This window comes from Micromys minutus (assembly GCF_963924665.1).
Source record: "Micromys minutus genome assembly, chromosome: 1".
Taxonomy (NCBI): Eukaryota; Metazoa; Chordata; class Mammalia; order Rodentia; family Muridae; genus Micromys; species Micromys minutus.
Genome location: NC_137969.1, coordinates 245,630,049 through 245,918,406, shown reverse-complemented (window position 1 = coordinate 245,918,406; position 288,358 = coordinate 245,630,049). Strand labels below are relative to the sequence as shown.

The 288,358-nt window shown below is 44.7% G+C and overlaps 2 protein-coding genes across 5 annotated transcripts; one reads left to right on the top strand and one right to left on the bottom strand.

Moving 5' to 3' along the window:
* The first annotated feature begins 15,440 nt into the window (after nt 1-15,440).
* Nucleotides 15,441-65,430, top strand: PRIMA1 (proline rich membrane anchor 1). Its single transcript, XM_080933508.1, has 5 exons — nt 15,441-15,841; nt 16,617-16,739; nt 21,984-22,119; nt 57,677-57,806; nt 62,471-65,430. The coding sequence occupies exons 2-5, from the start codon at nt 16,647-16,649 to the stop codon at nt 62,571-62,573; spliced, it is 462 nt and encodes a 153-aa protein (XP_080789634.1). The 5' UTR covers nt 15,441-15,841; nt 16,617-16,646; the 3' UTR covers nt 62,574-65,430.
* Nucleotides 65,431-75,838: 10,408 nt separating this feature from the next.
* Nucleotides 75,839-248,960, bottom strand: UNC79 (unc-79 homolog, NALCN channel complex subunit; the record flags this gene model as incomplete). 4 transcript variants are annotated; one of them, XM_080922443.1, is made up of 49 exons in its annotated part: nt 75,839-76,320; nt 77,601-77,642; nt 85,449-85,526; nt 86,165-86,362; nt 88,272-88,458; nt 89,572-89,747; nt 92,742-92,831; nt 96,529-96,606; nt 101,554-101,658; nt 108,113-108,223; nt 110,815-110,883; nt 114,117-114,290; nt 114,827-114,912; nt 114,996-115,108; nt 120,620-120,658; nt 124,247-124,387; nt 126,931-127,033; nt 130,193-130,276; nt 132,799-132,915; nt 136,104-136,211; nt 144,020-145,237; nt 145,911-146,060; nt 148,513-148,675; nt 149,207-149,389; nt 151,773-152,059; nt 159,917-159,982; nt 161,390-161,569; nt 162,087-162,288; nt 163,338-163,519; nt 163,980-164,137; nt 168,007-168,155; nt 168,247-168,326; nt 173,195-173,336; nt 177,655-177,882; nt 180,192-180,413; nt 182,326-182,466; nt 182,988-183,111; nt 183,584-183,774; nt 190,491-190,721; nt 192,247-192,418; nt 194,100-194,329; nt 203,209-203,237; nt 205,568-205,608; nt 206,169-206,257; nt 210,461-210,525; nt 228,855-228,984; nt 229,652-229,707; nt 238,434-238,526; nt 248,858-248,960. In XM_080922443.1, the coding sequence occupies 49 exons, from the start codon at nt 248,943-248,945 to the stop codon at nt 76,120-76,122; spliced, it is 7,590 nt and encodes a 2,529-aa protein (XP_080778569.1). In that variant the 3' UTR covers nt 75,839-76,119. The 4 variants fall into 4 exon arrangements, with proteins under 4 accessions (XP_080778569.1, XP_080778570.1, XP_080778571.1 ...); XM_080922444.1 differs by lacking the exon at nt 159,917-159,982; XM_080922445.1 differs by lacking the exons at nt 145,911-146,060; nt 159,917-159,982 and having other exon boundaries at nt 248,858-248,945.
* Between the last annotated feature and the right edge of the window lie 39,398 nt (nt 248,961-288,358).

Sequence of the window (288,358 nt, the reverse complement as noted above, 5' to 3'; positions counted from 1 at the left end):
CCGGGGATTTTCCAGGTCAGACTGGCCTGTGAGTGTGTCTGTGGAGGGATGATTTTGATAGATAATTGATGTAGGAGGGCTCAGCCCACAGTGGGTAGCACTATCCCTACGTAGGTGAGCATGAGCTGTATGAAGAAGCTAGCTGACCAGGAGCCTGTGGTCTAGTAAACAGCATTCAGCCATCCTTTCTCCTTCTCTCTGTGACGGACTGGGTCCTATATGTTGAAACAAACCCTTTTCCATGCTAAGTTGCTTTGTTCTTGGAGTTTGTCACAGGACTGTCAGTGACTGACCCCATTTTTCAGATGAGGATGTGGAGGAGTGGTTACTCAACTGAGAAATGGCAGATTCCAGGTTGGAAGGTCTGAGCTACAGGAACTCGTTTCCCTATAGGAGGGACAGAAGTGGAGGGTGGATAAGAGGAGATCTAGATAAGGTAACAACTACATCAGATTTGAAAATTTTCAAACGTCATTCTGATCATCACTACATTCCTACAGCAGGAGAGGAAAAGACCCGGTTGGCTAGATGGCCAGTGGGGTAAAGAGTGAGCAGCACCCTCCTGAGGCTGGCGTGGGAGTGGCAGTAGGGAGAAACTGCCCTCTGGCGCTAACCTTCCAGTGTCTGAGATTTCATTAAAGCAAGTGACATTTTCTCTTAAGTTTCTATCTCTTGGAAAGCCTAATAAACACCATCTAATGAGCAAGGAGGGCCTCCAGGGCATGGTAATATACACAATGACTAGGTTTGACTCATCCTTCTCTCTTCCAGAACAATCCAAATTAAGTAGAAGGTGGCAGTAACTCTAAAAGAATTTACCAACTGTCTCTCAAAGTAACTCTGATTAATAGCAGCGGCACAAAAATGTCTCTATAACCAGGTCACATGATATAATACAAATGACTGTCTGTTGCTATTTTTAAGTAATGTTTATTAAAATCCCTTGGCGTGTAATAAATTTAATTTACAGCTGCTTGCAGTCTGACTTACACACACAGCCTCCTGTGGCTCAACTCATTAACACACTCGGGGAAGAAATGAGTTTTCTCCTGAATTCTCCAATTCCATTTCTCCTTCCTTATAAGGCCAGATTGGGAGACTCTTCGAGAGCAAACACCAGCTCTCGTCTTCAGTACAAATCATTTTAAGTGCCCAGGGTTTGTTAATTATCACAAAGGCACCCAGCACACATTTGTGTTAGATAGCTGGAGACAGAGAGTTGAAGGAATACTTTGGTGACTCACCTGGTGCTTCTACAAGCAATCGCCCTCCTCGGGAAGGATAAGATAGGGGAGGCCTGGAGTCAATTTGAGCTAGAGCCGTCCAGTTAGAGATCTAGAAGCCTCTAGATGAATTTATCTCCAGACACTTAGAGAGTAAACCTGTTCTAGGCCTAGAGACCAAAGACTGTGATCCCAGTATCCTTTCAAAAGCATGAACCCAGAGGACTTCCCAGTAGTTTCTACCTTTTATAAAGTACCTATACTTTATGAAAAACTTGTGGCAGAACATCATAGTAAAAATCTGACAGAAATTTTAGCCACCTGCTAGTCCCTCAATACCCATTTCTCTATTGTTCATTACTACTGGACTCCTTGAATTTATTATGGCTGTCCTGATTAACAGCTTCTCTTGCAGCTAGGTGTGGCCATGTGATATCCAGGGCTATTGAGTCCAAGCAGAAGTGTCATGCGAGACTTCCAAAAGTGGCTTTTCCCCTTTTTTTCCTGATGGTAGGGCTGGGGATGTGATAGCTAGACTTTGAGTAGTCATCTTGAACTATAAGGTAAGAAGACTCCTACATGCTAAAGATGGCAGCTCTTTGAGTTAGAGAGAACATGGATATTATTCCATCGGGCACTGTATTTCCCACCACGCACACACACACAAACTTTCCTTTTTTTTTTTTTTTTTGTTGAGAAAGAATATAAAATTCTTTCATACCTAGGCTTCTCTGGACATTGCTGATCACATCTTGTATTTACATAGTATTTTTAAATTTACAAAACCTATTCTCATTTTTTCCCTATAATATTTTCAGGCAAAACAAATGATGTTATTCATGTTCTCATTTTATAGATGAAGAAACGAGGCTTGAGGAGTTTAAACAGTTAGCCAAGATCAGTGTGTTAGTCAAAACCTGAACTATGAGACTCGGGTCAAGCTGTCCGTCAGCACAGGGTGCACTCAGCCCACCAGTCTCATTTACGACCTTTATTCTCCCCCTCGACATGGCTGAGGATAGGAGAGAAAGGAGCATGAGGAAGAGAAAGGAGCCTCTCATTCAGGCATCTGACTAGAAGCAAAAACTGCAGGACAAGGAAGAACTGTTTAAGAACATCTTCCTTCCCAACAGCAAACCTGCAGTTTTCTAAGAATCTCACCAGAAATTCCCTCTATAGGGAAAGGACATTTGACAAGCCCTGTGTAAACCTAGTGACTCCTGTATCATCTGTCAGATTAGAACTCCATCCAAGGCATCTCCAGAAACGCTCTATAATTCCACTTGTCAAAAAAATTGAGAAAATATTTCCAAAGGTTTTCTAGAAACTAGAGAGCCACCCAAATGATGTATATGGTTATGTTAAGACAATCCATTGTGACTTCCCCTTGAGGAGCTCATACCTGCCCCTGTATATGGCACATGATTCATTCCACCCCTTCATTTACATAATGAGTTCCAGGCTATGGTGGTTTGACTATGAATGGTCTCATAAACTCATTTATTTGACTGCTTGGGTCCTACCTAGTGGGTGGAACTGTTTGGGAAGGATTAGGAGGTATGACTTTTTTGGAGGAGTTGTGTCTAACAATTTTAGGTGGACACTGGAATTTCAAAAGGCCACACCATTCTCAGCTGTCTCTTTCTGCCTCATGAATGAATGCTTATGACTCAGATACAAGCTCTTAGCTACTGCCTGGTTGTTGCCATACTTCCCTTCAAGATGGTTACAGACTCTAACTCTCTGGAACCATGAGCTCTAAATTAATCTTTCTTCTGCAAGTTTGTCTTGATCGTGGTGTTCTGCCACAGCATTTTTTTAAAATCACTAAGATACAGGCCAAGCAGGGCTACATAATGAGACCCTGTCTCAATATAGAATAAAATAAAATAGAATTTTAAAACCATCATTAATGAAATCCCAGCTCTGCCTCCTTATACTGCCAAGTTCTGAAATTCTTTGAAATTCAACTCTGTAGTTCCTGGGTTGACCTGAGTCAAAGTCCCTAAAATATCAGAGGAACCTCCTGCAGCTACTGAGTGTGTGACAGTGTAAAGCAGCTGCTGAGGGTGACAGTATGAAGTAGCTGCTGAGGGTGACAGTGTGAAGTGGCTGCTGAGGGTGACAGTGTGAAGCTTCTGAGAGTGACAGTGTGAAGCTTCTGAGGGTGACAGTGTAAAGCAGCTGCTGAGGGTGGCAGTGTGAAGTGGCTGCTGAGCGTGACAGTGTGAAGTGGCTGCTGAGGGTGATGGTGTGAAGTGGCTGCTGAGGGTGACAGTGTGAAGCTTCTGAGGGTGATAGTGTGAAACTTCTGAGGGTGATAGTGTGAAACTTCTGAGGGTGACAGTGTGAAGCTTCTGAGGGTGACAGTGTGAAGCTTCTGAGGGTGACAGTGTGAAGCTTCTGAGGGTGACAGTGTGAAGCTTCTGAGGGTGACAGTGTGAAGCTGCATCTTTGTATCTTACTGCTGGCACTGCCAGCATGGTCTTCCCAAATCACCGGTATCTGAGGCCATTGACGCTTTCCTTTTACAAAGCCGTTAGCTTTACACAACATTGCCAAAGTCTAGCCAGACTCACCAGGTCACTGTCTCCTCCCCCTAGACATCTTTCCCTCCACCGGTTTCATCTCTCGTTCTCTCTACTCATGCTCGAGAGAGCGTAGCCAGATATGTTAGCTACGATTCTCATCACCGTGGCGAAATTCTTAACAGAATCAGCTCAGGGACAGGAAAGTTTGCTTTGGCACCTGGTTGCACAGCTGACCCTGGAAAACTCCCACCCATGGCAGTGGGTTCATGAAGCTGTTTTCTCACGCCACGGAGGTAGACAAGAACCAAATAATTTACACTGCAGCAGGGGTCACAACCCTCTATCCTCACCCCTGTGGTTCCAGTCTATTACCTAGGTCCTATGTCCAATGGTTCCACAATTTACCAAGCAGCAGCAGCAGAAGCAGCCAGGGACCAAGTGTTCAAACACACAAACTTCTGGGGGACATGCCACATTCAAGCCACAACCCCAGGGAACAGCAAGCCTAAGACTCCCAGCTATTTGATATCAAAGTCAATAAGTCTTTCTCCCATGACATTGGCCTTATTCTTTATCCTTCACTGACTTTATGGAGGAGAAAAGGCAGCTCCAAGTTCCTAGACCCAGCCAAAGCACAATACTCTTAGGGAAAACAATATGGGGCTGGGGAGAGGTACAACTTGGGGAGAACTCAGGGTTGGAGCCAAAGGATGTTGAGGGCCCTGCTAGGAAGTAGAGGGTAAAACCTTCAGGGTAGGAGTACGTTGTGTGTGTGAGGCAGAGGTTGGAACTAAGTGTGTAGAGGAAGCTACTGTGGATTGCACCAGGCGAAAAGCATATCTACTCCCAGATGCGGAGAGAGCTCCAGGCTCTTCTGGGGACCTTGTTCAGCCAGCATTTGGATTCCCAGGGCTCATGGCCAGGTACAGAGCCTTCAATGCAGACACACTTTTTGAAAGCCAAGGAGGAAGGTGACAACAGGATTTAAAGAGCTGTGAACCCCAACTGATCTTCCTACATCAGACCTTGAGAAAACTGGGCACATCTGAAAGTCATCAGAAACAAGCTGTGTGCCCGGCTGGCTGGTGCCGGTGTGAGCGGCAGGTCTCCAAGCACCTGGGTGCTTCTGACATTTCTAACTAAAGTAAATGGCAAAGCCCTCCCTCCCTGAAAGATCTACAAAGCTCAGAGCCAGACAGGTTTCCAGGCAGAAGCCATTCCCAGAAAATCCTACTGTAAACAAGAAGCTGCAGAATTCAGTGAGAAAAGTCACTCAAACCTTTCATCATAAAGCAGGGCACGGGATATAGAACTTTGTAAACTGTTTCTTTCCATTCATTCTCTCAGCAAACACAGGCTGGGCTACAGTGAGTCCGGTTCCATTCTGCCTTGGGAATGTAGCAGCTGAGCTTCCCGAGGCAGAGCAGAGAACATGTCAGGGTGCTTCTGGTTTGGGTCAGAAATTAGCCCAGAAGCAAGATGGGGCAGGAGGACTGGGCAGGAGCCAAGGTACTGCTGGAGAGATAAGGTGTTCTTCCACTAGGGTCTTTAAAAGACTGCAGGGGATCTTAGAGCCAGTCAGCTGTGCAAGGTAGAGAGCCAGGGCATGCTCACAGCAGCCTGATCTGTCGTATAAGTATCTCTATGGTCTAGGTGCCACCAACACATGTGGGTTTGGATTCCTACACAGGCTTACTGGACTTTCAGACAAAAGAACACGATGTTGCAACAGGAATTTAGGGGTCGAGAGACAGGGGAATATTCCCACAATTCCTTTAGACCCATCAATGGGCTGAGGGGACATAGTATGTAGCCTCTTCTCCAGACAACAAAGAAGGAAGCTGAACTCTGGCCCACATGGATCTCACTTTCTAGTGAGGGGGACAAGCTATAAACAAAAGAAATATATAGTATAACATGTGTGTGCTAAAAAGCACAGGGCGCTAAGGGGGTTGAGAGTGAGGTGACAGGCTTGCCACCAAGCCTGGGGACATGAATCTGATCCTTAGGACCCACATGGTGGAAGGAAAGAAATTATTCCTACAAATCGTCCTCTGACCGTCACGTGTGAAGTGCAAGAGCCGGTGGGTTGGATGTAAGTCAAGGCCGTCTGGGTAAGTGTCTTGGTGTGTTTGCTGTGGGTATCACAGAAGAGCTGAGACAGCTCAATTTACAGAGAGTGGGAGCTCCTTCATCACAGCATGGGGGTTTGAAAGTTTCAGACTGAAGTGTTGGGAGATTTGGTGTCTGGCAAGAGCCCTCTCTGTTTCCAAGATGACATCTTGTACACTGAGGAATGGGTGTGAGCTCACAGCATCAGGTCCTTTCCATAGGAGAACTCATCCAATCAGAGGCAGACCCTCATGACCTAAACACCCTCCATCATGTTGGATCAAGGTCCCAACATGAATTTGGATGGGCTGAAGTTCTCAAACCATAGCAGTGTGTGTTGTTGACAAAGTGGCCCCTGAGTGAGGGACCGGGTCCCGGTGGCTGGGCAAGAGCTTTCAAGACACCGGAAATGACCTGGCTGAGGCATGCTCAGGTCAGAGGGTCTGAGGAATAACTAGATGGCTGACCTGGTGTCTCAGAGGTTGGGCGTCTCTGACCTTAGCAGGCTGCAAAGAGATGAGCCATGGGAGACAAGAAGACAGTTCAGCTCAGCAGGACTCAATCATTGGTGCTGGTGCAAACTTCAGGAGTCTGACCCTGAGTAGTTTATTTTAGGCATATGTAAAGGCATCATACTTTGGTGAAAACTTTTCTGGAAATAATGAACTCAACCCTACCATGCACAATAAAACACATAAATCTCCTTGAGGAACAAAATAAGACAACTACAAAGCAGACGTGGCTACATTGAAGCATCCTGGAAAACATACTGGGTAGCTCACGCTAACCCTAACCCTAACCCTAACCCTAACCCTAACCCTGACCCTAACCCTAACCCTAACCCTAACCCTAACCCTATCCCTGACCCTGACCCTGACCCTGACCCTAACCCTGACCCTAACCCTAACCCTAACCCTAACCATAACCCTATCCCTGACCCTGACCCTGACCCTGACCCTGACCCTAACCCTAACCCTAACCCTAACCCTAACCCTAACCCTAACCCTAACCCTATCCCTGACCCTGACCCTGACCCTAACCCTAACCCTAACCCTAACCCTAACCCTAACCCTAACCCTAACCCTAACCCTAACCCTAACCCTAACCCTATCCCTGACCCTGACCCTGACCCTGACCCTAACCCTAACCCTAACCCTAACCCTAACCCTAACCCTGACACTGACCCTAACCCTAACCCTAACCCTAACCCTAACCCTGACCCTAACCCTAACCCTGACCCTAACCCTAACCCTAACCCTAACCCTAACCCTAACCCTAACCCTAACCCTAACCCTAACCCTATCCCTGACCCTGACCCTGACCCTGACCCTAACCCTAACCCTAACCCTAACCCTAACACTGACCCTGACCCTGACCCTGACCCTGACCCTGACCCTGACCCTGACCCTGACCCTGACCCTAACCCTATCCCTAACCCTAACCCTAACACTAACCCTAACCCTAACCCTAACCCTATCCCTAACCCTAACCCTGAGATGTCAGATCTATCTGGAGAGTTACAGGTGGTTGTGAACCTCCACGTGGGTTCTAGGAACACTACTTAGGTTCCCTGCTAGAGCAGCACTTGCTGCTAACAGCTGAACCATTTCTCTTGCAAGAGGTTATAACATTCAAAACTAGGACCAGACATCATCACATTGGACATCCCTATGAAAGCAGCCATGTAACACAGCAGTCCAGTGAGGACAGTTCTCAGTTTGCGTGACAACTCATTCTCACAAGAATTAATGCAGGGTCTCAGGAGCTCCGTGCTCAGACACAGAGCAGGCCACACGAATCCCTTTTAAGGGCAGTGCTCATGATAACCTAACTACTTCCCACCAGGTCCCGCCCCCTTAAAGGTCCCATTATCTCTTAGCATCATCACAGTGAGGACTAAGCCTTAACACATGATCCACACTAAACCCATCTCACGATCATATCATTAGACTCCATCATGAGGTGTGCCGTGCTAGGCCTGAGATGGAGAGAAGGGAATAGGAGAGCACCATGGGAGTTAGCGGAGTTCCCAGGAAGAAAAGGGATTGTGAGTAGAGACATGAGTAAGACAAGGAGGTATAAGCCAGCAGGCGTAAAGAGGTACAGTATACATAACACACAGTATAGATACATAAAAATGGACGGTATAAAGGTGTGGTGAGCCAGAAGGGGAGGAGCCTGGAGTGGAGGGTCCTCAGAGGCTAGTTAGGGTGTCTTCTGGACCATTTTCAGCAGGGAGAAGACATGGTCTAATTTGCAGTTTAGTGCTGTGAGTAAGGACACTCTTCCTTTCTGATGTCTTCTAGCTGCCGCAGCACACGTTGGTGCTCAGCTCGATCCAGGAGCTGGACCTGGCTCTGCCTGTCGGGCTGGCACTTGGACTCAGTTGCCCTGGCCAAAAGATCGGTCAGCCAAATGGGCCCAACCAAATGTTCTCTGGATCTCTCGTTTGGACTTCCTTTTGATGTAGAAAAATGGCACTGGGCCAGAGTGACAATCAGCTATGCTCAGACCTGAAAACTTCTCCAACTCTTGGCTCTTTCTTAGTGTTAAAGAAAGGGCAACAGGAAGGCTTGGGATGTTGGGGGTAGAGCGTTTGCCTAGCATTCTTGATGACCTGGGCTTGATTTCTAGCACTGCCAAAAGAAACGTGTGTCTGTCTGTCTGTCTGCCTCTGTGTGTATGTATGCCTGTGTATTTATCTGTCTGTCGGTCTCTCTTTCTTTATGTACATATTTGTCTGTGTGTGTGTGCAGGTCTGTCTCTGTTTGTGTGTCTGTCTGTGTGTGTATGTATGTCTCTCTGTATATATTTATATATATATTTGTGTGTGTGCATGTCTGTCTTTCTCTCTATATGTCTTTGCATCTGTCTCTATCTCTGTCCTTTGTCTCTCTGTCTGTCTCTGTCTCCCTCCACTCCCTCCTGTGTATACAGGGAAGATAGGGATAATTTTAAATTAAAGTGAACGTCTGGGCTTCTTCCTGGCTTCACTTCCCAATGTAAACTTCTAGTCTCCAAGATTTAAACCAATTGGGGTGTTAGGAAAAGAACAAAATTGCATTTTCAGGTAGAGCAAATCTGTCTTCCACACACCACTGAGGACAGATTGTTGCTTCACGTTTAGGTCATTCTGTCTTATGCTGTGCGGTTGGAGTCACATAGTTAACTGAGCTGGAGGTAGTGAATGACTGGGGTAAGGTCAGTGTGTTGCAGATCACCATGTTTATTTGCAGCATTTTAAAATGAAACATTGTCTCATTTCCAAGCTCAATGCTGAGCCTCTCCTTTCCAGTCACGTGGGCTTCCGTTGTTTTCTCTGTGTTTTGCTCAAGAACATCCTGGATGCCGATTCACATCCTTGTAACTTTACTCTTCAAAATCATGACAGGTAGTGGGTCCCCTTCCACCAGCTGCTATTTGATACCCTTTAAGAATCATCTGTGTTAACCCTTCCAAAAACACCGTGACCTAATTCTATTTAAATACCATTCTAATCCATAATGGGGAGAGGAGTTGGGTGTCAAGCTTTTAAAAATTCTTCTAAGATTGATATAGTGAAAATTAAGGTGTCTAACTCAAGAGTCTGCATCTATTTGTTTGTTTTTCTGTTTGTTTTGGAGACCGGGTCTTGCTAGGTAGTCCAGGCTAGCCTCAAACTTGTGTTCCTTCCTCTATGCTGCCATGCTTGGTGCAAGCCTAAACAACATCTTCATACTTAAGGAGCCATCTCATTTGCTTCCACAAAGCCACACAAATGGTCCTGATATACAATATCCTGGTTGCTGTGTTGTTCCACTTCATGTGATGTATGTGGTCTTTAGTGTTATGTGCTTCAGAGGTTGTGGTCATATACATCAAATGAAGTGCCCCAAAGAGGCTAGAGGACAAACTTCTTGTAATAGCCCATCATGGGTGTGCAGGCCAGGGCAGGAAGAAGGAGAAATGCAAGGGAGGCGGGATAGGAAAGAGGGCAACTTACGGGTGATGCTGAGCCAGCCACAGTCTTGCCAGGGAAAACAGCCAGCTGTTCGGTTGTGCAAGACATATTGGACTAAGCCATATGGAGCCGCAGATGAAGAAGGGGAGATAAATCATCCGCAGATCTTCCTGGACCCTGTCATTGATCAAAGTCCATCCCCTAGAGAGTTAGCTCTCCTACACCTTTGGGTCTATTCCTCAGCCCATATTGACAGCCAGAGAGGAAACTGGCTGCTTCAGCTCATCATGTGAGGGTGGTAAGACAAAGATCCTGTGATTCTAGCCCACTCCTGTTGGATCCTACATCCATCCTCTTGTTCAAGGTCAGCTGCCCATGTGACCATTGGAGGCATCTGGAGACCGGACTAGGGTAGCAACTTCTGCTTTCTCCACTTAGCAGCAGGGTGCCCAAGCAGTCTGCTATGGTCTGGCTCACATTCTATTGTCCCCATTAAGATTCACTCTGAAGCTTCTCATCTCAGTGTGGAAGTGTCAAGGGAAAGTAAGGCCTTTGAGGGCTACTCAGGAAGTTTCCATCTTTAGGAGTGCTCAAAAGTTCCAGTGATTGGCTTCCTGTGAAAGCAAGTTTGCCTTCCTTAGCTGCCTTCCCTGTCCCATGGCTTTGCACAGAAGCTGAGAAGGTACAGGTGCCATATTCTTGGGCTGCTAGAACGGAGAATCAAGATCAGCTTCTTCCATTATGAATTCCCTGGGCTTAAGGGTTCTACGACAGGAAATGGACTGAGGCAGATGCAGCTCCTGTTCTATGATATTTACATCTAATTTAAGGACAAAATTGCCATCAATCTGAAATTTAAGAAAGTCTAATCTTTGATGTGGTCAAATCCAACTTCCTAAAAAAAAAAAAAGTGATGGAAAGGATTAGTAAGCTAGGCTGAACTTTCATCCCTGCAGCTGCCCAGAGGCCATGATTGACACCAATTATGGTTTCCTTCCCCCTCTTCCATTGCAAGCTTCCATCTGAAGTTCTTAACCCGAAGGTGTCTGGATGCTGGAGTTGCCTGTAATGAAGATCTCCGACTGCCAGGTGTCAGAACAAAATCACCACAGGCTGGGCAGCTCCGTCAACGGGGACTGATTTTCTTACAGTTCTGAAGGCTGAAAGCTTCAGACCAAACCTCAGCAGGGTCAGTCCCTGATGGGGTCAGCAGCTGGTACCACTTTGTTCTAACCATGACCTTTCATCTTTGTTCTAGGGTGATGAACAGAACTATCAATCTCTGGGGTTTCTTACCTTTTAAAAGTAAGGTGTGACTGCCCTCCCTCTCCCTGCCATCCATAGCCTTAGTTAAGCTTAATTACTCCTGAGAACCCTGTCTCCAAATACAGCCACACTGAGAGTTAGAGCTTTGTGGTTTGCATCTGGGGAGACCAGAATCAGTTCATAGCACCAGGCATTTGCTTCTGAGTGATAACAGCCCTAGCTGCCTTCCCCCAGGAGCCCTTCTTACTCCTGTTCCGTTGGCATGAGGATTCTAAGGTGCCAGGCCTTAGTCTAGTTCACTGGGACCCCTCCACTTTGGATTCCAGGGCTATTTGTTCTTTGAGATCCAAGATGCCTGGGACAAGAGGCATTGCTTTGCAGGTTTCTCGACAGCAGCTGGACTCATGGGCCAAGGTGTTCCTCCTGCTTGATTTTGTGACGTGTACCTTTCAGTTACTGCCAACGCATCTTCTGGTTCTTCCTCTCTCCTCGAGAAAAGCTCTTTAGTTCAGGAAATCTCGTCTCTCAGCTGGATGACATGGTTCGTTCTTCCATCGCCTGTGGAAGCTCAGGGTAACCAGTGAGAGAGTTCCTGCCACTCTGCCTAACTGATTTCCGACAGCCTCATCGGCAATGGTTCCCTTGACTTCACACTATCTCCATAAATCTGTCTATTCACTGCCTACGGGCTCCCTACACCACTGGGAGCTGTGTTATTTGAGACAAGGTTTCTCTCTGTCCTGGAACTCCATTTGTATACTAGGGTGGCTTTGAACTCGCAGAGATCCACCTGCCTGCCTCTGCCTTTTGAGTGTTGGGATTAAAGGCGTGCACCACTACCGCCTGGCCTCATTTGCATACTTAAGTTACTGTCCCCCATCATCTACCTCCCTCATAGAAAGCAGGTCAAGTCCACACCCTCAGGCCGCCTCTCCTGTACTTCATTCCTGCCCTTGAACAAAGATGGTGTCTTAGACATGGTGCTAGAGAGGTAGCTGAGGGTCCTACATCTGTGTCTGCAGGTAGCAGGAAGAGACAGTGAGCCATTGGGCCTGGCTTGAGCTTCTGAAACCTCACCCCCCCCCCATGATGCACTTCCTCCAGCAAGGCCACACCTCTTAATTGTGACTTCCTCTATGAGCCTATGGGGGCCATTTTCATTAGACCAACACAGATGGCATGCACCAATAGTCTGGCTAGCACCAGTATGTTGTATCAGTCTGTATGTAGTTTGAAGGTCTGGTTCTCTTCCCCACGACTAGACTTTGAGATGAAGCTCCTGCTTCAAGCTGAAGAAGAGATATTTCTGACATGAGAATCGGGGCCAACTGTCTAGTCTGTCCCATACCTAGTTAGATTTATTCTGTAGCACAAGATATCCTCATTGTCATGAGAGACTTGGTGGCCCTGTGATAACTAGGCCCGTGTTGTGTCTTCTGACTTGGTATATCCCCCCGGCCTTTGCCATCACACTGACATGAATTGATACAAGAGAGTTAACCTCCATCATCGTCCGATCCAGCTCCTGGCTGGTGAAAAAACCGAAGTGGGCACAAGCTACTCCTATTAAGAGGTGATTGTTTGAGGGGGTTGTTACCATCACCTGCAGATATCAGACCCCCCTGGATTCTCTACTTTTTGACTGCAGATTTGTATCAGTGATATTCTAACTTCATCTGGGGCTGGGTTATTGTTCTCTCTTGTTCTGAGGTTTCCAGTTTTGTGCACTTGGTAATTTATTTCCTGATTCCGAAGCCTGCAGCCAGATGTTGTGAGACTATGCGGCCTCTGACTGTGTACACGCGTCTAATAAATCACCTCTTATTAATCCATTCTGTTTGTTTCATTCCTCCGGAGAAACCTGTCAGATACACTTTGGTGAGGAGCAAAATCCTAGAGCAACAATGAAGTGGTGTTCAGGTGCTGTGGAAAGGGAAGGACAGGTAAAGACAAGCTTAGGTGTTGTCAAGCCTGGCCAGAGCTTGAGGGTGCTGTCCAGTGCTCTGCCACACATACTGGACAACCCCCAATAGGCCAAATGGAACCCACTATTCTCCATAGCTAGGACTTCCTTCCTTCTTCCTCTACTGTCTTTAGCTGGCCCATGTTTTCCCAAAGGCGGGGGAGGGGGAGCTATCTGCTAGTAAAGTCACTTGGGAATTCTTGTCACTAGACATCACAAGCCATGGGACTCAGGAAAGGCTGAAGGACCAGTCTAGGTCCTTCAATATCATATGGACCTATTATAGAGGATAGTGTTCATTCTAAGGGAGTTTGGGATGCCCCCGGTTTCATGGGCCAGGAAGTAGGGGACCAGATAACTTTCTAGAAGTACACTGGTTAAGTTCAGAATCAGAAAACTGAATACCAACCTACAAAACCATTAGGCTTGTCTCCAACTTTCTATGTCGCTGAGAATGACCTTGAACTTCTCACTTTCCTGTCTCCACCTATTATACCTCCCAAGTACTATGATTTGAGATATGCATTACCATGCCCAGTTTATGCTAGATTTGGGATCTGCCCCAGGGCTTTGTGCAAGGTCAGCAAGCACTCTACAGCCTGGGGTGTCTTAGCCCTTAATTGGAAGTCAGTATTTGTGAGTCTTAGGGAAATAGCTGTGTGATTCTGGCTAGAAAACATCTCTCCCCTTTCCAAATGGAACAATTGGAGGATTTTGCCAGGGCTATGAGAATGAATTCAAAATGCAACACAAGTTGCTTTTTCAAGTCGCAAAGATCTCCGGGTACCAGGTGCTATTGTCTTAGCTAAAGACTGGAGTCCTGTACTGGGCAAAATACTCCAGCTGGCTTAGGTTACAAAGACAGGGAAAGACCCAGCATCATTTACTCTCAACTGATTGACAGGCCTCAGTTCTATACCTCATTGCCCTCTTTCCAGACTGTCCTGGTCACTGTTCTAGGAAACTGCTGTTTTCAAGCATTTCTCTGTCCCGTCTTCCTAACTCTAAAGGTATATGACGTGTCACTGTACTCCTGTGCCTGGCACCCAGTACACTGCTGGTGCCCACTAGATGCTTGTGAATACTGAACCAAACGAATGATTGAATTAACAAATGAACAAATATCTCACAGTTTTGTCCAGGGGCTACCAGACCTGCTGGCATGTTCCCAAAGTCTCAGGCCACTTTGTCCAAATACTCTTTTATCCAGTCTCAATTTGTCTGTTCTCTTAATCAGTGTAGGCCCGGCCTCTGTGTCCATGACAGTGGGATACCAGTGTTGGCAACTTGTTAACATGGTTTCCTGGCCCCTGCCTCCCTCCCCAGTTCTTAGTAAGGGAAGGCCTCGTTCACATCTGTTCCAATCTCTTTAGTAGAATTGGGCATGTGTTGGGCTCAAAAGTTCATCGGCTAGGCATGCGCAGAGAAAGAGAGGCCTTGCTGCTGTGGTCCGATGAAGGAAGCTGCTGGAGAATTGGTCTGAAACCTGCTTTGCACAACACCGTGTAATTAAGTGTGACTCTACCTGGAGTGACTCAAGTGTGCTGGTTGGGGACAACCAAGAGGAACTAAGTAACTTTCTTAACCAGTGGACTGTGATGTCTACACTACACTATAAACCTCTCATTCTCTCACCCAACCCCAGACAGGATTGCCCAGCTCTTTGGGACTTTGGAATTGTCACACTCCCACCTCCCGGGAACATCAATCAGAGCCCTTAATAAAGCGCTATCACCAGATGAACAGGGCGCCTGCGTGGCGCCTGGGAAGGTTCATGTGAGCAGCAAGCTGCTTGTTTGAAGGAGATGCAACCAGCTCCTTCCTGAAGAACCGACTTGTTGATAATCTTGCATCAAACTGGAGTTTGCGGGTGGTGGAGGAGAAGCCCCGGGGAAACGGTTTTCCCTGAAATGTTGCAACTCCTCCTAAGACACAGTCAATAGAAATGTCCCGAAATCATGACTTCCAGATGGAGGGAGGTCAGACACATTGCTTTGGAGGGCTACCCAGAACTATCCCAGCTCGGTACACGCAGAACCTGAGAGGAAAGGGGACGTCCGCGAGGATGGCAGGCAGGCAGGGTCCCCACTAGTCAGACCTTACTACCACCTTTCCGCAGGGGGTGAACTTGAGGGAAGGGCAAGCAGAAGCAGGTTGCCACTGTCACTGGGAGTCCTCGGCCTCTAGGGTGAATAAATAAATTATTAAGCGCCCAATACACAATAGCCTCGCTAGATGGAGACGAGGAATCACTGCAGCGGCGCTGGCGGCCACGGCAGCGGGGAGCGCGGGCGGGAGCGCAGCCCGGGAGGGAGGCGGGCGAGGCTCTGGCTCCGCTCACGTCTGTTTTCCTTTTCCGTGCATTATTTATTTCGCCTCCGCCCGCGGCCCTGCTGCCGGAGCGAGTGCTCCGGGCCGGCGCCTCTCGCCCGCTGCCTCCCGCGGGCCCCGGGCACCCTGCGCCCCGAGCAGCCGCTCGGCGCCACCGGGAAGGGCGGGGACCGGGGCGGCGCAGGGACCCGTGGCTGGGCTGAAGGAGGACTCCTGCGGCCGGCTCGCTAAGGATCCGAGGACACTTTCCCCGCCCTCTGCCTGGGCAGTCCGACCGGGACCACGGGTTCGGAGGTGGCTGCCTTTCCTGGCCCGCGCTCGGCCAAGAAGAGCCTGGAGCCCCGTGCTAGCGCGCCGCGCCCCGGTCCCCCAGATCAGCTGCCCTGGAGGCCCACGCAGCGCGCAAACTTTTGCTCCAGCGCCCGGCGCTCGTCCTCTGCAAGTGAAGCCCCCGAGCGCGCGCGCTGCCGCCAGGGTGAGCTTGGAGGCCCCGCCTAGAGGGCGGGGGACTGGGGAGGCGGCTGGCTTTAAATGGGGGCCGTCCGGTCGCTGAGAACAGAGCTGCTGTGGGGGGCACCCTGACCTCCCTTCTCCGTGTCGACGATCGGTGGGGGTCGCCACCAGGCAAGGTGGCGTGAGGCATCTGAGGGGTGCGGGCGGTGATGGGGGCGTGCAGGAAAAACCTACGCCTGCCCGGGAACGGGAACTGGGGTTTGGGCGGCAAATGGGGACACGCACGGAGGTGCCTATGTGACAGTGTGCGCAGTGAAGTCCCTGGGGCAGAGAGACTACACGCAGCGAGTGATTTGGTGGTACTCAGCAAGCAAAGTCAAGGGGTGTGCGGGCGGGAGTCGGCGGCGGTGCATGGGGGGTCACAGTGCGTGCGCGGGCAGAGTGAGCGATTCTCGCAGGGTTTGAAGCGTACTCCTAGTTAGAGTTGTGTATGGCCGTTTCTGGGATTGTATGGGGTTCAGTAAGTGTGTTTGGATGTTTCTGGAGGCGTGCATGGAATCAAGCTGTGCATGCAGTATTCTGAAGGGGAGGGGGTGTGCGCCATGATAGGTAGGGTGTGAGTTCTGAGAAGCACCGAGGGTCAGCAAGTGTGTCCGCACTGGAAGGAAAGATGAAGACTTGCTTTGCGCAGGTGCCCCAAAGTGCGGGGCAAGTGAGTCCTCATCCCGTTGGTTCTTGAATTGTTGCTGCCCTGCCTATGCAGTGTCCACCTGACTCAAGCCTTACTCCCTTGACAGTTAGCTCACCAGTGGGCGCCGCGAGCCGAGATGCTACTCCGGGACCTGGTGCTGCGCCGTGGCTGCTGCTGGCCCTCACTTCTGCTGCACTGTGCGCTGCACCCACTCTGGGGTTTAGTTCAGGTGAGAAGCCTCCTGGGAAAGGGGTAGGGTCACTACAGCCACCCACTGAGAGGTCCTGGGGAGATTTGGGGAGAAAGAAAAACGGGTCAAGTATAACATGCTCTGACCCGGAAAAAAATAAGAAACTTTGCAAAGAGCCTCAGTTGTGGCCTAAGGCCTGCAGGGCAAGACTGGATTGATATAGAAAGTTGCTAAGACCTCATAGTGAACTCTACTGAAGTGTTTGGGGGAAATAAACGAACTTACAAACAAACAACAATAGCGGAAAAACCAAGAAAAAGGAAAACAAAAACAACAACAACAAAAAGATCCCACAATGGTGCCTTGTTTCCTACCAGATCACATCCCTAAACTTCAAATTAGCCTTCCAACCTGGGGTAAGGACTGTGTTTCTTGTTAGTGGCTGGGAAGGTGGATGGTGACCCACTATTCATGAAGAACATTCTCTGTCTAGACTGCCAGAGGACAAACCCTCACCTTTGGCCTCCTGGGCATCAGGGCAGAAACCAAGCAAGCCCCCACCAACTCCAGTTACTCCAGGCAGAGAGACAGCTGGATTGGATGCTCTCTAGTCCTGCCCAGAATCCCCATGCCCACCCCAGTCCTTCACCGGTGGAGTGACCGAACAATCAGCACACGTAGGCTCTGATCCTGGGTTTCTCCTTCCTGCTTGCTATGGAGTCAGTAATTGCTTGCCTGGTACATCAGCTGAACCACAGGGAACATGGTTAGTAGCTGTCCTTGCTGTTGCTGGGATGTGAGATGTTCCATCCAGTGGACAGACACCCTGCCTCCACTTCCATCACCTTCCAGAGTCACCCCATCTCCCAGCTCAGGCCAAGGTTTCTGCTTTCTCTGCCCTGGCCTGCCTCTGACTTAGGATTGCTTTGTTTAAATGTGCCTTGTGTCCCCAGGATTCAGGGTGGTCACTTCTCAACACTCGGACCACTGAGACCAGGTCTCTTTGTTCAGCTTGTAGCTGAGCCCCATTGCAGAGTTCACCTGTGTACTCAGGTGCCTAGTTCTCTGCTTTCTCAAATTCTTTCAGCTAGGACTGAGAGAGGAGGGATGACAGGGACAACAGAGCTGCCACGTACATTAGAGGGCTCTAAAGAGAAGAGCCATCACCACCTGCCCTACCCCAGTCAGAGGACTAACAAAACAAAACAAAGCCCCGGCTTTGTGGTGTCTTCCAGGCAGTGTTTACAAAAGCGTTTGTGCATTCGTGTTTCAGATTCTCAGACTCAATACAATAATCAATTCTCATGAAAATCAATTAAAGAAGAATCCTTCAGTTAAGTAGAACGGGCTAGATCTTGGCTTGAAGCTGTGGAAAATTCATTTACAGATGATAGAGGTAGGGAAGCCAGAGAAAAGGAAGGAGGCTTGGCAGTGAATGGGTCTGGTTTTCTTAAGCAGGAGGGCTGGATTCAGGGAGGGACATGGGAGGAAAGAAGAAGGAAGCCTGCTAGCTCATAAGGTCGTGTGCTTCTTTTAAGTGGAGAAAATAAATCCATCAGATCCTAGGAGTTTCCCGAACATAGAGATCTAGGAGCCACCATTGCTTCCAAGAGCAATTGCTCTGCCTAAGAATCCTCCAGAGAGTAAAGGATGGGTCTGATGTAACCGTCCTGTGATTAATGGGCCGCTTGATGAGGCCAGAAATCTGGGTCCCTCTTGTGGCAAGTTCATTCCTTTGAAACTGGTGAAAGCCTCTGGTTACAGCAAGATGGTTAGGAGTTGCTCAAGTCCAGTGTCATTTAAATTGCCAAAGGTGGGTGGGGTCGTCCCTTAACCCTCCTGCCTTTTAATGTGTCTGGAATGCAGCTTTTGTGATTTAGGGTTCTTCTAAATTCACTTCGGTTGGTTTTATTTTCCCTTGGAAGGGACGAGGATGACAAGCTGGCGGATTTATTAGGAGTGACAGGAGTGCGCCTCATCAAGTTACTGTGGTCCTGGCCTATCTCCTTAAAAGATTCCAGAAGCCGTCATGCCTGTGGGCCCTTATCTAAAGCAAGCGCTAGGGAGACAGTCTTGGATCTGGTCTTATGCGTCTCTTCCATGTGCTGGCACGAAGCTATCCCAGACCTAGTAGAAGCCGAGTCTTCAGCTCAGCTCCCTGAGCTGGCATTTTCCAGCAGCAGCCTTTCCTGGGCACCTCCAGCTGACAGGCTGTATGTCATGAGCAAGTGGCTTAGTGGTCCCAGTTGTAGTGGCACTCACAGGCTGTGCTGGCGACGCTCTCAGGAGGAGCAAATGGGCTGAGACCTGGAGCTTGGAGAAAGAGTCCAAGAGACCGCCCACAGAGGTGCCACTGCTGAGATGTGACAGAGCTCTGGATACACCAGACAGTGAAACATTTGACAGAGGGAACAGCCTGAAGCCCAGGGCAAGGGTGAGGCATGGAAAGACATGGGGAGGGAAAGGAGAGGCAAGCCCCTAACTGTCTCACAATGGAGAGTTAAAAGTCAGACATGACACTGTCTCAGACTGTCACTGTAGACATCTCAGCCTAGGTCTCCAGGAAGGGTGGATTCTGATTCCAGAGTATAAGACAAGATGGCAGAGAAGCACTCGGAGAAGGGCAGGGCTGCCATATTGAGCAAATGCCAAGCCTGGTTTCACTTTTAGCATAAGTCTATTCTGTACCGTCCTGGGGGATATTTGTAAGATATAGTGATGCTTACTGCTTGCCTGTTATTCAAGTTTAACAAGACACCTTTCCTAGCAATACTAGGTAAGAGGCAGGTGCTACCCAGTAGGCATGGATGTCTGGCGCAGGGCAGTAACAGAGGGAATGGTGAGACAGAGGAGAATCCTGAACACGTTTAGGAGGTGCCATCCACACTGGATGTGAGAGCCACACAAACTGACCTTGAATCCAGCTCCACTCACATCCTCGGGACACAGGCAAAATGCAGCCAAACTGTGGGCCAGAACTTCCCCCCGAATGTCCTCCAGCCTCATCTTAATAAAGTCCTTGCTTCCCCGTGTGCACATTTATGTCCCTCTGCTTCCTGACTGTGGACGCAATGTGACCAGGCACATCTGCCTTCTGCTGCTAGGGATTTCCCACCATGAAGGACTATCTCTGGAGCTGTGAATCAAACTGAAGTCCTCCCTCCTGAAGTTCCGAAGTCAGACATTTTGACACCACAAGTGAGAAAAGCAACCAAGACAAGCATCGGGTGGTCACTGGGTCTGGACAGTGTTTGATTGATGCTGGGCATATCATTTAAGCTTGTTGACCCCTTGTCTTGCCTGTTGTATGGCTAATAAGCATCTTATATCTTCTTGGCCCTTCTGTGAGGACAGGTTCGAGCCTTCACATGACAGAGACCAGGATCCACTGATTTCTAAGATGCAATGAACTCCTTTATTTCTTCCTCCTTCAGCCCTGAAATTTGGTTCCAATCTTCTTGTCTATCATTTGATCTTGTCTGTCATTTAATCATATTGAAAACACTCTTGTAGGTCTTCACTCTTGAGAATGATCTCGGAAAAAAAAATAGGTCATTGTGTCTGGCCAGGTCAAACCAACGTGCCGCTCCTGAACTCTGTTGCATTCAGTGTGCCTGAGAGACTGGGAAGAGAATTGCTTTGGCTGGGCGTGCTTGAGCTCAGAGTCTTAGACAGTGATGATCCAGAGCAGGGCAGGAGTCAGGCCTGACTGGGGACTGGGCTCAGACATATGGAAGAGTGTCTACCCTGACTCTGACAGTTGAGTCATGTCGCTACAAGAATAGCAACGTAGCCTTGGGAGACAGGACTGTTTCCAGGGTCAGAAACATAGTCAGTGGCCCTTTAAAAATGCTAAGAGGTGGTCCAAAAGAGCCAGTTGACCTCCTAGATATTAAGTTGGGGATGTAAATTGGTCCAACCTCTCATTGCCACCCTGATATCCGCTATGCAGCTATAAGCCTCTCTCACTCAACAGAGGGACTCTAGGGTCCCCAGCTGTAATGGCAGGCTGGAGGAAGTTGCAGGAACATTGGAATTCTGTGTTTCTAAATGCTTACATGCAGCCATAATAATTCCTCAGTGAAATCATGTCTTTCACTGAGGCAACCGTGTTACCCCCAACTCTTTTCTTCTTGTCTTGAAGCCAGCTTTGGACTCCTGGCTTTACAATCCCCTGTCTATGGAGGGACATTGGCGACTCTCTGACCCATGGTTCTCAGGCTGTGTTTGACTGGGAGACTAAAGCAAAACACCCCAGGCCCGGGTCCCTTGCAAAAATCTCAGTTCACTGGTCGCAGACAAGGCAGAGGCAGGAATGTCTCAGAGCTGCGGAGTGAGGAAACACCATTGAACACTACCTGACAACTGTCGTCTCTAGCTGACTAAGGAACCAGAAACCCATCCCGGGAAGATGCCAGGCCCAGACTGACAAGGCTCGGGTTCTGGTCTAGTCTATGATGTTCCTTCATTCACTGGCCAGCTCTCTGTGAATGCTGGGCCCTTCCTTTGGGTGTCAGGTTTTAATAATGAGAGGGGAACCAAGGCATAGGAAGGCCTGTTCTGGCATAGCTCATGGTAAAGACAGGCTGAAACTAAGTAGCAGAAGTGAGCCAGGGTACCAGGAAACCTTTGAGAAGGAGATCGGCCTGGCTGGGGAAATGAGAGCAGAGCTGAATGGTGGCAAAGGGTGAGGTGGAGAACAGGACAGCCACCAGGATAGCAAACGCGATGGCCCAGGATGACAGGAAAGTTGGGGAGGGACAGAAGGATGCACAGAGCTTGCCAAGGGCTACTTAGGCTATAACTTCAGGCCATGGGGTCCTCTGAGTAGTGAGGAAGAACTTGGGGGGTCACTGGAGGGACTGGGGTGATTGGGTAAGTATATTTCCCACAAAGCACTCAGCTGATATACAGAGAGCATCGGGAGGTTACTCTGTCCATTGGTCACATGGGATGCAGACAAAGGTTCAGCCAGGGAGGTTTCCTCTCCAGGATGGGAGAATCCAGCCCCAGACAGACACAGGCAGGCTAAAGCAGCTGAAACTAGAAAGGCAAGGGCTCAGCTTGTACATTCTCAGGAAGATAGACGTGGTCTGGGGATTTAGATGATGGAGCAGCTGCTGCTCTTTGGGAATAGCTCCTTTGACTCCTGTCTATTCCGCTGCTCTGGTCTTAGTGACAAATCCCCAGGTTGTGGCCTGGAAGGGACCTGGGGGCAGGCTCGGTTCAGCTTCTAGCTGCCTTGTGGCCTCCTACATCTCCTGGCTGTATCCATATCTGCAGGTGACGCATGCTGAGCCCCAGAAGTCTTGCTTTAAGGTGACTGACAGCTGCCAACACATCTGCCAGTGCCGGCCCCCACCCCCTCTTCCCCCTCCACCCCCACCTCCGCCACCTCCCAGACTACTCTCCGCCCCAGGTAAGTGAAGACTCATTCATTGTTTGTTTGTTTGTTTGTTTGTTTGTTTTGGGGGGCATGTTACTCTATATATTTTCCTGGGCCCAGGAACAGACAGAGGACAGCTCTGCCTTCTTTGTAATTTTCCACTGGCCGAGCGGGAGAGAAGCCAAGACCCAACTTTTCCCTGCAGTCTGCAGAATGCTATTCCCCCAGAATGCCCCTGCAAGACGGAGAAGGATGCTTCTCCCTCGGTTAATCGGATAAAAGTCAATCTCCATTTGATAAGTGACCCAGCCTGGAACATTCCGAGGGCCAGATCTTTAAAGGGGGCAGCTGCTCAGTACGATCTTAAATACCCCACCCACACAGTTTAATTTTCAATTCCAGTGCCTGCTTAAGTAGGCAGTTAGGGTAGAGCCAAAGGCAAAGGTCTGGGAGCAGAGATCCATTCTTGCATTTTGGCCATTTGAATCCAACCTGCTGAAGCTCTTGGGCTTGCCTCCTCCCTCGGTGACTGCATTTCTGAACAATTTAATCGCCTAATAACGAAAACAAAGGAGCATTTCTTTACCCAGAAATGGCCTCAATCCTGCCTTCTGCATAGTTAAGTTCTCTGCATGTAAGTGGTGGGTCCTGGGGTCTCTCGTGATGTTTATCTATAGATGGGTCTCTCCAGGTTTGCCCTCTAGCATACCAATGATCATGTTGTCACCGAATTAAGTGAGTGTGTTTTAAAATAACCTTGATGAAACTTAATTTCTGCTAGGCTGTGTCTAGCCTCTTGGTACCTAGTGGGAAATACAGAAGGCAGGGCCATCTTTGCAGTTTGTGTGGGTTCTTTCCTTTGTATTAGCTCCTTGTGACCCTGTGCTTCTGGGAGTATAGCTCCAAATAACCTTATTTACAGCCTCTTTTGCTTACTTTAAATCTATATGAGCTACAGCCTTTGGGGCAGGGCTTAGAATCGTCTGAGATTCCCCCGGATGCAGGTTTAAGTGAGAACCAAATTTCATCAAGCCTTCTGGCAACCTTCAGCATCTTTCTACCCCTGGGTGTTCTCTGGCTTGCTTATCCCGAGAGACCCCATCTTCCTGAGCTAAGAACTAGCATCTGTCCCTGGAGATGTCACCTTCCTTCCCTGAGTCATCCTCTCAGCCCAGTGTCTGCCCCTCAGGTCCCTGTGCTGAGATATGGTAGCTCCCCCAATTCAGCTGTGGTCCCTTCGACTCCTCCTGTGTTGCCACTCACCTGGACAGGGGAGGATAATCTGTTCTGTGACCACTGGATCCACAGAAGGTGTTGTATCAGTGACACCCATAGGGCAGTCTGTGAGGACCTGGAAATCGCTGGCAGGGACACTGGAAATTCCCGATTGGTTAGGCCAGATTCTACTTCTAAATGTCAAGTTAGCCTTCCTACTGTCTTCCATTTGGGGCAGAAGCTGTTTCTTGTAAGCAGTGGCTGGGGTGATGGATCAATTATTGCTACATGACCCACTATTCATGGAGACCCCGGTCTGTAAGATAAATGGAACTGTCCTGGGTTGATGTGGAGGTTGTGTGAGAAAGACATCCAAGTAGAAAGTATAGCATGAACAAAGGACGGCAGAGGCTGGGAGATATGGCTGTATGAGACACATCTTGGATCCCACAATCTTCAGTGGGGTTGTCTTAATCCATTTTCTGTTGCTGTGAGACAATACCAGAGACTGAGTAGTTTGTAAAGGAAAAGGCGTTAAGTTGGCTGGAATACCTGAGACTAAGGGGAAGCATCTGGTAAGGGCCTCTCACTCTTTAATAACACCGGGGCCAAAGGGTGGGCTGGTGTGTGCAGATGTGACAGAAACAGAGCTATCCAGAACTGATTGCTCTGTAGCATTTCCATTTCCAAGAGAACCCACCCAGTGCCACAAGAAAGACATTAATCTCCCTTCAAGGATACCACCTCCGCATGCCACTGTGTTGGCAGCCAACCAAGTTTTAACAGAAGTTTTGCTGGGGCAAATGGCATCCGAATCACAGCAGGGCCAAAAGGGGCAGCTATGGGACAGATCTTCCAGCCCCGTGGGTCCCTAAGGCCTCAGTGAGCAAGCCACATCCCACCTTGTGGACCATGATGCCTCACTAATTTCCATATAGCCAAGCACCACCTCTCATTTTCCTTTGCTTTTCTAGGTATCTTCGTCCTGGTTTCCATAGGCTTCTTTATAGAAGTTGAGTAAACAAGAAACCAGGACTACTTGCTTAGATAGAAGGGGTCCCTAAAATCAAACAGATGAAAACAAGCCAGTGCTTTAAGATAATAATCAGAAGGCTTATAAGAGAATGGAAAGGGGCATGCTATATTGTTGGGAGAGTTGCCGTTACAAATTTTGTGTTAGCTTCCTGTTACTGTAACAAAACACCTGAGATAATCACCTTAGTAACAGGAAAGGTTCCTGTAGACTCCGGTTCAGAGGATTCAGTTACGGTTGTTTGACCCTGTGATCCAGACAGGTGTGTCAGTACAAAGTCTGTCATGGTGAAAATGGATGACAGAGGAAGCCTGGTCACAGTCTGTCAGCCAGGAAGCAAAAGGAATAAGAGAAGCCCTGGAACCACAGTGTATCCTTCAAGGTCATAGCCCTAATGACTTAACTTCTTCTTACTAGGCCTCACCTCCTAAAGGTCCCATCTCAGTTGCTTCATGCAGTAGGCACCAAACTGTCAACACATGGCTCTTGGAGAGCATTTAGGATCCAAACTGAAAAAGCTTCCACATGTTTGAGCACTGTGTGCTGTCTAACATCTACAGTATGGCAGGGACATGGGCCATCTTTAAGGACACTGTGTGTATAGTGATGAGCCTACAAAGGGGTTAGGCAGGCAGATGGCATACCATGGCACCCCCTGCTTCAGAGACAATAACTTCTTTTAACAACTTGGAGTGCATGGTAGGGTTGATTTGCCAGACAAGATTGTGTATGTGTGTGTGGGGGGGTGTCTTGAGATTATTTGATGCCCAGAGCTCTCTGACACGTGAAACCAGGCTGAATCCTATGGGGGGGGGGTGAGGGTGCTGTGTGGTAAAGGGGCAGAGCTGAGCTTTGGGCAGGAAGGTGATTCTGGAAGAGAAGAGAACAGTGTGGTGGAAACAGCAGCTTAGCAGCCTCAGAAATGACCCTTCTGTCTGCGATAGACTGTGATCCTAATCAGCCTGCATCACCCTCTCCCGTTCCACCCAGTCCTCACTGACCCACTACCCAGACACTCACTCTCCTCCTTCCACATCCTTTATTCTTTGTGTTGGTGCCCCAGTGAGCTTTGTTATAGTTACTTCTAGAAGCACAGATGAGAGGTTATTTCCAGGGCTGTGGGTAACTTCCCAGTGGTTACACCACTGGGGAAAATGTCTCTTTCTCCCTCAACAAATCTTAACTAGCTACAGATCCTCAGAGAAGACTGGGACTTTGTGAGCCCATCTCCTGTCCTTGACAGAATATTGCTGAACCCAGTCTTTGCCTGGAAGACAGCATCCCACAACACTCCATCCCTTCCTCAGGCCCTTACATTTTTCTAGACCACATGATCCTCAGAGAAAGTGATCAACATGGCACACCGAGGGCCAGACTTTGAACACTTGTTCTCAATGCAATAATAGCTGCCCACGCACAGCAAAAACAAACAAGCAAAATTCTCCCATCTCCATATACATAAACATTTCAAAGATTGTGCAGGAAGATAATATCCATTTAGAAGGATGACAATGGTCACTTCCTCATGGTCTACAATATGGGCTTTTGACCACTTTTGTAGTACCAAACCCAGTTTCCTTCTGAATGGTTAACTCCAGAATGGTCATGCCGTTGCCACATTAGTGGGAACAACTAACCTGGCAGGTCACTGGTACAATATGGATGGTCCACCCAGAGTAAGAGTTTGATGGCCATCTTTCTACAGCAAAGTCATAGATTTTATTACAGCGATTTCCTATCTCTCTCTCTCTCTCTCTCTCTCTCTCTCTCTGTGTGTGTGTGTGTGTGTGTGTGTGTGTGATTGCACATTGTCCTTACCATCTCCTGCCCCACTGCCTTCCCTCTTCCCTTTCTTTTTAGACATACTTCTGGAAGGGACTTATGTATTACAAAAGTTAGAGAGAGAGTTCATGAATCATAACGCTACATTCTCAGATCTGTGATTAATGGATTCAGATGATGATGATCTGGGATTCCTTCTTGGTGTCTGTCTTCCAGTCTCGGTCTCTCTCTAGCCCTTTGCTGCCCCTGTGGCACCCAACTCCAGGATCCCCCTCAACATTACAGGTCCTTCATCTAGAAAATAGGCAATGGGTCACCCATGTCACTGCTGACACACTCTCCCTCTCTCCCTCCCTCCCCCCCTCTCCTTCTCTCTCTCTCTCTCTCTCTCTCTCTCTCTCTCTCTCTCTCTCTCTCTCCTTCTCTCTCTCTCTCTCTCTCTCTCTCTCTCTCTCTCCTTCTCTCTCTCTCTCTCTCTCTCTCCCTCCCTCCCCCCTCTCCTTCTCTCTCTCTCTCTCTCTCTCTCTCTCTCTCTCTCTCTCCTTCTCTCTCTCTCTCTCTCTCCTTCTCTCTCTCTCTCTCCTTCTCTCTCTCTCTCTCTCTCTCTCTCTCTCTCTCTCTCTCTCTCTCTCTCTCTCTCACACACACACACACACACACACACCCTGAGGCATCTCACAGGAGAGGAATATTCCCAAATCCTGGCCAGGGCACTGCATTTGCTGCACATCCAATGGAAATCATTTTTGAAAGAAGCACCCTGAGGACACCATCTAGACTCCAAGGCTGAAGGGATGCTACTGAGGAAGGGTTATCCAAAGGGGATTCCCTGTCACCCAAGTCAAGAAGACTTTCTTTAGCCAGAAAGGTCTTCATCCCTGGCCACAGCACAGGAGAGCTCCTGCCTTAACGGTTGCTGGTTGACAAGCTCTCTGAAAGAGATTCTGCGCCAGCAATGCATGACTCTGGTTTCAGATGTGAAATGCCTGTGATCGCGTCTCCATCTTTCACCAGATGGTCAGTGAAGGAGGCAGAATATGAGGAGGAAGTCTTGTGAGAGGCTGACAGGACAGGGAACAAATGTCCCATGGCCCAAGGGCTGGGGACATGTGCCTGGAGTAGACTGCTTAGGGAGACTGGCATCTGTTGGCACAGACCTGATGGAAGTAATCATCAGAAGCCATTTCTGGATCCTTGAGGTCTCATGACAGAGCAGCCCTCCCTCACCATGCAAACAGCATTCAGCCACTTCCTTGCTGCTCAGGGTGATCCGTGTATCTCAGTTTCCCCAGGACTCTCCTGGTTTAAACGCCCAAAGTCTCTGGGTGGGGAAACTTCTCAGACTTGGGTCTCTGGCAAAGCCAAGGTGATTTTAAAAATGGCTTTCTGTTGTGCTCACTTGGGTCATGTTTATTTGTATGTGTGGGCCACAGGTGCCTTGCATTCTGTAGGGCCCAGCTCTGTGCCACTGTCCCAACATCCCTCACCCTTCCCTTCACTAGGAAGGAGCACAGCCATAGTTGTTGCTATGCAGAAGTTCGTGTGTGTGACAGTGAGCGCGTGAGAAAATGGATGAGTAGGTGGATGAGTTAGTCTGTTGAAATAGTATGTAGTATAGGCTAGCCTCAAACTTGAGATTCTTCACCTCAACCTTCTTTGTGCTGGGATTACAGACATGTAACACCATTGCTGGCATGCCAGGGAAGGTTCTTGAACAATGTATTTACTTGCTGCCAACTTGCTCTGCATGCTCTGCCCAGAGAGAAGGGCACCTGCCTGGGGGAATCACTCTTTGGGTATGTGTGTGGGAGCTGTACCACAGCGGGGTCTTAAAAAAGCAGGACCCTCAGAAGCCTCTGGGAAGCTGTCTTAAGAAGATGCTGGGCTTCATCTCCAGGATTCCTCACTCAGTAGTAGATCATCATGGGGTTGGACAATCTGAACTCATCCCTCATCTCAAGTGAGGCTGACTCTTGGCATAGAGGCACTCTGAGAAGCCGAGTGCAAAGAAATGGCAGTTATATCAAAGAGCACTGGAGACCCAGGAGGCCCTTTCCCTTGGCTCCATGAAACCCCGCCATCCGTAGCTCTCTCCAGGCCTCAGTTTTCTCACCTGGGAAGGAACTTCGAAGTAGACTGGAGATTCATTATGCCACCCTAGCTGAATTCTGTGGTGCCGCAGAGCTGTGACTCAGAGCCTGGCTTTCCTGCCTGGTAACCTTTGCTCATTAGACACATGAGTGACAAGAAGCTGTTTCTGCTACATATGGGTGGTCACATGGTCTCTGTGTCACATGGCATCGTGAGGAGCCTGGAACCCAGATATCACTCAGTGGCAGCTAATAGAAATGTGAAGGCTAGGCTGGTGAGATGGTAAAGGTGCTTGCTGCCAAACCTGATATCCTGAGTTCGATCCCCAGGGTCCACGAGGCAGAAAGAGAAAGCAACTCCTGTAATTTGTCCTCTGACCTCCATACATCATCATCATCATTATCATCATCATCATCATTATCACCACAGAGAGGGGGGGAGGGGAGCATGAGATAATAAAACTTTTATTTGGGTTAAACTGGGAATAATGATTTTCACCTGCAATTTCAGCTCCCAGGAGGCAGCAGCAGGAGGATTAGAAGTTCAAGGCTATCCTTGACTATGTAGTGAGTTCAGGGACAGCCTGGACTACATGAGACCCCTGTCTCAAAAACAAATTATTAAGACTGACAGTTGTAATAATCTTAGGCCACTGACCATTAGACCAGCAGCCCCTAGTAGATTCTGGAACCTGGCTGAGAGTAAACTTGGGATGGAGTGAGCTCTTACCAGCTAGGTAGATGCCACACAAAAAAAAAGAGCTCTGAGAATTCCATTCACATCCCTTCTAGGGCAGTCCTTCCAGCCTGTGATCCTCAGAGTAAAGTGGGATCCCCCTTGCACCCCTACGATGGTATTTCTAGAAGGTGTGGGGGGCAAAGCCCATGACAGCCACCAGAACGGAGGACCTGAGTTTGCTTTCTCAGGCCACGGGAAGAAGAGCCATGCACCATCTCTCAAGAAAAAGCATACGCACCTCCTATGTGAGACCGGCTTCAAGGCAGAAAGCCAGAAATAGCTACGGCAGAGCAGAGGCATGAGCCGGTGTGTCCACAGAGCCGGAGGACTTCAAAGCCCTGGGATGTATTTTATTTCTGCCTTTATTTAATTAAATCAGAAGAGAGGTTAAGTGACTCCCCTAAAGGCCACACATCAGTGGTAGAGCTGGGAATAGGGCCACTTGGGCCCCCGATGTGCCAGGAATTGTGCATTAGCAAAAAGATCCCAATTAAACCACCGTGAACATTACAGAATATTTTATTTTTGAGGCAGAGTCTCACATTGTAGAAAAGCTTGGCCTAGGACTGTAGACCCTCCCAATCTTCCCAGTAATGAGTTTGCAGACATGTAGCACCATGCTCAGCTAGAATGTTCCCCTCACTTCGAACAGTAGAAAGAAATCAGTATTTACTCCTGGGTCCTGCAGGCAGGAGCTCGGCGAACCCTCCGACGCTCCTTTGTAATAAGTGGCATTATCTTCACTTTCTGTGCAAAGACTGGAGCTTCAGAAAGGGCGAGTTAGCTGTTCCAGGCTGCCCCGCTGCAAAAGCCAGCCCGCCTCTGAGGAGCGCACATTAATTCAAACAGATCTCACCTCAACCCGCCCTATCTGGTTTCCTGTGGAGGCAGAACAGCTGCCTCCATTGATGACCCACAGAAGGGTTGTTTCTTCCCAGACCCAGATTACAGGGTGAACTGCATCCTGCCAGGATGCTCTTCCCATGTGTCTTTTACGAAGCCGTTAGTGAGCCGGCTGGGGGTGGGTCATTCCAACGACTTCCCTCCAGTGTATGCCAGTTCATATTGGCTTTGGTCACTTGTTGGCAGAGTCCTCTGCTGGGCCATGCTCTGGAGCACCTGTGTGCGACGTCACTGTGCGGTCTGGGCTTCCTCACAACATGGAGGCTAGGTTTCGAGGTTGCAAGGCAGACGGAAGCTGTGTTCCTTTTGACAGTGTGGCCAAGAAAAGGCACAGAACAGTGTGCCTCTTGTGTTTTGTTCCATGTTCCGTGGAATCAGGTGGCCAGCACTTACCCATCAAGGAGTGGGGATTAGACCTTGACTCTCCATGAGGAGGGTCAGAAAAGGTCAGACGATTCACCTCCCCCCTTTTCTTTGTGTGTGTGTGTATACCTGAGCACGCGCATGTACTCTCATTAGTGCCTTTACCTGTTCATATGTGTGTGTGTACACGCACATGTGTGTGTTTACCTGTTCATATGTGCGTATGCTCTTGACTTTTGCTTTTGCAGTGCTCGAACTTGCCAGGCAAATGCCCTCAGCTGGCTACATCCTAAGTCCTCCCCCACCTTTTTTAGATAGACTCAGGCTGGCCCCAAACTCTCTTTATAGCCCAGTCTAGGCTGGGACCATGCTTTTCCTGCCTCAGCCTCCCTAGTGCTGACATTACAGGCATGAGACACTGAGGTGTGTTTGGCGGCCACGCTGTCCTATAGACATGTGTTCTTTGGTTTTTTCCTTTACAGCAATCATCTCAGTGTGTATTTGAGTGGCTAGTGCTCTGATTCTTGCCTAGACTCACACAGTCGCTGGGTCCTTAGTGGCAGCTCCAGCTCGTTAGCCCATGTTGGACACAGCACAGTTCCCTGATACTTTTGGGGACCTTTTATGCATCAGGCATAGGCTGGGTTCTGGGAATGCAGTAACCAGGGCAGAAGGGTAAAGCCGTGGAGCTTACAGTTTACTATGTATGCCTGGGATGGTGGGAGGAGCTATAATAAAAGTAAGAGACATGGCTTAGGAAAATGGAAGACAATGTGTGTGCAGCACTCTGAGGGGATGCAGGATGGCCGCCGGCACTCGTGAACCTGAGAGCACACGAAAGGAGAGGAAGCTGAGGAAGGCTGTGCCCGAGCTGGGAGAGAGGGATGTAGGGATGCTGCTGTGCTCTGATCAGTCACTGGGTGGAGGATGTCACCTGCTGCACCCTCTCCTTGTTTGTAATTTCACAGTAGGCTGGTGGTAAAGATCAGGTGGGGCCAAGAAGAATCATGAACCCATTTATTTTTTCCTCCTGTGTTTTAGCTACTTTCATCTTAAGCTCTGAAACCCTCAGCATTAATATGGGGTTGGATCCACTGAACCTCCGAATAGCAAAGATTCTCATCACAGGCCAACTAGAGTTCTCCTGGGTCATAGTGTGAGGGAGGCGTGGTCTGCTTGCCCTTGGGGTCACAAAGCTGATAGGCACAGCAGATAAACTCACCCCCATCACCTTGCCTTCTGTGAGGAATGCCAGTCTCCCCATGGAGGGCCGTAGATGCCTCCGACCTTGCCCTTGGCTAGACATGGAGTGAGCCATATGGAGTGTGGGTATCAGACACCCAGGAGCCGTGTGACTTGGAAAGCATCTTGCTTTCTACTCTGTGTTAATGCAGAGTTGGACTTCCCAGGTTCAGACTCTGTTCTTCCATCTGTAAAATGGGCCAACTCTTACATTTTAGTCTACATTCAGTCCAGGGCATCCCAGCATGGTGCTACACCCAGATAAGGCTTTGAGATCTTTAATAGCCTGGGTCAAGGCTCATTACGCACTGTCCATCTGTGGCCTCAAAGACTTACCTCCATCATTTCTTCCTTTGTGTCTCCTTGAGCTTGCCTACTGAGGTAGTGACAAGCACTGGCCAGCATGATCCTTCTTCACCTTAATCAAGTTGTTCCTTATGTCTCCTTTGTTTATTTGTGGGTCTCGGAGCTTGATGAACCCTCTTCACTGAGGCCAGCGGACTGGCTTCTTTTGTTCAGCTCTCAATGGGGAAAACAGACTTGAGATTTCTGCCAGGGTTCCCCCTGGGTGAAGATGGATTTTTTTTTTCCCCTTGAGACCTGAGGCCATCCTACAAATTGTTCATCAAGCATCTGTTGATTTCCATGCACCGTGCTCCCACACCACACTCTGCGGCTTCTGTGAGGCCTCAAACCTGTGCCAAGGCTGCAGTCACAGTGTGTTGGCTGGAGGGGGAGGGAGATGTGGCCTTGACTCTGAAGTGGCAGTTCTTGGGTATCACCTGTCCCTGACCCTGGTGTGGAAAGACCAACCACCATCTCACCAAAACAAGTTGGTCCCTCTCTTCTAGCAAGCCTGACCCCAAGAAGACTCATACTTAGAAGATCCATCAATGAGGTACCTGGGACCAAGCCCCAGGTCTCTCAAGTCTGGAACTTTCCCAAGGACAGTAGACAGCAGGAGCTGGTACTGAGGGTGTACCTTGTTTTATTAACCCTCCAGACCCATTGCCTTCCCAGCTGAGCACGGAGAGCAGGCATTGCAAGCGGTTCCCTCAGAAGCTGTAGCAACTGTGGCTATGAAAAAGGCCCGGTTCCCTCTTTACACACTACTGGGGAGTCGGAAGGAAAACACATGCTTCCAGATGCAAATGGCTTGCATCTTGTTTTATCTGCTTCAGTCTGTGTTCCGTTTTTATGTCCTTATCCTCATTTTCAGTTACAAACGAAGACAAATTGGAAACCAATCAATTAGAAGAGAAATCAATCAATTAGAAGAGAAACCAATCAATTAGAAGAGAAGCCAATCAATTAGGACACATGGCTTGGGGAGAGTGCTTGCTGGGAAGGAGCTGTGAGCTGGTATTCACAGATAGCCAAGATACAGCGTGGGGTGCTGGAAACTTGGGTGTTGACTTGGTTTCCCCAAAGCAATTGATAATTGGGAGAGGAGATGTGTGAAGCCTCATGCTTAAAGCAAGAACACATCTGCTTACAAACTTCAAGCTCTTCCCGGGGTCTGCATTCCCTGCCCAGCAGTAGTGATTTGGAACCAACTGACAGATCACAGAGGCAAGAACCTCATTTGTACTCATGGGCAGTTGGGAGAGTCAAGGCAATGCTTAGGATAGCACCCTTCGTGGGGGGTAAGGGAGAGGTCCTGTCAGTGAGTCAGCTCATTAATGTTATTACAAATTTCACCTGGGATGCCCCACTTGTGTCCAGGACAGAGCCGCTGGTTTAGCCCTACTAAGTGTCTGCTCCTATTCCCAAACTCAGGGACTGTTTGTATGTCTTTGTCCCCAATGATGGTTCTGGGCTTGACACATGGCGAGTGCTTGCCCGGTGTGTGCAGAAACACATCTCCGAGTGATGTAGACAGGGGAAGCTGCCCAGGAGAGAGGAGCCAGCACGGGACTTGGGTTTTATCAGTTCCTGCTTGCCGCATTTGAGCGGTTCTTGGGACTCTGTCTGATTTAGGTTTCTCCAGAGACAGATGCTGAGCAAGGAGTCAGATGCAAGTGGTCCCTAGGAGGTGATCCCGGGAGACACCTGCAGGGAGGGGAGGGGAGAAGGCAAAGGGCAAGTATGATGCTGTCACGCCTGGCCCTGGAGCTTAGGGCAGTAGGAGAGACTGGTACCCGAGAGCCACTGGCTTGGTGGTACGGCAGGGGAGAGTTAGTTGTCATATTAACATAGTCACAGCGGATGAACAGGAGTGTCACTTCCCAGGAAAGAGAGGGAGCATGTCCCAGAAGGATCTTCCATAAGTGATTACCCTCTTCTAATAGGACCACCATGGCTGACCTTTTCCCCAGTCAGACTCACCGGGTCTCTGCCTTCTGGGCTCCCACTGTGAACTCACATCTCTCTCTCTCCTACCTAAAGAAGTGAAAAGTAGTCTAGGGAGATGACTATCAGCTTTATCTCTAGAACTCACATTGGGAAAAAAAAGCAATGCGTGCTTATAAATGTTGTGCAATATACCTACAAGACCATACAATTATACCTTCACACGTCACACACACACACACACACACACACACACACACACACACACACACACTCCACAATATTTATGTAGCAAACATTTCTATAGCTCTGAGCATGCCCAGTACTTCACCGTGGCTGAGGATGGCCAAGTGGGGTGTTGCTGAGGACACCCACAGGGAAGGTTCATGGCATCGTGTTTTGTCTCAGGTGGAGTTTAAGATGTCGGGACAGTGGAGGAAGGCTGCATAGAGAGGAGGCTACTCACTCAGAGTGCCCATCTCTAGGGTTAGCCAGAAGGAAGGCACCTGACTGGGGCAGGTCTCCTGGAGGAACTGTCAGACAGGCAGAGATAGGACAACAAGTCTCAAATAAAGGCTAGAAAAGGCCAGAGGTGCCTTAACAGGGATGGGACAGGAAGTACAGTAAACACAAGCTGGATGGCAGAGGCTGAAGGCAAAGCTTAGAGAGTAGCGGGCCAGGGCTTAGAACTGCAGCCCAGCCAGGCAGGGCTGGACAAGGGGCTTGAAAAGCTGCCTCAACAGCCATGGCAGGGAGAAAGAACTCCCCGTGTGATCAGCTGCCTCTTGGGTAGGAGCAGGGAGACAACAGAAGTCTAACTCCAGATTTGTCACAGAGCCTTGAAGAGCCATGAGTCTAACACTGAGGAGAACGCCTCAGCTGTCACTCAGGAGGAGACCGTGGGAGCCATTCACAAAGGGATGAGACTCACGGAGGTGACTGGAGAGAGGACCGAAGTGGGGAGAGGTAAAGACAGGGCTTGAGGTTCACAAGGACTCGGAGCTGGGGGTGAGTCTGAGGAAAGCACCAAGTGTGTGGGGCGGAGCCAGAAGGCAGGCAGGAGTTGAGGGTGGAAGTTCTTGCTAGAGCAGCCACAAGGTGAGCATGTACCGCCCCATGTGACTCACCCCCAGACATCTGAAGTCAGAGATCCTGAACACTGTGAGTGGAGCAGAACAAGGGAGGAGGAGACACTTGGGGCCCGAACAAGTGGGTCTTTCCCCTCAGGGGCCAGCCATGGAAGCCAATCAGTGATAGAAACTTGCAGAACCCAGGGAATTCAAGAAGAAGGCAGAGAGATCCTGAGGGCATGTGAAATGGGGAAGGATGCATTTGGCCATAAGGGGATGCTTGGGCTCTAGGAAGATGTACTGGCCTAGAGTGGAGACAGCATAAACCAAGGGAAGAGAGCCAGCAGGGGTGTGGTCAAGACCACTGAAGGCCCCCACAGATGTTTTGGTCCACATTGTTACAGGCACATGCTAATGGAGGTCCTAAGGCTAGGCCCAAGGAGCCTGAGGGAGAGCATTTGGGGGCAAGCCAACTTTCACTCATTCAAACATTTTATTAAACATGTCTTCGGAACTTGGAATATGCTCTAGGACAAAATGGATTCAGAACTGACATTCTGGCAGGGGATAAACACCAGAAGTAATCAATGTGCTAATCCTTCGAGCCAGACTGCAGCAGGTCTGCTACAGAGAGCAGGGCTGTGGTGTGAGGGGGAGCTGTGTGGGGCAGCCTGGGTCACTTGGAAGAGAAGACAGTGTCTGAGAGAAGCTTGGATAGGGACTGGGGAGAGCACTGTAGATGGAGAGAGCAGCCAGGGCTGAGGCCTGGGCTTTTAGAGTCATCAGAGCAGCTGAACAGCAGCCTGAGACCCAGGGTGTCTAAAGCAGTGTGAGAATCGAGGGCTAGAGAGAGGCAGAGAAAGTAGGGGTCTGTGGGCCTACTCTGAGGGTTTGGAGATGGTGCCCTAGGGGACCTCTGTCTTCCCTACTTCCTCCCTCGCTGTTCTACTGTGGAGAGGATGGGGAGACAAGTCAGGAGCTGTTGCAGTGGTTCAGGGGAGAGGAGATGGCCCTGGAACCAAATGCCACTAGCAGGGTTCAGATTCTAGACGGGAACCTGTTGTATGTACTTTTGAGCAAATCGGGTGCTGATGGGTCGTACACTGAGGAAGGACATAGACAGGGCAGGGAGCAGAGAGAATAGCTGTAATCAGTGAGAGAGGATGTCATGGTGTCCAAGATAGTGGAGCTAAGTCAGACTCACCTGCTAAAACAGAATAATTCTATACCAGCTTGAACTAAGCAGCCTGTTTGTGATCTGGTGGTAGCATAGTTGAAAGAGGGGGTGTGGCTTCCACACCTGCTAGGTGGGGACATCAGGGACCCCCAGTGAGGCTGAGAATTTGTCACCACTGTTAAATGCTGAGATCAGGCAGCATAGTCTGGATTGGCTTCAACTGCATCCCTAAGGACCAGAGATCAGCATCTACAGAGCTGTCTGGTCCAGGGCAGGGTCCCATGTCACCTCATGGGTAATGGCTTCTGAAGACACAGAAGAGACTTCAAGAATTCCTGTACACCAGTTACTTTTCTCTCCAAACACCCTACGAGAAAAGAGAAAGGGGCTCTTGTGATCTTGGAGTTTGAGGGGATACATACGGTGATGCAGGGTCAGGATTGTAAAGCCGCTCTCAAGAAGCAGAGAGACATAGGTGTCAGTGACTGGCTGAAGTGGAGGCCAAAATGGAGACTATGAGGAGATTAGCTTCAAGTGAGAGGCAGGGAACATCTCCAAGCAGGCCAGTTGTTGAGGTAACGATCTTTCAGAAGTCTGGGGAGAACCTACGAGGCAGAGGGGGACATATGCAAAACCTCGGAACGGAACAACCACAGATTGTAGGAATCTCACAGATCACACCGCTGGGCACTGTAAGCTGCAGGAGACAGTGGTTCACAGGAGAAGAAATGTCCTAGGGTGAGACAAGAATGCTGGCACCAACCCATTCAGGATCATACTGCACAAGCTGGGTCCTCTTCAAATGGAGAGCCAGTAAAGAGACTCGGGGCTCTGAGGAAAGCCTAAAGGAATGGGCTTCGATGGCATTGATGGTGAGTGGGAAGGGAGTTGGAACGTGGAGAACATAGGGCTGGATGACGCCGTCACTCTGTCCAGGTGGTAGACCGCTGTTAGACTTGGATGACTCAGAGCCATGTGACAGTTCCCAGAAGAAGTTTGAAGAGAATCATGGGCTAAGCACTGCATAGCAACTATCCATCTCTCCAGAATGGAGGGAGGCCAAGTCCCTGCCGGTTGGTTTGTGTGTCTGTGTTGGAGGCCTCACTGTGGCAACCATCTTTCTAAGACTGTGCCGGGATGTTGGCCTGGTTTGCAGCCGTGTTTCTAGGGACATGATTTATACTTCCCTCCGTTCGTCTCTCTAAATATGGCCAAGCTGCATGCTGAGATGTCATCTGCTAGACCACAGGGCCTTTCTGGAGCTTAGCAGAACCAGTTGTAATGACCTGGCAGTGGTATCTATGTCCTCCCCTGTCCCTTTCATGAGGATCCCAGTGAAGGTTCACATGCCTTGGGCTAGACTGGAAAGCTCTTGGCATGTGGTAACCAAACTGGAGTCCACAGGTGCAGAGAAAGGGCAGAGTCTTTTCTGGATGCTTCTCCGACAGAACACCTCCCACCCCCCCCCACCCCGTGTAGGGAAGTGTGCAGTGGAAATGATAGGCTGACCAGTTAGAAATGCCTTACTGGACTTCTGGGCAGGGCTGTGAAATTCTCACTATTCCTTCTGCCCCCCTTCCATGCTCTCTCTCCTCTGTGTTCCTTTAATTAGTCATTTCCTCATAGTCTCCTTAGTTGGGGAACAGGGGTTCACCTGAATCCCCAGTCTCAGGAGCAGAGCCTGTCTCCTTCAACCTTCTCCCTCTCACTTGAGCTGAGTTTGCTACAGTAGTTCCCTACCATGATGACAAATGCTCTCTGGGCATATGTGGAACTGTTGGGATGGCTATTTTCCTGCATTTGGCTGGAGAGGGGATGCCCCTGGCACAGAGTGGGCAGCAGTCAGAGGTTTGGTAAGTGCCATTCATCACAAAATGTGAGTCTCCTACCCTGCAAGCCTCCCTTCCAAGTAGCCATGTTTCACAACCTTGCCTGGTACTCCATGAAGAGCCAAATCTTTGCTTTTAGGGGGAGACTCTCAGTTACCCACTTTGTTGTCTGTTGGGGGGAGGTCTTGACTATGTCTTTTGATGATTCAGTTTCATGCTGTTGTATGATTCTGTATGATAATCTGGGTTGATTCATAAACCATTTATATGCATACACCAAATATGGAAGACCTGGTCCAGAGAGCCAGAGTTTAGCATTTCTGGGGGGCCTGAAGGAAGGTATGTAGTGAGTCTGTCTATCTATGAACACAGTCCACAGGGCTTATCACAAGTTGCTTTGCACTGGTTAGCCATGGTTATTGACTTTAGCTGGGCTACAAGACAGGAAGTTATTTATCAGGCTTCCAGTTCTGCTCTGTGATCATGGTACTGTCTCACACTAGACCCACACAGTCCTGTGTGGGCCACAGGGTTTTTATAGTTTCATTAGTCATCCTGACTGGTTCATTCTAGAGGCAGAGCTGAGCTGAGCTGGTTCAGGTATATATAAGGACAAAGGGAATGTCCCCCTGAGGAAGCAGAAGGAAATAAGAGAAATGGGCCAGAACAGGGTTCTGTGGAATCAGGGTTTGGTTTCTGCAGGACACTCCAAGGGATCCCACAGGAAGTCTATCCAGTGGTGATGGGAAACACACAGGAAGTATGTCATAAGCTGCCTTAGAGCGGTGAACTGGGGCCCCATAGCATGTACCCCATATTCTTCTGAGAGCAAAGACATCTATAAAGCACAACGTTGGGGCTTTTTGTTTGTTTGTTTGTTCAGTTCATGGTTCTGTCATGGTATTATTCAATGACACAAAGACCTGCCAAATTCTTTTACTATTTTTGAGATATAAAACAAATCTACCCATATTCTCCCCTTCCATTCCTTTTCCTCCATGCTTCCGTTCTGACCTGGATGGAGCCCATTGTTCCTAAGTGCCCACCCCTCATCATCAAGGAGAGCAGGAGGCAGGCTAGCTCCCCATGGGGCCTTAAACACAAGCAAATCACCAAGTGAAGTCTAATCCTTCCTTCCTCCCTGAAGCCAGGACCCGGATTCCTTCACAGTCAGAAATACACAAAGGATTTTCATCTCATCTCTGAGAACATTCTGGGCCGTATAGCAACAAAGCAGTTTATCTTCCTGTTCAACTCTAAGATGCTTTCTGCAGCCTATAAGCCCTGTGGGATTAACCAGCTCTGACATTTCCACCCAACTGCTCATCGTTCTGTGGAAGTGGAGTGAGGGTGAGGGTGTGAGACACACCAGGGCTTATGGGAATTAATGGTACTGCTTCTGAGGTGCAGCAGTGAGGTAACAGCTGACTCCCCTCCCTTACCTCCTAACACACATCCCGTAACCCATCCATCTTCCCCTCGGAAGTTCTTGCACTTCATACTAGCTATGAGGAGCTCTGTTACTGTTCAGGAGGTTTCTAGATTCTTCCCGACAAGGGAAGTGACTTAAATGGAAGCAATATTTAACAAAGCCATGATTAGGAGATTAGGGTTCAAGCCGTCTTTGGCAAGACGCCTCTGGAGGCTGCAGAGCAGAGGTGAAAGCCATCTGCTTCAGGCTGCTGTGTGAGGAAGAGACTGGGAGGGGAGACTTGGGAAACAGCAGGCCAGGTAGGAGGCTGCTGAGCCACCCTTAGGAAGAAGTGTATGGCTAAGTGTTGAATTGTGTGGATCATCAGGAAGGACTACCCTTCCTGGGTTGAGCAGATGGCGAGTTAGTTCATTGTCTCGTATGAACTCTGAGCCTCCCTTGAACCATTTGAGTAGAGATGCCAAGTCAGAGTCGAACACAGGCCAGGAGCTGGGCATAGGTTGGGTCTGGAGCACAGAATAAGTGTGGGGTTAGCTTCCAACCAGACTTGAAACAGTGGGGCTGATTGGTCTTTAAAGGGGAATGGATAGAGGCAGGCTCAGCATGAAAGCTAAGGCCAGTGAACAGCAGCCCCAAGATTTGAGGATACAGCTCTTTCCTCTCCATCTTCCAGGACAACACTGTCTCTCCTTTATTCTCCAAGGGTTGGATTAAAATTTATCCAAGTCTAGGACTGGGCCCTTGCCCCTAAGAAGTACAACTTGACTACCATATTAGAAACAACACAAACCGCCTAACCAGCCATATACAATACTCCAAAACAGAAAAGAGACCCTTGACCAGTAAGAGAAACGTTACATTTAAGAATCCAGATCCTCTGTTCTCTGGAGAATGACGGCAGCTCAAGACACTGCCCCATAGCAAGGCTGAGAGCCAAGGCCCAGAGCAGAGCTGATTAAGGAAGTTTGAGGCAGTGCAGGGTCAGGATGCGGTGGGGGTTGGGAGGGAAGGGAGGCATAGAAAAGTAGGAGGCATCTTCTGTTCTCTGGTCACTTCAGCAGGATTTGGATTTTAGAAGAAGCAATAGCATCTGTACGCTATCAGTGAAATGCCAGTGCCGAGCAGCGCCGTGCTATTCCTGTTAAGAGATTGTGGGTTTCCACGGGAGGGGAGTCAAGAATGCAGATAACACAGCTCCCTCTCGACTGTGGGTACCAAACGGACTTTGGGGTTTGGAAATTACTAACTGGCCGAGGTGCCCTACATCTGTGAAGAGTCTCAGAAGAAGGATGTAGATGCACTGTGGTGCATCCTGTGGCACGCCATTTGGTTCTTACGAAAAGACAACAAAAAAAGTAGCTTCATTAATACTGACTCAGAAGCATTTCTGCAGAATGGTGCCTGTTCTCACTTGAAGGGGCTATAAAAACATGGATCTGTAAGGGGTCGTAGGAAAGGGGTGACAGTTCTGAACCAAAAGTTTTAGAAACATCCAGAAGCTGGCCAGTAAAGGGAAGCTGGAGGTGGGGTTAGGAGTCATGGGACAGTGCCTAGCTTATGCCTGGTGACTGATTTTTTGTTTTATTTTTTTAAGTGTATTCTTTGGGAATTCATATATGCCTATAATGATTCCAATCCTGCTCACCCCCTGTGTCTTATCCTCCCCTTACCCCCTCCGAGGCCCCACTTATTCCTAGCACGTTGTCTCCTGCCTTCATGCCTTTCTGTTTGGATGGCCCGATGGGTTCCTTGCAGGAGCCCAGGTGTGGGGTACAGTTATTTACAGGGGCGTGGGTAGTGCAGAAACAGGATTTCTGGAGTTGGTGGGCAGGGCTGCTCTCTGTAGCATCACCCTGTCTGTGGAAGACAGCCGTCACCTCTAAGCCCCCATCAATGTCCCTGTCCAAGGAAGCTGATGGAGCAGTGATTATGCTGACCTGGGAGGCCAGCTGTCAGGAAAAATAAAGAGCGGGTGGCAGGACCTGGGTGCTCAGGGGCTGAATGCCATGTGGATCTTAGACTGAGGGGCTTGGAGAAGGTTGGGATGACACTGGGTTAAAGTGGAAGAATTCCTTGTGGCGATGCTATGGGAAAAGACCCTCTCATAGTGCTGGCAGTGTTGCTCAGTGGGAGACTTCCGAGTATGCGCAGGGCCATGAGTTCAATCCCCACTACCAGAAAGGAAAGGTTAAGTTTTGAGCAGAGATGGCAAACACCTGAAACCCCAGCACTTGGGAAGCAGGGGCAGGAGGTTCGGCAATTCAAGGCCATCATCCTTGGCTACATAATGATTTGGGGCTATCCTGGGCAACATGAGGGTCTGTAAAACCTCATTTCTCCCTTTCTCTCTTTGACAAGCGCTTTACTTGTGTCTGTTATCACACCTGGGGTCCAAAGTATGAACGGAGCGAACTGTGTCCTCCCAGAGTGCTGCTGCTCTCGGGGCTCACAGAGGCGAGGGGAGAGCTTCAGATGTCCTGGAGTTAGAATTACAGGCAACTGGAGGTCATCCAACTTAGCGCTAGGAACTGAACTAATGTCCTCTGCAAGATCAGCTAGTGCTAACCACTGAGCAGCCTCTCCGACCTGTCTGTGTTCTTCAAGCTGGGGTGATGTGCCTTCACTAAAGTCTGGTACCCGTGGTCTTGTCTGGTTTTTCAGTAGCGTGTGGTAGGGAGCCCTATTGACTTTCCCCGTTAGCTTGCTCTCACCTCTGGGACCCGGAGACTTAAATCACGTGATGTTTCTGCAGTTGTCGGGGACACACAGCTGGCAAAGGAGCAACAACTGCTATAGTGTGTGTGTGTGTGTGTGTGTGTGTGTGTGTGTGTGTGTGTATGTGTATATGTGTGTGTGTGAGAGAGAGAGAGTACATGTGTGCACATGTGTATATATGTGTGTATGTGTGTGAGAGAGAGAGAGACAGAGTACATGTATGCACATGTGTATATGTGTGTGCATGCATGTGTGCATGTGTGCATGTGTGTGTGACAAAAAGTCAACTTCAGGTGTTGTTCTTCAGGCACCGTTCACCTTAATTTTTAGGAGAGAATCTCTCACTGATGTGGAGCTTGTAAGCAGACTAGACTGGCTGACGAACAGTTTCCAGGAATCCTCCTGTCTCTGCACCACCAGGCCTGGCTGTTTCACGTGGATGGCAGGACGGAACTCAGGTCCTTGTGTTCACAGCAGAGGCATTTTCCAGATGAGCCATCTCCCCACATCCCTGCCATCCTCCCTACTCAGCCAGTTGAACTCTGCAGAGTTCTTCTATAACATTTTCTGAATCCTTTGGAATTGGCTTGCTTTGCAGCACATGGCAGAAAGCCAACAAATACCTGTGACCACACAGAGACAACCTGGTACACCCCTACGGTGGCACTCCATGGCCTTTCGAATGAGCATGAGCATCATTACGTCTTGTGACTACCATCATTACGTCTTTATATGATGGGAAAGAATCTGGCTCACATTATAGACCTGAATCATCCCGAAGGTTGGTTGATGTGATCCAATTCAGAATTGCTCTGTCTGGAAAGGTTTGAGTACCTCTGTTCCTTTATGGTTCGTAGTTATCAAAGGGGCCATAGTTGGAAGGAGGTGGTATTACCTCTCTGGTTAGGTGAGGTTAGGTCTCAACAGCCTTTACAGAGACTCTGTTCTTGGATCTTCTGCCTGGGGAAGATGGAGAGGTCTTGGGTGGGTCAAAGAAAAGCACATCTTAGTTAATGTCCCCACTCTACCTTCTGTCAAGGCAATGTGACTAGAGTCTGTTCTCTGCTCCCAAGTTTCTATGTGACCCTTGTCATTTGATCAGAAAAGGCCAGAGGTCACTATTTCCTACCCCCCTACCCCTAGGCACCCTGGCTCAGAGTGAATGAGTTTCTTGTTCTCACATTTAGAATGAATTGGACCATGGGTAGCAGAGGCACACCACCCCTACCCTTTGCAGAGAGAATTATGGGTGGAAAGAATGCCTGGGTCTCTAAGTGCCTAACCCTGTTATAGACAGTTTCTCTGTGCAGTCTCTCAGTAGCTGGGGGTCATTTTGAAGGCAATGGACTTAGAGACTCAGACTGTTCCATGAGAAAGCTATTAAGTCGGCCTCCTTGGATTGGTCAGATCGGTGCAATGCATACCAGGAGCCCGATTCTGGCTTTCTTGTCTGCTGCTGTCTGTTGGATGCACCGGCTTCTGCACTTAACTCAAGAGTCAGAAGAGGGTTCCCAGAAGTGGACAGCTGTTCATTATTGAGTAAGCAGAGGCCAGAGAAATTCCTAAACACTGAGATGCTATAGGACAGCCCGAGACGCCAGTTATGACGAAGTTGGGGGCTCTGACTTAACCTTACATCACCTCTCCAATTTGTCAGGTAGACCTTGGAGAGGCGGGGAGATGAAGTGACCTACAAATCTTCAGAGACTTTTGATGGTAGTACCAGAGCCCAGATGGCCAGGTGGTGTGACCTTAATCTTTAGAAGAATCTGCATGTCTAGATAGAAGAAAGACCTAGGTGGAGCTTGTTGCTAGGGTGACCTTCTTCACAATCTCAGCATCATCATGCTTTGGACAAGCTAAAAGTAAAGGAGTTATCCATGGGTGTTTTGGTAACAGGATCTTCATGGGCTTGGTCCTGGCTGGGTAACCCTGCAGTGACCTGTCTGCCAATCATAGAAGGCTTCACTATTGTCTCAACAAAATAATGGCTGCATTTTAGGTCCGGGCATTCCACTCAGCCTGCTGTGAGTGTGCTCCATGTGGGGTTGGAAGGTCCATAGGTCTTACCCCACTGGTCAGAGCTGAAGTGTTGGGAGAATGGCTCACACCACTATGGTCTGCTCCAATGGTAGGTAATAGCCGAAGCCTTCCCACTTAGAGGCTCTGGTCGTCACTTCCCCCGTGGCTCTGTGACTTTGTCTCTCTGATCACTGCCATGTTACTCTTCTGACGGGAGGAATCTGAGAATGAAGGAAAAAATGTAAGAAACACACTCTAACCACAGTAGTGAAGCGAGAGAACCATCTTGCTTCCTTTTGCTTTGGGTAGGGTAAAGAAAGTAGTTATGGTGTCATTTTTGAAGGGGACTCCTGTCCTCATAAGTCTGACACAGTGCCATCCAGCCACCCAACAATCTTCCATGATTATGGCCATGATTGTGTCTTCATAGTACAGGAGTCTTCTTCCTCTGTGGCTACTGAGCACTTGACAAAGGGCAAATACCTCTGAAGGACTGAATGCCTGCTCTCTGTCTCTCTGTCTCTCTGTCTCTCTGTCTCTCTGTCTCTGTCTGTGTGTGTGTGTGTGTGTGTCTGTGTGCCTCTGTGTATCTGTCTCTCTCTCTCTCTCTCTCTCTCTCTCTCTCTCTCTCTCTTTGTGTGTGTGTGTGTGTGTGTGTGTGTGTGTGTTTAAGTGCATAAGAAGGCCAGAGGTTGGCTTAGGTGACATTTCTCAGGCACCATCCACCTTTTTATTTTGAGGTGGTGGTGGTTATTTGTTTGAGATAGGGACTCTTAACCGTAATCTAGACAGTCTGGCTCCGAGCCCCAAAGACCCACCTGTCTCTGCCTACTTAGCGATGAGATTACAAGCTTGTTCCTCCAGCTTTTTTTAGGCAAATTCTGGGCATTAGACCTGGGGCTTCGTGTTTGTACAGCAGGCTTTTAATTGACTGAGCCATCTCTCCAGCCCTTCCTATATTGATTACAGCAAGTTTAAGTAGTCACATGTGGTTGATAGCTACTCTGTTGGACAGAGTGCCCCTGGGTAACAAGCTCGAATACTTGTACTTTTTTTTAAGTACAGTTTTGTCTCCAAGCCACATACATGTTCGTTTTTTTTTTTTTTTGTTTGTTTGTTTGTTTGTTTAACAAGTCCTGATGAGCAGAGGGACTTTCTCAGCACATTGTGCTTTGGTGGCCTGAGCTAGGACAGGGCTGACCCTACTGCTCCTTACCAGAGATTTTTAGACTAGACAGGCCCTGGCCAGGAAACCAGGAAAGGGCAGCAGGTTCTGGGAGGGAGTTGCTCAGAACATAGAGTTCGAATGCACCTCCTCGGGATAGAATTTCATCCTCAAAGGCTGCCAAGGTCTGTCAGCCCTTAGTGAGCTCATGTCTTTGAGTCTTGACATGGAACTTGTCCTCAGGACCTGCCGTGAGGATTTTTAAAACAGGTGTTTCCAAGGCAACCTGTGGGGTCCACAGAGGAGGTGAGAAACACAGAAAGAATCTGAGAGCACCAAGCCCTGCTACATGCCCCCAGCTGGTGACACTTGCCAGACACTGACTGCGGATGCCATTTGAGACTGAGGAGATCCCCCAGCCTTGTGCTCAGTCTCTGTAGCAGGAAGCTCAGCAGAGTAGCCCAAAGAAAGGCTGCAGAGCTTGCCCAGTGACAACCAAAGCAGAGCCCCCACATCCTTGCTCACACCAGAGGACAGTTTCCTCAAGCCTCCCAGGGGAGGCTGTCCGTGCTTCTGTGGATGAGAATTTGAAGGCAGTGAAATGTTAAGTGCTTTGGCTGTGGGGGAGGGGACTGACTCAGCTGGGATGGTTTATCAAGTCCTGATGCAAACTTAGGGCCATTGTCTACTGTGCTGGCCTGGTCAGCGAACTGCCGCCCTGAACCCTAGAAAAGGCAGAGAGCCCAGTGTCACAAACCTAGAGATCACGCTAAGGACCTGGTGTTATATCTGGTTAAATGAATGAATAAACAAAACCGAGAGACTGGAACTTCACCTTCATAATACACATGAGAAGAAATTCTAAGGCAGACTAAAACTCTGCTATGATTGCTGAAGAATTTTAGGTAAAAATGGTAGACAGACGTTTGTCAAAGGGCACACGGTAGCTATTCCAATCCTTGCAGGCACAGTCTCTGGTACAGCTCTTCAGCTCTGTAAATGTGTGTGTCTGTGTTCCAGTAAAATCTTATTTATAAAACAATCAGTGGCCAGAGTCAGCCTTCAGACCAGAGTTTATCACCCACTGGTCCAAGGTGATCCTGGTTAATTATTTCTTTGAAATTAACTGGTTAGACAGGGCTGCTCTATCAACCTGGGTGTTCACAAGGCCTCCATCATGGGTTATGGGCCTTCATGAAGGGGAGAGATCTGTTTAACATCTACCAGTGCTGCAGAGTGCTGAGGCTCTGCTGGGCATTTACTGTAGATGGCAAGAACATCTTCCCATCCTCAGACCACAAGCTTGTCTCGAGCAGAAATGAGTTCACCATCTTCAGTCACCCCCCCCCCCCATCGCTACCTCATGTCTGTCAAGCCATTGTTCTTTGTCTGCTTTATGGTTTTATGGTGTTCATCTCGTCGACACCTGCACCGATGTGTGTCTGGATGAGGTTGGAATCCCAGCCTGCATTTTCTCGATGATTATTTAATTAACGCCCATGCTCCGGCAGGTCGCTGGTGTCCCGAGGAAAGGGTCCATAGGGTTCCAGGCATCTAGCCAGTTCAGGAGTGGGTGAGTGGACTCACACTGGAGCAACAGGGCCAGGACAAGGAGTTCAGCTCAGTGGTCACCAAGATCTGTCTAGACATGGCACCTCCTTGTCACTTCTGGACAGGGCCGGGCTGTCCCAGACCTGGCAAATGTGTTTTGTTGCCTTTGCAGCCCTGTTGTGGCCAGCAGGCATGGCAGATTTGAGAAGGTGACCAAGGCAGACAGGAAAAGGTTGGGCCAAGCTTCCAGATTAACAAATCTCTACTGTGGTGAACCTAACAAAGAAGGTTATTTGGGTGAGAAATAGGGGGACTGTGTTTCTCGGTCCCCACAGAAGCAAAATTAATTATACCGGCTTGTGACCTGCTGTTCCGGGCTCTTGCCCAGATCTTTTCCTCCCTGTGATCTTTTTCTCACCTGGGAAAAGCTGTCGCTGCCCCCCACCAGAGAGACATGAACCTGATTCATAATTTGCCTCTCCTAATTAGGCACAGGAATGAAGGAGACGATTATTAATAATGTATCCGGGTTTTTAAGTGCCCCACAGGAGCCGAGCCTTGAGAAATGGTGCTCTTGATAATAAATAGCCACACCGCCACCACACTGGGCTCTGTGCCCAGACACAGCAGAAAAAAAGGTAGCAGAGGAGAAAGGGTCCACGGTGCATGGGCTGCTGACTAGAGTTGCAGATGGAAGAGTCTAGAACCCAGTTGTTCTCACAGCATGTGTGTCTTTGCCCCCCAGGATCATCCAGATAGGACCTTCCTTTAGGGTTACCTCCTCGACCCTTTTATGAGAGAGGGGACCCTGATTCTCACAGTGACAACAGTTTTCCCTTCCACACTGCGTTGGCTCCTTTGTCTCACTGTCTCAGTAGTATCTGTACCTGTAGTTCTTCTTGGTTGTGTTCTGTCTATTTATCAGGTCATGGGTTCAAACCTGTGTAGGTTCAAATGCAGAGATGACGTCACCGGGTTCTGTGCCACAGTCTCCCCTGCTGTCTATCCTTGTCCTTGCTCCCTGCAAGCACCCTCAGCTCTCACTTCTTCATACCTGCCGGACAGAGCCAGCCATGGTTTCTCTGCATCCCCACCTGCCCTGTGCAGTAGAAGGTGGTCTGAGCAAGACACATGCATGACCTTGAACTTTGGGTTCATGACCTCAAGGCTCTTGACGTCTTTCCCACTCCCCCCCTTTCCAGACATCAGTCACTCTTCTAGACAATCTTTACAACCTGCCCCTTGCCCCTGGTACACTCAGTACTTGTCCTGGCTCCACACCTGTTCCTAGAAATGATTGACATCGGGAAAGAGGCAGCCCAGTCACTACAGACACCCACATTATGCAGTGCAAACTTCCAGCTTACCTTTCCTACACAGCAGGGCTCCATCTGAGGCTTAGGCATGGGCTTCTGAGCTAGGAGCAAGGGGTCTTTCTCTGTCCCTTACACATGTGCCTTCACAGATCATTTCCTGAATCTCTTCTCAGTAGCTGTACCACTGACCTCCAGTCTGAACCGCAATAACATCTCTGCTCAGTCACAGGTTGCCTTACAGCTTCCCACCCTGCACACACACACACACACACACACACACACACACATACACAGACACACATAGGTATATGCATGCACATGTGCACACACTCGATAGTACATACACACGCACACACACACATACACAGAGATGCATAGGTATATTCATGCACACACGAGTGCGCACACACAGTGCCAGAACTCACCTCTCTTTCTCAGGACCCTCTAATGCCACCTTATTTCCTCTTCCTCCTCACAGCCTCCAGACCTCCCACAGTCTCATTGTCCTTGATCGTCATACTCCCCGGCACGAGCTCACTATAGATCCTCTGCTTGACATCCATCCCTAGACACCTTCAGGACAAACTCCATTGCCAAACTCTAGTCTTTGCTCAAGTGCCACCCTCAAGACTGCTCTCGGGCATGCTGACACTGAGACCCATTTGTCAGCATCCTTTCCCTAAGCTGCTCTCACCTAAAACAAAGGACACACTGGCACCTCAGAGGTGAAAGTGACCTCTTCCTCTTTATCTTCCCTCAAGAGCAAGACCATTCCCAGAAGCGTCCAGCTGACTTTTCCTCTCCTGTCCTTTGGCTAGACCTGCAGGACCCGGAAGCCACATAAACTAGAGGTGAAGGACTGGCGTGACCGGGCCTGAGACCTCCAAATCCCACCTCTGCTAGGCTCAGGGAAGGACGGGCTATAGGAGGAGAACTAGGGTTCTACTACGGAGGTGGGAAGAAGGCAGGTATCGGCTCTAGCTCTGTCTGTGGATCTTATCTAGTCCTGGCACTCCTTGGAGGACGGTCTGTGGCTTCTTTCAGGTTATGGTGGCTCAAGCAGATAAAATTAAGCATTCTGAGTGGCTTGCCCAGCTCACCGCCTGGACTTAACTCCAGCTCCTGATTCAAAGCCAGTGGATAATCAGTGTACAAAACTGAACATTGGACACCCAGGGAGGCGGAGCCTCTGGGTTCGAGGAAGATGGGAATCACTAGAGCAGGCCGGAAGTTGGGAGCAGCGCAAAGCGGAGGAAGGGAAAGACAAAACGGGGTCGGCTGATGGCTGTGAGGCTCAGAGATAGAAGCCCAGAAAGAGGGCTGTCCAGTGTGGGACTAAATCTGGGTGAAGACACAGCTCCTGGTCAGACTGAGGAGGACTTATTACTGTTGGCTATCTCCAGCCTGGGATTGGCCAGATCAGTGCACTTCTGGAAGATGCTGCATGCACAGGAAAGATTGAAAAGATGCTGGGAGCAGACACAAGGCTTTGAGAGTTACCCTGAGTGTAGGGCCAAGGTTCTAAGCATCCCAGACAGGAATGTCATTCCATTTGTAGCTGAATATTGTTCAGGTGTCACACTGACCCTACGCTACCCTACCCCCCTTCAGAACTCGAGAGAGACTTTACTCATATCCTAGTGTAGTTGCCTTCCTGGCCCAGTTGTCAGCTTTGCAAGCAGGGGTACCTGGGTGGTTGGGGTTGTAAAGAAGGACTTCCATCATGGCTGCAGAGGGCTGATGAACACAAGATAGACTAGGCACAGCATTATCTGTCTACATGTCCCTGCCCGCTAACATGGGTGGAGGTGCCCTAGGATCCAAACACAGTGTTCACTTCACTGGGTTTACTCCTAGAAACTCTAGATATGGGACCTGGGTTCTGAGTGTTCAAGCACCAAAGCCTTGTGGCTTATCTGTGGTTTCAAGTCTAGCCCAACCCATGGTGGAGGGTAAGAAGTGCAGGACAGCTTCACCCCCACACTGACCCTGAGGCATCCGTGGGTGGTGGACGCCCTGGCACAGGCCTCCCCATGGATGCCCAGTGCCTGTGAATGGCTAGCAGCTGCCGAGAGTCAGTTCCTTGTGTCCATGGACAATGGGTCTCTCTGTGGGGCAGGCCGAGGGAATGGTGGCCCTCCCCCACAACTCCTTACTGGACATTGGGTCTGTGTCAGATTGCCCAGCAGTGCCAGGGCTTCGGGCACTGAGGCAGGGGAAGAGCTGGGGACCCGTGAAATAACTGAGCTAGCATCCTCTTGCTTATGGGACTGATCAGAAAGTTGGGCTCAGACTGAGGTTGCTGTGCAGCTTTAAGATTCCCCTCACCTCTCTGAGCTTCAGTGGCCTCCTTGGCCACCAAGGGACATGAAAAAGGTCCTGGAACAACTCAGATCTTTAACAGAGCTCCTCACTTCCTTCAAAAACCACACAGAACCAGGGCATGTCCTAGGACACTGTCTAGAGCAGGGACAGGTTGTCATTTTTGCTCTGTGTCCCGTGTCCTCAAACCTTTCTTAGAGGAGCAGGACAGCCTCCTTGACACCCTTGTGGTGACAGGAGAGAGGAGAGAGGACACACATCCCAAGTACGAAATGAGCCATAAAATTGTCCCGTGAAACAGGCTGTGTGGCTCTTGTCATCTCTACCTGGTGATGCCGCCAAATCCATGTAAACTGAAGACAATGTTTAGGGCCCAGCCTACCCTTTGCCTGAGATACCTCACAGTGTGTAGGGTCCTTACCCCTGGAGGGAGCAGGGAATTGACTTCTGAAGTACAAGGATAAGCCAGTGCTGACCTAATTCGCCACTGCTTGTGGGCCTGGGCTACTCTGGAAGTTCGAAGCAGGAGAGCCAGGTTTGGAGGCCCTCACCTGATCATAGCCTGCTTAACGAAGGCCAATTAGGCCTACAACCCTTTCAGTTCCAGGGAACCAGCCACAAACCACTAGGGCAGCCTGCGCATGAGTCACCAAAGACTTTGAAACCCAGGAGAGATGTCTAATGATGTCCCCGAGGCCTGTGGTGTCCCAGCAGTGCCTGGCATTTAGGCTGGGCCTAACCACAGGGTGTATCTAGAGAGGGCCACATATAGGGTTGAGAGACAGAGCACCAGATAAAGCCATGGCTCAAGATGGAAAATTACTGTCCCGACCGTGTGTGTGTGTGTATGTGTGTATGAGTGTGAGTGCATGTGTATGTGAATGTGTGTATACGTGTGTGTTGTGTCTGCGAGTATGTGTGTGAGTGATTGTGTGTGTGTTTGTGTGTGTGTGAGGGTGTGTGTGAGTGATCATGTGTGAGTGTGAGTGCATATGTATGTGAGTGTGTGTGTGTTTGTGTGTGGGTGGGTGTGTTTGTGTGTGTGAGGGTGTGTGTGAGTGATCATGTGTGAGTGTGAGTGCATAAGTATGTGAGTGTGTGTATGTATACATCTGTGTGTTATGTCTGTAAGTATGTGTATGAGTGATGGTGTATGCGTGTTTGTGGGGGTCTGGAGGTGTTTGTGTGTGTGTGTGTGTATGAGTGTGTGTGTATGTGTTTGTGTGTGTGTGAGTTTGTGTGTGTTTGTGTGGGGGTGAGTTTGTGGGTGAATGTGTGTGTGAGTGTGTGTATGTGGGTGTGTTTGTGTGTGTGTTTGAGTGTTTGTGTGTGTCTGTGTGTGTGTGTGTGTGTGTTTGTATGTGTGTGTGTTTGTGTGTGTCTGTGTGTGTGTGTGTGTGCTTGTGTGTGTGTGTGTTTGTATGTGTGTGTGTTTGTGTGTGTAGGTGTGTAGGTGCCTGAGATCAACTTTGGATTTCTTCTATAATAATCCTCAAACATCTGCCTGTCCTGTCACTGCCCCTCCTCCAGCTCTGGAGTCACAGGTGTGCCCCACCACTGTCTCTTAATGGCAGCAAGTCATTATCAATCCACCTCCCCAGCCCGAGAAGTGACTCTTATACAGTAGAGCAATCATTCTGTTCCCTTCTAACATGGTTCTCAGTGACATTTAAAGACAGGGTCGCTTCCAGACCCAGCAGAGCCCCTGTGACAGGATCAAGCCTGTGAGAGACGGTCCACACTGAGACTGGCCGCCGAGAGTGTCTGCGAGGAGCTGTCTTGAGTGTGTTCATTGACAGGAAATCAAAGCCATCCTACTTGTGAGCAGGACCATTCCCCTGAGCCAGGGGTCCTGTTTAAAGTGGTGAGTGTGAGCTGAAGGCGGATGTGCATCCCAGCTGCCTCTCTGTGGATGTGACTCATTCTCTTAGGCTCCAGCTGCTGTGGCTTCCCTGGCCGTGACGGACTGTACACTGAACTGTGAGCTACAGTAAGTCAGCCTTTCCCCTTTAAGTTCTTCTGTCTGGGTATTTGAACCCAGCAGCGGGGAAACAAAACTAAGACGGACTCTTTATTCATCCCTGTCTCTTCCGGCCCCTCCTGTTAGGTCCAGCCATAGCTGGCTCTCTCTCAGGCTACCTATTAGTACTCGCTGCCTTGTCGTCCCCGCCCCCCCAGTCCCTGGCTCTGTGGCCTGTTTCTCCACTGCTAACAGGGAGTAAATCAGCATGGTGCAGGGTTGTGTGTCATGAAGTCTATGAGCCCCTCAGGGGGCTTCTGGTTTCTTCTGTACCCTTAAAAATCCACCCACTGGGTGCATCTGGTGTGCCAGGTCCGTCTACCTGCTTCCTTTCCTGGTTCCCGTGGCTCCTGATCTGCTGACCTCTCTCCCCATCCTCGCACCTGCCAGTGTATGACTGATGTCCTCAGGGCGCTTCTACTCTCCTCAGAACTCCCCAGGGTGAGACCACCTCTGTCCCAAGTCAATGCCTGGAGTCCTCCCTCCTACACTGCTCTAGAAATTCCTTGAGGCGGAAAGCTGAGAGGTCACTGTCCATCATCATCACCATCACCACCATCATCATCATCACCATCATCATCATCATTGCCACCATCACAATCAGAGTCATTGTCATTTTAAATTAACCTAGAAAGAAATAGAGTTCACCGTGGCATTTTCAGCATTACTGTTACATGCTGTTTTCCTACATCCCCCTCCCCCCTCCCTTTGCTCTTTTTGTTTCCTTCCTGCCCCCTGAAGACTCTCCCCTCCTGCTTTGACATTATGTGTATTTCTCTGTCCTCTCCTTTACCCCGCTCCTCCTGTAAGAGAGATCTCCTCTCTTCTCACGATCCTCTCTCCACGTTTACAGATTGTACTCACACACATGTGCAACACCCCCCTCACACACACACACATCTTGATTGTGCATCTAAGAGAAAGCAGTGTTCATCTTTCTGAATCTGGTTTGTCTCATCTTGATAATCTCTGGTTTCATCCCCCCGCCCCATCCCCCACAGATAAAGGCTTCATCTTCCTTTACAGCTGAAAAAAAGTCCGGTTGTATGGCCCACGGTTTCTTTATCTGTTCATCTGTTGGTGGGACATTTTGGTTGGTTCCATGCCTCAGCTAATGATTATAGATCTGTAAGCATGTCCATGACAGGGGTTGGATTCTTTCAGGCATGTGCCCAGTGACACAACGGAGCTATATGTTGTTTCTAGTCTTAGGTTTCTGCGAGGCAGCGCCTTTCGGTCCTGTAACTCTGCACCTATTTTCATCCCCACCTACAGGATCCAGGCTCCTCCTTCCCCCACCCCACTAGAGTTTGGTGACTGCCCTTTGTTTCCTTGGTGGCAGTCATTCAGACAGGTGTGAGAAGGAATCTCAACGTTGCTTTAATTTGTATGTCCTTGATGTCTCCAGGTGTTAGACACCAAGGACTTACAGCCACATTTATTTGTTTGTTTGTTTTTAGGAACTCTCTATTTAACTCATTGGCCTGATTATTGATTGGGTGGTTTATCTATTTTTTTTTTCAGCTCTTTATATAGTCTGGATAATCCTGCCTGATGTGTGGTTGGCAAAGATTTTTAACAGGCCGTCTCTTCGCTCTGACGATGGTTTCCTTTGCCGTGTAAAAGATGCTTAGTGGCCTGTGATCTCCACCGGTGGTTCTTGGGGTTACTTCCTGGGCTCTGAGTCCTTTTCGGAAACTCCTGGCCCGCGCCTACATCTTGACGTACTTTCTGTGATGGCTTCAGAGTTCCAGATCTGAAGCTAAGTTATCCATGGACCACTGTCTTGTTGCCCATTGTTTCATATATTTGGAATATTCTGGATATTTCAGGAGAGTCAGCCAAAATCACTTCATTTGCCTAAAAGCAGAAGTCCAAATGCTTTCAACCATGATGTCCAGGGCGTGGTCCAGGTTGGGTGTTCTGAGGCCTATACAGTGGCATGAGCCCACTCAAAGGAAGGAGACTCTGACACAGCAGATTTGAGCGTGGCCCCTCTCCAGTGCCCTCCTGGCTACCTGACCATCATCCGCACTGGGTCAGGAGAGCTGACTGACAGGTCAACTTCTCTGGGGCTCAGGAAAGGGTGACATGACCCCTGAGGTTTCAGGACAGCTCTTGCCTTTCTGTCATGTTTAAAGGAAGTGACAGAAACAGCAGAGACACTGCCAGGACAGCTCTTTCCTGGGGCTCAGCACTCCCCTGTATGGCCACCTGCCTGTCACCCAGGATTGCCATCTCAAAGTGCAGGTTGCCCTTTCTTTATCTACCCTACCACCGTCTGTCTGTGCCTGTCGCTTCTTTTGGAGATTGCCGGTTCCTCACTGCAAAAGGATCAGGTCTTAGTCAGCTTCTTAATCATCTCTGGGCAGCTGGCGCCAGGTCTGGCAGAGGACAGCTTGTGTCTGATTCATCGCCGGACCCCCAGCTCTTAGCAGCAAACACTGAGCACGCTTAGTTCACGTCCAAGGGGATGCATGCACGCACGCATGAATGGGCTCTGTCAGGAGGCCGCCTCTGATTACCAGCCTCCAGCCTGCCCACCTGGTGAGCTTTTATCATCTTTGCAGGGGGACTGAGGGAAACTGAGGCTAGTGGGAAGCTTCAGGGCCTCACTCCAGGCCTCACAGAAGTTGCTCCAATGTTTATTCTCTGTCCCGAAGTGAGAACACCCAGGCTTCCTCCAGCTCCGATATTCTCTAGTCAACTCAAGCGTGGATAAATATCTCTAGTTTCGTGACCAAAATCTGTGATTTATGCCTCAGCTAGGTCTCAGGAAAGACTCCTCTTCACAGATGGGCTGCCTTCTTCTGCACACGCAGCCCCCATCTGCACCTGCTGGCTCCCACTGGTCTCAGACAGAAGGGCACCCCACCAGAGCTAGCTGCTTCTAGTAGCAAGGCTTTGAAAAAAAAGGACTGTCAAAAGAAAATCCCCACCTGACTGCGAAGTGTAAGGAAATGTGGCTCTGCCAAATCCCAGGCTGAGGCTTAAAAGCCAGGCATGCAGGTGGACTCTCTAGGGAGGGCCTTGCTGGCACCTTTGAGGGGCAATTCTAACTTAGGCGTGTCTAGCTCATTGTGACCATCCCTAGGTGATGGAATCCTTTGCTGTCGTGACCAAAATGAACACCCTTCCCTTCCTGTGCTCTGGGACACTAAACCAGGCTGGAGCCACTCCCTGAGACTACACACAGGAAGCCGTGCTGGGTGAAATGACCTGGGAACATACCCTCAAACAGGCCAGAGCTTGGACAGTCACAGCAGAGTTCTCTCGTCTAGGAAAAGAAGGGACAAACCTTTGGAGGTGCCGGAACAGCATAGTCAAGGCAGCTGTGGTCAGGGAGCTAAAGCCACACCAGATTACCCTGGGAAGACTCTGCCAAGTCAAGGATGTTCCCAAAGGGGCAGATTTGAAGTTTGATTTTTTTTTAATAAAAAAAAAATCATTGATTGAACTCATGGATGGGAACATAGACCCTAAGCATCTGCTGACTGTCCAGCATGATTCAGAGTCTGTGCAGGGTCTAAAAACCTAAGACCAGCTCTTTCCAGCTGACAGCAACCTGGTAGTATTCTTGCCTCAGTGTACCACCCAGAGTGGCTGGACCTGTGAGGAGCTGAGGTGCACACTGGGGACTATGCATTTGTTAATGGGCAGCCCTGATCCCCTGGGAGCTGTAGAGTGTCTTTCTGAATCCCACTGTGTTTAGTTTCTTCTCTGTCTTCTGCTTATTCTGCCTGGAAGGGTACCAGAGGGGGAACATCTGGGAAAGACATCTAAGTGTGTGCTTATGATATAACCATACATCACACACACACACACACACACACACACACACACACATCACACACACATGCACACACACATGCACACACACATGCACAGAGAGAGAGAGAGCGAGACAGAGAGAGACAAAGACGGAGAGAGAGGGGGAGAAAGACAAGGAGAGAGACAGAGAGAGGAGAGAGGGAGAGAGAGAGAGAGAAGGAGGGAGAGAGAGAGATAGAGAGAGAGAGAGAGAGAGAGAGAGAGAGAGAAAGAGAGAGAGAGAGAGAAAGAAGCATTACTCATCCACAAAAAGGGAAAACTACTGAACTTCATAGCTACTTGGGCAAATCCCAATGCTGCCAAATAAATAAAGCAAATGTAAAAACAAACAAACAAAAAAGAACGTCTTTCACATGATTTGATTTACACAAACGCCCAAAACACACAAATCTTATCTACTATTTTAGCCATCATTAGCATGGTTGTCCCAGGTTAGGAATTGCTGAGGAAGAGACTCAAGGCTATTTTGAAAGTCTTGGAAACCATGAGTGTGGCTTCTGCTGGTGTAGACATCTGTTACAGCTGTCAGAAGGTGTGTCGAGAGGTGGGAATCCCCTTGGGCACAACCCTGGAGTCTTGGGCATCATTCACTGGCTCCGCACAGGGTACCTAGTACAGAGCCAGGAATACAGCTGTGATTCTTGTCCAGATCTTCATGTATATTGATGACTTGTTTAGCACTGTCTGTGTGGTCTGTCCATTCCTCTCTTCCCTCCCCCTCCCTCTGTGCACCTCCCTTCCCCCCCCCCCATACTTTTGTAATACCCAGGCCTCTGGGATGGAGCTGGGCTCTTTTTTTTTTGCTTTACTGAGGGGATGGGGTGGAGTAAACAGTCTCTTGAGACCTATTCTCCAGGTGAGCATCAACACTGCCCAGACCAACCGGGGAACAGGCTCACCCTAAGGACTCCTCGTGGGTAGGGTAAGGACAGAAAGTCCTTGTGGAGTTAGGTGTGAGAATTTTTAATGTTCTGGCCCCTTCCATGCAGAGCGAGACCATGGCATCACATGGACCAAATGCAGGCCTGAAAAGCGAACCTCATTTCAGAAACACATGGAAGGGCCAGCCTTCCCTCCTTTCTCTCCCTACATCCCCTGTGAGCCTGCCACCCCACCCCCAACCACCGAGGCACCGAATTTAATGCCTTGGCCGAGAGAATGAGATGTTCTGTTATTTTTCATGGGAAATTAAGCCCGACCCTGCTGTCAGTTAGCTCATGCCTGGGAGGATGGAGGCCTGCTTAGCCAGGCGCTCAACCCCTGCTCTGAGCTCACCAAGGCGGGGTGGAGGCACTGAGTGGGGGAGGGGCTGGCTGGGGGCCAAGCATGATGTCACCTGCCGAGGTGGGAGTGGGGAAAGGCAGGAAAGGTCAGAGGGCCTTCCTTGGGGGGTGATGGATAGTTGTGAGTGCCACTCCTCCCCCAATGCCACACAGATCCACCCCCTCACTGAGAGACACTCAGACACTGGTCTTTTTCAGCTCCCAACTCTACCTCCTGCCCTGCAGAGGACACCTGGTGGTCTGGTCTGGTGATCATCGTCGCCGTGGTCTGTGCCTCCCTAGTGTTTCTGACTGTCCTGGTCATCATTTGCTACAAAGCCATAAAGAGGTGAGTGTCCTCTGGAACCCAGCAGGGCTGCCCGGTCCCTCAACTGCTTGGCCACTGCCCGGTGATAAAGATTGACACCCAGTTAAGGAGTGGGAAGGAAGAGCAGGGACCCTCTCTGTCTCCAACCTGTTTAATGCTTACTGTGAATTTGCTGCAATGGCTCCAGAGGTTTCTCTTTGTTCTTGTACCTTTAAGCTTTCAGAGTTGATCACAGACATACCTTCACAAGTGTTTACATGTTTGATGCCTGCAAGTTCTATGTCTGCTTCAGCAGATAGAAAAACCGTGCAAAAGACACTGCTGAGCACCAAAGGACAACAGTCATTAGTACTACTTCTGGGAAATATGATTAGGGAAGGTTTTCCTTCCCTAATCCCCGAGCTCCAAAAGTTACTTCTAATTATTATTAGAATAATTGTTAGCATCTCAGATACTTAATTCTCTCCCCCGAGTCCACTCTTCTGTGTAATAAGATCTGTTTAATAATTCAAAACCAAGAAGAATGACAAAGAAATCTTAGAATGAGGGTGTGGCCGGGCCCGCAGGCCTTAAGCTCTACACCTGGGCAGGAGAGGGAGGACTTGACTGTCCCACAGACCTGGGCATGCACATCCCTGGGGACAGATCACAGGATGACCTTTGCAGAGAATACCAATACTGAATCCTCAGGAACTGACTAGACCCCTGGAAAGTTCAGGCTACGCTGTGTGTTCATTTCTTTATCCCGTGTCCTTAGCCCATCCCCCAACCTTTCCCGAAATAGTGCTGCACTATTCAGATTAGGAAACTGAGTCTCCAAGGAACTAGGAAGCTGACATCCTATCAGAATCTGAGTATAGAATTGTGTGGTGCCAAAGTCCATCCCTCAGGCTGGGATGCTCAGCCAAAGTTGATGATGAGCCTCCACACTCCTGTCTGCCCTTCCTGGGGAGTGAGAAGGAATCTGGGGATTTGATGTCTGTGTCCTGCCAAGTCAGACAGACAGAAGACAGACATCAAATCTGAGGCTCAGAGGCCCGAGACCCAGTAACTCTGGGCACAGACCTGGCTTTGGACTCCAGAGTGGATGAAGTCTTCCACTGCTGAAGTGTTTTGTGAATACCCACTATGTGCTGGCTCCATTAACAGAGACTTGTAGTGTTTGTACGTGACAAAACTTATTTAGCCATAAACTACTCACCTGACCCCAGGCAGGAGGGCTGATGGTCCCTAGGCCTGGGGACAACTGCCTGCTGTGGATATTCCAATTCCACTTGACAGTGGCTGAGCTGCTGGGACTTTCGGAATTGGAACATGGGCCGTGAGTCATGAAGGTGACTCTTCCTGGAGCTAACAATGTGGTCAAGTTTGTCTTGTCCTTCTGTGCCGACGGGCTGTAGGCTCAGACCTTGCCTTATTCAACTCTGACTTCCTCTATTTGCTGTCTTGTCAGTCCCGTTCCTTCCCCAAACTGTAGGTCAGGTGCCATGCGGACAACCTCCCACAAGTGATCCTCACCCCTCGTGACTATGTGGCATCTCAGAGAGCCTGAGATATCCCAGAAGTTCACTGTCTAGAGCTCCATCTGTCTGTATCTCCGGGCAGTATTTCCTCCAGCATCTGTCCTGGGAAGGGCTCTGTCTGTACAGATCCATGACTACAGAACTCCGCAGAGGAGAGTCACACCCTGGAAGGGGCCTTCCCCTGCCCACCATGCTTCTCGCAGAGCCAATCCAGAGAGCTGAAGGATGGTGTGGGGGTGAACCACATCCTCGGCTCACCTTCACCTGGGTGTGGAGGGAGAGCAGCCTAAGCACCATCTGTTTCTCCCACTGACACCCTGGTGGCTGGGGAAAACATTTTCTGGCTTTGAACTCAAGATTGGGGAATTCTGTGCTCTATAGAGGAGGCTCTTGCTGGGCCTCTGTGGTGTGTGTGTGTGTGTGTGTGTGTGTGTGTGTGTGTGTGTCCCCAACTGTGGGCTGCTCAGAGCTACGATTCATCTGCCCCTTCCTCAGCAGAACAGCAGATTGGATGTGAGCCCTTTGGTGCTCCGTGGCTGGACCCCTGTGCATGATGCTTCCCGTAGAGATCAAGACCCACCTAGTGGGTCGGGACAGAAGGTCTCCAAATGGCAAGGTCACTGTCCCCCATCTCTTCTGCCCAGACGCCAGGACACATAGAGACGCTCACTCCCCTTTCTTTTGGTTTTAGGAACCAGGCCATTTAAAGGCATTCTCTGTGGCTCCTGCCTTGTGTGGGGACCAGCCCAGATTGGTCCACAGATTGGAGGATCAGAAGGAGACCTAGCAGTGTCTGCTAGGTCTGCCAGAGCCTCAGAAGGTGCATGCTAAGTAGGAAGTCTGGGCAGCCTAGAGGACGGTATGATGGCCCCTGCCGGCCAAGTCAGTCAGCGCCCATGATGCCTCTCTGACAGGAGTGCTGAGAGCTAACAGATACTTACAGAGTGCTTACTATATGATAGACACTTATCCACATGCTTGATGTGCACTAATGTGTTTAATCCTTCCAGCAAACCTATGAAAGGGGCACTGTTGTACCCATTTTACAGATAAGAAAAGTGGGGCTCAGAGAAGTTGTATAGCTTGCCTGAGTTCACACAGGTGGAGGTGTTGGAAAGCTGAGGTTCTAGAAGCTGTGGCCTCTGCCCCTTAAAGTTGCTAGTGTCATCCATGAGTGCTATGTTTGGTGAGAGAATGGAGTCACACAGGCCATCTTCTGCTTTGGGGACAATTCAGCTTTCACTGACACCAATGAACCATAGAAGGCTTTGCAAACAGCTATGACCAAAGTATGAGGAACAGAACAGAGGAGGTCTTGGCTCTGGTGCCAGGAGGTGAGCAGGCCAAATCTACGAATCATGAGAGCCTTTTATGCCACCATCAAGAGCTGAATCTGGGTGCTTCTGTGCCCTGTGATTAAAGCTAGGTGAGACAGACTTTTTGGAAGGCTCGATACGACTTTGAGGGATCTCTGAAAGGGGATGCAGGGAGGCTTTCCCAAAGGGCCAGACAGAAGGTGGTGGCCTAAGGGGACAGGCAAGGATGACAGTTCAAGTCCTACTGCAGTGCAGCTGGGACCTTTGGCAAGTCAAAGTTTTCACTTAGCCTCAGTTTGCCCCCATGAAATGACTGCTAATTCCAGCCTAGCTTCTTCGGGGGCTGAAGAGGGACAAAGACCTCTACCCAAGAGGGCTCTGTTCAAAGCACGAACACAGCAGGAAGGACATGTGGAGTAGTTCTCGCCTTTCTAAAAGCCTCAGGAGCTAGGCTCAGCCAGCTAGAGTGATTTCTTCTGTGAGAAACTTCTGACACAAAGGGAGGCAGATGTGAATAAAACGGACTTTCGTGCGTTGTGTGAGATGTCCTGATAGTCTCATGACTCTACTGACCACCTCTTTGCCTCCTCACTTTGCTGAAATTCTGCAAGCAGAATATATTCTGAGGTCTCTGAACCATCCCTGCCCATCCTATCTTTGGGAAGGCTCTGAGGATGCTTGAGAATACAGGAGCAATCGATCCCTGAGAGGTTATTTTTTAGGATGATTGTAAATGTCTAGTTTAGATAATACCTAGCCATTCATCCCCGGTACTTCTGGGGACATAGGAGGTGCCTGAGCTACGCTCAACTGGATCATCCCCACTGCAGAGGCAGCAGTATAGTGGTGTGAAGCATTGTACAGCGCAGCTCAGGAAGTTGTAGATACCGAGGGTGGAGGCCAGGGACCTCCTGAATGACACAAAGGAGGAAAACCAGGAAGTAGCACCATGATGTCACGTCCTCAGCAAGGGGGCTAGACCCTTTTTAGGGCCTCTCTCCTAGCCTTCCTGATCCCTGGTACACAGAAGAGGAACAGATCTTGGGTTCAGTGTCCTCTGAAATGAGCTATCAATGATTTGATGAAACTGATCAAGACCCACTAGTGTGTACTAGCTCAGCTTGGGAATTCGTCATTATTCCCCCTGCCATAACTGTCACCACAATCACGGCCACCACTATCAACCCAACCGTGACCACAGCTATTAAATCCCACCATCAACCCACTCCCACCACCATTACTACCACAATTACTACAACTATCATCCTGTCCACCAGCACCACCAGCATCTCCACCTTGTCCACATTATCACCACTACCATAACCTCCTTCACCATCATCATCACACTAACCATCAGCCTCGTCCTATCTACCACCACCACCTCCTGCACCATCACTAACCCCTTCTCTACCACAATTATCACCATAACCACCTCCAGGAACATCATGGGTATCATCACCACCACCTCCAGCCCAGCCAGCATCACTAACACCTCCACTACCCTCGCCATTCCCTCACTACCATCATGGTTTTGATTGCACAGAGTAAGATACAAACTCCGATTACTAATGCGCTTCCCAAAGGGATCAATCAGAGCTTGATCACACTAGGCTGACCGTACTTTTTGGGTTATCCAGAACAGATTTAGATTGTCGTCTCCTTCCCTTTCCCTTCTCAGTAGGTCCTGGTTTGCATACTGAATTATACGGTCACCCTAGTTAGGAGTCTATGTAGCTTCTGATTGACCCCACAGAAGTGCTAACCCAGACTCTGGCTCGGAGGTTACACCGTCACAGTTGCTCAGAACTGACAATGTCCTTGTTCCCCCCTCCCTGCTCCTTCCTAGGAAACCACTGAGAAAAGATGAAAATGGCACCGGTGTTGCTGAGTACCCCATGAGCTCCTCGCAGAGTAACAAAGGGGTGGATGTGAACACTGCAGTGGTGTGAACCTGCAGGCCCTGGGACCCACTTGGCCAGAAGGGCACCGTGGTGACACTGGTGGACATGAATGACAGGTGGACACGAGCTGACCCTGGGCCTGTCCAGGACTTCGTGCTTTGCAGGCCTCGAGCCTCCTGAAAGAGAAAGCATCCTCTTCCCAGGCTAGCCCTGGTCACTCCCGAGGGGTGCGGCAACCAGCGCCAGGCTTGAGCCAGGCTCCCCTGCATGTGGCCCCTGAGCAGCACCACCACCCAGGGTTCTCCATCCGCTCCTCCTTGTCTCACGTTGGGCACACCGACTGTCACCCAGTTGCTGCTGAAAGCATGTATTCCAATGAAAGCAGAGGGTCTGTCTGTCTGTCTGCCTGGGGAAGAGAGATACCCCACTCTAGCCAGAAGAAAGGTGATCCAGGGACTTGCTCCCATTCTGGAAGCTTTCTCTCCTGCAGGAAACCCACCTGCTGCTCCTCTGTGGACATTCTTCCAAAAGCCATCACACAGCCATGAGACAAATGTCCCCTTCCAAAGGTGCTTCCCACACATCTGTCCATCGCCGAATCTGCCACTGTCTTCTGTCTTCAGAGCTTGTGTCACTCCTTCTCCCACCCACAGCCTAGCCTGTGACTCCTCACTGCACACCTGCCTGGGAAAGCAGTGAGCTCAGCCTACACAGTCCCCAGGGAGTGAACTCAGTGTCTCCCAGATGCCCAGGCAGAGGGTGTCTCAAGAAAGTCAGAGGTTTCCTTTGCTCACTCTGACACCCCACCCCTGGCTCCTCAGGAAGCGTCAGTGTGAACCAGACCCTGCCTCACTGGACAGAGGTCACAACTTGTGCCAAACCCATAGGGGCACTCTGTGCCAGGCTGATGCTGGTCTAGAGTGCTCCGTGACCCACTTACCCCAACAGTCCCTGGAAGTCTAAATTTGGTAACTCGGAAAGTTCCCAGGAGAAGGTAGCCTTCCGTGTGTCCCTGGAGTGGCTTTCTCTGTGGACCAGAACTCTTAAAGCACTAGAGCTTCCTGAATGTGGGTAGAAGAGAAAGTGGAGAAGAATCATCTAGCTTTGATAACCCCCCACCCACAGGCTTGTTTTTTGGAGGCCACCCACACAGTGGGGTACACCCCTTGACCCTTGTGATTTTGTATCCCTTGTACCCCTCCCTCCAACCCCCTCACCAGCCACATGTACTTGTTTAGAAGGAAGCAGGCCTACTGGAGAGTCACACCCCCACCCCCACAGTGTAGAGATTTAGCTGGGCATGTTAGCCTCCTCCTCAGCCACCAGAGATCTCTGGTGGGTGTTTGTGCTACTTGAGAAGTTCAAAGCCAGATAAAACTGACAGACATGAGAATCATCCCCAGGTAGCTGGGTGCCCTGAAGTTGCCACTGCTCTACTTCTGAGTCAATGGGTACAGGTTAAGGGGCGGTCCAGGGCATGGCACACCTCCTGTAAGCGACATTTGTCTTCCTTTGCTTGAGGGCACAGTTTAGAATTTCCCTTTTACATCAGGCCTTGTGCTCTGGCACAGAGTCACCAAGATCCTTTTCTGAGGCTGCCCCCACCTCTCCCAGGGAATGACTGGGCAGTCCTCTTCGGATGTGATTCCAAGTGACAAGGAGGCCAGAGGAGGTAGATCAGGAATGGGCAAGGGAAGGATGAGAAGCCTGTTGGGCTCTACCCTAGTGCCTTGTCTCTCACACCATCACCACCTTGATCTAAACCAAGACAAGGGCCACAGTCTCCTGGTGTCTGTGCCCACAGCAGACACTGGGCAGATATGAGGCCTGGCCCCAGCTGTAAACACACACCCCATAGAGCCTCACAGGAGAGAGTAATACCCTCCACTCCCACCTCCAGTTATCAAGACCCAGCAGTGAGGAAGGGACTCCCCTGGTTAGAGGAGAGCTCCCTACCAGAGGGCCTGAGGACTGAGCAGAGCCTGAGACTTCCATGTACCTGTCTAGTCGTTGGCTTAAACCTAGGAAGCACACAGTGTGTGTGTGTGTGTGTGTGTGTGTGTGAGTGTGTGTGTGTGTGTGTGTGAGAGAGTGTGTGTGTGTGTGTGAGTGTGTGTGTGTGTGTGTGTGTGAGAGAGAGAGAGAGAGAGAGAGAGAGAGAGAGAGTGTGTGTGTGTGTGCTATTTGCCAGCAGGTTGCATCGTGTTTGGCTAGTGTACATGTAAATTCTCTTTAGTGGGCTTGTGCTACCCGACACACAGTTAGGGGAAACCAAGGGAAGGGCCTAGGTTTTTAAAGGGTTCCCTGGAGAACCTCTAGAGCCCAAGACTTGCCACTTAGAGGGTGCATCTCACATCACAATAGAAGGCACAAGTTTTTATGCCCACATGGCTGTAACATACAGAAAATCAGTGTCAATCAGGTGAGTGAACTCAGACCTTCATTTCAAAGAGCCCTGTGTCAGCTCCACTGTGACCTGTTCTCAGAACTTCCTGAATGCACAGGTTAGAAGAAATGTCCATGTCCCCGCATTTCTGCCAATGTTTCTCACTGTGGTTAAATCATGTCAAAACTCAACAGCATTTAGGACCTCCCAGTTACCAGGTGTTTCTATAAGCCTTCTAGAGAACATTTTGGATGAAAAAACGTAGATGTAAAAAAAAAAATAGGCATATTATATATAGTTATATATATAAAGAGATATCTATCTATACAAATATATATATATATAAATACTGTACTCTGATCTGTACAAATATGACCTAAACAGTCCAGGTAGTGTGTGACCGCAGTGCATGAATGTAAATACCGTGAACTCTGCCTTCTTAGTGCGTGTGTATGGGAGGTGACTGTGCCTTTGGCACTCCGCATTGGTGGCAGGTACACACATCAAGACTCAGCAGTTCCTTCCTTACAAAGAAGGAAGCATCGAGATTTTTTTACTGTCAATAAAAATATACTTATAAAGATGACTGTCACTGTTGTCTGTAGTGGGTGACTGACCCTGAACACAGATGAGAAGGAGCAGGCATGCTGCCGTGAACCCAGGGCAGGCTGGGCACTTTGAAGGTGCTTTATGCCTATTGATTTATCCTAAAGTCGCAGGGATGTGTTTTTGCTTGTTTTGTTTTTTCAAGATTTTTTTCATTTTTGAGTGTATGAATGTTTTGTCTGCATACACATACAAATGTATACATATATGCATATGTATACATATGTATATATGTATATATGTGTATATCATATACATCACATACATTATATATACATATATCATATACATACACACATATACATATATCATACACATATACATATATATTATATACTTAGTCACCTTTACATATATATTATATACATATAAGCAAACACATATATCGTACACATATAAACATTTACATATGTATCATATGCATATACACATTTACATATATCATATACATATACACAGATAGCATATACATATACACAAATATATCATATATATATATACACATATATCATATACACATATACATATATATTGTGTGTGCCTGGTGCCCTTGGAGGCCTGAAACAGGTATCAGATTCCCTGGAACTGGGGTTATAGATGGTTGTGAGCTGCCTGATGTGGATGCAGAGACCAGACCCATGTCCTCTCTAGGAGCAGCAAGCGCTGTTAATGAAGCACCCACGGGCTGGTACTTCTAAGCCCAGTCCTGACCCTCATCCTCTCACTAACTGTCTAAACCGAGGCTAGAACCACAGACCTTCCCATTTTGCCTGGGTGGAACTAGTTCAGGTTCAGAAGTCCCACTAAGAAGGTTCCAGGAGAACGGTCTGGCCTTGCTGTGGGTATCTAGGCATTGAGGAACTTCTGGTCATGCTGGAGGAGGAATGGGATTGGGCCTGTGGCCACTGTCCTGGAAGATTCATCCAGCCTGGACCTCAGTACTCAGTCCCCTGGCCTGAAATGTGCTCCAATCAGAGGGGCCTCAGGAAGAGCAGGTCCACTCAACAGTCCTGAGCCTGAAGGAAGTAAGGCAGGAACCACTGGGGGCTGTGCTGAATTCCAGATCCCAGCAGGAAAACTTCACCAAACTTCCATCTTTCTATGGGCCAGTAGGGTCCCTGCTCTTGTGCCAGAAGGGCCACTGGGAGAGAGAATGCCATTATCCTCAACTTTAGGGTAAAAAGATGGATCAGAGAGGAGACTCTGATGGTCAAGGTCACACAGAGACCAGCCAACAAGGATGGGACTGGAATCTAAATCTTCAGCACTGGCCTCTGCTAAGGACTGAGGGGACCCTAACATAGACTGTCTCCCCATAATCGAGGTACAGCTGCTTTTCCTTACTTCCTTCAGGTCTCCAGTCTCTCAGTAACTTCAGTGAGTGGGGGAGGAACAAGAGAACCCCCCATGTCCTGAACTAGGGGTGTGTATCTCCCAGCTGGCCCCCTGCCATGGAGGTTGCCATCTCAAGATGGGGACTTGGGCAAGAATCTGTATTCCAGACTCCTGGGGAAATGAGAGGAGTTGCTGCTGAGCCGGAAATGCTTTTCTCGGCCCTTTCCCGGTATCAGTGGGATCTGATGAGCTGTCAGCTCTGGGGATTCCCATTCAAGCAGGCACAGAGTGGAAGGGCCATCTTCCAGCTACTGTCAATATAGCTGTCAATAAAAGAGCCTGCGCCACTCAGGCTTCTGACCTGGCTCTTCTACCTTGATGCTATTGAGGATGGAGCCCCTCAAACCACACCCCGTCCACCCCAGCCAGGGTTCCACAGCAGCAAGCCTGGGACCAGACGAGGACAAGACAGAGAGCAGCCAGTCTGTGCATACGGCTCTGTCCATCTGTGCCCCAAAATAGGTCTCTAAGGGCAGACTTGGCGAGTGACGACGGGGCAGGCTATCAGCACAGAGCAGTGACACCAGACCCCTCCTAGGTGTCATGTACCCCACCAGATCTCCTTGCTGAGGTCTCTGTTGGTAGTTTCAGTTCCAAGGACCAACACTGCGCACCGCTCTGATGAGTCTGATAGCAACATGTCTGCCCCCAGCAGTGGCCACTGTGGCACCTGGCCAGGCAGCTGGAGAAGAGGCAGAAAACCATTCTTGGGCCCGTGGGATTGGTGGAAACAGGCCACTCTTCCTTCATCCTTCCATGAAATGTGGCACTCAAACATACCGTGAGGCGACTGGAAGTCAGTCACATATAGCCCCTGGTCATGGCCTTACTGTAGGCCACCCACCCAATTAGTGCCCCACCACATGCCCATCCAAATATCAGCTTGGAGGGCATCTGACAATTTCCTTGCTTGGTCACCTGCAATCCTGGGTCTGTCCCATTACAGTCAGTCAGACCCCACCCTCTCTCTCATATTAGGGTGGGACACTGGCCAAAACCTGTCCTCTGAACACCTCTGGGATCTCCAGTCACCCCCTAAAAAAGAGACTCTACCTCTAGGAGCCATGCTGAACACAGGCCCAGCTTTCCCAACCTGAGGTCCCGGCCGGACTCCTCAGAGGTTCTTGACTACTGAAGTATACCTCAGCCTTTCATGCAGCCCTGCAAACCAACATCTGCCCTCCCGGCTCCTCCTTCTAGCCACCCATTACACTTCAGGTCTCTCTAGCTGACTGTAACTTTACCTTGATCTGCTGTCTGCCCCCCTGCCTTTCATCCAGTCCATCCACTGGCTGCTGTGCCTCCTTCCCTGGCCTTGGTCTTCCATCTTGTTGCCCTGGGTCCTGCTACCCCAGCCCGTCTTCACTGATTCCCACCCATATCTGCACCACCCCCATCCTGGACCGGCCCTTGTCATCCTTGATTCTTACTTGGCTTGCCTCTCTCTGCCACCCAAGTCCCGTTCAGAGGCTGCCTCCTCCCTGTGCCACAGAGCACCCATGCACCCTGCACAGGGCCCTTTAGTCCAGTGTAACTCTCACGTTCTGTGCTACCCCGTGGGTATGACCCCTCCCATTTGAGCGAGCATATGGCGGTAAGAGACACCCAGGGCCGGCTTTCCAGCACTTCTATACCTTGACTTGAACCCTCTCCCTAAGCCTAGGAGACACCCCTCTTTAACAGAGGGTAAACTAAGTTTCAGAAAAGCTAAGGGGCCGTCAGGGCTCAGAAAAAACAGCGAGGGAGCAGAGCTACAGTTAAGATACCATTCTGCATGGCCCACAAGTTCCAATTCTTCCAACTCAGATGCGCTCACAGATTTCAAATGACCAGCAGCCCCCTCCCCTCCCCCACCATAGGCAAACACTCAAGAGTTACTTCTCCAAAGTTCAGCAAAGGGACAGGGCCTGTAGCATCCCAGCCTCTAGATCATGGATCTAACAAAAAGTTGCTAAACGGGTGACCTCTGGCCAAGCTCCTTGATCTCAGAGCCTCAACTTTCTCCCTATGGGAGCGAGTTAGGCCTGGCAGGCTCTTCCTTTTATCCTTCCTGACTGCCTCTGAGCACTCCTAGTTTCTCTCTGGTCTCTCTGCAATAGAGCAATGCTGCCCGGTGAATAATTGCTGGCTTATGCACACACTTCCCGACCTACCCCTGTTAGAAGACAGGGTGTATAGGAACAGGATCTTCTCTGGGTCCCAGTCATACTTCCTTACCAAATCTCCGGTCCTCCTAACATCCTAATGTACCTGACCTCGGAAATGTCCGTTAACTTTACCAGCTCCCAGTGGTTGACAGACTCAACACAGTTTACAGGGGCATGAAGAAGAAAACATTTTATTTCCTATAAATGCCTTCAGCACACAGTTGGGTGTTGTCAAAGCTGCATTTATACAGGGTGATGTTTTATCCTCTTCTTTCAAGCAGCTTCGTTTCCTGTGGACATCACTCCAAGGGCCACTCGCCTCCAGAAGGCACCAGCCTGGGCCAGTGGACAGGCAACAGCTGTGTAGTCACTGATAGGAAGCAGCTGGCCTTGGGCCCGATGACTTTCCTTAAGGGTCTCCAGTCTCTGCTACAGAGGGACTGGCTTGGCTGCTTCCTTGGGCTGACCAGGCCATGCCTCACTCTCACTCTCGTAGCTCCTGGGGTTATTAGCTGCCCGCCTCATGCTTGTCCTAGGAATGTCCTTCTGATGTATCTTATTTCCTTAGCCCCCGACCCTTGGGGATTCTGGCCTCGTCTCAAAATCCCAGGCAAGATACAGATACACCCCCTGACCTCCCATCCCCACCCCCCACTTTCTTCTCTCCTGCCTCTGACCAGCATTCTACTAGGGTCCAGAAGAGGTGGGTACTGTTTTCTCATCCTGTCCGACTAGAGCATTCCCCACGTTCCGGCTTCCTCCTGCCTCCACCATCCACAGAATAGACTGGGGCGTGCTGTTTCCTGGAGAAAAGGAGGAAAAAAAAGCATATGCAGTTATTATTTTCAAAATATTATCTCCATTACAAACACAGTGCTATGCTCACGCCGTGTGACTCTAAGTGTTGGCAGAACGTGGGGTGTGGGGGAGGATTTCCCCGGTTGCTCATTCAGACTTGGAAATGTGGGAGCCTTGAGTCAGCGCACAGAGCGAGCGAGGCAGCGTGGGAACGGCACACTGAAGAGCTGGAGCCAAGCGCCCGTAGCAAGCTGTGATTTCTCTTCAGCAAAACACCAGCTGTCACTGGCGTTATGGTAAATGGTGACACTCAGACCCAGGACGGGGCAGGTCTCTGTAGAGCTCATCCCTGACTTGAAATCTTTTCTCCCGTTGAGGACAGACGGCACCTCTTGTACTCTTTATAGGGATAGGGAACTGTCACCTCCATTTTGCCACTGATAAAGCAGAAATTTAAGCATTTCATGCTGGTCAGAGGGCAGGAAAACATGCAGGCCCCACACCCAATCCCAGGCTGTGAAGGATGTCTGCTCCATCCCCTTTGGTCCCCATTGGAGCCTGGCTTCTGCTCCAGGAGCTGAAGATCTCCCATACCCTGCTGTCTTCCCAGTGCCCCCACCCCATCCATCTGCAATTCCCTCTCCTCTAGGCAGTATGACTGTCCTCACCTGGAAAGTGCCAAGATCCTTCAGCTTGATTATCCATTGATTCCTGTCTTTGCTAAGTGGCCACTTGAAGAAGTAGAAATCAAGGTGTCATCCAGGCAGCCCCAGGAGGTACCCTTCCCCACTGGCCCAAGGACCTGTCTGGGCTGTGTAATTAGAAACACTGCTTTGTTCCTGAAACAACCAACTCTCAAACTCCTGTGAAGTTTGCAGGGTGTTGCTTGTGCTGGGGGCCTCACCTCAACATACCCACCTGTCCTCAGCTTCTCTGTGGAATAACTCAGCATGGTGCTGGGATGCTGTTGGTCAGCACACTGAGAGGCAGGGTCCTTGGCAGCTCAAAGCTCATAATCCAAGGAGTGATGTCAACCAGGAACATGAGGGTCAATGTGGAGAAAAGAGCATAGCCTCAGGCCCTGCTTTTCCCTTTGCCCTTTTTTCCCTGTTGTCTGAGGGACTCTTTGGAACCTGTAAACTAGAGTTCAGTCTAAACCCAGATTAGTAAGACCAGAGCCTTCTGGGTAAAGAGGTAAAGGAGGGGAAAATGTGGAGCCAGGAACCGACTCAGAGACCATAGGATTTCTGTTCAGTGGCAATGGTGTTGGTTTTTCCTGATTCTGAGACCAGATCAGTGGTGAGAACTAGCCCATGTGAGGCCTTATCAGTGGTGGGAGCTAGCCTATGCTTGAAATTACAGTTTTTGACTATAGGTACTCCAATCAAAAGAAATAAAATTGAAAGCTCATCACACAAAGGCCCTCTGGGCATCATCAGCCTGTAGGTTCCCCACTAATGCCTTTGGGTCTAAACAGTTCTTGTGGGCCAGATAATCAGCAAAGGCCCTTCCCACTGTCTCGTTGCTAGTTTCTGTAATGTACAAACCGAGGCTGCTGGAGATTCCTGCAGAGAGCCTCCTTTTCCTCATTTCTCCTATGAAGCTCATAATTAAGGGGTTAGGGGTGCCTACCTCACACCACTGTAAAGATTAAATGGCATCACATCAAAAGCTTGTGACATGTAGTAAGCCCTAGTCAGCGCTATCTGAGGCTGTAGTTAGGGGAAGGTCTTGTCAGAACTGCCTGAATCCACTCAGCAGCTTCCAAAGAAAAGAGCTAGCTCATCACCACAACCTCCAGTTTATCCAGATCTATCCTTTTTTTTTTTCTATTGTCATTGTCATTAATTCTGTGATGCTAAAGATTGAACTCAGGACTTTGCACACGCTTGGCAGGCATTTGATCCTTCTACCTACATCCCACATCTTTTAAAACTTTTATTTAGAGATCGGGTCTAAGTTGCTTAGGCTGACCTTGAACTTGGGTGTAGTGTGTGTGTGTGTGTGTGTGTGTGTGTGTGTGTTATAGGTGGGGGAGAGAACAGAAGGGGAACCTGAAGTTGAGATATATTATATGAGAGAGGAATTTTTAAAAGGTATTATAGTAATTGAGAGACTAACTGAGATTCAAGGTATGATCTATAATTTTCCCACAGAAATCAATTCCCAAGATAGAGGGAGAACACCTTTGTCAGATGAGGTGACTCTTTTGTGAGGACAAAACTGAGGACAGTCAACAAACAGAAATGCGTTCGGAAAGGCCCCAGATTCTCTACTCTCAGTTTCTGACGCAGCTCAGACGAGACAAAAACAATTTCTAGCTGAGCTCTGACATGGGCTTACAGCCCTAAGTGTAAGCCACAGGCAGGGCAATGTGTAGAAGCCATTTGGGACCTTGTAGGCACTCAATACACAGTGGCTGCCTTGGCTGTCCTCGAAGGTCCCTCCTACAGGCTCACTGCTTACTTCTTAGCTGTGGGTGGAGCTGACCAGCCTCTCTTTGGCACCTCAGTCACCCTGAGTCACCCTTCATAACACCACAGTTTTACACTGTGCAGTAAGTTCCACCCATTCCATTCTGCATAAGAACCATTATGATTGAAACAAGTTGTTTGCCCAATATACACATTCACAAAGGTATAGTACAGTGAGCGTCTGCATGGTCCAGTGAGTGCAGAGGCTCTCCAACCAGAGCTCATCAGTCTCGTGGGACAACCCATCTTCTCTGACCTGATCCAGTCTTCTTTCCTGTTGTCACATGACAATGGAGACAGCACCAGCTGGCCTTAGAGGAGCTTAGAGAAGAAATTGCCGGAAACATCTCGGTGTGCGGCAGAAGGACAGGCTTGAAAGTTGATGACAGGCAGTAGACTCTGGGAACTGTTGGCCAAGTAGTACATTTTGGGCTTGCAGATCCTGATTGGGATGTCCTGGCTCAAGAGGAAACCAAGTAGGTGTGCGGCTATGAGCCATCCTCTTCCACGTCTTTGCCAGGTAGCAGTCCTCCGGAGATCTGTGGACCCCTGTGGTCTCCCGGTGGCACCATAGTCCTCTTCCTGCTGGGACTCTCCATTACCCCAGGATTGGTGGAAAGACCCATTTTACAGAAAGAGAAAACAGAGGTCCAGACACAATAATTTGTCCAAGGTCAACCAACTAGTAAGAGGCATATGTACCGTGGCAAATCATTGACAACAGAATTTTTGTACTTAAAGAGTTGGGTCTATGACACCCTTGGGATTCTTACAGTAATTCAATGACACTGAATCCAGTAGAACTCCCTCAGGGAAGGAAAACTGGGTGACTCCTTAAACCTTCTTCAAACTACTAATGCTTGCCACACCTGAGCCAGGTGACATTTTGCTGGGCTCTCTCCACTCTTGCCTTTGCTTTCACAGTTGTCCTTTGGCACTGATGTGGGACACACATAGCTCAAGCTAACAGGATATGTTGGAAAACACAGTCCTTGGGTTGGATGGCCCAGGAACCAAGCTTTGCTCTGCTCCTTACAAGCAATGTGACTTCGGATGAGTATCTTTACCTCTCTAGGCTTTAGCAAGAATAAAAACAATAACTTCCTAAGTATTCATCATGTGCCAACCATTGCCCTAAGTTTCATAATTTAATTATTTGTAATTGTTTTTTGCATTAAGAACCCTATGAGGTAGAATGTGTCTTTGTCCCCCATGTAAAAGATGAAGAAACACTAAGAAAGAAATTTCAAGCATCCCCTTGTTCGAATCTGCTCTGAAGGGCCAGGTGGTGGCTGCATTAAGAAGCTTTCCAGGATATCCTATTCGTCACAATCAGCTTTGCTACAGCAGCCCAAGAGCAGCCATAATTTACATGTGAGTGGCAGTTATGGTTTGCCCAATTACACTTGAACAGGCTGCGGAGGGATTCTAGCATGAAGACAGTCTCTGGCCTGAGACTTCATCTGACATCTTGCCTGTAGACAGTAGCTAGCCTACAGATGACACCTGGACTGTGGCTTTAGTTCATCGGTCCTTGAGCCACATGAATAGATTTTCCTTCATGGGCAATCCTGTTAAAATGCCCTCTCTCTTCCTGTCTCCTAATACCCGAGCTCTTGCTCAGGGAGAGCTTACATAAGGTAACTAGGAATGATACTGGCATCTGTGGACGCTGTGTAGGCGGGGTAATTTACCGATCTCTATCAACCAACGGACACTCGTGATATACTGACCACAGGGACAGAGTGTGTGCCAAACTGGCAATAAAATAATCAATAAATAAAATAAAATCAATAATAAAATAAAATGGCAAGGAGAAAGGCATGCCTGGGGGGAGGGGGGAGCACACAGTAGGTGGTAAATGGGATAAAGACTAGAATCCAGACACTGGGTTAAGGGCTCAACTCCAGCCTTCACTGCAAATACAAACACAAAGGCAGGTGGAAGTAGAAGCTTATTCAAAGAACTGGGGCAAAGATAAGTTGGAGAAGGAACTGATGTTCTCTAAGGCTGTGATGTGGCCACTAAGATTTAGGTCCCCTGTGGCTATAGTTGAGTCTGGATGGGGGAATCAACAAAGGCACCCCCCCAGGAGACTGGTTAGAACTTCCTCCTCTGATGGGTAAATCCTTCTAGAAATCCTTGAACCAGAGCCAAATGGGACAATTCAGCCCTACCTAGCGGAGCCCAATGGATAGCACCATAAAGAATTAAGTGCATCCAATTCAGCAAATGTTATTAAACATGTACTATGTGCCACACTTTGGGGATTGGAATGGTACATTTCCCCAAGGCTGTCACCATTTGCAAGTGAGATTAATCTGTGTACAATTTACTGGAACACAAAACATTCACAGAAACACAGCCAAGCGTGGCTGGGGGCAGAGGAGACTCCTTCCTGACTATGTGAGAGGACCTTCCCAAAGAATATGTCAGGCAGCTGCAAATAGCATCACTTTGGTGCTCTTAGGATAAGCCAGTAGGTTCCCTGTAGGTTCTCAGAAGCACCAAGCTCTGTGGTCCTCCCGGGAGCACTCACACAGCCAAGGACTCTGAGAAGCACACACTTCCCAGAACAGAGGAGGAGGCTCTTGCTTACCAACTTACTTTTCAAATGGGAATTATCTTGTGCTTTCAAAGTCCTTGAAAGGGAGAGGACTAGACCAGAAGAGAAGCCCTTGTCTCTGAATGATTTCGGTCTTAGAGGAGGTAAGGATCCATAAAAATCCCGAAGAGATGGTTGCCAGGAAGTAAATGCTAGCTCTAGAAACTGACTTTAAAACCCCAGGCTCACAAAGATGGTAAAAATGCATTTAATAGTCAGCATCCAGATGTATTCTATGTCTTCTCTGGTTGGTGTGTTAGAGTGTGGGTGGAGGGTTGGAGGAAAAGGTTGCTTTGGGAATGCTAAGGTATACTTATAAAGTAAATAAACCTTGATTCTCTTACATGGTTAAAATTTTGTTTTATGAAATGTAACCCTAGGGGCAGCGCTCAGAACCTGTTCAGGGCCTCCTCTGGCCCACTGTGTAAGCTACAGTTTTAAATGGAGTCCTGGGCTAACAAAAGAATAAAATTATTACTCACAAAACTAAAAGAGATGACCTTAAAACTTGTAAGAAAGCCCAGCCCAGAACTACTGAGTTGAAAAACTAGTTTTAAAAATAATACGACTTAGCAGATGGCTTTGGGAAAGTATATTAAAAACAAACAAACAAACAAACAAAAAATTTATACAGTTTAGCCACCTAATTTCTAAGTGCACTTGGTAATTAATGTTCCTTACAAGCTGCCTCTTTCTTCCAGGGGTAATGACAAAAGGCTCCGGTCAAGTGTCAGTGGGTTCTGTTTGGTTTGTTTTTGTTTTATTGCATTTCCAAGAGTGGATTCTTAAGAAAAAAACACTACAAAGGTTTCAAAAACCCTATTTATTCTCTATCATCAAAAATAGCAACAGGGGGATTTATACAACTTTTCTGTGATTACCCACCAGTCTATTTTTTTTTCTTAAAAAAAATAGAAGTTAGATAAAGAAAAATGATTTTGGTTTTTTTTTTTTTTCTTAAAAAATAATGTAAGGAAACACTTAATCAGATAGCCCAAGGAGTCATCAGAAATATGTGTAGCAAGAAAGCTTCGTTTGTGGCCCTCTCCGGCCTTTGCACGTCTTTATACTAAACTAGAAAGAGTACAGTACCGAGGTTCCCCAACCTGCCTGGATAGAATTGTTTGTTTTTATATCCATTATTGCTAAGCCAGCGTGTTGACACTGGAGCCGAGGAGTCCGCTCATAGAGGATAAAATTGAGAAGCTGCTTCCGAGGATTGGATCTCCACCTGGGCCATTTTGAACTGGGTGCACTGCAGCCACTTCCGGAGGGCTGCTAGGCCAGCACTGCTCTGGCCCGAGCCGGGCAGCGTCCTTAGGCTGTGGTGGTTCACGTTGTTCTGAATGGCCTGGAGACGAAGCTGGAGGCCGGCGGATAAGTGCTGTTAAGAAAGGGCAGACAGGTCAGTTCTTTCTCTGGGCTAAGTGCGCTGGTCAGAAGGGGATGGGCGTGGCAGTCAGTCTGTGGTAGAAATCAGTACGGGGGTGGGAGGTATTAGCCTGCTCTAGGTTGCTACAGTTATCCTGGTCCAGCCCCATCCGTACAGATGAGCTCACGTTGATTCCCTGTAGCGGGAACATGGAGCTAATGCCCAGCACCTGAATTATCACATCAAACCTGAGCAACCGCTCACATTCAGCACAGGAGTCTGTGCTGATACGGTGGTTAGGTGCTCGGGCTCTGTAGCGGGGAAGCTCCGGGAACAAGGTCTATCAGTCTGTGTTAAGGTATGATCCCGGGAAGAGTGGGGATACAGCACTTATTTCAGGGGCTTCATAAAACAAGTGAGCCAAGACTTTCTAGATAGGACCCGGTTCATAGCAGGTGGTCAGTACATTTTAGTATTATGATGGTCTCTCAGTCTCCATGACACTCAACAAGGAGAGGCCGTGTCAAAGTTTATCCTTCTCCCCACCAAGCCCTCCTGTCCACACTGCTGACAGCTGCCCTGCTGGTTTTTGACATCCCAGGTGTCTTGAGGCCACACCCCTCTCCCACTAGCATGGCTTCCTAACCTAGGGAAGGAAATCCAGTAAGAGTGGTTTTCCCTCTTCCCCTCCCCAACGTTCCAGATGTCACAGACAGACACCAGGTGTGGATGGAGCAGTGTTTAGCTCTGCCATTTATTTGCCTCACTAAACGCTATGTGCCAAAATGTCACCACCAGTGAGACCCGGGATTGAGAAACACATTCACTCGGGGGGGGGGGGGGGCTCCCTTCCAGAATCTGGGGCCTTATCTAAGTCACTGTTCCTTATGGTCCCAACTTTCCTCATATGCAGAGTGAAGGGACCCAGGTCTGTCATTTATTCAGTGTTAGCCTTTTTTCCCTGCAAGTCTTTCTGTCCCAGATTGTCATGGGATATCACCGGGTTAGCCTGGGCTAGACTTCGTGGTTATCCTTCTTAAATAGGATTTGTCCTCTAATTAGGGGCTGGTGTTCCTTCCTTCATCCACAGTGATCAGAACCAGGGTCCCTGCTGATACCCTCTGTAAGCCCCTTATCTGCCAAGACTCTCCTGCATCATCAGCCCAGAAGACCAGAAACAGGCCAAAATGGTTCCTTCTTTGTAGTCAAGGGAGCAGCAATGTTCGCTTACAGATTCTCTGAAGTTCTCTGGAGAAAACAGAGCTTCCCAGCCAGCCCAGGGAATGACTTACCTTGGTATTTGACTGAATCATTGGTAACCACATAGGGATCAGCTGTATGGAGAAGAGACAGAAGGCTAGTTACTGCTGTCTTCCCTTCTCCCACATAAGCCTCCATTACTGCAAGGGAATACAGGCTGCACTGAATGTGCTCAGCATCACAAGAGATTCAGGCATGCCACAGAGCCACCGTCCTCGGTGTCTTTCCCAGGCTGACCCTCACTGAGATGGTGGCATTTGGACGTTAATACGCTCCCCTTGGCTGCTTAAACCACACACTTTAGAGTAGATAACTATGGTCCCCTGAATTTACCGAGCTTGGGAAATTAAATGTATATGTGTTTCATTAAACCCCCGCTTTTTTGAAATGGGGTATCCTCCTCAAGATCATTACAGTGAGGCTCTGAGAGGAGTGGTGACTGGGTTTGCCTGTGGGGGTTGGAGAATCAGGGCGCAGTGTGCAGAACACTACTGGGACACATGTGTGCGTGACAGAAAGAAGAGAGCCCTGGAGGTGCCTGACGAGGGTGGGAAGCGAGGGCAAGACACATGCAAGACACGTGCACAGCTCCATGGGTGTGTGTGAAGGGGGAGGCTGGGGGGGCAGGAGGCGCCAGGGGCAGAATTTTAGGAAGGCTGTGTAGAGAGCTTAGAAGGCCAGACAAAGCTGGGGATTTTTAAAGTATGGGTACCCAGAAGACGGGGTTTGTGTCTGCTCTGCCGCTGAAGCGCTCCTTGCGTGGGGTCATTCGACATGACAACCAGAAGCAGCAGCTCTCTGCGCTCTGCCTTGACCTCCTGCTCACACTTCTACCCATCACAGCGTTCATGAGTGTGCGGCGCTCGTAAATGCGGCAGTCAGGGAGAGAACACAACCTCGTGTCCCCAGAAATCTCACTGGTGACTTGTACACAGGACAAGAGATGCCAATCAGGTAAGTTTGGGAATGCTGGTTTATTCTCGGCACCTTCTTTCACTGATAGGCATCACAACTCTTAACCTCCGTGTTTCTTTTAAGCTTCACTCCAACACAACAGTAGGGCTTTTGTGGATTAGACCGTATTTCCAAAAATTCTGTATTGTAGTCCTAGCCTGCAGTGCTCGGAACGTGTGTGGCCTTATTTGGAAACAAGGCTGTTGGAGATGGAGTCAGTTAAGATGAGGTCATACTGGAACATCAGCGTCTCGATCCCATACAGCGGGCATCCTCATGAATAGGGGAGTCTGGACACAGACACACATGGGAGGAACACTGAGAAGACATGGAAGCCACGAGATGCCAAAGATCTGCCAAAGGCCAGGAGAGAGGCAGAGAGATGCTGTCTCGCCCTCTGCACGAGGAACCAGCCCTTCAGACTGTGAAAGCATAGGTTTCTGATATTTAAGCCACCCAGTCTAAGGTCCTCACCATGGTGATCCCAGAGAAAGAATACAAGGTACTTTGGGAAGGGACAAAGCCTGGATACAGCTGTAGGAGTTTACAGAGCCATAAGACATGTGAGGGACTCTCCAGTGCTGAGAAGAATCTTAGTGGGGTTTAGAAAACAAAGGCCAAGCCACCCACCGTGAGCCCACAGATGACCTTGTGTGGCCCATTGGGGAGCCTGGGCTTCATTCCAAATTCACAATGACTCCCAAAGGCAGGCTAAGGCCTGTCACCACAAGGGCATGACGGAGACAATTGAAGAAGGATGAAGAAAGGCATGGACTTTGGAGTCAGGGTCTAGAGTGGAGGCTGCTTGGTGGTCCAGGTAAAACAGGAGTGGTTTCTGGGCATGCGGGGGTCGGGGAGAGGGGGAGAATGTCTTCCTGGAGAGGTAACCTGAAGTGGTCTGCAGAGACATTTTGTATGCATAGGTAATCTGCAATAGTCTGAATATGAATTTGCTATTCCACATGGCTGAAGTTTGTAGGGCAAACTGGAGAGAAGAGACCAACATGGAGAAAGTGGGGGAAAGGAGCTGCACACAGGGACAGAGTGCCACGGAGACAGAGCACGACAGAGACAGAGTGCCTCAGAGACAGAGTGCCTCAGAAACAGAGTGCCTCAGACACAGAGTGCTTCAGAGACAGAGTGCCTCAGAGACAGAGTGCCTCAGACACAGAGTGCCTCAGACACAGAGTGCCTCAGAGACAGAGTGCCTCAGAGACAGAGTGCCTCAGAGACAGAGTGCCACGGAGACAGAGCGCGACAGAGACAGAGTGCCTCAGAGACAGAGTGCCACGGAGATAGAGTGCCACAGAGACAGAGTGCCTCAGACACAGAGTTCCTCAGAGACAGAGTGCCTCAGAGACAGAGTGCCACAGACACAGAGAGCCACAGAGACAGAGTGCCTCAGAGACAGAGTGCCACAGAGACAGAGTGCCACAGAGTGCCTCAGAGACAGAGTGCCTCAGACACAGAGTGCCTCAGACACAGAGTGCCTCAGACACAGAGTTCCTCAGAGACAGAGTGCCACAGAGACAGAGTGCCTCAGAGACAGAGTGCCACAGAGACAGAGTGCCTCAGAGACAGAGTGCCTCAGAGACAGAGTGCCTCAAGTCTACTAGGGCACTTGAGCCGAATACTGACCAGTGTGTATCAGCAGGAAAAGCACCCGATACTGAGAAACATGATGTAAGTGAATGGAGGGAAACATTCATGCTGGTCTCTTAGGGCAAGAAGAGTCTGTGCACACTGGATGGGAGAGAGGGGAGGACTGAACAAGTCTGTCAGGAAGGGGCTCCATCACTGTGGTGCCACAGGAGGCGTATGAGCACGGAAGTGCCACTTCTGTCTCTACCGGCAAAGCTGAAGAGCCAGCCTGTGGAAAGGCGCAAAGACTTGTGAGTAATTTAATTATCTTGCTAAGTGAGATCAAGAATGTTCAAATGGCTATAAAGACAGCTAGCAGATTCACAATGTCAAGAATCAAAAACAAATAAAAATTAAAAGCTCAACGAGGCATGACTAGAAACAGAAAAATGACCCACAGATGACAAGAAGAGCCAGGTAATAGAAGACAAAATCAAAAGGACAGAGGTGATAGAATTAGAGAGTTGTCACACCTATTAGTAATTAAAAAGTTGTTCGCTGATGAGTAGTGTGTGGGGGAGGAGAAGGGAGGGAGGGAGGGAAGAAGGGAGGAAGGGAGGGTGGAAGAGTGAATGTGGATCTCAGAGAACAACTTGCAGGAACCTATTCTCTTCTCCACCATGTGGGGCTCAGGCATGAAGCCCAGGTCATCAGGTTGGGCTGCAAGCCTTTGCCTGCTGAGCATCTCAACAACCGCACTATGCTTATTTCCAGGAAGACCAAGAGAAAGGAAGACAGTCGCATAGAGGATCTGAGAATAGCCAGTTAAACTGTGGTGATGCCTCCCCAAACCCAAGAACCAACAAACAACAACCTATAAACCTCAAGTCTCAGCCAACTCAAACACAAGAGTGTTAAAGAAACTCTCCCAGGATGCACCATCTTCCAAGCACTTTACAAGGGTGGTAAAGATAAAGCCTCAAAGGGGGTGTGGTAGGGGGAGGGCATGTCATATCAGACTAGGAAAGGTAGGACTCCTGGCGGGAATAATGGACCCAGACAGTGGGTCCCCTCTCAGACACGGGGTGGCACTGTGTTTCCAGAGCTTGGTACCTGGAGCGTTGGATAGTTAAATCACTGCAAGCTGGGTGTAGTGGATAAGCCTGTAATCCCAGGAACAGAGGCAGGAGGATTACTGGAATTCAAAGCTAGCCAGGTCTACATAGTGATGCCTAGACTTATTTGAATATAATAAATAAATAAAAATAAACTGTGAAATAGTTTTGAGACACAAAAAGCTAAAGTAATGCATAAGCAGGAGGCTGATGTGAGAAATGTTTTGTTTTTTAAAGTAAAGGAGGAATGATAACCAAAGGTAGATGTGTAAGCATGAAGAAATAGAAAATGGCCAGCGTGGGGGCTAGAGAGATAATGACATGGGGCTGAGGTGGTCCAGTGGTTAGATCAAGTCTACTCTTATAAAAGACCCAGGTTCGGGTCCCAGAACCCATAAGCATTTGTAACTTCAGCTCCAGGGGATCAATCAACACCCTGTTCTGGTGCCAGGAAGTACATACATGTGGGCACCCCCCACGGTCACACATCCATATGCATAAACAAAAAAAAAAACTTAAAAAAGAAAGTATAACAAATTCAAAGCCGATTTCAAATCCCTTTAAGTGATTGTTAATTACTTCAGACCAAACAGCAAGACAGTGCCTGGACATGGTGGTGGTGGCCTATAATCTCAGCTATCTGGGGGAGCCTGAGGCAAGAAGATTATAAGTTCAAAGCTTATTTGGGCAATAGGATGAGTTCAAGGCTCATCTGGGTAACTTACTGAGACACTCTATCAAAAGGTACAAAATAAAAAAAGATATGAGGGTGGTTTCAGGGTAGGACACTTCCTAGCATGCACACAATCCTAGGTTAAACGCTAGTACTTCATCGTCATCATCGCCGTCATTGTCATCCTTGTCACCCTTGCAATGTGTGATTTGGTTTTTAACGTGTGTAAAGACAGGAAGTGGGAAAAGATACAAGTAATGCTACAATGTTACTTGAAAATCATGATAAGTTAAAAAAGACGTACACTATGAACTCAAAATCAACCACTAAACATAATAAATGGAACACTGTTAAGAAGATAATTTAAAATACTTCTAAAACATCTATAGGTCAGACAAGAAGCTAAAACAAGAATTAGGAAGTGTTTTTAACTCAACCGAAGTGAGTATTTACCACCCAATTGAGGGAAAGTACTTGAAGCAGCACCCAAAAGGAAACTAAGTCTAAACACTGGTGCTTGGAAAGAGAATTCCAAATTAATGACCCAAGCTCCCATCCTAAAAAAACGAAACAAAGAAAAGCATAATCAGAATATAATCCCAAAATTCTGAGTCTAGTGGGGGACAGAATAAAGGCAAATAACAGATGAGAAATACAGAAAGCAATTGAAACGCTGGTTGACTTAAGCCCACAATGTGACAAAATACATTAGATGAAAATGGCCTAAAGACTTTAACCAAAAGAGGCTGTCAAACTGGATGCTTTTAAAAAGACAGTTGACTGCACACTATCTGCAAGAAGCACACTTTATAGATATGGATGAAAAAGATGGAAATAGATTTACCATCCTAACACTAGGCAAGAAAGAGCTACCTTGCTTTTTTATCAACATTAGACAAAATAGCTTTCAGGGGAAAGATTTGCCAATTATAAAAGGTGATGCTTCATAATTCCAAGTCATTAAGGATACACAAGAATCCTAAACATATGGGTCTGGTAGGAGAGCTTCTTAATAATTATACATAAAATCGAAACCAGTAGAACTGGAAAGAGACAACACATGTGCACAAATTACACTGCTCGCCCGATATTCCCTTCCCACAGACACAGTAGACCATGTGACATGCTGTGGACAAAACCGACAGAAATATGAAACGATCATTTTAGAAATACTTCTGAGAGAAGTTGAACATATACAAATGTAAAGCTAGAGTGTGCTTATCGGTCGGGAGACGATATTGTTAGGACTGAAGGCTCTTCTTCCAACCCTAGGATTCAAAGAAATCCCAGTAACATTCTGAGCAGTCTTGTAGAAATTGACAAGCTGATTTTAAAACCTTTCTGTGAAAGCAAAGTCCCTTTAAATGTCAAACTGCTTTGGAAAGGATGAATGGAAGACCATGGCTTCTGTGACAGATAGGGGTAAGGGAAGCTGTGGATCAGAAGGAAGAATCCAGACACACACACACACACACACACACACACACACACACACATACCAGCTGAGTTTTGATAGAAAATCAACAGTATTTTTTAACAACACAGGAATAATTACACCCAATGGGCATAAAAAGTATCTCATTGCACGCCTCACACCACACAAAAATCATCTCAGGATGCATCACAGGCATCCACAGTAATAAAAATGTTGCTATATCAAATGCCATGGAGAGACTGGAGCATTCTTCATGGTTATGGTAGGGAGCACAGGCACCTTGGAGACAGTATGTCACGATAACCACACCAACCACCCTGCAGTCACTTCTGGATATTTACCAAGCACACAAGAGCATGCATGCACCAACATTCATATGTGCGGATTTACAGCAGCTGGACCCACACTGGACACCTCCGATGTCCAACTAACAACAACGAATAAACAACGTATCACATATCCATACAATGGACTACCATCAAAAATAAAAATGACAGCCAACTAATGCATGTGACAGCATAGATTAATCTCAGTCGAATGGTCCTAGGATAAGGAAGGCAGAAACATGCAGGGCATGAACCCATTCATAGTGAATGGCAGAGATCAGATCAATGGCTGCCCAAGGGCAGGAAGTAGCAGAACAGAACCATTATAAGGAGTATAAGAATGTTTTGGAGGTGACAGCTATGTTCATTCTCTTGATTGTAGTGATGGGTCACAGACATCATTGATGTCAGGCTGGTGACACATCTTAGTGAGCCAACATTCTGACCACCAAGACCAAAGACCTGAGTTCAACCCCAGGGACCCAGGTACCAGGAGCCAATAGGCTTCTGAATTCATCCTCTGACCTCCACATGACCGCACTCCGTAACAGCACAAACCTACACATATACACATGTGCTTATGAAGATAAATACTTGTAAAAAGATGTCAAGGCTCATCAAAGCATACAACTTAGGTATGTTCAGCTTAGCGCCTGTAAGCCATGTAAATTGTACTTTAAAGAAACTACAGGGCTGGAGAGATGGCTTAGCCGGTAAGGGCACTGACTGTTCTTCCAGAGGTCCTGAGTTCAAGTCCCAGCAGCCACATGGTGGCTCACAACCATCTGTAGTGGGATATGACTCCCTCTTCTGGTGTGTCTAAGGACAGCAACAGTGTACCATATATGTAGAGTAAATACATTTTTTTTTTAAAAGAAACAGCAAAAAATTAAGATCAGGTAGGGTTCTCCAACTGACAGTTTTTCCCACACTGCTGACTTTTTCCCTTATTAAGACATGCTAAGATATATCTCCTCCACGTGAACCAAAGACCATGCTATCAGTCTAACATTTCCTGCCAAACGGCTGCTTTTGTCCAGCACAGCCCGAGACAGCAAGGTAATGAAGTCTTTAACCAAGAATGGAGCAAAGCAAGGGGTGAAACAAGGTAAGATTCCAAGCTGATGCCCTGTGCTGAGTGGCAGTGGTGGCAGGGCCAAGAAGAAAGGATACAAAGTGGAAGGCAAAAAAAAAACGTGGTCAGGGAGGAGCAATCATCCCTGGGATAAAGAGGGGAGATAGCAGGAGACTACGGGAAATAGGGGGCTAGAAGGTAAAGAGGAATTAACCTGGTGCGGATCTGTTTCTCTGGTTTTATTCTCTGTGACAAAGTTACCCATGCTCTTTCCTGACACCATACTCTGCTGTTTCTGGAAGAGGGATGGACATTTGAATTATCTTCTTATACTATGTCAGACAGAAGCAGCTGGTGTCACCTCAGACAGTACACAGTGATTTCTCTGGTTTTCTGGATAGCTTCTGCCAAGTGGGGCACCTCTGACTGAATTGCCACGTCATAGGGCTGTTTTTAAAGCAAAGTTCCCTTGCCGTATTTTAACTCCAGTGTTATGTGCAACCATGCTCTTACCATGGAAGAACGCATTACAGTGGTGTGGTGACGGCAGACACAGCGCATCAGTCACATTGATAGAAACTGCATCCTCCAGCCCCAGATCTATGTGTTTAAACCAAATCCATTCTCTCACCCCTCTCCCATTTGAATCACACGTTCAAAACAAACCCATCTTCACTTTTAGAGTATGAAATGATTTGTAAAAATCATAAGCTTTTCCTACCTTGACAAAAATGGTTGAATTGCATTCTTGCAACGCCTCCATTAAGCTAATCACATGGAGACACACCATTTCTACCATCTGAAACAACAGACATCAAAGTCAAGTCTATTCCCGGTGAACTAGAAACAGTGTACACTTGTCAGCAGCCACAGAGGTCTGGTACCCCGCTCCCAGAAGCTCTCTTTGCCTAATGATGGAAGACAACAGAGAATGGCTTCCATTCACCTCTGAAACCTCACACCAGAAACAGACCCTTCAAAGCTCCTGAGGCTTTGGAATGGTCCTGCCTTAGTCACCTGGTCAGGCTGCTGTTGGAACTCAGGGATGGCTCTCAATGACTGTCTGCTCTCAGACTAGGACAGAAAGGTACCTAATAGTGGAGGTTTACCCAAATTGCTTTTGAATTCAATCCCAACATGGCCTTTTCTCTTAATCCTTTGGCCTTACAGCATCCTAAAGGTAGAAATTTCATACAGAGTTCAATTAGCGCTAGGTAGAAGAGATAAAATATGTCTGCTTTGCATTTGGTTTGTTGGTTGTTTTGCATTTTTTTTATGTTCATGACCTGTAGTTTAATGTTCAAAACATGATGCTTTGTTATGGTGGCATGGCTAAATAAAGCCACTTAACCCTCGCGCTCCCTTCCATTCTTATTTGTGGGTTTATGACTAGGAGCCGCTTAGGTATATCTCAGAGGGGGATCCTCACGAACTCACCACTTTATTGTGGGCCATCAGCTGAAGGATGCTCGGTGTCACCCTGCTCCAAAATTCCAGTGCTGTTAGTATTGCTGTGAAGCTGAATTCGTTCTGATTTTGGACGTTTGTTGCCACGGCGCTTTGTTCGCAGTATACCGTCCAGAGCTGAGCAAAGATGAATGCATGGAAGAGGGAGCACATGTGGAGCACGCAGGTCTGGAAAGGAGGAGGAGGACGGGTGTTGCTCCATGCTCACGGCAGATGGCCTTGCCAGGGAGCACGGGAGACTCACAAAGGTATTATCCCAGCTGCAGACTATGCTTTGAGTCACCTCTTCTCAGTCAGTGGGAGTGTGCTTGGTTGGTGGGGGGGACCTCTCTTTCCAAGAGAGGACACCATAATTTGCAGACTAAATCTACCCAGTGCCTTGTCCTTTTCTAAAACTGGCATTTTCATCTGTAAGCTGGATTAGGAAAATGGATGTTCTATTTAGCCATGTTAACATGTTTCCACACGTATAAAACAGGGATGACGGCAAGCTTGTTAAAGGGGCCAGCTAAGAGAGGTAGGCACGACCCTCTTCCCTGTGCTTAGAACCACTATAGCAGCAGAGAAGTGTCAACAGAAGACCTGTCTGTGGTGATGAGCACTCACTCCACAGCGTCTGCACCATAGAGGCTTGCATGAGAGGATGACCACAGTTCACAGACCACCCTACTATGTGCTTTACAGATAAGGAACTGGAGCTGGGAAGAATTAACATTTTTTTTGAGTTTACAAAGGTTGTGGGGAGCAGAGGAAGCCCTGACTGAATAAAGTCTTAACTGAACTGTGTATTCTTAGCATGGGTGCTGCAATGTCAAGGAACATAGGCTTGGACCGGTGGGAAAATGGCGAAGTCTTCTCCTTGGGGTGAGGCCCAAAGGGATGACAAAATATTCTCCTGGTCATGTGCAGATGCTGATAGTGTGTGTGCAAAATCTTCACCCTATCTCCCTGTTCCCAGATGTGTACAGTCTAAAGACCACTCCCTCACAGAGACTGCTCCTACTAAGATTAAAGTAGCCTCCTTGTCCAGATGTTTACCATCGCCTGCCTCTGTGTCTATCTGTATGAAATAACCACACCTCTTTGTTCAGCTGGAGGCAGTAACCCTACCACTCTGTTCGATTCTATATAATTAACACACTGAGTGTCTGGGATGCCGAGGCTCCTCTGTCAGATAGTTCAGTCTACCTGATCCCAGATTTTCTATGTGTCTATCTTTTCTAATTCCCTTCACTGCCCGAGGCAGATCAAATCCCTTGAGTCTTGCAAGCATGGGGCACAAGGGTACAGGTACCATCCTTAAGGGTCAAGCACAAGTCTGGGTGGAGACAGCTCCTTTTGCAAACATCATGGTTATCTGGGTGGGTACTCTGTTTTCTCATAGTGCTTGCTCTGGCCTGTCTCAGTTTCTCTTAAATCCACCGAGATATCCCAGAGCTTGCCTAAGCTCCAGGACTAGCCCCTGGCTCCTGGAATCTGACTTGCCTGGTTTGCATGTCTGGCCTCATGACTTGTATCAGCCCGGGCTTTACTTTATTCTCTTAAGCATACCATCTGTCTCTGCAATTTGCAAACTTTCTCTGGGTAGGTGATTCCGGTGTGCTTTGCAAGCACCACGCTAGCTTTCTTACTTTCATGCTGTGTGTTCATGTGTCCTACGGGATTTGGTTTTTTTTTTTTTTTTTTTTTTTAAGTGCATAAAGAATGAGATGAGGCATACATCCCGCACTTCATCTTTCTTTCTGAAAACTGAGCACCCAATTTTTGTTGTATTTGTAGCCTGTTATTTCTCTCTATTGTTTTGAGACCAAAAGGGAAAAAAAATCCCTGGGAAAACAACTCTTCCTTGCAGCTGTAATTTATCTCCATAAAAGTAAGCCAGGAAACAATTTAGGGGGAGAAAAGACAGCCCGGGGATTTAAACAACTCTAAGTAAGGCATTAGCACAGTCACTTTCCTTACCAGCACAGGAGAGTGAGCTAAAATGCCTTTACTTCTCAGAAGAATCTCCTTGGCTGGTAAGGGTCCCATTAGCAATCCCAATGCACAGGGTCTGAATCCCTCGGAAACCGCTTACCTTTGATTGCTCTGGAAATCCAATTAGGATAACGATAAGGTGGTCTGCAATGTGGGAGCCTGCATCCAGAGGTATGGGAAGGCAGGGAGAGGAGGCGTTGGGACAGACTGCATTATGCGTGAGGGACCCCAGAAGCAGCCAGGACAGCAACCGGATGTGGGAGACACACTCGATGAATTCTTTAGGTCTGTCAGGGAAGAAAGGGCGCATTAGGGGTGACTTTAGGTTTTCTCTTTCCTTCGAAGCCCAGAGAATACTTAGTGAAGGAACGGATTAACGTGTAGCCTCACAGGCTGGTACATAAAGCAAAATGCCAATGCAGGAGCGGAAACCCAAAATCCTATCTATTTGTCTCGCTTTCCACTCTAATCCTGGATTTTCCCTTTAGGAGGGGGTGGCTTTGGTGGGACTAGATTCAGTATCCTTCAGCCAGTCTGGCTGTCTCCCTGGACTTTCCCCAAATCCTTTCTTTCCTTATCAGAAAGTTCTTTCCAGATGTCCTCCCAAAGGAAGGGGGAACAGAGGAGTGGAAGACACACCCATCAAGTGGTATGTATATACATATATATTATGTACGTATGTATGTATGTATTTGTTTATTTATCTATTTTCCTTCTGCTCCTTCTCACCCAAAATCCTTCCTCTGAGATGACCCTAGTGAGCTCAAGCAACTCAGCCACAAGTGACCATCTTCAGCCTCCAGAGAGGCAGGTCAGGGGCATGGACCTCAGCAGCGTGCATTCCATCCCTGAGGTGGCTTCTGCTCTGCAAGTCAAAGCTGCCTGCAAGCACGGGGCTGTGATTCACAGTGCTTGGCTTACTAACTAGCTGAGGTTTAGAGTTCAAGTGATGCCTGGAAGCCTGCGGCTTCCATCGCCCTGTGTCAACAAACCAGGGTTAGAGGCTGGCTTCTCTTATGGGTCTGCACGCAAGCCTAAGGGTGGTCTTTGTACCCCTTCCCTTTAGCCAACTCCATTCCACTCTTAGAAATCTTCAACACAGCCATTAGTGCCATCTAAGTCTCGGGGATTTGGGGACATTTCCGCTCATTTGCATCTCTGTCTTACATTTGCTTCATGTATATGGACACTTTGCCTCCCAGTGTGCGTCATGTGTGTGCAGGGCCTGCGAAAGCCAGAAGAGGGTCAGCAGATCCCCCAGGACTGGAGTTACGAACAGCTGTGAGCCTGGATGTGCTGGGATTCAACCCCAGGTCCTGTGGAAGAGCAGCCAGTGCTCTTAGTCACAGAGCCCCCTCTCTAGTCCCCCTCCCCCACCTTTAAGATGCTAGGTGCCTCACCCTTGCTGCATTGCAGAGGGGGGATGGTAGAGCCAAGGCAGGTAGCGGATCACGGCTTTGTTGTCTCTGTGGTTGCCCCGGGAGATTTCCATAGCTGCAATCTGAGCAAGGCCAACTTTGAGATGGCCTCCAAAGGTATCCTCGTGCAGAGGCTGGGAGCACGTCTTCATGTGGCTCTGTAAAATCAAATGATGCTTCGTAATGCTGGTAGACACCTGGAGATGTTCCAGACCTCGGTTTCCCCTGCCTCTGCTCCTTTGCCCTGTCCATGTACCCTCTTCCACAGAATGGCTCCTTCCCCTTTCCCCTCAGAAAAAGGCAGGCCTCCCAGGGATAGCCACCAAACATGGCATATCAAGTTACAATAAGACTAGGAGTATCTCTGGATGTGGCAACCCAATAGAAGGAAAAGGGTCCCAAATGCAGGCAAAAGAATCAGAGACAACCCCATTCTTACTGTTAGTAGAAATGTCAGGTTGTTCTCCATTGTACTCTAGACACACAACCTGTTTAGCCTCTTGGGTGTTTTTCTACTGTTCTTAGGCTAAGAGCTGGGGGTGGAGGCATGCTGGGATGAAGCCCATGGACCACCCTGTGGCCTGTGGAGTCAGAGTAACTACTGTCCAGGCCTCTACCTTGTTCCTTTCAACCAGTCTGTGCTCTATCTGCTGTGCTGGTTCGGTTGCCCAACTCCAGTCCATCTATTTGAAATACCGCCCCTCTTTGCTGAATTGTTCAATAATCACTTCCCTTACTTCTCTGAGCTCCCTAGCCGGCTCCAGGCTGCTGTGTACTGCTTATTACAGTAGTTGTGAAAGCCCCTAGATCTGGCCCCTGGCAGACAGTAAACTAAACGAGGGCAGCTATTGTGTTTGCCCACCAATGCAACCCTACAACAGGGCTAGGCGTAACGCACACTCTCAATACGTTATTTGCTGAGTTAATTTTGAAGGTTTCCTTTGCTTAGGGACTTTAGACCTTGGATTCTAGACCTGGTTCTGTTCCAAGTAGCCAATGACCATGTTTGAATCACGTGACTGCTAAGAAAGCGATGTCAGGTAACACTTGTAAAGATTCTCCCTTCCACAGAAGGAGTCACCTGCAGAGACCAGGTCCAGGTCCCCCAGCTAACAGACTTCCCAGAGCCAGCAGCGCTCACTTGGGAGTTTACATGGAAGTGGGTACTGGTGGTCATACACCTCTCACTCTCTCCTTCCTTGTCTCCTGCCTGGGAATCAGAGAGCCTGCCTGTCTGGGTTCTTGTGCTATGACACCTCCCCCTTCCTCAGAGAGGCACCCCACTTCTGCAATGTGGGCTATGAACCCCCTCTTTAGGGGCCCTACCATGCCAGTGTAGTTTTGGTGCTGGGCCCTGATGTCTCTTGAGAGCCACTACCATGCTTCTGTCTGTCTGTCTGTCCACAGTGTTAGTAACTTTCCTATTAAACCCTTTACTTCCTAGCAGTTCGTCTGAACACCCTTCTTGTAAACCCCCCATCCCTAACCCTGTAGCTACTTGAGGGTTTGGATTGCTTCCTAATAGAAGTTAGTGGTCAGAGGTTGGATTGTATCAACTTTTCAACCACCAGTCACAGGCATTTGTGAATACTTTTTCCGGAAGTTTCTGTAAAACAAGCTCAAATGTTTAGGAAACAGTTTGCTGCCTCTTCTTTTTGTATTGAAGTCATTTAGGTTCAAGTAACCAGTGACTGGTGACCAGTATGTGACTAACAGACAAGGAGGTTCACTCTAAAATGGCTGGGTCTGGACATGGTAGACACTACTTGTTAGGAACAAAAAGAGAGAATGTGTGTGTGGGGGGGGAATATGCTCCATGGAGGTGCATGAGGCATGGGGGGTAGGGAGGGAGTGCCTTTGGGGGACCCATGTTGGGAATCCCTTCCCCCTGAGGGACCAGCCACATGGTATAGTACAGAATAGAGTTTATTCAGGGAATGGGGAGGGGAGTTAAGGGGGTAGTAGAGGCAGAGAGAGAGAGAGACAGACAGACAGACAGACAGACAGAGACAGATAGACAGAGAAGAGCAGTAGAGAAGTAGAGAAGCAGAGGCTGGCCATGAGCAAATAGAGGGGGGGAAGGGAATGGGAAGAGGAGGAGCAAAGGGAAGAGCAAGAGAGAACAAGAGGACAAGAGAGGAGGGGCAAGCAGCCCCTTTTATAGTGTCAGGTAACTGGGGTGGAGCATACCTAGCTATTGCCAGGTAACTGTGGGGTGGGGCTTACAGAGTCCCAACACTACTATCCTCTTACTGCTCTCTGTACCAACAAACACTCTGACCTGCTGTGCAGAGTCTAAAGAGGGAGTCTAGTGAAGAGGCCATGTTCTCAACAGATGGACTCCTAAGCCCACAGGCTCCTGTTTGTCACAAAGGGAACTGTTCGGTGACACTCTCTGGATTGTGTTTGGCTCGCCCTCTGTCCAGAGCCTTCCTCAACTCTTTCAGACTATTAGCTCCGTGATAGGACCATGGCAGAGTAAGGCACCTGCCAATCATTCATCTCCCCGCTACACCCCTGAGCGAGCGATAAACTCAACACCGGCATGGGGATGCTGTTTACATGTAAAGTGAATCTTATTAATCCCCTTCATTATTTTCTTAAAGATGACAGCTTCAAAGCAGACACAAACACTCACTGGCTCGTGCTTTGCCCGTGGGCCACAGTCTTCCTGGGTTGCTTTACATCGATCCTAAACACATTAGACAAGGAAGGAGCCTGCTGACTAGCTTGGGGACCGGAGCTGGAGGTATCAAGGTGGCTCTGGGTGGTAAGAAGGGAAATCCACCAGGGCTCACAGCAGCCGGAGGTTCAACTCTGATGTCACCACTTCCACAGAGTGTGACCCGACAGAAGGGCCATATTACTCAGGCCACAGTTTCTACATTTTTAAAGGCGGCAAGTGTTGAACAAGGACATCTCAAGAACGGAGTATTTTTAAAACTACACCAAAAAAGCTGATACCATGGGGGGTTCTCCTTTCTTTTAATTTGCAGAACTACTGGACCCCAATATTTCAGACCCCCTCCCCCAAGAAATGGGATCATGTTACTGGGCTGCAGCTGCTTCTGCAGGAAGCAACAAATTCCCCTGTAGGTCCACAAGAAGCCTCTCTGTTTTGCACCCTAAGGGGCAGATGGGCCGGAGCTTACCTTGAGCTTCGTTAGGGTGTGCATGTCGGCCATGAAGTCCAGCATCTCACTGATGTACTGCCGTATGCATTCCATTGCTGCCGTCCCACACTGAAACAAGGGGACACGGCTCAGCCACCCCAGACTCACTGTAGAGCTGTCTCCTTTATGTCACCCCACCCGGCCCCTGCTGCTGCTACTGCCTTCAGTACTAAACTGGTTTAAAAAAAAAAAAAAAGCTTGTGCTAAAGAGCAAAGAAACCAGAAAGCCCCCAAAGAAAGGAAATGAATTGCTACTTCCACCAGGCAGTTGGAATACGCTCGCCTTTAAGCTGGTGTAAACACAAGACTCAGACCCAGCCGCTCCACCAGATGCTCCAGTGAATCCAGAGAAACCTTGGATGTCTGTGAGATGCGCTCTGTCAAAGTTTATGCTACCAGAATAACCTCTACCCTGCCCCCCTCCCCACACCAACACACACAGGAGTCATGTTGTGTTTGCAGAGTCAAAAGTTGTTTTCAAATCGAGTCATGGTTTGATCTCCCATGCACGGCACATGTTAGGAGGTAGGACCTCAGGCTCATTTTGAGCTCTTTCTAGAATAGGTAAGAAGCCGGAAGATGGATCCCCTCATACCCTTTGCGTGTGTTTGGTCAATTACAAAACAAAAGAAAAGGCATGCCTGTGTGGTGGGTTAGGGACCTGCTCTCTGGGAGTGGTGGGGTGAATCTGGGATTCAGAGTGAAACAGCAAAGGGAACGGACATGCTCTCTCATCAAAAGCCGTGCCTGCCTGCGAGAGAACCCACATGTCAGCTGCATAATTCGGATCAAAGGCGCACAGTCTTTGAAGCCCTGTGAATACCCTGCTAACGGCCTCTCTGGGCTTCCTTTAGGGAAATCTGGAACATTACAGACTTAACTAGCTCACCCAGAGACTTTCATTCCCCCATATTCATGTGACTCTGCACCGCACTGAACTGTATCGCCTCCCCTCTCTTCTAGAATGTTCCGCTTGTCAATTCCCCTGACAGGATAACAAATAGTAAAAATAAGGTCAGTGGTCAGTCTGTCAGTGTTTTCCAAGCATCTCACGTGTTCTAAGGTTTTCTCCTTCTCATTTAAATCCAGTGAAGGAATTATAAAAGGCTATTGTGCTCCGGCTCTTGCGATATGAGTCCTTCAGTGGAAAGGCAGGACCCCCTCCCCGATTTATTCTACTCTCTCTGACCTTTCATGTATCATGCAAATAGGAACAGAGACTCAGCTCCTGCATGTCTTGAAAGGGATTTGTTCCTTTCATAGGCAATATTTTATACCAGTTCCACTAGGCAAATGTCACTGAAAAGAATCACTGGAAACATTATTCAATATTTACCGTTGCACAGTTAGTTTGGTCCAGTGGTAATGACTACATCCAACTTAAAAACCCACCCTGGGCTCAGGAGAATCTTGGGGAGCAGGCCATTTTAAAAAAGCACACCCTTGTAATTTCCAGTCCCCCCTTTCCCTTTGTAAGATGAGGCCATATCTTTAGATGTGTCACCAGAAGACAGAACAAGGGACCATGCTCCCTGCATTTCCTGTCTGCTCTGACGGGGAAACTTGTGACAAAGGAGCTGGGCTCATGCTAACCTCAAGCATGTGAGCTGAAACCGCTCTTCAAAATCCGTCTGTTTTAAAAGCTGTATTTCTTATAACAGCGGTGTGAGTTCATTGCAGAAAGGTGGAAAACACAAAGCATTAAAACGAGCAATTTAAAATTCTATAATCTGAAACCCTGCCTTTCTCTCCTGAGAGAGCCTTGGCTGGCATGTCCTTCCAAACCTCTGCCAAGGGTGCCTAACAGGCGGGGCACTGTTGGCCCTTCAGTTAACCGCATCCTCACTTCAGTTAACCGCATCCCCAGCATTTCCTGATGGAGTAACATTCTTTGAAATCTTTGCTTAATATCCACATAGCAGTCTACTTTATGAGCAGACCTGGCTTTACCTAAACAGTGGCGGTGTTGGGCATTCCCCTTGTTCCCCGTTTTCCTTATTTTAAAGGACACATCTAAAATGGCACTTGAATGCAAGCTATCTGGTACCCTTGTATTTTCTCAAACACATTTCTAGAAGTAATGTATCAAACTGGCCTCCTCGAGGTTGGCTTCACTCTTCCCCTTGATCATCAATATGTATAGTAACCAAGAGTCTGCCAAGGAGAACGGGATGGGTGGCATTTGCCAGTGGGGACAAGGTGACAGTTATGACAGGTAAGTCCTGGTGTGCCACTAGGTAATGATAATGCCCACTGTTGGCAATGCTGGTGTATTCTTACAACTTTGCCCTGGGGATTGCTCATATGTAAAGCGTTATTATAATTTGTGAGAACTTGCAGACATGATGCCCATGCCCAGGCTGTGACAATGGCTCCACAGGTGTCTGCTCACCTCCAAATCCACCAGGTTTCATAATCAGAGATCTATAGATTTTTACATGTCAACCAAAGCTTAAAGTTCTTTTATAAGATAAGAAGAAAATTGCCGATTAGCTATATTTATATATTTATTATATATTTTTTATATTTTTTATATTTATATTTTGAGATATTTTATATTTACTGTCCTTGAATTAATTAATTTATTTATTTATAATTTATTGGTGGCAGGTGAAAGCAGAAGACGCCTTTGGGGGCTGGAGCGCTAGCTCTGTGGTTAAGAGCACGCCTTGTTGTTACGAAGGACCTGGGTTTGATTCCCAACACCTGTGTGAAGACTCACTACCTCCTCAGGCACCAAACACGCATGTGGTACACGGATGTACATGTAGGCAAAAACACTCACACACACATAAAATAGTAAAAAAAAAAAAAATAAGTCTTTTTTAAAAAGATGTCTTGTGAGTGGTCTCCTTTGGTCACTGGAGAGGGCTCTGGAGGAGGGTCGCGTAACAGGTGCTTTGTTGACGGTGGTAGTGAACTTGCCTTCTTACTGACTCTAACCGCCTTTTGTAGAGTAGGGGTGCATTTTTTCAACCATGTATGTAGCAACTGTTGCCATTTAAGGAGTTCATCAGCACAGGCAGAGAATATGCAGAGCTTCTGGCTGCCCAGGCACATAACTGGACTACATTTCCCATCCTCTCTTGCAGTTGCTGTGCCCTTGTGTAAGAGAAGCCGAAGAGGTACGGAAACCTAGAGCAGACCTATAACAGCACCCATGTTTGTGCTGCTTCTCTCCCCTCCCCTTACCAGTTGATCCCACCTCTGAAGTAGTTGTCACCTCACTTGTCAGGATGCCTATGCAGACATCATGTGAGGACTTCTGTGTACTAAGCTACCAGGAACGGGGACTGGAATTTGATCCCCTCTCATGTTTACTGACAACTGTTAAACACGTCCTTTACAGTCAGTGGAGTAATTCCCCTCCCGTGACTCTATCATAAAGAAGGAGTCTGTGAAGTATGGGCACAGTTTTAAGAATTAAGATGTCCACTGCATCTCGATTATGAGAGCAGCGGTGGAATAATGTCTGTTTATATTATTTTGTAGCTGTTTTCTTAGGAGAGTTTTGTAGGATGCTGGCCTGTCCGCTCACTATAGAAACCACGGTGTCCAGCACTGATAGGCAGCTCTTACTCTGTGCAATGCTTAATATGCGTTACCCCAGTTGATTCTCAACATGGACGACAAGAAAATGGGGAGCCACTGTGACTTTACTCCTAAGTCACCACCCGTGGATGCCAAACCTCAAAGTAGAATCCCAGTGTAAAGCACCATTCCCTGAGACTCAAAAACGCCGGCCACACGCTCAGCCAGGACTTACCCCGGGCACAGAGGCTAGCATCTGCTTGCTCAGGATGGTAGACTCAGCCAGCTTGGTTCCAGCATCTGCACAAATAAACTAAAAAGGGGGAAAAGGAATTATTCCTAATAGCACTTGGACAGTCACGACTCACTCATAGTCTTATTCACGGGGTTGAAATTCATTCATGTTCGCTTCCTTCCTGGTTCGCCTTGGAAACTACCAGATGTGCTAAGCATGGTGATGGTTCATCCCGTTCAGCTTAGAAACAGCATGCGTGTGCGTGTGCTGACTTCATGCACAAGCCCACGATTAAATGGAGGTAGAAAGTGAACTTGGGGGACCTCCCAGAGCCTGCAAGGCCCCCAGTCCGTCCTGTAGCATTTGACAGCTGTTGGCACACACTGTGGACTTTCCTGACTTCTATCATGATATCACGATTCAGAGTGAAAACAGGGGGAAAAGTGGGTGTCAGAGTGAGGGCTCTATTCCTCCCCAGGGATCATCCATGTCCCCACCTTCTTCCCTCCACTCACCCACACATGCTCCCTTGTGCTGAGAGGGCCTGAGTCCTGTCCCATGTACTCACAGGGCTTTCCACACATGGACAATTCAGGTGCCACCATCAGACTGCAGAAGCCTACCAGTTGCTTCTCAACCTGCTGGGGGGCTCTTCATAAGAGCCGGCCTGACTTGGCCCTCTCCAGAGCTAGCCTGGGGTCCCAGAGTGGCCCAGAAGAGTTTATTAATCAGTTACAACTTAAGACCATGATGGGGATGGTTTAGCCAAATTATAATTTGCTTTCATTATAGACCTCGGTAGGTGTTTCCTATTTATTCTAACATTTGGCTATTTATGGTTTTGTTCTGGAAAGGGGGAGTTAACCGAAGCCCAGAGGTTGTTGAGTAAGTAGCTCCTGTTTAATTTCTCTTCTTGGCCTCTGGGCAGATATCCTTGCAATGTTGAGATCTGCTGTTTGCAGGACTCAGACAGATGTCCTCTCCTTCCCATTTGGAAGCTGTGGGGAACCTAGGTAGGTCAGAACACCTTCCTGGAGCTAGGCAAGCTCTATCCTGTCAAGCTGGAAGAGCCAGCAGTTGGGGTGGGACAGAGGAAAGCTCAGGGAAGGGGAGGCCTGCTGAGAAATTATGGGATACGAGAACAGAAACCAACATTTGGACTGACTGATCAGGGTCCCACGCACTGTTGATGAGCAGCAGGTTTCGGCTAACAGAGCGGAGCTCAGGCCAGTGACCTTCTGAGACCCAAGCCTAAGGGCTGACCAACCCCGTTATTCACCTGGCCCAACCCCACTGCACGCCTTCCCACAAAGTGACTTTTCCACAGCAGTCAGAGTCTGCATTCTTAGACACACATCTAAGACTGAGCACCAAAGCCATCAGTGCTAACTCCATCCTTCGGAGGAGGAAAGAGAGAGTCCAGCAGGGAGGCCATGGGGAGATAGAGCCACGCCAACTGTGTGACAGAAAGGGCATTTAGAGTGGTCTCTCAGGACAGCAGAAGGTCCTGGACCCTCCAAATGCATCTGCATGGCCTGGTGGCCACTGAGCGAGGGGAGGTCACCTGCAGCCGGTGCCTGCCACCTGGTGTGCTCAGGCTCAAAACTGTCATGACTAATACACGTCAAAAATTTGCAAAGGGGACTTCTCTAGGAAGAGAAAAAAAATGCAGGATACTCTAAAAGGCCAGGTACCAATATGAGCGGATGTCAGTCTAGTGTGTTTTTACAGCGTATGAGCAACTGAACTCAGTAAAGCCGCTGTCTTTGTTCCAGCTGCCAGGCGTAAACTGGCAAAGCTGCCGTCCACTGTAACTGTGTGCAACCGTCCAGACAGGGAGACGCAACTCACGTGGGGGGGGAGGGGGAAGTAAGTGAAGTTCTTTCCTATAGCAACAATGAATGAGAAAAAAAAGACGCCTTGAGTCTGAAAAAGAGCAAGGAGCCATGTATGAGAGGCTTTGGGGGAAAGGAAGGGAGAGGTGGTGCTATTATATTATAATCTCTACGATAAAAGTTGAAACAAAACCTAGAGAACTTTACGATGTCAGAAAGAAATAGATCACTGAACTATGAGCTCCTCCATAAGAAACAGAAGGACTCAAAGACGCCATCATTAAGTTCCCCATTACCGAAGAACACCCAAAATAGCGCTTCTCCGTCGCCTTCCATAGGGCAGGTTATTTGTAACTCGTTAGTATTAGCAACTCGATCGCGGGATGAAGTAAAAACAGCAGCTATACCTTTGTTCTCAGCCCACAACTAGCCTATTTTTAAAAGAGAACCTTTTACCAACATGATCCCCTCAGCACTTGGATGTGCGGCTATCCCACGCAGAGAATCTCCTCTCCCAACCCAGGAGCAGTGGAAACCCATTTAGATTTGAAGTTTGTCTCTTCGGTGGGTTGTTGCGCTATTACGGAAGCTTGATAGTAGGCAAGCGTTCGCTGTGGGGCGGGGGTCTGTGGTACTGCCATTGTACTGAAACACAGTTACGGTGTGTTCTCTCCATGGGGAGAGCTCAACAGTTCCATTAGGATAAACACATCCACCTAGGAAGGTTCTTCATATGATTGAAGGGTGAATGTCAGATCCGATGTCAGGGCAACAGGCTCTTCTCAATGATGGCGGCACTCCCCCTGCCATCCTCTTCTGTCTCCCAAGATGTTTTTTCCAGTTACACACCCTGCTGCTCTCAGAACATGGTCACTGATCCATGTGAAGAAAGCCAATGTCTCAGGGTCCCAGGTACAAGCTCTGTCCTTACCGATTGTCTGGGTGCTGGGAGCTGACGGTACCCTCCGAGAAAGAGTGGAGCGTGAAGCTTAGACTTTCTGGCCAAGAAAGAGCCAGGAGAGCATGGGCTAGCTCCTCACCACCCTCCAGAGACAGCTAGAGGACCCAGCAGTGGAAGGTGAAAGGGGCAGACATGGAAACAGTAGGGAAATGGGGTGGGGGAACCTAGGCTCTTCTTTATTCATGGAAGGCTCTCTCCACAGCTGGGGTGGGACAAGAAAGCGCCGCTGGCTTCAAGCTATGCCTCCCTTTGACTCATCTCACTAACAATTAGAATGATTTACACTAAGAGTTTAGAGGACATGGGTTACTTCAAAACGGCATGATGTTGATTTTTACTTTTTGTTAGAGAGGGCGAAACATTAGTCACAAAGCTGTTTCTGCAGAGTAGAATTGTAGTTTCCTGAGCACAGCTTCAACCCGAATACTTTCTAAACTTAATGATTCTCTCCCCCCCCCGCCGTGTGTGTGTGTGTGTGTGTGTGTGTGTGTGTGTGTGTGTGTGTGTGTGTGTGTGTATTAATTTGAAAATATAATTCTAGTACTTGACAGGCTAGGGCAAGAGCCTACACTACAGGATAAGACTCAGTTTGAAAAAAACAAAAGAACTGGGCTGGAGAGATGGCTCAGTGGTTAAGAGCACTGACTGCTCTTCCAGAGGTCCTGAGTTCAAATCCCAACAACCACATGGTGGCTCACAACCATCTGTAATGAGATCTGATGCCCTCTTCTGGTGTGTCTGAAGACAGCTACAGTGTACTTACATATAATAAATAAATAAATCTTAAAACGAATAAACAAAAAATCCCAACAACCTAAACATTTGTGACGGCAGATACGCATCCTGGGTCTAGAATCGTCTATGTTTAGCCTTTCTCTTTACAGCAAATTTGGTTTTGTTATTTCCGCATACCCGGTGCTGCAGTAATCACTGTTTTCCCAGCTGCCTTCAGTGCCGGGTAATTGAAACTGTCAGCGTTCTTTTGCGGTTTTGTGATAAGCACTTATTACGGTTGACTCGTGTACTTCAGAGAAACCATCCCGCAACCGCTACAGTGTAAGGTGCCAGACCCTAGAAGACCAGCCACACAGATATGCTCTGCTCAAGACTGAGGGCAATTAATTGTCCAGTGCTGTGGACAGCACGCAGGGTCCTCGAGGTTGTTTGAAGCCTTGCAAGTCTCTGGCTACCTGATATACCAGGCAGGCACGTGTCCTTGATGGCCCAGATGTAGTGACAAGCCTTCCCTGACTGTAGTGACAAAGTTTTCCCTGACTGCACACTACACAGGACAGAGTCCTGCCTGGTCCCCCAGGGACCTTCCTTATCTCTCTCCCTCCGGGTACAAGTCACAGCCTATCTTGGAGGTTTAAATGAGCTTGCCTGCGATGCTGTTAAGAACACTGGGGACAGAAGCTTCAGCCCCTCTTGTGTATCCCAGTATCCAAAAGTATGACCACTGTCATTAAGTCTCTAGTGCTGGCCTTCATGCCCTCGCCTTAGTAGGCCCACAGCAGCTGATCCCCACTTCCCACCCCATGGATTCAGCACATCCTGCCAGTTGGCTGCATCTGGCTTGGTCCATCCTCATAAATACAGAAGATTCTGGGGCTCACACATGCTCACTGGACCATACAGAAAAACTTTGCCCACAGCCTCACTCTGGGCTTTGCTGGTCCCATCTCTGCACCGTGTGTGAGATGTCTGGCAACGGATGAATTACAAATTTCTTTTCTTTTTCATTTTTTTCCCCACTTTAAATCTCCGTTCTCTTGGGAGAGGTGTGTGTGTGTGGGGGGGGGGGGTGCACCTGCACATGCCCCATAAGCCAGAAAAACTGTTGGATCTCTCCTTGATCTGGATTGAGTTAGATATGGGTGCTAAGGAACCAAACTTGGTCCCCTGCAAGAGCAAACAGGTGCTCTTAACCCATGACCATCTATCTATCTATCTTCCCGGCCCTGAGCTGCTCGTTTCTTGATAAGAAACAATATTGTTTTATTTTACCTTTTTCTCATTCACAAAACCAGATCCACACTGGGGAAAAAATTACTCCTCTTTTGCCATTTTTTAACCAGTGGAGGAGTCAAGGACACTATGACCATTAGACCACCACTCCCCTGTCTCCTGACACAGGCTTTGGCCTCAGGCATGTGCCCCAAGCTTCCATTCCTTGTCCCCTACACAGGCAAGATCATGAGAAGTTTCTCTTATGCAGCACAGGCCTACCTGGACAAGAAGCAGGAGGTTTGTGTCTGGCAAAGGTGACTTGAGCTTCAGGGCCTGTAGAAGTTCCAGAACGACGCTCCGAGACAAGTAAAACTTATCCCGCTCCTAAATAGAACAAGATAGAAACGGTCCTGTCATTTCTCAAAATTCAATTTGCATGATTCGGTGCCAAACAAGCTTCAAGAAATTGACAGATCGGGAACTCAAAACAGGGTTTAAAAGTGCAACACACTGCCTTTCGGAAATAAAAGTCACACCAAAGACAGATGGCTGTGTGTGAGGAATGAGTCCGCCACCGCTGCTGCAAGGACACATCACAGACCGGATGACGGATGGCGGGGTTTCTCTTAAACATCAAACCCATGGGATCTGCTTCCGAAGACACACGGAGCAGAGCCCAAGAAGTGCATCAATCAAATAAAACTAAGCTTACTAATATATTGTAGAGCTGTGCACAACGGACCGTCGACTGAACACTAGACGGGCCTTCTTTATTATGAAACACCACACTCGTGGAAAAAAGTGCGCAGTGTGTAAATGTCCGGTTATGTGAAGTGCTCTCGGTGATGTGCCCCCGGGACAGAGAAGCACATGGCAAACCCGTCAGGAGCTCCGCGGATCCGTGCTTCCTCTCACGGCTTCCATTTGCATGGTTGCTTACTGTTAACTGGGTGAGGAAGGCTTCCTCTTCGAAGGCAGGGTGGAGATAAGGCTCTTCCTGAACTATTTCTTCCTTCAAAGCACTTCCTGCTTGCTATCCCCAGATGGGCATGGCCCGTCCTGGCTGGGTACCTTAGTACCCAGAAAGTTTTGTAGATTTAACCTCAGCGCCAACGTTGTGCTGGGACCATCAAAACCAAGTTTCCTCCGGGCTTTCTTGGTTTATGGTTCTAGACAGAACACATGCCTGGAGAATGTGAAATCCAGTCTCTAGCTGATGCTTGTCTCTACCCTCACTAGCTTCGTAAACTGCAACTCTCAGTCACATGTCCAACCTCCCAACATTCCCAAGGGAAACGGACCTTCAGGGCCAGGCTCACAACCCTACAATACTCTGCTCCTCTGGACACTAACCTCGGGGTTCTGTAAACTTGGCCATTATACTGATGCCTCCAAGAAGCTTAAAAGAAAATGCCCTGTTTGCTTAATTATTTAAAAACTCTCTCTCCCTTTCTCTCCCTCCCTCTGTCTCTGTCGTTCTGTCTCTCTTTGTCTCTCTGTCTCTGTCTCTCTCACTTTCTCTCTCTCTGTCTCTCTCTGTCTCTCTCTGTCTCTGTCTCTCTGTCTCTCTGTCTCTCTCTCTGTCTCTCTCTGTCTCTCTCTCTCTCTCTCTCTCTCTCTCTGTGTGTGTGTGTGTGTGTGTGTGTGTGTGTGTGTGTGTGTGTGTGTGTAGGGCAGAGGACAACTTTCAGGACTTGGTGATTTCCTTCTACCATGTGGGTCCTGTCAATTTCAAGCTGTCAGGCTTTGTAACAGGGCAGAGTCCCCTGTTACAAAGCCATTTCACTGGCCCTAAAACAAGTTAAGTGGAAGTCTAGCTTCAAAAGTCTCTGTCCTCAGCTTTTTAAACTGTACATCTAGTGACTCAATGTAAGGCTGGCAAAAAAAAAAAAAAAAAAAAAAAAAAAAGGTGAGGGGTCGAGGGAGGCCACTGACAACAGTAAAAGGTTTCTTGACCAAATCTTAACTCGGAGTTAAGTGTGTGACAAATCCTAAGTGTCTCCCCCATTTGTCTGTGTTATATCGTGTGACTTTGCTTCGGCCTCTGTTCTGAACATCACACACATACACTAAGAGACACACACACACTCACATATACACACACACTCATACACACTCACATATACTCACACACACACACATACTCACACACTCACACTCACATTCACACACACTCTTTCACACACACACACACACACACACACACACACATACACGCCCTGCATTGAGCATGTGGGTGTGCACTAGATGGAATACATGTGGGTGTGCACTGGAAGGAATACATGCTCAGGCTATGACATGCTATCAGTGACTGTGCTTCTACAAAGGCTCTGCTTTTCCAGAACATATGGCTTAGCTTTGGAGAGCAAAGACTTGTAAGTCAGCCCCACCACAATTCCTCAGCATGTATATGCCAAGGGAGTGTACCTCTGAGTCATGGAGTTAGAATGTTTCATTTTGAAATTGATGCTTCAGTAGCTGACTTTTTTAAATTGCTACCTAAATTTTAGCTTGGAATCAGGAAAAATTTTCCGACAATTTGAGATGGCCTTGGAGGTACTTCTGCAATGACTGTACTACATATTTAGACAAAGCATGGTTCTCAGCATCAATGAGAATAAAATAAAATACCAAACAACTCTGAAGAACATTAAAGACAATCTATGTCCTGCAGTATCAAATATTCCAGTAAGATTTGATTCTTTATATAAAAATAAACGAGCAAATCCATCTGATTAGTAAGAAATTTTAAAATAAAGATTTACCTTTTTATTTTTAATGTGTTTGTGTATCTGTGGGTGGGCATGTGTCTACTAGCGCAGGTTGCTGCAGTGGCCAGAAGAGGGCGCTGAATCCCTTGAAACTGGCGTTCTAAGAAGCCATAAACTGCTCAACATTGGTGCTTAATTCCTCTCCAGGGGCAAAGTATGTGTTCTTATTGCTGAGCCATCTTTCCATCACCAAAAAACTTACCTTTAATAGATGGTAAAAGTACATGCCCACCAAACAGTTGTTCTAAAATAAGCTTTCCCATGGTTCATTAGTAGTAAATATTTGGTTGTATATGTATTTTATATTCCTGCACGTCCCTGCTGGCTTGTGAGGCTCTGGTCCGTCTTCTCTGCCCCTGTTTTATTATTGTGCAGAAGGTGCACAGCACTGTTTCTAAACCTGAAGAATGATGTTAGCAGGGCTGTATGGTGTTCATCTGCGAGAGGCTTTAAACTGCCAACACCATCTTTCTACCATCTCCCCATCCCTTGTGTGTGTGTGTGTGTGTGTGTGTGTGTGTGTATCTTGACACACACCAGAAGAGGGAATCAGATCCCATTACAGATGGCTGTGAGCCACCATGCAGTGCTGGGATTTGAACTCAGGACCTCTGGAAGAACAGTCAGCGTTCTTAACCACTGAGCCATCTCTCCAGCAGCTTGTTCTGTGTCTCTTGTCACAATTAAATTTTTCTTTGTATTTTATCCCTGTCCTTGTTTGGAACTTACATAGTGTATTTCTGGCTTTTGAAGTTTATGCTCAAAACAGTGACATGTGTGTTAAGAGTTTAAAGTTACATATAATCCGTGTCCTTGTGAACAATAGGGAGAGTGCTTTAAATCTATCCCTGAGCTACACACACACACACACACACACACACACACACACACACACATCCTGTATACAGGTTATTGTTAGCCAGTATTTTATTGTCCTTTAGTCTTATACTTAGTAATATTAATATTAAGCATAATTAATATCGCTACTACTGTTGCTTTATATTGTCAATGATCTTCTTAGAGTTACACATTTTACTCGTTTCTTTGGTAAATTTCCTTTGTATATTTAAAAAGAGCTTCTTGGTTGACTCAATTTCCTTCTTATTATAATACATCTTGAAATATTAGGTCAATAAGAATATGTTCACATTTTCAGGGGCTCAAGAGATGGCTCAGCCGAGAACAAATAGTGTTCTTGCAGAGGATCCAGGTTCAGTTTCCGGCACCCACTTGAAGAATTCATATCTGTAACTTTAATTCCATGGGACCCAATGCTTTTCTCTGGCCTCCTTGAGTACCAGGCACACACGGAGCACATACAAAGATGCAGGCACTCTTACACACACACATGAATCAATGAATCTCCTTTGAAACTGATCAATACCTTCTTTTTTTTCTTCATGAATACCTCCTTAGCCTTCAGTCTTAAAAGGTGTTCTGAGCTATTGAGAATTCTAGGTAAACAATTCTTTTTCTCTTGTATCATTTTAAAGACATTCCCATTGGAATCTAGTTCCCTCTGGTGTCATGAGGTTTGCTGTTAAGTCTATTTTCAGAATGTTTGTTCTCTCAGCTGCTCTTAAAACATTTCTTTTTCTTGCTTGTTCCAATCACAACTGATCATATAGACTAACATGTGCAGGTGAGTGGGCACAGTTGAGTGTGTGCAGCTGAGTAGACGCATGGGCACAAGTGGGTGCAGGTAAGTGGGAGCAGGTGAATGTGTGCAGGTGAGTCAGCACAGGTGAGTGTGTGCAGGTGAATGAGTACAGGTGAGTAGGCCCAGGTGAGTGGGCCCAGGTGGGAGGATGTGTAATACTTTGGATACATTGTATCCCAAATCAGAGAACTGATTAACTATACAAATGATAAAAGCCTAGTCTGTTTCCTACAGATTTGTCTACTGCATATTAGATCTTTATATCTTTCACCTTTTTGTCTTTGTCTCAGTGTTTTCAGATGTCTTTCTGCTTTTCCATATCCCCAATTCTCCCTTTAAGCTATGTCGAATTTGCTATTTCACCTGTCAATTGTGTTTCTTTTTTAACATTAGTAATTATCTTTCATATGTGTCAAGCTTCAGTTGGTCTGATTCTTTTTTAAATGACTAAATCTCTTCCCAGGTTGTTTCTTTAATCCTTCATATGCTTATAAAATGAGTATACTCTTATAGTGCAGCATGTACTCTAATGGCCCCGTCTCACAATTTTCATATTCTTGGCAGAAATATCATTTGTATTTATTGACTCTCTTAATCTAGTCCCTGGTGGGTGTTTTCGCTTGGGCAGAATTGATTTTAGACTACTTATGCTCCTCAAGGTTTTAGCCTCAGGAATGATGCTGGGGCTGGGCTGCAGGCTCTTCTCTCCAGAGATGCCTAAGGTTTGTTTCTGGGCTTCCTTCTGCAGAGGCACCGAGGCTGAGCACCTGTTGCTGGAGTCGGATCAGAGTCACGTGGCTTGGGCTTGACTGATGTCGAAGCTTGCAAGTACCATAAATTCAAACCATTACTCTTTTCAATGACCTGCCTGTGCTTACTAATTTCTCAGAGGATACCATTTCCCCATTAGAAGCCTAAACTCCATGGCATTACTTGTCACTGCCACATCATAAATGTATTCGTCCCAAACTACCCTTTCACCCAGTGCATAGCCTTGCAAGCGTTCTGACTTCCTGAGGGCAATGACCTGGCTCCAACTCTTGGAATGGAACTAAAAACACCATCCCCTTCTCTTGTGTGGACATTGGCACTCGAACCACCATGCAGTTAAGACAGCAACTCCCTGACACAAACCCACTTCCATGCTCCACATTCGGGTTCTCAATCTGCCTTTCATTTGCCTCTGTTCTTCTTATAACATCATACATAAATTTAAAGGAAACATTATAAAAGTATTGCTCTTTCTCATCCAAGATAGAGCATATAGATATATTTTATATCTAGTCTTTTCAGTGGGGATGGCTCTGGATCTTCTAGACTGCCTGACTGGTGTCACCAGGGCTCTTTTTGTTTTCCTGTCTTCTCATTTGGTTATGTAAGGGAGGCGCTATTAGATAGAACTCTTTTGAAATAAAATGACTTCTAAAAATAAAGCATTTTGCTGAATTTGAGACTGTGTTGTGTGTATCCCCTTTCTTAAGCATAAAAGAAAAAAGGGGGGGTTGAGTTACTTCTCAAAGAGAATGTGCAAGGGAAAAGATGCTATCTTGAGAGGTAGAAAATGTAAGCCCCAGGCAGGGCGGTAAGCTGCTTAGGATGTGAAAGGCCAATGAAAATGCTATCATGGGACACTTAGCATGGCGGAATGGGTACAAGTTGGTAAGGAAGATGACCAGGGAGCTTTTTATAAATAGAAAGAAAGCTTTGTTGTAAAATGCGAGTCCTACGAGGAAAAGAAAGGGCTCATAGAAGGAGGGGACAGAAATAAAGAGTGTTCTACATGTTCAGGAGGGATCCACTGAAACAGAGGCCCATTGAGAACAAGCTCAGGACACTGGGCCTTGGAAGGAAGCATGGTAGCATCCTCAGGGTGGGAAGGATCCCACGTTTCCCTGCTGCCTGCAGTTCCTGAGGCCAGTGCCCACCAGCCATGATAAGGCAGCCATCACCACTGGACAGGAAGTACTTTTCCATTTCCTCAGGCAGGGAAGAGAGGTACTGAAGACAATCCAGCAGAGGAACCCTGACAATGAGTCTCTTCTCAGAGACAAGGACACAAGCACAGAGCATTAAGGAGCACACCAGAGGCTTTTACAAATACAGAGCTGCCATTTTTCCCCTCTGACTATAAAGGACACACAGTCATGTCTAATAGTGAGCCTGCTAATGATGCTCTAACAAACCTGTAAAGGTCTTCGTGGGGTCACTTAGGCCATTTCTCTTGTTTTCTAAACCATGTGGCCTCAGTCTACCAATCTGTACATTCAGAACCAGCTAATGTATACATGTGTAAAGTATCCAACCGGACCTCAGTTTAACATCTCACTGTACCATCAATAAGGCAGCTAAGCTGGCAGGGATTTGCCAGTTCTGTCTCTGGGGTCGTGGGGATACATAGAAGGCTTACCTTTGTGAACGCTCGATAGCACAAGCCACACAACTCCACCAGGTAGGCCAGCGTGAAGACTGCATTCTGAATGACAAAGCTCAGTAGCTTGGAAAATGGCTCCAACAAACTCTACAATGAGATCAGAGCCAGATAAGTCGTTTGCTTCTTCCTTCTATAAAGGGATTCGTCTTATTGGACCTTAACTGCAAGAGTTTTTTTTTTTGTTTTTTTTTTGTTTTTGTTTTTGTTTTTGTTTTTGTTTTAGAAATCCAATGCAAGCAGCTGTTAATTGCCATTCTGTTGGTCTAATAAATCAACCAACAATTCAAAGAGAATGACCCAGTAACTTTATTGCTAAAAGAAAAAAAAAATCAAGCCTCTCATTTTCTCACATGGCATCATTGACAAACCAACCCAACTTTGGCCCTGTCCTCATACAAGGCTAGGCAATGCCATCTCTGTGAGGCTGTGTTAGGACCACTCAATCTGTTCTCTGGACCCTCAAACAGCTGTGGCTGCTCAGGTTTGTACCCACTGGTAATACTCTTGAGAAATGCCCCATGTGTATCACCAAGGCCCATGAGTTCAGTCCTGCTGCCCAGTTTCCTGCAGGTATTTATCAGAGGGAAGTTTCCTGTTTGTTTTCTTATCTGAGCCCTATCATCAGGCAGAGCTCAGTGCTACCTCGGTGTTTGTCCTACACAAAGTCTTTCTGACAACCCAGGGAGAGTGCAGGCTCTAGCACTTGATTCTACTCTTCTTAGATGGAACCTTGTATCTAGATACAGACATACACAATCCATTTTTATTAACAATATAAGAAATTAAAGTGCTATTTAATTCTTCAGAGCCATCCATCTTAACAGCCACACTGAAAACAACACCTCAACAATATGTGTGTATGAAACTTTCACTTCAATGTTCTTCCTTAAAATACATTTCAGAAAAAGAATGACTTGATAAGAGGATTAAAACATTTAAAAATATTTACTTGGTGTGTGTTCACATGTGAGTGTGTGTGTATGCCACGGTACACATGTAGAGAGGTCCAAGGATAACCTCAGGTAGCTGCGTTTATCTTGTTTTAGGTAGAGTCTCTCTTGCCCTCTCTCAAAGCCTCTGTCTGACATCCATCTTATGTGAGTTCTTGTGGCGGGGACTCAGGAAACCAAAGGCTTTTACTCTCCAAGCATCTTATCATCCAAATATGAACTTACTTTTACAGATTTAGATTATTTTTATTTATGTGTGTGTGTGTGTGCGTATACTTGAGTGCACGCTTATTTCATGTATGTCCAGGAGCCTGAGAAAGCCAGAGAGGGTATCAGATTCACTGGAACCAGAGTTACTGCCTGACATGGAAACAAATTTGGAGTCTGCAAAAGCAGCAAATACTCTTAATTGTTAAGCCTCCTCTTCAACCCAGATATGAAATTTTCTGATGTTCTCTTTATGTTTGCAGAAAAACTTTACTTGTTTTTTGCTCCCAGAGAGTGGGTGCAGTTTTTTATTCATTGGTACTCCTCTATAGAAATCTTTGTGGTGTTTTTCATATAAAAAAACTTTAAAGAAACTTGGAAATGGTGAGATAGAAAGATATATTCTGTATTATACAGAAACAACAGCTAATTGGCAACATGGCACATCAGAAAAATCCAGACACTTGCTCTCTAAGGACCTATGCTTAAGTTTCAGATATTTACAGACTGGCTTTATGACTTTGGCTAGACATGTTGCTTCTGAGCCTATGTCTTTCTCTGTACAGTCACAGACTAAATAATCTCTCAACCAGTTAGCATGAATTGTGATTCTGTGAAAACACAGTAAAGAAATAGCTAAGAAAGCATAGCTATAAGAAGTGTGCATTGTTGGTAAATGATGAGCTAGTAAATATGCACTATCATAAAATAAGCTCTTATACTGCTGCACAGGAAGCATCCAAGATATGTGAGCAGGGTATAAAAGGAAATGAGAAACAGTCTTGAACACCCCAACAAGTCTCATGAGTTTCCTGGCATCCGCAGGAAACTGTAAGTGTAAAGCTTGATCAAGGAAGTGCTTCCTACAGATAATATGAGCATTTAGAAGCTTTAAATGGGACTTGAAAGATGAAAAGATGTTCAGCACACTGACAAGGGTTTAAAGTATGCCAGGCAAAGGAAACAGCCTAAACAAAGGTAAGAGTCTAAGACTGTGTAAAGCACTAGATGCAGTGCAGGAACATTCAACAGACAGTGTTCACTGTCATCATGATGATAGTGATGCTGACTTTGAAGTTGCATGGGAGGCAAGGTTGAAAGAAACAAGTAGCAGAGATTAGACTGGGGAGGTGACTGGTGCGAAGGGATGTAACTGTGTGCTACATCAAGGAATTTAAATGTTATCCTGAAAGAAATCAGAAGTAATCAAAGACTTTTAGCTAAGGAACCAACACAGCCCTATTTAAAAGGCTCAACTAGTTGGTCATCTGGAGGATGGGGTGGTAGGCTAGCCCAGCATGAATGGCTACAAACAATGCGGAATGCTAGCAGGGGTCAGTCCATACACAGCAGTCATGTTATCAGTATTGCTATCTGCCTGTCTTTCAGTTACAAAGTAATAAAATAACTAACAAGTCAAGCTTTTCTGAAGTACTTTTAAAACAAAACAAATAAGCAAAAAAAAAAAAACCAAAAAAAAAAAAAAAAAAAAAAAACAAACCCAAAACAAATAATACATACCCTCGTGGCATTGGTAGAAGGTATCTTCAAGAGGCAAATCATAATTCTCAAACTGGAATCTAAAGAACACTGTGAACAGATATGAAAAGGGAAAAGTCAGCTCTCAATGCTCCCTGCATTTATTTTGCAAAAGGAAGAATGTAGGTCTGGAATGGTAGCTCAGTTAGCAAAGGGCTTGCCACATATGCATAAAGCCCCAAACATGCTCTCTAGAATCCATGTAAAAGAACTGCTTGTTTTGGTAGGTATTTATAATCCCAGGGTCAGGTGATAAAAGCCAACTCAGTGGACTCAGGCTGGGAAGAGAACCCATCTCAAAGACATGGTAGACCATGCGTAAGGAGTGATTCCCAATGCTGACCTCTGGCCTCCACGTGAACACATATCCACAGCAATGCACATATACATATATACACATGCACAAACACACATACACACACCCTCATGTACTTACACATACACACATATGCACACACCAGTCTTACTGTAACTACAGCTATACTGTTTCCTATGTATATTAAAAATTACATAAAATTAAAATAATTATTGAATAAGTTAAACAAACAGGTGCCATTCTGAAGCTATTTCTCAAAGATACGGTTTCAGAATTAAATGATATAGAAAGTTGGATAAAGAACAGGATGGAAAGATAAATGTATGGATAGACAGATGGATAGATGGATGCTAGGTGGGCAGATAGGTGGATGAACAGGTGGCTAGAGAGATGGCAGGTAGACACATAGGTAAGTAGACAGATGTTAAATAGATACCAATCTAAGGAGGCTCACTAAATTATGAAAATCTATTTAGGGGCAAAAAAATACCTTATAGAAATTATTAGTCCAAATAAGATCCAGTTTTAGCACCCTGTCTCTGGGATTTGTTTCTTATTTTTAATTTTTCACAAGGCTGGGGATTACACTTGGTCCTTGTACACAGTTAAAAGGTGTGGCACTGCTGAGCTACATGTCCCCAGTCTCTAGGAGGGAAGTCACCTTCCCTTTGTCAGAAGACATGACCCAGAACCCAGAGAAAAGCAGTGCGAATTCTGAGAGAGAAAAGTCATGCTTTGTAAGACTTTCTGTCAAAACATGCTTTGAAAATCCCCAAGTTTGCAGGGATTGGGAGGAAAGGGCAGAGCACAGATGCCAAGCTGACACTGACTGTTGTTGCAAGCATCCTTACAGAACTTCTCTGCTGTGGGCGCTGACCCCTTTCCACACAGTGTAGACTAAGCCAGAAGGAGCCTCTTGTATCTCTGGACTGGCAGCTTGTCTGCCACCTGAAATTTGCATTTCTTCAAATGCAAATCCTCAGGCCACCCTCTGGCCAGCCACAGCCCTCTCTCTTTAGCAGGAACAGTGGTGCACACTGAAGTCAAAGAACTACTTCACCGAGACTCCTCAAAAGCAAACCCTAAGAGTTTCAGTGAAGAATATTTGCCCAAGAGATAAAGGACAAACCAGAATCAGTTCTCGGATCTAACTTAGTAAGGAATGCTCTTACACAAATCCTGGTGGTATTTTCTAAGCATCTTTTGAAAGAACTTCGGCCTGTCTGATATGCTGACACCCTTCAGAATTGGTGTGACATTTACTTACTTTAAAATGGGAGCTGAAAAACTAGCTGCTGATCAGGTCAAACCCCAGTGACTTTAAAAGCCAGAAGATGTCATTTGGGGGGGGGGCGATCCGTATACTGAGGTTTGTTCCCCCATAACCGCCATCAGCAGGAGAGGAGCTCAGCCCTCAGTAGGAGCCATGCATTAACACTGTCAAGGGTCTCGGTTCTCCTTATTAGGTTGCCTCTCACCTCACCACGCCACTCATTAAGGGTGGAGTCCCTGCAGGCGCGGCTGATTGCCAATTGTTTACCGCAGCAGCAGCACCCCCTGCTGGTCAGTATTGAGTTCAACATTTCCACTATCAATCCGAACAGGTGCTTCTAAATGCTTCTGAACAGCTCATCGGGAAAGAATGTTCCAGAACGACACGCTGGTCTAAGGGAGTTCTGTGTGGCCATGTTAAAATGTGTGTGTGTGTATGTGTGTGTGTGTGTGTGTGTGTGTGTGTGTGTGTGTGTGTGTGTGTACACGCACTCGCGCGCGCCGTGACACACACAGAAACCGTCTTTTGCGCTGCTTTCCTCCGTCCCTTTGAACCCTAAGCAGCAGAACCCAGCAGGCTAAAGTCTCTGAATTACGACCCCATAGCACCCTCATTAGCATCCACCGGTTTAACAACGGTGATTGCCACGGGTAGAGCTGACCTTTGCAACATTTTCCACATATGAAGCATGTATTCCCGAAGTACCAACATGTGACTTCACTGGTCAGATGAACAAGTGATTTGGTTTTGTTTCAGGGTAAGTCATCTTATCTGTGAGTTTCATGAAGAAATCACACAACTCTAGGCAAGCAAGGGTCGAAGAATGAGCTTTGCCAAGGTTGGCTACCTCCTGGCCCAGCTTCTGGAGATACGAATGCTTGCCGCTTTCCTGCTTGGCATCAGTGTGCAGCCATACAAAGAGCACTCGACTGACAGTCGGGAGGTGCATCTCCCATCTTCACCCCACCTCCATGGAGCTATTACAACTCAAAACTCCTCTCTTAATGTGCAGCTCATACACAAAATGCAAACATACAGAAAGAGCATGCCTTATTGGTTTCTCCTGCTTTAATAAAATAACCTCCTGTTTTTCTTTCTTTTCTTTTCTTTTTTATTGTCAGGTCCGTGATAATAATGATACTTGAACTACCAATTAACCACTGAATATCATCTTGCCCTTTCCTGAACACTAATCCAAAAGAACACATTTCACTAAATAACTCTCTAAAGCTAACACTTTACCTTTGTCTGGGTTCCCTTTAGATAAAACTATTAAATTCCTTGCCTATTGGATAGCCACTTGAAAAAAAATGTTTCTGCATAAAGGCGATCTAAGGGTTGGGGGTATAGTTCAGTAACAGAATGATTGCCTAGCATGGACAGGATGCTGAGTTCCAGCCCCCTCACTGAAAACAAACGAGCACAAATTTAAAAAGAAAGAAAGGAAAGACCACAAACTGTTGGCATTCAACTGAACCATGTGGCCACTGGGCACCTTCATTATCAGCAAGTAAAGTGTCCAACCCATGCTGCTTAAGGCAGAGTGGATGACCTAAATAATTCTCTGCACTCTGGCTGACAGATTTCCCCTATCCCTTTGAGATCTACCAGTTCACCTGACGGTGCTTCATGTGTTGGTCTCTTTAAGCAGATGGGCAGAAAGTAACGGAAGCTAAAAACCTGGGCTGAGCTCACCTTCAGAGGTAAAACACAAGGCAGCTTGGCAAAAAATGTCTGAAATTGGTTGCTGATTGTGGTCCAGAGGCTGCTAGGAGAATCCATGGGCAGAGCTTCCATGAAGGTGGCAATGTTTTCCAAACAGCGTATCATAGCACCCCCTGCTGGTAAATTCTTTTTGTTATTTAGACCCTAAAAACACAAAAGCATAGGCAATCAACTGCTGAAATAGTACATGAATCATAAAGCTACCCAGTGAAGGTTTGCTTAGAAATCGTAATATTCACACTATGAACATTCTGGGCAGCCTGCTACACAGGCTGATTGTTCTACTGGGAAGAAGGAATACAGAAGAAAAACCAGTGGAGGCAAAACCAGTGACCTTTCCATCCATGAGATAAAATGGGATCATGAATTAAGAAATATCTAAGGATATATAACTGGTGCCTATATATAAGGGTATATATATATATATATACTGCCTTCTGGGAAGAATCTCCCAGAATAAAGACTGTAGCTGCAGAAACTAGCAGCTGCTGTTGTCTTCTTAGCAACATCTGGGCATGGTGACACAATCCAGGACTTCTCTATGTAGTTCATAAAGACATCAAGCCCATCTTGAGATACAACACTGCATCATGAAGCAGTTCAGATGTACCTCATGGAGGGAGATAGGTGTGGTCCAATGGCTTTGCCTGGGGCCCAGGGTACCTTCCACACAAACCTACCTCCAAGAGCTGACTGAGGGCAGCAATAGAGCTCAGCTCATTGAAGTCCATGAGAGATGTGGCTAAGGTCCGTAAAAAAGTCCCATCTATAAAGCAAACGGTCAAATTTAGTAGGGTTTCCAGGAACTGGCCAGGCTTTCAGTGTCTGGGTCCTCGGGGACTGGGTTACCTTTGATGGCACTCTGGAAGAGCTGAGGGAAAATGCCGTTGGGGGCCAGCTGATGGAAGATACAGCGCAGGAACTGCTTGGCCACACCTGCTGCATTGCCTGGAACCATCATGCTGCGTGCAAACAGAGAGGAAAACACAAGCTATGGATCAAAGAGCGTGTGTGCAATGACTTGGAGGTTAGCCTCTGAAAGCCACAATTTTATCCGCTATTACCTATAGTCAAACTTAATGCTTCATAACAATTTTTCAGACCGACCTATAAAGTGCCAAGGTCACAGCAGAATTATTCCAGGCCTTCTGAAGATCATTCCAAAGCCAGTGACCTGCAAAGGCCACACATCCAGAAGTGGACAAGAGTTATCAGCAAGGACATAGCAAGGTCAAGAGAGGGTTGCCCTGAGAGAATTCGGTGAGTATCATCAGTTCTTTTAGGAGACCTGACATGTTTTCTTGGAGTATCTGAGGTGGCACCTGTGGTAAAAAGGAGCCAAGATTGTTACACGGCTCTGCCTCTTAGGCAAAAGCGCCAGAAAGAATAATTCCTGAGGTGGTTGGGGAGGTTACCAGAAGGGAGAAATCAAAGATCTCAAGTGGGTGAAGAAAAAGAAGCTCTCCTAAGCTAGGTTCATCAGCCTTGACTTCATTATGCCAAGTCTACCCTGAAATGTTGGTTCAAAGGCCAAAGATGACCTTCAGGGGAAACAGAAACTTATGACTAAGTTAAGGAAACAGAACAAGGGAAGCCTTTGGCTATTTGTTTCATGAGGCTCCCATCACCCTAAAATTAACAACCGAAGAAACTGTTATCTGAATAAATAAATAAGAACAAAGGAGCAGGAAGAGAACACACAGCACAGTATTTCTCTGGACACTTCATCCAACTACAGATGACAAGAGTATGTCATGACCAAGTAGGGCTTATTCATAGAATGCCAGAAAGCCTCACAATTTATATAGAGGCTAGGAAGAAGGCAAGGAAGAGGACCAGAGTTCAGATCATCCACGTGGGCACAGTGAACCGCCTATAACTTGAGCCTCAGAAGATGGAGATGGGGAATCCTCTGCATGAGCAAGCTTCCCATCCAGACTAACTGCATCAGCAAGCTCTGAGGCCTGATGGAAAGACCCTGCCTCAAAGTATAAGGTGGAGGAATGACCAAGGAAGATTCCTGATATCAACTTTGGACCTCGCCACACAAATGTGCATACAGCTACAGACACACGCACTCACATATGCACTCACATACATGTGAACTGTCACATATATAAACACACACTATACACACAAAAAAAGAGAAAAAGGTCAATGTAACTCAACATGTAAAATAAAGAAAAAAGGCATCTATGAGTTTTAAAATACTCAACATAGTAGAAATAGAAGGAAACACCCTCAATTTGTTGAAAAGTATCTGTGGAAAAAACAAACAGACAAAAACAAAAACCCTGGCTGACAGATAATCAGAATGAGAGGCTGAAGGCCAGAAACAACAGAAATGGTCACTTCCACATCCCTTTCTGTACTGGTGGCTCTGCCAACTATAACATACAAAAACCTAAAAGTATCAGAAAGGTGATAGTGATACATACTTTTGGTTGTTGATAGCATCCCCCCCCAAATAAAATAATACCATAAGGAGTCTATAAAGTCTAGAGTATAAGGAACCTCTAGAACTTGCGTGTGAATTCAGCTAGAATACAACATTAATCCAGAAAATATCTGTTTATCCATCAAAAAAAGTGAAAATTATTTCCTTTAAGATTCAATTTTCATTGGCTCTAAAATACATAAAATTCTTAGAGATCAATCTAACAAAATTTAACAAGAGATTTACAGATTTTAAAATTTAAGTATTTAACAAAAGATTTACAAAAAAAATCACAAAATTTAAAACTTAACCAAAGATTTATAAGACCACTACTAAACATTGCTTGGGAGCTGGCTGGGTTGATGGCTCAGCCCAACAACACTTGCCTTACAAGTTCCAGGATCTAAGTTTGAACCCAGAATCCTCATAACAGGGAGAGGTGTTGGTAGTGTACACTGAGAATCCCAGCACTGGGGAGGTGGAGACAGGGACCACAGGGGCTCACTGACCAGCCAGTCTAGCCTAACTGGAACCTCTAGACCAATCAGAGGCTTTGTCTCACAGGAGCTGGATGGCATTCCTGAGGATGACACCCTCTACATATGTGTGCACACATTTCAAAATCATAGCTGAGAGAAACTTAAACTTAATCACACACACACACACACACACACACACACACACACACACACACACATTCCAGCATTGTTCTATCAGTTATTTCCAGATTAATGCACTGTCAACTTCAGTAGCCATTTTGTCATAGCAAAGAGAAGCTTGGACACAGTGTAGCACTGACTCCTGTTATGTCAACAGTGGGAAGACAGAGGAAGAAGCATCTCCATAAGCCAGGGCTCAAAGCAAAACACTGTCTTGAAAAGCCAAGACAGAAATATAAAGGAGAAACTAATTTGGAAATTTAAAGAATCTTTATATCTAAACAAATCCTTATGAAAAGAAAGAAAAAAAGGAAGGAAGGAAGGAAGGAAGGAAGGAAGGAAGGAAGGATACTCTCGCTACCTGATGCCAAGCCTCACTAATGTGATCCAGGTCATGACCCCTCTGGGGGTTGCATATCAGATATCCTGTGCATGAGATATTTATAATTCACAGCAGTAGCAGAATTACAGTCAGGAGGTAGCAATGAAATAATTTTATGGTTGGAGATCATCACAACATGGGGAATTGAATTAAAGGGTCACAGCTTTAGGAAGGTTGAGAACCACCACACTAGATTAAGGATCAGCAAACAGACCAAAGGAATCAGGCAGATACAAGCTACCCTATGCGGAACTTGGAGCTTAACGCATATCACAGTGGAGCAACGAGGAAAGGAGTATTTAAAACAAGAAGGTGCTGACATAGCTGGAAATTTGATGTGAGTACAGAGCAAGTTCCTACCCAACAGTATATAAAAGTTAATATTGATGGATTATGTAAGTGATAAACCTAAATGCTAAAGTTATGAAACTAGAGAACACACCAGGAGAAAACAGTAGAGAACACTGGAAGCAGACAAGGTTTTTGTTTTGTTTTGTTTTTTTGTTTTTTTAGCTAAACAATAAAAATCCATAATTACACACACTCTGAAGCACGGATAAGTTAGATTTGTCTAAATGCAAACCTTGCCGGCAAATTATAGCATCAGGAAAAGGAATGAGCCCAGCCTAGATAAGGATATTCTTAAAAGGCATTTATTCGAAGAAGACCGACAAGTCCAGAGTTAAAAGAAAACAGCCCAATTTAAGAGATGGAAAAGGTTATTTAAATGAACACTTCAGGAAAGGATATATAAAACAGTCGATGAATACTTGAAAAAAGTTGTCATTAGGAAGATGCAAATTAAAACTACAAAGAGATAACCACCATATAGCCGCCCCACCTGCTACAGTGAGAACACCCGCAATACCAAAATCTGGCAAGAGGATGGGGCAGCCTAACAGTGGAAATATAAAATAGCATCTTACACAGGACACAGAGCATAATCTTTATTTAATATGTTCTTTATTTTTACAGATTTGTCTATGTGTGAGTATAAAACACACATGTTCAGATACCCCCGGAGTATCAGAAAAGATACTTTTTGAGGTCAGAAAAAAACACCGGGTCCTTTAGAACCGGAGTTACAGGCAGTTATGAGCTGTCACGGGTGCTGGAAAACAAAGTTAGGTCATCTGCAAGAACAGCAAGCACCCTTAAGTGCTGAGCTAGGCCCTAGCACAACCACGTTTACACAACCATATTTACGTAAGAAAAGTTCTGATATCTTTTTTTTTTAAATAAAGCACATATTTTGTGGCCCATGGATTTCATTTCCAAGAGAAATAAAGCATCCATTTGCAAAGAGCCTTGTCTGCGAATGTTCATAGCAGCAGTGAAATCGCACCAAACTAGAAATAGTCCCGATATCCTTTAGTAGAAACCTGAGCTGACCATGGGATGCACGCTCAGCTTTGACAAAGAAACAGACCAAGGTACCAGCAGCAGCATGGATAAATCTCAAAGCATTGTTGCCTGAAGAAGCCCAGACACAAAACAGCAACACAATTCCAGTCATACAAAGCTCTACAGCAGGCAAAATTAATACACCACTGAAGAAAAGAGCATTTGCTCTACAGCAGGCAAAATTAATCCATCACTGAAGAAAAGAGCATTTGCTTCTATGGTTGGATGACAGCCAGACCGGTGAAAGGTGGGCCCTTCTGACAATCATGGTTAAGTTCTAGCTTGACAGGGCCCAGCTGTGCAGATCGAGCTATTCATCAAACTCAGTGTATTTACACTTAGGGTTGTGTGTACATTTTACAAAAGAAAAGTCACACCTAAAGTGCCATCATGGTGTCTGCCAGCAAAAATATATTATTATACACAAGCCCAGCCAGGACAGAGGGTCTTAGGTGTTTTAAGGCAAAGCGTGTTGGCCCTTACTCACCTAATGCCCTGTGACCTCAGTAAAAGCTAACCTTGAGTGATCTCCATGGTCTGGCTGCTTCTATCCTGTTCTATCCTGTTTTACCTTCTGCCATCTTCTCTGTGTCCACTGAAGCCACACTGGTCTGTCTCCAGGTTTACTGTCCTCTTTTCTAGCTTGAAGCCCTTGCCCTGGTGGTGCCTTCTGCCTGGGGCATTCTCTCCTGCCTCCATAACCCCACTTAGATTTTGTTTAAATAGCACTTCCTTCAGGAGACTGTCCTTGGCCATTGTCTCTAAAATTGTCCCGAGCCTTCTGGAATTAGTTAATATTCATAACACACTGCATTAAATAATATGAAATTACATGGGCAAATTTTTATTGGTTAACTTGCTTATACAGTCTCTTCAACTTGACTGTAAATCCCACAAACACCAGCATTTGACATCTGACCACCCTCTCTAGACCCTCTACTAACTCTGTAGACACTCATTATGGGTCTATAACCTTAGCACAGGGAACACTCGGGCGGGTCCCCTGAGCTCACTGGTTCTTTGAGAGACCTTGTCTCCAAAACGAAGGTGGGGGATGCCGAGGGTGACACTCAGGTTTGATTTCTGACCTCCATATTCACTGTGTACACACGCAACTAAATAAATGTGTAATCGATTAACACTATGTGAGTGTGTTTCCTTCACAGTAGTCAGCACAGTTGCTACATGCTTTTATGACTATTCATTCATGTCTGCCCCCTTGGTAAGACTGAAAGCCAAACAAGGTGAGGAATCATGCCAGTTGCTGCCTTTAACTAGGACCCAAGCCGGGCTGGGGCGCAGGGTGCGGTAGAGCCTTTTCCTAGAATGCTTGAGGCTCTCAGTTGGATTCACAGCATGACAAACAATGAAAACCTCACTTAACTAGTACAAGTTGGGCTTAAAAATACTTGTTGGCTAAAATGAGCAAAAGAGTAAATGTGCAAGCCCAGGTCAGAAACTCTCGAGAGCTACTATACAATGGCAGCCCAGCCGTCATCTCGGGAAGCATGTGCTGGTGGCCTGTGTCTGACCGTCAGGACATGCACAGGGTGAAAAAGAGAAATGAGCCGAGCCCACTTGAGGTTCTTACCTTTCTGCCTGATTAGAAAAGGTAGTGCTGGATGCGAGCCTAGAAAACAAAGGGAAAAGTCACACAGGAATCTTCGCTTTCCACGGTGAAGTGCATTAGCGCTAAGCTGGGACCTCGGGTTTGGTTGTGAGAGTATAGGTCCTGAGAGTCCCTTTGTAAGGTATCAGAGCGACCACTCCACAGTCATGTGCAGGGTTAAACTTAATCCCAACCTCCCAAACCTGTCTTCTGTATCAACCGCAGATCCCCAGGTAAATGCATACAGGTAAAAAAAAGTTTACTCTCACCCACCCAACATTAAAAAATAAAGGTAGTTGTAACCAGGCTGGACAGACACCAGAACCTGTGATCCAGTGATCCCTGTATTAAATCAATGTATGTCTCCGTCAACGACCTTTACAAAGCCGACTGCGGTGGAACCGTGAGCTTTAATGCGCTCTACTACAGCACAACAGGCAGCAGAGGCATTCTCCCCTGCTGCTGAGAAATCTGTTTGGTGATGAGAAGTGGGAATTAAATAACGGACACTGAGCACGGTTCGGAAAGTATGGTGCGGCTCTTTAACTGTAGATGTAGCTCCTCTCGTGACAGAGAATGGACCAAATGGATGGATTCAGAAATGACACACGGTCATCTGTAAGATACCATATGATACTCACGTAACTTTCTATTTTTAATAGGACAGCCAATGGGACCAAGATTTCCAAAGAGGGACAGTGCCTCCAGCAACCACCATCAGCAAAGCTGCTTTGGCTATAGGCCCTGGTGCTGAAGATTATGATGGCATGATAAACATTGGCAACTCTGCCAAATAAGAACAGTATGGGAAATGTGAACTTGAAGGATTCACCTGAAAACCAGAGGGGCGGGGAAGCTTGAGTGGGAGGGATCTAAGCAAATGGCGCCACGTGAGATTGGAAACATTTGAGGGAGAAATGAAAGGGCTGATCTTAAAGACTCCTAGTACTTCTGAGGAAGGACTGTGTGGTCATCCCTTCACGGTGCAACAGGGAAATGTGAAGGTACCTCCAGCTAGGTTATTTTGGAATCTGTTTCCTTGGCAGCCAGATGGTGAAGTTTAGGCTACCAAAAGTTACACCATTTATACTGAATGTTTTCCAGTCTCTCGAAAGCCTACACAACAGAGCAAGTGATTTAAGCGTAAGAGTGTAGATATTGAAGTGTGTGTGGATGTAAGTGTGAGAATGTGTGAGCTGCTGTTTGTCTATGTGTTCACATGTTTCCATCCTAACATTTGGTGATAACTGGGACATAGATTATGTACTTTTATGTTAAACAACACAACCTGCTCTCTCTGTCCTCTGTGGCGTAAGTAAGTTGTTCCAATATATCGACAGAGCAGAGCCACAACCCAACCTGTTCTAAACCTATAGAGTACCGACAGTGGCCATGCCTTAATAAAAACCTTCAGTTCCATAAGCGGTAGAGATAGAGGGCAGGTGTATTCTGTAATCAGCAAGACTGGGTTGAAAACCAATGGCTTGAATGAAGCTATCCTTTCCTTCTCTCTTCCAGGCCTATATCCATCCCTTACTTCTAACAATGGCTTTCGAATTTTTGTTACACTTCACTTCATGCTGTCTCTGACTATGTGACCCTAAAGGTACTCCAAAAATCATCAGGGAGGCTGGCTTAGGAAGATGGTGCAGTAAGAACACTTGTACAAATAAAGGGTCTGAGTTCAAATCCCTAGCACTCATGTAAATATTGGCTATGTTTGTATGCCTGTGACCCCAACATGGGGAAGTGGAGTCACTCGGCCTGGGAGCTCACTACCAGACAGCCTAGCATCAGCAGCAAGCCTCTAGTTCAAGGACAGGCCCTGTCTCAAGGGAACAAGAAGAGAAGAAGTAAGGAAGATATCTGAAGTCCTCCAGCTTCTGCATACACAAATAGATGTGTCCACACCCTTAAACACACCACAAACATATCATGCACACACATACCACACCATACCACACTCACCTGCACCTCACACATACCACAGCATACTATTCACATGAATTGGGGTGAAGAGCAAATAGTAGGACTATATATTTTGGGGGATCAAGTTCTTAGTGTGTGTATACATGAGTATACATGATGGATATGTGTCTTGCACATACGTGCAGATGGTGTGCACACAGGCCAGAGGGTGTCAGTGTTCTGGTCTACCACTCTCCGCCATCTTCCCTGAAGACAGGGTTCCTGACTGAACCTGGAGTTCAGCTGGCAGCCAGGTAACCCTGGTGCTCCTTCAGCCTCAGCCTCCTGCACCACTAGGTTCACAGGTGCTCACTTGCAGGTATATGTGGAGTCTGTCTGTTTCCTTTTTTGTTTTGATTTTAAGACAGGGTCTTGCTATGTAGCTTAGGTTGACCTTGAACTTGCTATGAAGCCACATTTGGCTTTGACCTCATGACCCTCCAGCCTTAGTCTCTGAGTTACTGAGATTGTAGGTATCTATCACCATGTCTGGCTGCATCTTGGTTGTTGAAGGAGACAGTTTTGTGTGAGATCACTGGATGGCCATAGAAGACAGGGCATGGTCAAGTGCTTGGAGAAGCTCAGAGACGAAAGGCTTCCCTTCATTGGAGGAGGCAGATTTGCAGATCCTCAGAATGTGAGGGAAGGAAAAGCAATCTTTTTGGTTTGTGCTGTTCTTTTCTTTTGTTTGGTTTCAGTATAGGATTTCACTATGTAGCTCAGGCTGGCCTCTAACGGCTTCATTCTGTATCCTAGACTGTCTCAATCAACAATCCTCCTGTCTCCAAAGTGCTAGGACCGTGCGCATGTGGGATCCTAAGCATAGGACCTAAGTCTTCTTTTTATTTGCAATATTTAATTCAACTTTAATTTACGGATGGTTGTGCATATCTGTGCACAGTGTGTGTGGCACCCTAAGAGGCCAGAAGAAAGCATCAGATCCCCTAGGACTGGAGTTACAGACAGTTGTGAGGCACCAGGTGGGTGTTGGCAATTGGACCTGGGTCCTCTGGAAGAGCAACAAGTGTTCTTTACTGCCGAGCCATCTCTCCAGCCTCGGGAGCTACCGCTTTGTTAGATAGTTTCAAGGCACCTAGCATCGCGCTGGCAGACATGGGAAAGTTAGCAAGTTCACGCAGAGTGAAACTCAGCGTCTAGTTATCACAGAACTGGAATCTAGTCGTGAACATGAACCACATTCCCCTTCTGATGTCTACATAGAAAGGGAAGTCCCTACACACTAGCACTCAGACTGAAGCTCCCATTCCCAAAAGATGAAGCCAGAACTGTGAAGATGCTGCGTGATGCACAGTAATGCCCTGGGCTGAACAGTTCAGCGAGGCTCTCTTGGGTATCACAGAAGACGGCATCAAATCACCACAGAACAGTCAAACTCCCCTGGTGCAGCCTCTTTGGCTCCACTTTGACCTTGACTCAGGACAGCTGAGAAATGAAATCAAAGGTTTCCATCCAATTAAAAAAGAAAAAAAAAAAAAAAAAAAAAAACAGTCAGAGTTGCTTCCCCGGGTTTCAGGCATCTGCAAGTTGACCGGATGCTTCCCTTTCAGATGATGGTTTTTATTGTAAGATATAGTTCAAGTAAGGCTCCTCTCCACAGATAAAACAGAAGCTGACATTTACCTTCCCACAGACTGCATGATATCAAGCAACAGTGGCGCCGCCAAGTCTGGGCTTAGGTGAATGAACGTGGAGAGGACCACAATGGCTAGCCCAAGGGTTTCCTCATCGTATTCCTCCAGAATGGCCCCACAGTCATGGCATCTGCAAAGAAAACAGAGGGAGGGACGCGTAAGAAACCCAACCGTGGTTGCAAGGAAACATATAAGCATTTGTCTGAAGTCTTCAGAAAGGCCCAAAATGGTGGCAACTAGGCCCACTCTCACGTAAGTGAGGACCTGAGTGCCACGGTCACTGGAAGACGAAGAAAGTGTGCATGGCAGCCATCTTGGATGTTCCTTACCATTTAGTCCATGACCATCTGGCCCCAGAGAGGTTTCTGCTAATTTAGAAAGAACTTGAGGTAGGCTAACAGCTCTTAGGCCTCTGAGAATGTGAAACTGTGTCTGAGACTAGTCAGTGACTAGGTTTGGTTTTTTGGGGTTTTTTTTTTGTTTGTTTGTTTGTTTGTTTTGGGTTTTTTTTAATCAGTTTTTATGGTTTTATTTAAGCACAAATAAATGAGCACGTGAGACATCTCTTTTTTTCCCCTTGTTGTACAGTTTGGTGGTATGTTTGGCTCTGACAGCCAGTTCTGCTGCTGTTTCTGTGATGGAGGAAATGTTGCAGCCCAGTAAGAGCTGCTCACAACAGGAACTCTTCCAGGTCCTTGACGCTACGGACCGTGGATTTCCTGGAAGTCTGTGGGCAGCATGTTGCACAGCCAATCTGGACATCAGGACCTGGTCCCTGAATCTCTTCACACTCTACTGTTGATACCTCTGGGTTATACCAGATGCACTTAACTTGGAGGTATTGTTCCTACTGGTACAGAGTGGCCTTCAGGATCCTCTATTTGATGATCTTGGGCTTTATCAGGTGTCTGGGGGAAGTCACCTCACACACAGCAGCAAGGAAGGAGGAAGGGGTGGCAGTACATTACTTTTCATTTGTCAAAATCAAAAGTGCCTACAGATGGCTAGGAGCTTTGAAAAGAGATTCTATTTGTGGGTGAGAGACAAAGGAAAGAAAGCCTGCAGAGCCAGGCTGAGCCTCTCGAGTCAAGTCCTGCCAAACTAGTACATTCACACTTGCTTAAGAAGCCCATACTCACGATCTCCCCTGTGTCCTAATATAGGTTCCATTCACCCAACTCAACCAAAGGCAGCTTTATAAAGGAAAACTGAGAACTAAAAATAGCTGGTGCTCACACAAATGCATGCGCACTGGAACACACACACACACACACACACACACACACACACACACACAACCAGAAGCAACCAGGAAAATGAGAACTTGAAATGGGAAGCATATAACACAAAATGGGGCAATTATAATCAAAGCTCTGGGTACATTTCAAGGCCGTTGTGCAAACCAGAAACCTTTGCCTCTCAAGTCTGGCCACTGTGATGGCTAGTTCTTATATCAACTTGATTCAAGCTAGGATTATCTGGAAAAAAGGGATCTTGATTAAGAAAATAGCTCTATGGGTTCAGCCTGTGGGCATGTCTTTGGGGCATTTTCTTGGTGGGTGGCTGATATGGTGTATGAAAAGGCAAGCTAAGACAGTGTTGGGGGAGCAAGCCAGTAAGCAGCATTCCTCCATCAGTTTCTGCTTCCTGGCCTCCTACCCTGACTTCCCTAGATGAAGGGCTACACGTTTTAAGTTGGTTTTGGTCGTAGTGTTTAACTACAGGTGTAGAAAGCCCAAGACAGCCGTCGGATCACTTCTGACTGAGCAACCAGCATTCCTATGTGGATATTCCCAGTCCTTTCTACTCACTTTCCTTTATTAGAAGTGTGAACCACCTCAGAACCTATCTATTCCCAAGGGATCTATTCAGGTTTGAAAATCTCCAAGCCTTATTTTGTTTTGTCACACTCACTCAAAAAAAAAAAAATTGTGTGCCAGACAAGACATAGCATGCTCAGGGCACAAATACAGAAGAAATTGTTCTCATCCCAGGGAACTCAGCATCGATTTTATAACATGTACCAGTATTATTTAGGCAAAGAAATAAAATACAGTGTGACATGTGCCGGGCTAGAGATGTGCCCAGAGGCCCTGAAAAAGTGGAGCCCTGCCCCTCATAATCAGGGAAGCTTTGCCTTTGCTAGACTGTAAAGGAAGATCAAGTAAGGAGAGAGAACACATCAGGAACACTCTGGAATTCTAGATGGGGCCGGGGAAAGAGCACTGGGAACATTCACACACTAGAATACCTTAGCCAACGAGCTAAATGTGGGCTTAAGCCTAGAAGAACCCAAGGCTGCTGGGAACTGACAAGTGGAGAGATGATGAGCCAGTTTGATGTTGAGAACGGACTGTATTGTCAGGATGGACTAAGAGGGGAGCCCAGTTTTATTATTACTATTATTATCATTATTTCTAGTGCAAAAATTTGACGCCTCTAGATGAAGGTTATCTTATGGTCATGAAATTAATTTTAGGGGTAAGTGAAATTATCTGATTTAATTCAAATTAAAATAAAGGAGGAGGAGCCCTGGCCATACTGTGCACATTTCTGAATTGTAGCTGTGTAAAACACAGCTTTAGCCTGTTGAAAAACAAGAGTGTATATCCTCACCTGGTGACCAGACTCCAACTTTATAACCAAAGGGGGGAAAATAACGGGCGAGCTTACTTGTCAGCCATCACCGTTGGCTGCTCCTCTGTGAATTCTTCAGGTGCAGGCACAAACATGCTGGCTATGCTGGGTGCTGACAGCAGGCTGGATTTAGTGGCGCCTGGGTAAACGGCAGAGAGACAACCATGAACACAGAAAAGCTTCTGGGCCAGGGCACTCCCCACTCTGCATTCAGTAACTCTCTGAAGATCACACTCATGAGACTGTGACCTCACCCCATCCACGGCATGAAAAAGCAACCCTCCCCCTTGGTGGAGCGGGGCCAAGAAAGAGCTGGATGCCTACCTTTCCATGGTTCATGATTTTGAGAAATCAGAAATCCCATCTGGGGCAGCAGTCTAAGATAAAGATGGACCTCCTAACATTAAAGGAGATTGCCTGAACAATATGGTGCGTCTAATGTACAAATGCGGATCATCATTAATGTGGAGCTGCTATGGGAAGACAGTGAGACCCCAGACTTGATACACCTGATTAAGTGGGAAGCAGTGAGACCCCCAGACTTCACACAGATGAGCAGGAGGTACCAGGGCTAGAAACCCAATTTCCTAATCTGCTTTGAAAATAACCATCGAAAGCACTAGAAGACGGAAGGATTTACGAATGCAGCATCAGCTGTTTGACTTGATGACTTGTTCTACTTCCCCCAGTCAATATGACAGTTTAAAGACTTTGAGTTTAGAACCTTTCAAAGAAATCTGAGGTTGGAATCTTAGCAATAGAAACCAATAGACCAGTAAAGGAGGGAAGGGAACTGGAAAGATGGCTTACACCTGCCTGTCATTCCAGCTTCAAGTGACCTGACAGGCTCCTCTTCTGGCCTCCGTGGGCACCTGCATTCATGTGTACACACGTGCAAAATTTACACACAGATAAATGGAGTAAATCTTAAAATGTAATAAATGTAGGAATTCAGGAGCACGCTCTCTGCCAAGAAAGACATCAGCATGGGTCAAATTCCCTAGAGCTGTGCAGCTGAGGCTTCAAAGATGAGTCTCCAAGTGACAACATGAAATAGCATCACGTTCTGCTAAATAGTAATTGTGAATCCAAGTTCTCCAAGCAGATAAAAAGGCAGAACAGCAACAGTCATTAAATAACCCGTTTATAAATAACTCATCAAGAAACACATAACTTGGCCCTGAAATCAAAGATGTATGATTTCTCCTCAGAAAGAATAACGACTGAGAAAATGGTGGTTCTAATAATATAAGAATATAAACCTTAGATGCTTAGCCTGAAAGGCCATGTTGTATGGCCTGACAGGGGAAATGCTGTTGAAGTTCATGGTATTTCTGAGAAGCAAATTCGTGCAAACACAATTATCAGTGCTGAAAATGTCTGCACCTTTCAAAGATCGCAGTTGGGAATATAAACCTTGCTACCATATTATCAGATGTTTCTGGGATAGCGTTCCTGCCAGGGATATCTAAGGGTGCTGGTAACTAAGGATGTCTATAAAGATGTTGCACAGTATCACAGACATATAAGCAAACTCGTAGCAAAGGCAGACAGCGTAAATATAATTCCCAGCAACTCTTTATCATTGATGGGCACAATAGCCAAATGCTAAAACAACTATACCAGAGTAGAAAAAAAAATTGCCCATAGATCTATGGAGATGTGTCCACAATCCCATTAGGAACAACTCCAAGTCAAGATTGCAACCAAAGGATCTAGAAGGATTCAGGTATTTTGGGTGGCTTCCAAACAGGCATTACCTAATAGGGGCCACTTATAGTAACCCAAATGAAGTTGGTTTTCTCTCTGACAGGACAGAAAGCATGCTGTAGTATTTATGGAAGTTGTCTATCAAAGAGTGTAAGTTAGATGACTGCACATTGTTTCTTATAGGACAACATTAGCTGAACTGATGGCTAAGTTCCACTACTGAAGTGAAAACTGAAAGCAATGTATAAGAAGATAAGAAATTTTATATATATATATATATATATATATATATATATGTATGCAGAGTTCAGCAACCTTTTGTCATAAAAAACCCACAACTAAGCTGGCAGTGTTAAACTCAGCTTCCATTTTCGTCCCCTATTTATTAGCAACAATTCTGAGGCCCCACCACCACTGGTTCCTTTCCAACATATCTAGGACATCCAGCCTCTGTACAGAGAAACAGAAGCAGGGTGCTCAGAAACTTGGATATAAATGGCATCTTTTCCACAGCCAAACTTCAAAGTTATAGATGCTGATAAACACCCCCTTTGGAATCTCAGAGACAGGCAAGACTCCGAAGGTGTGCTGGTCTCAAAGCACACACCGACTGCACGGCCACACCAGTGGACTCTAACCATTTGCAATAAGAGAGAGACCGGAAGACTGTGCATCCGCATTCATGCTTTTGCCATTACATCATCCTGGTTTTGATGGGTAGATCACAACCAGGTACCGAAGATTTGCTCAACACCCTGACTCACAAAAGCTTTTCTTAGCCAGAGAGTCCAGTGATTTGTCTCATCTTCAGGAGGGCTAGGACGCTAACCATTACCAAAGAAGTGTCCAGGAAGCTGGGCACAAATATCACCACATTGGTCTGTTTGATTCAAGAGACTACTTGGAAGATGTGGTCAGGATTTTTTTTTTAAACCAGTGATAGATTCACCAGCCTTCCTAATTTTAAGAACAAAAGTAAGGATTAATTAAATATGTGTTTAAATGTGTGGGATGAATTCAGAAAATAAAAATTTTGATGATCCCAGCACAGATGGATGCTCATTTTATCCCCGCGTGCAGAAGAAAGTGTGTATTTTTCATACATAATTCAAGATAGCTGTGAACAAAGCTGATCAGCCACAGTTCCACCATTCTGGAGAAATTAAGCGAATAATCTAAAATAAGTTTAAGTAATCTAAACTCTGCTCAGGAAAAGAGCAAGGGCAATGCAGAAACATGATGCATCTTGGGAGGGAGGGCTAAGGAGCTCAGGGAAGTCTGCTCTGGAAACGGCTAAGGGGAAAATGAGTGGGGAGTTATTTTCAAATGTCCAAAGTACTAGACGAGAGCCATTAGAATTGTGTCATGTAGCCCCCATTGTTGGGAAGATATAATAAGGCAGAGCTTTCGTCCTTGTGGGCCATGTTCAAGGAAAAGCTGTCACCATTCCCTGGTCATGAAGGCGTTTGCAGGAGCTACTGCAACACGTGGAGCTGCCGAGGCTGAGGTTTTGGCGGCTGCTGTGTGGATTTGTGAGAGACACGCTGTCCTTCACTTCTACCGGCTGACACTTTGGGACTCAACCAACCTCTTGTTCGCAATGGCTGTCCCTCCAGGTCGGGGTTTAGGCACATTGGCACGTTACACTGCCGTTTCCCAGGCTGTATCTGTTCTGTGGATAAAGAGAGCGTTTCAGTCTTCAGTGGGGTCAGTTGGGTACAAGTCACCACGCAATTCAATGCAGCAAACTGTTACAGTTACTTTAGCAACACATAAAGATTAAATCTGGGGCTGGGGTTTATTCAAGGCTTACCTACAAACCTGTCTCTCAGTTAAATGAGCTGCACCTGAAAATATTAGAGCATTCAAAACTAGTTGTTTTTTTTTTTTTTTTTAAGTTCTATTCCCACTCTGTTTCAGAAGAGTGCAAATCCCAATATGAAATGAAGGGCCAAGACCATGGCCATGAAACGTGTTATGTGGATCAATACATATGCCAATGGTATGCTGGAACAATGGTCAGACAGTTCACACAGAAAACACTTGGACAGGTCCAGAAAATGATAGGGATTTGACTGAGGGCAGAGAGCAAGAAGAAGGAGCCGAGATGGAGAGACATTAAGAGAGATGTTCATACAGAAGATGCGGACAGCAAAGAAGAGACAGACTCTCAATGGACAAGCTGGTGTGTACTGAGGTGAACGTGCCCCAACTTAAGTTGTCCTAGTCTGGATGTTGCCAGGACCTTAGTTCTTCTTGGTGGAAGCTAGAGTCACTAAATCAATGTGTGTGGTTCAAAATAACACGTCACCTAACATCACACCACACATTCGCAGACTTTCCTGCTGGCCTCAGGTTAGCAAACGTGAGGTGACTGAAGCCAGGTGTAAGGCAGGCTCAGCTGCCGGAGGCTGTGACAAAAAGATCACTTGAGCCCGGAAGTTCAAGAACAGCCTGGGTAACAAAGAAAGAGCCTGGGTTCAAAACCAACCAACCAAACAAACAAAGGACTTGAGAATAGTGAGATAAGACTTGTTAAAGGACTTAGAGACTGGAGAAGTAAGTTGAGAATGGGAAAACTAAAAAATAAGCCCTAGCACATGTCAGTGAAGTCTGAACACCATGGAGTCCTATGTTAAACCAAGAAGACAAGTACCATTAGGTCTGACTGAAAGGTGACACCTGTAGTTAACTGGGTTATGTGGCATCACGTAGGGTTTTGTAGCTTAAAGTTCAGGCCAGAACACTGCCGTAGCTCTACTTAATTAAACCAGATTATAACTATAGGCAGAATGTAGAATGGCCAAGTTCAAGCCACAGGTTGAGCTACGACCGAATGGTAAAATGATTTCAGGGTCCCCAAGGCAAGCTGAGTGCTTAGTACCAGAGTGCTAACTGAACTGTGCTTCTCGGGCTAAGCAGCTTAATCTCTGCAGAGGGAGGCAGAGTCCTCTATGGAACATTCAGCAAAAAAAAAGACCATCAAGTCAAACACATGCTTGGGAATGACTAGCCAGTGTCTTTCCCTTCTCTTGTCTGTTGCCTCTTAGCTACTCTTTGCTCACTTCTGTGTACCATTAAATGAAGAGAAAACGCTAAGTCTTTGACCTGTCAAACACTCGTCTAAGTCCAGGGGACTGAAGCTGCCTATTAATATGGGGTTGGTGTGGTATGTGGATCTCTTGAAGAGCAACAAAGGCAAACAAAAGGACATACATACAATTTGAAAAGCTGCTCAAGATCTTGGAGCTTGTGTGTGTGTGTTTGTGTGTGTGTGTGTGTGTGTGTGTGTGTGTGTGTGTGTGACTGTGTGTGTGCAAGCACTGTGATTCTGCATCATAATGAGGAATTTTAAAAATAATCTCATAATTTAAGCCTGAAAATAATCACCGAGATAGTAAAGTGCACTCCCACAGCGTGCTGCAGTAATCAGCTCTTACATTTTCTCAGCCTATGCAAACTTCAAGGCACTTTCATTTTGTACCTCAAATGACCCATTTAATTTAAGAAGAAGAAAAAAACTAAGACAAGGCAGGCTCTTAAGAGCGACCACCGCAGTGTTATGAGCTGAGAAGGCGGCACACATAGATGTGATAAGGGGCAGGAAATGCCAAACAGTCATACTCAAAACAGATGTGCCATGGCGGTCGTTCTGACTGGGTGACAGGCTAGATGCAGTTCTGGCTTATGAACATGAGGGTGTGTGACTGCAACCTGGTGACCCCAATGGCCAAAACTGCACAATCCATTCCACAACCTACTTGCAGGTCAAGCCATCACTGACCCAAGACTTGCCATTAAATAGGCTAACTTCAGTACTTTGTATTTTCTGAAAGAGGATATTGATAATCTGGTGCTTTTAAAACTGTGTGCCATGAAATCATGGCTCTACCCACTCTTCCTATGACAGATAACTTGAGATCTGAAATCTGGGTCTTTAAAAAAAGAAAAAGAGTTGGGCTTGCCTAGAAGAGACCAGTCTAGACAGGAACCAGCCTAGGTGGGGATTAGCCTAAACAAGGCTCAGCCTGGACATAGACCACATTGCTCTAGAGCACTTGGGAAATCTGAGTAGATGTTAATTATTTCCAGTTTGCTTTTAAACTGTTTTAACCAAAGAACACAAAAAGTGGACACAGAGAAAGTGGCTTTAGCTAATCTGAGAGGCAAACAAGAAGAAAAAGTGTGACCCACCAGTGTCCCAGCTGCTGATGTTATGGGGGGCGCTAGACTGATGTTCCAGCTGCCGCTTCATTAACTGGCTCATTGTCAGAACTCCCAGGGATCCCCTTTTCATCTGCCTATACTGAGCTATACGGAGGAAATTAGGAGACAATTACCACGGGAACATGTTTCCCATCGCACGCACAGGCTCTACACAGCACACAAATCTTAACTGAGTCTTCATTAGCTACTCGCAATTTTCGGAAAAGCATATGCTCTTAACCACGTGAAAAACTAACGCCGTCCTTGTGCCTGTGGTGTAGGCAACAGTAATGCCTCTTGCATTGACCCACCAACTACGTGCATTTACCCAGCTCCCAGTGAACGCAATGTGATTATCTGTGTTATCGGTTTTACATGTACCCTCCGCCACATTCCTAAAAAGGATTCAAAACAAACAGTGCTGCCTTGAATTGAATCAAAAAAGCAACTGAAGTAAGCCGAAACATACCGATTTCCAAATCCGCATTGTTTCCCAGCCTTTGAGCCCTCTATCTATCATTTGAATAATGTGAATTAAATATCATTCCACAAGTATACTCTTTGTTTTAGAAAATGACGCTAATATTTTTGTCCTGTTATCAAGTCATGATAGGATTTTCAAACTAAAACCATCAGAAAGCATGCTGCCAGTTGCCTGCTGACTTAGAAAGCCACCCCAGCCTCAGTTCCTGTTGTTATGTGAGACACTCATTGCCTATACACCAACGTAGTGTGAGCATTCAGTCTCACCAAGATGGCTGTGGGCCTGACCCCAAGCACCCGGATGTTGCCCAGTTAGATTCTCCAACCCCGTTCGACTGAAAGGGCAAGTTCAGGAGCCAAAGCTGATAAACTATACACCCTAGAAAGGAATGCAGAGACCAGTGTCTTCTAGATAGCCCCTGGACAACGCCGGACACTATGCAGAGGTTTCACAGTTAATAACAGAAGTGATATTATTCATGGCATCATTTCCGGTGTGGTCAGCATGCTGTTTGATTTATGGGGGTCATGGCAATGTTTAGTTATGAAACCATCAACTGGAAACTTGGTCAAGACAGGAACATGGTGGGATTCGTGTGTCTTGGAGTCCATATTCACGGAATTTTTGGAAATAGCTAATCAACTGAATATTAAATGTCACTGGTTTGTTTATTGCCTGGTAAACTTTATAAGTCTGTAGCTCATGTGAAATGTAGAGCTTCAAGTAAAAATTTTTAATTTTTAAGAAAAATTCAAAAGCAGAAATTTTTTTTCTTCAGTGCTGGGTTTTGAACCCAAGGCCTTTGCACATGTTAGGCAGAGCCACATATCCCCAGCTAAAAACAGAAAACTTTTAAAGGATTTAAAAAATTAAAAACTAAATATCATCTCTTAGACTCAATCAAGTCAGGCTGTAAAACTTCTTATAGTGAGATTCTGAACCCCCCTTTTCTTAGTTTTGCTTTGTTTTTCCATCCTGGGAATAGAGCCCAGAGACTCACACATGCTAGGCAAGGGCTCTACCACTGAGGTACGCCCCTGTCTCTCAACTGCTTCTGAAGGCACAGAATTCCTGAGAGGAAGAAGGCCAATGGATATGGTTTCCGAAGCCGTTATGCCTCCAAGAGCACAGCACCACGTTCTATGGTGATGCTTTGCATGACAAGAGCAGGAAGGTGAGATTAACATGCTAAATCCATGCCAGAAAGGCTAGACTCAGACATGACTCCAGGATCCTGACCCTCCTGACACACGTGTTCAGCACCGGAATTACATTTAACCATTCTGCCCATTTCAAAACACACGACTTAGAGTTCTAAGAAGGGAATTTGGTCTCTTTTTGTTTTCTCTTTCTCATGTAAATGAGGAAGGGAAAGCATGCTATTGTGTCTTTGTCAAGTCATCAAACATTATTAAAAAAAACAACAACAAAACACTTAGCTTTAGAATGAGCCATCCCGTTTTGCAACCAAAGGCCACTTGAAAATTATCATAATTTTTACTGTCTTATAATTGATTTAGAATTATTCAAACACTGTGTAGAATTAATATCAACTTGAAAATCTTATAGGCTAAGCATCTTCATCAGTCTCTCTCTCTCTCTCTCTCTCTCTCTTTCTCTCTCTCTCTCTCTCTCTCTCACACACACACACACACACACACAATGGCTGTGACTTTAGGCAAGCACTCAGCCTTTCTCCTCCATCTGCCATGCAGTGATTAGGTAAGGATTGGATCCAGATCATGTTGTGTGAACCATTCATCAGGAGGAGAACCACAGAAGTGGCATCTATGGTCACTACTGAGACTTTACCCTCCTTGATCTTCAATGGGAAGCATACTACCTGGCCCCCACCAGATGCTCACGGCATGATGAATGAATGAATGAATGAATGGATGGATGGATGGATGAATGGATGAATGGATGAATGGATGAATGCACAAATGGGTAGATGCTGACAATGATTCCTCTCTATAAAACCAGTCCAGCATCTGCATTATTATGCAAACAGTCCAGCATTTACAATACACTTTTTGTCTTCTTGAACTATCCTTTTCTTCTTGAACTATCCTTTTCAAAGATGGTCAAATGAAAATTCACTAACCCTTCAGGCAGCATCCACATTAAATACAAATTTCTCAGGACATGAGACAGAGGCTTCCAGAAACATACACTGATTTCTTCCAAGAATTCCCTTTGCTGAAAATAATATTTTCTTGACTCCACTGAGCTGAGGTAGAAACTCTGGGGGAACAGCAATGGAACCCAAGCTTCTTATGGTCAAAACCTAGTACCCAGCAGCAGAGGGAAGTTTCAGAATACTTTGCAATGTGTTGGGCCATTTTTGCTTTTCAGCCTAAAAGAAGAAGATTTCACCTACAGGGTCATGATGCATTTATTCTAGGAAAACTCAGATAAAGCTGTGTTCATAATAGAAATGATTCAGATTAAACCAACGAGTCCCAGGTAAGCTTCGGATATGAACAAATTCTTACACATGTCACATGGCCAGTTCTGTGTCCTGTGTTCAGACTAGCAGTGGTGTTCACTCCATTGAACGATGAAATTCTGTCATTATCCTTGAATGAATTCGGGGTTCTTAGGCAGCCAGTGCCCATGTGATTAACCTGAATTCTGAGGTATGAAGTAGCGCAGGCCACACTTCTCCAACTACACAGTACTGTGTCATCGAGGAGCTAACATGTCATTTTGTTTTTCTAAATAGGAGAACTAGCAAAATTGAAAGCACTAGGTATCGGTGACGTTCCAAAGTTGACAGACACAGAAACCATCACTGAGGAACACTTACTTGATATTGATGAATGGCTGCTCGTTTCGGGTGCACCTGCTTCTAACGTGGGGGCAGAGGAAGATTCCCGTGGCATTTCCAACGTTGAAAGTCCTTTAGCAGAGGGATCTACAAACGGAAATATTGTTTAAAGTTAAGGACAGCGGGATGGAGCGGTTAAGGACCTCTCTGGGTCTTTTACTCGAGTGTCTGCCATGCCCAATCAAAGCTGTATGCACGCTCTGCCTCTAGCGATTGCCTTAGAGAGTTCCATGCCTTCGAAGCCCAGCAGATGACTGACTACACCACATGATGTTCGTGAAGCTATGTCGTCTATCGAGTGACGCTCCCACGGCTACACAGCTAATACTGGACACGTTCATGCTACTGCGACTGCTCTGAGCCAAGCTCCCCAACAGGTCCGTATTCTGCACTATGTATCTACCTTCTTCACCTTGTCTGAAGGTTTCCTAGTTTTCACATACATTTCCATCTTCAATAAAGATTTCACATCCAAGGAGGTTTCCAGGACTCTGTTTTTTTCCCAAGAAAACCGATCTGGCAACATCTTATGGAGCATTTGCCCTTAACTGTTTCCGAACATGTCACACCACGATGCCACTGTTTACACACTTGCCTAGAAACATTACTAAACTGGGAGTGATTTAAAAGCAGGACCTGTGTCCACTATGATATAAAGAGTACTAAGTGAGTGTCTTAGTTTCTTCCAAGAAGTGGTTCTCAACCTTCCTAATGCTGTGACCCTGTAATGCAGTTCCCCATGTTGTGCCCCCCCCAACCATAAAATTATTTTATTGCTACTTCATAACTGTAGTTTTGCTACTGTTAGGAATTGTAATGTAAATACCTGATATGTGACTCCCAAAGGGGTTGCAACCCACATGCTGAGAACAACTGCTTTAGAGGGACACAAACATTCCTATTGAAAATATGTCTCTCTGGCAGGAAGTATTTTTGACATATAATACATAACATTGTCTTATTCATCTATCAATATTGGAAGTCAGCCCTCTCTCACTGTAACTGCACAGTATCCTCTCAAACGTTCTGCAAGGATCATTATGTCAAACCTACAATTCTTCAGAACAGCACTGGGCAGCGAACACAGAGCCTCTTGCTGGCTCAGACTTGCCACCGTGGGTTTCCATGACTACAAGCTAAAATGGGTACCATCTCATCCTTTTCATAATGCAACCGCTTCTTCTTGCCACAGATCAATCCATAATATTTTATAATTAGTGTATGCTGCTCCCAACACTGGATGGCCATTAAATCTGATATACAAGTCAGATATAAAAGGTCCCAGAACAGGGTCTGGGACAAAAGTTCAGGAGTAATGGCTATGAACTATCTACATTTCATACCCAGGGGTCTTCTGGTAGATATGGTTGCCATATTAGTAACCTTGTGTGTGTTCTGTATGTACCTATTCATGTGGGTGTGTGTAGATGTACTAGGGCTTCATGTTGAGTGTTTTCTTTGATCAATTTGTACTGGTTTTTTTCTGAGATGGCTTTCTCGCTGAACCTGGAACTTGGATTTAGGGAGTCTGGCTGGCTAATGAGCTGAAGGGATCTGTCTGCCTCTGCCCTGACCTGCCCCAACCCTCGAGCAATGGGATCCCAGACAGTGTACTGCCTTGCTTCACATCTACGAGGGGCTAGTTATCCAAACTTGGTTCCCCCTTAATTAGCAGACAGTTTGCTGAGCCAAATCATCACTAATAACTTCTATGGGTTTTTTTTTTTACATTTTTACATTTTAGATATATGTGTATTTATGCACATGTGCTCACACATGTTTGTGTGTGTGTGTTCACACTTGTGTGCTTATAGAGATGCCCACCGAAGCCAGAAGGGGGTCCTGGATCCCCTGAAGCTGAAGTTTCAGGTAGCTGTGAGCTACAGAATGTAGGTGCTATGAACCAAATTCGAGTTCTCTACATAAGGAGTATTCACTCTAACCATTAAACCTTTGCAACTCCCTCTAATGCCTTCATGGTAACAACAACAACAACAACAACAAAAACCTATAAAAGTGTAACTGCTATAGTTTCCCAAACACTCTTCATGGTGAACAGTCATTTCCAATTATTTTAGTCATCAAGATAAAATGTTTTAGGTATTTTTTATTTAAATGCAAAATTAGAAAGTTTACAAAATTATCTCTCCTGCTTTGACTTACCCCCTCCCCTCTATATGTCTTATAGACGTGGATTATGGCCCACCAATAATATAAAATGAGGAAAGAGGAATTAATTTCAAAACTCCACTGAAAGATGGCTGTGGCTTTGGGGATTTGGGGTGTGTGTACTGAAATCTCTAGTGTACTTTTAGCCTTAAGGAAATGGTACTGGGTGGCAGTTATTGGTGAGTTTGTTTGCCCTCTTTCTTAAACCAAGCAAACTTTCCTTAGCTCTCGGTCATTTTCTGCAGCCCTTCATTTATATACAATTTAAAGCAAATATTTAAAAAGAGCCACCAACTTTTTCTCAACACGCCTCCACTCAGTCTTTCAGAGTGGCACATAGAAAATGCGGTGACTTCCCTGTTAGTCACATGTTCCATCTCTCTCCTAGTCACTTAGGGTAGAAACAGAAAACACACAGGACAAAAATCTATTGCTTCATGGGACTTTGGTGTGGTGAGGGGAGACATGTGCTGGAGTGAATACATTATTACTTGTTGAGAGATCACTAGAGAATTAGAACTGCCATGCCAGCTGGGGCGAGGGGGAACTGAGCTCAGGGTAGGTCTCATGGGTGACTAGTGTTGGATCAAAGAATTAAAAGAAGAGAGGGTGTGTATCAAATGGGTCTTGGACCGCTCAAAACTTAGAGAACAGCAGGTATAAAACCCTAGCCTGTGGTTTGCAACCCCATAGGAAAAACAATATCAACTAACCAGATCCTCCCAGAGCTCCCAGAGATTAAATCACCAACCAAAGAGTACACATGGAGAGACCCAGGGCTGCAACTACATATGTAGAAGAAGATGGCCTTATCTGGCATCAATGGGAAAGGAGGCCCTTGGTCTTGTGAAGGCTTGATTTCCCAGCATATGGAATGCTAGGGTGGTGAGGTGGGAGTGGGTGGGTGGATGGGTGGGTGGGGACCACCCTCATAGAAGCAGGGGGAGGGGAGAGATTTAGAGGGAAAACTGGGAAGGGGGAAAACATTTGAAGTGCAAATAAATAAAATAACCAATACAATTTTTTAAAGCCCTAGGCTAAGGACATTTAGGATGGCCAGCCATTGTGGCCTCATGAAGTCGTAAAGAGAACAGTACAGATTGTGTGAGCAAACATGGTGACAGGGGCTCTAGAGAACTTTCTGGGCACACAAGGAACTCGGATTTCTTACTATGAAGAACGTGCAAAGCCCCTGGGAAGAAGAATTTATTCCAGAAAAAAAAAAGGTTATGTTATTCTATTGTAAATGACTGTGCTGGATGCTGTGTTGATAAACGAAGGGAAGGACAGAAGGCAGTGGGTGATCAGCTAGGCGGCGACAGCAGGTAAGCCACGTAGGATTACTGACCCCTCGGACCAACAGTGACTATAGAAATGGGATGCACGAGAAAAGGGTGGCATACAATGTATCTAAAGGAGATTAAAGTTGCCAGCTAGAACTAATGATGTTCAGCCAGGGTTTAATTTCTGTTAAACAGCAAGAGGTCATTTTATAGTATGATTATGTTCTGTACAGTGTGAGAGATGAGACTCCGTGTTCCCATTGCTCTCTTGAGCCAAATCCTTTCCCTGAATGAATCTGACACCCCTCCACTAAGGAGGAAAGCCTATTTCTCCTTGGTTTTGGTTCAGCCATGCGATTTGCTTTCACTAACAAAGCACTTGCAGGTATTCTGTGATTGTCCCGGTAAGACCATATTGTCAAGTAGATACAACCTAGTGTCCCCTGGGATGAAAGAATGTCAGATGAAGAATTGCCTTGGTAAGACTGGCCTATAGACATGTATGTGGAGCATTTTCTTGAATGCTAATTGACATAGAAGGACCCAGCCCACTATTGCCCTATAGCCATAGGCAGTTGGGTTTAGGCTGTATAAGAATCTAGCTGAAGGAGAGCAAGACAATAAGCAGCAATCCTTCATGGTTTCTGCTCCAGTTCCTAACTGCCATCAATAATGGATTGTGACTTGGAACTATAAGCTAAGTACACCCTTTCCTTCCCCAAGTTGATTTTGGTCATAATGTCTTATCACAACAAAATGAAGCAACTCAGACCATTGAATTAAGCTTTGATTAGAGCTTGTGTGACTAAGCTTGCTCTCTAGCTGTATAACAATAAGAATATCACTAGATTTTATGAAGCACATAGTAGGATGGCAAGCATGAGAGCTCAGGCACCCACCCACGCTTGGCTTAGCTTAGTTCATCGATGAAAGCTTACTGCTGCAGGCTGGTGGTTTTTGTGACACAGCATTAGTCCAGCAACAAATAACTAACAATTGTCTCAGTAGATGAGATCACCAAGAAAAGTAAGTGGTGACCTTAGAGGTAAGGAAACGACCCAGGATGGCGCTCTCTCAGGGAAGGCACCCCATCTGGGAGACGAGGAGAACCAACAGGAGCAAGTGAGAAGTCGTGACCACTGAATAAAAGGAAACCCAGATGCATGCAGTATCCACTTGAAGCAGGGTTCATCAGTTATGACAAATATTGTAGCTATGCTAGTGTATGTGCTTCAGTAGCTGACCATTGGGTTTAGCCATGGAGTTCTTGGTGATTGTGAGAAATACAGTTTAGTTAGAGTAGGAAGGGGGTGGAAGGAAGAAAAAAAAAAACGGGTGAAAACTGGAAAGAGTAGTAATTGTTAAAAGAGCCGCCCGTGGTGATTGCAATGATAAATGTCCTATACTGCCTACTACAGTTGCTCATTTGGCCCCCAGCTGGCGGCTGTTTGGGGAGCTTGTGGAACTGTTGGGAGAATGTTTTTGTACACTGTGCAAAGATTGTCTTTCTATTATTCAAACGCTGATTTCTGTGCCAGCAGGGAGTGGAGTGCAGACCAGACTCTGGTACTGTTATTCATATGGCTGCCTTATTTCTTGTAAACATGTCTTCCTACACCTTCTGATTGGTCTCCTAAAGAGCTGAATGGCCAATAGCTGAGGCAGGAGTGGAAATGCAGGACTTCCAGGGAGAGATAGGGATCTGGAGTCAGGCATGGAAAGATTTGCCAGCCTATTATAAGTGGTGCCCCACATTGAATGCCAAATATAACATGACTTTCTCGCTCGGATCACTATCCCGAGAATAGTGACACAGAGACCTTTTATTGTTATGAAAGCTTGGTCTTAGCTTGGCATGGCCTGGTAATGCAAGCGGGATACTGGCTGGTCGTATTTTATTTATAAACAGGAAGCAGTGAAGTATCCCAGAGTGTCCAAGGGCATCAACACCTAATAACAGTAAGAATTTTGACAGGGACATATGTGTGGGTAGATCAAAGAGCAAGGGAGAAGTAATGTACAATGAGACTGTGTGTCTGATGGCCAGATGACAGCAGCTGTGGGTCTCAGAGGTGAGGAAATACTGGCATGAGGGTGGCCATGGTGAGTGAGAATAACCCCTAAACCCTGACCCAAGCCCAATGGCACATGTCAGTTACACGGGCTTTCAGGAAAGCTGTGTCCTTGAAAAGAGCCAGCTCCCATTAGGTTAGAAAGGTGAAGAAAATTAGAGAAAGACACAGACAGACAGACCTACAAAGGATTTTGCGATAAGGAACCCATGGATTTCTTCTGAGGGGGTAGAGGAAGGTAGAGTAACCTGGGAATGCTTTCAGAACTGAAGGTATGCGGTCTTATGGAAATCTGGTAAGGCCGTTAAAGAGCAGCCCAGCTCATGAGTCTTTGCACAGTGACTGCCACCAGCAGAGAGATGAGACCTATTTTCTAGGCAGTTAGCAAGTGAAGCTCTGGGTGGATACGGAAGGGTGGGTGTCTGGGCCTCTCTTGCTCCTTCTGGTAGAAGCAGGAAAACCTGAGTCAAACACTGATTCTGTGGCCCCTCCTCCTTCTGGTGCCTCCCATAGGGAAAGGGACAGATGTGTACCCCTGTGGAAAGCTGGGTCTAAAGAACCAACTGATGGGTAATGTACATTATTAAAAAATGAGACAATCGTTTGCCTTCCTCATGTACCTTTCTCTTGTTCTGAGATCAAATGTATGATTATGAACACACACACACACACACACACACACAGAGTTTTTTCCTGGTATCTTTGGAAATAATTAAATATAAGGATAAATAAAGAAGATGGAACATATGCATATACTAGGATGTCCTATGACCTACACACAGCCTGTTTATCATAAATGTTTATCACTTGTTTCTTATACTCCTATCATAGACCTATATAGTTTCCCGGCCTGTTCTGTCCTTAAATCAAATGCAGCAATTTTCCTGGCTACAAATAAGATTTAAAAATGTCCACATTTCCTTCTAAGCCTTCTTAGCTGGTTAAACTTTCCTTATATGTTAGGATGCCACCCATGCCTGGTTAGAACACGACCCTTTCCAAAGACACTAACGCTCACAGTGTCTTCTGGGAAAACTGTTGATTGAATCTCAGGACTAAAAACGAGATAGAAACCCCTACAGATGTTGGTGCCAATAAAGAGGTCTGAGCATTTTTCCAAGTAGCTGCTTTGTGGTGGACTGCGTCACTGGTGGAGGTGCACAGAGGAAACCTCAGATCCCACAGGCTGGATTCTAGGTCACCTTCAAGGTCTTTGCCGATTCTCAGTGGTCTCTGGTTTCTAAGTTACTTCGAGTGAAATGACTGTAGCTATCCAACTTCATTTTTCTCAAGACCTTTAATCACCATTATCACTCAGACAAAGAGGAAGCGACTCTCTTCGTGTTATAAACCAGCAGGAGGCTGGTTTGGGATGAAGGAAGTGACTATCACATGACCACTTTTTAAAACACATCCTCTTAGAAATGGTGTGTCACATGAAACATAGGAAATGTCACTTGAGACTGGAAGCCCATCAGGCGGTGCCTATGGATTGGGGTCTAGATTGTAACTGGTAACTTGGGGTTTCTGATGTTTGGTCAGTATATACAATCTGCCATGGCCCCTAAATGATTATACAAACAGCTGATTTACTCTGCCTTCGGACTATATAGTTCAATACCATAAACAGGAGTGTGGTGCCTAATTTTGATTGCCAACTTCATATTGCATACCTGGGGAGTGGAACTGCCAATTACAAACCAACTGAGGAATTGCCTCCATCAGACTGGCCTGTGGGCATTTTCTTAACTACTAGTTGATGTACGAGGTCTCAGACCACTCTGGGCAGTGCCAACCTGAGATAAGAAAGGTTGCTGAGCCTGAAAACAAGCCAGCAACTCAGGAAGCCCCTCCAAGGTCTCTGCCTCAACTCCTGCCTCCTGGTTCCTACCGTGAGCTTCCCTCCATGATGAAGTGTGACCTAGAAGTATAAGAGGAAACAAACCTTTCCCCCTCTCCAGTTGTTTTGTGGCAGAGTTTTAGCACAGGAACAAAAAGAAAATTATAATAAGAGAGGGGAAAAATGAAAGCAAAAATAAACACCAGATTAATGGCTTTTGTTGGCTTAAGAAGGCCAAACTTACTTTTAAAATATCGAGGTATCAATTAGACACTGCCTCTTACTGCCCAGAACAGTCAAGGTTGATGGTAAGAATTGGAAACAACAGACACAGAACATTGATGGAACTGGTACAGCCTCATCTGAATCCAGCACATTGTAGCGAGCAGGATGGATTCCGAGTGGTTATGAAGCAGTTATAATGTCAGCTCTGACATTATAAGGTTTCCAGTTTGGTGCGTATTTTGTGTCAAAACCCTACCAAGTAAGATGCACAAACCTGAAGGTCTGAAAGAAGAGATACAGGCTTACCTGGATCCTTCTGTTCTCCCAGTTTGTCTAGGATGTTGAAGGAGATGTCAAGGTACTCTCTCTGGATAGCGCTGACAGCAATCTTCCTTTGTTTCCTCTGCCTGGGGACGATCTGAATCTTAAATTCTGATTCCTCAGCTCCATCCTCCTCCACCTTCCTTTCAGGGTTCTGTTCTGTGTCAGACTCGGTGCTGTTGTTGGGCTTCTCGCTTTCTGTTAAATTCTCACCATCTTCAGGAACTTGAAGGAGCACAGTTTTGGCCCCCGATGTTGACGTCTGCCCTGGCTTTTCTTCAGCCAGGCCTGGTTCGGGGTTATAGTCCACTGACATCTCAGGGACGGCGAATGACTTCTGGAGGAGGTCTCGTTTTTGCTTAAGCGTTAGCGGACTGCCAGAGATGAACTCTCTCAGGTCCTCTGACTTTGACAGCTCTTCAGAGTCTGTGAGGTCATCCAGAGCTGTGATGGTAGAGTCCTCATTGCTCGCTGACTGGTGGTTTCCTGAGTCCTTGGAAGAAAAGTCTTTGGAACAGTCCTCTACACTCACCTGCACAAGAGGAGTTGTGCTCAGGCTGAGGACAGAGGGCTGGCTAGGAATGGAGGGGGAGGAGGCAGCATTGTTACCCAAGGGACCACAATTCCCTTGGTTCATTATCTCTTCTTCATCACTTTCGACTATTCTGAGAGGCGGGAGAGGCTCAAACACAAGAGAGTCGCTGTCAGATGTGGACAGTATAGAGTGTTTCTCTGGCCCAGATGTTGAGTCTGAGGACAGATCTATCAGATCTAAGTCCTCCCTAGGAGCAGGCTGTCCTGGGGAGTCAACTCTCACTTCAAACGTCTCCATGCAGTTCAACCTGACTTCTGGTATCACCGGCCTTCGTGGTTCTTGCAAACCTTCGGTGCCTGGATTCTTGGGGATTTCAGCATTGTCTGGCCTCGTTGCGGAATTCTGTCTCGAGCGTCCGTGGTGATCGTTTTGCCGTTGCGTGATATAAGAAGCTTGGGTAGAAGGCTTATCTATGTCACATCGATCTATGCAGGACTTCCTACGATGCTCATCTAACGTAAACAAGAGAGAGTCTGCGTTCCCTATATCAAGAGATTTTTGTTTTAAAGAGCGTAGCTTTTTTTTCTGAATGCTTTCTTCTCTCACACAGTGTAGAACGCTGTCTTGCAACGCGCCCGTTTCTCTATATTCGGCCAGTTCTATTTCACCTGATTAAAACAGAAAGAGCTAGTACTGTTTCCCTTGGAGAGTGTACTATTTCCCCTCCTACTTGGGCACGCAAATTGGCACAGTTTGGAATTATAATCCCAGCTCTACCAGAAGGGAAAACTGACTTTCTGGCCATGTTTTTGTAAGATTCATTCTGATTTCAAAAAACTGGGAAACTTGGGTACAAAAGAAGCCCAAGTCGTGCTTTAAGATCCAATTTCCAAAAATCAAGCTTTGAGTTGGCTCCTCAGCTCTGATAATTCATTGGACATAAAATAGGAGGGTTGTTTTTTTTTGGGGGGGGGGAAAGTTTGGTTTATTTTGTCTTGTTTTGTTTGGTTTGGTTTTTGTTTGTCTGGTTGGTTTTGGCTGAGGCAAATCTAGGAACGTGTATTCAAATTGTGTGGAAGAGAAGCAAACATTTTGCAACAAATCGAACCAAGCAATGGCCCTTGAAGACAATCATGACATTAATGACGTGTCTGTCAACTTGCGTATATATATAAATGTGTGTGTGTATATATATACCGCTCATGTGTACACACACACATATATATATATAAATCAACAATATCGAAATGTGTAGTAACACAATAAAATTAAGATTTCACCCCAAACAAACAGTAGAGTACAACATTTCTGCATGAAACTACTAAGAGGAAAAGATCATACTTCTCTGCACATTCATCCCAACCGGCTGGCCTTTGACCATCCTGCCGCCGCCTATCCTTTTCAATCTTGCAAAAAAAGTTTGAGACTCTTTATTGCAGGGTCCAGTAGGTGTATCATGAATATCAGATTCATCAAAAACACTATCTTCTTCTAATTGGGGAGAGAAAGTCAAAATTACACTTAGGAGGTTACTCTCTCTTAGGCTGTGTCTACACGAGCATTCAGCGAAAGCATTCCAGAAGGGCCGACGTGCGTCCTGCACCAGCGGAGCCTGATTACAAAGCTGCCCGCCATCTTCTAAAAGGTGCTGGGCGGCATTGTGAGAAACATCTCGGTGGTCCAAGAGAGCTTTCCTTGGGGAGTGTGCCCATCACACTCGAAAACAAAGTGTATGCCCGCACTTCATCCAGGAGTCTGGACACTGCTTAATCACGCCTGTTGTTTCCAGGCTAATTTAACGGAGAGGAAATTTACAGGAGTGGGTCTTGACCTTTCTAAAAGAAATATATACATACATACGCATGCCTTCTTGCTATCTGGAAACTGGTATAGACACAGCCTAACAGTGCACGCACCTTACGCTTTGTGAATGCAAAATACTGTACTCTACATTTGGTAATGACACACACGACACACAGAAAAAGCTTGGAAAAGCCACTTGTCATCTCAGAAGCTCCACAGATGGTTATGGACTGAAAGGGTAAACGAAGGAAAAAAGAAAACAGAAAGATCACACTTCTTCCTAGTAGAAGACTCTCCCCCGTGGCGTTTACTGCCTAGCTGCAACCGTTTCTGTGGATCCTAGGGAAATAATCCTTTGGCTCTGGTGAACCTGGGTTGCTTGAGGTCTACTAAGCTTGCTTAGAGATCCCTTTTTGTATCCCTACGTGGCTGCTTTTAGGTAAAAATAATCCAAGTGACAAGTGACACCCACCATGCTGTAAAGCCTAACATTTTCTTCCCAAAGTTTCCACTCTTGTCTTTTGAAAGGACAAGGCACATCCAGGCAGCGGGACAGAGAGCAGAGACGTGCATGTCCCAGCCCCGTAAATGAAATTGCTATCTGAGTTCAGCATCTCTGAAACAGCAATGTTTGAGCTTTAGGGATAGCTACATATGACAAGATGTGACCCAGGCGTGATGACAATGTGGAGTCTAGATTTCTTGAGCCTAAGGGAATGTCAGCCCTAAAGTTTAAAGACCAATTCTCTTCTAATGCACAAGAGTTTTTCGGTAAATGGAATCTGAAGCATTAAACTTTAGTTGATGGGACCATAGAAATCTTTTAAATTAAATTAAAAAAACATTAACAACCAAATGGACACAAAGCTCTATGTGAACTTACACAAAGATGAGACATTCTATAAAGTCCCCATGTTTCTAGGGGAAATGCATCAAGATGACCCACTTTATTTCTTTTTAGGAAAAAAAAAAGTCTCTTGAAAACTAGTTTTCTAAGCAAATAGCAATTGTGATTTGCATTTCATAGCTTTGGAATAATTCCCAAGATACACTCTGTCCCATGATAGAGACAGAAGGACCAGAAGCTGCCCCTCCCCACCCAGGAAGTCACCAGGGGTTGACCTGTCCGAACTGTGAGCACACTGAAAAGTGCCCATAGCTTAGATGAATCTAAGGAATTTTCTAGAGACCTCAGCTGACAAACAGCATGCTCTTCAAGGAGAATCTAAATGGTACCATAATCTAGCCAGTCCTTAGCTTTGTCTGAAGGGAACCTGGCACCTTGGTCCTCTCAGCAAAAAACAGTGGATTGCTGGCCACTAGCCAAGCTCCTGACTGTACCCCACCCCAACCACCAGTTCTGACTGCTGGCTGTTCTCAAACTACAAGGTCATCGGACTCTTGGTTCTCTCCCAGGGTTAGATTCGATTATGTCACCGCTTAGAATTCAAGTTACGCTGTGACATTTATCAACGATACAAACCCGATCTTTTCATATTTCACCTGCGACTTCACCCAGCTTAGCATCCACCCCATCCTAGCATTATCTTTGAGGAAAGGCAGCAAAGCTGACAACAATTTAAACTGATACACAAAAAAGTCCCTCATCTCCAGCACCTTCAATCACTCCTTACTGAATAATGAGACTCGGAAAGGCACTTCAGGAAATTGAGACTGAATTCAAAATCTAGGAGCACAAAGTTCAAGGGCAAACTAGAGACACAGAAATGAGGGTCCCAGTGACTGCCAACCCAGGCAAGTCACAGCCCAAAGGTAAGAGATTTCCAGCGTGGAATAGAGGACTCTAAAAATCTCCTCAATCAAATGCCAGAAAATAGCAGAGCTAACATTATAATAATAATAATAATAATTATTATTATTATTATTATTATTATTATTATTATTATTATTATTATTATCAATTGACTTCTGTGCACTCAGTTCAAAGGGGAAAGCAACATTCCTGAGGGAGTTGAAAAATCAGCCAAACAGAAAAGGGACTGTCTTAGTGTCTCACAGGATTCTTCATAAGAATATATAGGGTGCTCCTCGCCCTCCTAAGAAAACATAAAGACGGCTGTCCGGATGCACAGTACATATCCCAGCTAAGTTCTGGACAGGAATCTGTCCTGAGAAGTACCTTTTTCCTTCTCGCTGTATCTGCTTATGTTGCTGTTGTCAGTGTACAGAGGTCCTGCTGTGGCGTGGGGCTTGCAGCTATGGTACTGCGCATTGAGTGTATTGACAGTTATGTGAATCAGATGCAGCAGGGTCTTGCTGACATCACAGTCTCTGTACGGATACTGTTCAGTGGGGGGAGAAAATACAAGTGGTTATTTCAGAGGACACACTTTCCCACTCATCTACTGCATAGCTCTTCCTGTATTTCTCATGCACTAGAAAAACGCACACAAAAGTAACCACCTGGCTTCTGACCACACTTCGTTTTATAGGGTCCCCTATTTCTCTTTGTACCAGACCACTGAAGGCAACACGGGCTAGATCAAAGCAGCGAGGCCTTAGAGAACACTGGCATTGGCCTTTGACAAATGTAATTTTAAATAGCATCTTTGTTTTCTGAAAAATCATCCATACTTGGAAAAAATATAAGATTCTGAGCATAGAGGTTTGTGTTAAACATTTTGCAAACCTACGTTGGCCTTCCCTCCTGTTTTGTTCTCCATTCTAACCATGCTTTGCTTCTCAGCTCTGACTGTGTTTCTTCTGAAGGTCAAGTTTTTATCTGGAATCCTGATCTGTTAGGTGCCCGCTTGCCTCGTGCTGTACGCTCTCAGAAAACCTTCCACCCCAGAGGAGGGAGCACAGCCACTCACCTTGTAAAGGATGACAAGCAAGGCCTTCAACCACATCTGCCTGATGTGAGGCTTTAGGGACCAGAGGGAGCAGCGAGGGGGCTGTTGGAAATAATGCCGTAGTTGAGGACAAGAGCTGTATTTGAGCACCTGAACCACGAGGGGGAGAAGGTGTTTGCCCAAGTTAATGTTATAGTCCATAACCTGAAATAGAAGAATATTAGTAACTGAAAGAAAACTATAAATATCCAGAAGTAAGAGGAAGAAATTGAGCTGTCATAGCACACACAGGCACTTCACGAAATATCGACATCGGTAGACAGTCTACATGAGAGGAAACCTCACAAAAAATCTTAATACTTTCAAGTTGATAGTTTTAATCTAATTATCTATTTATTTGTTATGTATTAAAAAATCAAATGGTATCTATTAAAATACCTATTATAACAGCTACCTAGGACTAGGCTGGTCTGGATGAAAAGAAAACCCTTGTGTTAACCTTCAAGAGCAAGGAGATTGTTTGGACAAATGTGGTAAGAATAGAAAGTTGTAGAGTCTTCTAGAACAGCAACTTACCAAAAATGCATTCAAAACTAAAAAATATATATATATCCTCCATCACAGAAACAAAATGAATCTGAAGGAGTAACCAGACAGTGTTCTGAAATGTTTGTATTTCATTCAGGATGGCTTTGTTGTGTCAAACGGAAAATTAGCTCCAGGTTCAACAATTAATTAAATGTTATTTGTGGTAGGTATGATGGTTCATGCCTGCAACCCCAAAACTCAGAAGGCTTAAACAGAAGGATGTGAAGCCAGTCTGGTCTACATACTGAATACTGGGTTTGCAGTGTGAGATTCTGTATCAATGAACAAACAAGCAAAATAAATAAAATCTTGGTTGTAGAAAAGAATACTTTGTAGCCACCAAACAGGAAATAATATAATCTTATATCTAGGATATAAACTTTGCCTGGGCAAGAGCAGCTGTCTGCAGGTTACTCCTGCTCTGCCTGTTCTTATTCACCATATTACAATCTTTGGAGATCCTGCTAATGCCTGCTGCCTGCTGAGTCCCTGCCACGAGGCAGATGCTGATGAGGATGCACACAGTGTGTTAACTGTAAACCCCCCACCAAGGTAATAGATTGCCTATGAGAAAGCAAGCAAAAGATGCCTGTGGACATAAACTGATAACCATGGTAAAAACCTGAGCTCTGCACGTCTTTCTACACCTTTGCAAACCGCTGCAGCAAATCAAGAGGGTGAGATGTGCACCACTGATCTAATTAGACGCACATGGATCCCAGGATCCAGTAATTCTCCTCTGTGACTCACATCCCAAAGCAATGGCCAGGGTGTCACTAAGGTATAGCCAAGGGTGTGTATTGCTGAGCTGACTGGAGTAGTAAGGAGTCCAGAGCAAGGTGAGTGCTCATCACTGGACTAGAAAGAATGCAAGTGACATCTGCCAAGGCACATAATACAGCTCACAGGAAGAGCACACAAATGCAGAGAAGCCAAGGGGGTAGTGTAGTGGAAAACAAGTTAGCTCAGTTCTCTCCATCTGGAACCAAAGGGGAACCAATGTTAAACGGGATTCCACTCAAACAAAAAACACTCTGACCTTTATTGTTTACTGGGAAGGGAGTTTTAGTTTAAGACACAAAAGGGTTAAGAGATGGAATATGGTAATGACTGCATAATAATGAGACTCTTTCTTCTTATAAATATGTGTGAGAGAGTGCATGAGGTGTGTTATGATTGTTTGTGTTTGTGTGTGTGTTTATCCTTTTGTGAGAGACCACATTGGGTATATATATATATATATATTTGTGTGTGTATTTGTATGTGTGTGTATGTGTATCGTTTTGTGCACATATGTGTTTGTGAGCTCTTTGTGTGTTTGTGTCTGTGTATGTGTGTAAGCACATGGGGTGTGCACATATGTTTTTGAGTTTTGTGTGTGTATGTATGTTTGTATGTGTGTACACAAATGGGGATTATAAGTGTGTTTGAGTCCTTTCTCTCTTAGGGTATGTATTTGTGAACATGTTCTATATGTATGAGTGTATGAGATGTATGTGTGTATGAGTTGGTGAGAGTATAGAACTAGGTCACAAATGATATCAGATATTTTTCTCAGCCCCTCTCCAACATATTCTTTTAGACAGCATCTCTTGTTGAACGTAGGGCTCACCAATTAGCTAGGCTGGCTAGCCAATGAGCTCTAGGAACTTCTCTGTCTCCACTGCCCCAGTGCTGGAGTTATAGATACACTCTACCATGTCTGTCTTTTCAATTGGGCACTGAGGAGCTGAAATCGGGTCCCTCCCTATGCTTGTTCCACGCCCATCTTACTGAGCTATCGTATTGCCATTGTACATTTAAAGTGGTTCAGTGTGTGTTACATATATTTTACAAGTATTTCCTTTATAATACAAAGTTACCAATTTCTCTTCTATCTCTATATTCCCTTTCCAAATAATTCAAACAAACTTTTACACTCAACATTAACTAAATGGAATGGATGTCTTGCTTCTATCAAAAACCAAGACGGAGCTCCTGAAAGCATTGTTGCACTTACTTGGGCAATTCCTGCAATAAATGCATTAAAACATGTTGACAGGCGCATTTTTTGAGGTGCAATCATGAAGCATCCTTCCTGTTGGTCATAGCCAAGTAAAACGTAGAGGTGCCTCTTGACTGTGTTGAAGGCCTTTGCGCTGCTGATGTCCGACTCCGCACTGCTTTCATCCCTGGCCATGAACTTCATGAGTACTGTAATCAGCTGGTGTACTGTCTGGTGATCAATGCCAGCATCTTCTGGGAGCAAGTCCTTGATGGTGTTGTCGTTCTCGGGTGACTGTTGTCCTGTCAGTGTTAGAAACACAGTCAGTGTGTAGCTATCCCCACCTCAAGCAAGGCTACATTAAGTCATCACCTGACATGGACAAACTACCATCCTTTCTTTTCTTTTCTTTTCTTTCTTTTCTTTCACTTCTACTGCATAGTTAAATGTCTGTCCTAGTTGAGAAACTTAAAGGCACAATGTGGCTCCTCTGCAAAGTGTCATTCCTGAAATGGCAGCTGCTCTCTCCATCATTTACTAAGTAACCAAGTTGCTCACAGACAGGAGTGAAAATAAAAGTGAGGAACTATATAGCAACAGTATCCTCAATGTGTCAGACAGACACCTAGCAAACTTTGCACTCAACAGTTCATAACAGAGCAGCAACCTTGTACCCTCAGGGACCAAGGCAAAGAAGGCTCTGCCCAGTTTGTACAATGTGCTTGTAACATCAGCCCCAGATGCTAAATTTCACTGTGCATAAAAGTATCTGCTTGGGGTTATTAAATTTGTTTAAATTATTGTCTCAATTCAATTATGTTCATGAGTCAGCTGGGGCAAAAAAAATAATTTTTCCAAAGGCTGAGAGATTCAGCAGTGTGTACTGTCTGAATTATAAATAGCCAGTGATAAGCCCTGCAGGATGCAATGAGAGACACGGAGGGGAAGGAAAGACAGAGAGAGACATGAGCTCTCAAAAACATTTAAAAAACAAAACAAAACCAGCACATGAAGATGAGCTGAGAGTTCACATGGAAAAGAAAGCACCCTAGTCCTTGGCTTCCTCTTAAGCTGCTGAGTGGCCCCAGCCTTCTAGCGTGCCCCACCTCCTGCCCCACCCCGTTCACTCCATGGTCAGGTTTGGTGAATCTTCTTACTTCTGTATTTATTTGCTTTGGGGTTTAATCAAAGCACTCTACAGTCTGTCCTTTTGACAAACAACGTTAGAACTTCTAAATTAAAATTAAATTTAAGTTTTTGTGTCATAGGTTAGAGCTGAACACCAGCATACTCATCTCTTCCTTTGAGAAAAAAAAAAAATCCTGCTCCGTGAGGACAAGCTTCGGGTATGAGCTTTTCCAAACCTAGCCTTGGTCACATCCGTTATGACTATGGTAAAAAATGATGCGACAGAGATCCAGGGAGCAATTTATAGCCTCCAATGCCTCGGTTAGCCTGGCAAAAATTCCAGTCTTTAAAAACCCCATAAAGAGAAGCAAGAGAGAAGAAATGTTTCCTTTTAGTGAAGAACTGAGCTGTCTAATGGCCACTTCTCTCTGGGACAAGGGCATAAAATAGCACCCAATCAACAGTTAGCTGTCATACATCAACAAAACCCAACTAGAAGACAGAAACCTTGGTTAGCTGCTTTCTCTAGTCATCAGAAGGGTTTTGACCCACCCACCAGTGATATACAAGGAGGCAGTGGTTAACAAGTAAAGAGAAGGCAGAAGCAACTGAACCTAAGGTCCTCTAATACAAGGGGGCCTTCTGACACCTGTCATTATGGCCCTGAGATATTAACATTTTCTACCCTATGTTTCTGTCCACAAAGGCATGCATACTGCATACGTGCAATGTTCATACATGCAACACGCATACATGCAACATGCCTTAGACATTTTCCCCACTACAATGTTTAAAGCACCTAAGATTTCGTTTCTCGCATGAGCTGTCCATAAGCATCATTGTACAAAGGCGTTTATCACACATCAATTTATGTGGGGCAATTTATTTCAGTGAAAGACCAGCCATGTCCAACATCAGCACATACTAAAGCTAAACTGAATAGTTATAAGATTTGATCAAAAGCAATTCTTATAGAAATCTCTGAAAACAAACATTTTAAGACAATGTCTCTTTGTGTGTGGGGGTGGGGGGGAGACACGGAGATTTGGCTCCTCAATTAAGAGCACTTGCTGCTCTTGTAGAGGGTAGGGGTTCAGTTCCCATCACCCACACCACGCAGCTCACAGTTACCTGTGACATCAAATCCCTCTTCTGGCTCTTGCAGCACCTGCATTCGTGTGGTGCACACACAGACAAGCAGGCGTGCACACACATAAATAAAAAGCGTTTGTTGTTGTTGTTTTAAACTGCTTTTGATTTCCTCCTCCTGGGGTATTATTTTACAACTGCAATAATATTACTGCTTCAGGCAAACTGATGAAAAAAAAAAAAAACTGTGACAATTGTGTGCGGGTAGGTTCCACATGGTTCCAGTTACTATGGGAGCAATTAAAACTGCTACAGCAGGTGCTGGGTGCAAGGTTAGGAGAGCACACATCTCCCAGCCATGCCTGGCTCCTCCTTGTCCAGCAAAAGCCTGACTCCTAAATGGATGTGAAAATGATTTTTTAAAACTACTTTGATTTCCATCCTAATGGGCTGGGGACCTTAGAACAGAAAGAGCCCCAAACCCCCGCTTCATTCTGTCTCAAGTCAGAGGCGAGAAAAACAACTACTCTAACTTCCTCTGAACTCCTCCAAGGCACTCCTCCCCATTACAAGGGGCAGACTTTGTTTTTAATTATCAGAGAATCCTATTTCCCCAATGGCTGGAAATCATGTCTTGTGTGGCCTCCTTTCAGCAACCTGGGCTTCAGAGTGACCGATGCTGGCTGATCTTAGTCTGTCTTCCCTCAACAGTCGTGATGAGACACCCTTAACAAGCCGCTAAATGCGCTGCTCCTCCTGCATAAAGTAAAACACTGTTTCTTACCCCATTAATCTGCTCCTCTCAACCTGAACATTACAAGTCTGAATTTAGCTCGTCTTCTATTAGAATAGAGCAAGCTTATGACAGATACAACCTTCCTAAGGAAAGGTGGTCCCCGTCAAAGCCCTGTGAAAAATGAGCTGTCCAACTGGATGGACAGTTATGTACTATAAAAGATGTAAATTTTCCACCTTCAAACTAAATACCAGCAACACATTCTCCCAAGGCACGACGGCTAGGACACCAGTTTTCAGTTCTTGTCTATGTGCTTCCCATATCTTCCTTAGCCCTAGCGATGCATGTTTAAAGGTTTGATTTTTATCTCTGTAAGGGATACGACGTCAGTATAAACTGTAGGCAGAGCCAGCCTACCATCAGTTAGTGTGAACTGGGTCTCCATGGTGTGTTCAGAATGGAGTAACTGACAGAAACTCTGAAGCAGAGTACATCACGGCCTTGGATTATTTGGCACCAGGCAGGATCAGGATCTGCTTCTCTAGACTTATCTCCTGGCCCTCCCACATCCCGGAATGCTAGGCATTCCCCAAAGCTGGGGTACCTATGGATCTCAGAAGAGCCAATACTACCTCACCCTTATTTTCACTCACAGTGATCTCTGCTTTGCCAGAGTGGACTTCCACACAGTCCCCCATTTTGTGCCATAAAACTAGCTTTCAGGAACCTATGCCCACACTCTTTTCAGTAATCAGATGTGGTCCCTATATTCTGGTGTGTTCCAAAGACAAGAGAGGGGAGGTGGAGGCAGGGACAGAAAAGGAAAAATTTCTCTAGCTTCCCAAATAACTTTTATGAAAGGCAGAACTTTATCTACTCATTGGCTATATGTTCCCTGTAGAAACATACTGGGCTTGAAGGCATATGCTACATCCCATCCATCTTGGCATCCTCCATGGAACACGGGATGTTGCCTGACATATAGTAGATGCTCATTGTTCGTAAATGTCTAAGTGAACTGAATTCAAATAGTGCTCCTCTCTGTCAAAGTAACATGTGGGAAAACAAGGACTGCTTCCATGAGTTTGTTTTACATTTGGCCTAGAAATCAAAAGCTTAGAGTCTGTTTATTGGGCTGCATTTCAATCTTATGCCCACACTCTTATACCAGGTCTAGTGTGTGTATGTGCATATATGTGTGCATATGTGGGTGCATATATGTGTGCATGTGTGCGTGTGCATATTGTATATGTGCATATGTGCATATGCATGCATGCACATATGCATGTGTGTGCATGTGTGCTTGTATGTGTGCTTGTGCATATGCTGATGGCTGCCTTCATAGAACCTATTCCTACCATCATGTGCTTACACCATGTGCTGGTTATGGGCTTTTGTTTTGGCTTTGTTTGATTGTTTGCTAGTTTGTCAATAATACAAGCTAGAGTCATATTGGAAGAGAGACTCTCATCTGAGAAAACGCCTCCATCAGATTCCCTGTAGACAAGTCTGTAAGGGCATTTTCTTGGCTGATGATTGATGTGGGAGATCTAGACCACAGTGGGTGGCGCCATCTATGGACAGGTGGTCTAAAGTGCTATTAAAAAAGCAAATTGAAAAGGCCATGGGGAGCAGCAAGCCAATAAGCAGTGTTCCTCTATGGTCTTTGCTTCAGTTCCTGCCTCCAAATTCCTGCCTTGAGTTCCTGCCCTGACTTCCCTTCATGATGAACTATAAGCTTTAAGATGAAGTAAACCCTCTCTTCCCTGGGTGTGTTCAGTCATGATGTTTATGACTAAACAATAAAAAGAAAACTCTGGCCGTGCCTGCCAATGAGAACCTGGATGAAAAGTCCCCTGTGGCTTCAGTTGATGAAACACTCTTCTCCTGCCCCATCTGACAGGAACCACCCTAACTGCTACCACTCTCTCTCCAGAGGAGCGCACACTGACGGCCATGTTTATCTCCCTTCCTTGCCTATAAAATAAGTTGAGATTGTAAACATGTCTCATGGATCTTTGTACTGTTTCCTGGAACGTAGACGCAGAAATGTTTGTTCAGCAAAAGCTACTTCTCAAAACTATGATGGTAAACACAGCATTCCTAGAGAAACAACTGGTACCTCAGTGGGCCACAGGTACTTTGCAAGCCAGGGAGGTTAATCATCTATAGGACAAAAGAGCTCAAGAGAAGTTGTTTGAAATCCCAGATGTGGCTACAGAAGAGGAAGCAGGAAAAGCCGATGTAAGACATTTTTACCAGTTCTCACTAGCACGAGGCACCTTTTCTTCTGAGTGTAAATTCGGGTAATAAGATTTCCATATTCTCTACAGGCTGGAAGAATGTGTGTCCTGTAAGGATAGCTCTGGACCAGCCTGGGGAAAGGTCTTTTGTCTGGACACAGGAGAACTGAACACCAAGTCAACCAGAGTAGTGTCTTGATGTGCTACAAGGTGTAAAATCAGCAACTGGGAGGTTCTTACTGTAGTGGAAAGCAAGCAAGCCGTATCTCTTATGTGCATGTATTGGTCGTGTTCTAAATTGATGTGGCCTTAAGCCAGTCACTAAGCAGAATGATGTAATACTGTAGTGTTTCAGTTTTCCTGTCTGTACAGAGTGAGGGGAAAACTTACTTATATCCAAAGGTTCTATAAAGTCAAAGCTAGGCACCTATGTGCGAACGCACCATAGGTGAAGAGGCATAAAATGTACATGAAATATGATTATATCCTCTTACTGTTCAGTTATTCATCCCAGGGGACGAAAATATAGCAGGATTAGACATTTTACATTCCCGTGGCTGGCACTGTTCATTCACTGTTGAGCTGACAGATTTGAACTGTGTACCAACTGACCTGCAGTGGTCACTGTAGACACACAAACCCATGATGCTCACAGTATCACTGAAAACACACCTGTGCATGGCTGAACAACAGTTACAGAGTCTAAAACCAGGATGAACACAGCGCTGAGCTCCTGTTAGCCCTGGCCACATATGCCACATAAATGGGGAGGTTGGGAACTCTGGGAGTGAGATCTAGGTCTGTCACCCACAACGTTGTGACATCTGTCCTTTGGTGAGAAACTCAGTTTCGCTTGTACACCTCCATGGTTAGCTATCACATTCCAAGAATGCTGTTCATATGCACCAAAGACTTTGGTTTGATTCCTATAGATTCCAGAGGAATATAGCTTTTTGCAGGCCTTTGGGAGTATACCATTGACCTATAGAAAATCTTTTGTTTTATTTGCTGTGCATTCTACGTGAAGGCTACGAGTAGAAAATTACAAATTGTAAACCCAGAGCCCCAAAGTTCAGCCTAAACAGCAATTAGAAAGCTTTTCGCTGTGTAATTAAATCACATCTGGTTTACTTCAGGCCTAATCAGTAGGAAGTCTGCACAGAGGGGCTCGACACCTAGACTAAACAAGAGACCCTGAATTAAGCAGTAGATGCTTTATTTCCACTTTATCCTGTGGTCTTCTGCTGGGGTGTGCCTTTGCTTCCATACATCTAGTAAAGGATAATTTATAGATGTGCCTTAAAACTTCACCAACTGCTTCCAAATCAAAGGCAAGCTTCCCTTGTGGAGTTTCCGTGAGGATTTGCTGTCCAGAAGTTTTAGCTTCACCGTTTAAACGATCCTGTTATCTGCTCCTTCCCACCCGGCCATGTCCTGGGATGGGAGCCCAAGGCTTTCCTTAACCCCAGTGAACACAGGGACATTTTCCTACAGAGATGTCAGGGGCTCCTTTGTTTCGATTATTAGAATGAATGATAATAACTGGCCTTTCAAAGAAGCTTGGACAGAAAGGTCAGCCTCAAGACAAAATGGAGGAAATGCATAAAATGGCTTAAAAGTTTTCTCCTAAAGGCCCCACTGAAAGGGAACAGGCTGGATCTCACCTTCCTTCCTTTCTTTCTTTAGATTTATTTTTTTTTATTTCATGTCTGTGAGTCCTTTGCCTACAGGCGTAGATATAGGACCCATGCCTGGTGCCCCAAGAGGCCAGAAGAGGGTATCAGATCCCCTAAAACTGGAGTTACAGAAGAATTGTGAACCATCATGTGCGTTCTGGAAATTGAGCCTAGGTCCTCTGCAGGAGCAGTGAGTACTCTTAATCACTGAAACATCTCCAGCCCAGAACTCACCTTTCTAATGACACTGAGTGACCTTAGACCAGACGTTCTTGTGAATCTCTTTCTCTCCCTCCCCAAAGAAGAGATGTGTATAATTCAGAGAAGGGGACTCAGCTACCTGTTTGTCTTTTGATCCCTTTCAACAGAAAAAGGGGATTTTTTTGTCAGCATCTACTTCCTGTTTTCATGATCTCTGGGTCTCTTTCATCCCTTCCTCTCCTGAATTTCTGTTTCAAGTGTCTTTTTAACAATATGCTCGTTATCTTCAAAGTCTTCTTACATAGATTCCCCCCCCCCAAGGATGTCAGTCAATACCATTTTGAAAAGTTTTAACTTAAGCTTATTGTCAAATTAGAATAAAAATGTTTATAAAAGATACAGAGTGAGCCACTGAGATTGTTGTGACAGACACACGAGTGTTCAGACACTCACGGTCCCTCAGTGAATGGTGGCCCTCTTTGTGTGGACAGCGTTCAGTTAGCATTGTCTTTAACAATATCTGCTCAACGCTTAGGATGCTGATGTTGAGTTATAAGGAACAGGACATGATAAGTTACACCATGTCACCCTGAATAAGACCTTCAAATCTTCCAAAAGTAGAAATGCTCCTGAGAAACAGAAATGCTCAGACTTGCAAGGAATTAAGAGCAGCTACGAGGATGAGAAGATGGTGATTCAAACATAAAACCTTTCAAAATGTAAATGAAGTGTGTGCTTTACCTAAAGAAAACTCTCGTCTATGAACACAGTGTTTGTATGTGTAGCATACACATACAAACAGAAGTCATATAGCATTGAAGAATACAATCCTGGTCACACCTGCTGTCCAGGAAGAGGTGGGCAGTCACATGCTTCTTACTGGACCAAAAGTCAATGGAATCAGAAATCACCTGCTTAGAAAATGAGGCAAAGAATTGGGATACCAACAGCCCAGACACTTGAGACCCTTTGGGGCTCACAAATCCTAATATCACTCTGGTCCAGTGAGAAACACTTGCTTTTTATACCTTGTCCACCTATGATAGAGACACTTGAACATGGCCCTTCAATGTCAGAAGTACCCACCTGGCGTCTGTTCAGGTGTCCCACCGAGAGCCGGAGCAGACTGCTCATGCCTGGTCAACCTTACAGCTTAAAAATCAACAACAACTCTATTGAAATAAGCATTAAAGACAACTTGAGCCTAGAAGAACCCTCAGTGCTGACTGCACTGGCTAGCAGAAGCAAGCCTAGTATTCTTATTTGTAATTAACATCACATAAAAGATGTTTACTCCAGAATTTTTGCGTTTTGTTTCTGACCTCAAGAAAAACGTCTTAATGTCATTTTGATTCTAAAAGCATCAAAATGGCTGTGTGAATTTCATTAACAAGAAATAAGAATAAATAAAATGAATACCCCAAGCTAGTCAATTAGTTTATTCAAGGGTTGGAAAACTCATATATAAATTTGTAGTTAGTTTAATCTAGGATTGGTACCCTAGATCTGAAAGCAGCTTCTCTGGGGCCACTAGGAATTATTCTTCAGTGTGGTTAACTTTGCTTCCTGTGAAGCTAAGGCTTTTGATCAACTCTTCTAAGGTTGAAAATACCACAGACTCAGAGCTTGTCATAAAAAAGAAAAAAATGTAGCAAAGAAAATCAAATCATATTTATGATTAACATGATTATGTTTTATCAAGTTGTTCTGGAATAAATGCCAATGAAAATGCAAATCTTTCTGCTTCGGACAGGAGAAGTGTACTTAAGGTGTTAATTGGGAGATTGCACAGGTGGTATTCAATATCAAATTATTTAAATATACTCATTCATTCAGTAACTCATTTAAATATTCTCGTTCATCCATTCATTCAGTGATTTGGTTCTGTAGGGTTTATTATTTTCCCTTTATGTGCTGTTGCTAAACATGAGTGTTTACTAGGCATTTGGTTATTTAAGGAAACTCACTCTCTTTTAAAAATATATCATATAAAAGACCTTTATAAAACAAGTGTGTGTGGTCTTTTAAATTTGACAACAAATCATATTTCTGTTTATCTGAAGTTGAATAGGAACCCAACTTCTCTTCAGGAAAGCCTGATTTTTCTTATTCAGAAGACACTATTTTTACTGGGTTTTCTGGGGAGGTTATGTGGTTGTTTCCAGCATTCCTGGAATGACAACCATTGAGAGTTTAGACGTTATCCCTTTAGCCACATAGCTTTTCGTATCTAAGTCTCATTCTGAAAACCCTTGTGCTCCCAGGCTGCTGTGTGCACCCTTATATTCTAGATCTCAAAAATAAACGTCTCTAAGCCTCATGCCAAGCATTGGTGGGTTCACAGCCTTCTACATTTCAGAACTACTGATAGAGATCAGTCAGGATTTTGCTGCACCCACAAATGAGAGAAGTACCCATGCCCTGGGACTCTGAGGACCAAATTTGATGGACAGGTTTAGTTTGCTAACTGCGCTGCTCTCTGTGAACACTCAACAAGACATGTCAGCTTCAGAAAGACATTAGACAGAAGTTACAAGACAAAGGGGAAAGATACTCAACGGATTTTGGAGGTCAGGGTCTCGGGGAGGGAGAGCGCCCTCTTGGATTCTGAGGGCCCTTTCACACTGTCTCTCAGGGACCTCACACTCTTCTGTCGGTTTCTGGCAAAACGTGCTCTCTTGATCTTCCACAAGGCAGCATCGCTGAGGTTGGCAACATTGGTTCTCACAGCAGTGATGGCTTTTCAAAAGGAATTAAAGACATTATTATTGTTTTCCTTGGCAGGCCACATGGTATAGCTCTTTTGAAATGATTCATGTGAGTATGGTTTGGAGATAAGAAGATAGCTTCCATGTATACACGATTTCCCCCACCTCCCTCTATGACCATGACTTTCGTTCTCTACCCCTTCCTCCATGAGGTTTGACTACCCAATTTTGTTACTTTTTCTACATGAATGTGAAGCCATAAGCAACTAAATAATAAGCAGATGGGAGTTTGCACAGAACAAATGTGTCTCATAAAACTGTTCATGGTCATTATCAACTGGGTGGTAGGTAAAAAAACAGTTGCAGATGGTTGTTACTGTGTGTCCTGCTGTAAGTGAGTGTTTAAATCTACAGATTAGCAACATAAGCACTCAGGAGCTGATGAAATGGGTACATGAGATCAAGACATCCTCTTCCATGTGTGGAACAAGCTACATGCCAAGTGCCTTGGCTGGGGCAATTTAATGTAAGTCTTTTGTCTTACTTACTTGTAGGAAAGGGAAATTCTTTGTTACAATCTAAATGCAGCTGAGCTTCCAAGGAAAGTGTCTCAAATCTATTGACAAAGAACTCCCAGCTCAAAGCAGGAATATCTTGCTTAAGAAAATGCAAGAGTAAAAGCTTGCTCAGGATGGTGGGTCGGTCTTTAACCACAGTGTCGAACTGGAAGTCAAGGCAAAGACAAAGACCCTGGAAAAGAGGGATAAGACACAAACCTCTAAGAGACAATACACTGGAAGGCCAATTGAACAAGGCATTGTCCACAAGGCAAAACTATCCCATTGGAATATTTCTGACCACAAATATTGGAAGGGAAAAGATACACAAGCAGTTTTCTCCTGATTCCCAATACCTCTTGAATGTTGATCCAAAAATGTGAGCTAAATGTATGTCATTTGTTTTCTAAATATTAAATAACAGCCACTTAATTCAAACATGAATGCATCATTTTAAATGTCTGTAGTTTACACTGAGAAGCACACACTCAACATTAGATTATAATTTATTATTGTATTGTGTGCACACATACATGCTTATCCCACAGCACATGTAGAGACCAGAGACAACTTTTGAAAACCCATTCTCTCTTATAGCAGTAAGTTCGGGGAATTGAGATAAGGTCCTCAAACTCGTGCCTCAGGCACCTGTATCTACTGAACTACCTCACTAACCCCCAAACTACATTTTAGGACACACGAGGGAAGCAGGTTCTGGGTTGTTTTCCCACTGTATAGGGAGAGTTTGGGGTAAGTCAGATCTCTTCTTGTTTTCATTAAAAGTTAAAAGCACACACTTGAACTCACAGACTTCCACTGTTACAATCACTATCATTAGTTTGGACAGTACTGTAGTCTTAATATCTGTGTCCACTCCCCTAAAAAGTTCACCCCCCTGAAACTCAACAATTTAAGTGACAGTATTAGAAGGTGAGTCTTTGAGAGGACAAAGCCATGTGGACAGAATTCTCACAAATAGGATTCTTGTCCTTAAACAAAGGCTCAGGTGTGGTTAAAGGCATCAGTTATGAACCATAAATTGGGCCATTAAAAGACACTGAATCTACAAGCCCCTTGACAACAAACCTCCCAGACTCAGAATCATACTACATAAATTCTTATGGCTCTCTAAGCTACCCTGTTTGTGATATTTTGATATGGCATGGCTAAACAAGACATGTGACAATCAATTGTTGGTGGAACTGACAATCTGCAGGGCTGATAACACAAATTCCCCATCACCTGCAGTGCTGGCCTCTTTATAGTGTCAAGCAGGAGACCGGCTCTGGTGGCCACTGCAGGATTGACATCTTCCACAGCTGTCAGAAAGCAGCAGAAGGCGTGTGCCAGAGAGTACTTCAGCAGGTGGTTTTTGGTCACTGAGTGAATATCCAAAAACCTACAAATGACAGCTACTTTTTCCACTGCAATATAAAATATAGAGGACAAAAGGTGTACATGCATTTATTAACACATTATAAATATTTACACTTATTTATTGAAAATATTATTTCAGTTATTTATTTATTGTTTATCTTATTTACTTGTAGGTGGAGCATGTATGTAGCGCAGGGCATGCGAGGAGACCAGAAAACAACTATGGGAGTTGGACCTCTCTTTCCACCATTATGATTCCAGTGGACAAAACTCAGGTCTTCCGGCTGGGAGACAGTATCTTCACACACACACCCCCATTGATCCATCTTCTGGCCTTGTATTAACATCTATTTAAGTCTCATGAGAACTGAACCCCATAAAAAAAGTTAACTTGGGGCTCTTACATGGATAATTTGAATGTCAACAATGATAGTCAAAAGTGCATTTCAAAACTGGACATCTGGTTTACCTTGTGACCCAGAGGATTTTTAACTAACATAGAAGTACCTGCTTCAAACCTCATCTTCCAGTCTTTGCTGTTGAAGTTGCCATTTATGATTGTCCAGAATATGTCAGCACCATGAGGAAGGGAAAGAGCATGAAGAAGGAGAGGAACTGCCAGTGAAGACAGCTGAGAGAACTCAGACTTGACAACTCTCCAGAGGCTGGAAAATCAAGAAGAAGCAGAGGCATTATGGTCATTGCTGTCTCTTCAGAGGGAAAGAGTCTATTCTGTTAACTTATGGCAGGTGTGGACAGTAGGTGCTGGTAGAATGTGTAAAAGTGGATCTATCCAAACGACTATAATCCTCCAAGAAACATTTATGTTTTGATCTGTTTACGTCTTCTGAAGAAAATAACTCTCATGTAACAAAATAGAAAAACATATTTAAATATAAAAATTTAATTCCAGACATGAATTAAGAAATGCAAACTAATTAAATAATATACAAAATTAACAGTTATGTGAAGATAATAGTGTGATAAATGGTTTTAAAATTGTCTCTTATATGAATAACTAGAAAGCATCATTGTTTATTTTGGAGCCCAGCGGCCTTTCCCCCCTTTGAATGGCAAAAAATAACTTTTTGTCTGCTAATAACAGCCTCTCTAAAGCTGCCACTCAAGGTCTCCCACTTTTTCTATCCTAAGGATGAGCACAAAACACCAGCACATAAACCTATTAGTGAGCAGGCATATGATCCAAACTTAGGGCTTTCAGAACCCTTTTTAGAGATCATGGTATGGGCTCTGGGAGACAGGGTCTCTCCTTCAGAAACTTCATGAATGAAAGACTATATCAAGGAGTTGAGGATTTAGCTCAGTGGTAGAGCACTTGCCTAGCAAGTACAAGACCCTGGGTTTGGTCCTCAGCTCTGGGTGGGTGGGGAAAAAGACAAAAGACTATACCAATTGAGAGCTACCAGGGACCTACCTCCCAGGCTCAGCATGTGTAGGAAGAAGCCACTATTTAGTTTGACCTAACTGAGATGCAACTGAGCTAATGGTGGAAGGTTGGAAGAAAAGGGAGAAGGAAGAGGAGAGACCTGATATACAGTATGTTCCCTGATCAATGTCTTCACTTCTGAGACCCTAAGCACTGGACGAAAGAAAACCCAAACTCTGAAACGACTCTCTGAAACCAGGTTAGCTCCTCCAGCAGGGCTCCGAAGAAGCAGCCATTCTTTGTGATTTCCTGCTGACTCCCTGCTGTCTCCCTCCAGTTGGCTGTGATATGCTTTCTTCCATGTTCTTGGCATTCCTAACCCAGTCTTCCATCTTGCCCCTCTGGAGAGGTCAGCAACACACACTCTCCTTCAGGCTCAAATCTTCTATTACATCATCCTTAACATTCTTCCCTTTCTACCCAAACCAACCTTCCCTTTCAGCCCCCCTCCTCTTCTCCACTCTCCCTGTCTTCTTGTTTATACTCTGCCTGACTGAGCCTGGCCTTTAACTCTTGGCTCCACAACTCTCTTCTCTGGAGTCTTTCAGCTGAACCTCCCTACTGACCATAAATCTATCCAGATGTTCTTTACTACCACCCCCAAGACCTTGACATTCGCCCCTTGCCTGTTTCTTTCCCTTTTCAAACAGACTTTTCACAGGAAAGATGTTCTGTGCTAAATCTTCATCCTCACAGTCCCTGAGCCCCAGGAGCACGTTCACACACTCCCTTCAATGTGTGTAGTTCCCAGGGATCCTTCTCTTCTTTCAAGTAAAGCCCAGTGCTGGCTCCGTTCAGGTTTTTTACTACTTGTCTTAGATCTGCATCTGTCATTGAACAGAGGTATTATCTACAAGGCTCCCCACACTTGGGTCCCTGGCCTACTTCTCTAACCACTTTCCCTTATGCCCTAAACCCACATTAGACAATGCAACCTGGTATCACCTCACTAGTGTTCTCCATTTCTTGTCTTCTCCCCATTTTTTAGCAATTCCACATCTCTGTCCTTGATGTTCCTGCTTTCCAAAAATGTCCTATCAATATTACATCTTTATCAAAACCCATTCCCATAATGGGAATTACCTACTGCTAAACCCTAGTCATTGGTCCAGAATGGTTCTTGTCTACCTGTGACCTGTGCAGGACAGTCACTTACCACATGACACTAGATTATTAGTGACTTGTACATGCACAGTACAAAAGTATATCTTTGTTTCCCCAAGATCTTACTCTAGTTTATTATTTGGAGGTTGGTGTCAGGGTTGCTCCCTTCCTTCAGCCTCAGAAGTAGAGCAATGCATGGTGAAGACACATGTATGAGTCTGTATGTATGCATGTGTACATGCATGGGTATGTAAGTGTGTGTGTGTGCCTGTGTATGTGTGAGCATGTGTGTATGTGTGGCCATGAAAATATGTACGTATTCATGTATTTGTACACCTGTGTATGCTGTGTTTTTGAGTGTGTCTAAGTGTATGTGTGTTTGTGTGCGCATGTGCAAACACACACACATGTACCTGTGTGGGCATGTGAAGGCTAGAGGCTCTCTTAAGTGTTTTTCTCTATCACTTTTTACTGCCCTTCTTAAGTCAGGATTTCTCCATGTGCCTGGAATTCATGGTTTTATCTAGACTGAATGGCCAGCAAGCCCACAAGATTGGCTTGTTTCTGCCTCCCAGAATATTGGAGTTATAAATGCCATGCCTGGCTTTTATGTGGATAACTAGGAATCTAAGGTCCCCATGGTCATACAAGCACTTGATCCTCTGAGCTACCTCCTGGATGCAAAAGTAGACCAAATTAATAAAATATAGATCACTCTTTTATTTATTATTTATCCTTTCCTGGGGTAGCCTAAAAATTCCCCAAAGTACCTAGAACAGAATTGTGGTTTAAAAACATATTCAAGTCATTATATTTGTTGAATGAAAAGATAAATTAACAAAATAACCAAATAGAACCTTGACTTGCTTTTGCTACAACACACGAACAAGCCTTTCCTGAGAGCCTTATTATAAAATGGTCTTTTTTCTGGCTTGCCTCCAGGAAGACCATAATAGTTATTTGGAGGTGCTCAGAAAGAGAGCACCATAAACCTAGGGCACTGTTTTATTACTATTCTCAAAATGCATATCTCTAGAAAGCAAGGGAGACAGCACCCAGAGGGGTTCATTATCCCCTCTGAGTTCCTAGTTTAAATAAAATTGCTGTCTCACTGCTGATATATAGCTCTCCACAACCGAGGGCTTCTGCTGGGGATGAGAGTGGGGTGAGGAGGACTCAATCTTCTTCAAAAGGCCAGCCACTGGGAGTTTACCATGTTCCAATGAACATATGGACAAAACAAATTACACTTGATTTTTTTCTTTCCTTTCCACCTCCCCCTTCTTCTTCCTCCCCCTTACCTCCCCATCACCCTCTCCCCTCTCCTTTTTTTTTTTTTTTTGGGTCGGTCGGAGCTCAAACAGTCTGGGATGAATTCCATAATGTCATAATGTGAATTTTCCAAATAATCAATTAAAATATTATGCAAAAAATAATTTTCTTCCTTAAATCCTGAATGTGGGAACAGAACCGAGTTAATAAATATCTTAAGTTCGGGTCGGGAGAGATTGCCATGTTAGAAATATCATGTATTATTCACCCCTGACATTTTTCCAGGCTCTCCTATAGTCTTAATCCACCTAACACTCAAAAGCATAGAAAGATCCTTATTTTATGTGTCTGGAGCAACAGAATCTAGTAAGCTAACACTACTTTCTTCATGTCAGCATACTTAGAAACTAAAAGAAAAAAAAAAAAAAAAACTAAACCAGTGTGTGGTGGCATTCGCCTTTAATCCAAGCACTCAGGAGACAGAGGCAGGTGAATCTCTGTGAGTTCTGTACAAACCAGGAATATGCAGTGAGACCCTGTCCCAAGAACAAAAACAGAAAGGAAGGAGAAGAAATGAGGGAAGGGAGGAAGTTTCTTTATCAAATTACTGGTCTGGGAGAGAAAAATCAAATGAAACAAAATAAGTCTTACTCCCACTTTAAATTTTACAACTGAACCCAAACTGCATACAAAAATGTTCACAGTCCATACCTTGCAATCAACATGTGGTCCTGGATGTAGGCTAAAAATTGAGGATGGTCTTTCCTCGCTGTATACAAACACTCCCCGTGCAGACAGAGAATCTTTAGGCAATTGAGCATATTAAAAAGAATGTCTGGCTCTTCAAACTTGGCCATTTCCTACGCAAAGAACACACAGTCACTTCATTCTCCCAAACAGCAAATAGTTCCAAACCCAAACCAAATATTTAAATATTTCAGAAAGATCTACCTGAAAAATGGTATAGATTAGTCTCAACGTAACTGGAAGCTGTTGGTAGCAAAATTTTCTTTCTGTGTCGTTCTTTATTGCTGAGGAAAAATGATTACACAAAGGTTAACCCGGTCCCTTTCCCCAGCATCATCAGTTCAAGATTGTGAAACCAAAGAGGGCGCAAAGGTACAAAAGTACTCCATGTTTGTAGGGTGCTTTCATTTTCATACTGCTATGTGCCAACTGGGTATGGTGGGGACATCTTTAATCCCAGCACTTGGAAGGCAGAGGCAGATGGACCTCTGTGAGTTCAAAGCCAGCCTGGTTTACATAGTGAGTTCCAGGACAGCCAGAACTACCTAGCAAGACTCTGTATGCAAGCAAAAGAACAAAACCAAAAACAAACAAAACACAAAAACAAAAAACAAAAAACAAAAAAAAAAAAAAGAAAGAAAAAAGAAAGAAAACTTAACCCATATCCCTCTATGAGGAAATACAGAAAATTTAGATTTAAAACCTCAGCCTTGGGGTTAGGATTTTTTTAATTGGATATTTTATTTACTTAACATTTCAAATGTTATTCCCGATTTCCCCTCCAGAATCCCCCAACCCATATCCTTCTCCCCATGCCTCTATGAGAGTGATCCTCCACCCACCCACTCCCTTCTACCTCCCCGCCCTGGCATTCCCCTACACTGAAGCATTGAGCTTGCACAGAACCAAGAGCCTCTCCTCCCACTGATTCCCAATAAGACCACCTTCTGCTACATATGCTGCTGGAGCCATGGGTCCCTCCCATGTGTACTCTTTGGTTGGTGGTTTAGTCTCTGGGAGCTCTGGGTCGGAGTCTGGTTGGTTGATATTGTTGTTCTTCCTATGGGGATGCAAACCCCTTCAGCTTTTTCAGTTCTTTCTCTAGCTCCTCAATTAGGGACTCCATTCTCAGTTCTATGGTTGGCTGAGAGCATCTGCCTCTGTATTTGTCAGGCTCTGGCAGAGCCTCTCAGAAGACAGCTTTATCAGGCTCCAGTCAGCATCCACTTCTTGGCATCCAAAATGTTGTCTGGGTTTGGTGACTGTATATGAGATGGATCCCCAGGTGGGGCAGTTTCTGAATGGTCTTTCCTTCAGTCTCTGTGCCACATTTTATCTCTGTATTTTCTCCTGTGAGTATTTTGCTCCCCCTTCTAAGAAGGACTGAAGCATCCATACTTTGGTTTTCCTTCTTCTGGAGCTTCATGTGGTCTGAGGATTGTATCTTGGGTAATCTGAGTTTTGGGGCTACTATCCACTTACTAGTGAGTGCATACCATGTGCATTCTTTTATGACTGTGTTACCTCACTCAGGATGATATTTTCTAGTTCCATTTATTTGTCTAAGAATACTTAAGTGACCCCAAAAACTCCACTAGAGAACTTCTGAACCTGATAAACAAATTCAGCAGAGTGTGTGGATATAAAATTAACTCAAACAAATCATTAGTCTTCCTCTACTCAACAGACTGAGAAAGAAATTAGGGAAATGACACCCTTCACAATAGTCACAAACAATGTAAAATACCTTGGTGTGGCTCTAATCAAGCAAGTGAAAGATCTATATGGCAAGAACTTCAAGTCTCTAAAGAAAGAAATTGATGATCTCAGAAGATGAAAAGCTCTCCCATACTCATGTATTGGCAGGATTAATATAGTAAAAATGGCCATCTTGCCAAAAGCAATCTACAGATTCAATGCAATCCCCATCAAAATTCCAACTCAATTCTTCATAGAGTTGGAGAGAGCAATTTTCAAATTCATTTGGAATAACAAAAAAATAGGATAACAAAAACTATTTTCAACAATAAAAGAACATCTGGGGGAATCCCCAACCTCAAGCTGTATTACAGAGCAATCGTGAAATAATTGTATGGTATTGGTACAGAGACAGGCAAGTAGATTAATTGAATAGAAGTGAAGACCCAGAAATGAACTCACACACCTATGGCCACTTGATCTTTGACAAAGGAGCTAAAACCATCCAGTGAGAAAAAGACAGCATTTCCAGCAAATGGTGCTGGTTCAACTGGTGGTCAGCATGTAGAAGAATGCAAATCTACCCTTTCTTATCTCCTTGTTCAAAGCTCAAGTCCAAGTGGATCAAGGACCTCCACATAAAACCAGATGCCTTCAAACTAACAGAAGAGAAAGTGGGGAAGAGCCTCAAACACATGGGTACAGGGGAAACTTTCCTGAATAGAACACCAGTGGCTAATGCTCTAAGAACAAGAATCAACAAATGGGACCTCATAGAATTACAAAGCTTCTGTAAGGCAAAGGGCATTGTCAATAGGACAAAATGGCAACCAACATATTGGGGAAAAAAAATGTTTACCAATCCTACATCTGATAGAAGGCTGATATCCAATATATACAAAAGACTCAAGAAGTTAGACTCTAGAGAATCAAATAACCCTACTAAAAATGGGGGACAGAGCTAAACAAAGAATTCTCAACTGAAGAATATTGAGTGACTGAGAAGCACCTAAAGAAATATTCAACATCTTTAGTCATCAGAAAAATATAAATCAAAACAACCCTGATTCCACCTCATACCAGTCAGAATGGTCAAGATCAAAAACTCAAGTGACAGCTGGTGAGAATATGGGAAAAAAGGAAACACTCCTCCATTGTTGGTGGTATTGTAAACTGGTACAACCACCCTGGAAATCAGTCTGGTGGTTTCTCAGAAAATTGGACTTAGTACTACCTGAGGACCCAGCTATACAACTCCTGAGCATATACCCCAAAGATGCTCTATCATAAAACAAGGACACATGCTCCACTATGTTCATAGCAGTCTTATTTATAATAACCAGAAGCTGGAAAGAACCCAGATGTCCTTCAACAGAGGAATGTGATATTTACACAATATTTACACAATAGAGTACTACTCAGCTATTAAAAACAGTGACTTCATAAAATTCTTAGGAAAAAAACATTTTAAATGGTAGAATTTGTACCAAATCTATACAGAAGAATGTAAGTGGCCTCTGCAACCACAATTTTTGCATCTGCAGACTCAGTGAAGCAAGGCTCACTGGGAAGCCAGACTGCATCTGCTCTGAACACAGAGATGTTCTTTTTTTTTTAGGTCACTATTCTATGAACAATACAAGGATTTAGAGCAAGTCAGGGGTAAAATACTTGCCCAGCACGCACAAGGCCCTAGGTTCAACCCCCAGAACTGCAACATAAAATTAAATATCATATGTATCCCAAGGATAGCTTAAAATAAATGAGAGGATATGCATAAGTTATGGGCAAATTATATATCATCAATATATGTCATTTTGCATCAGGGACTTGGGAATTTATAGGGGAAAAGGAGATATATCCTAGAACCAATGTACTAAGGAGCTGAGGCAGGAGAATTTGTGCAAATTCAAGACCAAACCTGAGATATATGCTGTGTTCCAGTTCAGTCTGGACAACATAGTGAGGCTCTTGCTCAAAAACAACAAAGGAAGCGATAATTATTTGAGTTGTATGTGGTCAAATGGAAATATTTTCATAGGAAGAGTGTAAGTTATCAGATCTTCAGTGAAGTCCTTGCTTCTCTTAGTATAGAGCTTAACAGAAACAACTCTAACCTGCAAGCCAGCAGCTGCAGCCCCAAAGCAAGGTCATGAGTTCTACAAAACCAGGAGGCCTGAGTTCCAGCTCCTGTCCCTACTGACTCTACAACCTTAGACCTCCCAGTTCTCAGTCCCACCATTACCCAGAAGCAGAGATAGAAGCCAGTCTTGCTCATTTTCTTTGTATGCAGATGGAGTGCTCATTATAAATGAACCACATGAGCTATTGGACTATAGGCAAGTCATTTGGCTTGTTTGGGATTGGGTTTTTCATTGGCAAATGAAATTCAGAGAGTAGGCTGAATTAAGTCAGCGGATATCAACTTTTTTTTCTGTGAAGGATACTCGATTAGAGAAAATCGTATTTATAACTCTGACATATGAAGACGGAAGGCAGAGCTCTCTGGTGGAAGCTGGATGGGAACTTCATCATTTGCCTTCACTTTCCCATCAATTACCAGCACTATGGAGGAACTGCCAGAGGAAGTAACATGGAGCCTTTACCATGAAACCCATCACCTCCTTCCAGCTCTCGTTTCCGATAGACTTAGTATGAGCCAAATCGTCAAAGTCATTAACCATTCATAGCATCCGCCCACCCACACAGAAACAGTAGGTTATACCAAGGAAATTGTAGTGATGAGGTAGTTGCCACAAACCACAGAAAATAGTCCCCTAAGAATGTTTGCTGTTCACCGAAAGGATAAAGCTCATGCTTCCTGGTTCTAGAGTGGACCTCTCAGGAGCAAGACAGTCTGAGACAGTAGGAATAAAATTTCTTAAGGCTCCCCAAATTTGTCGCAGGTCCTGTACAAGCCCCGAGTGTATCACTGCTCAGATCTAGGGTCAACCAGAAGTGATGACCATCCCTGGAGCACAGCTAGGAAGGTGCATCTGTCTAGGGTCTTGGCCAATCTCCCAAGATACAGATGCTGTATGGATGCAAATACTGTTGCCTCATCCAGAAGCACCTGGCTTTGACCACATGCCTCAAGTGATGGCTTTTAAGGCTGTCAGCACCTTCCACCTCCACCATTCTCAATCTCTTCTGCACACAGGTAAACACTATATAAAACCCACCTTAGTTTTCAACACTACCAGGACCCAGTGATAAGATAATAACCAGTAATAATTAATAACAAGATTCTGCTGCCCGGAAGAGACTTGGTGAATAGCATTCCTCTGGTGCCATAATAAAGCTGTTCACTTCCTAATGTGTTGAGAAATGCCTCATCTGTGCAATCTATCCTAAGGAAGCGGCACTGAACATGTCCAAGTTGTGACTATGGGTGTGAAGTTGTATAAACTGGAAAGTGTACACACGGCACTTCCCATCAGCCAAGTTGACCTACCAGCATGTTCTGAGGGCACTGGACGGTTGCCTGGATTCTCTCCATGTTTGGCTGCTGGGTTCTCCTCCTCTTCTCCCTCGGGGCCTAGAGTGAACTCTGGTCTGGAAGAAAGGAGGCTGTCTTCAAGGCTGTCTGTGGGCTCCTGCAACAAATACAAGCAGCTGTGTGAGAAGCTGCAAAGATCAGTTTTGTTTACATTAACAAAGGTGGACCAGCCTCTCCTACCCAGCCTTGTGCTAGCCGAGATGGCAGAGGCCCTAGACCTCCGAAGATCATGCACCTGCCAGTACACCCAACCTATTGAGAGATGTGCACTGCTGGCTGGTGAAACATTTGCTTTCGTTTAAAATGGACACAGGAAAACAAAACATGAAACACTTTGCCTGATCTTAGACTGCTCCCCCGCCTTTCTTTAGTCCCAGAGATTAGAATCTCCCTTCCAATTCACTTAGGATGCAATGCCTTCAGACATAATGCCAATTCTGGATACCTGGACCAATCAGTGTTTTAGGGCCTTGAAGTTGCTGGAACATGAGACATATAAATTAAGGGGAGATAAGGATAAACTCGAGTCTATCAATAGACAGATGGATCAACAAAATATGTATCCACACAATGGACTGTTGCTCAGCTTTTGGAGGGAGGCATCGATTCGTGCTACACCTCAGAGGAAGCTTGACGACGTGGTGCTGGGTGAGATAAGACAATCACAATGGACGAAAACACAGCTACAGGAGTCAAGGTCATAGAAATGGAGAGTAGGGGTAGGGAGGGAGAGATGGGCAGTTGTTTAGGGGTCCTGGAGATCGGTTGCACAATACTGTGCACACGCCAGCGTCATTCCTATAGACATATATAGACATGTAAAATATATTTACACATGTAAAACAAACTGCAAAAACAGGAAGTAATGAAAAAATTCTTTTTTAAAGAGTGCATTAGGTTCTTTACTCAGGAGGCAGAGGTTGGCAAACTAGAGTTCAAGGACAGCCTGAACTACATACCGAGACTCCAGCTCAGAAAGCAGGTTGGAAGAATGCGTTAGGTATGGCTATTATTTAAGTATTTAATCTCTGGTTATTGTATCTGTTTTCTCCCCAGTCTTATCTCTAAATATCCTGCTTGAAAATTATCTTTCTGGCTAATACTTTAACCAAAAATATTTTAAGAGAATTCTTTGACAACCAGTTCAAACAAGAAGGACAAAGAAGGGTGGGATAAAGGGCATGGGAAATAAAGTAGTGCTAAAACCATGGCTGACCTGGGGGCGGGGCTAGGAGTCAGACTGGGATAAAGGGCATTGGAAATAAAGTAGTGCTAAAACCATGGCTGACCTGGGGGTGGGGCTAGGAGTCAGACAGACATGATAGGCAGAGACAGAAAGAGGGGACACAAAGGATTATGAAGATAGGAAACTTCGTCCTCACCCTTCTACTCCTGACCAGAGACAAAGACGTGTTCCCTGAACTTCTTTGCTTCCTTACCTGCAGTAGAGTTCCTGCTGCGGAGCAGCTGGATGAGTTCAAGGCCTGATTAGGATTTGTTTATGCCTAAGTTTGGGGCCATTAGTTTTCCTGACTTTGTTCAAACTGACTAAACCTATATTAGGGGAGGAAGATCCCTCCAAGACCCTTAAAAAACACTCCAGCCTTCATTAGCCCTCCTCTGCTTTATCTGGGTTATGTCCATGAACTCTCAGATCTGTCTCTGACTCTGTCTCTGTCTCTGTCTCTCTCTCTCTTTCTCTTTGTGTGTGTGTGTGTGTGTGTGTGTGTGTGTGTGTGTGTTTGTGTGTGTGTGTGTGTGTGTGTGTTTCTCTCTCAGGTCTCTGTCTTTCTCTGTCTCTCTCTGTCTCTGTCTTTCTGTCTCTCTGTTTCTCTGTGTATGTGTCTGTCTGTCTGTTTCCTCACCTCTAATAGATGTCGTTCTATAATCACCTGTTCTGTCTGCCATAGCTGAGATTTCCCCTGCTATTACTTACTGCACTGGAGAATTTTTCTGCCCTTTAATTCTTTAACTGGCAGAGAAAATGAACTCGATCGAGGTCTCTGAAAAACATCTTTGCCAGCTTCAGAGGTTTACTGAGGCTGGCTCTGGTTCTAGGCCATCTACAAACAAGACAGCCAGCCATGTTGTAAGCTGGGCTTTATGTAGACAATTGCCCGCGGGTTAAGGATTTGTCTACAAGCACCTGTAATCCACAAGTCTGGTAATGTGACCGGGCTGGCATCACCTCCTTGGAAACTAGCTGAAGCCTCCTGCCAGGCTGTCCTTCATGTTTTCCTCTCATTGTGTCTCCCCTTGACCAAGGGAGAGCATGAGAGGCCTAAGATGCTGGAGTCCAGGCAGTGGAGACCATGTTCCAGGACAAACATCTCTCTAGCTCAAGAGCATCACTTCCAGTTGAATTTCAAAATCCTAAGCTTCACTCCAAATCCGTGAGAGGCAGAAGACATGAAAGATCATTTGAGGTGGCTTGGGTTCTCTTTATTTATGCTTGACTTCCCTCTTTGTCTCTGGCCCTTTGAGGATTTACCTTTGGTCTTCCCTTCCTTTCTTTTTCCCTTTCAAGTTGGTCTTCCCCAGAATTAGAATACCCGACTTCAAAGCATGTATTTCTTTCCAACCTTTCTCTTAAGAATCAGATCTAATATTCAGGATGCATGGCAACTCTACCTGGATGTCCAGTGTGCGAGCTAGTGTATTCCCTGAAAGACCTGTTGAAGTTGCCCCCAATGTGACATGAAGATGGGACCAGACGGGCCCTTTAAGAGATGATTAGAGTTTGTTCACTAACAAATTAATGTCCACCTATCATTTGGGCAGAAATTCTTTCAGTCTGAACTCCTTTCTGCCATTTTCCTTTCACTGGCTTCACTACAGGTATAAATTCAGGGCTCATCTTCCTCAAAAGACTCCTGGTCCCTTCACGCCCTAACTCTAGTCTCAAGGTCCCCCTCCATCCCTACAAAGCCACTCTGTTCAAGTCTTGTGATATATAATACTTATTGCTCTGGCTTGTGGCTTTCCTTTTAGTTCAGTGTGCTTCCGATTAGATTCTCAGCTTTGTTGTTTTGTTTTGGATTTTGGGTTTTGGATTTCTGTTTATTTGTTTGTCTGTTTGTGTTTAGTGCTGGGGTTTTGTGCACGCTAGGCAGACACCACTGTCGAGCTGTATCTCCAAACAGACTCAAGATTTCTTGGCTTCGATTTGTATTTCCTCACCATCTGTTACTATGGCTGGTTGTATTTTGGTTTGGTCTGATTGTTTTTTTCAATTAAATTGTATCATATGCTGACAGGTTGACAAGGATGAACCTGGAAAACATTGTGCCACAGTAATAAACAAGGCTATATAAGCAGCAAATATAACCTATTCTCACTCACCAGGGATCTAAAACGCCTGAGCTCAGAGTGACAGACAGTGGGCAGGAGTGATAGAGAACAACAGGGGCAGGGGAGGGAACATGTTTATAATAAGTTTCCAATGGCTGGGTTAAAAGACATAATACTGCATTAAAACAAATCAGGTCGACAGACTACAACTGCAGACACCCTTTATTGTTTTATGTGAGACTCCAGACAGTCCTGGATTTTTCAGAGAAGTAACTTTTGACCTTAAACAATTGGTAAAGAAACAGAAGAAGGCAGGAGGTAGCTCGGACAATTCAGTTTCATCTGTGTCCAACGACTGGGGGTGTTTTAATGCTATCTATGCCCTTAAGACATGCTACACAGAAAACGGCGAAGGATGGAGTCGCTGAAGTACGGCATTCAGCACATCAGTTCCTTACATGATTCACCCTGAAAGCAAAGTGTGAACATAGCCAGGAAGGGGAGTGGGTTTTCTCCACTGCTGGTGAAGTCAGTGAGCTCCTTAAATCAGTATTCATACAGAATCTACTTAATATTTGATTGCATAATGTACTATGTTCCTTATTATTTAAACTTCACAAAAGTAATTTAGTGGGGAAAGGCCTTTAGGGATACCAGCAATGCTCTGTGTCCATGGAAACCTCATGAGTGGACTGCTCCACTCCTCTCAAGCCACTTGCAAGCATTCTAGATCCTGTGGCTCTTCTCCTAGATAACAGATAAATACCCACCACCACTCCCCCACACACATGCACACAGAAACACACTCACACAGACACACACAGGGAGACACACAAATGCACGTGCACACACACACAGAGTCAGACACACATAGACACACAGTACACACAGACACACATATACAAACATAGACACACACATACACACAGACACACAGAGACACACATATACACACAGAGAGACATATACACAAACAGAGACACACACAGACACAGACACACACATACACAGACACAGACACACACACAGACATGCACACATACAGAGTCAGACACACACACACACATACACACACTACACCAGCTTTGTTAGCCACAGGCCATCTCATTTCTCCAACTGCTTACCACCAGCCGGCTTTCTTCTTTGGGAGCTAGTCTCTCCAGGAGCTCACACGCGAGCTGGTAGCAGAGGATGCTAGACTGACACAGGCTACACTCTGTCACCTTTTTGTCCTTCTGGCAGCTGTGGGAGCCCCCCCAAGGGGCCTGGAAGACATTGTTTATGATAGAAATAATGTCCTTTGACAAACTGTGCTCTAAACCCATTGTGATGCCGTCGTCTTGTAGCTCCATCTGAAAGACACACAGAAGAACATAGAGAAGGAGAGAGGAAGGAAGAAAAAGAAGACAGAGTTCGGTCCTTTATCCAGTATCGTGTTGCCATGGTACTTGTCAGCAAATAAATTACTATGAAACAACACAGGCTTAAAAGTCATGAAGACACAGTACTTTTTAGCATCTGTCTAAAAATAATATAAATACAAGTTAAAGTACACAGGTTATCCTTAAAATCATGAGATATTAAAAGATACTTCTAAAAATGTATTACTCTGTGTGATTTTACTCATTTAAAATACGTTGTCTCACGTACTGTCTAGATCTTGGTTTCTAAGTACTATTATCCAACAAAAGGAACCAGGGTTCCTTGGAAAAGTGGCTAATCTCAGAGTTGAGACCAAGAAGTGTCTGGATAAACCTCATGCTACCAGGAATTAAGGAACTATTTTGAAGGAGTATGGAAGACTGGGGATGTAGCTCAGTGGTAGAGTGGATGCCTCCCTATGTGTAAGGCTTGGGTTTGAGTCCCGATCCCACAAGTGAGAAAGAAAGAGAAAGGGGCAGCCGTGCTGGAAGAACATAGAGTCAGGCCAGACAATGGTAGCACACGCCTTTAATCCCAGCACTCAGGAAGCAGAGGCAAACAGATCTCTGTAAATTTGAGTGCAGCCTGGTCTGCAGAGCAAATTAGGACAACCAAGGCTACATAAGAGAGGCTCTGTCTGGGGGCTGGAAAGATGGCTCCGTGGTTAAGAGCACTGACTGTTCTTCCAGAGGTCCTGAGTTCAAATCCCTCACAACCATCTATAATAGGATTTGATGCCCTCTTCTGATGTGTCTGAAGACAGCGACAGTGTACTCATATACATAAAATGGAAATTAAAAAGAAACACACACACGGGGGGGGGGGGAGACCTTCTCTCAAAATATAAACAAACAAAAAAGGAGTTCCCACTGGCCCACTAGCCAAACATGGAGTAACCTGAGCAACAGAACAAAATAATCAGAGCAGTGGATTGTATGAATCCACAGGTATAGGGATGATGAGGTGAAGCACACATAAGAGAAGGGACAACAGCTCCTCTTGTGGGACACTGCACACCAGTAAATACAGGAAAGACTGAGTACAGTAAGTACACTATAACTGAGGAACTGTCTGCACTATGACTGAGGGACTGTCTGCACTATGACTGAGGGACTGTCTACACTATGACTGAGAGACTGTCTACACTATGACTGAGGGACTGTCTATACAAACACTGAGAGATTGTTCTAGAATAATGACTCGAGAGCTGGTGACACAGTGTCTGCCCAGAATTGTGAGAAGCTCTAAGAACAATCAGTAGCTTCACAGGGATATTAAAAGTACACATCTCAAGAAGCACAGTAACATCTGTCTGTAAAGCCAACACTTCAGAGAATGATCCAGACTGACTGAGGGACTTCACAGTTACTGAGACTTGCAGAGGACTGCTACAAGTTCAGGGTCACCCTAGCCTACATAATGAGTAGTAAGCCAAACAGAGCCATGTAGTTAGACCATATTTCAGGGGGGAGAGGGTAGGACAGGCAGACAGGCTGACTGACTGACTGACTGACCAGAAACTAAAACAAATAATTGCATTAAGTAATTTTGGATTATTCTAAAATCAAAAATAGGTCATGGGGACTAGAGAGATGGCTTGGTGGTTAAGAGCACTGGCTGCTCTTCCAAAGGGTGGCTCAGAGTCATCTGTAACTCCAGCCTCAGAGAATCCAATGCCTCGATGGGAACCAGGCATACCCATGGTGTACAAACACACATGCAGTCAAAACTCCCATACACACAAGCGTACATACACAATCAAAAACTAATTAATTCGGTAGTTTAAGAATTCTCTGGACCATTCTAGTGATTTTCTATTAATTCAAAATAATTTTAAATTTCTTAATTATAAGGAAATGTTTTCCTTATCAGAACCTTTTCAACTTTTAAAATTCCCTTCAGAAATGAGTTCATGAAACACACTTAAATTACCCTCATCACAACAAAAGCACACTGTGATCATGCCAACAAGAGCAGTAGCCAGTTCTTTCACCCAATTTATTCTACCAAAATATTATTTCTAAAACCCAGGTCCATTTCCATGTGTCAACAACACTGCAGATGCCCACGTGCGTCGTTTGAGACACCTTAGGTGATTCCCAAGGAGTTTGCAAAAAGTCTTGAGTGATTGCACCCACGCCAGTGAGAGCAGAGGGACCCACCCACTGGACAGGGTCACTCAGCGGGGGGTCCTCGTATGCCCAGCCTGTGAACTAAAGGGATCTCATGCTTCCGCTACCTGCTTTAGGAGAAGGTCAAACATGAGGATGAAACAATTTAGATTCATGTCATCATCTTCACAATCAAAATCAATAGTCCTTCCTCCTGGGTGTCCAAAGTTCTTGAAGGGGCTACGGAACGGGCTACGCATGGGACTCCGGAACGGGCTCTGGAAAGGGCTATGAAACGGACTCAACGTATTGTGCTGACCTCGTCGACCAGGATCAGAGGCGACACTCACCTGGAAGAAAACACAGCAGCAAATGCAAAATGATTTCTTGGAGGCTTCAAAGGCTAAGTGTCCTAAGAGGGCCTCCATCTGGGGTTTCTGGGAGCCCCAGGGAAGGCACTTCCTGTTGTCGGACCACCTTCCCACCGGTATTTGTACTTGACCAGATAGAACCCCACAAAATATGTAAACAAGGTAGGAAACACCCGAATTTTCCTCTTAGCTGTCTGCAAATGAGTTAGAATCCCTAGCAATGGAGGTATCTGCCACCGTCCCCAATCCACCAGACACTGTCATAACAAACCTCAGCGACTAATGTTACTGAAAACAAGCTGAAAGTGATAAATCATCAAGTAAAATATTTTAAGATAATTCCTAGAATTACAAACGTAGATGTCTAGGCTGGAAGGATTTTTAGAATGGCCCATGGGGTTATAATGATCACATTTCCATGAGAAACGGTACAATGGACCTACTACACTGGCTCTCTCCCGCGTGCCCGCCCAGACTCCCCCACTGTGTGCTTTGGCATTCGGCTTACCACTCTCTCACCTGCCTCCTTTGCTGCCTGGTGTCCAGGTGGGCTCAGTTAATGGCAGGCACCAGGGCTACAGAGTGGGGATACTTCTTGCCACCTCTGCCTGCTCTGCGGTGTACCTGAAGCCATCACTCTAGGGAGACCTCAGTCAGCTACCTAGTGGAGTTCCAGCTCAGGGTGGCTACTAGAGTTCCTTATTCAGCCCTGCAGGACAGTGGCTTCCAACTGAGCTGTCATTCACTGTGGGAGCTCCATTGTCTTTGGACTTTTAACAGTTCTCATAACTCAGCCCACAGAATGTCCACTAAAACCTCCTCCTTTTACTACGGTGATAGATTCTGTGCTGGAGCCCTGTCCGGCATATCTCTGTATCATGCTCAACTCCCATTTTATCTCCTAAGGGACCGTTCTAGTAACCAAGAAGCATCACAAATCTTATTCAGCTCCAGGTAAGAAAGATCACCCTTATGAATCAGAATAAGTGTTGATAGCACCACTTTGCTGGATCTAAGGTTAAGCCACTGTAAAAATGAGGATAAGGGGCTCTTTCAACTCGGTGATATTGTTCACTACACAGAATAACAGACTAAGCTTGCCATACAGCCTTTGAGTTGCAAAAAGAAAACAAGGTGGGCCAATGGTTCCTATCAGACAGACAAGCAAAAATCTCTCTTTTCAAAACACAAACTATACAGACTATGATCACGGAAGCTCGTTAGAGTTTCTGGTCCCCAAGGTGTCAGTGCACTGGCTGTGGGAATGTTCTGGAGTCAGGCCTGCCATGCAGAGCACTGAGATCATTTATCTCTCGGGACATCCCTCCACCTACAGAAACTCCCTCAGGTCCTCCATGGGCACGGAAGCCCGCCCACCAACCTTACTCACTTTCTTACCCACAAAGATGCACTAACAAGACTTCAGCTGATTCACGGACTCTCTGCATCACCTAAAGTCGCCACCAACTGACTGCGTCTTCCCAAAAACAGGATAGCAAAGACAAAAGCAAGTCACCCCATTCTTCCTTCAACGTGAAGGATCTCACAGGAGCTAGCAAAGAGTCCCTGGTTCCCAGGAGGACACCCTGAACCCAGAGGAAGAACATAAGCTAAAGAATCCCTCTCTTCTCTCGATGGTAAGAGAGGGCAAATTAAATTAAAAAAAAAAAAAAAGAAGAAAACGAAAACAGTAACTTACTGATGAGTGGCTACATCAAGACTGTCTTTAGCAAATAGTTTCATATTGAATGTAATTAAAAGATTAATAAAAAGAACATGATACAATCTTCCCAAAGAGATTTCTAATGATGCTTCCTTCAAGGTTCGCATAGCTGGCAGAGGTTTCCCAAGCCTTAACAAGTAGGACAAGAACGGGCACGACAGTAATTACCCTTCGAGATGCGAGGTTCCCTGCCAGTTCATTGGCTCTTGATTTTCTTTGATTTGCCAATTCTTTGACAGAATTAACACCATCAGAAAACATACTTATCAAGAGTTGAAGTGGAACCGTGATATCTAACTCCGATAATACCTGAGGGAAAAGCACATAATACACACACACACACATACAAAAGTAAATTTTCAAACTCAGAAAACTACATTTAGTGTTTTTTCTCTAATGTCGTGACAGTTAGGTCATGAAAGTAAGGACCTTTCGCATACACAAATGAGTACAGCTGTTTCAATTTTCCACACTTCCATTTTCCTCTCCCCAATGCCCACTAAGCTGTGTTCTCTCCGCTGTCCATGACTAACTCTCAGTCTTCCCAAGTAAAGGTGATTTCTCTGAACCCAGGACACTAGTCAAATGCAAGGCCCAAAGGCCCAATGAATTTGGTAATGCTACCAAATACATTTATGTTTATTCACTACGCTACACCTACGTGTATCTGAAATTTAACCACTTATCTCCGTGCATGGTAGCATTAGTCTGCAGCAATCTTTCATAAACACAAAGGCTTGAAAGTCTCTGCAAAACTCCTTCCCCTTCTCCTAGGTACCTGAAGATCAGCGACTAGCAGACAGGTCAAAATGGTGGCATCATTAACTTACATGAAGCCAGAGTAGCGCTTGCTCCTGCACAGTGGAGGGGTATCCTGTAAACCGGCAACTAATAAAACCAAACATCTCTTCCATTGAAAATGGCAGAGGGCACAGCTCTATGTCAAACATTTTGCTGGAAAGCAGAGCAACAAAAGTTAAGTGACCGATGGGCATACACCAAAGACTACTGGGTGACACCAAAGTATTTCTAACTTTGCATTCGTTACCTTGTGTTCTCATTGGACATTTGAGTGTGGCTGTGATAACATTAATCTTCATCCCTGTCTGAGGCTTAATAGAAGGAACTACCCCAGCATCTAAAGACATTTCTTGTTACACTTTCCCAGCTTACCCCATCAACCACACTTGAAAATAAACCAAGGGAATGAGATGCATTTATTATGCCACAAGAACAAGTCCTTTCCATAATAGATCCCAACCACCTTAGCTCGGTTTCTGTCAGTGTCTCGTCTGAACGCTTCACCTTGCTCCACAGGATGGTTAACACCAAGATAAGATGCTTAGCAGACTTCCTGGCTGGCGGTATGTGCACATGGGTGTTAGACATCACTACAGCTAGTGACTTCATTAAACTACTTACCCACCTTAATACTTCCCTGAATTCCTTTAACTGGTTATCAGGGACTTCTGTCCGGATGGCTTCCAGCCATTCAGGCATAATGCACTCCCACACAGACTGGCTGATGACATTGTAAGGGATCAGGCAGAGGATCCTGTTGAGACCTTCCTTCAACTGAGTCACTGTGCTACAGGATTTGTCCCAGTATCCACCAACCTGACAAGGGCAGAAAAAAAGAAGTCATGCTCCTTACAGTTACATTCAAGGACTTTTTAGAAGGTAATAGGCCTAGTACAAGACTCAAATGTGTGAGAGTCAACATCACTGTTACGAGCCATCAGTGAACACAAGAGTATCTCTGTGGGAAGATACTGAGTCCTTTCCAGAAATGCCCAATAGTAATATAGCTAGGTCATTTGGTAAGTCTATTTCTAGCTTTTGAGAACCCTCCCGACAGAATTCCAAAGAGGCTGCATTAACTTCCACTCTCACCAACAGAACACAAGGGCTCCCCTCCCCCACTTCCATGGCAGCCTTTGTTGTCACAGATCTTCCTGGTGATAGCCATTGTAACTGGTGTGAGACTGGTTGGAGGGAGTGATGGGGGGGGTAAGAGGATTGTGGGTTAGAGGCAAGATTTCTTTGTACAGCTCTGGCTGTCCTGGAACTCGCTCTGTAGACCAGGCTGGCCTTGAACTCACAAAGATCCACCTGCCTCGAGTGCTGAAATGAAGGACAAGAACCATCACTGACAAATCTTAAAGAGGTTTGAATCTGCATTTCTATAATGACTGAGGATGTCAGATACTTTTTAAAGTGTTTGCTGGCCATTTGTGCTTCTCTTTTGGAGACTTTCCACTAAGCTCCATTATAAAGAGAACACAGTTACAGGAAGGTACAGGTTTTGATCAAGAACTGAATTTGAACTATTCTGCAGTGGAGTTCCAGAGCGTGTGTGAGTTGTAATTCTAAAGTTCTCATCCTATTCCGATGAGGAATGATGAAAACTACTCTGTAAAGCTGGATTAGCATGCAGCTGCTCCCATCTGCAGAGAGACATGCTTCCTCCTGCCACACTGTACTGCAGGTTTTGTTTCATGGACAGCACAGTGGTACAGAACGCCATTTTCTCTACTCCTCATATTCTGCCACAGCCATTTTAAAAAGCAAAAGATGCTCTAACATAGTTAAATCCATGAATAAAAAAGGATGCATTTGGAGGGGTCAAGGAGTACAGGTCAGCAATGGAGCCCTTTCCTAGCATGCATAATGCCCTGGATTCAATCCTCAATGCCAGAAAAAAATCATCTTGAAAAAAATCCTAATTAAGAGAGTTTATTAATTTTAAGTTTAAGTTGTTTTAAGCCTAAGTTCTATTGAAATAGAACTTTCTAGTTTCTTTGGAGACTCAGTTATGTCATGTGATGGTTTTCTGGAAGCTGTCTTATGAGAGGTTGTGTCTGCTGAAGTAGAAACAGGGGAGGATGTTTTGGTGAAAACGTGATGTTTTCCTGTAAGCTGCCTGCAAAGGGGGCATTATGATGTTTTGCTAGAGCGAACATTTGAGAGAACATGTGGACGATGCTGTGTGGTATTGGTTCGCCTTGTCACCCTTGCTGGTCTTTGGGTTTACTGATTCTGGTCTTCACTAACAACATTGTGGCATTGGTTCACCTTGTCTTCTTTGCCGATCATTTGTTGTGATTTTGGAGAAACACACCAATGTGCTTTCTGCTCCTCCCTGTTCCAGAGACTGCTGCATCTTCTCATGCAGTGCCAGCCTTGTCCATTAGACAAAATGGTGAAGGTGGGTGTGAATGGATTTGGCCATATTGGGTACCTGGTTACCAGGGCTGCCTTTTGCTCTGGATCTGGCAAAGTGGAAATTGTTGCCATCAACAACCCCTTCATTGACCTCAACTACATGGTCTACATGTTCCAGTATGACTCTACCCTTGGCAAATTCAATGGCATAGTCAAGGCTGAGTTGGGAAGCTTGTTATCAATGGGAAGCCCATCACCATCTTCCAGAAGCAAAAACCTGCTAACATCAAATGGGGTGATGCTGGTTCTGAGTATGTTGTGGAGTCTACTGGTGTCTTCATCACCATGGAGAAGGCCAGGGCCCACTTGAGGGGTGGGGTCAAAAGAGTCATCATCTTCACCCCTTCAGCCAATGGTCCCATGTTTGTGATGAGTGTGAACCATCATATGACAACTCACTCAAGATTGTCAGCAACGCATCCTGCACTAGCAATTGCTTAGCCCCCTAGCTAAGGTCATCCATGACAACTTTGGAATTGCAGAAGGGCTCATGACCACAGTGCATGCCATCACTGCCACTCAGAAGACTGTGGATGAACCCTCTGGAAAGCTGTGGTGTGATGGCTGTGGGGTAGCCCAGAATATTATCCTTGCATCCACTGGTGCTGCCAAGTCTGTGGGCAAGGTCATCCAGAGCTGAGTGAGAAGCTCACTGGCATGGCCTTCTGTGTTCCTACCCCCAATGTATCTGTTGTGGATCTGACATGCCACCTAGAGAAGCCTGCCAAGTATGATGACATCAAGAAGGTGGTGAAACAGGCAGCCGAGGGCCCACTAAAGGTCATCCTGGGCTACACTGAAGACCAGGTTGTCTCCTGTGACTTCAACAGCAACTCCCACTCTTCCACCATTGATGCTGGAGCTGGTATTGCTCTCAATGACAACTTTGTGAAACTCATTTCCTGGTATGACAATGAATATGGCTACATCAATGGGGTGATGGGCCTCATGGCCTACATGGCCTCCAAGGAGTAAGAAACTCTGGACCACCACCCTAACAAGGACACTGAGAGAAAGGGAGAGACCCTCAGTTGCTGAGGAGTACCATCCTAACTTGGCCCCCAACACTAAGCATCTTCGTCACAATTTCCATCCTAGACCCCCATAATAACAAGAGGGGCCCTAGGGATCTTTCCCTCCTCTCTTGTATACCATTAATAAAATTCTGCTGCACCCATCCCCAAAAGGAGAAAGAAAGAAAGACACCAAAAATTTCCTGCTGCTTCCTCTGGCTCAGGACTATTGACAGAACCTTGCGGTTTCTTGTGGACTCAACTCTTTGTTACTGGTTCATGAATGGTGTTCGTGAGTGGATTGAGCAACCACTGCTGATTCATGTGAACTGAACTGCTGCTGATTTCCTGACAGTGCAGATAGGATTTGCCCCCAAAGAACTATTTCTAAAAGGTCTGCAGCCTCTTCCTCCCCTCCCTGCCCCCTATTAACCTGTCCTTTCCACTACCTCTGGTGTGTGGTGGGCTAGAAGTGCAGTTAAAGTATGTAAGTACACTCATTAAGGTGGTTTTTGAAAAAAATACAAGCCTATGTTCTATATTCTACTTACTAGAATAGAATTAATAACAAGTTGACAGTTCCTGGGTCTTTACCTTGTAACATAAAATGTGAATATATTTTTAATTTTTTGTAGAGGCTCAGTAAGCCTCTGTGTTAAGAGAGGGCTCTGGGAAGGATGCATGTATTATCTCACTAAGGAATCTTTATCCTGCACTTCTCCCAAGCATGTCTGTAGGTGAGTTGGGAAGCTTGTGACCTCCACTCTTTAGTACAAGCTGTGACTTCCACTTTGACCATTTTGTCATTAATTCCTGTTTCTAACTTTTCCTTTGTGTAAAACTGTGTAAGTGCATGGTTTGTGCAGCTCTATATGGTGCACATCCCAGAGGAGGATGGCAGGCACCCTCCTCTGCCTTACTCCTTAGATGGGGGTCCCTCACTGAACCCGGTACAAGGATGTTGGCCAGAGAACCCCACACATCTCTTGTCTCCCTTGCTCAGGCCCAGTACTGGGATTACATGTGGCATACATGGCCACATGTGGCTTCTTCATGTGGGCGCCAATGATTCAGACTTAAATATCCATGTTTGCATGGCAGGATCTCTTACCTCTTAGCTATCTATGATCTGTGTCTAAATTTTCTCCCACCCTCCTGGCTTAGCATCAACAGAGAACTAAATTCAGTTGTCCAGATTCTTATTAAGATTGGGTAGTCTCGAGCTGATGAGATGACTCAGGAGATAACGGTGTCTGCTGTCACGCTTAATGACCCGACCAACTCCCAGATCAACACAGTAAAAGAAGGAAGAGAACGAGCTACAACGGATTGTCCTCTGACTTCCACACACAAGCTAGCCCATGCACATCCCTCCCCCACCACACGATAAACAAATAAATGATGGGGGTTTTGTTGTTGTTGTTGTTTTTTAGTATTGGGTCGTATTGCCCCAGAGGCTTGCAAACTGAATCTGGATGACTTAGTTCAAGTCCCTTGGGTAATTCACCAAATACCCACAACATTCATGACGCCTGTGGGAAACCAGAGTCACTGTGCCGCCAACATTTTCATTTTTCTAACATCTAGAAATCTCTGCTCCAGGCTCAGAAACAAGGTCTACAACCTTGGATCTCTGCTGTTTCCTTGGATTCATTCTATTCCCTTTGCAGGCTCCTTGTCTTGCAAGTTCTGATTGAAGCACCTCTGCATACAGACTGCCTGACATCTTCGATAAAGGTAAAATTAACAGAGATCATAGAAAAAGAGATATTGGAGACACTCAAATTCCAAATTGCTAAGGACCTGTTTTAACATAAAAATGCTTGGGTGGGGAGGGGACCACACCAAAGTATGTTTGAGCTTTTCATATCTGCCTAAAGCAGAGAAATCTGAAAATACATCTGTTTCCCCCACACACACCAAAGAGAGTGTCCAGAGACACTCTGGAGAATCCATCCAGTGTACAGAAAATAACGTCTTGTTCTTAGGTTCAAAGAGCCAAAGCCATGTTGAATTTGTTAAATCTTTAACTGTTCCGGGAGTAATTTGTCATTTTCTGTAATTCTCATCAATCAACCTTTTCTTCTAATTAATCTATTATTGGCTACCTTGTAGGATCCAGGAGAAGTTCTACTAAGAACATAACTTCTTATCTCTCAGAACCACATCAGAACAGTCTTCTACCACTTTAAGAGAAATAACGGAAGCATGCAAACACAGAGTTCCAGCCTCTGCCCCGCATGTAAAGATGCAATTTTGTGAAGGAGTCAGTAGGTGGCATCAAAGAAGAGAGGACCAGTTTCTATCTCCACAACTACCCAGGCTCTGAATCCTAGAGTCTGAGCCATTCCTGCAGACGGTCTGGATTCTGACTTACCCTCAAATGTCTCATAGCAGCCCAGTTTTAAACTAAAAATCACCTCAATGTCTCATTGAAAGAAAAAAATTACAAATAAAAATAAAACCTAGGAAATACTTTGGGGAGAAAATCGTGTATTATTGCCGAAACCTGATTGCGAACCTCCGCCTTTCTGAGTTAGGCGCAAATGATATTGCAATGAAGAAGTATGGGGTCTTCCCACTGAGCATCTAGAACTAGTGATCCACTAGGTAGCAAGAAGAGAGGAGTAGAGAAATCCAACACACGGACAGGGGGTTCCGGCAGTTCTAGGAACCATTTTAAATGGCACAGTGGTGGACTTTCGACCGTTACTGGAGTCTTCAATGGGAAGCTGATTTAGGACAGCCAGAGTGAAGAAGGATTCCCAACAAATCAGGTCTGGCCGCTCATCCCAAAGTAATGGTTGAAGAAAAGAAAGGAATTTGGTATTTAGAATGACCACGCTTCGAAGGTGACAAAGAGGGTGGAGCCTCTCTTCCACAACACTGGCAAACTTGGAAATAACACAGGAAGGGAGTGTGGGGTCTGCACAGTGGAGCAGTCTCCAACAAACTGTTGTCTGGTTGGATGTTATTTCAGTTCTGCCCACAAATATTCTACGTGTTGGGAAATTTGCTCCAAAAGTGGGGGAGGGGGTTAATCAGAAGGCAGTTTCCATTGGCTCATGGGTTGTGCTGGAAGCGGGGTGATCTGTCCCCCGTGAGATGCCTGACCTGATTGAGGAGTGGGCAGTCTGTCTTCTCACAGGGTGATCTCCTGCAAAGCCTGGTTGTTCTTGGAAGGTGTGCAGACATTACTGAAGACTTCAAGGAGCCATTACAAAGGTCTGAAAACAGGACACCTTAAAAATGGGTGGGTTACCACTTGCAAAACTACCTCTGAGTAGCTTTTACCTTAATGTGCTTACCCTTGCAGGGGCCTAAGTAATCATAACCACCATTTATCGGCACCGTTGACCCACAGAAGACCTGCAGGAAGTGAACATACAGATGCCAGGCTTTACCCCGCTTTTAGACACCCACTGGGCATGTGCAAGCCCAAGTGAAGATTCATTGCTTTTAGTAAGATGTGATCTTTGAGTCCTTGCCACTCCGCCAGAATCTAGAAATGCACATGAAGCCACAAAAATGCCCCTCACTGGTTGCAAGCCAGGAATGAACAGAGCCCCCAACGCACATAGAAACAATTTCTTTTCTTTCTTAATAAAAACAAACAACCGTAAGAATAAACACATAGGTAAGTTATTAGACACCTTGTAATCCCAGCATGCCATTCTTCCCTAGTCCAAACCAAACCAAAGCCAAAGAGCACATCACCAAAGATGAGGGTATCACACTAACCACCTTTGTTTTTTTTGGTTTTTTTGTTTGTTTGTCTTTGTTTTTGTTTTTTTTTTTTGTTTTTTTTTTTTTTGGCTTTTGGATTTTTTTGGTTTGGATTTGGATTTTTTATTTTTAAGGCAAAGTATCACATAGTAATCCTGACTGGCATGATACTCAGTGTATAGTAAAAACTAGCATACATAGCAATCCTCCTGCCTCCACCTTCTAAATTCTCGGATTACAGGTATATGCCACCACATCCAAGTAAGCTGCCTTTGGCTGTTGACACAGAATGAGGGACAGTCAAAGGTGGGTGGCACTGTCCCCAATCCCTCTCCCACAACAAGGTTCAGATAGATGACCTCCACTTACTCTGGCAAATTCCATGGGTTTGGGAAGAAGGCACATGACCATGACATCAAAGCGGACATCACATACTGTCTTCAACCACTTGGTGACAAACTGGGGCTTCAGCTTTTCCACCAAGCTTCCGACTTCATCGTCCATCATGTATGCAGTGGAGTGAAACCACTGAAACACCATGGCCACCAGCCGGGCCAGGCTCTCCGTGGGCGTGTTCTCGCTGGGCGTGCAGAGGCTCACCTAGGGTAGCAGAACAGACCTTGCTCAGGCTCCGCCCAGCTTTACAAAGTTACAGCAAGCATACTTAGAAAGGAAAAACGGGAGGGGCTCCAGATGGCATATTCAAACCCAACAATGTTGCTAACAGTTACCATCTATCCAGAACTACCTTCCTCTCTAAAGGCATGGCTGGATTGCTACAGTAACATCCCCTAAGCAACCAATAAACATTGTTTTCCTATTACGTAACCTGAGCTACAAATTTTTTCCAAAAGATTATCGATAAAGTGATATTCCATTAATATCTTCAATTTTTAAAATCCTCATACATATTTCAGTTCTCCAAAGATCCGATTCAGGCAAAAATTTTTCATCAGTAATAATTCTGATGCCCTGGTGCTCCTCCCAACTCACCATGTTGTAAGTAATTTTTTTAAAGAATTTTTACCCATTCTGAAACAATAGTTTACTGAGCACTTGGCAGGGTCCAAAAAGAAACAAAATTAATCAATCAATTAGTTAATTAATTAAAGCATTGTCCCTGCCTCTAAAGAGTTTCCAACAATAGGAGTCACTGTGTTCCTGTATAATAAGTTCTTGGAAGCAAGACATGTGGAACCAACAATTAATTCCCAATTTGGTAGTCTTCCCCTCTCCCCCCAAGAAACTGTGTGCAAGCATCGGAGAGCGAGATCACTATGGAGACATAATCCTTGTCTCTAGCAGGCAAGGGGGAAAAAAGCCTGCATCTCTGCAGAACCAGCTCATTCAGTCGGATCTTTGCAGTGTTTGGTCTCCACTGGATGGATAGTACAATGGACTCACTCCCCAGTAGTCTGACTACAGTGACTATATGTATACACAGGTATATATTATACCATAGACCCCCTTCACTACAAAAGGTTCCTCATGTACATAAATCATAAGGCATAAGTCTCCCGTGCCTTATATCAAGCCTAGTACTTGACAACCAGCACTAGCAACTTTCCCATTGCGTCTGGTGAGGGAGATGCGCTTCAGTGAGGCAAGACCTTGGCACTGTGGCTCTCGCCGCCTGCTTGTTTGTTAAAATCAAATGGGGGGGTGGAAACGAGCCCTGACAATTATAAAATCAAAAGTATTGTTTCATCCTGGAAAACCTTAAAGACGCTCTGCATCCTGAAGTATCACTTATTCTGCCAACATTTAATTGTTTTCATAAAAACAGGCATATTCATCTCATTCTGTGAGCTTCCTTCATCTTTAATAAGTGATAAAAGTATGCGTGTACCAAAAACTGGTTGTAAAATAAATTTCTTTATCATTAAAAAGGAAAGTTCCTGGGCTTCTGGAGACAAATTCGGACATTGTGACTTTCTAAAGGCATTCTCAGATAAAAGAACAAGCAGCCCAGAGTTGAGAGCTGCTACCTCAGGGTATACCACCCCTGTTCGGGAGTTAATTCTTCACCATTTGCTGTTTCAAGAGAGCAGGAGCAATTTCCCATCAGGCACAATGCCGGAGTGAGGAGGAGGGGAGGGGGGAGCGGCTGGCATCTTTTCCTTACTAAGAACCATATTCCGAATTGACTGAGCAGCCTCTGGTCATGCTTGTCATCCTCTTTGTTATCAAAGTCGGTGTTGTCCAGGGAGTGGTGGGAGGAAGAGAGGCCCAGCTGCCGCCGGCGGTTCAACTCGTGTTCCCTCTGCTCGGCGTGGAACTCCGCCTCCTTCAACAAGCTGCCCAAGAAAAGAAGATGCAAACACTGAATCCCGTCTGAACGACCAATCCCCACTAGTGTTACCCTCACCCAACGTTATTTACCCAGAAACCCTAGTTTCATTTATTTTTACCCATGCAAGGCAAGACTGAAGGGTCATTTGCACCCAGTTGGAAGGAGAGTGGGTATCAAGTGTTCAAGGCTCTGGAAGGAAGGGCGTGGCTCCGCTCCGAACTTGCTAAGCAAGTAGCAAATAAAAACTAATGTTAGCAAGGGAGCAGCAGCATACGCCAAGTGGCTTCACGTGCACTGTTAGCCTTGTAAACCGATACTCACGCTTTCTAAAGCAATTTGGTAACACATTGTTTAAAAAAAAAAAAAAAGTAAGCCCTTTAAGAAGCTAACCCACCTCTGAGACTATATAGGAGGAGCCTTATGCACAAAATGTCAAAAGGTTGTTTGTAAAATACTAAAACTGAAATCCATATAAATATATGGTGGCAGAGAAAAAAAATATTTCTCCCTTCTCTTTTCTCTCTCTCTCTCTCTCTCTCTCTCTCTCTCTCTCTCTCTGTGTGTGTGTGTGTGTGTGTGTGTGTGATGGTGTGTGTATGTGATGGTATGTGTGTATGATGGTGTGTGATATATACATGTGAATTGGGGATATGGGTGTGTACACTTGTGTGTGCACCTGCAGAGGTCAGAGAAGGACACTGGGTGTCCCATTGCTCTCTGACTGATTCTATTGAATATCCTGATGAACTAGATGCTCGCCGTGCTTAGGCTGACAGGCCCCACGCTGTCGGGATCTGCACAGTGATGTCATTACCGGCCTATGTGGTCACGTCCAGTCTTTTATGACGGGTTCTGGGATTCAGACCCAGATGCTCTTCCCCCTGAGCCATCTCCCCTGCCCACTCTGGGTTATGAATATGGACGAGAAAGTGGTAAATATAAGACTTCAGCACAACATGGAAGGAGAAGATTGAATATTAGGTCAGGAAAAAAAACCCCCAGGTTCCCTATAATTGCAGCCATCTAAATAAAACATGCATTGAAAACAGCTAGGGATGTACAGAACTCCGGGGCTGCAGTTTGGTCTTTGTTTTCTGTGTGCTATTTAGTAACCATCAGAATTCTATTAAGGTTTGTCATTGGTATAAGGGAAGAGACAAAGTCCCCTTAAACACTGTATATTTTGGTATTATTTAGATTTTAACGATCCTGTGACTTTGGATAATATCTGAAGAGAGCACATGTAGAGGTTGTGGTGTGAAATGCTGCTTTCTTCTGGCAGATGGGCCATCTCAGTCCCTCCTCTTTGAAGTTTGCTCTCTGCAGCCCTCCTCCTGGCTAACACTGCCATGCCCCAGCCTCCACTTCACCACTCTAACACCCCACCACCCTAGCACCGGCTTCCTCTGCCCGCTCTGACCATGCACGCTCACCAGAGCCTACCGCAGTTACACATTTCCTTTCTTTAGTACCTGCTTAGGTAACTGAAAGGCGCTTAGGCCTTGCACGAGACTGTCATCCAATCAAAGTATTTATCAAATCCATACATTTTATTAAAACATCGTCCATGTCTGGACTAGAGAGCATGAGGAACAAGTGGATCTGCTCTACTCAGTGTGCGTGGGAATTTAAAGCCACCCAGGTTGGGGGGTCAGGGGGCGGGGCGGGGGCGGAGCCATGGTTACCTGATCACTGCCTCCACAGCGCACACCAGCTCCTCCGCCCCACACTCCCGGGTGTTGATGGGGGGCGGAGAGGTCTGGTAGAGGTGAGTCTCTGCGGTGGCCCCCACCTCATTACTATGGTGGTTCGAGTGGCACCTTTTGCAGTACCGAACAGGCCTGTTTCCGTGGCGACCGCAGCACCCTGCGGAAAAGCAGGTGACCACTGCCCTTCTGACATGGGAGCTGCAGTTCTGGAAGCAGAAAAAGCAAAGCCAATTAAAGCTGACTCCTGAGACACGGTTGGATAAAAACCTGGAGCAAATAGAACCTGGGGGGCGGGGCACAGGTATCGTCTATTCGCTCAGAGGTGTTTTACTCTAGTGGAAAGGGTAGATATGATCTAGAATGCAATGGAACTGTATTAGGAAGCTTGATTCTGTTGGTTGAATTTAATGCTTAAGATTTTCTCAACAGAAATTAAGAATAAAAACGTAGAACTGTGGTTCAGAGAAAGCACACCACAGCACCCCAGAGTCGGGAAGGAAATATTTCAACTTCTAGCACATAAGCCTTTTAAGAATTAGTTTATCTGCCACTCACAGCGTAAGATCTCCCCTGCAGTTCACCCATCCTTGGCATTCAAGGAGGGCAGGAGAGGGTATGCTACTCTGGGCTGAGAGCTTTGTAACAGGGCCTTCTCCTCTTCCACCCCTCCAAAAGCTTAACAAGTGGATGAATCAGCACAAGGACACACCGAAGCATTACTAGACCTAGACACAGACTTGGCCACAGCACCAACCACAGCAGGGCGTTCAACAGACAGAGTCATGACAAGGAGAAAAGTTGTGCAGCAGAAAAAGATGCCTTTTCATCTCAGGGGAGGAGATGTTGTCATCGCTGCCCTGACAAGAGGCAGGGAAGGGAGGTGGCCTCTGTGGCAAGTGATCTAAGGAGCTTGGAGGGCGCAGGGAGCACCCTGATATCACCAGACAAAGCTGGAGAACCTGATAGATGCGATCAACTTAAGGACAAATAATACCCCGGGCTTTTATCAACTCAGAGTTCGTAACAGAGTGGGGAACCCTCCTGACAGGAACCCCAGGGGAATCAGGAGGGAGGCTGCAAACACAAACCCGTCCATCAACGTGTCAACAATGCGACGAGCTGTCAGTGGGAACTACCGATTCGCTTCTTCAGATACGAGGCTACTGACTTTGGATGCTGGGGTTAGAAAAACATCCCTCTTTTTTTTTTTTTTTAACACGACTTCAGGGCAACAAACCATCAGAGCAAGATGGGAATACTTAAGTCTCTATACTTTCCACAGCCACGGCTTTCCCAACAGACTGCAGCTGTGTGTTTATGGTCATAGCGTTTAAAACGTGGTTATGTTCTTTCTAATCTTTTAAATAAGCTGTTGAGACGTCTTGTGATTCTTCCACTATGCGTCCTTACGGTTTTCCTGTTTTGGCAACTGAGTCGGCACTGATTTCCCCTTGTTTATGGATTCCATCATATGCTGTGCACAGTACGTAACCGCCCTCGCTGTCTGCAGAACAGCTGTGACCTCTGAATGAGACCCTCGAGACCAGGCCCGTTGACGTTGGCATGACCTCACAGAAGGAGGGATATGGAGGGCCACTAGACCTTTACCGAAGCCTCTAGCCACTTCCTCCTGCACTTTGAGCCAGTTCTAGGCAGTTCCACCCTAGTTGCAACATAGCTTTATGGTCTCAGAAAATTAGACTAGAGAGCATTAACTGAAGAGGGGACTCCATCTATAGAGAAGTTGTCACTCATGCCGGGGTTAGACTTTCTAGTGGCACAGCTGCTTTGCAGCCACCCAAGCTCCTTCACATGACCCCTCACTCACCTCTACACGCAAGGCTTTGGATTTTGAGGGAATCATACTTTGGTCTGTTGTGGGTGCCCACTCTGGGGAGAGGAGACATCTGTGTATTCTTATTAGTATAGCGCTCCTCCTGCTCGCCCTCCAATCAACATGGTTCTACCGGGGCAGTATTGCTCAGCAGGTATGCTTAGTGGCCTGAACACTTATTCCAAACCCTACCCCTAAACCCCCATGTTGAAATCTTAACCCCCACATGGTAATATTAGGAGGCAGAGCCTATGGGAGTTAAGCAATTCATGGTGACAGCCCTGAAAAGAGGATTTGGTGCCCCTACCAAAGGGACCTAGAGAAAGCTGGCTATGAAAAGCTGGCTATGCCACAAGGAGATGCCATGTTTGATGAGCAGGCCCTCCCACATCAACTTTACCAGTGCCTTGATCTTGGACTTCCCAATAAACGTGAGTTGTTCGCAAGGACCCAATCTATGACATTTTGTAGCAGCCCAAATGGACTAAGACAATTATAATTAGCTTTATGCTCCTTTGGCCCATTATTACATAAATCAGAGGCAGTGGGTGTGATTCCATCATTCACAATACAGTCCTAGAGCTTACGGTCAGCTATTAACTACCCCCCCTCCCGTCAACTGCCCCGTGCTCCCCAAATCCTAGCATCATTTTTTTAATTTTTTCTTTCCTTTTTTTTTTTTTTTTACTTGTTTGCTGTGCTACTATGTGCAAGAAAGACTTCATTTACCATGATTATCTATACTCAATGTGGGAGTTTTCTATATCTCTTCAAACATTCAGCTGCACAAAACAGCACAGGCAGCAGTTACATCGAGCAGAATCAGGAGGCATGGAACCGTCTTGTGAACGCAACAATAGGATTTGTAAACATCCACTAAACACCTGGTGTAGCACTAAGTCCTCGGCTAAGTCCTTAGCTGTATGGGCTATTGTTTCAAACTGGCTGCTACCTTCTTTTCCCCACTTCTCCCCCATAGCAGACCCAGACAGAGTGACACTTAGGCCATGCCTGAGACCAGACGCTGCTCTCTAGCGGCCTTCTATCTTAATCTCTTAACAAGTGGAGTCTTTCTCCCAGCCTCTTAAGTCTGAGATGGGTGCAGTGGGCTTGCTTTCAAATGTAATGCTTCTGTGTGACTCCTGAGTTTCTCCTCAAGAGGCTTTGCCCATCGGAGTCTGAGGAAACACTGTTACCTCGGGAACCTCAGTATACAACATTCAGAAGGGTGTTCAGACACCTAGTATCTGGGCCATTCCAGTTAACCCAGCATGTCACAGAGAGGACAATATGGGAAGTAGGGAGCAGCCAACCCCCAGCTACCTTTCAACTAACTGTGCCTCCATGAATGAGAATACGCAAAACCAGAAGGATTGCCCAGTCAACCCGAGGCCAAATTATCAATCTACTGTTTATTGCAAACAAGTAGGTCGTCATCCTACAAAGCTCTTATGTTTGGCTGGGCCTTGGCCAAGTTGGGAATGAACTCCAGAAGTACGATGCAGGCAGAGCACACACTGAGAGGAGCGCCACTGCTGCTGGTGCTGGGCGGGAGGTGGGAGCTAGAAAGGGAGCCAAGAGCTCAATGCTGCATACTGGAGGAAGTGGAAAAGGTGATGGGCAAACAGTCTTTGAAAGCTAGAGAAGAGGTAAACCAGATGTGTTCTTCACGACAGAGTGTTAGCATGGGCATGAGCTCTGTCCCTGGCATGGCAAAGAGAGGGGACAAAGAAGCAAGGAGGGAGGGAAAGGAAAGGGGAAGGCAGGAAAGACAGGGAGGATAGAAGGGGAGGGACTTTTATTTTGTAGTAACGAAACACCCAGGATAACTGCTGTCTGCAGTAAGATAAAATACAGGGCACCCAATGCTTGTGCAGATGTGACCGAACAGTGAAGGGGCTGGATAGCCTGTGTTAACTGCAGGTTATGAAGAGCAGGAGTCACCTAATGGAGACTGAGTCATTTGGAAAGAAGGTCCCAGAGGAATTCATACATTGAGAGCAAGGGGAAAGGGGCAGATGACCATAATAATTGCTCCTTAGAAAACTTTAAAACAATCACAGAACGGACTCCAGTTCTTCATGCTGCTTGACAAGTCAATCAGGACCTCAGCCACGTGCTTATGTGCCTGGATTCTCCAAACTGAAGATTCTCGTGTGACAGAAGCAAGTTTGCTCTGCTCTGCTCTGTGACACTCTGGAGCTAAAGTGCAAAGGACTCGAACTGCTTAGCACCAGAAGCTCTGAAGCCAGGAGTCTTCTTTACCCATGGCTCAGAAACTGAAAGATCGGCCCCACTGTGCCCCCTCTCTACAGCCTCTGTGCCTGCTCGCTCCATATGCTTGGGCGTGTTCATTCACCTTATGCTGCTACAACAAAATATACATGGCCCCAGATATAAAGAAAATAGTTTACTTTTTAAGGTCCATATAAAGGATGCTCAAAGGCATGGCAGAGGGTATAGCTGGGCTCTGGTGAGGACCTCCTGATAGATGAGTCTCCAAATGGAAGAAGTGCTTGGGGCATGGGGAGGCCACATGACAAGCCAGAGGCCAAGAGGTGTCAAACTTGGTCTTCTGTACAGCCCATTCTGTGTGACTCACTAGGGTTCTGTGAAGAACTATGAACTCTGTCCTTAGTGATATCCACTATGTTCCATCTCTTAACATTGTCACCTTTGGGACCAAACTTCAAACACATGAGCCTTGGAGTACAAACTACACTCAAACCACGCTCTCATAGCACACGGGAAGATTCTGGAGGGACACCAGGTGCTCAATAGTACCAGGGGTAATGTGACCTTTGATGACCTGGCCTAAGTCACACAGACTCAGTTCTGACCTAAAAAAGACTCACACATTCCCAACCCGGGGAAAGAAACACAGCCTCCACTTCTCACTTTGGGGACAACCAAAGAATGTCCTTCTGACCAAAGTGTTCCTGTTTCTTCTTGCATGAACTGTACTTCCCATCCAAGGAACACCCCAAAGTCTCACTGTGATCATTGTCCTAGACGTCACAGGTCATCTCTCTCAGACTATTTCAGTCCTCTTATTCATCCAGAATATCCAGGTCTATCACAAGTGCCCCTCCTGCCCACAGATGTGGAGTTGCTATGAGTTTGGAAAATAATTGTGTGCTTGGCAGTGTGGGGCTACCATGGTAGACAGACCACACCAAGTGGTTATTGTGATCTACGCCTAGTGGTTGCTAGGAAAGATAGTACACACTGAGTGTACCATGAGAGACTGTCCACGCTGAGTGGCCACTGTGATAGAACTTCTACACTGAGTGGCTGGTTGTGGTAGACTGTCTACACTGAGTGGTTTGCTATAGGATCTGCAAAGCTATAAAGTCTGGAAGACAAGGTTCACAGGAGTCAGATAGACCTCATGGAGGGCTTAGAGGAAATAAAGTTTTCTGAGGTCAAGAAAAAGGGACACATCAGTAAAACATTTGGCTACAAGGAAAGGTAGCATGAGGAACTCGGGTCTACTGAAGGATTTTTATGTGGGGTTAGAGATACCACCTGAGTATTCTTATTGAGAGAAGCAGTAGGGAGATAACTCAATGGGTCAAGGGCTTGCTATTCAAGATTCTGAAGCCCAGGAGCTATATAAAAGCCCCATGCAATGCTATATATTTATAGGAACCAGATTTGGGGGTGTTGGGGAAACAAGTGAACATCAGAGTCGTTGGCCAGCAAGTGTAGCTGAAACCATAGACTCCAGATTCTCTGTGAATCTGTCTCAAAACATAAACAGGAGAGCAATGGAGGAAGACACCTCACGGTTGTCTTTGGTCTCCACATGCATACATGCAAGTAAACACAGTTGTGTACACATGCACACACACACACACACACACACACACACACACACACATCCCACTCACAAAGCGTAACTGTGAGAGAAAAAGTGAATGAGCTATCCTACTTACAACTAGAGTTTAAAGAGAAAATATTGAACCCAGGAGGCTCTTCCTAGTCCGTGATTTAAAATTCTCAAGGCAAGAAAAAGTTCCTGGGTAAACACTAAATCCAGGGACCCACTGGGAAAATGTGATCTCGGGGAAAAAAATGATGATGGGGTTAGATACAAAGCCATTTATTAAGACTTGGAATGAATGTGTTACGTCATAGACTCTTAGGCAAAGACCTGCAGGTTTTAAGGGGCAACATCACTACCCTTACTACTAAATAATAAAGAGCTAAGACTATAAGGCATTAGTCCCAGAAGCTTCAGGGAGAGTTGAAGATGCAGCAGGACATATCACAGAGACATATATGTACATCTAACTTGAGTTTAATGAAAGAGCTTTTTGAGGGGCACTTAAAAGCCAGTGTTTCCCATGGATTCTGTCAGGGTGAACAGAGGCCTAAGATGAAGATGCTTTCAGGCTTGGGTGATTCTGAGAGCAAAGAGTAAGCTGCTAAATCTTCTTGTCCTGGCTAATGTCAACTAGAGTCTTATGAAAGAAGGGTGCCACAGTTGAGAAAACTGCCTCCATAAGAACTGGCTTTAGAGCATTTTGTTAATTAGTGATCAGTGGGGGAGGCCCAACCCATTGTGGGCTGGTGGTCCTGGGTTCTATAAGAAAGCAGGCTGAGCAAGCCACAAGGAACAAGCCAGTAAGCAGCGGTTCTCCATGGCTTCTGCTCTACCTCCAGGTTCCTGCCCTGTTTGAGTTTCTATTCTGGCTTCCTTCAGTGATGTAGATGGGTAAATTAACTCTCCCTTCTGCAACTTGCTGTTGGTCATGATGTTTCATCCCAGCAACAGTAACCTTAACTAACAGAAGTTGGTACTAGGACTGTGGAGTATTTTTATGACAGACCTGACCATGCTGTTTTAGGAAGGTTTGTAGAAGGACTTTGGAAGGTTTGTGGAAGAACAGCCATTGAGTGTTCAGTGTTCAGAGCTATTCTGTAGGTACTTAAAATGTTGAAGGCAATGCAGAAGATGGAGCCCTAGCTTGTGAAGTTTCAGAGGGAAGATTAAAGACTATCAGAACCACTACTTATCTCAGAATTAAGGGTATGAGGTTTTGCTTAGCTGGAGCTGAAGAATCAGCTGTGATTAACAAGATATCAGAACTACTAAAGTGAAACCTTTGCTTTACTGGGACACTTGACACTGGTCAGCTGGAGCTGAGAAACTAGTGATAATTAAGAAATCCAGCGTTGATGAGGTGAAATCTTCTGGGAAGTGTTTCCTGAGTGTCAGCACACAGAAATTGTGTTCCTTAGGTGGCCAAAGTTGTACCTCATCTGGTAGCCAAACTTGGTAGTGTAATAGTCACCCAGGCATGAAGGGGCCATGGAGAACAGCTGAGGCTTAGTATTGTGAGAAGCCAAGAGAGGCCATTGGTGAAGGCGCAGCATCGGTGGCAGCTGAAGGCTCAGGGCTGAAGGGGTCATGCAAAGAAGTTGAGGTTTGACACCAAGAAGACAACCTAGGAGAGGCTGTTGATGAAAGTGCATCCCAGTTGCAACAAAAGACCCCAGCGTTTTGGAGATTCCAGAACCATGGAATGACCACCAAAAATAGCAGTAGCCCTGGAGTGAAGCTGGCCAGAGCCTAGAAGATTAGCTGTGTGCTACAGAAGGCAAAGCTGGAGAAGCCCTTTGAAAGAGTCCATACAATTGTGAGTAGATCCCAGACACTGGACATTGCTTCGATCTATGATGTTGATGTTAATTTGTGGTCTTGGGGATAAACAGGAAAGGAAAGGTTACAGCTTAATAATGATAATGTTTGTGTCTGAAGTTGACAAGGCTATTTTTCTGGCTAATTTATGTCAGCTTGACACACCTAGAGTCATTTGAAAGGAAGGGACCTCAATTGAGAAAATACCTCCCTAAGTTCAGGTTGTAGTAATTAATGTGGGTGGTGTCATCCCTGGGATGGTGGTCCTGGGCTCTTTAAAGAAACCAGATTGTGTGAACCATGAGGACCAAGCCAGTATGAAGCACCGTTTCAAGGTTTATGCATCAGCTCCTGCCCTGTTTGAGTTCCTGACATGGATACATTCAACGATGAAATTCGAGCCAAACAAGACCTTTTCTCCCAAACTTGATTTTGATCATGGTGCCCTAACTATTCACTGCCTTGATCTGTTACACAGATTCCCACATGCTGCGCTGACCTTCCAGTGGCTTTACCCAGTGGCATGCAGAAGTGATGTTTTGTGATTTCTGAGCTTCTGTTACAAGAGGCCTTGCAACTCTCTTTCTGGTTCTTTCAGAACACTACTGTCCGTGTACAAGCCCAGCCTAGCCTCCTAGAGGGCGAGACTTCTCATGGGAAGACAGAAGCTCAGACACCTCTGTCATCCCAACCATTCACCCAAGCCAGCTAAGGTCCCATGTATGATACGTGATGGTCAGAAAATCTGCGAGCAGCCAGGCCTCTCCTGTCTACACCAGTTACTCCCCTACCACACACCAACAACAACCCATGAGCTTAGAGAAGCCTAGAGGAGTTCATTAGCCAAGTTGCCAGTCCACAAAGTTGCAATCAGATCATTGTTGCTGGTAACCAGTACATTTCAGGGTGCTTTGTTATATGACAATAAATAACCAAGACAGCCTTCAGAGGTTTAGATTCACAGTCAACCTCACAAAAAAGTCTGAATGAATTGCACAAGGTGCAAATAAGCAGGGAGAATAGAGTGGACCAGAATCCAGGGTCCTCAACCAACAGGGCAATTATCATAAGACCATACTTTTTAACCTTAATTTTTCAACTACTAAATTAGAGGGGGTGGGGGACATAGAAGGGAACGGCCCAAAGGAACCGTGTAAAATGGCAAAAGGCAGTTTTAGTTAAACGCATATCATTCTACTGAATGAATGTTTTCTACATATGTTTTTGACATATATGAAGCTATATGCATTAAAGACTTTTAGTACATCGGAAACATCGTTTCCTAAAATTAAATCGCATAGAGTACATTGTCGTTTGCCCCTGATCATAGCCTCTTCCCCAGAACTACAAACATGCTTCTATTTCAGAGTACTGAGCAAAGAAAGACACTGAGCATATGACAGTGAACAAAAGCAGCCATGGACTGGCAGACCATGTAGATGTCACAATCTCACATGCGTGCGGCACTCCCTTGCGTCCTTCACAAATACACCGATGTGTGCACAGTGGGAAACCATGGTGCAGAAATGAGGCAGATGTCGGCGGATGAGCTTACACACAAACACAGGAAGATCATGCCCGTCACACAGATGGTTTGCACTTACCTTTTTCTGACATATAGCAGATATTTCAGCTGTAAGGGGAAGGTACACAAAATATCAACAAAGCAAGAGAGCCCTTTCTAAATAAGGGCAACCATGAAGGGTAATAAAAAAAATATATACACGGTCTTAGTAATGTAAACCAACGGACTTCATCAAAAAGCTTTGGATTTGCCTTGTAATTACCATCTACATTTACTGGCCTCTATTTCCCCCTCAAGTGCATAAAACATCTCTTTCTCGATGTGCTAATTCTTTTAAGGTTTTACTGTGTGCTGTAACTATGTCTCATACTCTCTCATCTAATCGAACCTCAAATACCTTAAGGAAGACGATCAGGTTAAAGCATCTCATTTAATCTCTTTGTTCGGTGGACAGTAACACTCAGAAGGCTTACTCGGGATCAGAGAAGCGGTTGGCAAAGAAGCCTCCAGAGCAGCTAAGGACTCTGGGTTCCTGTTTACTGTCCTTCCCGAGACAGTGATGTGGACCTGCGTGAGATGGTCTGAAATGTCAAGACTAGAGGAGACACTTATCTTAGTCTACTCTGACTTGAGCTATCCGTCTTAACTAGTGTAAAGCAGCCTGTGGTCACTTATGAAAAATGTCTTGTCAGACACGAGTAGGTCCGTTGGAGCAAGGCAGCCAAACTGCTGCCTACTAATGAGATTGACCTTAATGAATCCATAAGAATTCTCCCCAGTTTGCATTTTCTGTTTCTATGGAGACTGAGAGAGTAGTAGAAAATAATTTTTTCCAAGAATCTATCACCATTTTGCCTTAAAATAGGAAGTCCCCCCTCAAATAGACTGACACTTTATTTATAGATTAGTCCATGTTACACTAACTCAAAAGATTAGAGGAAGGTGTTTTCCAGGCCCTGCCTGTACATTTGGAATGGATACCAAAGTCAGTAAAATGTATAAGTCGGTGTGTAAAACTCACTTTCTATAATCCTTTGATTACATACTGTACGCATTAAATGATCTATGTTAATGTCACACCTCCAAGTAAAAAACCAAAAGCTGATATCAGCTCTTCCGCAGTTGAACTAAAATGGTGGCCAGAATTCAGAAACATGTCTAATATTTCACAAGTACGCGTATCTGCAGAACTGAGCTTTGATTTGTGCTCCTGTAGAACCAGATACTCAGGAGACAAGAGGCTGCTCAAACTGGGAGGTTAAGTCCTATCTGGGCGATATAGCAAGATCCTGACTGTTAAGAAAACAAACTAATTAAAATAAGGGGGAAAAAAAGCTGGGCAGGGTGGGCATGCCTGTGTTCAGTGCTCAGGAGGAAGAGATAGTAAGACCCAGGCTTCAGCACCTCAAAAACAAAACAAAAACAAACAAAAAACAACAAAAACAAAAAACAACCAAAACACACACAAAAAAAACCCAAAACAAAAGCAAACAACAACAACAAAACCCCAGAAAAACCCAAAAGAACAAAAATAAGCAGGTATTTCTGAATGTGACGGTCCAACGTCAGAGCAGCAGAGGATCCCTAGAAGAGGGACCTGGTTTAAAGTGTAGAAATGTGCCTCTGTCCATACAAGCCCAGATCTTCCTACGTCTAAAGTAGGGGGCCGACAGCATCGCTCCGTGTTAGGGATGTGCTCATCACACTGGTTTCTCTCTTAAAGCTGAGATTACCTAATGTTAAGAGGGAGGATTTCAAAGAAGTATATAATGTAAGTTAGAAGGAGAGCTCAGGGCTCTTGTTTGCATGCGGCCTCTCCTGATAGTCCCTTACTACCTGTGTCTGTAGTCACAGTCCTTGCTGTGTCCCCAGCTTTCCTGAGCTCCTTTGCTTTTACGTGAAGCCCTGATAGGCTGGCTGCAATACCCTCTTCTCGGTGTGTAGCCTAGCAACTTCTAACACACAGCTTCCAGACGCTAAGAGGCTTCGGTGGGGGGGGGGAGGGCGCACAAATCTAATCTTTTCATTAAAAGACAATAAATGCTCTTTCCCCATCTTACTGACTGGGAGTCAGGGTCTCGGAGCAATTAAAGGAGGTCCCCTCACCCCAAAATACAGAGCCAGCAACAATAATAGCAGGGAAAAGGATCATTGTTCCCTTTCCGACTTGCCACAACAACTTCAGCAGGACCGTGGTCACACATAATCCTAATTGTGGTATCTAACCTTAATTTTTAGTGGAGTAAAAGCTCCTTCCCTCATCATTAAGTGTTTAGGCATATTATAAACAAGACATTGATGGAAAGCCTCAGGTCAGTGACTATTTCTAAAACCTGAGGCTTGGTTGCTGTCTTCATAAAACAGTACAAAAGGAGATAAATCAACCCTGTCATTAGTCACGATTACTCATTTTCCATCCTTTCCGGAGAAAACCTTACCTTGTGGCAGGAGAACATCAATCAACCACTCGCTGTGGTCCCTAGGAAGAGAAAACGAAATTGGTTTCTGAGTTTCGCTGGAATGTTCCCCTTGCGCACACACGCCTGTGAGTTATACGCTCCTGATCAACGCTTCCCATAGGTGGCGTAATTAAGAGCGCAGCCATAAACTTTTAAGGCATCCGATGCGTCCCAAACAGTCCCAAACAATTTATAAATTACAGGCCTTTCCTCACATTCTGTTGTATTTAGAGGATGCTTTCAGACGTTACTTATACCAACCAAAAACTCAGGTCAATATAAACAAAGCAAGTGAGATCCCAGAACTAACACGGACAAAGGGCCCGCCGGAGTGATGACACTCGGGTGTTTGGAAACTACAGTTTCCTACAGTGGCAAACTTTCTCTGCAGCCTTCTGACTGGGGCTACTTCAAAATCAGAGCTGAGCTGCTGCATGGACTTGCTCTCTTGTGTCCTCTGAGACAGATGCGGCAACTTATCAAATCAACCAGATAACAGCTCCCTGAAAACCCCCACAAAGACGGGCAGAAAAGCTTGAGTGACCAACCCGTGTGCAGACGGCTGCAGACTCATACCTACCCTGAAATCCTCTCGCTGCATTCTTCACAGAGATACAGGGGAGGTGGCTTATCACCCAGAGCTACTGACAAGGACGGGTCTATACACATCTGCAACAAAGGACAAGACAGGGTCACCTCTCCTGCTGACCACATCCGCAGCCTGAGACACAGAGGTCAACAACAGAAGCAAGGTAGAATAAACTGTTTAGAAAAACCCACGCCTGTGTAAACCATCTGCTCTGCCCAGGAGCCCACACTGGCTGTCAGGGTTCCTCTATTTGCAATTTGCAATTCAAGTAACAAACACTGTCAAGAAATCCTCCCTCCTGCCACAAGGCTGAAAGAGCCAGGTTACCAGGCAGCTTAGAAGCAGGGGTGTTAAACTGAGCACTCTCTCTTTAAGAAAAGGAAACTTCAGTGTTAGGATTTCAAAATCATTAACTGACATCAAAACGTTGGCAGTGGAGGCTGTCACTTGAAATCTAGCAGGGAAGGACGGGCGCCTTTCCTCACTCCCGAAAGCTTAGCCCAGACTCAAGCAGTCAGGGTTCCAGGTTGCTTTTCTCCCCACCCCAGCCAGCAGGTTGTCTACCCCCCATGCTTTCTACTTATTGCAGAGTATTGCTGGAGCTGGAGCTGAGAGACAGACGTTCACACGCTCACAAGTGTCGGGATGTTTAGCTGTTTTAAATCAGTCGACAATCAGGTTACCCTTTCTGTCCATTAAAATCTCTAGTCTTTCCAAAACCCATTCTGTGCTTGAGTTCAAGAATAATTTGCCTATAGTTTAGCTGAATGCACAGGTAACGTGCCTGGTTCTCAAACTCTTCCGTCTTCAGCTGTCTCCACTGATGTGAAGGAGGAAAGTGGCCGACATTTATAAACCCACCTATAACTCAAAGCTAAACTCTTGAGACGTCTTAGAGACCAAAATGGATAGATTTAAATAAAGCCAACAAAGTTCATACATTGCATGGTAGCCAGTGCTAACCATCTGCTGTGACATATTTTCTACGCAAACTCAATAGGACACAGTGATTAACTACTGTTTGGTTCTGGGACAATGGCAGTTTCTCTACAAATGATCGGAGAGTATTTTAGGTTTTGTAAGTCATGCAGTCTTTGTCCCAGCCACTCTTCAGGAATTGCATAAAAGCAGCCGATCTGCAAGCAAACAAGCACAGCTGCATTCCAATAAAACTTTATTCACAGTACAGACAGTGGCCACGTTAGGGCAGCCACACGAGCAATGGTATGAAATTTGCTGACCCTCTTACATAATTCCATGGGCTTCAGCCAATTTCATAAGGTGAACTTTAAATGGAACCAGGAATAACTCCCAGTGGAATGTGGCATGTTTTCCCCCCATCTCTATGGCGACAGTTGGCTGTTACTTAAAAAGTATCATTCCCTTGGGCAAATCATTAAAGCCTCAGACTCCTCCCGAGCCTGTGACAGAGGTGGCTCTGCTGAGGACTCATCTGCTCCCCCTGAGCATCTCTGTGCACCCAGGGTGGATGTACTGAGCACGGTGTTACTTCATGCGCTTTTCCAATAAGTCACTGAAATGTCTATCAGTTGAAGCTAAGTTTTCCATTCCACTTCAAAGGGAAAATTCCTGGAACAGAACAACAGTCATCAGAGGCTGCTTGCCTGACTTTTGACCTGTTATGTTTCTTAATTAACACGTCTGGCAGGTTCTGTTCACTAGTGTGTTTGTGTCTGGCTGTTGCGTTTAAAAAAAAAAAATCCTTTAATCCCAGCACTCAAGAAGCAGAGGCAAGTGGATCTCTGGGAGTTTGAGGCCAGCCTGGTCTACAGAGTGAGTTCTAAGCCAGGCACAACCATATAATAACACCCTGTCTTTAAAAATAAAAATAAAAAGGATTGTTTATAATCTGCCCAATGTACAGGCTCAGGAAAACAGATAAAGAAAAAAAATTAAGTAACTCATATCACTGCCTCATACATGATAGGTTATTTCTCCATTAGTGAAATGAACCAATTCAAACCAGATTAGATTAGATTAAAGGCAGATTTATTGGGAAGCTGCTCTCAGGCAAGTTCACTGGCCCCAAGGATTGAGGCCAGGGACGTCACAATGGGGAGGGGGAAAGAGAGAGAGAGAAAAAAGAAGAGGAAGAGGAAGAAAGAGGAAGAGAGACAGAGAACACAGTGATTACTGTCTGGATCATATAGGGAGGAGCCTCTGGGGGAAGGGAAGCTGGGAGAACCTGGCGGCTGGATCTGCTTTGATATGTAAAACAGCCACCTCAGTCCCCTGTCCCAGACTCTAAAACCGAACAATCCTCCTTCTGCAAGGTCATTTTTGTAGGCATTACTGGTTTTCACTTCAAATGTGGACCTGCCTCTAAATAAACTGCATCTGTGTCGTCCTATGCAGACCCTCGGCTTTCCTTTTCAGTCAGCAGAAGGACGGACACATGGGGGTTGGAGACCCTGCATCTGTGTATCCTAGTGGTGGAGGACCATTAGGAGCAGCCAGACCCCAGGCCTGCTATAGTGTGAAACACGGCCCCACCCAGGAAGCATTGCCCAGAACACTGGTTTTCTAAAAGTGAAAAACTAGAGATCAAAAACAGAAATGGTTGGGGAGAAAGCATGCAATGCAAACATCTCCCAATGTCACCATCGCAGTGGTGGCTGCAAATATTTGAACGTACTAAATGCCAACTATTTACTTTCAAGTAGTTAGTTTTACATTTAAACAATTTTTACGTAAATTTCATCTCAATAAAAAAAAAAAAAAATTAGAGCAGGCTGCTTGTGCCTGGCTTTCAGGACTGGCTTTTGGCATAAAAGTAAGGTCAACCCAGATGTGTGGGCTGGGCTGTCTGCCTAGAAGAGGAGAAAATCTAATTTCTCCTCTCTGTGATTAGATGGCCAGAAAGCATTACTAACCAGGATGCCAGAGGCCTCCTGAGAATTCAGTCTGGCATAAAAGCAAGGGAAAAATAACTGAAGAAACCTGTTACAGGCAAAAAGGAAAGGGAAACAAAACAAAACAAAAGCAAGAGGGAGCCTCAGACGCCCCACTGCTATGAAAAGCCACTGACTCCATGAACCACGCGTGATTCACGTGGGATCCACCATGTGCTTACCACAACACCCTCACGCCAAAGAGGAAAGACCTTGAACCCCACACCTTCTGGGGTTCAGAATGCAGTTATATAAGAAAACGCCCAGTACGAAGCCTGTGCTTCATCCCCGGCATCCGCTCTTCCTCTGGAGCCATTCGGTTTTCTGACGCTCAAGGCAGGGACCTGATGTGAGCATCCCAGGAAAGCGTCTGCTAGGTGAGGCGTGTAGATGGCCATGTGCAGTCATCACTGCTCCGTGCACACACACTGCTAGTCCTCTACAGCTACCAAATCCCGTGCTCCCTTGTCCTTGTTCCTGTAGAGTGCCGTTGCTAGTTTTCTACTACACAGGCACTAACACAGTCAGCTAGGCAAGGAAACGGAACTCCAGTAGCACCACTTTCTCAAACTGCCTGGAAAGGCTCCCAAACTCAGCAGGCACCCACCCTTGACATGGCAACATCAACCCACGCAGACCTTATCCCTGGACGAGCCACCGGCGTGTCCTGCATCCTACGACTCCATTACCAGCAATTTTGTTAGTTAAGGCACGTGGTTGTGCCTCTCGATATCTAATCCCCAAGGCTCAGAGTTTCAGTGAGATTGAGCAACATGTGGAGAAAAGAATGAGGCTGGGAGTTAGAGCACTTTGCTCTGTCTCTGGTTTTATGCAAACCACCCACAAGCACCTTGTCCCACTGGCCTCTCCAGCTACTTGGTGCCATGAAATGGTTTCCTTACCTCTTAGAGTGATCAGCTGCGTACTATCCAAACACCACTTAGTTAACTATCCCACATCCACGACCTGAGCTAAGACTTAACAAATCTGTCTATGTCTTATAGTTCGAAGTTGCATAGTCCTATCACAGACCCTCGGAAGTGATCCCCAGAGAGGGGAGGATTTCTGGATATATTGGCTCAGACAGAAGCCAGTTAAAGATGAGTCTGTCAGTTAAAGATGTGTTTGTCAGGATTCTTCGGATAATTAGCTCAGTGCCGTACAGCTCTTGGCTGTGAGTTCGCAGCCCAAACTCATAGGGACCAATGTTAGTTTTGCCCAAACACTACTGTCAGCGTTGAACACAGAAGTGCTTGAGATGGACCACGGATCTCTGCTTTACAGAGATACCCGCCCCTTGCTCCTTCATGGGGCAGGTTACTAACTGAACCACTGAAAACACAGGCGCAGAGCAAGCTTGGAGAACAGTACCTTCACAGCCGGCTTGTTGATTGCATTGTGACATTCGATGTGCTGGCAGTGGATGGGGTTCCAAGCTGAAAAGCAAAAGAAAGCCAGTGAAGATCTCTTTCTGGAGTTGCTTATACCCCTGTAAAAAACACAGCGGACAGCTCACTGATTTTCCTCCTCCTAAATGAAAATATCATCAAATAGCATCCTAACAGAATCAATCACCTATGGGAAAAAAAGAGATCTAAAATCAAGCCAAGACTGGTGACTCTTTCCCTGGGAAGAAAAGCCAGTAGCAAGTGGGATGCACAGAACCATACAATCTCAGTGTTACAACACTGACTAGTTCGCAAGGTGCCAAAGCTACTTTCACTGGATTCCCCAACAGTTATCAAGTGCATGTCACACAGGAAGTTAACTTTTAGAAGGTTACGTTGCCCAGTATGGTTACAGACTGTTGTAGGCCGATACTAGAAGCTGCAATGCTAGGTTCCTGACCTAGGCTTATCTCACGGGGGGGGGGGGGGGGGGGGGAGGATACTATGCAAAATGTCCCATGCTTTTAGCACTAGAAGCTTAATAGGTAACAACGTGATAAGTCAGAAGGGATTCTCCACCATTCCAGTTCCCACCCTATCTTCACCTGGTGGCTAGGAAGGCAAGTTCCTTGCCTGAAGCACTGAGCCTCAGCTAGTCTGCTGATGCCTGTACACAAGTCCCTAACTCAGTGCATATAAAGAGCAGGGAAAACAAACAAGTGGTCTGAGATGGACCAGGAAACTACATAACCAGTAACAGCCCTTTCCGCAGTCTAATGCAGTTAACAGCACGCTGTCATTCAAGTGATGTAAAATGTTTGAATGCTTCAAAGTAGGGCCCTCTCTGAACTGCCGTATTCTAACTTTATGGGACAACAGGTCAATTAATTTTAAAGGGGGACGGGAAATACGAACAAGAAATAGTATTCTAATCACAGATTCATATCTACTTTGAAAGGACAAAAAAATGAGTAGATAAATGAAAATTATGTGAGTTTAGAGATCCCATAACAATCAGATTCATTCCTGATGGGGAGTAAAGGCAAGGTGACCGAGAACAGCAGTAAGTTTCCTTCCGCAATCAGGGGGAACTTCACAATGACCTTTAAACTGTGCATTGCTGCAGAAATGGGACAAATGCCCTAGTTCCCCAACCCAAAGTCGAGAAAGACATCACTCATCCGTTACAGCACTCTTCCTGCTGAGTTGCATAACGGATCTTCAAACCTTCTTCCCAGTGAACTCCAGTCACCGCAAGTCAAATCAGGTTGGCATACACAGTGACATCTGCTGACCTCTCTGAACCCGTTGATTAGAAAAGTAGGTCATGTTTAAAACATACTGGCCGCCATGGCAGGGTACAAACAGATTAGCATATGCTTTGACTGTGACACTAGAGCAGGGCTCTAATGACCTTTGCTCTGTGGATGAGGGGGCTGTATGAGAGGGCCAGTCCCTTTTTACCAGTGCCACCACCCTAAGAACAGGTTCTAGGATAGTTCCCTAAAGCAACCGCTCAACTTTGATGGGAATTATTAACCCACAGTTCACAGATGCTCAAGAAGTTGTAGTCGAGACTCAGCAAAGGAAAACCACATCAAAATTTATGAAAATCAAATTGATGGATAAAACCAGAAAACTCTTAAAGCTGCTGTTAAGAACAAAATATGATGTCACTAATAGAGAAATAAAGATAAGAACAATCACTCGTGTCTTCTTAAAATCAATGCAAGAAGGGACATAGAAAGTTAAGTTCAAAGTGGTCTAAAAGCTTCCTGCTTCTTGGCTAACCATCATAGTGCTGGGAGGGGCTATGCAGACTCTGGGGGAAGCTCTCAGCAGCAGTCAGACCTAGCCCTGGGTCCTGTGTACAATACTATGGATCCAGGCAACATGCAAATAGTGCTGAGTCTGTTATGAGTGTAGCCAACCACTTCCTGATTGCATTTCAGGCCCACTCCACAGGAGGAAATTCACATCTGCTACTGTAAACACAATCAAAAGCCTGCACCTGAGAGAGTGCCATAGGGTCAGAAGTGGAAAAGCTATGGTTGTTGGTTTTTATTGTTGTTGGTTTGTGGTTTATTTTTATTTTATGTGCATTGCTTTTCTGCCTGATAGTATGTGTGTGCGATAGTGTCGGGTCTCCTGGAACTGAAGTTATAGATAGTTATGAGCCTCCATGCAGGTACTGAGAATTGAACCTGAGTCCTCTGGAAGAACAAGCCAGTGCTCTTAACCTCTGAGGCATCTCTCCAGCCCCTGTTGTCTTGTTAAATGCACATGATGTGCCCATCAAAGTGCCTTCAAAGTAACTGTGTTTATGTTCATAGGTTAGGGCTGCTGTCAGCTTTGATTGTAGACACTTTCATTTGCAATGGAAAGAAGTGGTTAAAGAGACACAAAATGACGAGAACAGGTGACTGCTGAATGCACAGCTGTAACTGTGAAATCTATAGCACATACATACACATACACACCACACATGCACACACATCACATGTATGCACACACACCACATACATGCACACACCACACACATATACCATACATGCACATGCACATGCTACACACACACACACACACACACACACACACACACACACCACACCATACCACACATGCTCACCAGGCTCAAGGAACATCCTTGGAGAAGGAGCAGAGAGAATGTAAGAGCTGGAGGAAGTAGGGAAGTGATGGGGAACACTGACTTCTGGGTACAAGAGGGATTGAACTCTCACAACAGCAGTGATTATCTGCTGGGGAAAGATCTGAGTATGAGTCAGCCTGTCAAAAGCTCATGATGAAGGGAGAAGAGACTCTAGAGGCTGAGGATTGATACCCACTCAATGGTTCACAGGAGAAGGAGAAACATTTTCCTGAGTGGTGTAGCCACCGGGCAGGCTCCTGTGCTCCTGTAAGCAATGCCACCCTGCTGCCCCACCTCCAACCCTGCACCCCTCCTCTTGCACCTGTAAGAAACCCCCTGCACTCGCAGAGAGAAGGCTCTGAGGCAGAAAAGAAGCTAAGCTGAGAAAGGAAAGGGAATCAGCAGAAGGTGGAGGAGAAATAAGAGACAGTCGTGGGGTGACGGAAATGGAAAGCCATCAGAACATATATGAAGCCCTCTGTTGTGTGTAATTAATATACTCTTAAAATATACACTAGAACCACATCTCCAATGGGCCAAAAGAAACATAACTCAGCTTAGAATTCTACATCTAATAAAAACATCCTTTACAAATATATACTAAACAAAGGCTGTTTGGGATAAAGAAGAAAAGGAACAAGGGGCCAAGTGAAAACATTCTTCTGTCAGCGCATGAATCGGTAGTACATTATCATCTGAGGGTAGGCAGCTATGTTAAAGGTGCACAAGTCTTAGAGAAAACTTTTTTTAAAAAAAAAAGTAGAAATCATTAATCCAGTATAGAAATAAAATTAAATGTTTAAAAAGATAACTCACAAAGTTGAGATAGTAATAAAGGACAAATGTAAAATATAAAATCATGTTAAGTAATGAAATAGAGTCATATAAGCCATAAAGGGCCATGGTGAGCCCTCCCCTCATAGCAGTCACACTGTGAGGGACCTAGACAATAGGCACAGTGCATGTAGATGTTCTAAAACGTAGAGAGATCGTGAAACGAGATTCTTCTAGAAACTACGACTTTATGATGTGTATGTGAGAAAGACTCAAATTACAAAGAAACGGATAAACAGAAACTATGCCATGTAAACACTAATACACAGGATCTAGAGTCTCCACAGAAATGCCAGGCAAGCTGACCCCAGCACAAGAAATAAGAGCAGAAAAACACAAAGTATTCCATAAAGATGCAAAGGGCCAGCAGAGCAAGACATAGAACAGCCCTAAATGGGGGCGGACTTGCTTAACAGGCGGAACCAAGGCAAGACATCCTCGGTTACAGCTGTGAGTTTCGACAATCTTCTCTCATTCACTAATTTGATAAAGTGAATACACAGAAAGTCAATACGACTGTGCTAATGAAACAAGAGTCTCACACAATAATCAGTAATAACAGGATTCTCTGTACACCTCACTGAATACATGTTATTTTGAACTATGTAAGTAACATTTACTAAGATGCATAATAAGAACCAAAACTTAAGTCTTAAGTCCTTTGATGACACTGAAATTCCACTGGAGATCCACCACACAGTGGCATCTAGAAAAGCACTAAGTATTCTTATTTTAAAATCCTCCTAAGTAATACACGAGTTAAAGTTCTCCTTTAGCTCAAGGCTTAACTCATGTACTTGACATTCACAAGAATTGTTAGAAAGTATTCAAGGCCAGGAAGTAACAAATTCATGACGTACGTGATAATTTCATAAGAACACAATGGAAATGGCATTAGAAGGGAAAATCATAGCTTCGAATTCTTATGGTAAAAATGCAAAAGGCCTAGGAGCATTTACGGTGCTTCTTTATGAAATGGAAAAAAAAAAAAAAAAAAAAAACACAAAATGAAGTACAGTATCAAAGGGAGGAAGAAGGCCACGCAGACACAGGCAGAAGTGAGCAAAGCTGAAATCCTAGAGACAGTACAGAAAAGGGATGAGACCAAAAGCAGTTCCTTGGGGAAACTGATGAATTTGATAGGCTTTCTAACTAGCCTACGAAAGAGAGAAATAAATCTTGAGATAATGTATAAATTACCATCGTCGGAAATGAAAGCAGGGGGACACTGCAGGCACACAGACACCAACAGATCTATCAACTGGGTGACATGTCCATATTCTTCAAAAGACATACTTTTAAAAGATGCCGCAATGAAAACTATGGGCTACAAGTAACCCTCCAAGTGTTATGGAAATCAAATTCATAACATAAAATCTCCCTGTAAAACAAAAACAAAAACCTGAGTCCAGATGGTTTCAGTCAGAATTTAGGATTTCGTGTAAGAATAATCCCAATATAGACTCGGGAAAGAGAAGAACTGAGACTCTTCTCAACTCATTTTACAAAACTGGTGTTACTCCATCAACAGGGCCACTTGAAACATGACAATTAAAAAAACTATAAACGCCCCTCATAGATACAACTTCAAGAATATTTAACAAAAAATTGGCAATAGAATACAGCATGGCAATATGGAGTTTATCCCAGAAATTCACAGTTGGTTCAAAAATGCAAATCAAATCAGTGTAATTTGCCATATCAGGAGCATAAAAAAGAGGAAGTCATATGGTCAGCTCAGCAGAAAGAGGAAACATTTATCCCAACTGACCTTAGTTCATTAACAATCTCAGTGAAGAACAGGCCAGAACCGCCTTAATTTGGTGTTTAAGAAAAGCATCCGTGGAAAAACTCATTGCTAACATCATGTTTAATGCAAAATGAAGTCTTAGTACATTCCCCACAAAGCTGGGGAGGGCAAAGATGTTCATCCTCAGCATGTCTGTCAAACACTTGTAAGGTTTAAGGTAGTGCAGAAGGAAAGACAGAAAAAGACCTATATATATATATATATACAGGGAAAGACTAAACAAAGACAGGAAGACATGAATTAAAAGAAAAAGGAATTGTAAAGTATCCTTATTGGGCTTGAGGAAAGAGGGGCGTAATTAAAGCACCTGCCACTCAAATGTGTAGTGTTCCAATCTACAGAACTCACCTAAGTAGGGGTGCTGGTTGGGGTGGGCACAGCGATCAGCCTGTAATTCCTGGCTTGGCAGTGGAGATAGGGGAGCCCTAGGGAAAGCTGACTAGACAGTTAGCCTTATCAGTGAGCTCTGGGTTTGACTTAGAGTCCCTGTCTCAGTGAATAAGGGGGAGGAAATACAGAGGAAGACTGAGGAGAATCTGGAGCCTCTAAACTAAGGAGTACACACATGCACCCCCACACATGTGAGCATACATACATACACATATCAAGCAAGCACACCATACACAGAGACACATGAAAAAGGGGGGCAAGTATCTTTATTTCAAGGGCACATAATAGTTTTTAGGGAAAAAAAAAACTTAAGAAACTCACAGGTAGGACAGGAAAAGTAGCACTTAACCTTATCAAGGTTTCGGGTATAAAGTGCATTTCAAAATCACCAGCAACAAACAAATAGAAGATTAAGTTTTAGCACTATTTATCATAACAATCCAAGCTACACTACAAGTAATTTTTAACAAAATAATTGTAACAGCTACACACAAAAGATGAGGGAACACAGCTGAAAGAAAATATTTAAGGACCTGTATAAGTGGGAGATTTTATATGTCTGCAGATTAAAAGGCTCGGTGTTGAAAAACATCAATCTTCTCAAATTATCCTATTTATTCAATGAAATATTCAAGTTCTGATTAAAAAATCCAAGCAGGTTATTTTTATAGAAATGACAAGATCCATGAAGATGCAAAGAACATTGCAGAGTTTTAAGATATACTTTATTGTGGGGGGTTGGTATGTGTATATTTCATGTGTGTTTACATATGCACATGCATGAACATGTTTGCATGTGAGCATGTGTATGCATGTGAGCATGTGTGTGTATGTGAGCATGTGTGTGCATGTGAGGATGTGCACACATGCATGATGGGGAAAGATCAACATCAACTGCCTTTTTCACTTTTTATGGTCTCCACTGCATGTTTTGAGATATGGTCTTTCCCCAATCCTGGAGCTCATCAATTCAGCAAAACTGGCCAGTCAGCAAGCCTCAGGGATCCCCTGAACCCCAACCCCCATCTGCCTCCCTAACATTAAAATCACAGGTGTGCACTACCATGGCTGATGTTTTACGTGAGCGCAGGTCCTCTATACTATAGAGCTAAAGTAATAGGATGTAGTTATGGCACTAGGAGAGATGTAGAGCAAAATACACAGTTCTACAAACAGACCTGAAAACCATGTGGGCAATTGCCTTTCAAAGAAGAAAATCAAAAATCAATTCAATGTGAAAAAGATATGTTTTTTCAACGATTTCGGTTGGAATAACTTGGTCTCTTTAGGGGAGAATTCATCCTTCTCTCTCACTCTACACCAAATGCCCATTCTAAACGGATCATGATATAAAACATCAACCTTCTAGGTGCATAGGAGAAAGTCTTGATGAACCTCTTGATGCAGGCCTGTAATCTCGATGACCTCAGAAGACAGAGAAGTTCAAGGCGACCCAAAGCATAGAGTGAGTTGAGGTCAGTTTTAGTGAGACCACACCCCTAACTACAGGGCAAAGGCAGTAAGATATAGGCCTGGATAGCAATCTTGTCTGCCATGCACACAGCCCTGGATTTGATCCTTAATGCTATAATGGGGGGGGGGATAATTCTTTATAATCTTAGAGACAAAGAAGCACAAAAGAAGATACTGATCAATTAGAATATATCAAAATGTAGAACTCCTGTTTAGGCTATGGATATTGGGGCCTTGAAAACCTGGTTCCAATTCTGAGCACCAGAGAAAAAAATTAAAAGACCAAAAATGAAAGATCAACCCCAAAATGCACTAGAGAAAAGAGAACATATAAAAGGCTGAGAGGAAACAGGTCTGAAAATTATCTACTCTATGGACAAGCAGATTCTAAGAAAGCATGTGAAAGCTGTGTATGACAGAACACAGCCTCTCCAAATCAGATGCCAAAATCATAGAAATTCAGTCCCAGAGGAGACTAGCAGAATGGGACCAAAATGGATTTGGGTAAGACTTGATTAAAATGTACACAAACTAAAATCAAAAAGGCAGAATTAAAAATCTTTGCTTAAAGAAACTGTTTTTGGGACAAAATACTTATTATGTATCCATATATTACTATGTATTTATGTGTTAGTGTTTCTATGTATTGTTATATACCTATGTATTACTAAATATCTCTATTACTGCATATCTATGTGTTGCTATGTATTTATGTATTACCACATATTACTATATATCTATGGGTTGCTACTTATGAATAAGTATCTATGTGTCAGTATGCATTGCTATGTATCTATGTATTACCACATATAACTATGTAACTACTTATTGCCATGTATCTATGCATTACTATGCACTACTAAGTACCTACGTGTTACTATGCATTACTATGTATCTATGCATTAACAAATATTAGTTTGTAGCTAAGTATTACTGTGCCGAACTTGGTCTCAGCCCTAGAATGTGGGATCACTGTGTTGCACAGCCACTACAGATTAGTAGAGCTGACCCTGGGTTCGCATATCCAGTAAGTTACAGAGTAAAAGACACTGAGAAGCTAAGAATTTAGAGAAGAAATAAATACGTGAATTAGTGATGATAGCCGCTACAGATTACTGAGGAACATGCGAAAATAACAGGAAGAAAAGCAATAATCCACACTTCATTAGAGAAAAAAAAAATTGAAAAGGTATACAAATTTGTACATTGAAAGTACTTTGTTGGAAGCCAGTGAGGTAGCTCAGTGGGTAAAGGTGCTTGCCACCAAGCAGGAGGCCCCAGAATCCACATGGTAGGAGCACCTCAATTCCCACACGCTATTCCCTGACCACCACATGTGTGCATTCACATGTACACATATACACAGAGACAGAATGAATAAGTAAATGTAAAAAATTTTTAAAGTGCTTCACATTACAATCAAGAAAACCAAGATAAAGATATTCAACCTCAAATGTTCATGAAAACTTTAAAAATAAATGAAAAACAAAGAGATTTCTCCAACAGACAAAAACATCTCAGTGGCCTAAAATTCTTCTCCAATGAGTCTAAACACCAGAAAACAATGAATGAATGTTTACACATCTTTCACAGTGAAGCGAATTTTTTTTCACATAAAGCCATTTTTAATATGCTCAAGCTTAAAGAAAGAAACAAAAACCTTTCTGAAGGTTTTGCTTTACAGCTCAGTGGCACATATGTAATGCAAACACCTGGTAACTAGCAAGAGAATGGCCAAGAGTTCAAGGTCAACCTCGACTGGAATGTCAAGTTCCAGACTCGGAGACAATAAAAATGTTATGAAACATGCCAAAGACATAGAAATCATAACCCATAACAGGGGTGGGGTATAAACAGAAGAATACCTAGACTCATCTGGAATTAGGAATAGGGTTTTAAAATAATTACTTTAGGTTTATTTAAAGCTAGAGACAGACGGTTAAAATGAAAATTCCAACATAGAAATGAAATTTCTATGTAGAAGTACTAAAAGAAACAGAACACATCAAATCAGTAATTCAGCCTGTGGGCTTTCAAAAACATTGGACACAGCAAGAAGAAAGAATGGATTGATAAACTAAAATAAAAGTCTATTTTAATGAAAGTACAGTTTGCTTTGTGTGGGCATGTGCTCACATGTTTCTAAAGGGGCACACACACACACACACACACACACACACAGAGAGAGAGAGAGAGAGAGAGAGAGAGAGAGAGAGAGAGAGAGAGAGAAGTGCATGTGCACACATGACCGAAGTCAATATTAGTGCCTTCTTCAGCCACTTTCCACCTCATGCTTGGAGACCAGGCTCCTCACTGGAGCTAGAGCTGACCCCCATTAACCCAGGGAGCTCCTGTCACTGCCTCCCTGGCACCAGCATCACACAGATTATCCAACCCAGCGTATCATGTAAGGGCTGAGGCCAGTACACGGATGGATCATCTGTCTGTGCAGCAAGCCCTTAATCAGCTGAACCATGCCTTCAGCCACCCGCCATGTCCCCTCAAGATAATAAAGTATATAAAACCTCTGGAGGTAATATTAAATATGTTTAGAGTCTCTGGATATTTAAAGGAAAGACTATTTAGATAGGGTGGCACCCAGTTTTTTGAAGTACCAACAAGAGGTGAAAACCATATGCCCTAAAAGCTCAGCAGATCCCAAACAGAGTAAATAGAGAGACAACCACAGGCCAAGCATGAGAAAACTAGTAAATACCGAATAGCGGGAAAACCTTTGAAAAATGCAAATCGGAAAGGTATCACATTAAATGCCACAATGATTTCTCCTTAGACACAGCAAAGTGACACAAATGATGTTAAATGAGAAAAGCAACATTTACTAGTTACAATGAAATTAAGGTAAAAAAAAATTAAAGAGAGCTATAACTGTAAAGATGTGGGCATGAAGCAATCCGCCTATACCTACCACAAACAAGAAAAAGATCCAACAATACAAATTTGTAAATAATCCGCCATGATGAGCATTAATAAAAATGCAGCACATGGAATCTGGAAAAATGCCTCAGTAGCTAAGAGCATAGGCTGTCCTTCCAGAGGACCCGGGTTCAATTCCCGGCACCTATGTCAAACAGCTCAAAACCACCTGTAACTCTAGCCCCTCTTTTGGCTTCCATGAACACCGGGCATGAATGTGAAGCACAGACACACATACAAGCTAAACACACATGCACACAACAACAACAAAGTTACAAAACTCATTAATAAAAGTACAGCCTGCCAAACCCTGTTGGATAAGGTAACTGTAAAATGCAGAGTTAACTGGTCAATTACAACATAATTAAAAGTTATTCTAATGTTAAAATCCACAGTCGAAGTATCCTCTAATCCTCATTTTAAAAAGAGAGAGAAAGAGAAACAGATAAAATTCAGTTCCAGGAAGTATTAAAAGATGAAGTCATAAAAACATAACCTTTATCTGTCTTCTCTGATTTTGATTTATTCTAGTTTATCTTAACATTATGATAAAAGTTCAAGATAAGAGCTGTAAATAACGGGAAATGAAACGCTCTGAAGCTGATCATCGTATGCAAATCCCAACAACTAGCACCATGGCGAGATGCCCCTGCAGTTAGGCCCAACCAACACTGCCCGTTCTTCCGCTTTCGCTCACCAGCCTTTCTGATCCGAGGGTCTCAGACCAGGGAACCAAGCAGGAAGCCAGCAGTGAGAGGGCACGAGGCTTGGGAAGGGCTGGCACAGCATGTCTGCCTGCAAAACCTAGGCAGAGACACACGGCTGCTTCCCAAGCCGCGTGGCGATCTGAGTTTGAACCCCAGAACCCACATAAAGGATAGAAATGACTCTCTAAAGTTGTTCTCTGACCTCTGCATACAAACCGTGCCGCATGAGCCCATACTTGCCCATCAGGAACACAAACGTGCAGCAATAATACATTTTAAATTCAAAAGAGGTCAGTCGCCAACTCCTCCACAAATCATTGAATGGCATAAGGTGTTCATAGCAGTTTCTCATATCTGCTCAAAGTTGAAAGCAGCACAAATATTGATAAAATAGGGCACTTGGAGAATAACTAGAACTAACGTCTTCAATAATATAGATTAAGTTTAGTATTGCTGTGTGGATGAGTGACGCTGGACAGGAAACGTGCGTGCTCTTCCATCTTACATGCATGTACAGCTGAATTATATCAGTTCAGTTAGAACCATGTCAGGGACTGCTCGCAGGCACCAGAGGGGAGTTCGGATCCGAAGAGACATTATTTTCTGTGGTTTTGTCCTTGTCGTTTGCTTTGTTGTTTGTCTTTGTGGTGACCACAAGAGCGTTGCACATGGGCTAAAACTGACCCAGCAGCTGATCCATGGGATGCCTCCATTAAGTACCATTTTCAATGCGACACAAGATAAAACCTGGCATTTTCTAAATCTGACAAGATATCAACTGTCAGCTAGGAGAGTCCTGTGAACTGCATGGAAGACGGGCAGAGATAGCAGAACTCGATGGAGCATAGCCAAGTAGATAGATAGATAAAAAGATAAATAATAAATAAATAAATAAATAAATAAATAAATAAATAAATAAATAAATGAGGGTTGTCTGCCTCTAAGTTAGCAATAGTCAACAGTGTGCATCCAAATAGCAGGAGCAGAAACAAAGCTCATAAAATGCTTTCAAGGCTTATAAATGAAAAGTGATTACCAGTTTTAAACTGTAGACATAGGGGAAACACACTTAAAATCTTGTGCTCTAGGCCTGTCAGATGTGCACAGTAAGAAGCTCTCTCTAAAAAGCTAAATAAGTAAATTAAGGCAGGACAATGGTGGTTTTCAAATAAATGCAAAGAGATAAAAAATTAGCCCCAGTAAATTAGCATTAAAGGAAACAAAAAAGTGCATTGTTTAACAAAAGAAAACAAAACTCAAATGGCTCAGTGGCTAAAGCACCTGCCATACAAGCCTAAGGACCAGAGTTCAAATCCCAGAATCCTTCTGAACGCCAGGAGGGCATCATGGCCCACCTGTAACACACCGCTAGAAAGATGGAGTTGCGAGATCGCTAGAGAAAGCTGGCTGGCCTCTTATGTGAGGATATAAAAGGTTGAAAGTAAAATGATGGAAAAAGTTATACCACACAAACACTTTCAGAACTCTGCACAGCTATATTAGCTTATGACAAAGTAAGTGTTTAACTCAGAAAGATTCATGAATGATTAAAAAAAAATACATACTTTCAAAAAGTAGTAATAAAGCTTCGATTCACCTGGAAGAGACTGAATTCTAAATTTGCAAGTTGCATTTACATACTAGCACCCTCTCAAGATATTAAAAAGTAAATAGATCAGATGGGGGAAAAGGAACTAGATAAATCCATAATCACAGTAAAACAAAACAACAACAACAAAAATAAAACAACCTACCACTTTGGGACTCCCCTCTTGGTAATGCTAGAGAAAGTGAGCGGCATGCAGTGACAGGGTTGGAGAGGTGGGTCAGTGGTTAGAGCACTGGCTGCTCTTACAGAGAACCAGGGTTTGATTCCCAGCATCCACATGGCAGCTCATAACCGTCTGTAACTCCAGTACCAGAGAATCCCATGCCCTCTTCTGGCCCTTTTGGGCACCAGGTAAGCATCTGACACAGATGTATATACAGGCAAAATACCCATACACATAAAATAATAATTTAAGTTTAAAAAATGGAATGGCGTTATAGAAAGTGTGAAGCAGACAAGTAATAAATCTGGTTTCTTTCATGTAGAATACTGTCCACATTGTTTAAATACACAGAAATATTTACATGCTTAGTCCTGAAGGAATTTATTTCAAAAATAAATAAATAATGTAGGACTGTGAAGATGGATCGGTCAATGAAGTGTTTGCTATGCAAGAAGAGTGGTCTGGATTTGATCCCAGCACTCAAACAAAAAAGCCAGATACTGGAGAATCTACAATACTGAGTTCAAGCTACACCACAAATCCATAGTAACCAAACCAGCGCAGCGTTGCCATAGCAACAGAGGGGTAGAACAGAAGACACAGAGTTTAACCCAAGCACTGTTAACTGCTTCATCCTGAAAGAAGATACCAAGAGACATGCATTGCTTACAAAAACGAGAGAGACATCTTTAGTGAATGATGCTGGGGTAAACAAGCATCCACGTGTACAAGACTGAAACTGGATCCCTCTCACAAAAATCAACTACAGCTCATCACAAGCTTTAACATAAGGTTGGAATTTCTATGGGAAAACATTGCAAGCATTAGGACCAGAGAGTATTGTGGGGGTTGGCATAGGAATGGCCCCCCGCTGCTCATCAGGGTGTAACACTACTTGACAGGCATTAGGAAGTGTGGCCTTGTTGGAGTAGGTGCGGCCATGTTGATTGGGGGTGAGCTTCAGAATTTCAAAAGCCCAAGGAGTCTAAGTGTCTCTCTTTCTTCCTGCTGCCTATGGATTGGGACACAGAACTGTCAGCCCCTCTCACATGTCCACCTGCCTGGTGCCATGCTTCCTGCCAAGATGACAATGAATTAAACTTCTGAACTGTAAGCCAGCCCCAATGAAACGCTTTCCTTTATAAGAGTTGCCATGGAGCTGGAGAGATGGCTCAGCGGTTAAGAGCACTGACAGCTCTTCCAGAGGTCATGAGTTCAATTCCCAGCAACCACATGGTTACTCACAACCATCTGTAGTGGGATCCGATGCCGTCTTCTGGTATAGCTGAGGACAGCTACAGTGTATTCATATATATATATATATATATATATATATAATCTTTAAAAAAAGAGTTGTCATGGTCATAGTGTCTCTTCATTGCAGTAAAACATTGACTAGTACAGGAATAAAACTGTAATAGATTGGTAAATAAAAATGTGACTTGCCGTTGTAAGTACCTGTAGCAATGCCATACTGAAAGCCCTCTGTACAATTAATGTGACCAATGTTAAATCACAGATTAACAAGAGGCTATAAAAGTCTTGTAGGTTAGAAAGAAAATATAGTTTCTTGTTCTTTAATGGTATGAAATATAAAGTAATGTTTAATGAAGCTACCATGATAAATATATATGCATAATGAGAGTGTGTGTTAGTGTAACTGGAGTGGGAAGCTGTTTATTAAAGTTGAGTATATGTGTGCCCTTTAAGCCAGCAGTTCCATTGTAGGGAGATAGATATATATATATATATATATATCGATATCTATATCTCTATCTCTATCTCTATATCTATATCTATAGATATATATATATACATATACAAATATACATATATATCATATTAAAGACATTTCAAAAAATGCTCAGAGTAGCAGTATTTGAACAACCAAAATTTAGGAACAACCCAAACATTTGATAATAGTAGAGAAGTTAGAAAAATTGTGGCACACATATTTTATGGACTATATAGCAACAAAAGTGAACAGACAACAGTCATCCTTAGTACACAGATAATCCACACACATACACACACACACACACACACACACACACACACACACACAAAACTAATGAACACATTCCACTTTTATAAAGCTCAAATTCAGACAAAACTTAACCTCTGCTGTTGAAAGGAGGTGACCATGCTGAGACCACATTGGGTCCTCATACACTTACTTGGGGGTTTTTACATGTGCATAATGCACCAGCAAAACAGTCTTACAAGATTTTAGTTGTGTAGATAGAGAGTCAAGATAACTGAAGAGAAATAAGAACATAATGGTGGGAAAGTCCTGGTCCAACCATCTCATAGAGTCAACTAAATCTTCAAGTCTGCTAACACTGCTTACATTGTATGCCATGTCTGATAACCCAGATCAAGCTTATCCTCCCAGTGCACCTCCCATTTTCTTTGTGCTGTCTAGAAATGTAGTTAAATGGAAGCTAAGTAGCAACTCTGCTACAAAGGCTAAGTCATTTGGTATGCTGTAACAAGAAAATCACTGCATACTTTCTCTTTTGTTTTATTTGTGTGGGTGTTTTACTTGGAATATGTTACTTTGCTATGTGTGCCTGGTGCCCACAGAGGGTAAAAGAGAGCATCATATCCCCTGAAACTGGAGTTACACATGGTTATGAGCTCCCATGTAGATGCTGGGAAGTAAAACCAAGACCTCCAGGAGACCAGCTAGTACTCTTCACTGCTGAGCATCTCTCCAGCTCCTGTTTTTATAATAAGAGGTGGGGAACAGCTGGGGAGGTGGATGGTTCATTCAGTAAAGTGCTTGCTGGAGAAGCAAAAGAGGTGGAGATAAAAGGATAGCCCAGGACTGCTGACCAGTCAATCTACCAGAGCATCCAGGTTCAGAGAAAAAGCCTGTTTTGGACAATAAAGTAACCAGTGACAGGGCAAGACACATGGCATTGATCGCTGGCTTCCATATGTGCAAGCCATGTGCACATTAAAGATGAAGTGGGTTTAGGAACCTCTCTGCTTGGTAAGTGCGGTGCTTACCCCTCATTGAAGAAATCTCTTTCAACAGACGGTCAACTGCTCACACTGTAGAGAACAACTTCTCGGGAGGTGCCACATCTACAATATAAACCCTGCACCTAATGCTCAGGGAACATCTCAGAAGAGGGGTAGGAAAGTCAGTAAGAGCCAGAGGACCCAAAATCAGCTGTGATATTGTATCTCTTAGAAATGTCAGAGACACACCTCAACAGCGTGGCTGCCTGGTCAAGACAGGGATGATGACGGTACCAACAGGCTAATGAAGAAGGGGGAAATCTCAGCATCCAAAGCTGCAAGAACAATATCCAACAGGTAGCTGGTGCCAAACACACAGGAATACACAGACCACAGTGACGGCTTTCTGTCTCTTAGTGGTCTGTTAGCGTGGGAATTCTAAGAGAGCCACTTATCACTGAGGACGGTGCTTGGCTACAAAGTAACACACGAGTCCAGCAGTAAACAAGGGAGGCAACACGTGACTACAAGGATGGACTATGAGTGAAGCCCTAGCCTCTTCCCATGAGTCCAAGAGAATGAAGAAGAACTGCTCTGATCCTAGCATGCAAATGCCAAACCAGTTTGAATGACAATTTCTTAGATTTCTTAGTTGGTCCCTGCTAGAGGCTTTGGATACCCCATAACTAGAAATGACTGTCAGGGTTTGGGATTGAGGGATGCTCTGGTCAGCGAATCTCATCAAAGTCTACAGCAGGCAACCCCTCGTTGTTAGGAAACAGCGGCAAGTCTTTCGCAGGTACTGCCAGTCTTCTGTGGGCCTCCTCACTCCATTGTCTAATTGACTTGTAATTTTTCCAGTTCTAAACGTCACCAAGCTGTCTGCTGCATCCACCTCCCAAGCCCTTCTGCCCTTCTACCTGAAGTTTCCTCCAGCTTAAACTCCTGTTTCGTGCACTCTTGGCTTCTTCTCTTCCTGTGTCTAATTATGTACCCATCACAGCCTGGGCTACCAACTAATCTCTTCCTGTGTCTAATTATGTACCCATCACAGCCTGGGCTACCAACTAACCCCCCCTAACAAATGCCTCTCCTCCAGACTCACCTATGGCCAGGATGAGCTAGGAGCCCTCCCAGAGTTCCCACAGATTTGTTTTTGCTCTACTTTAGTACTTAGCCTTAGTAAACAGTCTGGATCCTCGTCCCCCTACCCCCACAATTCACTTGAAAGCTCCAAGAAGCTAATGACTATAAAATGTTTTTGCTTTTTTCACCGGAACACAGAGAAATGCCTGGCTAACAGCATTTAACCCATAAATATTTGTTAAATAAAATGAATTTCCACATCTAGATACCCCATGAATATTTGCTGAATAAACTGAATTTCCGTACCTAGGCTATATTCGGTTTAATGAAGGCGGCTTTTGTGTTGGTTCCTATGCCAGGAACGAAACTACAACACCTGGAACAGAGCTAGCACCAGATAGATAGCTGCTGTATAGGCAGACCTTGCTGGTATTGATCACACATTCAAACGTCACGGGAGAGCTTATGTCAGAGACCCCACAAAAAAGCGTCAGTGCCAAGTATATCAGCCATTTCCCTTTACCAAGTTATTCATCTCGCAACAATGAAGCATTCTCTATCAGTAATACAAAATAATAAGAAGAAACAATTTAACAAATTCCCTGTCCACCTTTCCTGCATAAACCACTTCTTATCCCAGTCTCTACCGCTTGAAATCCACCTTGTATGGTGTAAAACATATGTATGACACCGTTGAGGGGAGGTGGGCATGGATATTGGAAAATCCCTTAGCCACTGGGATTTTTTTTTAAACTTTGTGATATAAGGAACAACCTAGGACCTTGTGCCATCCAGTCTTTCTGTCTGTCTTTTTTAAAGTTCCTTGGTAGATATCTGTCACTGTTTTTTTTTTTTTTTTTTTTTTTTTTTTTTTTTTTTTTTTTTTTGAAGGTTCTCTATAGCTCAGGGCATCTTATAATCCATGCTGTGGCCCAGGCTGGCCTTGAACTCTAGAGATTTTTAATGTCAGCCTGCAGAGTGCTGAGGTCATAAGAGTAGGCCACCGTGTCTGACTGAATCATTGCATTTAATGTCACTGTTTTGTTGCCATGATGAGACTCTTCTGGTGACACTGAAAACTCAGCCAGGCCTCTCCCGAGAACAGAATTAGGCAGCTGGGCATCTGCTAAGTGATAGTAAATATCCAACCTTGTTCCCATCACTTCTGGTTTTGAAGTAATTAATCTTAGCAGTGGGTATGATGGAGACCCTTTGGATAGTAACTAGGATAGGGCCTTGGGCAATCTGCTACGAAGTCATAAATATTTTAATTGGTATAATTAAGGGAGTTTTGGTGATGGTGGAGGGGTTGTTTGTTGCTTGTTGATTGTTTTATTGCTTGTTTTTCTCTGGGTTGTGCTTTGGTTTGGTTTGGAATGGGGTTCTCTAATAGTTCCTGATGACTTCAGACCTGATTTATAGTCAAGACTGACTTTGCACTTCTGATCCTCCTGCCTCCACCGCTCAAGTGCTGGGATTGCCATATACGCACAGCACACACTTGATTATCTTAAGAAATCGTGTCTTTCTGTGCTGCCTAGGATGGCTCCTCAAACTCCCGGGCTCAAGTGATCTTCCCATCTCAGCCTCCCCTAACAGCCTGGACAGCTGCCCCTGGCTAAATGGCTTCTTTTGAAGCCCAGTGTCCGAAAGGACAATGTCAAACTGTCTAAGATGGCCATCTAACATAGTGAGGCGCGGTGGCAAGAGGGAGAGGAACACGGGCCACCGCAGAGCTCCGCTCTCCTTACCTGTGTATTGTAAGCCCCTGTACTCGCTTATTGCTCCGGGAGGCTTCAGGTTGGGCCAATAGTGGAAAAGCATCTGCACCGCCGGAGGCTTCACCTGTGAAGGCCCGTAAGCAATCACATACAAAAGATCCTGCCAGAGGAAGGGACACGATTTGACTCAGCAACCTCAAATAAAAATAATGATCACTCACCCAATATAACCAAAGCAGTAAAAATCCGAACAGAGAAGGTGGGTCATTTCCCTGGATCCCATCCTCCAGGTGCACTTTACAGATGAAATTATGTTAGCATATCATTTTCTTCATACATTCATGTGTTTGCTTATATGTCCTACAAATGATGCCCTCAAGGGGGGTTCAAAAGTGCAATCGCCATTAATCCTCTAATGAGATTCAAATGAAAGACTTTTTACAACAGCGTATGCCCACATATCAAAGACTGTTTTATAAAAAAAAACATTTTCCTAATAACATTTTTTAACAATTCATGTCTGCTATTTGGGGGAAAAAAGACAAATCTTAAGCAATTTCACATTCAAGTCATACTGTCATGTAATATAATATTTGCCTAATTCCATGAATAAGATACGTTCAATTATTCTGTCAAGAAGTTCTGTTCTTGAAGTTTGATTTCTGTTCTAAGTGATAATTTTACCAGTAAAAATAAAGTATAGGTTAATCACATCAAAATGATAAGACAAGTATAAATCTGATCAAAGAAACAATAATAATATGTAATTGTTAAAATTGATATAAATTCGGTTAGTAAATATGGGACAATCTTGACATAGAACTTACTTTCCAGACTTCTTGTTTATACTTCATGAGGCATTCCAGTAATTGACAATGATACACTGTGAGGAAGAAAACGTAATTTGTGATGAAATGTGAATGACAGGGAATCATCCTTGGAGGTATCATAAATCACCTCAGCTTCCATCTTTACTTCAACATTAAGTTGGAAAGTATTCAGCACATTCCTAAACATCCTACCAGCCCTTAGCTTCACTGAGCTTCATCTCAAAGCCATCCAGACAGGCTCTGCAAATCGCACTAGCAACGCAAACAGTAGACATCTCCAGCAACTGTACTTATATACTGTGCACATGGACCGGTGCAGCTAAGAACCACTCGAGAAGGAAAAGCCTCACCGAAGAGATTGTTGTTTTTGAGTGAACTTGTTCTTGGTCAGATATTGGGCTGGGCGATCCACACACGTGACCTCACAAACTCCAGGCCATCAGTAGTTAGAAAACTGGTGCTGATTTTCCTATCCCCACCCCAAGTCTGAAAACCACCAAGCAACGCAGAAATTTTACCACTTAACCAATAGCCCCATCCACTCATCATAAAGAAAAAGACCCGTCTCATAAGCTCCTGGCAGATGTTGCTGGCTAGAACTGAGTCCCAATAATAGGAAATTTGGGTTTTGGGGTTTCGTTCATTTTAAGTGGAAGTTTCATTAATCTTTTGAGAATTTTCTACAATGTTTTTTGATCATAGTCTTACTTATTCCCCTAACTCCTCCCAGACCCACTCCTGACTTTCTACCCCTCCCAACTTTACGGATTTTCCTCCTTTTTTTGTAATAGTCCCTCAAGCCCATTTTTTTGCTGTCCATATACTCATGGGTGTGGGGCCATTTAGTGAAGCATGGCCAACCCATCAGGGGTCACACCCTTAAAGAAAACTGACTCTCTCTCTCCATAGAAACCAATAGTGATCAATTGCTGTTACCCATAGGTGAGGCCTTATGAGCCTCTCATCCCCCATGCTAGACTAACTGGCTTGACTTTTTAAAAAGATCTGTAGATCTTTATTTGTGTGTACATATGTGTATTATGTATATGTATGCATGTATGTATGCATGTGCACTGTGTGTGTGTATGTGTGTATGTGTGTGTGTGTGTGTGTGTGTGTGTGTGTGTGTGTGTGTGGTACCCACAGAAGCCAGAAAAGGATGCCAGAGACTCTGGAACTGGAGGCAATTGTGAGCCATCATTTGGATGCCAAGAAAACTGGGCCTGGATCCTCTGTAAGAGAAGTAAGTGTTTTAACTACTGAGCCATCTCTCAGCACAACTATCTTGGTCTTCCATAAGTTGTTGAGTGTAGTAGTCCTGTCATGTCCCAAAGACTGGCTTTGACCTATGGCTCTTACACTCTTTCCTGTCCCCCTTCCATGATGGTCCCTGAGCCTGAAATTTTTTTCCTCTGATGTCTAAGAGCTGTTCTGATTAATAGGCATAAAATATAAATTTAGAGAGCACTGTGATACCATGTTCACTTGGCAAAATAATAGTAGTAGGTTCTTGCCTGAGAACTGGGAACTCTCTAGCCATTTATTATTAGCCAAACTTACAGTTCCAAGCCTGCATTTCTTCCTGTGTCTTGGGTCTTAAATCCAATCTGAAAGCAGTTGGTTACCTCCATAATATTTGTGCCACTATAACACCCATGAGTCTATCTTGTCCATTATAGTAATTCCCAGGGCTCATAGCTGGGTAAAACTTAGTACTATGAAAGCTAACCACGGAGGAAACTTCATACTAGCACCAACTTGATTTCTCCATTTCCTGTGACCAAAGCATGTGATATCTTCACAAAAGAGTCTTTTGCAGGGGACCTGTTAGAGCCACACAACAGCCAGCATGCTTCTTTGATCTACCTGTGTTCACTTGCAAAAGAACAACATTCGTCTTAGACAGATTAGTGTTTGGTTCTTTCCATAATCTATTTCCCATCTCCATTCCAACACGGAAGTTTATGCACTGCAGACCTCTGTGTCATCCAAATCCCACGGACACGTTTCATCTGCATTTTTCTCTGACTCTTCGGAAGCATTTGGTGATGCTCTCTACATTTTAAATCTCTCCTCTTGTGGCTTCACTCAGTAGTCTGTCCCTATGCCAACGCTGAGTGGGCGAGTGTCCCAGGACACTTGGTCTTACACAACATCTGATCTTCTGCAGTGTGGCTTACATGGACCCTATTCAGAGCATTCCACGGCCTGTCCTGTGAACAGACTTAGAGAGTTCCTCTGTTCAAACCGCTTCCCCTCCAAATTCCCCCACTCAGTCTATCGAGCAGAACTTGATCTATATTTTCTTTGCTCAAGAAGCATGAAGCTGCTCCTGATTATTTCAATTCCCTGAGTCCTCCTCTGATACGTTAATGACCCACAGTGTTTAATTGGTGCATTACACAGCTTGCTCTACATTTATTATCAGTCTTGTGCAAGACGGCTCCCTCTGTGGCCCCTGGCTGACTTGGCCTCAAATGTACAGTGATCCTCTGCCTTCATGATGTTGGAGTTGCAGATGCCACCACACCTGGCTGCCCCAGAATGATAATGAATCATGGGAATATGCTTTATCCTCCCAAAGAAAAGTAGATCCCAAGAGAAGCCTTCCATTGCAGTGGTTTCCACAATACCTACCAGAAAGCTCTGCACACAGGAGTTGCTCAGTGAATGATAGCTGCTTAAGCAAGTGCACTTTTAGTCTTTTAAGACGTATTTTATTTTTAATTATTCACGCATTTGTATGGGGTGGTTTGTACACACGCGTGTGAGTGTCAATGGTCATCAGAGACATAAGATCCCCTTAGGAACTAGACTTATAGACAATTGTAAACTCCTGGACGTGGATGCTAGGAACCAAACAAGGAACTTGAGTTTTCTGGAAGAGCAATGTGTGCTCTTAACCACTAAACCATCTCTCCAACCCCTGATGGCTAATGTGTAATACACAATCAGCTACAAAACTAAATGGTCACTTGTTGCTTCCTCTACCCCATGCCACTAAAATTTAAACAGGAGAAAGATTTTTTTTTAAACTTACTTGAAACATTACAAAACCAGTTTTTGTAAAATTTTAGGTTTTGGGTGGGATTTTTTGGTGGTTGGTGGTTGGTTGGTTGGTTGGTTGGTTGGTTGGTTGGTTGGTTGGTTGGTTGCTTTGTTTTAGAAGCTGATGCAACAGTTCTCAAATGTGAGCTTTGTAGAAGGCAACACAGTTACCTTGTCCCATTAGAAATTTGAACATACCTGCATACATTTGATCCCAAAGTGACCCTTGTGGATATCTTCTCATTTCTTACCTGTTTCCCACATCACAAGACTAGTTTTGAGTCAGAAATGTAATCCCCAATACCGGAGAGTTCGCTGGCTGTAAACATTATCCCGTGAGCAGATTTGAAAATAACAGGGGTGATTTTGTATGATCACAGTAGTTTTCCATCACTTCAAGTTCAGGAAGAAAATGCTACATTGTAGCAGCTCGCCTTGTTTCCCAGCACTTACAATGTACAGGTCAGAACACCAAGGCCAAGCAAGCACGTGCACTCATGTTTTTAACTTTTTGATCTTAACAACATGTTAAGGAATATCGGGGAAAAAATGTCCTATTTCGTGGTGAGAGAGCTCAGCCATGAGGCTGTAAACTTGTTTGGGAATGCAATGATGAGACTTTTGCAAATGAGCTCAGGAAACTCTGACCTCTGAAGCTCCCAGAATTAGTTCAGGTATTAGATGGTTTGTTAGGGCCAAATCACATTCTCCACACATCTCTTCAACGGTGATACTGGGGGCAAACCAAAGCAAACCTGGTACCTTCCAGAGCCTAGGGTTCACTTAAACATCACTCACTTAGAGGTGACACAGCCAAGAAGGCCCACTTCTTGCATGTTTTTTTCCCCTGAGAATAATACTTCTTTGGGTGGGTTACTGTAACAGTCACCTGAATTATTGTTCCAAGTCTTGAAGGCCAATTTAGCCAAAACCCTAACTCTTCCCCTGGGACTGTTAATGTCTACTGGGTGGCTAGGAGAGGTGAAGAGGTGTGGCTTCTGCTTTCATACTGTGTCCATCCCTCCTCTGCCTGAATGTTCAGGTAAGATTCTATACATGGATATGTTGATCACGGGAAAAACTTGTGCCCAGAAATACAATGCAGGGTTATTTAACTTGTCCTGGACTTCCTAGTCTCTCTCTTCTCCCATCAAAGCTAAAGACATCTACCAGCCCCCATGACTGGAACTACCAGACCATGAAAAAAGAAAAAATAAAGCAGTGTCAAAGAAGGTTCTGGAAGGGTCTACCTCATACCAGAGAAGACAAAAGTAGTCTTCCTTTTATGACACGATTTCCATCCATCCTTTTCTTTGTCCTGTAGATGGAACCCCACTCTCCTGTGGTAAAGAAACTGATTTGTGAGTACACTCTCCCCTATTCTTCATTATCTGGCCAATGAATAAAGTCTTACTTTCCCCTGCCAATCAGACATTGCTTCTTCCATGGAATGAAGTCCAGGACCCAGGTCCAGGATCAAACCCACATTGGACTAACCTCAAGATGTCCACTCCACTCTATTGCTGCCCAACACCGGGCCCACTCTTCCTGATAACACCTTAACTCAATACTGTCTAAATGAAGAATCCTTTAAGAACAAATAATACAATAAATATAAGTTGTATTTTGAGGGTCTTCTAAGGTAAACAGTGAAAGATAGGAGATTATAGCTTGCCATAAAGTAGACATTTAAATTAAATTCACATAATAATTCCAGAGATGTTATACTTGAGGGTGTTTTGGACAGCATATCTCTCAAAATCCACATATAAAATTCTGCTCCCCAGAGTGACATCATTAGGAGGTGAGGCTTTAGGGTGTACTTAGGTTGTGAAGGCAGAGGAGGTTTTTTTAGTGACCTTGTTTTTTTAATATTTTATTAGCAATGATAGTATTATCATTGTTAAATTGTGTGTATAGAGAAGGTGTACATTTTCTTACAGAGGCCAGAAGAGGGTTCTGGACACGCTGGGGCTGAGGTTACAGACAATTGTGAGATGCCCAATGTGGGTGCTGGGAATTGAACTTGGATCATCTACAAGAGCAGAATGCACTCTTAACTACTGAACCAGTAATAAATTCATTGACTATGAAAGTCATTAACTCAGCCCTTTAATGCTCCTTTCTTTAAAGACCCTAAAAAATTCCCCTTGACCTTTCTTCTATGAAAGGACAAATAAATCTGCTTATGAGCCAAGAAATGAGCCCCTACCAGAAACCCAAATCTATCAACGACCTCAAAATAAATGTCCTACATTCTGAAGCCATGAGAAATAAGCATTTAACCCTATACGCCACTCACATCACGGTATCCGTTAAAGTATTCCTGCTAGAGGAATTCTTTAATCTGGACTAACACATGAATGTGATTTAAAATTACCTAGGAGACAAACTGCTGTGTGTCTCTAGGGATGCTACCAGAAGGCTCGACTAAGGGAGGGAAATGTGGGAGGAGCCATTTTCGGGATGACAATAGAAACTTTAGCGTCCACCTCGCTCCCATTCCTGACTGTGGATACTCATAGTCCTCCCATCATGGCTTCCCCACCAGTGTGGTGTGTATGCCTTAAACTACAAGGCAAAATGACTCCCTTTCCTTCCTTGAGTTTCTGGTTGGGTATTTTTGCCACAGCAACAAAGCAAAGAACTAATATAACCCCAAACACACTGACGCTGGGAACTAGTGCTAAAACGTGGGGTGCTACTGGAACAAGTACCTAAAAATGTGGAAGCCATCTTAGCATTAGGGAGCTGTAGAGACTGCAAGCCTTGTGAGGTCCATTCTGGAGAAGTCGATGTTACTCTAAATAACTATTAAAGACAACTATGTGATGTCTGAGGAAGAGACGCGCAGGCAGAGCTCCACGCTTCTGAAATCATGCTAGACTGGCTGTTGGTTTAAAAGACACACACACACACGCAACTGAACAGGAGAAGCAGTTCTAAGCAGGCGTCAGGCAGAAACAGGAGCATGAAATGGCAAACTGGAGAAAAGGCCACCCTTGTCATAAAGTGACAGAGAACATGGTCAAATTACGGTGACGTCTTGGTGTTCTATGGAAGGAAGAGACTTTGTGAGAGATGAAACTGGCTGAGGAAATTCTTTTGGAAGTGCTCAGTGACCTGGTCTGTGTTTTGATTTTTGTTTCTGCTATTGTTTTCTGAGTGTTTGTAGTAAAATTCCAGAGGGAAGACATTATTTCAATCAGCACTGTTCATCAAAGAAGAAACTAGGTGAAAGTTTGCAAACTCCTCGGGAGGGATCACTGGGAGTATGACCAGGGAACTCGAGAACACATCAATCAGCCCTCACCAAAGAAGCCACACACTGTGGTCCAAGACCACCAAAGACAGTTTAGAAATCATCACAGGCCTAGAGAACAAGGGACAGCATGGCTTCTAGGGGCCCACAAGCAAGTGGAGGACCTCACATCGTGCCCTCGTTCCTGCTTTATTCTGCCATATTCTTTATCTGTCAGATTGCGGCTCTTTGGGCCCCAGAGTAGCTTACACTACACCCAACAAAACTGTGGGCCCATGGATACACCCACTTAAAGTTAAAAGGATACCCTGAGAAGCCATGGGCACCCAACCCCAGACTGTGGGGGTGAAGCGGAGGTAGATAATAAAGAACAGTCACCACAGGAAGACCTAATTAAGGGAACTCCCAGTGGACCAGTGGAGGCCAGGCTGCCTAGTGCTATAGTGGCAGGGTCACTACACAAGCCTTGGAGCAACAACTGCCTCCACGGGGGCTCTAGAAGGAAAGGCATCAAGTCAAAGAAGATGTACAGGGTTAAGGTTTGATGCTGAGTTTCAAACTCACCCCTTTTGCCTTTGGGCTGGGCTTTCTATTCTCTGGCTGGCTCACCTGTGTACTTTGTGGTTTACGTGCCTGTCCGAGTCTGTGGAGGGACTTAACCCTCAGCTTCCCATACACAAAGCAAGTGCTCTGCCATGGAGGTGCAGCCCCAGCCCTCACAGTTCTGTTTTGAAAGCATGTGACATACTGAAGAGCAAAGCATTCTGGGATTAAATCATGCCCCAAATCTGTCAGTTATATGAACTATTGGACCACAGGTTTTTCAGCTGATAATGGGATGAATTAACACCTGCAGGATTGTCAGGATGGAATTAATGTGTTTCGGGTGTGGAAGGATGTAATATTGGGGAGAAGGGGTTGAATACTGATAAATCAAATATCTGTGTTCCCAAACATCCATGTTAGATCCTAGCCCCCAATATGATAAAACTAGGAGACAGTGTGTTTAGGAGGCACTGAGGTCATGAGGACTGCCCCCCCCCCAACAAATGTGACAGTGTCTGCACATCAGCAGCTCAAGAGATCACTTTCCTCCTTCCTTTGTGAGAGGGGACAGCACAAACACACACACACACACACACACACACACACACACACACACATCAGGGAATTAAGCCGTCACCAGACAGCGAGTCTGCTAGGACCTTGGTTTTCAACTTCCTGGCTTCCAGAACTTTAAGTAGTCGTTGTTTTCAAGCCTTTTTTTTTGGTAGCTCAAGTGACTAAAACTAGACTAAAAACTGGCATCTACCTTGATTCCAGCATTTGAGGAGGCTGGAGATGAAGAACTGACTTAATCCAGGAGGTCAGCCCGGGCAAAACAACAATAAAAACTCCATCTCAAACTAACAACAGGTCAACAACTAAAACTATGTACAGGGTGACACAGGGACAGAGCTATATTAGTGAATATGAACAAAATTCATTGTATGAAATTCTCAGTGAGTCCGTAAGAATACTATTTTTAAAGTTTTAGAATCAAAAACTCAACTATTATGCCACTTAAACAGACTGAAAACAATGTCTCAAAATATTGCCATTTTCCAAACAAACATTCAGTGAACATAAAACCAGAACCCATAGCTTACACATTGCTTCAACAGTGAGCTAGCTCAGTTCCTCCAAATTAATTAGCAGTTATCCTGACAAACGCCAACACCATTGGCAAGCCCATCCAATACCAAAGGTGATCTGAGACACGGAAGCAAAAGTGGTCATTATTCCTCTGCTACTCAACTCAAATACAACTTTTAGGATAATACTAAAGGAGACGGCCACAGGATACCACTGTTTTCTCTCCTACAATTGGAACAATATTAAATTTTTTTTTAATTGTGCATCCCTTTTCATCAATTTATTCTATGGAAAACCTGAAATTTGGTAAGAAATTTATGTTTAGAGATATTTTTGTTATTAGTGGTTACAGTGCAGTAAATATATGCAGTACACATGTATGTATGTATGTATGTATGTATGTATGTATGTATGTATGTATGTATGCATATGGATCAATACATGTAATATACATGAGGTGTGTATGTGTGTGTGTGTAAGACAAGATCTCCCTCTATAGTCTAGGCTGCTCTGCAACTAATGACCATCCTCCTGCCTCAACCTCCCAAGTACTATAGGTATAAACCAACACACCAGCCTTAGTGTTAGGTATCGTTCTGTATTTACTGTAGTTTTTTCATTACTTCCCAGTCATCTGAAACTTCATCGTCAAACATTCTAAAGTGTTCCTTAGCAAACCAACGCATCAACACCAACACCAGACCAACAAATTTTAACTCAGAAGTCTGTTTTTAACACATCCAGTATCTGTTCTGCCTAGAGAAGCTCTCGCATGAACGGCTATGTTGCCTGCTGAGTGTGGCCTCGTGACAGTTTAGGGAAGCGGTCACTTACCTGGGTTAGAGGTGTACTGCATTGCAATCATTAGCATGGAGGACGCAGAGAGGTTGACATGGGCCGGAACACCTTCTCTTCTGGAGGAGCCCACTGAAACCAAAATTCTCTGATGAGATGCGAACTCATTTCTAGATATGAGTACATGCTTGCTCCCTTACAAAGATCCTTGAAAGAGCTTCCTGAGAAAATTGCAGACGAACCGAGGAACTACTGGCATCCTCTTCCTCTTTATTTTTTTTTTTAAAGATGGTGTCTCTTGTAGCTGAGACTAGCCTCAGACTTTCTACGTAGTCAGGATGACCTTGAATTCCTGATCCTCCTGCGTCTACCAATCGATCTGGGGAGGCACATGCAGTTTATGTGATGCTGATAATCAACTCCGGGGGCCTTATCATTGTTAAGAAAACACTACAGACTAAGCCATACCCCCAGCCCCAAAGCCAATAGAAATTAATTGAAACAAAACCACAAAGCTTCTAGCATAAAAATGCTACCATTACATGCCACTGTAAAAAACAAAACAAAACAAAACAAACAAACAAACAAACAAAAAAACCCAACAACAACATCTAATGCATAGCAGCTTGGAGAAGGTATAAAGCCGGAATATAATGACTTTGTCAGAGTTGTGCTTAGGAGTGATCTCTAGTCCCAAATTTAAAGGGAACATAAACATGTTAATGGTTAACCTACAAAAGTGGGAGCCCAACTAGAGCACATTAACACTTAGAGAGCTAGGCAAGCTAGCTCCATATAATGAGCAACATTATATTTAATTATACATGGAAACCTCAAATAACATATTGTGAAAATGATCACGGTGGCTTTTAGATGATTCTCATTGCTCATATGTCACCACACAGCTGCATTCAAACCTTCACCCGGAGCCCCACCAGTGTCCTCATTATCATGAGAAATCAATCTCGGCTTTCCAAAGTTTACCCTCTTCACATCGAGTTGAGTTGTTTGAAACAAAGCACTCTTGTGAGTCTGTGAATAACGGTGAAGAACATTTATCCTGCACTAGCAAATGCCCAATTGCAAAGCAAATAGTCTTTAAAATTCACTTAATTGTTGTGTAATCATGATATCCACTTGCACACTGGTTTTTAACACGTCTTTAAATAGCCTGTTCATGACAGCATCAAACTCCACATTAAAATCGTCTCGTTTTAATGGAATAGACTCCGCAGATCCATAAGTACTCAAAATTAGCTCTGATGAAAGTTATCTAGTTTAACACGTTTTCACCAAAGGATGTTTTTATCCCAGCAATAATTGAGAGAGGGCCCCTACAAAAGGAAGACTTTTATTAAGATTAAAATGTAAAGTGAATTCCTTTTTCCACAGCGATAACTAAACAAGCAGGAGAAAACTCTTGTAGATATGCTTACGTATCAACCTATCAAACACACACACACACACAAAAAAAAAAAAAAAAAAAAAAAAAAAAAAAAAAAACCCAGTATGCGGTGAAGATTCACCATTCAACACTGTTTTCTACACAGTAAAGACCACTGATGCCAGCCAGCAGAAGGCAGATAATCTCAAAGTCTGCTTTTATTTTATTTTTATTTTATATGGGCGTGCAGTATGTGGGGAGTTTACATCCCTAAGGAACAAGGAAATGCAATAAGGCATCTGAGAAACAGAAACGTCAAAGTGCTCCTGGGGAGTTGCCCCAGCACAATAGTGGAGACAATGGATGTTTAATGGGATTCTATTTTATTTCCACATCAAGAACTTCTGATGCTAGGCTGGAGAGATGGTTCAGCAGTCACTGGCTGCTATTACAGAGGTTCTGAGTTCAGTTCCAGCAACCACATGGTGGCTCACAATCATTTTTAATGAAATTCGATGCCCTCTTCTGCTGAGTCTGAAGATAGTGACAGTGTACTCATATACATAAAACAAATAAATCTTTAAAAAAAATTTTTCTGATGCCATAAAGGACAGTTTGCGACAGGTTTGAGAGATAAAAACAAACAAAACAGGTGTCCAACCGAGTTCTGCTAGCCTGAGTCTGCTTTTATTAATCACTACAGCTGCGTGTATCTAACTCCCAGAGCAGGTGATATTCAGGTACATAGATCAATACAGAGATAAGTAAGGATGACTAATGAAGCAGGATAAACTGAAGAAAGAACTTTGAATCAAATGCTTCTCATCTTTAGCCTTTTCCTGTTCAGCTCCGTATGGTCCACTCCTGCAGATCCTAGCTCTCGGACAGTGTGAGGAATGGAAAACTGTTCAACTGATAAGCATATGGGGTGAGTCTCAGCAGACTGGCCTTAGATCTGCCTTTGAGAAGTACTGTAAGAGGGAGAGAGGTAAGCAAGGGGATGCCCAGTCCAGTGCCCACGGCTCAGAAGGGTGAGAGCTTTTACAGTACTCCTGTGTTCTTTGTTGAAGAAGGAAGAAAAGGAATGCCTGCTGCAACATAAAAATAGAAGTGTCTGTCTGTCTCCTCTTTTTAATCTCTTCTCTTCTCTATCTTTTCTTATCCCCTCCTCCCTCTCATCCCCTCTCCTCTCATCTGGTCTCCTCCTCCTCTCCTCTCTCCTCTCTCTCTCTCTCTCTCTCTCTCTCTCTCTCTCTCTCTCTCTCTCTCTCTCTCTCTCCCTCCCACACACGTATGGTTTTTTTGGTGACAAGTGTTTTCACCTTTATCTAAATTCAACTCAAACTTTTTAATAATAAGCATTTTTCAACAATGAAAACTGTTCAAAGAGGTTGAGAGCCACTGTGCCCAGAGGCCTTTAAAAATGGGAGAGATGCCCAACTGTCTCAGATGATTTAAGTGAAGTCTGCTTGGAGCACTGCCCAGATGGCTTAGCGACCTTTGGATGTCCCTGTTACCTCTGCAAATCTATGCTGTCCCTCAAGTATGGCCATCCATAAAGCCAAGAGTTCCCCTAGGACACAAGCCCCAGGAAATTGGCTCCAATACTTATATAAACAGACAGCATCTTGCAATTTCAAAGCCTTCTACAAGACCGAATAAAATCACCATGGCTCTAATTTAATAAGCATACACAAGCACACATCATTTCCTGAATCTTGTTTAAAAGGTATGATGTAAACAGATACGCAGCTCAATCCCATGAGAACACACACACACACACACACACACACACACACACACAAACAAAAAACAAAAACCAAATAAACAAAAACCAACCACATGAAATTAAAGGGAAAAGACGATCGTCCTCAGGAAATACAATGTAAAGTTTCCAGACCTTTCTTCTATTACCCCAGTAGCATCAGAACAAAAATGACCACCAGGCCTTCCTCCCGAGAACAGTACCAATCCTTTAACAAGTGCCTGCATTGGATAATGCACTGTATGCGTGGTTCTTACAGGATCCTTGCCTTTAAAAGTAAGCAGACAGCGAAAGCCATTTTATAAGCTAGAGGTGAACTAGCTTCGGGAAAGCATAATCTCGGGGACAGTGACAGTCCAAGATGAGGACAATCACGGCCAATGTTCCAGTTGCTCATTCAGTCAATCAACTCTACTTTTTTCACACACATGCACCAGGCATCATTCTGCGCCCTTGTAAGTGGTTACATATATTATTTAAGATTAGATAAAATTTAGTATTACATTCTTCAGCCTTACTAGGCACGTCATACAGACTTAGCAACCCTATATGCTAGTGGCTACAGCATGGGGTGGCATAAAATTTTATGAAGCGTTTCTATTATCAGAGGGAGTTCTGTGGACAGTGTTGTTCTGCAGAAAGGGACAAACATCCACCAGTGAGAAGCGGGAATCTGGGCAAGGAAACAGAAACAAGATAATGGGACGTTCTGCATTAGATTAGAAGGGAAAGTCTCAAATAATATGATCCTTCAGAGTGTCCAGGAGCATGAACCAGGGAGGAAACACTCCGGCTGCACAGGCCTGACTATCCAAACTTCACCCAGAGCCCACAGGAGAAGCTAGATGTAATAATGGCTTACATCTGAAGATCCAGCAACTCCTACGGCCAGATAGCAGGCAGAGACTGGAGAACCCACGAGAAACCTTGGGCCACCTGGCCTGGCGCACAGCGAGATCGTGGAAGCAACAAAGGAGCTTCTGCCTCAACAAGGTGCAGAAAACTGACACCCAAATGTTTTCCTTTGACCTCCCACAAATCTCTGTCTGTTTCTCTCCCCCTCAGTCTCACACACACACACACACACACACATACACACACACACACAAACACACACACACACACACACACAAACACACACACACACACACCTTTCTTTGGAAGATGTAGTATTTGAACTGAGACCTAAAGGAAACACATCGAGAGGATATTTGGAAGGGCTCTGAGGTTAGGGAAATTATAAAGAGCAGTTAGAAAAAGCCTGAGGGTGCCTTTGTAAACTCACATAAAGGCCAGTCCAGACATGCAGAGAGGCCCTGTGACAACAGAGAGGCTGGCCACCACCAGCACGCGCAGGTTTTGTGAGCTAAATAAGGCCACTGAACTCGACTGTTTCAGGGGAAGGGAAATAGGTGATTTAGTCTAAATGCTTGGAAGGTGGCTCTGGGTTTGGGGTAAAGAATAGGGGATGGGAAGCCTAACCAAGGAAGTAGAAAGACAGGGTCTGCAGCTATTAGATTCATCCAAGGAACCACCATAAGACACAGTCTGAGATGGGATACATGGAAATAAACCCATTAGCCTTATAGTCTTCTGAACGATAAAGACAAGGGGGTCACCCGGGGTAAAGAAACTCCTAGAACATGTGACAAAATCACTTCCTACGCTGGCCAGATAGCATTATCTCGATAGCAAAGTGGCCTCTCCTCTCACAGGCCTTGGGCTGTGCAGAGATGACTGTGCTCCAAGAAAAATAGTTAAGAGAGAGCCATGACTTCAGAAGGCATCAGGTACACTTAAAGAGAGGACCAGAGTCCCGTGGCTCATTAAAATACTTGCCAGTTGGGTTGGTGAAGAGCCATGGAAGCCAGATGCCTAACTGTGCAAGAACCATGAGAGCAAACCCTTGTGTGGTTTTATGTGGGCTATCATCACATAAGCCACGGAAGGTCCAACCTTTTCCAGATGACCCTTGACCTCGGTGTCTAAGACAGAGAATCCTCTGAAGAACATGAACAATCTCAGCAGACTAGTGTCAGTGTTTGCTGCAATGTGACTTAATTATTATACCCATGACTTGCTTGTGCATTTGACCCATTACAGATTTACCCAGTGTCACAGAACATTCCAATTCAAGTCTCATGTGGCTTTTATCTCATGGTCTCACAACAAAGATGGATGTACATGGGGAGAGTTATAATTAGTGACCATTTTATAGCTAAGAAGATAAAAGCTAAATGAGGGAAAGAGAGTTGTCAACAGCCAAAGGACTATGATTCTGCCCCCCAAAGAATCCTGATCCCAGACAATTCTCACAGTTCAACCCTAAGCTCTTACAGCAACACCTACCTCATCAGCTAGTAAGTGGAGCAGGAACAGACATTACAGCCATCATCATGTGACATCAATAGCTTGTCATTTACTGTCTTCTGTCTGTGTGAGATTAGTCTTCATAAAACCATAAAACTAGGCCAGGCAGTGGTGGTATACATCATTAATCCCGGCATTTGGCAGCAGAGGCAGGTGGATCTCTAAGTTTGAGGCCAGACTGGTCTACAGAGTGAGTTCTAGGACAGCAAGGACCACACAGAAACCATAACACTAGACCACGTGTCCCACATAGTAGCCAAAACCAAACAATAAATGACCCTTGGCCTAGAGCCTGGAGACAGATATTCTGTGGAGAGCCGTTTTGGCACCTCTGGTCAGCTGGTGGTGGATAAATATTAATTTTTCAGGACACCTTGAAGCTGACCCCAGGCAGGAAACTGGCTTTTGTGCTGCGCCCCTAAAGGGCTAGAATTAAGCACGTTTGCATCTGAAGTTCGGAGCAAAACACTTAGGACTGTAACCTAGGGAAGTACATTTGCATTTGAAGCTCCTAGAATGCAGCTCCTGACAGGGCAGATTTGGCAGATACAGTGGATGTAAGCTCAGCAGTCTCTTTGTCTTTAGAGACCCTCTTTTGTCCCTGATCTTCACACCTGGCCTCCAGAAGGATGTTTACAGGATCTTTGTTAACTTGCTTGTTCCCTGTCTTAGAACTGATGTAATCTTTCTGCATGGGATTAAAGTGGTATATAAGAAAACTAATAAACAAAGGCTTCGCTTTAGCCAGGAGGCTTCGGTCTCAAGTCCGGGCCGAAGTCATATTGCAGCTTTAACAAACTTGTCTTTTTCTTTCAATCCTCGCTCCGGTTTCGGGTGGACCTCTTGAGAGTTCGAGCTGGTCTCGGACAATATTCCGTGAAGTCATATATTGTTTTTAAGTTAACTCAAAGATCTGAATGAGCCTTTCTCTTTGCTAAGGGTCAGTGTCTGAGGAAATGTAAGTTAGGAAGGGGGCAGCATTAGCTAGCACTGCCTGTCCAGGGTGCTACGATTCTTCAGCATTGTCTCCTTCTTCAAAATAAGCTGCCTACACTAATGGGCATTTAATTAGAGCCACACCAAAGTATCATCCTTCAGACATCCGTATTTCAATTTGGTCCACAAATCATAAGTCCTTTATTGGAAAAAAGAGAGGTTTCCATGGTGATGTGCAAATTATTATTATTATTTTTTTTTTTTTGGTAATTCTTAGTAACTATTTTAATATCTTTTCATAAACAAAGTACATTCCGCACCTATGGAATAAAGACCTATATTTTATCTAAGAAAGGAAGTTAAAATGTGTGAAAGAAAATTTGTTATAATAAATTAATGTACTATGAGACCTCAAAAGGAGTTATTTAAAAATAAGAGCATGAGCGATTAGTGGGGTAGCAAAGATGGTGTGCGCAGCCCATATGCTATGCAGCCAATGCTTGGTTTGAGGAGTTGGATCCATTTCAAAGTCAAAACTGCACCATCTAAGTAATACAGACAGTGATATGACCATTAATTATGTAATCTTAAATTACATAATCATTAGTTATATAATCATTAGTGACAATCATTTAAAAATGGAAAAACATTATCCAGGCTCTCTGCTGACTATAGGAACACCATATCAAAGAAATACGCTTTAACATCTTCCTTCCGCTTTTGTTTTGTGTTGTATTTTCTTTTGGCAACAGGGTCTCACTGGCCTTAATCTTGTAGCGATCCTCCTGCTTCAGCCTTCTAAGTGCTGACATTATAAACCTGCGCCTTCACTTCCAGCAAGTCCTTCTGGCATAAACTGTCAAGTATTCAGAAAATGCAGCGCCTTTGATTCTAACACATTTGTACCGAAATCAAAATATCCTCCACCAAGTTAAAAGCCCCTGTCGGAAAACTGTGGATAAATAGTAAGAGGCACTTCCTCACCTCAGTCTATTTTAACAGGAATCTGAAAGCATATCCCTTCCATCTTTGGTAGTCTAAGAGCAGGTACGGAGACTGCCACTATATTTCAAAGATTTAAAAATGACAAAGATGGGCTACTATTTTGGACTACCAAGGGGTGCTTAGTGGCCAAGGCCAAACTAACAGATAAGACCAGAGTGTTAGAACACACACAGGAGCCAGGTCCACCCTGGGCTAGGCAGAGAGGTATGTAGCACTTATGTAAAATAACATTGATGTTATCCAACCTACAATTATTAATCCACAAAGAACCAGGGACAGTCAACTTGTTTTCTGAAAGCACCCCCTCCTTTAAAATCGAAAAGTCATACGTCCCAGAGACATGAAGTGACTTGGTCACACTTTCAAATGGATATGTTATTCCACTGATAGACACTGAAATACAACCTTTTAGGTCTGTGTCACTCGGCTTTAGTGTGCAGTTGCTTCAGACATTTGTGTAAAGCAAGGATTTTATGACAAGGTTTATGTCTGGGGACCTCTAATTGAGGAGCAATTAGTCACCAGCTCCAAAGAAAGAAAGAAAGAGGTGGGGAGGGAGGGAGGGAGGGAAGAAGGGAGGAAGAAAAGAAGGAAGAAAGGAAGGGAGAGAGGGAAGGGAAGGGAGGGAAGGGAGGGAGGGAGCGAAGGGAAGGGAGGGAAGGAAGGAAGGGAGGGAAGGGAGGGAGGGAAGAAGGGAGGAAGAAAAGAAGGAAGAAAGGAAGGGAGAGACAGAGGGAGGGAGGGAGGGAGAAAGGGAGGGAGGGAGAAATGAGCCAACAATACCTGATCAATCTTCAGTACAATGTGAGAAGCTCACTACATTAATGTCTTTCCCCCAAATTACTAACTTAATCTAAGAGCTAGGGACACAGTGAACTAGGTCATTATTGGGAAGATGTGGCCTCACCTGCTATTCTTTTCTTTAAAATGCCGGTTCATTTACTTAACAGTCAACACTGTCCATTTAAAAATAAGATCGCAAAATTCTAAGACCATACCCATAAGCAAGCACTGGTTGATGAGATCATAGTGGTAAAGAAATGGAAAATCCTACAACCCAGAATGACATGGTCAGTCTGCTCATTTTTCCGTGTTGCTGAATGGTTAGGGTAGGGGTTAGATTCCCTGCTACAAATACATGAAAACTACACTTCTTTGCCAAAATTAAACTCGGCTACAAGATAAGTCAAAGGGGATGGGAGAGATGGCTCAGTGGTTAAGAGTACTTGCTGCTTTTCCAAGGGACCACGGTTCAAATCCCACAGGGCAGCTCACAGCTCTCTACAGCCCTGGTTCCAGATAATCTGACACCCTCACATGGACGTACATGCTGTCAATACAGCAATGCACATTTAAAATAAAGAGAAGCCAATGTAGCCAAAAAGGTACACGTATTAGCCAGTTGTTGACACACGGCAGCAACTTTAATAAGGGCATGGTATTAGTATGACTATCACTGATAGTGGACATGACCAGTAAAGATATTTTTTATCTTTAAGAAAAAGAATCAAAGTCTGGAGAGGTGGCTCCGTGGCTACGAGCACTGACTGCTCTTCCAGAGGTCCTGAGTTCAAATCCCAGCCACCACATGGTGGCTCACAACCATCTGTAATGGGATCTGATGCCCTCTTCTGGTTTGTCTGAAGACAGCTACAGTGTACTTAGTTATAATGAATAAATAAGTCTTTTTAAAAAAGAAAAGAAAAAGAACCAAGATAAGGAAAGCAGATATGGCACTGCAGGCATGCAATCCCAGTACCGAGCAGGCTGAGGCAGAAGAATAGACATGAGTGACTTAGTTAGTACTGAACCAATCAGAGGAAAACAGTGTGAGAAGAATTAAGTAAGACCCACTGTGTGCCAGGTCCTGAGGTGGCACCTACCAGGCTACACCCTCATCTCAAGGTGCAGCTACAATGACTATGCCTGGGGCAGCTTTGATTATGAGGGAGCTACAATTATTATTTTACAGACATACACTCAAAGATCAAGTCACCTGCCTAGGTGCACACAGCTAGCCAGTGGCAGAGCAGAGAAGCTGCTGAGATTTGTTGAATTCTAAAGCCATGACACTTTTCCAGATTATTCCCTGAAACATAGGTTAATCCATGGTCCGCCTTTAAAGAACGCTTCAGAGGCTGCGATCGTAGAAGCTACAGTTCAGACTTCCCTTCCCTTTCATGTCTTCAAAGCCTGCAGAATTATGTCTATAAAAGTCAGGTGTGGTGGCACACACCCACAATCCCAGTCCAAGACAGCGGGTCAAGAATTCAAAGCCATTCTTGACTACATAGCCAATCGAGTTCCAGGCCAACCTGAAGCGAAGAGGCTTTGTCTTCAAAAATATAAATGGATGCATGCATACATACATACATACATATGTACACACACACACACACAGACACACACCTACATACAAGACTGGTCCCTGACTTGTGTCTATATCTTGCACAGAAGCCATGTGCCTTGGCTTTTTTTCAAAGTGTACCATAAGTTTTGACTCATTTTGTTACCAAAATACTGAGAAGAAAAGCTGATCCAGTCATCAGTACTGAATTAGATTTTAGCCACGGGAACTGAGCTGCACAGTCAAGGACAAGTCCGGGACCAGAATACATATATCCCCAGTCTCTCCTGCTTTTCCCATTCCATCCAACTGCCTTCACATGCAGAGGAGAATAGTTTTCATACCAGGCAACACTCTGTTTACCTTCTTTCTAATGTGGAAGAAGGCATCAGAATGCTTTGACACATTTTTTCTCCCTATTCTTAATGGCAAAGTGAGAGAATACAATGATTCTAAGGTATAATATTTTTTCATGTTGTCAACTTCCACCATGATGTAAATACTGAACCAATGGAGTTTAGATCAAAGTGTGTGTGTATAAAATATGTATATTTCAAATGACTCCATTATAATCTTGAAAATGAAGTGCCTATAACAGTAAACACAATTTGTATAATAGACAAAGATAATTCAGGATTAGGTGATATTGAACTTACATATAGCCATTGGTAGAAAAGATGTGCTAAGATATTCAATAATATCCTTGTGAAGAAATGGAGGAAAGGTGGCTAGCGTTGAAATCATCGTGTAGGGCAAAGTGCTCAGAACATCATCATTGAGAAAGGGGAGCAAACACGTGGTCGTATAAAATATCGACTGTCCAAGATCTACAAAACAAAAGTAAGTAGTCAGCCACTGAAGATTGTGCCATTAACAATATGCTAGTCTTCTATTATAAGCTTGTTTTAATTGTTTATTGTTTAATTATTTAATTAATAAACTGGGTTTTTTTGCCGTTAGTTCATCACTAAATAAATATATTGGTGTTCACATATTCCTTATTAAGCATTAGTAATCTTCCTGTACTTTACCTCTGCTATTCTTAGTATGGATTTTTAGAGTTGCATGAAGATTGATCATTCCTTGGTATTCTTGACTGTTCCTAATAACGTGTAAAAGGTAACGTATGATTCTTAAGTAAGCAACAATGAGTGAGTTTTCACCTCTGCAGGCCATGAATAATGGAAATCTCTCTCCAGTGTCTTCAAGCATCAGTTAAAATTTCCTTAAGGAAGATGCTATGAAACGCCAGGATATGATATTGGTGTGTGCAGAAGACTGGGTTCATGCTATATGGGCAGTATAGATACAGGAACTGGTTGACTCAAAAGATTTGAACTAGTACTCTGCTCTCCCATAGTAACAAGCTGGTTTGAAATTGGAAAAGCAGCTACTGTCCCCTTCCTACTGAGAGTTCAGCTAAGTAAATGTGCGATGTACATAGCAGTTAATTGGTAAATATATTAAGAAATAAATCTGTTCTGTGAGTCTCTCAACAGTGTATCAGTCATCTATAAGCCTCACTGTTAAGATGACCCCATTGATCCCATTAATCTCAAAGCACTTCACAAGAGAAAAGTGAATTGTGACATCCCTCCATTTTTTTTAAAAAAGAAATAGCTCCATTGCATTTCATAAAGATCACCAGAACACAATGATGTGCCCAGTAAGAAAAAGACAAGGCATTATTGGAAATAAAACTTGGCTATTTCTGCTCTACTGACCAAACCACACTGGTCCGATACCTGAAGTCTTGGGCTGTGAGATAGTTTGTAACCTCCAGATTCTGTGTTCTTCAGAGAAAGGAAGCTATGAACTGTTGGCATTGCCCAACCCTGTATAATTGGTTGTTAACTCTCCAGAAAGACTGCTTCCCTCCAAGTAATCTCTCAAGGCTTTAAAATGCAGATAACAATACCTACCTGGCTCTGTAGCAGGCTTAGACGAAATAAATACAAAGGGCTCAGCAGAGCATAGTATATACTCCAAAAACATTACTACTTATTGTCACTAATATCACTAGCCTGCGCGAGAAGTGAAGATAGAGGACCTTCAAAACAAACCACAACTATTTAGCTTCAGAATGTATGAAGAATAAATCCATGACATTCAAATGCACATTGTGATATTTTTCTGAACCTCTCAAAGTATAGGCCATCAGCCAAGGCTTGACACGAAGACAGATCACTTCTGTATTCATTAACATATCAAAGTCTTAGACTCTGGTCTGCTGTGGCCTAGATTTGTCTTCCAGAACCATGTGCATTCCTAAAATTATTTCTGATAGGCGTGAGAGTTAATGTGCCATGTCAACCAGCATGTCGACTGACAGTGTGGTCAATGTGCAACCTGGAGAGCCACGGTATATTGCCTTTGAGCTCAGATCTACCGGTGGAAAATTCACAGGTCTTTTAGTGTGAATTACACAAGGCTGTGCATAAAAGACACCTCTGCTATATTCACTGAGCCTTTTTAATTACAGATTATTAGCACCAAAAGGGCCTGGAAGTCCACCTGGGTTATTTTCCACCCAAGGACACTGAGATCTGGCGAAAGCAGTGACTGCCCAAATCACAGTTTGCCCGTAGTTGAATTGCTCCTGCTTTTTCCTATAGGCCACAGTGAGCACAGAGCCTCTGCGCATGGAGCAATCCGTCATTCTCAGCTCAGCTCACTGAAGAAGCCTCACATGAAGCTTGCTCAAAACATCAGCTGGCAGGACCACAGCTCAGTGACTCTCACTGAAGAACCGCACATTCCAAGTTACCCTCTGACCCAGTTTTACAGACAGCCCTGAGCAAAACGGTGCGCTCTCCAGACTTTCTAGACCAGTCACTAGAAGGAATTGGGGGTGGGGAGGGCATCCTAGCTCCTAAGCTTTATTATGCAGAAAAAGAACACAATAAATAAATATCAAGGTAAGGTCACAAAGAAGGCATAGGCATGAAAGCAAAAACATAAATCATTGTCAAGACTCACACATTATGTGGATTGCCATTTACCAAATGAAATACCACAATCAAGAGATCTTGAAAATAAAAGGGCATCTACTCTAACCCAGTGGACCTGCCAAGGAACAGGAGTTCATATTGAGTGTAAGACTGGGTGCCACAGAGCAAAGGTCCCAGTGAGTCTCAGCAGATGTGTCAATCGACAACCAGTAAGTCCCCACAGTCTGCTTCTGACTGAGAGAAGATGGTAGTACCAGAGGCTAGGTAGGTTTAAGATGGCAAATGCGTTCAAGATAAGCAACGCTACAGGTGTCTACACTTTTATTTTCACCATAATACAACATTTGTAAATACAAGAAAAACAAGCCCAGTGGTAGCTATTTCATCATTTTATGAGAATAAACAATTTAAAACATTTTAATTACAAACACTTAATACTAAATCAACCATTAAGCATTCTTTTAGGACAGACATGTAGCGATATGAAAAAATAAAATAACCCCAACCCACCCACCTGTAAATAGCTAGCTTTTCTGTACAATGAAACTTGGGTTCACATATTTCCAGGGACCAAATGAAAAAATGTATCAGAGACATTTACCAAGTCTTAAACTTAAAGATATCTCAGTTTTCTAAAGTACTTTAAAAACCACAGATCTCTACTCCCCGTACAGTTTTTAATTTTATTAGCCCAAATCCATATGGGCTAGCTGAGCAGACATCACAGCCCTCCTCTGCATGGGTTACAAGAACAGAGTGAACAACCATGGTAATGGAAAGACACAGTCGGATGGGTCACCACTCTTAATCACCACCGACACGCCGTGTGCTCCAGCATCTCGCCCCAGCAGTTTGCAGTAATTGGTGGTTGTTAGATAAATTTGGAAGAGTTCTTGGACATTTCTTTTATGGGGGGTGGGGAATAAGTCCCAGAGAGAAACTTTGATTTGCCCCTGAAACTCCCAGAATCAGTCAAGGAGCAGAGCCTCCTTGTCACGCTCGACCTCTTACATTTTCTGGGGCAAGGTTTTAAACTCGGCTTCTCAACTTCGGCTTTAACAAGAGTCCTCACAATAAACTGATCAGGGGAGGGAGCTGCTTGCTATAGCCTCCTGTCTCCAGTCCCATTGTCTCCCGTGCAAACCCCTAGATAACAACCCTGGGTATCCAGGCAGTGTGGAACGAAGGATGGGAAGCACCATTATTAGGTTTCATTGTCAGAGAGGCTTCAAATGCGTAAAACCCTTCAAGAGATTTATGACAGTAACAACATTCTCCAAGCCCGCTGCTCGGCATCATAAATATTCATAAGCACACATGGACATCTCCAGAGACTTCAATAAAAATGCTCACCATGTTGGCCATGCTGTAGTAAAGGAACTAGATCCAGGAGAGTCACCAAAGTCACGTAGAGGCCTTGGTAGTCCAAAGAAGGGTAGTCTGACAACTGTGCATCACGACTTTGCGGGCCGCGTTCTGAAGGAGCATCTCGCAGGACGCTGTAAAGGAGGGAGCGAGTAACAGTAGGGTTGATGGAACTGACCTGCGGTCTTAGAGATGGGGTGAGTGGGAATGGCACGGGAAAAAGACACATGGTCATGGGCACTGTCAAATTGGAGGCATCTTGGTTTTCCTTCTTCCCTGTGCGGGACAAAATGCTGTTGGGGGGACAAAGAAAAAAAAGAGACAACAAAGACACAAAGAACAGCACATTACATTGAAATGACACTCTAAAACAAATAGTAAAACACCAGATACATCCCACATAAGATGCAATCGCCACAGCAGCACAGTCTGCAGAGCGAGTGCTGGTGCACAGCAACGTGCTCCAGATGCCAACAACACGGGTGGACTCGGTTGAAGTTGCATTGCATCTCATGTGTTATCTGGTTTATAAGGAGCAAAAATATAAAAATGCATGTTTCAGTGCCAAACCCATGTTTCACAGTTTGTCAATTTGGCGAAGGAAAGGTTTCCTAGGAGGAGCGCTGGCTTAGCTTCATCTGTGAGGGCTCTCCTTCCTAATTATAGGGAGCTTTCAAAGCAACACTGTCAGAAATACTAGCTCGGTGTGTAAATAGAAACGTGCGAAATATAGGTATGGCACTTGTGGAAACATGTTTTAGCAAAGAATAAACATGTGCGTTTATTAAGAAACTCTTAAAAATCACATGTTTATTGCATCAAAATAATGTCTATATGTATATTATGATACTGTTTCATGACATTCTGTCAGTATCATTTGAGATAATGAAGTTTAAACAGGCATATGAACTTAGAAATAATACATATTTCTAAAGTGTTAACTAAACTACATTGGAAAAGCTATAAAATAATAGATAGTAAATGGCCCATAGCATGTGTTGGTGAACTAATGATATCGTGTGTGTGTGTGTGTGTGTGTGTGTGTGTGTGTGTGTGTGTGTGTGTGTGTTTTAATTTGGCATGTTGGGGAGGAAATTTCTTATTTCATGAATACAAACAGTGGCTTATTAAATAGTTACCTTGAAAACTCTAAAGCTAGCAAGCATCATCTCTTATAAGGTTGTACAACAAAATCTAATGTCACTGCTGTTACTTACTTTTATTACTCAACAAAACTCACTAAACACTAGAGAAAAAAATCATTTAAAAAGTTAAAAATAAGTTTAGTGGGGGTAGAAGTCATTGCTAACATAGTTTTGCTTTTAGTCTCCATTTAAATCTACAAAAGTTTTAGTAGACATTATAAGGCAGGAGAGTTGGTGATTTTAAAAGTCAAAAGTAATTACTGCTGCACCAGATGTTTAAGTTTTTAAAATTAGATTATGCTATTTAGTAGTTAGTAGGCAACCATTACGCACTAAGTCATCTAAGTGCTTTCCTATCATATAGCTGTTTCCTAGCCAAACTAGAGGTCAGTTATGCAATGCTTCGTTTCATGAAGATAACTTTGTTTTATACTTACTTGTGTGCATCCATTACTAAATTCTCAGCTAATGGTGTGGCATCTACCATATCACAGTGACGTGAAGGACTGGTTAGTGTCAGCATGCTTGCTTTGTCAGGTTGACATTGCTTCTTATTTACTTTTAGCGCAGAAATACGTTACAATGTAAAAAGAAATGACTACATGCTTTTTATTTGCTATGTGCCTAATTTACCTCAATTTCCTCTGTCTTCTGTTACCCAGTGTCCAAGGGAAAACAATTGATAACAAAGATAATTTCAGAATACTTATGTAATATTTCTTAGCAATAAAGAACGTAGGAGTTTCTGTATTTGTTTTTGTTAAAAAGAAATTTAATTTACCTTTTTAAGTGTGTGCTATATTGGGCTTTGTACCTCACACTGTACAATGGGTTGGAAGTATTCCACCTCTCACGATCTGCCTACCTCTATTATAAAGAACATTTTTTTTCATCAGACATTATAGTTTACCACAAAACTAAATTACTCCTCAGATTACCATCTTTACATGTTGAATTATTGATAAGTCCAGTCACCGACATTTTTTTTCAGTCATAAAGGAGTCTATCCTCCTAAAATCCCTTTACAATCACAAAATGGATATGTCAATATAGTTCCCCAAATTTCAGCATAGGTTGGCTAGCTGACAACATCCTCTCAAGAAAACAACATTGTCCCTTAGTCAATTAAAAAATATTGAATATCATAAATGCATGATATGTAAAGTGTCCATTAAGTCTGGCCCAACCACCTCCTTGGTGGGGAAAATATGACACGTGACTGACTCCATGTTACTAGTGCTCCAAAGCTGGAAGGGTGATAATAAACACTAGTGAGTCAACTTTGGAGATTACTGCTGTGGTATTCTTCCCTCCTGTACATGTGGGAGTCCCAAGTGACAGCAACCACAGTGTCCTACATTCAGAAAGGGAAGGATGTCGGCAGGGAAACAGTAAAACTTTCTCAGGCTGCCTTCGGATTTAGCAAAGTAGGTGAGGTTGAAGAAAAAAAAGGCGGAAATGAGTTATCCATGAAACCAGTTTTAAATTACCATTCATGTCTCAATGTAAGGAAATGTGTTCATTTGTGGGAAAACTTAGGAAGGGCTCATGAATCAATGTACAATGCACTGTGGTTTTATGATGTTTCGTGAAGTTTATTCAGAGAAAAAAAATATTTATTTCCCCAACCAAACTGTTTAACTTGGGAACGACCAAAGATTTCCACATTTGAAATTCTCTCCCAAAGGTCTATTTATAGATTTAACCAAAAAGAATATTAGGAATGCCCTGTCAGAAGAGTCAGACATTGTCACCAAACTTTCACTTTTCCTTTCCCTCTTTAAGCCCTCTTTGTGAGCACTGGTTTCCAATTTCAAGAACAGAGAAAACCCTTATGGTGGGGTAGGCCAGGGGATTCTGTGCCTTCAAGCCTTTCTTGTACTGAAAATTAATATATCAGATTGACTTTCTACACAATTAAGAATTTTGACATGTATGTTACATCTGTGCACTAAACAAATTGACTGTGCTAGGCTCTAAAACTGCATGTGGATTTCAAACTGTGTATGTGAATGTGTCTCCTTAGAAATTCTGATTTAATTAAGACCAGCGGACTGAGACTGGAATCTCTTTTTAAAATGTCTTCACGTTTTCTAACAAGTTGGTAGAAAATGTAAAGATTTACACTCTGGCAGCTCCAAGAACACCAGAAGAGGGACATGAAGGAAGATTTCTATCAGCAAGTCTGCAACAGGAAGGAAACCAGAAACCTGTAAACATCTAGCTAGGTAAAAGGCAAGAGTAAAAGACCTTGGATGATCTAAATGTGATCACAACATGCTTCTATATGAAGTGAACCTGTATGCGCCAAGGGGCTTAGACTAGCCAATCTTTGTTGACACCCCTAATGCTAAGAAGCAAATAAGTAAAACAACCTCTGTGGTAAAACTCTGTTAAATTGTCCACTGCCGGACTTGGGACCCAGCTCAACTACAATGAGCATAATTCATTGTAATGTGTAATGCCACGTAGGGCCTTCGGTAACTCCTTGAGACAGGAAAGGCTCCCAAAAGCTCCTGTGCTGGATGAAATTTCACACATCAATTCAAGGAGTATTTATGAATCTCCTGTTATAGGACAAAGGCTGTTCTGAGCGCAAGGGCTTAGTATGCTGAATATCAAAGAGGATGCATCAGACTAGAACCCAGAGAACCCTGGCAGAGTAATTATCTTAGGCAGACACCACAGCTGATCGCCTAGTCAGCTGTGGTTACAGGCAATCTCTCTCCTCCCATGAACTAAACTGGTTGATATTAAACATCTAGGCCAACCCCAGCCTTTCCAAATCCATATGAAGCTTTCCTGAATTCACTGAGATCGAATGAATGCAGAGACATCAGACAACTTGTGCTAATGGTGTATCCTAACCATGGAATCCAAATAAAGCTGCTTGGATTTTGTAAGATGGTGCCACATAAACCTGCCCATGTCTTACTCCTCTTGACCCCAACTCCCTAGTTTGGAGATTTCAGACATGAGCCACAGCACCCAGATTTTTCATTGTGTTTCTTTTCAAGAAGCAAAGTTCCGGACTAATTCTGAAAGTAAAAAGTACACACACAAATGCAAAGGGAACCACCTTGTTTGTGATAGAGATGTTTAAGCAAAGAGCCAAAGACTGAGTTCATCTCACATGGTTTATACTTTTGACTAGCTTTATGAAGAGGAAGGAATCTGAATATCATTGGAATGGGTGAAGCTGCCAACAGCCAAAGGACTTCTAACCTGGTTCAATATAGAGAACAAAAGCTAAAAGTTTTAAGGTTAAAAGTTTTTGTATTTCCAGTTTTTAAGTCGGGGGGAAGCTTTGGTTGACATAGAGAAGACAGAAAATTCATAAGGTCTGAACCAAATAGTTGTCCTGTAAATATTCCTATTCAAGTCCCGTCTGTGATAAACTACACACCTCCCTGTCTTGTGCACATGCGCACTATGTAGTTAGGAACAGAGTCTGTCAGCCCTGTTTTGATCCATGGCCTGCAGATACCTTGTGAGGGCAAGGTGAAGCAGACAGCTGGGAGCAACTGTACCTGAGCACAGCTCAGTTTAACTGAAGTTCTGAATAGATGGCAAATCTATACACTACGTGCCCCCTTCCTTCTCTTGATTTCACCAACTTTATAATAGACATTGGTGTTCCCAAAGGCTGGATCAAGTTTTTATTAAAGAAGTGTCCCTGCCGTGTGACAGGGACCAGAGAACAGCAGCATGGCATGGGTACAATGGTATGCACCGTGGGTTAGGATCACTGATGACCTAATGACCCCAATACTGCCACATAAGTAACACTGAGCAACTTATTGAACTGCTCTTGTAACTTGGCTTCGTTATCTGTGAAATGTGCACGGTAGTACCTTTATCTAATTACGAGGGGTTAAAGGAAATGTCACACTTAAAGAGCTTCGAGCAGAACTTGACGGGAAGAAATATAGGTACCATAACATAATGTTGCTATGGTGATGACAACTATTGCCACTGTCACCATTAGCAGCTGTTGAAACTGACTCTCCCTGAAAGCAAACCATGCTCGGTTACAGTAATAGCCAATTGAAAAGACAATCCTAATACCAGTTTCATCATGAAGGTGCTGTCACAGCAACCACATCCTAATGACCAAAACAGAGCCCTCGAGACTGCCACACATAACTTAAGAGTATCCTAAATTTCTTAACTCATTGGCACTGTTGCAAAGCCATGAAGGCTAAGCTCTGAAGCCAACAGAGATGTCAGAATTTCTTTACAAGTGGAATCTAAAATGTTCCCTACCAGGAATGCATTTCTGGTTTTGGGTTTCCCTGTAGGAAAGAGTTTCCCTATGAGGTTCCCAGCCTCAAAGGCAAAAGAGAAATGTAGAAGTCTGGAATAGGATGCCTCTGTTCAGGAGTTCATCTGATTGTTACCATGAAAACCTGGATAACTATTCTGTCCCCTTTGAAACAGGGAAATAGCCTGCCCCAGGGTCTTAAACCAACTGCGAGTGTCTGACAGGCATCATGAACGTGATAAATAGAATTGCTTCACACTAGGACAGGAACAGTAAAGACTCTAAAGATGAGAAAATATCCAAAAAAGAATGATAGATGTCAGTGCAGAAGACCAGCAACTGGCTGTGCACAGGATGTTTCTCTCTGTCTATGGTCAGATTGTCTGAGAACCAAAAGTGACAGACCACAGGAACCTCTGGTAAAACTACAGTCACTCCAAAGTGTGCCCTCCCTGTACCTGATTTACAGAACTCCTACTGCTATCTAAAAGCCAGAATGGCAGCAAGTCCAGAAGCAGATTTACAGAGGAGCTGTGGCAATGGGGAGACCAAGGGCTGGGGTATAATGGTCAGTGCTTCTATTCTGAATTTTTCAACCTTGTTTGTCAAAGATAGCTACGCTGCTGGAAAAAGCTTGTCTTTGCTTGTTGGCATCGGTAACAAGGATGAAGAGGAACGGTCTCTGTCCTGTAGCAAAAGCAGAGAGCTCCTGAACTATTGCTCCCTTGTCCTCTTTGAACCTAACATCAGTTGTGATGTAGAGGATGGAAGCAACCACTGTTGCCGTGCCAGTCAGAGAACTGGGATGTGCTAGCAACAAATCTAAATCGCCACAAAACTCTTTTAAACCCGAGTGTTTCTCATTCTCAATTTTAAAGACCCTAATAGCATCCCTTAACCTTATGTTATTCATGTCAAACACACAACTTTTTTAAAGCATCTGTATTCTCCTGAAAGAACAGGCAACTGAGGGGGCCAGGCTACAGCCATGCCACCATGTTTCCAAGTGAGCTGGGATCTGGTGTGCTAGACACTCCCGGAGGACTACAGCCCAGACTCTTTCTGTCTCTTCTGTCAGAGCACCAGAAAACTAAGGCTTTTAAGACTTTCAGTTCACTGTGAAATTAGGTCCCAACAAACTCAGCAGTACTACCTAATAATTCTCTCAAAGTCAAGGGTATTTAAGGCTTACCTTAACAAGGTCTGGGAAAAGTACTTCAGGGTGTTTGCAATATCTGTTCCTGATGGTACGGGATAAATGTTGTGGAGAACTCGGTTATGATATTCCTGCAAGTACCGGATCTTGGAAGCAACTAGATAAAAGCAAAAGAGAAAAAAAGAAGAAAATAAAAGAAGGACCTTCTTGTACTATGTATCAAGCTCACAGTAAATAACTACAAACAAAAACTCAATCCATACTTTTAAAAAAAAAAACATGTAAATTTTCCTGGAATTCCATGATAGAAACACTGGTATAAAACAATTTCCTTTAACTGCATTCAACACTTAAACATAGTTTTAGTTACTTGGATCGATAGCCCTACACAAACTGTTTGCTCCTTTTCAATCACTAAGGAAAGCATTGTTCTAATCACTTCCTAATTATCTCCAGATTGGCTTCCTATTAGCAAATAATAATAAATATAAATCTCTGTCACTAGAGAGTTATAGTTAATATGAAGGAAAAATACACTTTAATAAAGTATCCAAAAAGTTAGGTGCCCATTGTACAATGGCATCCGTTAAAATCTTTAACTCAGTGGTGATTTTGAAAGTGTGTTTAATGAATGCTTAGTTGCATGACTACGGTAAGTATATTACTTATTTGATAAGTATCGAGGAAGAACACAATGACTGGTAATAAAAACACAAACAATAAATATCACATCTTTCTTCCAATGAATTGCATAAATTAGGAACCATCCTAATAGCTCTCTGAGATTGGCTTCCCAGTCTCAAGACAGGAGGGACTAAACATGTGTATTTACCCTCCTACACCTACCTGGAGTCACCAGCATTGTCCACATTCCTGACCTGACCTTTGACCTGGCTGTAGTGAATGGCCCATCTCTAGTCATTCCTCTTTGCAAATCCCAAGGAGCCATGATGATCAACGTCTTTCTGGTCTCCTCTTCCACAGAGTTCTCAATAATGTCCGTTTGTCCTTTCAATCTTTAAGGCTACCCAGGGAGCCTTTTAGGTGGTATGGCTCACTGTCAGCGGTTAGCAGAAGACATATCAAGTCCCGGAGAAGCAAGGTTTTGCTGTTCCCAACAGCCAGTGGGGATAAGCTCCTGGATTCGTCTAACTGAAACGCTGGCTTAAGCAACTTAGAGAAAGTCAAAATGCTTTTGACAGGTGTGCGACGGAGAACCACAGAACAGTAAGTATCAGAACAGGGAGAACCTTATGGTCCTTTCCCTACAACCATTTCATTTTAAAGGTGGGTAACAAAGGCACACTTGTGGGTTGCAATTAGCTCTCCTGACTTCTGATCCAGTGTTTTTCCCACTATGACAATTCTGTGATCAAGCCAGCATGCACACAGTAAATATTCATTATACAACATCAAAACAATTGCCAGCAGTTGTTGGGCTAATTGCTGATCTGAAGTCTACAGATTCCATGGCTCATACTTGGCCTTTCTCCTTTCTGCTTCTCAGCATTTTCCCAACGAAATAAGTTCACATTGCAGATAGACAGCCTCTACCATCATCTCCAAAGACAGCAGTAATTTTAATAGCTATTATTCCATTCAACCCATAGTATTTGTTTATAAACAAATTTTCTGAGATCAAACTATAAATAGGTAATACCAGAAAATATATCAATCACATAATCAACAAAGATCCATTTCTTTCAAATGTTTTTGACCTGTCATTCAGCATAACTTTAATAATGACATTATAAGAGACACTATGTTAATGTATAGGTTTAAACACCCAATACCTGACATGTATGCCAGACCAGTTTATACTTTCTTCCATCCACTATCACAATGATATTTTATTACTGTGACTTTTCTAGAGTTTTAATACTTGTGAAATGAGGACAAAAGTCAAAGATTCCCCCCCCCCACCAAGTCAATGGCTTGCTCATAATTTAAGAACTTTAAAAACATCATTACACATGATTGTGAGCATTCAGACATGTTTATGAGATGAATGGGTGATCTTTTCATAGAGACTTCCGTTAAAATGGAGTAATGCCTCCTTTCAGTGAGTTTCCAAACACATAGGAGAAAGCAGACACTACGGCCACTTCCTCCTTTGGGATGCTTGCATAGTTTGCATATTCACATAGAGCTCTCTGTTCACACAGCTGTTTATTTTTCTATATCAAATTGCAAATGTTAAGAGGAATTTTACCCATGTTTCCATCCCAGTCTGAGGGCACTGACTAGTGATGAATGGGTACCCAACAGTCATTGGACTGAAGTAAACAACTGAGCTAATACTTTAAGAACAGCTTTAGCACTTGGTGCTGTGTGTGTGTGCATAATACACATATAAAGTTTTATTTATATATATATATACATATATATATATATATGAATTCTTTATTCTTAGATTCCAGATACCTATTAACTGCTCAGGAATTTACCAGTAAAGGAAAAAATGAAGGTGTAAGAAAAGAAGAAAGAGGATAAAAAAATAAATAAATTCACAATCATGAAAGACAGTTTACAGAACAGCTTGGGATATGTTCAAATTACTTTCTATATTGGGAGGCCAACAAATTTTCAGCCCTCATAGATTTCTTTTCAACTACTTGAAAATAATAAGGACTCGGCAATTAAAAGCCCTGGCTGCTCTTCCAGAGGATCTGGTTTTGATTCCCAGCACCCACATGGCTGCTCACAACCATCCTTAACTCCAGTGTCAGGAAATCCAATGCCCTCTTCTGGCCTCCATGAGTACTAGGCACATAGATGATGCACTTACATACATTTAGGCAAAACACCCATTCCCTTGTTTTAAAAAAGATGAAGATGGGAGAAGGAGGAGGAGGAAGAAGAGGAAAGGGAAAGAAAATAATCAGAACCATGTTTGACAAGCAGTAACCTGTAACTGTGCTGAAGATATAACTCAAGCTCATTTGCATCTCAACCTTGTGCAGAAAAGAGGGCGTGTCAGCTGGCTCATAAGCCCAGGAGGACCCAGTGCCTCGGCAAAGCTCAGAAACCACGCATGTACTGTGCTGTTGCTGTAGACTCAGATCACTGGCAGACCAGATGCATCATCTCCCAACACAAGTGACCTCAGGACCACATACATCCAGCAATCTCCTGCTCTAATCTGCTCTACATTTTCAGAACATTTTCAGTGACCTGGCCAAGCCGTATACCATGAGAAGTCATCTTCCATAAACTGTATTTCCTCGAATTCATATTTGAAACCCTAACCTCAAAAGGTGAGTGTCCCTGGAGACAAAGCCTGTAAAAGAGGTGACCAAGTTCAAATGAAGCCAATACATCGATGTGCTCTTCAAATACTATCTTCCTTGTGTCCTTGTAAGAAGAACATTAGGACATACAAGAGACATCAGGAATGGGGGAGTGGAGGGGAAAGGCTGAGTGAGGACAGGTGAGAAAGTGACCATCTGTGAGGCAAGGAAAGAGGCCTCAGGAGAAAGCAAATCTGCCAACACCTTGATCTTGAACTGAAAGTCTTCAGAACTGTGAGAAAATAAATGTCGGCTGTTTTAGCGGGTCCATCTGTGGTGCTTTGTGGCAGCTGGAGAAATTGAATACCCCACCACAGAGGAAGGTCTCTAAGTGAGAGGTGTGAGCCCCGAATTCCCTCCTCTGTAAGATAGAGAGGATCATGTCCATGAGTCAGTTCACGGTCATTTAGCACAGCGCCCAGAACATACTCACTTGCAGTAGATAACATGAGCCGGCTTGTATCTCATTCCCCGGCTACGAAGCACCAAGCTCACCATGAGCGCCTGACATCCATCAGCTGCCCCCTACACCATTCATCTCTCCCTCTTTACTAAGTCACCCACAGTAACTAGAATCTCCTTTGTCAGAGGGAAACAAAGAAAACACCTTCCCCCAGCCCCCCTAGTCCCCTTCCTGCAACTACTGGCTTCTGCCTTCAGAGCTTGAATTATTAATAGTTGTAGAGATGCCTGAACTTTAGGGTTGTTAAAATGGATCACTGTTCCTTGGTTTGTAAACATGTTCACCTCTTCAGTACCAGAGATATCGTTTACCCCAACTTCTTTAAGGAGAATTGCAGGTTTTTATCGTCTGCCTTGGGCCACGCTGAGACAAAGCAGCTGACAGACATGCTTCCCAGTATCCTAAACCATCTCGGTGCAGACAGTCTGACTAGTTTAAGGAGGCTGGCTGAAGCTCTGCCTGAACAATCTGTGGATGGAAAAGCACCACTTGCTCCTGGAGAGGAGGAGGATGATGAAGTTCTAGATCTGGTGGAGAATTTTGATGAGGCTTCTAAGAATGAGGCAAACTGAGCTGAAGCAACTTCTGAAGAAGGTGACACTTGCAGAAGTCACAGGAGCTGCTATTTTAGATCATGACTGCTTTTAATCTTTTTTTGTTTATTATGGATCTGATAAAATCTAGATCTCTAATATTTTTAAGCCCAACCCTACCCCCACCCTCACCCCGGACACTGTGCTGTTTTCGGTTTTCTATTATATCTAAATCATTCTTTGCTGCAAATCAAGCTGAAAAAGCCTAGGAATAAAGTTTGGGAGAGGTTAATAAAATTCTTTGCCTAGTTAAAAAAAAAAAAAAAAAAAGTAGACATAATCTCTTCCGAGTGTGTGTGTGTGTGTTCTGTATCTATCTCTTTTCTCTGTCTCTTTTGTTCTCTCTCTCTCTCTCTCTCTCTGTCTCTCTCTCTCTCTCTCTCTCTCTCTCTCTCTACCTCCCTCCCCCTCTCTCTACCTCCCTCTCTCTGTCATACACACACACTCACACACACATTCACACACACTCACACACACTCACACACACACACACACACACACACACACACACATACAGAGTCCTCTCACTCACCCCTTCTGGCTCCCTCACAGCACCCAGTGTCACATCCAATGACATTTCCCTGTCACCCACGACACCACTAACCCTTTCAGCTCTCCTATACAATCAGTTCGCCAGTCCCACTTTTCTGAAACTCTCTCCCCTTAATTTCCCTAGCACCATATTCCCCCAGACTTAGAGATGCATCCCTCACAGAGTGCTCCGCCACCTCCCTGCTTCTAGAATTTTGAAATTTATCAGGGCTTAACCACTGACACTCATTCTCTCTCAACAGCCTCTGCCTGGGCAATCCCCATCTATCCACATGACTACAAGTTCTATCCATGGACCAAATATTCTGACTATACATCTCGGTCTCAGAGGCTTATGTCACATGAACAATAGACATCTTAAATTTTTTTCACTGTACAGGGACTTCAGACTAAACACATCCAATGCTAAGTAATCCTGCCCTACACACCCTCACTCAAATAACATCCTGCTACTGGGAATGTGATCTACCAAGTTCACACAAAGGATGAAAGGATCCTTGTGTGTCTACCTCTAATCTAACCCATCACAACCTCCTACAAACACAACCACCAAAAGATACCCGCAAAGTATCTTCATCTTCCTCCTTGATGGCTTGCTATGGCCCACTTCTTTCTCCTTGGAGAAGCCTAAGAGGTCTTTTAAAGCTGTTTTGCATAATGGTCTGCAGCCCACTGCTCTGGTAGTAAATCTGAACTTCTTTCCACCTACTTCTGGTCTGACCACACACCCTGCAGCTGCGCCGGTTGCTCTTTCTCAGTTTCTCACTTTTGCACAAAAACGTTGTGTGTGCTCACCCTCTTCCCTAAGTTCTCGTCCCTTCACATTCTGAGTGTCTGATATCCATTTGCACCTCAGAGGTGGCTTTACTTGCCACTCGCTCATAGTGGCCTTTGCCAACGTTCCCATCCGAACTGATTCCCTGAGCCACACTTCCAATTTTCTCTATATAATACACGAGTTAGGGCTAACACAACTTGCAATTGTATGTGTGTTCAGATGAGTGCCCACTACTTCTTCCAAGCGGACATGCATCAAAAACCACACACGAGCTCTTCACTGCAGAACCCCAGGACCTCGTAAGGACTGCAGAGTTCACCGCCCCTCCCAAGTTAAAGGGGGAAAATGAAGAGGTGGTCAGCAAGACAGTGCCTGCTTTCAGCCATTAAACTCTGTGTCTTTTACAACCCAGAGAGCCAACTGCCAAAGCAAGATAAAAATGAGCAAAACCCAAAAAGGGCTGTAAGTGGTTTGTCTCACAAAGAAGGTGCTCGGTTTCACTGAGCAGACCCTATTCCAGCCTCAGCTACCTTACTTCTTAGACGCTTCGCTATGGTTTTTGTTTTTAAGAAACAAAACATAGAAGAAAACCTTGACCGTAGACATAAACTGTTTCAACAAAACTAGGATTTTATAACATACAAGTTTCAAATACACACACACACACACACACACACACACACACACACACACACACATTTCAGAATTCATTTTCCCCACACATCAGAAGTAGATTTCTACATCATTTCAATTACTCTGTAACTCCTTTTAAAGGTATATCATACTTTATTTCACCAATCATTTATTGATGTTTGTGAGGCTTGAGACGGCTCCACTATTCTGTGTTAGGCAGTAAAGAAGATGTAGCAGTGGTTGAGTGGATAGCAGCCAACACTGCTCTTGCAAAGGACATGAGTTGGGTTCCCTGCACCCACAGCAGGCAGCTTGCCTCTAGTTCCAGAGCCAGGGTATCTGATGCCCTCTTCTGTCCTCTTCAGGAATCTACACACATGTGCTATATACATATACACATAATTTTAAAATAAAATAAGTTTCTAATACTGCAAAAGAATTCCTCCTTAATACCTGAACATATCTTTGTGTTTCCTTAGAATCAATTTTCAATGTAGAACTACACAAATATGAAATATTTTTGCAATGATTTGGGGACGTCAGATATGGTAGTGTATACCTTTAATTCCAGCACTTGAAAGGAGCAAACAGCAGAATCAAGGGTCCATGGTCAGGACTGGAGTTATTAGCTCAGCAGTTAAGAGCACTGACTACTTTCCCAGAAGACCTCTGTTCAATTCTCAGCACCCACATGGCAGCTCACAAGTATCTATGACTCCAGTTCCAGCAGATCTGACACTGTCTTCTACCCACTACAGGCACACAAGCAAAACCCCAGTACATATAAGACCATCCTACATAGCAAGTTTGTGGCCACCCTGGACTACATTAGACACTGAATCAAAAACAAAACAAAGCAAAACCCAACTGCTTTAAAAGAACAAAGCTTTTTAGGATACTTGATAAGATGTTCTTCAGAGGAGGGGGAGAGGGATGGGAGCAGGGAGGGGAGAAGAGATAACATCTCAAATGTAAATACAGAGTATCTAATTTTTAATAAAGATGTTCTTCAGAAAGATGTAAACATCATTAGCATTGATAATAACAGCACTGAGTACTGACAATTATGTGTGCGTGTGCAAGTGTGTGTATATGTGTGTATGTGTGTATGTGTGTGTGAGTGTGTATGTGTGTGTTTGTGCATATGAGTGTATGTATGTGTGTGTGCACCACTGAGGACCGACAATTGTGTGTGTGAATGTGTGTGTGTTGTAAAAGCTTTTGTGTTGTATCACTTCCCATTTACAGTTACTAAACCATAACATCACAGAAGTAAGTGATCTGCCCTTAGCCACAGAGCTAGTGCACAGTAGAGCTGGCCACTTAGCAGACCCAGAGTGACGTTTTCTCCAAACGACCCTGTTCCCTAATTGTTTTTAGTGTTTGGGGAGGCATTCAATGGATATGACATGAAATAATATTCCCCTGATCCTTGTTCTCAGCATCCCATTAAAGAACACTACAACAAGCAAATGGGCTATCAGACTAAATTTCCAATATATATTAGAAACATACAACTCAATATATCTACTTCACTGGTCTACCCTTTCCCTGAAAACTCAAATGACTTTCATCCTTCAGAATCTACCTTAAGACCACATCACCAGCTCTTAAGACTCTTTTCCATCATCTCTGAAGCCTTCTAATTGATGAGACGTTATCAACCGCTCCTTTTCTAAGCACGCAGAACTCCACTCTCTAATGGAGTCACATTGTTACATGTGTGTCGGTAACTGTAAGCTGATCTGGATGACTCCAGTTAGTTTCATGTTGGCAAATCCATTTTCCCAAACACCTCTAGCTCCTTAGAGACAGACCTGTCCTTACTTTTCACTGTTAAGTCCCTCAGAATCTGTATCTGGCAGATGGTCAGCAGTAGCAGTGGCTTAAGTGACAGCTCTTCTGAATCCTGTACATACTCCAAAGTCTTTAATTTTTTATCCTGCTATTTCTTGTACAAATTATTTCCATATGCAATTTATTATATAAAATTGCATAAAGAATGCAGAATTCTTCTCATGACTAATTTTCTTCCCTTGTTCCAACAAAACTCAAAAAAAAATTCTCTTGATACATATTTCAAATGTTTTGTAAGTTCCTTGTTATATTTGAATACTCTCACTCTTTGTTTTTTTGTTTTTGTTTTGCTTTGTTTCTGACTAGCAATTCTTGTTCTACCAGTGGAGTTTCATGATGCCCTACAGAGAGCCCTAGATGGACTATGGGTTCCCATCTACAGCTGTGTATTACCACAAGCTAGTTAATATCTTGACTTGGGGGATTCTTGTTTCGAATTGCTTGGTTCTTACCAAACCAAGAATTAAAAGAGCATTTCTGGAAAAATCTTTGCAAATCTTAGTTATTAATGCTGTAAACCTGACAGTCCACATTCTAATTCTACCTTAATTTTAATCAGTTCCTCCTTGTACTGTGTAAACTCTCTAATGGATTTCGTATTTTAGACTGTCTTACTGTCAGTTTAATATTTCATTAAGGAATAACAGACATGGGGCTAGCAGGATGGCTCAGTGGGTAAAGACACTTGCCGTCCTGCCTTAAGACCTGTTTGAGTCCCAGACCCACATATCCAGCTGGGAAGAAAGAAAGGAACCAACTCCACAGCGTGGTCCACTGGCTTCCAAATATGTATCATGGCACACATGAGCAAAGACCCAAAAAGACAGACTAAGTAACTAAGTACACAAGTGTAAACCATTTTTAAAAGAAATTATAAACATAAATAAAAGGTATCTAGGCATAGCTCTCAGATCGGATCACTGTAATCACAGTTGTTTAAGCAACAATCATGTCTGACAGCACATTCTCCTCTTGGTCAAGCATAGGTTACAGAACAGGATGTCTTCCTTGATTACCGCTGCATATCTGTCTTTATTTACTTGTTTTGCATTAATAGACGTGGGGTTATTTAGTAGTTGTATTGGTTCTAACATGAAATCATTTCTCAAGATCTATTTTCTTTTCCCTCCTCACAATATCACCTGAATTAAATTTGCACAATCTCCTTCGGAGATAAATTGCTATAATAATCTGTCTGATTGCACCCTGATCCTTCTCCAGTATGACATCCACAGCTGTCTCTCCAGAATTCAAATGTTTTTTTTTTTTTTCATTTTCTGTTCATTGAAATTCCATTAACATATGAAGCCCAGGAAGAATAGCTCCCTGCTCACCAGGCAAGCCTACTCTCCCGCTCTCTCCCGGTGTGTCTCACCTCAGCCATTCTAACTTGCAAAAGTCCACGTGATGGTCTTTCTTAAACATCATCCTGTTCAGAAATACAATCTCTACCTCTCTGTATGGAAGCTCCCAAAAGATTTCCCCAAGTTTCAGGACCAACCATGTCTCCTGTATACAGCTAGCCTTCCCTAGTGCATGACCACTTTGCTGAAGTTACCTGAGCATTCACAGTCCCGGGTTTCTCTCTGGCAGGTACCACTGCATGATGCTGCCAATAACTCAATAGCTGTCTCCAGAAGCATGGACTATCAGAAGCATCACTTTCAATGCCGTACATGCAGCGTATTGTGAGTGTCTGGTTATGAATATGTGTTTGCTGTGTAAGAGAGCAAACGTAGCACACAACACAGCACAACAAAGCAGTTTAAAGTTTCCAGTCCTTTCGTGAACTAGAGTTAAATTGTGGATGTGACTAAGGTTTTCTGCCCCCTCTTCCTAGTGCTCATCACAAGGACCCCTTGTATCACTTTCTCCTCAAAACCCTTAAATCTATCACTATTAGGGGGCATGGATATGATCTGCATTAAATAATGGGAATAGTACCCATTAAAATAGAGGGGGTGATACCCCCTCCAAGAGACAGCCCATGTGTTCTGCTGATGGCCAGGCTCAGGAGCAGGGCTACCCCAGCCCACTGAGCTGCGCATCACTGTATGAGATGCCTCACACACAGGACATGCATCCTCCAAGTTACAGCTGTTTGTCCTGCTAGGCTCCAGTCTTGCTTTCACCCCATATTTTCCAAATGTGCTCCAATTTCTTCCATTACACACTTGGAAGTATGTGATGTGCATTTGGGACTCACAGTTAAGAATTTGCTTTGCGCCTGGACTTTTAAACAGTTTGGGACTGTGACGACTGGGTGGGTTTCTGAGGTTGTCACTGGATGCATTTTGGTGACCAGGGCAGAATGTTATGGCTTGAATGCTTCTCTCCAGACTTTTGTTTGGTTTGGTTGCTTGATTGATAGATGGTTGTTTGCGATAAAGTTTCACTGTGTAACCTGGTTGTCCTGGTACCTACTATGCAGAGGAGACTGGCCACTTCTGTATGCACCACCCTGCCTCGCTCCAGGCTCACAATTTGAACACTTGCTCCCCATGCTGCGGCAGCTTTGGAAGTGGAGCCTGGCTGTTGGAAATGTGACCCCAGAAGCAGGCCTTTGAAAGGGACGAATGCCCCTTTACTACACTCCCAACCTTCCCGTCTTCTATCTGTGACAAGCCTTTCCTGTGCACACTAGCTGCCAACAAACAAATCACGCACTTGGTCTTTCCCGCCACAATGACCTGCGGTTTTTTTTAAACCAGAAGCCAAAATAAATCTCCCCTCCCTTGAGTCCCTTCTGTCAGAAGTTCTAACGTGGTAAAGAGAAAAGCAAGTAGATATCGGTCTTTGCGTGAATTCTGGCTCCCTTAGTACTGGCTGTGAGAACAGAGACAAGGTAATGAACTTCATTATCTATACAATGAGGGCAATTGTTTTTATCTCTGGGGGCTGCGTACAGCAATTCTGTAGCACAAAGACTGGCATACAATAAAAGGATGTTACAATCCTAATTGGCAGGTACAGACCTTCCTCCTCCCTTCCTTTCTCTTCCCTAGGCTATTGCTCTGTCCTTTAAATAAAAGATAATACACAAATGTAGTTAATAATGAAGATATTCAAAAATTGAAATGTAGGGGGAAACAAAGCAACAGAGTATGGCTGCTGGGTATGCAGGGTCCCTGGCAAACCTTTGATCAAAGAATGTCACTCCCCCTTACAGGAAGGTCACCCTGGCTGAAAAGCGAAACCTCACAAAAATTATGCAGGAAGGGTAAAGGCGAAGGAAACAGACAGACAGCCCAAGCAGTCCAAAGATGTCAGATGCCACACACCACCTCAGCAGGCTTCTCCAGACCCTCACACATATAATCCTCAGCCTATTTAAGCTCCAGGTGGCAGACTTTTCCTGGCACATTCAGCAGCTGAGAAAGGTCAACAAAAAGCATCCCTGTTCCTCAAAGAACTTCATTCCCACTAACACCACTAAACACTGCGTTGGTTTAATTGTTTACATTCTTCCAAATACTTCCAAAAAGCATCGTTCCGTTAGGTTTTGAGCATTTAAGATGTAAAAATAAGGAGGCATTGGAAGTTTAGGGAAGTTTAGACATTACACAGCGAGGCCAACACAAAGTAGAAGACCCAAGCGCACTTATCCATTTAACAAACATTGATCAACTAAAAACTTTGAGGTACTAACAAAGCAACAATTACTGACACATAACCCACCCCACCCTGCCACATCCTCTAGAAGGTCACAGAAAGATACAATGATAATTCTCAATTTTGACGTGCCCTGTGTGATGCTAGTAAACATAAAAATAATGACTCTTACTCCCACATTTCCAGTGAGCAAACCAGAGTTGATGGGAGCTCGGTAGGTCACCCTGAGGTGTCAAGAGAACTGTACCAGCGAGCCACCTAGTAAGAGATGCTAGAACCAGCTATGGACCACTGCACATTTTTAGCTCATTAAAAGTATGCAGCTGATTAAAGCGACTCAGTGAGCTTTCACATGTGAATTTGCAAGTTGTAAATTAACCTCTTGTCATATGTGGGGGGGGGGAGCATAAACACAGAAACATTTCACTTGCTGGAAACGAGACACTTGCAATTAAAGAGAAAAGAGCCACTTAAGGCTGCTAGTGCTCTGCTGGTCGGGAGAGCCCGGACTAAGAACTCTGTGAGTCAGATTTACCTCTAGGCATGGTGGAGAGAGGGCTTCAGTGTTGCCTTAGAGCAGAGGGTTGGTGGTCGGGAAGCTCTGAAAGGAACAGGCTCCCATCCTGCCTAACACAACAGGACTAGAAGATGGCACTTGGTTTGAAAGCTAACTGAGCAGCTTCCACAGACCAAAATGTCAAACTGGAGGGATCTGAAGCCCTGTTACTAAGCCCCTTCCAAAGCATCACAAGACTCAACCGTTGTAGTCCCTAATTGACATGGCAAGACGCCTGAGTACCACCATACTTGAGGTTTCATGAGTAAAGACAAGAGCTACTACTAATCTATCCATAATATCAAAAGTTCACAAATTCAGATTTATAGACCAGACACTACAAGATGCTATAATCTCTCTGCTAAATTGCACTTTGCTCCCTAATTTAAAAAAAAAACACAAAGTTTTAAGAGATCTTTAGTAGAATTCATTTCAGAGATAACAGAATACTGACTCATTGACATTCTTTACATTTCTACAGCAAGGTTAAATACTCAAGGAAAATTTGAGTTGCCAACCACTGTCAGGGTTAGAGTCAGTTTGATTAGAAGAAAGAAAGAAAGAAAGAAAGAAAGAAAGAAAGAAAGAAAGAAAGAAAGAAAGAAAGAAAGAAGGAAGGAAGGAAGGAAGAAAGGAAGGAAGGAAGGAAGGAAAGCCACTTGGGAGCTGGTGAGCATGTTTGTGAAAGATAATCTTGATTAAATTAATTGATGGTGTGGAAACACCCAGGTCTTAGTTGTGGGTAAGACCGATCCTGAGGCAGGGGATCCTGGGGTCTGTAAGTGGAGAAGGAGGCTGAACAGCCCAGCATTCACGCCTCTGCTGCCTGATGTGAACACAACATGACCAGATGCTTCAGGCTTCCGCTGCCTTCACTACCCCAGCGTGATGGACAGAAGAGAAATGAAGGCTACCCTTCTGTATCATTCACAATAGCACTGCTGACAATCAGCTCTACTCCCTAAGAAGATAAGAGCTCCCCAAATTGTCCAAATAAGAAAATTGACTGCAGCCACCATTGTCCTCAAACACCGAGCCGTGCAGACAACCGCTGGGGATACGTGGGATCCCACTTTCTTTTGGAAGCAAGCTGTCTTCCATGAATGACAAGGCCCAAGTCCAAGTGGAGAGCCAGGATCAACTGGAGTTAAAATTCGCATGTGCCATGATTTGGTGCAGACAATGCAACATTCAGGAGTAATTCACACCATTCTGCAAGAAAATTCTCATGACCAAAACTGAACACCTATTAAACAGAAGAGCCCAGCTCATTGGGGACTTTTTAAGAAACGTAGCCAGCATTTCTGTAGCATCCCCACAAACCAGGCAGTGTCTGGAGCACTTTGCCCATTTGGCTCTTGTAAATTTTGACACAATTCTACGAGGCAGGCACTGGCTTTCTTTCTCTGTCCTTTTTTTTTTTTTTTTTTTTTTTTAACAGATAAGAAAACTGAGGAAGTTGTTGTCAGTTTCAAAAAAGGCATGCCATCCACATAAAATGTGTTCTTACAGTCAGGCAGCAAGCGTTTATCAAGGTCCAACCATGCACAAGACAACCCTCACCATCGACCTCATGAGCAGATAGAAAAGAACAAGATGTGAATAAAAACACAAGACAATATTTTTAAAGGTCTGTGAAGAAATATGTAAGGGGCTAAAACAGAGAGCGAAAACAAAGTTAATGTACCTCCTTTGCACAGAGTGACTTTGGGACCGGCTCTTCTGAAGAGATGAGTCTTAAGTAAGTTTTAGAAGATGAGATGACATGAGACCTGAGGTGGGGGAGGGGTGCTCTGAATTAAGACCACAACCTGAAGATGTCATTTATCATACTCACTGGAAGTCACTTGCGTACAGTGTAAGGATATGTATATAGATGATATAGGTATAGGTATAGATATAGATATAGATAGATACATGAAAGAGAAGAAAGAAAGAGACACAAGAGAATAGATTCTGGAGCCTGAAAGCCAATAGGTAGGAAGCATGTGACTTGGCAAGCCAGAGGAAGTTGGATCCCAGGACAGCTGCAGCAAAGAAAAAAATGAATGTGCATCCTAGAATTCCCTAAGGCTCACCGGCCACACCACAGAACTCTGCAGCTACAGATGGACAGGAGGCAAAAGAAGGTTTTTAAGAGAAATGGTAAAGAACTGTTACGAGTCATCGGACGGCTATAGCATCTACTTTACTTCACATCTCTGGAAGGACTTCTCTCCCAACCTGACAGATGAGAAGCTCACTTCCTAGAAAAACCGTGCCTCTGAGAACTCTAATGAAGACCATGCACATCTGAGGATGGGGGTAACTTGCAAAAGCCAAGATGATCAGCCTGTTAAATAAACTAAAAATGCTGACCACAATGCTAAGCCAAACCTTGTTCTCAGCATCTAACAGCCTCAACCTTCAGGTTAGAGGTTGGAGGCCTGCTTTTGCTCCCTCCACCATAAATCTGACCTAAAAACAGCGACATCAAGGGATCCCCTGGGTAATGGTCCAACAGCATGCTACTTCAGCATCTTAATCCAACCCTGAATCTGAGTGGACGGCAGTGCACAGGCAGCCACATAAGGAAAAGACGAGGCAGAGGAAACAGAAAGTTACCTTGAGGAATGAATATCTCAGCAGAAAAGGAATCTCTCTCTCTCTCTCTCTCTCTCTCTCTCTCTCTCTGTGTGTGTGTGTGTGTGTGTGTGTGTGTGTGTGTGTGTGTGTGTGTGTGTGTGTGTAATATTATAGGTGCTGGGGAGATATTTACACATGTAAGGTGCTTGCCACACAAGTATGAGGACCCAAGTTCAGATCCTAAGCACCTACTCAAAGCCTGGGATGGTGTTTGGGGTTGGGAGGCTGAGACAAGTAGACCGCTGAAGCTCACTGCCCAGACATTCTAGACAAAAAAACAAAAGAAAACAAAACAAAAAAAAAACCAAAAAACAAAAAACCCGACTAGCTTTTGGCTTCATGAGATGCTGTCTTAAAGAACAAGATAGTGTAAAAGGAACAATCTTGAAGTTGGTCCTTTACCTCTGTAGAGACATACATAGGTGAATGCACCCCTGCACACACACCCATACACCACAGATACCCACAAACATTAATTAATTAGTTGATTAATTAATTTAAAATGTTATAAGGGGTTGAAGGTCAAGAGCGCTGGCTGTTCTTCCAGAGGACTCAGGTTCAGTCCCCAGCACCCACATGGAGGTTCCCAACTATCTGTAACTCTAGTGACAGGGACCCAACACCTTCTTCTGGCCCCTGTGTGCACCAGACATACATGTCAGACATGCAAGCAAAACACTCCTACACATAAACAAATTTTAAAAAAATTTTAAAACTGTTATAAATATCACCAAGGGCAGCACTCTAGTTATAAATAAACACTGGTGATCTTTCCAAAAATAACACACAGAAAATGACAAGAAAACAGAGCCATTGAACACTGAAACATCATTTTAGTAATAATCGACAGCAGGACTAAAAGACAGAGCTGGGAAAATTCCCCCAAGTGCAGCAAAAGGACAGAGGCACAGAGGGAGGGAGAGACGATAGATCCAGGATACTGGGTTTAGAAAAGAAGTCCAGAAAAGGCACACAAAACCAGAGGAGGTGAACCCACGACATGAAACTAAGGAGCGTTTAGGTAAAAGGAGATTAAAGGGGCCCATGATGGACTAGCAAAATGGCTCAGCAGGTAAATGCGCTTAGCACTGAAACCAGGGAACCGAGTTTAATCCTTAGTACCTGAGAGAGCTAAGCACACAGAGCAGTCCTGAGACCATGGTGCATATGCCTCCACACACATCATGTGCTCATACACATGCACAACAATGATTAATATAATAATATTAAACCATGTTAAAAGGGGCCCATCACAACGAAGAAAAGTCGACAGTGTATACCATTGCACGATGTCGGAAACTAGAGGCAAAGGAAAGGTTCTATATGCATCTAGGTATCTCTCAAAATGTTTCATTACTTAAGAAAGATCAAAGATCAAATAGTTCTGGACCCTTCAAGAGCAGGACCACCAGCAAGACAAGAATGAAGCAAAGCATTCAACATCTCAGAAACAAACTGCCACCTAAGCAGAAGTATGTGTCCGGACAAATTGCAAATTGAGTCCTTGGTGTGTTTGGACATTTATGGGTACATCCTTTCTCCTGAGAGGACCAAGACCCGGAAGTGCATCCGGTATAGATAGCAACCTGTCAAGGTCAGAGGACTGTAGCTAAGAAACGACTGGCAAAAAATTGCTATCACTAAGAATCCTCCATACCTAATATACTGTGTTTTTTAACCAAGTATGCTCTGCCTGGGCAAGCATAACCCTGATTTTCATCTGTACCCTCTTCTACAATGGCCTCAGATGGGACACTCGTTTACCCCACAGAAGTGTTCTAGTTTGAACTTCTAATCACTAATGATAAATCTGAGCTTCAACATAAAAATCCAATGCAACTCTCCACACCACAGCCCCAAGCAGGCTGACTCCTTCTTTAAAATTGACTGAGTTGCTTAGTTACTTCCAAAGGAGGGGCTCTCAAAGATGAAGTCAGGCCATGCCCCAGAGGCCGCATTAGTCTATGTTCATAATATGAGAGGGAGTGTACAATTACGTGTACATACTTGCCCATAGTGTGTGTCATTCAAACCTATACTAACCAATTGAAGGGAAACCTGGTGATATAAGGTAGATCCAATCATACAAGCAGCCCCTGCACAGGTTTTGTGTATCATTCTTTTATTAAAGATAAAAGGTCCATCCACCTCTGGACCCAGGAACAGGAGCAGGTGATTAGACACAGGTCTCCTTCTAAAGACAATTGCCATCTAAACCCTAGAGAAAAAGACTTTGAGTGTCCAGAAAGCCCACTGAAATATGCCACAAGCGGAAGAGGGTTCTGAGAAGAGGTTCCTGGAGGCAGCAACCCGAATGTCATCCATTAAAACCAGGCAAGATCATGGGGATAAGGACAGCAAAGGCTACTGACCATGTGCAGCAAAGCAGGGAAGAGGGCGTGCCCAAAACCAAATGCGCGGGGTAAGGAAGAGTTGCTGAGAGCTACAAGTGTGTAGTTCGTCAGGATTCATACGGAAAACACAAAGAGAAGTTAGTGGTCCTCGGTTCAGGAAGCCTCCCAAGAAGCCAGTAAGTACTACTGGAAATGTAGTTGGCTCGTCTGAAAAGAGCCATCGGGCAGAGAAGGGCTGTTCGTGTGGTAAGAGCTCAAAGCAAAGAGGCCGACTTCCAGTTCACTCGCAAGCAAAAACCCTCCCTCAGAATCAAGCTCTACACTGAGGCAAAGCCACAGGGAACAGAATGAAGGCAGAACAGTGTAAGAGCACTGGACTGTGGGGAGCTGCGGGGGCGGGGGATGCGGAGGGTGGGGGGAATTTGGGGTGGGGGTTCGGGGTTGCAAGCGGAAGTGGGCAATGGAGGTAAAAGAGAACTCAGAAAAGACACAGGCAAAAGAAGACAAACGGGACGGGAGAAACGTGTGGGTGGCTTTGAGTGTCTACTGTTCCTCTGCGGGACCCCATTTCTTGTCCCAGGGCCCATGTCAGGAAGCTCCAAGGGGAGACCCATTGTCTCTAAGTTCTCAGGGCACCTGCACTCACACACACAAAACCACCAAGGGTCACGCGTATAAACACATAATTAAGAACAATTTGTAGCGGGCAGTGGTGGCATACACCTTTAATCTTAGCTCTCAGGAGAAAGAGGTAGGCAGATCTTTGTGAGTTCGATGCCAGCCTGGTCTACAAAACAAATTCCAAGACAGCCAGGGCATACAGAGACCCTGTCTCAAAAAAAAAAAAAAAAAAAAAAAAAAAACAAAGAAAAAACTTTTAAAAAGCAAACAACTTGAAAACCGAGTAACAGAAAATACCATATATTAATATGTATAAATAATAAAACAGAATATCATAAAAAAACAAATTCACAATAAGAGAGTGTGTCATAGGGAAAATGGATGTGAAGCGGTACATCTGCTAAGCAGCTCTAAACACCCCACAATATATTTTTTTAATTTTATATTGTACATATAAATTTTACCAACTCAAAAATAAATAATTAAAAACAAAGAAGCAGCAGAGGTCTGTCCATTTAGCAGATTAAAAATCTACAGCCCAGCTTAATATTTCTAAACAAGCTCAAAATAATTAAGGAAACTGCTACATCTGTGTTATTAAAAATATTAAAGTTAGGTGACCAGATAAAAGAGACATAACGAAAAGAAAAGTGGAAAACTCCTAAGAAAAAAAGAAGGTAAATATTTCAATACTGAAAACTACATGTCAAAATGTAAGGCAAAAAAGTACACAAGACGGTGCTTAAGTGAAGCACAGAGAAGAGAGATTCCTTTTATTTTATTTTTTATTAGTGTATGTGTGTGTGAGAGGGAGAGACAGAGAGACAGACAGACAGACAGACAGACAGACATGTTTCTAGGCACATGTACCATAGCATTCACGTGGCCTTCAGAGGACAACTTAGTGAAGCTGGTCCTCTCCTTCCACCTTTCTGTTCCTAGGATCAAACACCAAATTTACCCACTGAGCAATCTCACTCACCCCCTAGAAACTCTGAAAAATTAAAAGAAGCAAAGTGGCACTTCGTTATGATCATCTAAATCTCTACCAAGGATCCTGCCTCTCTCCACATTAAATACATGCATACATACATACATACATACATACATACGTACATACATACGTATATACATACATACATACATACATACATACATACATCTCTCGATCACACAAGTAAGAAGGCCACAGAACATCCAGCCAGAGTTACCGAGGAGGGTGAGAGAAGGAGACAGGAAGTCGGTTCCCATCTCCAGACAGTGACTTGAAGACAGCCTACACTGTATGGGCAGACAGAAAGCCTCACAATCTTTCTGGACCGGGGGATTAGAAAAAGAGCATCAGCAAACTGTAGATGCTAAGACAAGTATCGGAACTGTAAAGGGAGAGATTTGGAGAGGCAGGCCTCAAGACTGATACTGCTACCTCACAATCCTCACACCCTAGGTGTCTAGTCTCTCACTGTCCTCTGAAAAAACGGGCAAAGAGTAGCTCAGCTAGAGACCAGAGTACTGAGCAGAGCAGGAAGCTGTTGAGAGAGCCAGAGAGTCTGCCATTCACGTAGTTTGGTGGATCAGACCCAGCACTTTGGAGGCTGAGGCAGGACAACTGTCATGAGTTCAAGAACAGCCTGGGCTTCAGAATAAGTCTCAGACCAGCCTGGACTCCAGAGTAAAACCCTGTCACAAGAAAAAAACAAAAGGACTAGGGAGATGGGGAAAAGAGAGGAGGAAAAGAGATTGCAAGTCAATTCCAACTGAAGAAGAAAAAAAATGACCTACCAAAATAAATAGCAGGAAATAAGAAAACTCAAAGTCTCTGAAACTTAGTATTCATGAGATCCAGCAATGCCTCAAATAAATCGAGCAAAGAAACAGAATAATGACATATTCTCAGAAGAAAAGAAAGTCAGTCTAGTTCAACCCTGAAAAGAAACAACTGTCAAAAATAAAACAGATTTCAGTGCCATCCCTACACCTGTCCTAGATGAAATAAAACACACTTTCAGAATCGGGAAGTCTCCACAGAAAGGGGGAACAAAAGAGGGAGGGTGACGCAGGCTGAAGCTCTCAGAGGCCACAGTAAGAGAAAACCAACTCTCCAAAGTTGTTCCCTGACCTCCATGCACTCACACAGACACAACAATAGTAGGCAAGATTCAAAATTTCCTTTTCAAAAGTAAATAAGGAAAAAACAAGATCAAAATCCTAGAGCTGAAAAATAAAACTGCATATTGGGACCTTAAAAAAAAATTCACCAGATGGGCTAAGCAGCTGAACATACAAAACAGAGAGATGATTAATAGAAAGTGTCCTAGGTGGAAAATAAGAAAAAGATGGGGAGGGTGCAGAAGTGCGGAGGCCTGCTAGGTAACACTGGAGAACAGGATGCATGCTTAGCGAGCTCATCAGAGGGAGCCAGAGAAACAGTGGGGCAGACATATCGGAAGCACTTGTCATGGAAGATTCACCAGCTTGCTAAAACACAGACATTTTCTGATACGAAATACACACAAGAGTAAACACATTGGGAGCCCACGCCAGTAAGAAACACGCAGTCCCTGAACCGATTTAAAAAAAAAAAAAAAAAAAAGATGAAGGGGCCTTGAAAGCCAACTCCATTAACTTTACATAAACTCCGTACACTAGCACTGGGCAATGCTAGTGCCCTCTGCCACCTGATGAGGCCCAGATGGAATGGCATTTCTACTGAAAAGAAAACTGATCCGAATGCAGTATTTAGGAAAAAAAAAAAAAAAAAAAAACAACCATTATGAAAGGTTAAAGATTCTGTTACAAGCAGATTTATACTACCAAAAAAACAAAAAACAAAAAAAACAAACAAAAAAAAAAAAAAAACAAAGCAGCTCATTGGAGAACTGAAAATGAGATCAAGTGGAAACTTGATCTTCATGGAAAAAAGAAAAGTAACTCCCCAATTAAAAAGGGAAGAAAACAAGGAATGGAGGAAGGGAGGGAGAAAAGGAGGGGAAGGGGAAGGGGGAGGGGAAGGAGTAAGGGAAGGGGAAGGGGGAAAAGAAAGAGGGAGAGGGGGAAAAGGAAGAGGGAGGGAGAGGGGAAGAGGGCAGGGGGAGGGGAGGAGAAGAGGAAAGGGAGAAGGGAAGGGAAGGAGGAGGGGAAGGGGAAGAAGGAGGAGGGGCAGGAGAGAGGGGGAGGGGAAGGGGGAAGGGAGACTCTCAAAAATTGAAAATACTTTGATAAAAGAACAAAAATAAAGTTTTTTTCCTTAATTTCTTTACTAATCATATAACTTGAAAATTAAAGTTATAATGTAGCTTTGGGGAGCATCTAACATATATAGATATATTGCCAAAAACAATTATAAAACAAAGACATGAGCCCACTGGGTTGCAAGATTTTTATACATTCAGAACATTTATATTTTGCTAACTATTGTAAATTAATTTAATTATTATTGCTAAAGCAACCATTTGTAGGGTTTTTTTTTTTTCTAAAAACTGTCCACATAGCTAGGGATGAACTTGAACTTCTAAGACTCTTATATCAAGTGCTGGGGTCACAGGCATGTGCTACCACACCCAGATTATTCATATTTATACTGGTGACTGAATGTAGAAATCCATGTACACTACATAAGCACCCTGCCAACACAGATACCTCTCCAGCTCAGCCACTAATTTCTAAATGGAGGATGGGAGAGAAAGACCCTAGGAAGTAAAGTCTAGAATGTTGGGAAGTCATGGGTGAAAAACATCTATCACACAATCAGCAAAGGCAGACCATGGTGACAATATCAATATCCTATAAGGCAGTCATAAAGACAAAACACAGTGACAGAGGCCAAGTGCAATGAAAGAGACAATGAACAGGAAAACATTACCTATTAACCCAATGACACAGCTTCAAACACACCAAACAAAAATGGATAAATTTATAGAAAAAATAAATCCCATAAACAGAGGTGAGGATTGCAACATGCTTAATCAATAACTGATGGAGAAAGTAAGGCAAAATTCATCAAAAATATAATAGACTTTAACATATCACTCAACTGCAATAGCATTGTCTTCAGTGTTTATTAGCACAGACCATATTTAGGGTCCTAAAAGAAAAGTTTAAAAGGGTCAAAGTACACAAAATGTGTTCTCTGTGTCAGAGCAAAATGATGTTAGAAATCAAAAACAATGGGACTGTTCAGGGAAATCGCAAGTATTTGGAACTAAGCTCATTGGTAAGGAAGCCTAATAGTCAGAAATAGATGCATAAACAAAGCAGAGACGTTAGAGAATATTTTGAGCTGAACAATAATGAAAATAGAACATATCAAAATGTATGGGCCAACATGGCGGCACACACCTGTTCTCTCACTGTTCAAGAAGCAAAGGCAGAAGGATCACATCATAGTCAGGTTTAAAGCCAGCGAGACCCTGTCCAGAAAAAATAACAAACAAAAGACAGGACAACAGGATTCTCTTAATGCAGGGATTACAACCAAATATGTAGCTTTAAAACTGCTTTATAAAGAAAGTAAGATCTCAAACCAATGATGTAGGCTTTTATGTCAATGAACTAAAGAGAATTAAGTCTAACCAAACCAAAGGAGAGAAACAGTGTAGCTAAGAAAAGCATCAAACCAACACGGGCTGTTTGACACCAGTGAGATTCATAACTTCTAACCAGGAAACTCGAGAATAAAAAGCAGGCATTAATTGCCAATATCAGAAATAAACGAACATGTCTGAAGACAAGGTTCAGTGGGAAGAGCACAAGGTATTAAGTATAAAGACCTGAGTTCAGATCTCCAGCACTGTGACATACATCTATAACCCCAATTCTGGGGGTACAGACACAAGTGGATCTTAGGGGCTCGATGGCTAGACAGTCTAGCTCAGTGGTTCTCAACTTCCTTGATGTTGCAACTCGTTAATACAGTTCCTTCTGTTGTGATGACCCCCAACTGCAAAATCATTTTCATTGCTACTTCATAACTGTAATTTTGCTACTGTTATGAATCTTAATGTAAAAATATGATACATAGTATATCTGATGTATTATTACCCTGTGAGTGGGTCATTCCATGCCTCCAAAGAGCCCCTGCCTCAAAGGATAAACTAGAGAGCAGAAAAGGAACACACCCAAAGTTAGTTTGCAGCTTGTACGTGGGTGAGCACAAGCAAACTCGCACACATGCACACAGACGCACACGGCATGCTTGCACATAATAGAACTGCAAACTTAAAAATATAGCAGCAAATTCTACAGGTGGAACAGAAAAAGAGACACAAACAAGTTTATGCCAATACGCAGACATCTGGACAAATCTGCCAAATGCACACCATGAACAGATTCCTTTAAAAAATCACAAATAAATATTACTGAGCTGTGGTAATATGATGTATATTTAGCGGTGTGTGTATATGTATGCTCATGTGTGTGTGCACAGATTTGTACAGCCCAAAAAAAAATGCATGTATGCTTGATTGCCTAAGCTTTCTGGCAACTGGTGAGATCCAGGAATCCTCCTGCATCCACCCCAGTGCTGGGGTGACAGACGTGTGAAGCCAGGCCAGCTTTATTTGCTTGGGTATAGGGAAGGTGACCTCAGGTCCTTGAGCTTGCACAGCAAGCGTGTTTAACCACTAAGCCATCTCCCCATTCTTGTTTAGGGATACTCGGGCCACAGGGTCTAGCTTCCAACTCCATGGTTTTTGTCCTGCCCTAAATGCCAGGAGTAATACGGTCAAAGTATATTTCTCACCTTTCATTTGGAACAGCTTTGTAACAAGGAAAGTAAATGAGTCTCCTTTGTTTTAAATTCATACTTTTTTAAATTGGTTATTGTATTTATTTACATTTCAAATGTTATTTCCCTTCCCAGTTTCCCCTCTACTAGCCCCCCATCCCCTCCTCCCTCCCCCTGCCTCTATGAAGGTGCTAGGCCACCTGCCCACCTACTCCTGCCTCAGCCACCTAGTGTTCCCCTATTGTGTGTTATCAAGCCTCCACAGGACCAGAGGGCCCTTCTCCCAGTGATGCCAGATAAGGCCATCCTTTGGAGCCATGGGTACCCCCTGTGTTCTCTTTGGTTGGTGGTTTAGTCCCTGGGAGCTTTGGGGGGTCTGGTTGGTTGATATTGTTGTTCTTCCTATGGATTGCAAACCCCTTCAGCTGCTACAGTCCTTGTCCTAACTTCCCCATTGGGGACCCTGTGCTCAGTTCGATGCTTGTCTGTGTACATCCGCATCTGTATTGGTCCAGCTCTGGCAGAGCCTCTCAGATACAACTATACCAGAGTCCTGTCAATAAGCACTTCCTGTCATCAGCAATAGTGTCTGGGTTTGGTGTCAGCAGATGGGATGAACTAGGATGCCTCTAGGTCTCTGGATGGCCTTTCCTTCAGTTTCTGCTCCACTCTTTGTCCCTATTGAAACTGAAGAAGCAGACTTCAAAAACCATACATACATACATACATACATAATACATACATACACACACACATATAAAATATATATATTGCTCTCTCCTCAATCTATTCCCTTTGCTCTCAAAAATCAGATGTAGAGGGGAAAAAAAACCTAAGATTTTCCTCACTTTTCTATGTCGGAGCTAGACATACAGAAATTGTCTGGCATATTTTATCAGGGAACGTATAAGACCATCCAGTTTCCTAAAGAGTCCTGCTCATATCTGGGAGACATTCGGCACCTTCTTCAGTCCTAAGCATATGTCGGCCTCACTAATGCTTATGCAACGAGGTCACCGCAAAAGCGCAAAGGACAGGCTCTGATAGCTTCCAGACAGCTGAGCACACGGAGGTTTCTGGAAAGTGGCAAGCTCGGGAGGAGCATGGGAGCTCTGTGTCCCTTCCCCCCATGCCTCAGCCCTGGGTATTCATTCATCTGAAACCTTTGCAATGTCCTTCATGAGAAACCAGAAAACATGTTTCCCTGGGTTCTGTGACTGGCTCAAGCAAACTTATAAAAACTGAGGATCGTTGAAAGGCTCTGGTTTGTAGAGGGCCACCTGGAGGGCTCAGGTGAAGCCACACAGGCCTTGGATTAGCATATGGGAGTAGGGGGAATAATTGAGGAAATTGTTCCAGAACTCTGGTATCTCTAGGTTGACAGTGTCACAAAAAGAAGCCAGATGGGAGACTGTGCAGCTCTGCAGAATTGACTGAGTATGTGCTGTTAGGAAGACATGCCTACCCCTTTCAGGTCACAGAAGAAATCTGTGTTAGGGCCATACTGCAGCAGAGAAAGAGAGACAGAGACAGAGACAGAGACAGACAGAGACAAAGACACAGAGACACAGACAAAGACAGATTGATGGACAACTCTATCTATTAAATGAGAGCAATTTTAACCCAGAGAGACAGAGAGAGAGATACATAGAGACAGAGAGACAGACGGAGACAGATGGATAGACAGCTCTATCCATTAAATGAGAGTAATTTTAACCCAGAGAGAGGGGAAAGAGGGAAGGAGAAAGGGAGGGAGGGATGGAGGGAGGGAGGGAGGGAGGGAGGGAGGGAGGAGAGAATGAGGAGGGAGAGGAGAGGAAGAGAAGGAAGAAGAATAGACCAGTATTTTTAGGTAGGAAAACCCTTAACAAATTGTTAGCAAACTGAATTCAACACCGTTTTAAAAGGACACAGATTCTAACAAACAGGGTTTATTTCAGTCATCTAAGGCTGGTCTAACCCTGAGAGTCTCAGAGTGGTCAGTGGCAGAGAAAACAGAGCATCATCATAAAAACACCCACCCACATTGTTTTTATTTAACCTTGTTCCCAAGGTCTGAGCCAGTGCAATTAGGCAATTTAAAAAAAAAAAAAAAAAAAAAAAAAAAAAGGTAACAGAGGAAAGACACATGGTCATGTGTTTTGAAAACCTCAAATAACCTCCAAACCAAGCTGCTAAGTCTAAGGAGCAAGCATGGCCGGAGTGCCAGTAAAAACACAAAGCCACCCCAGAGCGCATGCATGTTCATACAACTGCAGTTAGAAAATGGCCTTCTAAGTTGTCTTTTTTAATTGTTGTTGGCTTGTGCTTTGCTTTATCTTTGTGTATGTGCACATGTGTGCGTGTGTGTTTATGTGTTCATGTGTCATACGTGTTTGTCTGTGGGTGCACACCCGTGCACACATACACATTTCTGTGCATGAATGTGGAGCCCAGAGGTTGGTGCTGAATTTTCTCTCCAGTCTTTCTCCTCGTTATTTGCTTTGAGGTAGTTTCTGACTGAACCTGGAATTGATAATTGGTCTAATTGGATGGCCAACAGGTCCTAAGAATCTTCCCCAACTCTGCTTCATTTGTACTGGGCTGACAAGTGTGTGCCCTGAGACCCAGCCTTTAGCATGAGTGTTAGAAATCCAAACTCATGCTTGCGTAGCAAGTAATTCTCAGCCTGAGCCCCCTTGACAGGATTTGTTGCTGTTGTTTGTTCTAGATGGGTTGGGGGGGGAGGGTTGTTTGCTTTGCTTTGGCTTAGTTTTTTAAGACAGGGTTTCTCTGTATATTCCTGGCTGTCCGGGAACTCCTTCTGTTGACCAGGCTTGCCTCAAACTTAAAGATTTGCCTGCCTCTGCCTCTGTGCTAGGACTAAAGGCATTCCTTTCCTTTCCTTCTCTCTCTCTCTCTCTCTCTCTCTCTCTCTCTCTCTCTCTCTCTCTCTCTCTCTCTCTCTCTCTCTTTCTTTACGACAAGGGTTCAAGGGTTCACACTATTGCTCAGGATGGCCCAGAATTCAAAATGTAGCCCATGCTAGACCAGGACCTCCCAGGCCTCCTACATTAGTTCCTGGCACTGGGATTACAGGAATGAGCCCCCGTGTCAGGCTTATTTTGTTCTGTTAGATGTAAAGATGGAACCCAGAGACTTGCAAGTGCCCCATGGGCACTCTATCACTGAGCTACAAGCCATGCCCCAAGAAACAAAACTGAGAAAACTCCATTCACCAAAGCACTTAGGAGAACATTTAATTAAAGATATAATATTGGAAAGGGCAGTTCAATAAAATCTCCCCAAGTGTGTTCTCCTCTGTGTGTGTGTATGTGTGTTTCTCCAAAGAGCAGAGGTTGAGATCATAATCCTCCTCCCCAATTATCACGAAACCAAAATGCAAGTATTAATATTTTTAAAAAGACTTCGATATTAAGAACTATATGAAAAGCAAAAAAGCTGAAACAACTGTGAAAAGGAATGTAAGACACAGACTGGCAAAGACGGTGTGTCTTAGAATAAAGAGAGAGGCTCAAATGGATAAACAGAATGGAGCACCGAGATAAAGCTACACAGGCACGGTTCACTGACTCTCTGCAAAGGTCTCTGGGGACTTCAATAAAGACAAGCTGGTTTTCATAGCAAATGGAGCCCGAATGAATGGATATTGTATGGGGAAACAATAAACTCCAAACCTCACCTCACACCACACATGGAAATGGACTCTAAAAGAGGCAAAAACAATTTAACTTCTACATGACACTGGAGAGAAAATATTTGTAGCGATGATCGGAAACAAAAATTCTCGAATAGCATATCAAAAGCAACCAAAAAAAAAAAAAAAAAGGATAAAAGAAGAATTTACGTAAGGAGCTAGGTGATTTAAAAGCTCTCATCTCTAAAGTCACAGTTAGGGGTGGAGGAGATGGCTCACTTGGCAAAATGCTTGCTTGCGAGCATAAGGACCTGAGTTCAGTGCCAGGGATGGTGACACACGTTTGTGATGCCAGTGCTAGGGGAAGAGGAAAGTGGCTCTATGAAGCTACAGGCTGGGCAGTCTAGTCTAACTGCTGAGCCTCCGAGCCAATAGCTGACCCTGTCTCAAAGGATGAGGATGGCCTTCCAGAGGCTAACAACCAAGATGTCCTCCAACCTCTACACACATGCACACACTTATGCACACACATGCGAACACACACACAAACAAACACACAGAGTCATGTTTTTTTTTTTTTTTTTTTTGATCTTAGTGAATAAAACACAAAAGTAAGCTACATATTGGAGGCAAATTTCTCAAGAAAATGTACTTGAGCCCAGAGAGTTTACACAGAACTCTTACAACTCAATAAAACCAAATTTTTCAATTAAAACGGCCAAAAGATTAGAACAGGCATTGTCCAGAAGAAGATACCAAATAGCCAAAAAGCACAAGAAAATACGCTCCTTGTCACTAGTCCTCTGAGAAATGCTAGCTAAAATCACAGAAGAGTCCATTATACCTTGACTAGAAAGGTTAAGATTAAAATGACTGAGAATGTTAAGTACAGACAAGGATAAAGGATGCTGGAACCCTCCCGACATTTCTGGTGGGAGTACAAAAACGATATGTCCATTTTATAAAATAGTAACATCATTTATCCTAACACCAAGCAATTTGATTCCAGGTATTGAACCTAAAGGGTATAAACAGAGATAAGGAGTGTGACTCTGTGTAAGCATCAGACCTGAGTTCGAATCTCTAGCACCTACATAAAAAGCCAGGCACATCTGTATGTGCCTGCAATCTCAGCATTGAGCACGGAAACAGGAGAATCCCAAGAGCTCACTGGCCTGCCAGCCTAGTTTCTGGTGCAGTGAGAAGCCCTGTCTGAAGAAAATAAGACAGAGCAACAAGGTTCATCCTGACATCTTGCTCTGGTCTCCATTTGTGCACACACACATATCTGTATAGTCATGTACACACACACACATACCACCACCACCACCACCACCACCACTACCGCCACACCATACCATACCACACCACACAACACCAACACCAAGTGAAACAAACATATGTCCAAAGCCAGGCACTTGGGCCACGTCTACAATCCCAGTACTTGAAAAGCTGAGGCAGAAGAATTACTGTAAATTCAAGGCCAATCTGAATTTCAGTGAGCTTCAGACCGATATGGAATCCATAGTGAGATATGGGCTCAAAATAAAACCAGAGAAACGAAAACTAAATCCCACGTGAAACACATTCACCAACAATCCCAGCAGCACCACCCACAAGGCCCAAGGGCTGGAAATCATCTAGATATCTACTGAATGGTGAGTGTGTAAACGAAGGGCAATGCACACCTGCCACAGCACACCACAGAGCCATAGAAATGAATATTACACAACTGACCTTCAAAAACATTGTGCTAATAAAGACCTGCTATAGTTTGGATGGAAGTCCCCCAAAGGTGACCAGCCTGTGTCGCTTTCAGGAGGTGGCGGAACCTTCAAGGGGTGGAGTCTAATAAAAAGACATTAGGTCATTGATGTGTGTGCCCCCCAGTAAGAACTACTGGGGACCCAGAGTCTCCTCTCTTTGTTCCTCACCTGCCATGATCTGAACAGGTTTCTCAGCTACATCAATGGTCCCAAA

Bases quoted from the DNA above. Each gene is read 5' to 3' on its own strand.
- PRIMA1 (XM_080933508.1), top strand. From the start codon at position 16,647: ATGCTACTCCGGGACCTGGTGCTGCGCCGTGGCTGCTGCTGGCCCTCA. The intron at 22,120-57,676 runs GTAAGTGAAGAC...GGTCTTTTTCAG, and splicing joins CAGACTACTCTCCGCCCCAG to CTCCCAACTCTACCTCCTGC. The intron at 57,807-62,470 runs GTGAGTGTCCTC...GCTCCTTCCTAG, and splicing joins TGCTACAAAGCCATAAAGAG to GAAACCACTGAGAAAAGATG.